The 247,605-nt window shown below is 35.9% G+C and overlaps 10 protein-coding genes and 2 non-coding genes across 22 annotated transcripts; 9 read left to right on the top strand and 3 right to left on the bottom strand.

The window, feature by feature from the left end:
* Window positions 1-6,682: 6,682 nt before the first annotated feature.
* LOC144443849 (uncharacterized) lies at window positions 6,683-10,851 on the top strand. 2 transcript variants are annotated; one of them, XR_013481710.1, is made up of 3 exons: window positions 6,683-6,881; window positions 8,087-8,588; window positions 10,480-10,851. XR_013481710.1 is itself a non-coding variant. In XM_078133420.1 (3 exons), exons 2-3 carry the CDS (start codon window positions 8,180-8,182, stop codon window positions 10,550-10,552), a joined length of 441 nt encoding a protein of 146 aa, XP_077989546.1. In that variant the 5' UTR covers window positions 6,683-6,881; window positions 8,087-8,179; the 3' UTR covers window positions 10,553-10,851. The 2 variants fall into 2 exon arrangements, 1 of the variants encoding a protein (XP_077989546.1); XM_078133420.1 differs by having other exon boundaries at window positions 8,087-8,547.
* A 1,696-nt stretch (window positions 10,852-12,547) lies between these two features.
* On the top strand, window positions 12,548-19,006 carry LOC144443466 (uncharacterized). Its single transcript, XM_078132952.1, has 10 exons — window positions 12,548-12,900; window positions 13,485-13,644; window positions 13,951-14,121; window positions 14,556-14,647; window positions 14,816-15,290; window positions 15,514-15,733; window positions 16,185-16,274; window positions 17,114-17,322; window positions 17,793-17,996; window positions 18,661-19,006. Exons 1-10 carry the CDS (start codon window positions 12,554-12,556, stop codon window positions 18,964-18,966), a joined length of 2,274 nt encoding a protein of 757 aa, XP_077989078.1. The 5' UTR covers window positions 12,548-12,553; the 3' UTR covers window positions 18,967-19,006.
* Window positions 19,007-19,521: 515 nt separating this feature from the next.
* Window positions 19,522-24,999, top strand: LOC144442999 (uncharacterized). The gene is made up of 10 exons (XM_078132373.1): window positions 19,522-19,817; window positions 20,190-20,349; window positions 20,641-20,811; window positions 21,319-21,410; window positions 21,568-22,042; window positions 22,264-22,483; window positions 22,865-22,954; window positions 23,442-23,650; window positions 23,777-23,980; window positions 24,654-24,999. Exons 1-10 carry the CDS (start codon window positions 19,522-19,524, stop codon window positions 24,957-24,959), a joined length of 2,223 nt encoding a protein of 740 aa, XP_077988499.1. The 3' UTR covers window positions 24,960-24,999.
* Window positions 25,000-26,712: 1,713 nt separating this feature from the next.
* On the bottom strand, window positions 26,713-26,785 carry Trnav-cac (transfer RNA valine (anticodon CAC)). The gene has a single exon. It is a non-coding gene; the product is annotated as a tRNA-Val (tRNA).
* Window positions 26,786-27,181: 396 nt separating this feature from the next.
* LOC144443863 (chromodomain-helicase-DNA-binding protein 1-like) lies at window positions 27,182-69,938 on the top strand. 5 transcript variants are annotated; one of them, XM_078133446.1, is made up of 39 exons: window positions 27,182-27,403; window positions 27,628-27,767; window positions 28,025-28,320; window positions 41,035-41,344; window positions 42,380-42,460; window positions 43,176-43,255; window positions 44,157-44,290; window positions 44,832-44,964; window positions 46,450-46,580; window positions 47,334-47,577; window positions 48,844-48,944; window positions 49,732-49,907; window positions 50,845-50,969; window positions 52,020-52,236; window positions 52,998-53,090; window positions 53,263-53,453; window positions 53,926-54,114; window positions 54,495-54,645; window positions 54,874-55,026; window positions 55,924-55,995; window positions 56,352-56,501; window positions 57,003-57,151; window positions 58,083-58,182; window positions 58,600-58,695; window positions 59,124-59,297; window positions 60,013-60,200; window positions 60,791-60,832; window positions 61,379-61,521; window positions 61,983-62,109; window positions 62,456-62,606; window positions 63,153-63,266; window positions 63,791-64,078; window positions 64,854-64,988; window positions 65,348-65,529; window positions 66,276-66,378; window positions 66,958-67,151; window positions 67,458-67,586; window positions 68,197-68,358; window positions 68,775-69,938. In XM_078133446.1, the coding sequence occupies exons 2-39, from the start codon at window positions 27,756-27,758 to the stop codon at window positions 69,085-69,087; spliced, it is 5,829 nt and encodes a 1,942-aa protein (XP_077989572.1). In that variant the 5' UTR covers window positions 27,182-27,403; window positions 27,628-27,755; the 3' UTR covers window positions 69,088-69,938. The 5 variants fall into 5 exon arrangements, with proteins under 5 accessions (XP_077989572.1, XP_077989576.1, XP_077989574.1 ...); XM_078133450.1 differs by having other exon boundaries at window positions 27,182-27,767; window positions 28,226-28,320; XM_078133448.1 differs by having other exon boundaries at window positions 27,182-27,767; window positions 42,380-42,454.
* Window positions 69,939-72,835: 2,897 nt separating this feature from the next.
* On the top strand, window positions 72,836-72,917 carry Trnas-aga (transfer RNA serine (anticodon AGA)). Its single transcript has one exon. It is a non-coding gene; the product is annotated as a tRNA-Ser (tRNA).
* A 7,052-nt stretch (window positions 72,918-79,969) lies between these two features.
* LOC144443324 (repulsive guidance molecule A-like) lies at window positions 79,970-185,887 on the bottom strand. 6 transcript variants are annotated; one of them, XM_078132776.1, is made up of 7 exons: window positions 185,854-185,887; window positions 134,850-134,951; window positions 134,223-134,433; window positions 94,640-94,759; window positions 82,564-82,709; window positions 81,864-82,333; window positions 79,970-81,264 (listed from the first exon to the last, which is right to left on the bottom strand). In XM_078132776.1, exons 4-7 carry the CDS (start codon window positions 94,648-94,650, stop codon window positions 80,560-80,562), a joined length of 1,332 nt encoding a protein of 443 aa, XP_077988902.1. In that variant the 5' UTR covers window positions 94,651-94,759; window positions 134,223-134,433; window positions 134,850-134,951; window positions 185,854-185,887; the 3' UTR covers window positions 79,970-80,559. The 6 variants fall into 6 exon arrangements, with proteins under 6 accessions (XP_077988902.1, XP_077988903.1, XP_077988906.1 ...); XM_078132777.1 differs by lacking the exon at window positions 185,854-185,887 and adding an exon at window positions 135,570-135,600; XM_078132780.1 differs by lacking the exons at window positions 134,223-134,433; window positions 134,850-134,951; window positions 185,854-185,887 and adding an exon at window positions 109,596-109,769.
* A 2,490-nt stretch (window positions 185,888-188,377) lies between these two features.
* On the top strand, window positions 188,378-190,323 carry LOC144443795 (carbohydrate sulfotransferase 1-like). Its single transcript, XM_078133340.1, has 2 exons — window positions 188,378-188,495; window positions 188,645-190,323. Exon 2 carries the CDS (start codon window positions 188,657-188,659, stop codon window positions 189,932-189,934), a length of 1,278 nt encoding a protein of 425 aa, XP_077989466.1. The 5' UTR covers window positions 188,378-188,495; window positions 188,645-188,656; the 3' UTR covers window positions 189,935-190,323.
* Window positions 190,324-195,348: 5,025 nt separating this feature from the next.
* On the top strand, window positions 195,349-197,641 carry LOC144443758 (carbohydrate sulfotransferase 1-like). The gene is made up of 2 exons (XM_078133301.1): window positions 195,349-195,385; window positions 195,530-197,641. Exon 2 carries the CDS (start codon window positions 195,542-195,544, stop codon window positions 196,814-196,816), a length of 1,275 nt encoding a protein of 424 aa, XP_077989427.1. The 5' UTR covers window positions 195,349-195,385; window positions 195,530-195,541; the 3' UTR covers window positions 196,817-197,641.
* Window positions 197,642-202,726: 5,085 nt separating this feature from the next.
* On the top strand, window positions 202,727-204,411 carry LOC144443770 (carbohydrate sulfotransferase 1-like). Its single transcript, XM_078133316.1, has one exon. It carries the CDS (start codon window positions 202,730-202,732, stop codon window positions 203,684-203,686), a length of 957 nt encoding a protein of 318 aa, XP_077989442.1. The 5' UTR covers window positions 202,727-202,729; the 3' UTR covers window positions 203,687-204,411.
* Window positions 204,412-206,304: 1,893 nt separating this feature from the next.
* LOC144443216 (protein disulfide-isomerase A3-like) lies at window positions 206,305-220,231 on the bottom strand. Its single transcript, XM_078132626.1, has 12 exons — window positions 220,015-220,231; window positions 218,324-218,411; window positions 215,351-215,468; window positions 214,520-214,751; window positions 213,482-213,598; window positions 212,180-212,280; window positions 211,598-211,619; window positions 210,025-210,201; window positions 208,913-209,021; window positions 208,431-208,559; window positions 207,955-208,034; window positions 206,305-206,798 (listed from the first exon to the last, which is right to left on the bottom strand). The coding sequence occupies exons 1-12, from the start codon at window positions 220,146-220,148 to the stop codon at window positions 206,636-206,638; spliced, it is 1,470 nt and encodes a 489-aa protein (XP_077988752.1). The 5' UTR covers window positions 220,149-220,231; the 3' UTR covers window positions 206,305-206,635.
* A 2,821-nt stretch (window positions 220,232-223,052) lies between these two features.
* LOC144442998 (small ribosomal subunit protein uS11-like) lies at window positions 223,053-238,430 on the top strand. Its single transcript, XM_078132372.1, has 7 exons — window positions 223,053-223,068; window positions 224,934-225,129; window positions 227,434-227,543; window positions 228,045-228,070; window positions 229,163-229,237; window positions 235,689-235,754; window positions 237,653-238,430. Exons 1-7 carry the CDS (start codon window positions 223,053-223,055, stop codon window positions 237,758-237,760), a joined length of 597 nt encoding a protein of 198 aa, XP_077988498.1. The 3' UTR covers window positions 237,761-238,430.
* The last annotated feature ends 9,175 nt before the right edge of the window (window positions 238,431-247,605 follow it).

Below are 247,605 nucleotides of genomic sequence, written 5' to 3'. Positions count from 1 at the left end.
GCCGTACTAACGACTCTTTCGTGGTAAAACCTAACCAAACATTCGCATCCTCAGAGTTACCCACCCTCGTAGTACATCTTAGCGCATGCTCAATTCCCTCTATGACTTTTGTCAGGACACATGGACACATACAGGTTCCTAAATATACATTTTAGTGACAACTATATGCATTTTATAGACCGACTTTTATTAATTGAAATATGTCTAAGTTAAGGAGTATGTTACTTTAAATGATGAATTGTTGTGCGCGAACATCGACAAACACACTGATTACATACCACGTCAACAGGATACACGATGTGAAGATAAAACGGGGCGCCATTAAATGTTGACATACGTTTGTAGGTTACCTTTATAGATATCATCAGTACAAGGTGATTATTTAAGTTAACATTGATAACCACTTACAAAACGGAGACACTGATATTTTTACATACTTTAGCATCCACTCAAGTTGATTGACACTGTACAGACCTATCAGGAACGAGACATTGATATTGTTGCATACTGCAGTGTGTATACGAATGTTCAAAGGAAAAGTGATGTTATTATTACAGAACCCAAGGTAGTCTAAGTAAAACAAAACGTGTGTGTGTGGTATTCTTGCCGCGTGGAAGGTTCCATAGAGGCATCGATGACGTAATTTACCATACGTATCAAAAAAGTTCAAGAAATCCTTACTATGCAAGCAAATATATTAACAACACCAGAAGGCAATTGAAATGTTATAGAAAGAATGCACCGACATTATAAAATTATTTTAAAATAATCTAATTAAGGTTATTATGTGAGTATTTTCATTTGAATAAAAAGATTATAAACTCAGACATGTAAAAAAAATATGCATACACCATTTGACATTTCTCTTTGAATATTTAGCATGACAACAGCCTGAGATGCACCAGATGGGGTTCATTACGACTAATTGCATTTCATTTTCAAACTATGAATCCATATACATATCTATACACGTTGGTGTTTAAAGAGGCGAATGCCAATAAACATTAATATCATGAATGAATCTTGACTAAAATTGTAACCAATACACACGGCGTACTTTTGATAAACTGGGAGCTTTCGACTGTGAACGTTCAGTCTTGTTCACTCCATGATAGATGGCGCTATTTATCATCACGTGATCACAGAGCATGCAATCTTAGCTATCTTCGGGAGAAAGTACCGTCTCTCATCTCTGTTCAAGTTGTTATGTTAATCTGAAAACTACCCCCGTGTTGGGTCATTACGTTTTATCAACGTTTAGGCTATCGATTCACAAAAAATGGGCAACCGATACAAGTGAGAGTCCGAAACTTATACATGACTATTCGAAGACCTTCTTTACATGGAGAGAAATTTATTTGTCAAATAAAGACAGACTGTATCTCCGGAATTTACTTTATAAATTTAGAATTTCTGCTTATAACGATGCTTGGTTGGTTGGTTGGTTGGTTGGTTGGTTGGTTGGTTGGTTGGTTGGTTGGTTGGTTGGTTGGTTGGTTGGTCGGTCGGTCGGTCGGTCGGTCGGTCGGTCGGTCGGTTGGTTGGTTGGTTGGTTGGTTGGTTCGTTGACGTACGGACTGACTGACTGACTGACTGACTGACTGACTGACTGACTGACTGACCGACCGACTAACTGACTAGTTGGTTGGTTGGTTGGTTGGTTGGTTGGTTGGTTCGTTGACGTACGGACTGACTGACTGACTGACTGACTGACTGACTGACCGACCGACTAACTGACTAGTTGGTTGGTTGGTTGGTTGGTTGGTTGGTTGGCTGGTTGGTTGGTTGGTTGGTTGATTGATTGATTGATTGATAAATTGATTGATTGTATATTTGATCGTTTCAAATACAGTGAGAACAACAAGATGGTGTATAGGATGTATTCACTACTTGAGCACTTATAAACAGTCCACTGTCTATGCTTAAATTACGTACTGGAACGTTTATTCTTTAAAACTATTTCAAAATACATATACCGACTTACTCGTAATATTGAACACCCTGTACAGTATTGAATAATAAATACGCTTATACACACACACACATACACACACACACACACACACACACACACACACACACACACACACACACACACACACACACACACACACACACACACACACACACACACTGTCCACAGGCGATTAAGCACTATTCATGGTTTACCATATTACGCGAAAGACATTAATATTAATAAAACAGTTTCAGTTTGCAGCCTTTCTACAGATGTCATGTTTCTTACACAATGGTGATAATTAAGTTCGTTTGTTGCGATTGTTTGTGTACCGAGACATGCTACCACACTTAGCCACCATTTGCAATTAACTCTAATGATCAATGACGTAATTTATCGTACGTATAAAAAATGTTTTAGAAATCCTTACTGTGCAATAAACTGTTTTGACAACACCAGAAGACAATTGAGATGTTACAGAAAGCATGCATCGACATTAAAATCATTTTAAAAATAGTTTAATTGAGGTTTTTACGTAAGTATTTTTTTTGTGAGTAAAAACCTTATAAACTCAGCTTTTGCCATTTTAAGACAACATTGCGATCCAAGCCTAATCAAGGAAGTTCTGAAATCATAGCCGTTGGAGAGACACTTACCGTCTATGCTGAAATGAAGTTACCTGAAGAAACCCATCAATGAAATAATCCACGAAATAAATCCATGTGCTTTTATCAAATTAATATTCTGAGAAAATTCCTGGCGAGTGACCCATAGTTAACACATTGCCAAATATGACCAATGTTTTTGTGCTTATACATAATTTTTTTTTTAATTCTAAATATCGTTTTAGATATTGTTTATTTTATAGAATTTTACAGAATGTTGCTTGTATAAAAACGCTCGAGAATAACAAACAGAACAAACTTAAACCCAACAGCCACCACCCCCCCCCCACCCCCCGGGAAAAACAACACCTGTGACATTTTTTTAAAATTAGTCCACGCATGTCACTTTAAATAGACAGTTAATTAGTACGTATTGTTAAAATTTACCGTTAGCTAGGGTATATATCAACATTGCACCATTTAATCGTTCCATATCTCGATAAGGCTGTGAACAGTGAAGATTTCAAAATGAAAAGATTGGTGATATTACTAACCTTAGCACTTGTAGTGTGCATCGCTCATTCAGTCGTAGGTAAGTACAACATTAATGAATTTATTGTAGTTTTTTTTAAAAGATAGAATACGTCCCTGGATCAATTTCCCAAAAACTTATTGGAGTCGCTTCAAACTTGCATCTGGTCCTTTTGAAATAATAAAAAGGACATTTAAGTATTCGTTGACTTTTTTCATGAAAAGTGATACTTTCATATTTTCCAAAAGAATAACACAGAATTTGGCGACGATTTTGGATTCTGCATTGGCTTAAGACGGTTTTGATATTATTATTATTATTATTATTATTATTATTTATCTCGATTTCTAAAATGTGTACGATGACCATTTTTTCGATTCCATATTCATACAAAAGAAATGGACATTGACCATAATCGAAATGAAAATGCTGGACGTCTCTTAAAAAACGCGTGTTCGTTAGAGTGACCATAATCTAAAGGGCTGAATACTCAGAAAGTTCTAGCGATGGTTTAGTGTGCTTCAAGAAGTAGAATACTACGGAGTTACTTTTCATGTAGGAAAAACACCCAAAAATACACGTATAAGTAACTGAGCTCACACCCCTTTATTAGTAATGAATTCTCCCTGGATTATCTACTCTTGTGAAAATCTACCATTTAAAGTGAATGCCCTTTCTCGAGCCCGTAGTATTTTAAATAAAACGGATACCATTTTACATTTTATTTACACACTTCGCCAACCCCAACCCCTGAAATGATGATGTTAAAATCGAATTCATTTACCAAATATATGTGTCGCTATTTCGGATCATTATAATTGCAAACAGATAACATTTTGGCATATTTATTCTGACTTTTGAAAAAAAAGACGCTCAAGAAGATGCTGCAGGTGGTTTCCATAATGTTCCCGAAGGTGAGATCCCCGAAGACGTTGCCAGAAGAAGCGTGGAAGATGTTGATATTGATGGAGAAGAATCTCCATGGAATTAGTGTAAGCTGTGTTAACATATCATACGTACACCTTCTTTTCAAATTAGAGCCATTTTTAAAGTGGCCATATGGATGAGAATTGGGTATTTATTTTGGATTTTTAATTTATAAAACAACTTCACTATGTTTTTCTACTTCAAAACAAAGTTACTTTATCTGTAAATTACAGACATCCCGGCGTGCCATGCTATCAGCCAGCATTTGTCCTAATAGGGCTGAACAACACGACGTATCTTACAGTCTAGAAAAATACAAAGCGAAAAAAACATATACCAAGCTCCTGTTTGTAATTAAATAAATTGTAAAAAAAAAAGTGTAAAATGTTTGTTATTGTACGTACAATAACATCATTTTTCCACACTTTTCTAGCTTTTTGCAATTTACTGAATTACAAAAGTGTACTCTGTCGATGCTGTTTCACATTGTTTTTCATGTAAGAAAACGTGGTAAAAAAATTCACAAATTAAAAATCCAAAATAAGTACCCCTTTGTCATCCATATGACCACTTTAAGTGACATGGCCAGTACACTTTAGGGGGGGGGGGGCACCACGGTGACATTTTAATAATAAACCGAGTATTTCGTTCTTACTTACTACTATATACTATGCAATATAATCTCCCAAATTGATAGAAAGATGTTTAATGATTAATTATGTCCTGGTAGAATGCCAATACTACGAATGATACCAAATTTTATAAGCGTATGTAATTTTGGGGCTCTTTTTTTCTTGATTTTAACTCATACTGGATAAGTGGTTGGAGTTTTCTTGAACTAAATACAGTAACAACAAATGCTTAAACAGTTTATTTCCGAGGTGCATTTCACGATAATATGAATTCTAAATATGTCACAGCATATTCGGTCCCTATCTCACAGTAGGACGCCCTCTGGTGGCATGGCAGCGAGTGAACAAGGCTAAAATTTCTCGTCTTCTTTCATCCTTTCATTCTTGTTGGTTTTAAAAATATCATCGCGAATGACGAGTCTACAAAAAAACCACAACTTTGTGTTTGCAATTGTAATATTGTCACAATTCGGCCAGTAGGCTGCTATATACAATATAAATAAATCATAATATTTGATAATTTGGTTTCAGAATAACTGGACCGATAGAAGTCAGTTTGTCTATATGAATGAACTTGAAGACAACTATTACAAGACTATGGTTTGCATGAATTAGATGTCACAAATGTGTTATAAAAGTAGTTCTGATAATTCTGTGCATGCAAATTTTCTTTGTTTTCCACTTTATAAATCTTCTAATTGCTAAATATATATTCCATCTGTTACAACCCCAGGATTATTGACGTGTTGATACAGCACCACCAACGACAATATCTTACAAATGATGGCTTCATTTCAGTAGAATTCCAATGTAGTTTTTAGAGCGGGACACTATGATTAAATTATCTTCAAACAACAAAAAATTGTGTTCGTTTTATTTGAAAAAAAAGAAGAAAGGTGACGATCATTATATACCGATCCTTGCCATGAATTTTGTACTGACTTCATCTATTTTGAGTTCTTTGAGAACTCTACGTCCCAATGTTCTCACCTATGTTGCCAGTATGGAAGTGATATTTTTGATTGGCATACTGTGCGATAAACAACGCCCTCATAGCGCAAAGCTTAAATGCTGCGGTAGACCTTAATAGTAGACTTTTTCTTCCTTCTTGGGGAAAAACACCCTGCGTGTGGTGGCAGGTAAAGGAATGTTTATGTATAGAAAACTTATACATTCAGGAGTCATTTCACGAAACCAAAGTGATTTCATTGTCATGTTGAATTGATGACAATACACTTGTAGACATGGTTTTCGAAAGTCACTCCATATACTTGAAACACACACACACATGCACGCACACGCGCACACACATACGCACACACACACACACACACACACACACGCACACACACACACACACACACACACACACACACACACACATACACACACACACACACACACACACTTTAATAAGCTTAAAGTTTGTTTAAACCCTGCTTCTTAAGCGAACGGTAAGGTAGGTCTCGTAATATAATGAGAAATCGTATTAGTGAAGACTTAACATCACAGCTTCAATTATATAGACAAGAATCAAAAGATTCTATTTTGCCATTCTATTAAATGTAATTAAATTAAATTAAATTAAATTAAATTAAATTAAATTAAATTAAATTAAATTAAATTAAATTAAATTAAATTAAATTAAAATCTTCAAGGAATTTGAAATTTGATTAAATTGAAAAATAATCAAGGCCAAATAAGTATTACACCCATTTGAGCAGTTCAGGAAAACGTATGCGATTGGCGAGCTATAGCTTCATACGATGAACAAAATGTATCGATCCATGCACGCAGTATAGTATATGCTTCCGAGATGAAGTGTTCGAAATCAAGTTTATTAGGCATTGATTATTATTTTGTGTAAGTGTCGAGACAGTGTACATCACAACAGACTTGCAATCACCAGTGTATACGTAGACCCGCAACGCATGTCACGAGTTTTGACCTCGAATATATTCAATATGTATGAATATTCATGAATTGTTCATTCGTGTAGATGTGGCTCGTATGACCACACAGTTTTTAATTCAACCCTGCTCTTTATTTAAATACATCAAGCTGTTGCACCATGTGACGGGCATGAGTTTATTTCCCTTTCCTAGCAGCGTTCATGCAAAAAGATTTCATTTCATTTCAACGTGTCAGTTTTGATGGCGAAAAATCTATCCTGAAGGTACTTTTATCAGTTGAAGCATCTGGAACAGAGAAAACAACGTATTCCACAGGTAGGTGTCTGTGAACGGTTAATGCTTTCCTCCAACGTGGCGTCTCGCTTTGCTATATGAATATTATATAAACACGATTCAAGCAAATACACCGTGACCGGCTACATTTTCGTTTCAACATTAGATTTATTTAGATGCCTTTCCAGATTTTTGTTTTCACTAAACATAATGTACTGCTTCATTTTAATGGAAATTAGAGAGACGGCATTGCTTACAATCGTGAATTTTTTTTACAATTCAAAAAATTCTCTCAAGAACAAATGCTCAGATTATAATTACAAGTCATTTACAACATTAATCTTCATTTTAATTGATTTCCGGAAAAAGACTGTCAATGTCTAATTACTGCGTTTTATTGTCATGATATATGAGTTATATTTGATAGCATGTTATTAATGCAATAACGTGGATAAAAATATCATGAATATATTGGTTTCATATTGCGAATGACCTTTGACCTAACTAGTCGTATGGTAATGCAGACCGTTTACTATAAAATTCACTTTGAAGAATTGTGCAAATTACTGGTAGTACAACGTCCAGCCAATTCCAAGTCCTTTTCTGAAGTTTAATATCGATGTTGTTCCTCTGATAAAAGAACCAAATCGGCTCACAATTCGCATTTTAAAAAGTAAATTTCGTAAGTGGAAAGACCCTACCTTCCTCTTCTCTTCTCTTCTTTCTCCTACAAGAGCATGTAGAGGGCCGTTGAATATCGTGTTGTTATTTTTTTTTAAAATCACAATTGTTTGTATCATACGAGGAATTTTTGCCATGCAACAAACCTATGGAAGATGGCACTAATTCTTATGCGAATATTTCAAAATTCAAGGAAGAAAAAAACCACGATATTTATATTAAATTTTAGACAAAAGTGTATACATATCTGACTAAAATGGCCATACCACCGTATTTGTATATTTGAAGAGGCGGGAATATCATATTCAATTTTCAATAGCTGATTGAGAAACCGTCTGATCTTTTGTGCGGTGACAGCATATTAATAAAAGCAATAAAATATCAATTAACATGATAAAAGAATATATATATATATTAATAGATGACCCGTGCTTACTCAGTAATATTGAACAAAGGGAATCCATCACGACCCAAATATGGCACACCATGATGAGTTTGTAATATGAATTGGCCTCATTTGCATATCAGATCAAACATGTGCTTCTCTTTCTATCTCTTCACAATAGAATACACTACCACATACATAGAATGGAGTCGTTGGAATAACTTATGGTGTTCGTTTTAATAACGTTTCTAATGTGACATTATCGTGTTGATAAATGAGAAATACAAACTCGGATATGGTCGGGTCAGCGGTTTGTGTATTGTCCACGCTATCAACAGCCTTATTTCTGACTGGATTCATATTTGCTTACGTCAGCGATCAACATGCTTTGTACGTTGTGTGTCTGCTGTTGACACTAGCTTCGGGCATTTTTACGGTTGCCACGTATATCCTTTGTATAAGGCAACGAAGAGTGCCAATCCCCGTGGACGAGGAAGAATTGGAGTGCCTAGATGAGAACAGTGTGCAAGATGAATATGAGGATCGAGTAACTATGGAAACGCCGGCGCATTTGCAAAATGAAACTGAAAATGGAGACTTTGATTGTTTTGATGAGGATGTAGATATTACAGACAGTGGAAAGTGAGTAGTGGTGAAAATCTAGAGCCGGGGATTATTCCAAGGTATTTAAGCGTCAGTCTAACACGTAAAAACGTCATAGAATTATTTAACGCAATGCATACATTGACCCACCATCACCAGCTGATGCACACAGTCCTATTCCTACTACCCTTTGTCTTAGCATTGTGTGTACTCTTTTGTTTTGATCATGCGAGTGTGAACGACTGGATATGGATGACTATCAGTAATTAAGGGACCAGTCAGTTTCTAATTAGGGGGGAACTAGGATTAGCGGGGTGGTTGTTTTTTTTTAATTGGAATGGGAGCGCCCCTTGTTTTGAAAATTTTCGATGGGGGGGGGGGGGCGTCATTGTGTTTTCGACAATGATGGAAGAACCAATGTGGTGTTTTTTCCTCTCTAACCATTAATGTAACTTACTATTGAGACACTTATTTGTTGCATATGAGTTAAACGCTTGAGGATACAGTTGAGTGCATATTAAAATCTACCTACGTACTGAAAACTACTTATTCATCACTTGCAATAGGCATACCCAGATCTGGTGTAGGAGAATAATGGTGTGGTGGTGTGAAAAGTATTCCTTGTGTGTAATATATTCATGAAGTCCCTATTATACCACCAATTTCCCTAATATGGCAAGAACGTTTGATATGTAACATGAAACACCACATGTAGGTAGTACATGTGTATGAATGGTTGCAAAACTTCTATTAATTCATTGTTGATGTTGATGTATGCCTTCCAAGGTATCAAACGTAGAGTAATTTTGTAAATACTGGTAAAACTGAAACAAAAATATTACCTAAAACTCTATGGAAAGCCTAGAAATTTCAAAAGACCTTCGGAGCGTCTAGGGGAATGTCTATGACCTCGTTTGAGGGGCACGGTCATCTCGCCAGTATTCCCCCTACCGATGGCATCACCCAACAGATGCATTCATCTTTTAGTACCGTCATGATAGTAATAAACCTTTGAAGAATATATCAACCATTATTACACATAGATATTTGTTGTTAGTAAATGGTGTTGTCATGGGTAAAGTATTTTGTAGGTGAGTCATACTGTGAGGCTGTGTACTGTCTGAATCAGAATGATTTACTCATAAAAGGCATGTGACAGATCTAGATCCATGGGGGGGGGGGTCATGTTTGTTTTTTTAAATTCGCGATCCTGTTTTGGGTTTCACAGGGAGGGGGACGGAGACTGTTTGTCATAGCGATGAAAAGATACACCGACCTCTCTCCCTCATAAAACTGACCCATCCCTAAATATGATATATGATGCTATAACCAGAGGCGTATTTGCAATATATCTATATGCATAATATAGTCATGATATAAACGGAGGTAGTAAACGTTGTTTCCACGCAACATCGGGGAAAACTGGTGACATGACGTGTTAGTAAACTTATACTAAACCCTATATAATATACACTTCAGTAATTTTTTTTCAATGACATCAAGTTATAGTTTATCCATGACTCTATGTTTTCAGGTAAACTCTGTTATAATGTCCTGTGTTGCATATAGTGCATTTAAAACGCCACTGTACATAAGACAAACATAATACTGATATTAAAGCAAAGGGGTGATGTATCATTGATCACAACAGAGGAAATGACAATGCAAAACTGTCCGGTGTACATCGAACCTATACAGATGAAATAGATAGTATATCAATCCTGCATAGAACGAAGCAAGATAACAGCTAGCTATAGGATATCATCAGCCTCACACTTTAGTTCTCGAGTCTGACAATTTTGTCTTTGTCTAGAACGCTGTAGATCTATAGACCATGCATCATATGTAATGAGAGCATTTCCAATAATGTACTTAATGTATCCAAAGTCCTTGTATTCAAGTTAGGAACTATGATGTAGTATATCTAATTGTGTCGCTATTTACTAATTATTCGTTTCGCCTTTATTTCAGCCATCTGGTAGACATAGACCTAAACGACTCTACGAGACAAAGTGCCAAGCAAATCAAGTACACGAGGATATAGAACATATAGCGGCAACTAGAGTGCGATTACTTTCAGGACTGCTGTCATTCTTACAGGTCATGTACATCATTACAAAGGGATCGGATAGATGATTTCAGTATTAGTAACATGTTTCAATTCAGATATATCCTGGTGTGGACGTTTGTGGAGGCATATTCAGCACGAGGAGTACGCTCATAACTCCCATAACTGGGGTTGTAATATTTTTGTTATTACATGCCGAGTGAACGTTACACTTTTATAGAATGGGATTTCTTTTTAAATAATAGGATGATTTTCATCCGATTAGATTGCCAAAGTTGAGAGTAGTTTGTAAAAATCGCAATTTAGACGAGGATATACTTGTATATTATACCCCCCCCCCCCCCCCCCCCGGCATTATAAGCTTCAAGCCTGATAAGTATCCCGGATGTTTCTATCTGGAAAAATGGCAAGATGACGTATGTTTGTTGTGACACACAATGAATGTAATAGAAGTGTCTAGCATTACTGAGAAATTTTGAACAAACAATAAAATATTTCATTTACATCATTTTGGTCCACTTCTTTATCCTCACGAGGAGAATTTTGCATCAAAGAAGTCTAGCATCCATACTGAGAAATTAAATGTCTTGAAATTACAATTGTACATTTGGCATCCTCTACATTCTCGCAAACCAGAGCTGTTATTTCTTCCGCTACACTTACAGCACGTGTCGACGGTGCCGTAAAAGAGGCCGTGGTTTGCGACGATGCATCCTCTAGTATCATTGCCGTATCGAAGAGATTATCTAACACACTGTTGAATGTTGTCATACGGCTATAACTAACTGCCTACATTTAAATTTATAACTGCACCGAAAATTAACATTCACCCCTCACTTCCTTTACCCCTCTTTCATATCCTATAGTTCGGTGATTCATCTTCAGTTCGTGAACTATTTCGGTGTATATTTAGAATTGGTTTTATATTATATAAATACAAGCATTAGGTATAGCAATAACTTTTAAACTTGTCTTCCGAATACTTGGGCTTCCTTGGTCTCATAAAGGATGTGAATAAACACTTCGTGATATGTAATTGCTGTTGCGAATTATTTCTTGAAATTTCCGGGACACGCTCAATGAAGTTCAGACTCGGAAGAGTTGTTGCGTACACTCACTACAAATGTTTAGCCCATGGTTAATGAGAGCGCCACCAACGACGAAACTTTCAGTGTCAGTCCTGCTTTTATGGTAGAACATAATATTGATGAGACAGGGAAATAAAATATATACCTTTTACGCTTTTGATATCTGAACCTTTTTAATGTGCAGTCGTTTCTAAATGGGCTTGGACAGTTTTCGGATCTCTTTGAAAACACAGCGTTTGGAATGGTACTCATTGTCAGTGCGTCTTTCTATAATTGCCTTCCCTACTTTAATACATCAAGGTTGAACAAGGTAAGATTTGTACCGGTTGAACACAACACCGTCATTCTGTCAACAACATTTCTATTAGAATGTTTATGAACCTATGTTGCGATGGGTTGGGAGTTTGAACGATTTTGTGAGATGAAAGATCAAATGATGAACATCAAGTTCATCGAGATAGAATTACTTAACGTGTGCTGTCACGATATGATGTAACATAACAATTTAATTTTAACAGAATTGTTTCAAAAGATCTGTGAAATAAACACATTTAAAAAACACAAAAATGGATTCTCACTGTTCGTAAATATTTCCATTACTTAATTAACCCCCCCCTGTAATTACTGAAGACTCCCTAAGTACAACAATGACGTGAATTCATACGAGTTGTTCTCCAAAATATTCTCCATAGTCTTTGTAAAAAGGAACGCATCTCCGACTTCAAATGTTGTTTTTCCAAATATGTCCTTACATAAACACAGCAGAATAATATTTGTGAACTAAAATTAAAATCAGGTGAAAATTACAGCCCAGATTCTATGTATACAAATGTACTGAAGTCGAGGTTGACCCCATACCCTTTGCCCTCAGATGACCTTGATCGAATGCATGCGCCAAAACACACTGTATTTTCATATTGTTTCTGTGTCTGCATGCACCATGGGGCCGACATTGCAGATCATACTCGTGTTTGCTGGAATTATAGTATTATCCGGTGGCTACGACTACCCCTTCCAGGATCCAACACTTCCTTGGAGTGATCGGGTGCATGATTTAATCACGCGATTGACGGTAGACGAAATCGCACAGCAGATGGCACTAAGCAGCCCCTCCCCCTCCATAGATCGTCTGAGTATACAGCCATACGAATGGTGGACAGAATGTCTTAGTGGGGACGTTGACGCTGGCCCAGCAACGTCATTTCAACAAGCGTTAGGACTTGCAGCTTCGTTTGAGTGAGTACATGAAACATAGCTATCTTGTGTATACGGACACGTCGTGCGAGCTGGACCAAATAAATACTAGGCCTAGCTACGTGTAAAACAATAAGTTTATCAGATTTGGGGATAACAGTACTTTTATCACTACTTGAAAGAATGGGTAAGCAACCCCTTTTTAAAAACTAATTGCTGTCTCTCCTGTCGGAGTATTCGATACCTGGTCTCGAACCTATTATAGGCCAGTAGAAATTACAATTTACCATGACAGTTGATATCATTGTGTTACCACAACACATTCTGAGTAAAAGAAGAAGAAAACCCGTTTATTTTACATCGCACTTATCAAATGAACTGAATGTTTTATGCCATTTTACTCGAAACGTTGTCATTAACACTTGTGAAGTTTAGAAACGGATGCTTTCCGCGAAGACGTTTCAAATTGTGTCGAAAACTAAACAATGTTTTAACCATAAACTGAATGACATCATAGTGTGTACTGCACTGCAGCCCGCATTGTGGTCTTGTCAAAATTCAAATGTAGATACCAGTTACGTATAACTGCAAATACATTAATTCTCTATTCTCTGTATTTTTTGCAGTGTCGACCTCCTATTTGACGTTGCCAGGACAACAGCCATTGAAGTAAGGGCAAAAAACAACGATTTCGAAAAACGCGGTGAATTTGATATCCACAAAGGATTGGGTTGTTTTAGTCCAGTTCTCAACATCGCTAGACATCCACTATGGGGTAGGAATCAGGTAACCATACTACTAAAATTATATTATTTGTGTTGATGTTGTCATGGGCACGAAACTTTCAAGCGATGGAATTCGGACGTGTAAATTTGTGCAACTTTAGCTTTTCACTCGGAATTATGTGAAAATCGGAACATTCTAAAAGGCTTCGTGTTTCTAACCCGTATGAGAATGCTGTTCAGTAAAATACAGAAGTAGACTTGATACAAGTATTTAATGTAAGCTCATTATGGGAGGGTTTCACCAACCCAACACCCACCCCCACCCCCACCCAGCTCCTTTTTTATCACCTTGTTTAACATTGCACAGGAGACATATGGTGAAGATCCATACCTTACTGGTGAATTCGCTAAACACTTTGTGCGTGGTCTCCAAGGTAACCATCCACGTTACATCATCGCCAATGCCGGATGCAAACATTTTGATGTACATGGTGGCCCAGAGAATGTACCTGTTTCACGATCTTCCTTTAATGCTAAGGTAATACAGACATTGGTTGTTTGTTTGTTCGTTTGTTTGTTTGTTTGTTTGTTTGTTTGTTTGTTTGTTTGTTTGTTTGCAGGCTTGCTTGGTTTTTTTTAGTATGACGTGTGGAGGGTCGGCATTTTAGGGACACAGACACACGTGCACATTTTTATGTAGACTTGTTAAAGTCCGATGGTCGCCTATTACGCATGTCGGAAGTAAGTACATTTTGTTGATGTTGATAATATCTGTGTTCACTAGAAAAACAATTGCAACCTTTCGCAAATCATGTTCACTTCTGTCCCTAGTTTTGTTTGAACGTCCCTAGCTAGTTACTGGCTAGGTTTTCGTACGAGATTCGAAGTGTGCCGATTGCTGAGCTTTAATATTGTACATGTGTTACGGTCTAAATGCCAAGTAAATTGTTACTATGACTATTTACTTTCCAGGTCTCTGAACGGGATTGGCGAATGACATTCCTTCCAGCTTTCCACGAATGTGTAAAAGCAGGAACGTACAGTGTTATGTGTAGTTATAACAGGTAAGGATACCATTGTTTTACTCTACAGAGTTCATACCTTAAATGACTTTGTAACGAATTACATTACTTTTTAAAAACACACATGAGTATTGATATTCCAAATATTGAAAACTTCACATCTACTACATGTATACGCATGTTGTCGTCTCGATGTTTTACTATATATAGCATAAATGGTGTTCCTGCCTGTGCCAATGGTGACCTGCTCATCGATATTTTACGAAATGAATGGAATTTCACCGGCTACGTCATCAGCGACGCAGGTGCTATTGAAAACATCTATACAAAACACCACTATACCATAGATGCTTTGGAGGCGGCCATTAAGTCAGTCAACGCTGGTTGCAACATAGAACTCGGTGGAGGATCAAACCCAACTTTCTTGAAAATCAGCCAGGGTGTTAAGGAAGGGAAAATCTCCAACGAGACTCTCATGGAACGTGTGAAACCTCTGTTTTATACAAGAATGAGATTAGGTGAATTCGATCCGCCTGAGATGAATCCATACAAGATGCTGAATCTGTCTGTAGTTTTGTGTGAAGATCACCGAGAACTGGCGATCAAAACAGCTCTGAGAACATTTGTGCTTCTGAAAAACATGGGTCATGTCCTCCCTCTGAAAGAGAACATTAATAATCTTGCGGTTAGTGAACATTTTGAATTTCACATTTTGAAATAATTTTTAAGAGAAATATGTTACACCGTAATTTTTTTTCTTTATCGCACATTCGATAAAAAATATAATATAGGTGTTATTTACCCCATGTTATACTTATATACATATTTCATGTCTACGGTGTTCCTATGTTGCGTCTTTCGCTGTATACGCCAAACATTAAAGTTGCCTATCACAAATGACCTTTCAGGTTGTCGGTCCCTTTGCTGATAACGCAGACGCCCTCTATGGTGACTACTCGCCAACTACGAACAACTTCACGGTGACACCGAGAAATGGTTTATCACAGCTAGCCAACACAACTAAATATGCCTCTGGATGTGTCGATGTTAAATGTAAAGAATACGAAAACGTCAAAATAAAAGATGCTGTGACGGGAGCCGATTTAGTTGTGGTTTGTCTTGGAACAGGTAATACTGTATCTGTTTACTACATCAGTATAAACCTGAAGTTCTTCGGGAAAAGTCTTGCAAATTATACTTGGGTATAAGTGCATCTTTCATTAAACGGTGTCTTGCAACTTCTTTTCTCAGCCCATCCTTTTCCGTGGCCATGCAATATGATTATGTTTTAGAGATGGCTCATAACCACCTCGCAAGTAAACTTCTTCAACATGCATGTTCAAGTTAAACGTGACGTATGAGTCCGGTGTTCCAGACTTCTGCAGTTCGTAGCTATGCAGCGAGAAAAAATGTAGATGTATTAAATACTAAAAATGCATAATGATAAAATGTAGAAATGGTATAGATTTATGTCACTCTGTTTGAATATACCTATGTCAGAGTTTAAATCGTACCATACAATACTGATGACGTCACCAAAGTAATTTGATGATGTTTTCCCTTTTTTTGTCATATTCAGGAAACGCTGTAGAGTCAGAAGGCAATGACCGGCACGATATTGCACTACCAGGTTTACAGTTGTCCTTACTGAAAGATGCTGTTGAATACGGTAAATTGTCTTGTTCCTAATAACAGTGAAATGTTTTAAATTTGGCAGAAAAATTTGCTAATGGTATTTTGAATCATGTGTTGCAATTGTACCGTTTGATTGTCGTGGCCTGTTTCATGTTTTACATCGTCAAACTACTAGTAGAAGCGTTATACATTTCTGCCCACATTGTGGTTAGTAATAATATGACATGTTACAAGAAATCAGATCAAAAGTACACCGTACTAGGTTTTTTGCTGCTATGTGAATTTGAAGTCCAAGAAACACTTATTACTGTATCCTTTCGACACTATGGATAAACTCTTCCATCCTAAACACGTCACGGGTCTGTCCATGCAAAAGGCCCAAAGCACGGTGGCACTCACTGTACAACACATGGTTTCGTTAATTTGCTTATTTCTTTCTCAAAAGTTGATTTCTGAGAACGTGTTACAACCCATTTGAAGTTACCGTTCACCGGCTCCGTTTAATACAACCACGCAGAAATCAATAAGAACCTGCTACCCTTTAAGATAGCAAGATTGACTAAATGCACTTTCTTGTAACATTTTGTCTAAAGAAATGAACTAACGTGCCAACATGGCACAAGTCGAATGCACACATCAAAACATTGGCACTTGCGTGTGTGCGTATAGTTGCAGTACACTCTTGTGTAGATTATGCAGTTTCCTATTGATATTTGCATGGTTGTATATAACAGAGCCCGTGAATGGTAATTTGAAATATGCTGTAGTACTCTATGATACATTTGCTTTATTTCCTAACCTAATAATCGACTGTTGTTAGAAATAATTACCGAAGAATTATCATGTAAAGTAGTACATTTTCTTTATTTACAGCTAAAGGTAAACCTGTGATTTTACTGTTATTCAATGCTGGACCACTGGATGTATCGTGGGCTGTGAATAACGATGCAGTTTCAGCCATTGCAGAATGTTTCTTCCCAGCTCAAGCCACCGGTACAGCTTTATATCGACTTTTTGTAAATATGGAAGGTAGCAATCCTGCAGGACGATTACCAATGACATGGCCAAAATCTATGGACCAGGTGAGTTATCTGTGATGCAAGATTATAGGGTGCGAAATGTTGTTTGGTTTGATAAAGGACTATCGTAGGCAAATTAAAGCCTCTGTAGAGGGCTAAATGGTTGGCCTGGCCAGAGTAGGAGGGAACCATCCAGGGTGCTACGGAAACTAAGCAAATTCTACATCAAAGATGCAAATTCCGAAAACGCATAGTTATAACGAAAATCAGCTGACCACGAAGGTAATTCAGGTTTAACACTCCTTGTGTCCAAACCTAAGTAATCTTTTGTCTTTTGCAAAATTGTATTTATAGCTATTCAACTCTGGCACAATTTTGTGTTCTGATCTTCGCCCGTAATATACAGGTTGACAGTAGAGGCGGTTAAAACATTGTATGCATCACAAGCACAAGACACTTACAAAACATGCAGGCCTAACGCTAACTCTGAACAATGCACATAATATAAATGAGATGTGATTTACCTTCACTAGGTTCCTCCAATTGTGGACTACACCATGGAGGGAAGAACGTATCGCTATTCCAACGCCGACCCTTTGTTTCCGTTCGGCTTTGGTCTGTCTTACACCTTCTTTAAATACTTCAACATGACTGTCACACCACAGAATATCAAACCATGTGACGTAGTAACAGTACCAGTGACGGTGATGAACGTGGGCCAGTTGCCAGGTGACGAGGTAAGGTGGTTTGACATCAGACAGTATTGATGCAGACTTGAGATGTAGAGGTTATGTATACTTAGAATGCTCTTGGCAATAGCACCGTCATAAAAAAAACCCGCTAGCCTCTAGCGCCCCAACTCTGGCTTGCGAGAATGGAGATAGTTTTGAAGGCATTAGCATTGGTTTTTGTCATATTTCTAATTGCAATGTATTACCCGTAAGAACGCATGCGCGTGCCCACCGTACGGCACTAGTTTGATGTAGGTTAGCTAACTTTTAAGTGTGTCGAAGATCTCAATTAAAACAGGAGAGGGTATATATGAGATGCACACTTCTATGACTTAGTCACACTATTTCTAGTGGTGGTAGTGATTTTGTGACAAATCGCACTACACCTGGTTCAAAAGGATGGAACTCTTTAATACCCTAGTGAGATATGTACAGTGGGGCCTTTGCGATTTCTATAAAGTGACATTATGTTCGGTGTTTATTCCCAGTATAAATTTATTTATTTATTTATTTATTTATTTATTTATTTATTTATTTATTTATTTATTTATTTATTTATTTATTTAGATTTATGGCTCGTTTAAAAACAGCTACCCCGTGCATACCTCAATGCCCACAGACCATATTATTGAGTGTAGTATTATTTACTCTTAAATGATTTCTATTACAGGTTATACAAGTATACATAAGTTGGCACAATGCATCTGTCACCGTACCAAGACTACAACTCGTAGGCTTCCGTCGAGTGCGTGAAATCCAACCATCAGCTAGCGTTACAGTGAACGTTGACATTGTTCCCCGTGTGATGGCGGTATACACTGATCAGTGGATGATAGAACCTGGTCTGTTTACCGTTTATGCTGGTGGTCAGCAACCAAATCAAGTCACCCACCAAGTACCTTCTAATGTTGTGACGTCACAATTTGTCATTACAGGGAAACCAACAACTCTGAACTCTTGTAAATTTTCTGGTTAACCGAATTTATTCTTATCTACAATTGAAAATAAAAATAAACTTTTCTGGTGATTTTGTAAGATTTTTAATAAAATGTTCGAAATGTACGTCCTCTTGGTATTTTTACACCCCACCCCCACCCCCACCCCACCCCACCCAAGTCTTTGTAATGTGGAACCTTTGTAATCTTTGTAATGCATTGGAAGTCTCGCACTAGCACTATCGATGAAAAATAAAGTCACCGTGTAAACTAATCCGTCATGGCAAATAGAGGCGTTGTTAAAGTTTACCACTACCGTAACATCACGTAAATAAAGCATGGGCAAGATCACAACTTGAGTACAGATTTTGTTTGGTGTTGGTTTCTTCTACACATCACTTGTACTGCACTTACACAAAGAAATAATTCTAGAAACTAATGCTACATTCAAGTTGGTATTGAAATATGAATTGAAAAAAGCCATCCCTGGCTAAAGTCGAAGTTGACCTCTTAACCCGCTGTCTATGACCTTAATCAGATAAATGCACCAGGTAAAAATACTTCACTGTCATATTGTTACTGGGTCTATAAACACCATGCGGTCGACATTGCAGGTAATACTCGTCCTTGTTGGAATCGTAGTATCGTCCCGTGCCTACGACTATCCCTTCCAGGATCCCACTCTCCCCTGGGGTGATCGGGTGCAAGATTTAATCACGCGTTTAACGGTAGACGAAATCGCACGACAGATGGCACTGAGCAGTCCCGCCCCCTCCATAGATCGTCTCGGTATAAAACCATACGAATGGTCCACGGAATGTCTTAGCGGAGACGTTGACGCTGGCCCGGCGACGTCATTTCAACAAGCATTAGGACTTGCAGCTTCATTTGAGTGAGTACATGAAACGTACCTGTTGTGTATGGGAAATTTATTTTTTCTAGTTTGTACCATGCAACTATCCGTCCATATCAGAATATTTAGTCTCAAAGTACACGTTGTGTGATCTAGACCGAAGTACTGGGCCGACGTGTAAAACAATACCAGCTCTATTGATGGAAGTTGTTTATTGTTCATACCGAAGACTTCATGGCAGTCTCTCACCTACATGTACATCATACAAAAATGTATATAGCGTATTAGCGCAGACAACCAACACAAATTGTTGAACCGTTATAGGAGTGACAACATATAGTCGATGTCAGTATGTTATCACAGCACTGCAAATCGCTCGAGCTAAACTCTCTTCTGTATTTTTATTTGCAGTGTCGACGTCATCTTTGACGTTGCCAGGACAACAGCCATTGAAGTAAGGGCAAAGAACAACGATTACGAAAAACACGGTGAATATGATAACCACAAAGGGTTGGGATGTTTTAGTCCAGTTCTCAACATCGCCAGACATCCACTATGGGGTAGGAATCAGGTGACCATACTACTAAAACATAATTTACCCCCTTTTTTTTTTTTAAAGAGATGACGTTCAAACTTGCTGAAGCGCAAATTTACCAAAGTTTGTGTTCCACATACAGTTATAAGAAAATCGAAAATTCAAACAGGTTTTGTGTTTCTAATCCATATGATGACGCTTTTTAGTCCATAAAATATTTTAACGATGGGTAAATGTAAGTAGCCAAGAAACCAATATGTAACTGCATTGAAGTAATTTAACGCCGCGGGTAACCCTCTTTCTATAATCTTATTTGTCATTGCACAGGAGACATATGGTGAAGATCCATACCTTACTGGTGAATTCGCTAAACACTTTGTGCGTGGTCTCCAAGGTAACCATCCACGTTACATCATTGCCAATGCCGGATGCAAACATTTTGATGTACACGGTGGCCCAGAGAATGTACCTGTTTCACGATCTTCCTTTAATGCTAAGGTAATACAGATATTGTTTGTCTGTTTGTTTGTTTGGTTTTTTTGTTTGTTTGTTTGTTCGTTTGTTTGTTTGTTTGTTTGTTTGTTCGTTTGTTCGTTTGTTTGGAGAGTCACAATTTTATGGACGCGGAGACACGTAGCCCTATATATTTTTGTTGTGTACGTTTATCTATGGTTTAGTACACACATGTCCAGATAAAGTACTCTGTTGACAAACACCATGCGTGTTTGTTCTCAATACCCACCCCCATACCAAGTTCCCACCAATTTGGATTTTTTTTACTTGACCGTGATGCCGGAGTTCATTAGTGAAAAGTCTTTCTCGAAGTTGTGTATATTTTTGCTCTAATTTTCTCTTGTGTTCTCTTTAGAGTCCCGAGTTATTGGCTAGGTTTTCACAGTGTCGAACCTCGAGGCACACGCATGTAACTCTGTAAACAGATATTTACGACGTTACAATGTTGTACAGAGGTGTCTCAGTCGATACATGTAACTATTTACTTTCCAGGTCTCTGAGCGGGATTGGAGGATGACATTCCTTCCAGCTTTCCATGAATGTGTAAAAGCAGGAACATACAGTCTTATGTGTAGTTATAACAGGTAAGGATACCATCATTTCACTCTACAAGGTTATATCTAAATTAATTTGTGATGAATTTCCCGACTTTTTTTTACTCGTGTGTATTGCAAATATTGCAAACTTCACATCTACTACATGTATACGCATGTTGTCGTCTCAATGTTTTACTATACATAGCATAAATGGTGTTCCTGCCTGTGCCAATGGTGATCTTCTCATCGATATTTTACGAAATGAATGGAATTTCACCGGCTACATCATCAGCGATGCAGGCGCTATTGAAAACATCTATACAAAACACCACTATACCATAGATGCTCTGGAAGCGGCCATTAAGTCAGTCAACGCTGGTTGCAACATAGAACTCGGTGGAGGATCAAACCCAACTTTCTTGAAAATCAGCCGGGGTGTTAAGGAAGGGAAAATCTCCAACGAGACTCTCATGGAACGTGTGAAACCTCTGTTTTATACAAGAATGAGATTAGGTGAATTCGATCCGCCTGAAATGAATCCATACAAGATGCTGAATCTGTCTGTAGTTTTGTGTGGAGATCACCGAGAACTGGCGATCAAAACAGCTCTGAAAACATTTGTGCTTCTGAAAAACATGGACCATGTCCTTCCTCTGAAAGACAACATTAATAATCTTGCGGTTAGTGAACATTTTGAATTTCAAATTTTGAAATAATTTTTAAGAGAAATAAAGTAATGTGACGCCATATATATATATATTTTCCTCGTCGCACATTCCATGAAAATATAATACAGGTACCCCATATTATACTTATAAACATATTTCATGTCTTCTCTGTTCCTATGTTGTGTGTTTGCTGCATACGCCATATAAGTTGCCTATCAAAAATGACCTTACAGGTTGTTGGTCCCTTTGCTGATAACGCAGACGCCCTCTACGGTGACTACTCGCCAACTACGAACAACTTCACGGTGACACCGAGAAATGGTTTATCACAGCTAGCCAACACAACTAAATATGCCTCTGGATGTGACGATGTTAAATGTAGAGAATACGAAAACGTCAAAATAAAATATGCTGTGACGGGAGCCGATTTAGTTGTGGTTTGTCTTGGAACAGGTAATACTGTATCTGTTAATTATTCGCTGGTATAAAAAAAATGCGTTCTTTACAAAAATCTGAGGAATTATTGGAAATAATCACAGCATAGCTACGTCTAGTTGTTTGGCTTATAAACCATACACATTAAAATATTGAATGTCAGCAGTCTGTGCGTCATACTGTTTGAATCACTATAAATCGTACCATACAATTGATGACGTCACCAAAGTAATTTGATGATGTTTTCTCCTGTTTTGTCCTATTCAGGAAACGCACATTAAATATTGAATGTCAGCAGTCTGTGCGTCATACTGTTTGAATCATTATAAATCGTACCATACAATTGATGACGTCACCAAAGTAATTTGATGATGTTTTCTCCTGTTTTGTCATATTCAGGAAACCCTGTAGAGTCAGAAGGCAATGACCGGCACGATATTGCACTACCAGGTTTACAGTTGTCGTTACTGAAAGATGTTGTTGAATACGGTAAAAGCCGTTTTCATGATATTAAGAAATATTTAACACTGAAGAACGTTGTCAGTGTTCTGTGAATTACATGTACTTTGCAACTGCACCGTGTTTGATTGTCGTAGCCTGTTTCATTTTGCATCAGCCATGGAAGTATGACCCACATAGAAGTATAACCAAAGTTATTAGTAGAATTGTCGTACGTGCCGCCCAGAATGTGGTTGTAGTCTAACATATTTTACTATGGCATTTAATAAGACTGAACAATAAATCGGACCAAAAGTGCACATCGGGTTTATTGCTGCTAATTTGAGGTTCAAGAAACACTATTGGCCATACATGTCAATACCATAGATAAACTGTTCCATCCTACAAAAAGTCCACGTGTAATGAGTGTCAGTACATGGTGCCACTAGTTTTTTTAATATAATAATAATTATTGAAGAACTACCATGTAAAGCAAGATGTAGTTGTTGGACTGTACATTCCCTTTGTTTATTTACAGCTAATGGTAAACCTGTGATTTTACTGTTATTCAATGCTGGACCATTGGACGTATCGTGGGCTGTGAATAACGATGCAGTTTCAGCCATTGTAGAATGTTTCTTCCCAGCTCAAGCCACTGGTACAGCTTTGTATCGACTGTTTTTAAATATGGAAGGTAGCAATCCTGCAGGACGATTACCTATGACATGGCCAAAATCTATGGACCAGGTGAGTTATCTTGTTATGTTTATTGTGTGCGAAACTTTAACGGTTAAAACATTGTCTTCATCACTTCTTCAAAACAACTTTAAAAAGTGATTTGAAAATAAATGAAAAGTTGTTTGCCTTCACTAGGTTCCTCCAATAGTGGACTACACCATGGAGGGAAGAACGTACCGTTACTCCAGTGCCGATCCCTTGTTTCCGTTCGGCTTTGGTCTGTCTTACACCTTCTTTAAATACTTCATCATGACTGTCACACCACAGAATATCAAACCATGTGACGTAGTAACAGTACCAGTGACGGTGATGAACGTGGGTCAGTTGCCAGGTGACGAGGTAAAGTTGTTTCATACATGTCTCGACATCAGAGTGTTTTTTGAAATGTTAGTTTGTCAGGCATACACTAGGTGATATTTGGAGTATGCTAAAACAGGAGAAAGCATAGGTAGGAGATACAATATACCTAAGTTCTAAGGGAAGTTTTGCCGCTTTCCTTGTTATAAACCGTTTACATGTACTAACGCACTCGACTGAAAGATCAACCGTTGTGTACGCTCTTCTAATCCATTTCCACAAACGTAGAGGGAAATATTAAGGATGCTTCCGACAATGTCCTTACAGTATATAACCGTATTTTGTGAAAAGGAATGGAATTGCGATTTGTAAAAAGTCACGTTCGGTGCTTATTCCAGAATACATATTTTTGATTTGTTGTTGTTGTTGTTGTTGTTGTTGTTGTTGTTGTTGTTGGTGGTGGTGGTGGTGGTGGTGGTGGTGGTGGTGGTGGTGGTGTTGTTGTTGTTGTTGTTGTTGTTTGGGTGGTGGTTGTTGTTTTATCACGTATCATGACTCCTTGTAAAACAGCAATCACGGATTTGAACGTGAACTTGATCAAATGACTGACCTTTGTTTTTTTTTCAATACATTGTACAACCCATGCACAAGTCAATGCCCACAGACCATCATTGAATGCAGTGGTAATAATACAGTTCAATAATTTCTATTACAGGTTATACAAGTATACATAAGTTGGCACAATGCATCTGTCACCGTACCAAGACTACAACTCGTAGGTTTCCGTCGAGTGCATGAAATCCAACCATCAGCTAGCGTTACAGTGAACGTTGACATTGTTCCCCGTGTGATGGCGGTATACACTGATCAGTGGATGATAGAACCTGGTCTGTTTACCGTTTATGCTGGTGGTCAGCAACCAAATCAAGTCACCCACCAAGTACCTTCTAATGTTGTGACGTCACAATTTGTCATTACAGGGAAACCAACAACTCTGAACTCTTGTAAATTTTCTGGTTAACCGAATTTATTCTTATCTACAATTGAAAATAAAAATAAACTTTTCTGGTGATTTTGTAAGATTTTTAATAAAATGTTCGAAATGTACCCCTCTTGGTATTTTCAGTGTGACCATTTTTCTTCAGATCTTACCTAAAGGTAATACAGAACATGTACACATGCATTAATGAGGTAATTATATATTTTTTTAAGTGAATGGCTGCCATACTTGCTGTGGAAATCCACCATTTCTAGTATAGGCACCAAAAGACAGACACTAATAATTCAATATATTTAGATCTTTCAATTAGTATCACCCTATTTTACCTTTACCTTTACCTTCAGATTCATTATCAAAATGTCAAAAACTCAATTTATCAATTTGATTCGTTGGCTTCACAGAGATAAAATAAAAAAGGGTGTGTCTTCTACAAAAAGTCGCGGTTCTTACTTCGCGCATGATGGGCTACATTGGAAAAAGTGTGACGTAACACAAGGTTGATTTATATGTTGATAATGCATTTTTACCATAATGTCGAATCTCGAATCCATCACAAATGTAATACACGACACATTAATACATAAGTTTAGTGTTGTTTAACGTGTGTATAAAGTAAATTTGTTGTAGAAGCCCCTCCCTAGCAGGGGAGATACTTGGCTTGGTACTATGGTAGTCACAGATGTGCATACTCTGGCGAATTCAAATATACAAGCACAAACGCTGCAAAGGTTCAAAACCTAGGGATAAAAAAAATCTAGTTCAGCAAGAAACTATGGATCTAGACGGCAATTTGCAATTTATAGAAACTGCGTGGTCCAAAATTGAATGTTGACAACTTGGAAACTACGTCCATTTCGAATACATGGCATCGTCGTAAACCACAGCTTATTTTAAAGCACCGTCCAAGAGGAGTGCACCGCCAAGAGAGGAGTGTCGTGGAAAAAATGACATCTCTGGTTTGCGTGAATGAGATATGGAGTCACTAGCACTGAAAGTCGTACTTCATTCAAAGAGGGGTCAAACCTCGACATATAATGCTTCTAAAACGGAGGGTAAAAACCGCGGTACATGTACATAACTTTATTATGTGAATAACCCATACCCCCCCCCCTCCCCGCGCGTTAACTATTTAATACATACTTTATATCCAGCAGTACGTCAACAATTTGAGTACAGATTTTGTTTTGGGTTCTCCTACGCGTCACTTCTAAGTTACCCGTTTGCTATGTATTTGCTTATACCACGGTATAGTGTAATTTATTCAAACACATAATCCTAGAGGAATTCCTCAAGGTTACAAAGCACAGACGAAATAAGTAAAATAAAAGAAATTTAAAGTATGCATTAAGAAATAACCACAAAAAAATACAAAAAAGAAATAAACTACTGGTATTATAAAATTGAAACATACTGATGCATTAAATGGGTTAGACGAGTAGGTGTTGTATGAGTGAACAGTGCTCATCAGACATCTTTGAAAGATTTTCAATTGCACTAAACCATTTACTTTTTTTATTTATGTTAACTATCGACAGACTCTTTAAGTGGTGAGTTTGAGGTTGACCGATGTGTGAGGGCGCCCCGTCACGGCGTACCTTACAGACTGAGGAATCAATTGCATGATTATTATTATTATGATGATGATGTGCGCCAAATAACAAACAAATCGAAAATTCCCTTGACTAGTATTTAAAATAATTAAAAATATAATCAACGACACACATGTAAAGTTTTGAATGAATAAGACTAAAGCTTGTCAAAAATATAAGATTGGTGTTTCCGCCCGGGCTCGAACCGGGGACCTCTCGCGTGTGAGGCGAGCGTGATAACCACTACACTACGAAAACATTCCTTTGAACAGGAAAACAAAAAAATTCCGATTGATATATCTTACTGGTCGCCGGAGTTATTCAGTTTGCAATCAACCGTACATTCCAGTTTAGTTTATTTCATAAAATTGTGTATTCTCATGAAAACACGACTTTAAAATAAATAGTTTTATTTTATTTTTATAACACTGCGCACACTACGTATATACATACAAGCTCCCTAAATAAGGGCCCAAGGCACTCCCCTATTTTACATATAATCAACATAATATATGAGGGCGCTCTATTAATGATCGGGGACCATCAAAGCACGTTTCATCCATTGTCCTTTTGAACGCAGTTGAAAATACGTTTATTATGTTAGAAACCACAATTTTCAGGTAACATTTTTGTTTTAGGTCCATATATGTGTTGTTTAACCGTAAACTAGTTAGCAGAGAGTGGACCCGATGAAACGATTACGTCAAACAGGACGTATCCCAGCATGCCATTCGTCCCACCAGTACAAAAAGAAGAAAAAGACCGTGAAATATGGCGACGGTCGCAAAGCCAGCTGCAATCTCAGTGAAGTTTTAGCCATTGGGACTTGACATTTTGGACTGAGTTTTCCTCCACTAATTGTGGAGTTTGTAAAAAGTGTGCAGAAAGTATTTTGGTATTTCTCTGATTCACCTTTCTAGTGCTTGGTGGTGACATACCGCGGCATTTTCCATTGTTTTCAACTTTCGAGTCTGTTTCTGCTCAGTCTCCGTTTGCTTCATGAGTAACTCAAAATTGTGGGCGACCATTTCTTGTTAACCCGTGTATTCTAAACTATATTATCAACACCAGTGCATTCTTGGACGTTTTCCATGTTCCAGACTGTATTAGCGAAGCCTTAAGACCAGGATAAAGGGGCGAATTTTCCAGAAATCGGGACGACCGCGGAGTCGGATGCAGGCTCTCCAAGCTTGCTGTGTACCTCGTGCCTCGGAATTGCGACTGAGCTATGGAGAACAAGGTGAGTAGATTTGTTTCAAGTTCGTCTGCTATTTTGTATCCTGTCGCCGGCAAATTACGTCAGTATACTTACATTTAACCCAGCATGTTGTGTGTGCTAGCAATTTAAAAATGATTTCGGAGATATTTATTAATTTTGCATGCTGTTACACGGTATTTGATTTTGCTGTAGAGTTTTTGTTTGGTTTCCGAACACTAGTAACAGCAGACGAATATAACTAGCACTATGTTTTTGCTTGGTTTCACCCTGTTTTTTAGTTTTCCTTTTTCACCCACGGAGATGTTAACCGAATAGTTCCCCAAGAACACGTACGTGTCCCGCATGAGCATGCTGCTTTCGTGCCTAATCAGGAGCTGACCACAACCGTACCCCTTCCTCAAGAAACTATTGGAGACTATGGTCATTACAAGTTTACTTCTACCCCCTCCACAACTGAACCTGTTATAATATCGGCACAGGTTGACGGACAGGACTACCCCTCTCAAGATATTGAAGAAGACGTTGAAGTCGAAGATAATGGTGATCAGTCATCGAATGAAAGCGGAGCTTCCAGGTATGGAACCACTAAAACATATATCCAACCATGTTCCCTTCGGTAGATTTATTATTGTTTACATGTGTATAACCACGTGGAATTGCTTCATCCGAATCGGGAAACCCGGAAGTACTAGAATTGTGTGTTTCTTCACAGTTTTAGAACACCACAAGATAGGTATATGTGTATCTAAAACACCATCATGTTTGGAGGCAACTATTTCTTTATGGCCCTATTTGTACTTGTTGGCCATTTATTTTTTGACATCTTTGGCAGTTATTTTCAGCTTGAAAACAATACTTTCTGATCATGCAGCTTTTGGAAGAAGCTGAACATGGATTTTCATGTTAAATAGTCCATAAATTGTACACATGGTTGTAGAGTTTATGGGTGCAGACAGTAACATTTCATATAAATGATTTGAAAGAGTCTGTCATGTTCAGCCTTAACTGATGCTTTCTAAAAACAAGTTTAACTTCCAAGGAAATACTTGAAAAGTTTGCACTACACTTTGCAGCGAATCTGTCTCTCTTAGTGAAAGTTTATAGTTGTGATTGTGCCATGCCTATGTCACTATAGGGATGGATGCTTCAGAACTGTTTAAGCTACAAGACATGAGTAAATTTTCATGCAGCAAACAAATTTCCTTCATGATTCGCTAACCAGCACGCCATGCTGGACAGCTTAGAATTCACCTATGATGTAGTACCTTGTGGAAGACTACAACTTCAAACATTCACAGAACTTCACCTTCTCTTCAGAAGGCCCTACATCATTAGACTTAAAAGTCTGGAACTTTATCATAAAAAAACGCCTTCTTTGCTGTCATGTTATTTTGACATTGAACAAGTTTGTGTTCAGGTTTCCTATGTTTCAGCGTCTTCAAGTTTTCATATAGTTTTGACTAGCAAAATTTAAGTTGGCAGGTGATCTCAACTAGTTAATTCTGTGGTCAATCTTGCAAGCAGAGAGGTTAAGAAAAGGTATCGTCAAGAACATTTCAGATAAAAAATTACGATATTACATTTGTAGGGTTTCCTGACGTCAAAACAAATGTAATGACTTCAGCTAGCTTTAACCGTTTGGCATTTGATGAAATTTTGTAATTTTGACGTGAATTTTGTACAGCATCAAATGCTTATTTTTTCAACACTTGTATGTATTTGTCTATGAAGGCATAATTACCTATTGCTGTATGTGTCTGCCGATGGCTTTACTTGTATGATAGCGGTCAGACCACATCTTGCTAGAAAAATTCCTGTTTTTACCAACCATTCACGATACTCCCCAGAAACTTTGGAACCATTAGGAAAATACTACTGTGATCTTGTTCATGAATTCTTGTTGTTGTAAGCTCAGTTTGTTCAGCTTCTTTTCAGGGTAGTCTTTGTATTGTACATTTGCAGACCATGCCCAGACAGACGTGTGTTTTGGAACATATGAAAATTTTAAAATTTTCACTTTTTCTCTGCAAAGTTGTTCCAAGTAGGTCTACTGCATCCCATTGGTCATTTTTACCAAACTTAGACTGTTTTGAGGCAACTGCCTTGGCTTTCTGTTTAGAAAATTGATTTTTTCTGTATTTTCTATGTCGTAGTTGTTCTTTATTGGCCTCCATCTTGGATTTCTAACATAGCTTTTGCAAACATGAACAACATGAAGTATGACAGATTTGAAATATCTTGTCTCTGTCATTCAAACATCAGTTTTGACCAAGATTATCATTATTGGAATGAATACACTTACATTAGACTGTAGATGAAGTTCTCCTGTACTGGTTTGAAGCCTTTTTATGCATTTTTCACTATGTGAAATTCTTGCCTTCATTACAAGAGTGGAATACACAGGAGGACATTTTGGTTGCAGTGTCCTTGTTGAAAAACAAGAAGTTGTTATTGGAGCATTCTATGGTGATACCTTGTAGGCCAACTGAACAACATTACTCTGTTAAGTTTGTACATGGAAAAAATTGGTTTTGAGAGTTTTTCAATGCACCTGGTTCACACAAGTAGTTTTCATTCTTGTTATGCAACTACAGTTGTCTTTTTGACAGGCCTCTACCGGGCAGCCATCTTGGATTTTGGTGTTTTTACACACTTCACAGGTTGAGTATCTGTAGTTATGCTATTGTCATATAATACTTTCCAGTGCCTCAAAACTTGTAATTCTGATCTCATTTCTACAGAAAGAATTTTACCTGAATATTGTAATCAATTGAAGACTTTGTATTTGCAATGATTTCAGCAAGTTGATTTTAGCAGTTGTATTTGTTTTATTTAGTTGACCTTTGGAATCTGGCAACTTGTATTGAGTAACTAGTTTGTGTGTCAGGTTGTATTGCAGTGAGAGATTTTGACCTGAAATCACACAAGCATGCAGTAACCAATGTGTAAACTCAACTTGTCCGCGTCCTGTCTCTTGGCGTTTTATCACACCAGTACATAAAAAATCCCAGCTCAGACTTCAAAATCTATTACAGGTTTATATGAGAGGAGAGAGGTCACTAGGAAAGGTTTCATTGTTCTGATTTGCATTTTAATGTTGTTAGTATAATATGACAAGTGAAGGCCGTTTGTGAAGGGATTATTACAAGTGTCAGAGCTGTGTAGTGCTGACTCTCGAGAAAAGATTACACCACCACCTTTAAGTGAAAAGATTATTTCTCAGTTTACTATTACATCATTTCAACTGTAGAGTATGTGTTTTATTTAATACATCAATTGATTAGCATGACAGCCATTGGTATAAAGTTATCCACAGAACAATACAAAAAAAGTACATCCATTGAGTAACTGCAAAGTTTGTCCCTGAATTATGCTAAATCATAAATGATAATTTTGTTTCTGATTGATCTGTATGGTTGATTGGTAGTCTTGCAGGAGACACTTTTGTTCTTTATACAGAGTAAAGAATCATATTGTTTATCTTTTGATGGGAGTGGACATGCTGCAAAGTTCCACCTGTTGTTTGATGACATTATAGTGTATGCAAAATCTGGTATCTTTTTTAGATGTAGCCTTCGATAAAATTGATATATTAAGCCTTGGCAGTGTATTAGTAACCCTTTATGTGGTTAAAAACACTTTTAAAAAAGTACTCTTATGTTTCCATTCACCAAGACATGTTAAATTTGTAGTTCTTGGACTCAGATATTGTCAATTACAGTAAGGTGTCTGTTACTACATGCATGTAGAATGTAGAATTATACATGAGTATTGTCAACATGTTTTTGTAACAGAGGGACCCAGGACCTCAAGGTCAAAGGTGTGACATAGGTTTTCTAGTGCACATAGGAAGTGGTGCAAGGCCAACATGTGAAGCGCTGAATACCTGTAAATACATATCCTCCAAACTTCTACCCAGTAGGCAAAATTTTACTTTTGCCTTTTGGGGCAGCAGTTGTAATTCCAATTACGGAAATCTAATTTACTATTTGCAAAATATTGCTTTCGCGAAAGTGTAGACAGAAAGGTCCTCACTATCAAAAGCGACATGTGGAGTGATTAGTTTGAATTATTCCAGGGAGGATAACCGTTGGCTAAAACAGAAACTCTATACCACTATTGATGGATATCTAGTAGTTTATTTCATGCATCAATAGTATCTTGTGCTGTGTGCAATATCAGAAACCAGGCTGTATGTCTGGTACACCTGTAAGAACTGACATGAATGGTTTCATTTACCATTACTTACCAGTTATGTTTCAAACACCTGTTACTGCACACACACACACACACACACACACACACACACACACACACACACACACACACACACACACACACACATGAAGTTCTTGTCCATACCACCATGCTTATGATGGCCTTGTCGACTCATAACACATAATGTGAGCTGTTTGCTCAGACAGTTAAATGTACTTGGTAGTGCAATTTGCAATATTGCTGTGCATGAGTGATCAGCATTTGCAGACTTTGGTATTGCATATATTTAACGCTGTTTGCATGATTTTTGGTAGAGTTGGCAGTGGTTTGAAAGAACTGTGAACTACATTTAGCTAGCCTGCAGAATTGTTGCAGTGCCACTGCAAGACTGGCAAGTAGTTACAGCACAATATACATGCAAGATATTGTCAGCAGTTTTCTGCATAAACACTTTTGTTGTCAACTTTGAAAGTACACACTTGTCGATGGTCCTATATTTGTAAATACAAAAACTTTATCCCATTTTTACCTGGTCCTGTTTGCCTGATAGCTGATAGAATTGTGTACAAATTGTAACTTGCAGTATGTCCTATTACAAGGGTACTTAGATACCATTCACCAGAATTAATATTCTCTACTACATACTTTAATACTAGCTTTCCATTGAGACATTTATTTTGTAGTTAATACTTGCCTCGGGGAAAATGTATGATTCTGAATATGAGTTTGAAAAAAAAATTAGCTTGCTGGGTTGACCAGTATAATGTATTACGTACATGGCAGGTGTAAACAATCTTACTGTACACCTAACTTTGCCAATTATAAGTTAGTTGGCAAAGTTAGCTATGTTACATGTATTGTAAATGTTGCTTTAAGGCCTACAGAAGTTTAAGGCAGTTAGTTTACATGTAACAAAGAAATCAAAAGTCATGTATTTGCAGACCGGTAGTGTTTTGTAATCTTAATCCTCTTTCTACCAGGGGGGTATTTGTTTGTTTCCAAAAAAAACCTGCAAGTTGGGGGAAAAAAACATTGCTGTAATTGGAACAATATTTTTCTACAATTTTTGTTCCAAAGTTTGACTTGTCTATCATTTTACTTTGCTGTATTCACTGAAGCATGTAGGATTGTTAAAAATGGTCAAACCCTGTCAATATCCAACACATCAACAATATGTTGACCAACAAGTAATCGAGTCCATACCTGTTTCACATCTATTTACATACAGACATCAAGCCAGTGTACACAGTACCATCGATGATAAGTAAACAGCGAATTCAGCCAATCTAAGGTATCGAGCCATTTCCCCAATAAACTTTTGGGGTAATTTGCAACTGCCAAATATAAAAGAAAAACGTTGAAAGTTACAATTACTGTGTTTATGTCATAGTTTATACCAAAACTTTTCATTTATGTCTTAGAAAATGAACCTACCTGTGTATCTATACCCAGTGTATTTCATTTTATACACTAACAAATACCATGATTTACACATCATTGTCAGCAGGTTGTATAATTTATACACCCCTCCTATTCTGTTTACTTGTATTTTCTTAAAGGAAGAAAGTATTTCACAAAAAATTGATATCATCAAAACTTGGAATCAAAGCTAAAAACTTATAGATGCCTTAGAACAAAACTCATAGGAAAGAAACAGTATCTTTCTATTGTCTTCATATTGCTGAAATTAAACATTCATGTGACTTTATATATTATAAAAATTCCATATTTTATTTGTCTTTTATTGAACGTTGAAGTTTATTTTCTGTGGTTGTATTGACATTCTTAGACTCTATCATTTAGTGGTTGGTCATGGCATCCAGTCTGTAACAAACACTTGAAGTTTTCTTGTCGGCATGAAACACCGAACTACAAGATAACAGCGCAAAGATTCTATGTTTTCTGAATTGCACATTGCTTCATTGCAACTGGGGGCCAACATGGGTTATACACTCTATGAGAGGGGGGGAATTTCAGCGACCTAGTTGCAAACTGAAAGAAATTGTTTGGTCCCATGTTGGTGGTTGGATCCAGGTCTATATGCCACTGCACTACTCACCTGTCTATACATCACTCATCCCATAGCCTGAAATCTGAATTTTCAAGCAATTTATTGAAAATCTGTCATTCTTTTTACTAAATTACACAGCTTGAGCCTGTACAGTAGGCGTATAAATTGTTGAGAAAAAAATCCTGATGAACTTTGGTGATCCGATCTCATACACACCTTTACATGTAAACAGTGGCTCACTATCAACTTGCTGCACATGTAACCACACAGATAATTTCAAAAAGTCTGTTTTTTGTACTAGAAATTTCAGTTATTTAGTTGGGAAAAAAGTAGAAAATGTAACAGAGGCCCCTTGAGGGGATGTATCAGACATAGCCAACTCAGTGCTTACCATACAGGAATGACTGCAGATTTTTTTTTGTTTACTCCTCTATCCTGATGACAGAAATGACCTTTCACCCCAATTATTGAAGCTAAATAATTCTTACTTTTAACCCATTTTCTGATGTAAATCCCATTTTCCCAGTTTATGTGATTTTTTGATGAAAAATATGTTGAAAAATTGGACTGAGCTAGTGATATCTGGTAGGTAGATTGTGTAGTGATAGTAACGTGTAATTACACAGTATAGAGATTGTATTGGGCCAATTTGGGGGTTTAGAGTGAAAAATCCGGGCTTTCCTTCCCAATTTTTTTATAATTTTGAATTGCTACATATAATTAACCTTCTTATTAACCCTTTTGATTTCTTTTGAAGATTTTAAGATGATGTGCAAAGAAAATTTCATTCATGCCACTTTTTGGGGGGACAAATACTACTACGAATACTACAAGTAGTAAAAATTGGTATGTGAAATAATATATATATGCTGAAAATGTTCAATTTTGTTGAAATTCAGGATTTGAAAGTTGAGATCTCAATCAGTCTAGCATTTGTACTGCACTGCAGTAAGGGCCATTCTGGGTTTTTCTGCAAGATGAAAATTTTTTCATTCATCTGAAAAAATACTACCATACAACTACTATGTGTTTTACTATAGATTTACAAGCCAGCCTTGTAGTAAATACTTACTTCCATAATGTTGTTTGGGTGTTTGTATGTATTATATGCAGCAAGTACAGATTTATTGAACCATTTCATACCCTGTATTTTTCCCATTTTTGATCTCATGTTTTTGTCATCATTAACATGCATATTACAGAAAACAGTAGTCTAAGATCAAACATGGTGTACAGACTTGAATTTGACCTCTTTTCCGTGTTCACATTGTAAAGTTAACGTGATCTGTCTTGTGCTGGTGCAGACTTAAGTACCAAGTCAGTGTATCTATGTTCTAATTATTTGTAAACCTTACAAAATACAAGTGCATTCACAAGAGATGGGATAAGAGAAGAAAAAAAACACTTGTTGATTCATCATGTATTATTTTTTAATTCTTTAAAAAAAAATATTGGTATATGATGTTAGCATGAATTAGATAAACTTCATTATATGGATATGGTTAGCTAACTGATCAAACATTAATTTCCGTACAGCAAAAGGAAAAGTGCATAATTTTCTAATATAGCAGTAAATAGTATGTGATTTATTGATATTGATAAAGTCATTCCCAACTGTAACAGCAGTATTCCCTGCCCACTACATATTAAGATATGCATACAACTTTAGCTTGATCTGTTGTTTTGAAGATTACATACAAAGAGGGAGTTCTGTGTTTTGAAGTTGAATTTATGAAGTTTTTTAAATTCCATTTTTGTTCCATACAAGCCCTTCCAGACACCATGGGATTATTGTGTATGTAGCATACCTCCCCATTGGTATTCTGTGTGATTGGTGGCATTCGGCTATACATACCCAACTTGGTAGTTTGTTACATTGGCTTCCATTTTTTAAACGACTGTATATTTGTTGTTTGTGTGAATCTTCTGCAACAAGTCATGCATAAGCGAACCTTTCCTATTAGACATTGAGTTGCAGGATAAGAGCATTTTTTTGGGATGCATGCATGCATGTAGTAGTCAATAAACTCTGAATCAACGTACATCAATGATCAGAATCTTTCTTTGTATCTGTGTATAAAATATTACTTTTCCGAGACACATGACAATAGCCCATTGTAGTACATCCCTGACGATGATGATGAAATTTGTGATTCATTTCAAGTAATGTTTTGACTCTATGAGTAGAAATTTTCATTACCAAGATATTACAAGTTGAAACGGTTGGAGTCTGACTAAACTTAATATTTTGAAGAAAACTTGTCTAACTGCCAAGTTGACCCACTGTCTGTCAGATGGGAATTTGATCTGGCATTACCTATCCCTTGATTGTGTTGTAACCCAGTGTGGTTGGAAAAGGAGATATTACAGTGAACTACACCTGTTGTATGTCTGTTATATGATGAAGCATTAGTAATGGAAGCTTGGTACCTGAAGAGTATTTTTGTCTTTCGTGAGAGGGCCAAAGTAGAACAAGATGGTCAAAGTAAAACAAGATGGTCGATTTATTTTCACAAACGTTTATTTAATAATGTGTAGTGTTTGTAGTGGAGGTCGTGGTCTCACTAAAAAATCAAATGATGTTTTATTTCTATGACACGCCTAGGGAGTAAAATTTTATTTTAGGACGTAACAAGAATTGGAAACCAAAATAGCCAGGAGTACCATGTTTTATGCCTTTATACATTTTGTAAAATTGTTGAAAATGTAAGTGAAGGGTTATTAAAAACAACATGGATATATCATTTTAAATTAACCTGAACGAAATGGAATTGTTGTCTTACTAAGTTGATACAGGATTTTATTTTAGAACAGGGCAAGATTATCTTATTTTGATGAAATTGTAATTTATATTTGTGGACATTATTACGGGTATCACTTATCTTATGAAATAGATCCAAGTATACTGGAATCAACAGGTTGTATCATTTACTGTCCAAAGATTCACCATTGTTTGTACTTCTGTAATTGTAAGCTATAAACACTGTTGTAAGAAATGATTACAGGAATGTACACAAAATTGAGTGTCTCAGTCTTAAGGGCCAAGATTTCAATCCAGGGTTGTCATATATTATCTTATCAGTGGAGCCGTAAGGAGTACATACCACAGTTCTTATGTTCTGGACCAACTTTTCTATAACTCTACCAAACAATTGTTTTCCACACCCAGGTTTTAATCCTAATCCAAAGTGGGCTGTTAAAGGGGCATGTCTCAATCCTCGGTCATCACATTAGTATTATCTTACTTGATTACTTGGGATCATTCTTTTGTTCGGGACTTACCTTTAATGAATCCCTAAACCAGTGTTGATCTTTAGCTTGATATTATATCAGACTATTGTAACTATAGCTGTAGCCTTTCGTTGCTTTTCGTTAATTTTTACTCGTTGATAAAATGTATGTACCAAACTTAATAACATGAATCAGTTGAATCATTGAGATGATTTGAATTACTTGTCTGTTACTTATTGGATGGTATTCTCTCTTGATGTCCATGTGTAAACAGTTATATAGGTATAGGCTATTTACTCACTTGTCAACAAAGTGTAAGTTTGTGGAACGCTAATAGGGTTTGATCGTACATATTTACATGCTTTAATACAGCATGTTCGACAATATAAATATGTTGAATGTAACACATGAAAAATGTGTAGTCGAAACAATTCTCAATTCAACAGGTTTCCAGAAGTTCTGATAAGCTTTCACCCTGTTAACATCTAGTATGATCAGGTCAGTAAATGTGAAAACAAAAGTTGAACGTATATAACAAAAAAATATGAAAAAGAAAGGTTGTTACAGCCAATTGAGTTTTCACAATTTGCTTCTTGAGTCATCACTATGGAGGGGGGGGGGGGGTTTCACTGAACCCATTCAGTTTTAGTCGTTTTCAAAATCAATTCAAGTGGGGGGGGGGGGGGGATTCATGCATATGCCTCGTCACTCTTATTTATAGTCACCGAGTTCAATTGTAGTTGATGGCCATTTTGATCAGATTACAAATGTTGTCTACATTTTTCAAAATATCTGTCACTTACTCAATTATTGTCACTGAGTTCAGTTGTAGGCCATGGCCATTGGCCCAAAATAGAAGTTTACATGATCAAACTGGTTACGTTTCCATTTCCATTAATGTACTTGTTACCTGAGTGTTAATGAGTAATAAATGAAGGCTGCAAGTCTCTGTATTTCACTAGCTTGATCAGATTATGAAAAGCGTGTACATTTTTCAAAATATGGTGGGCTAGAGAAATATTGTGGGGTGTATTTTGATCTGAGGTGTACAAAAATCTAATTCCGAGAAGCTGTCAATTTCATTAACAAGTACACAAGTATGATTAGGTGTATTATTATTCGGCCTTGCCTTCATTCCTGTCTCAATATTCAAAAAGTGATATTTGTTGCATTTCTGATCTCGCACCATTTTCAGGATATTTTTCCTAAACTATGACAGTAGAAAATTTTTAGATCAGCAGTACAAAACAAGGAAGATCTGTTAATTAGAATTATAGCATTTGTTTATTTAGTCTCAGTAATTACACTATTGAAAAAAAATATCTACAGAGGAGTCACAAGCTTTGAGTTATTATGATATTGAAATTAACTAGTGCCTGGACAAAAGAAGAAAATTGTCCATTTATATTATCCATATTTTATACAACAGTATGCAGTGCAATATTCATCAATGTTCTCATGAATATATGGACTGTGTCATCATTCAGTGTCATACTACTAGTGATAATGAAGTATTGTTTAATACAAAGACCAGGTTCTAACATTAATAGATGGTGACAATAAAAGGGTTTTTTGTCATGAGAAGAGCTGATGAAAGAATCTATAACAGCTGTATAATAGCATAGTGATGCCATTAATTAAACTGAGGCAGAGGGAATTTATGGTAACTGGTCAGATATTGGCATTCAGTACTCCTAAAGGGCACAGTGTTGGATTTCCTCTGGTACTTGGAAAAGGTACAAAACATGACAACGTCGATGTTTCAGCGAGTGATGGGAATATCTGATTACTCTTAATATCTGTATGGTTGATAGTTGTGACAATAGTTGTGACAAACATAATGATCACTGACCGTATCCTACCTGTCATATTATTGGCTTGATTAAGACGCATCTGAGCAGGAAGAAGCCATATAAGTGTCTTCCTGTGTTTATCATTCAAACATTTTGAGTCATGGCCATTTGTTAATTGGAGTGTACTTGAGTGTAGATTTATATGACGTTATTATAGAACCTCATTGAAAATCAAATTTGTTTAAAAAATAACCAGCTTGTGGGAAGGTTATCTAGACACATGATGTCTTTTTTTTATTTTTTTTTATTTTTTTACAATACAACAACATTTTAAAATAAAAAGTACTAAATGTAGTACAAAGAAGAGAAAAGTGAATAGATAAACTTCGAAATATGAAAAACTGATAATAAAAATGTATAGCTTCCATACAAAGTGAGGAGGGGTGTGGTTGATCAGTCTGTTATATCGTGGAGAGTTTCAGGTGAAGTGATTGCTTATAATGGGTGAAGGAAAATTGAATATCGTGGTAAAAAATTATGACTTTCATAAAATCATCACTGAGAAGAGGGCATGATTGATCAGTGAGTAACTGGGTTGCATCTTTGGGAGTTTCAGATATATAGATTGTATATATTGTGTGAAGAGAAGGTGGTGTGACTAATCATTGAGTAACCGAGTTGTATCTTTGGGAGTTTCAGATAAAGTGATTGCATATGTTGTGTGAAGGAACATTATCTGGTAAATGGGTCAAATCTTGATTTCAATGGATGTTATCTCAAAGGTCAAACCGTTATCAACTTGATTTATTCCATAAGGTTTTCCCAGTTAATAGTACACTGTGTTAAATATATTCAGATCCCACTCATGGGTTTGATAGATGATCAGTGATGGAGGACGCTGGTAATTGATAGCTTTTAGAGAAGAGGATGAAGGTGTCAGTATGGCAAACAACAATTGTGGTGTCTTGTGTAGTGAATGTTAAGTACTAGTTACATGTGAATTATGGTATTGCGGTCGACCTTACATGACTTCTGGAGGGATGTGACATCACCTACATGGATGGGAGTTTCTTGTCTCACCAGTCACTCCAAAGGAGATTGATTTGAAAGCAAGGTGTTTCCCCAGCATCCATATTTTTAAAATCCTCTTTCTACTGGGGTAGGGGTAAGGGTGGTGTATTTGTTGGTATACAAAAAGCTACAAGTTGTGTAAAAGTATAGTTACACAGACAGACAGATGCACACCCACACCCCCTCCCACACACACATATACATACATACACACACACACACACACACACACACACACACACACACACACACACACACACACACACACACACACACACACACACACACACATTCATTCTGAATTGCCAAAGCCTTAAAGTTTAACGACAAAACAAGTCTGCAATGAATATCTTGTATACTGGTATTATGGTTTATTATCGAATAAACAGTTTATATTAGCAATTGTATCATAACCATATGTCACCTTTTAATAATACTACTGTTAAAACTGCAAAATACAAAGTAATACAAAAATGGATGATGTTAAAAAGTTGTCATGGTTACAGCAGTACTGTATCAAATAGCTTACTATAACATAGCTGTTAATGCTGTTCTCTATCAACTGCAGATGTAACCATACCATTTATGTAATGTATATCATGAATGTAGGTTTCTACTAAGTACACAGAGCACTGATTGCTGGCAGGAGTCGAGTCGTGTGACTGGCTCAAATAAAGAATATCTGTAGACCACATTAATGGCATAACAAACAGGTTCAGTTGAAAACACGAGTTCATAAACAGCAATAAGTAGACACATGCAAAACTTATGATACAACTCCATTCAGCGACTCAATTTCAGATGTATGCAGAAAGGCTTAGTTCTCTACAAAGATACATTATGAAAGAACTTGTACATTATCAATCTGATCAATAAATTTGTGATGTATAATTACGTCGCTGGCAACCTGTAAGACCATGGTACATGTAAGCATATCTCATAAGATATTTGAATTTGTTTGCAGCAATGAGAGCAGTTCAGGATCAAATTCAAGCCAGTCAGGATCGGGTTCAGATTCAGAATCAAGATCCGGATCCGGCTCAGACAGTGGTTCAGAATCTGGCAGTCAAGAAGAAAGTGATTCAAATTCAAATTCCAGTTCGGAATCGAGAAGTGAGGAGTCAGATGCTGATGACAATAATGAGGACTCAATGGCTGACACAAATGATAATGATTTCCTTGAAAACAATGAATCTACTAACGATAGTAGAACTAACTTAACACCTTCTAAAAGTGCCATGAGTAAGAAGGAAAGGCTCAAAGACATGAAACAAGTAAGTTTGATATGTAAAAGTCACAATTTTTGAATCTGCAAAATCACTGGGGTTTAAAAAAAATATATATAATGGTATGTGCACTGCAGTGCAATATCAAAATCATTATTTCATACATGTATGCAAATTATATGCAAATGTGATCATTCATTAATTGTGTGATCACTGTTTTTGATAAACATATACATATAACAAAACTTTGTGGTGCATGAGTGCCAGAGTAGATATTTGCACTTGTGCTTGTGATGTTTTCTGGTACAACACTCTCTATACTCATGAATGTATGGCTGTAGAGAAAACTGCAAGCACTCATGCAAATGCCCCGAACACGCAATATTTGCACTCGTGTGTCATGGGGTTCTGTCATATTATCTCAGATTATTTGGGTATTATCTCAGATTATGTGGTATTACAATAGATTTAATATTTATACTAATATGTGCTAGTCTAGTTGAAAAGTAGTCAGTCGTAACAAACCATATGTTAACTTTTACTCTCTCAATACTCCATACCATGTACTTCTATTGTATTTTTTCAGCTTCTTTCCTTTTGATAGAGAATTATTCATACTTTTTTCTACCATTCAAGAAACATCTTGAAATTGATTTGGAAAAAAGAGATCAAAACCTGTTTTTGTTACCGTTATTGTAATATTTTATCCAGAGAATTGACATTTCAATGACTTGCCCCAATGTACTTTTAGGTTTACTGAAAGCGTTTGTCAAGTTGGCAACATGATTTTTTTTCGCATGAAAATTCTCATTAATATTGATTCGTTATACTCGTATCTACAAAAGTTTTATTGTGTTCTCAGTTGATGGCCGGAATGTTAATCAATCGCAACAAAATTGTGTAGGTATTACGGTACTTGTATTGACTGGGGTATCACCTTGTGTCCCCAAAATGGGGGGGGGGGGGGGGGGGGGAACGGACGGACGACGGACGGACTTCCAAGCTGTGTAGTCATCAAAATCATGTCCTAACTTTGACGAATGTAATAGATAAGGTAATGATAATAATGTTATATTGGTACAGATGTGGGAAGAATATCCAGATATTTATGGTGTTAGAAGATCCAGTCGATCCAGGAAAGAAGTAGACCGATTTCAGGTTAAGGTAGACCTTATGTTGTTCTGCATTTTAAAAGTGCTGTCCATTGTGTCCTCGTTCATCACAGCTTGCTTAGGGACGTTGCTGTCAATTGAAATAGACACCGATAAACGTAAACGCTCTTTTTTTTTGTAACCAGTATATGATGTATTATTTTGTCAATATAACGCATCAAAATTCATAATTATATTTCCAAAATGTTGACGTTCCATTGAGAGTTTCAGTCTTAGGCCTAAAAAAATAATTGTTACCCAACCCCACCGAGTTTTTCACTGCCGACCCTAAACTATTAAATTACATTTTCAAGAAAAAATAATAAAATTGCAAAATTGGGAAGTCTCATGAGAAGTAGTGGATGCGGAAACTGACATCAACTTACTGTTCTTCCAATCTGTAATGGGTGTACATCTGATAGGATGAAATAAATAACACAGAGACCATTTTGAAAACAATGGAAAACCTGAACTAGACACTCGCATATGAAAAAAATATATAATATAATAAAATAAAAAATCTACCTACCCCACCTTTTTTAAAATTGAGGGTAATCGGTATCACACAATTTTTATTATTACAGATATATTTTTGTGCCTTTTAAATATGAAGCAAGAATTACTCCCATAATCATTTAAACTCGGCTTGTGTCCCTTAAAAGTATTGAAGGTAATTTCAAAAGATTGTGATTCAAATTAATGTATTTGACTAACATTGTTTTGTGCAGGCTTCAAGTGGAGAAGAGAGTGATGACAGCACCTCAAGGAGAAAACCGAAATCTGGAGGAAGCTCACGATCGAAGAGAGTGTATGTGATTCTATTTGTTTGTTGTTATTTTTGTACTTTGTCACCTTGCACTGAAATGTGCACGGGTATAGGTATCCTAACTTTGTTTACACCAAGGACTGCATACTTTGCACGATGAGGTTTTATGTCTGCATTTTTAAAATTGTACCTTGCTTTGCCACATGACTGTTCCATCTTAACGCTGTAACAGGAGATTTTTTTGGTTTTTGTTTTGATCAGAAAACCAACAATATATTCACTTGTTAAAAATTCCAAAAATTAATTAGGAATTGTACATCAGTTGTATCCACAAGTAGTACAGTGAAATCATGATTGTGTTTGGGTGCTGATTTTAGGATGTGGACCCAAAATGAATATGATGGATTTCTTGTGCCATATTATGTGTACAGCTGGACAAATATATTTACCCACAGGTGATTCAATACTGTTCATGGTGTGCAATATTATGATTAAGTCATTATATCTAATAAAACTCTTGTAAAAAATGGTCCAGTTGCAGCTAATGCAGCTTTAACCCTTTCATGACTGGAGACGAGTTTTAAATAATTTTGGGAACCAATTTATATGAACATTTTCATAGTTATAATAATATTACTTCATTACAAAATAACATTTCTTTAATTCCAGTCTAAAATGAAGCTGATATATGCCAAAAACTTACATAAAAACAAGAATTTTGTTCAAATAATTTTGGCGGCAAAGTTTTCAGTACTGAATGGGTTAACAAAGTTGGCCTCATAAATTAGATGGAATTCTAATGACTCTACTTTCTGCCATATTTTAGTGGTATGAGCCTCTAATTGAGCAGTTAAGGATTATGTAGGAAATTACCCTATCATCACTCCATCCCCACCACGTTCTCATCAAATATAGTTATGGGTGACATGATTCATCTTTACAGGAGTACAGATTGGCAAACAAGTCAGCTGAGTGATAACAGTAGTGATGAAAGTAGTGGTTCAGATTTCCAGCCAACAAGTCATGCAAGAAGTCGACCTGTTAGACAGGCTGGAAGGGCAACAGTGAAGCTCAAAGGTATGTCACAATAAACTATATGTAGTATGTAGACCTACCCCAGACACTTCTGTCTATGGTTTTGAGAATAGACCAACTCAAATGTACACCTACCCCAGACACTCCTGTCTATGGTTTTGACCATAGACCAACTCAAATGTAGACCTACTCCAGGGGCTCCTGTGTATGGTTATCACAATAGACCAACTCAAATGTAAGCCTACCACAGGTGCTCTTTACCCCCACCTAAGGTTGACTTGGATCATTTTGCCTTTAAACATAGGATAGTACTTGCCATTCTACAAGTTTCTTAAGTTTTTTTTAGAGGCTTTTAGAGGACCTGCTACAGATGCAAGATGTTCCAAATTATGAAGAGTTGGCATAAAGGCATTCTGTAGTAACTCCTATTTCATATCTCTAAGGTTGAAAGTAGTAAAATGTTAATGTTTTACCGACCATAATAATCCACAAAATATTGTATCACTCTGAAGAAGTGGCAAGTTACTCAAGGAAATAGCATGGAGATGTTGAAATGATTTGTATGTATACCATTGTGTTACAGGCAAGCCATCAAGAAAAAGACCAGCACCAGCCAGGAAAAAGAAAGGGAGAGACAGCAGTTCTGATGACGACGATGATGATAGTGAAAATGAAAGGAAAAGGTTCCTTCAGAGAAGAGCTGCAGCTAACGTGAGGTGAGTCATCAACTAGAATTTATCTTATTTTCTCAAGTATATACATATGCTAGACTGTAATGACATCATCAGTCTGGGCTTTTATCAGCCTGCCCTAATTTGGGGAAATGGAGATTAGACAACAACGGCTGATTTGTCAGTCTAGTCTATACGTGTATATGTAAGGAAAAGCAGTTAGCTATGTAGTGTGTGTGGTCTTCTAGTTCTGTTTTCTTCTGTTGACTTACTCAAAACAGTAGGGTGTGTTTAATTTAGATTATGTGCGATGTATGACCTTTTTTCATTTTCTATGTATTTAGTCGTGTTTGTGTGTTTTAATTTGTGAGATAGCGACATGTTTTTGGTGAGAACAAAATTCCATCCTGAGAAATAAAGGGGTTGATTAACAAATATATGTTGAGATAACAACATGTTTTGGGTGAATGTGACGTGAACGTCTATCCTGAGAGATGGCTAATGTTTATATTATGGGGTGGACAAACAAGGAAATAAAAAAATGTACCAGTAATATAAAAGCATGTTTTCAATCAAAGTTTCTTCAGAGTAAAGAAATCTCGCACAGAGTAATCTTTGTGAGAGTACAAGCGCTAGTCTGTTTGAATTCCACTTATCACAGTATTTGGCAGAGCCAGACTGGGCACTCCATATATTTGTTACACTAGCTGCATGTGATGATGTACTTCACACAAGGGACGTAATCCTGACATTCTGTGATGAGTTGTATATCTGATGCTTTTAGTCATAAAATGTAGTATTAGCATGAAATGAATAATAATAATTGTACTTTATTGATCCCGCGAGGGAGAATTGGGCATTGTATCATTACTGGTTTTACAAAAGTGAAATTCCATCCCAAATAATAATGGGGGGGGGGGGGGGGGGGGGGGGGGGTTAACAAACACATGGGATTAAAAAAAAATGTAACAAGGATAAATTGCATAAAGGTTTGAATCAGACATTCTCCACATAAAAACATCTCTGAGTGTCTCTCAGAGTACAAGTGCTAGTCTATTCTACCTCAGCTATTCATATCATGTAGCTAAAGAAGACTGCAGACTCATTATCTTCATTCTTTTGACCTTGCCATAAACAATATATTACTATGGAAAATGAAATATCACAAACTAAGATACACGATGTAGACAAAAACTAAATACTGTTGTTGTTGTTGCATGGAATGTTGAATAAGTGGGTGATAACAGTGGCTTGGTATGTGGATGTAATTAAGATGATGTAAACACTGGAAGACTCGTAAACCTGACCTGTTTTAGTTAGAAATGTGAAGTGTTGTACCACTTGAGAAAAAGTCACTCTCCAAGACGTTGCCATATTGTGAGTGTAGTTACATCAATGTCCATTGATAACTTATCTCAACATGCCGCAGTAATAGTTTGTTTGTGTCTGTGTTCGCTTCTTCATGTTTTGATTTGCCATTGCGTAATTTGATAGATTCTTAAAAATTTATGTTCTTTTGTTTTCATGTAGCAACTACAAAGAAGACAGTGATGATGTCACTGATTCCGATGACATCATTGAAACTAATGCAAAAGAGACAGATGATGACAACAAAGAGACTATAGAAAGGGTTCTCAACCATAGGATTGGGAAGAAAGGACGTAAGTCACTTCTCTTGATGTCAAGATAATAATACTATGGAAATAATACTATCAGCAATCTATGTGTAAGATAGACACAAACTACTTACTGTCTTAAGCGAAAACACTGATTTAACTGTTCTTTTGCCCTTTCTTACGCATAGTTATTATAATAATGATAATAATGATAGTCCATATTTATAAAACACCGTACACAATTGTTCAGTCATGATGAGCGAATGGTTAGAGTGGCTGGCTTGGAATCTGGGAGGATAGAGGTTGTAATGTGAATACTTTAATCCTATAAAGGCAGCAATGGATTGTATGCTCCCCAGGGAGTTGAGGAAGTGTAAAGGGCCGTTGTGCTGCTATAGATCCATGCCAGGGGTAATAATTGTAAAGTGCTTTGAGCACAAAGTGGAAAAGTGCTATAGAAAAGCTAACATTATTATTTATTGATGTCATGACTACAGCACTGAACAATTATTACCCCTGGCATACACAATGGTCATATATAACTTCCTTAACTCCCTGGGGAGCATCAAATTAATTGCAGCCTATGTGAGCACAGAGGATTAAAACATTCACACAACAACCTTTGTCCTACCTGGTCCCTGATTGTACAGCTGGGTTGACTGAAGCACAGTCATGGTTCAAATCTTACTCAAGGACTTTAGCCATTTAGGAACAAACAGCATGGCAAGTCTCTAACCTGCAACCTGCTTTCGACCATCATAACTTCCAATTTTCATTACTTTTGTTTTGTTTGCACAGAAACTGGGTCCAAGACCACAATTTACAATGTGGAAGCTGAACAGCTACACCCTAAAGTGGCCACAACTCAGGGAGTAGTAGATGATGAAAATATAGAAAAGGAAAAACATTACCTCATAAAGTGGAAAAACTGGTCCCACCTGCACAATACGTGGGAGACGGAAGAGAATCTTCGAGCACAGGCCGTCAAGGGACTTAAAAAACTAGATAATTACAAAAAAAGAGAGGACGATTTAGCTGCATGGTATGTGTTCAAGATATCATTGTCTTTAAATTTATCCCTGCAAATCAATATTGTCTGTCACTCGTGTCATAAAATTGAAAGTTAATGAAAGTAACCATGTGACTTCAGGCATACTGGAAGAAGATAAAAAGAGTTACTTTGGGTAGAAATGCCTCCGGGTCAAATGTTACTGAAAATCAAAGATCAGAAAATCTCTCCAAAGTTAGCCATATGGAGGTTCTTCTGGTCCTTTTGAAATAATGAAAGAAATTTATTTATTTACAGTCTTGTGTTATAGGAAAGCAATTTGCTCACAGTTAACATGGTATTTGGCAGCCATATTGGATTTGAAATGGCTTAATTTTGATAAAAGTTTTGACCTCTATTTGAAAAATTTGTATAGTGACCCTTGATTTCTTTTCTATAGTTTAACTGAGAATGGGTTGGTGTTTTATCCAGCAAAAGATTAAACAGTTTCTTTCTGAGGCACATTTCACGTTTAAGCAAATCCATAAATGAACAAAAATATCACAAAGTTTTAGATAAATGTGTAGAGAATTGTCAGAAGGAAAATATTTACTCTTGTTCCTGTGGAAGGCTTGATTTTACCTAGCTAGTATCAATTTTATATATTTGTATCAAAAACTTGCAATTAGTGAAATTTTGTTACGATCCCTGTTCAACTTGTCTTCATAATAAAGAATACTCTATGGAATATATTTTCTTCAAGGAACAGTTCTTTCCAATGCCAAAAAAACACCCCACAAACATCATGTGCTTCTTCATCTGCCTCATGATAGCAGCTCAGAAAATAGAACATATCATATATATAAATTGATTGGGCTTATCAAGATTAGTTGATATCAATAAACATTTTCACACATAGCACACAGCACATGATGATGTACTTCACACAAGGGACGTAATCCTGATATTCTGTGATGAGTTGTATATCTGATGCATATTTATTTCATAATGATACTATCATACCACATCAACTAAAGTACACAATGTAGTTTTCATCTTGTATTGGGCTTTTTGCAAGTTTCCACTGAAAAAATAGTATGCATGTTCAATTTTCAAAAACATTGTAACATAATAGAAGAGTGTGTATCATGAGATGTCATATTTTCAGACACTATTTACTACTACAAATCAAGTTTAATGTTCTTACCAAATCAGAGAAACAATATTTTCATTGCTCGTAAAAAAATAAGGCGACAAACACTTTGTTCTTTTGTTTTTGAAGAGAGAAGTTTCAAACAACTTTTTGCTTTGCTTTTTCAGGAAAAAAGTTACCACACCGGAAGACATAGAATATTATGAATGTCAGCAAGAGATGACCTTTCAACTCTATGAACAATACCAGCAAGTTGAACGAATCATAGGTGAGTTATTGGTATTACTAAGGAAAGCTAGCTACCAACTAATGGAAATAAACACAAACTATTGTTGTTATATGTGGTATATTACTCAAGTGGGCAAATAACCAGGGTTCATTCTCTCATGGTAGGTCTTTGAATTAGAAACCACTGTAGGAACATCCAGGAAGCTCCTGGAAAATGAAAATGATGAAATAATGACCAGTAGAATGTCGTTAGATTATCTTATTCGCAGTTGTTCATTTAGATTAGTTTCACTCAATAGAAAGAAACTTGGCTGCATGTGATGATGTACTTAACACAAGGGACGTAATCCTGATATTCTGTGATGAGTTGTATGTCTGATGCTTCTTCAATCTAAACTGTGATTTGCAAGAATATTAATAAAATTAGTCTTTCAATTCCAGCCTATGTTTTCACCAAATAATCAGGGTTCTCCCAGAGTTGTGGGGTTCCACCCTGTAATTTCACCAAATAATCAGGGTTCTCCTTAGATCTAATAGAGTTGTGGGTGCCACCCTATAACCAAATAATCAGGGTTCTCCCAAGATTTTGAGAGAGAAGTGCAATCCAACATATAATTTCACATAATAATCATTGTTTTCCCTAGGTATTTAACAGAGTAATGGATTCCAGCCAATAATTTCCCCAGGAGTATGTAGAGTAGTGGGTTTCCACCCATGTAGTTTCTAATAACAGCAGTCTATGATTAACATGACAACATACTCGTTTGTAATGCAAATGTTTCACTCCTCTAACCCCAGAGTATGACTTGCAACACTTGCTATTTCAGCTCAAAAACCTGGGGAGTTCAGTGGATACCAGGACTACCTTTGTAAGTGGCAGGGTCTTCCATATTGTGAGAGTACTTGGGAGGATGGGGATCTCATCTCAAAACGTTTTTGTGAATGTCTAGAAGCATTCAACAACAGACACAAAAGTCATAAAGATCCCACTAAGGGTAACAAGGTAAGACTTGATGCTGTATATGCCGGTTATCAGAAAGACAAAAGATTGTATACTTTGGCCTCTAGGGGGTGAAAACTATTCAACAGCATATTTTGGCCAGACATGCAGTGCCAGAACCATTACTTCGAAAATCACAGTTTCCCAAGTTTCATGAGTTTTGATGACATTCATGGTTACCCTGGTAATTGAAAGTTCAGTTTCATCCGTTCTCAATTGTTTAATTTTTATGACCTCATGAATTTTAGTGATAACTATTTTGTTGACTCATTTTTGTACTGCCAGGTATTTGACATACATGAAAAAGTTTAACCCACATTTTTCTAAATCTGTGGTGTCCTTGTATAATGTGTCCTTACATTTTAAAAAAGAAGTGGGTAACCTGACCATAACATATTGAAGATCATTCATAAATATTTTAAATTCAGAAATGAAAATCTTTGTTATGTTAAGTCAACATTTGGTAGATTATGGAAAAATGAAAATTGTGTTAGATAGGAGTCAACACATTTGTAAACCATTGAAACTTTTATCAGTATTTATGAAATATTGTATGTAATTTATCGGTAATTGTGAAAAGTTGTATGGTGGTAAGTGTTTGTTTTGGACCAATGATGTGTATTAAAAATACATTGTATGTCAGAAGAAGGGAAAACTAATATTAGTTCAGTGAATTTACTCGTGAGAATCACTGTGACTTTGACCCTGGTCTTCTGAAATACACATGATGATGTACTTCACACAAGGGACGTAATCCTGATATTCTGTGATGAGTTGTATATCTGATGCTACAAACAATGGAATCTTACAAAAAAGTCGTCTACATTTTGCAAAATCTTGCACTTGAAATAAATTTTGCCAATTGTTACTTGTTCCTTGCGAAACTGTGTTTGGTGTGTTTATACCACCAAGTAATTGTGTGATTGTTCTCCACTGTCAGGTGCTAAGACAAAGACCAAGGTTTGTGGCCCTGAAGAAACAGCCAACATACTTAGGAACAGACACCTTACAACTTAGAGATTACCAGTTAGATGGTTTGAACTGGTTACTTCATTCATGGTGCAAGTAAGTAATATGTATGACATTTAACACACAAACAGACAGATAGATAGACACACTCACACATACATTCACTCACCCGCACATACACACATTCACTCCTACATGCAAACACAAACACGCATGCTCACACACACTTAGACTTACACACCACACCACTGCAATTTCACTCATACATTCACACATTCTCCCCCACATGCCTACATGCACACACACACACACACACACACACACACACACACACACACACAATTTGCAGGAGTTTAGCAACATAAAAATGAAAACGAAGTGAAATTTCTCCACATACCAAAGAGATGTAAAAATAATTCCACACCGTCTCATTTCAACAAATACTTGAAACTCCATATTCTTTTATTTCCAAAAACAAGCATACATATGTTAGCATTTGGTGGTCATTTTTAAATTAAGAAGAAGAGAAATACAATGTATGTTTTGTCACCAATGTCAAAACATAGTTGAATTCAACAGGAATCCCTTTATGGGGTCATTAAACAAGTTCATCTCTCTGTGTCACTCTGTTTTAGTAAACGTACAGTTGTCTCCTCTTCACCATATACAGTGTATAAAGTACCTCAGAAAAATACAACATAGTATATCATGACTAAAATTGTATGCTTAGATTTAAATGATGAGATGTGAACTTAACTGGTGAGAATCACTTTGACTTTGACCCTGGTCTTCTGAAATACACATGATGATGTACTTCACACAAGGGACGTAATCCTGATATTCTGTGATGAGTTGTATATCTGATGCTACAAACAAAGGAATCTTACAAAAAGTCGAGAGTTTATTATGATATATTTCAAGTTATTGTTTTTCTCTAAATATTTTGTCTGATGTATAGGTTATGTAAATAAATTAAAATCTTGTACTGCACCAAAATGCTTGAATTAAACTTCTAGCTTTCGACCCAAGTCCTCGGTTCTTCTTCAGGAATGTGAAATCTTCATAACATAAGTTGTGTAGTTATGTCGACTTTCAGTAAATGATGGTGTTTTGATTTGATGATTCAGTACATCCTTTTTTTTTCAGGGGTAACGGTATCATCTTGGCCGATGAAATGGGTCTAGGGAAGACCATTCAAGTGATAGCCTTCATCTCCTATTTATACAACACTTACAATCTTTATGGCCCATTTATTCTTATTGTACCACTCTCAACTATGACAGCTTGGCAGCGAGAATTTGATGCGTGGGCTCCCGATGTCAATGTCGTTACTTACATTGGAGATATCCATAGTAGAAACCAAGTAAGTGACAGTCTGTATCACCTTGATATGTTTTAGTCTAGAGGCTATCCATGGCTTCAAATCTTAAGATCTCTCTTTATCTCATCTAGCTCAATGAGAAATCGTGCACACAAGTTGTTCATGCAAATGAGTAGACCCCAACTGTTAAAATGAATATAACCAGTTTATAACTATGAGTAGCATCTTGAGGACTAATTTACCATATTTGGACATTATGTAACTGCCCCCAATAAACATTTAACTTTTGATTGGGCAGAAATTTGTGATTGATTTACTAAGACATGGTGGTAATGACACTGTGGGTGCTTTCATTTGAATTTGCAATTTTAACTCAGCTCCACGTTGAGCTAGACATGAGGAGAGATTTAAAGCCACGTGTAGCCTCTAGACTATGATATGTTAGATATTTGGCAGTGTTTTCGCTTAAGGGTAGAAAATGGGACAAATCTACCCAAGTTCCCCAGGAATTATACAGAGGTTCCCACCTACAAATATTGTTAATTATATATGAAAATGTCACTTTTATCTAAGTTTCCCCCTCTCTTTTAATATTATGATTCACCAAGTTAGCAAAAAAACACTTTTATCTTGAGCAATGGTCTGATTGTACACTATACACATATTTATATTCAAGCTAGGGAGTCTGGGTTAAGAGTTCATGAAGGCACCCCTAGTATACAGTTGATTTGTGTCATTCACTACAAGTGACCACTGCTGTGTGGTCGGACCTTTTCATTTACCGTGTATTCTTTTCATTACAGATACGAGAATATGAGTGGTGCTATGCTAACAATCGCAGCAGACTGAAATTTAGTTCACTTATTACAACATATGAAATACTTTTGAAAGATAAGGTATGTTTTTACCCTGACTTCCACTCCACTCACTACACATGCATTACCGTAGGTGCACTTGAAAATAAATGCCCTCTAGGATGCAGTAAAATGCTATTGCTGGTGTTGAGAATTGATGTTTTGCACTATATCATCATGGTATCACTAATATATCGCCTTGTTTGTTATACAGTCTTTTCTTAGCAGTGTTAACTGGGCTTGCTTGATAGTAGATGAAGCTCACAGGTTAAAGAACGATGATTCTCTGTTGTACAAAACTCTGATGGATTTCAAGACCAATCACAGGTTACTTATCACCGGCACACCGCTACAAAACTCTCTCAAAGAACTCTGGTCCTTACTGCATTTTATTATGCAGGAAAAGTAAGTCACATCAGAACGGTCCTTTTCACATTGTATTTACTGTGCAAACAATGAACATGCACATCACAAAACACCACAGATACATGCACTTTACACAAATACCCACATACACTGTCACTCACTCATGCACACACACATCATAGACATCCGTATGTATATCCATCCATCCATCCATACACACCCCCACCCCACCCCACACTCACAAATACTTGTAAATGGGATGCTCTTACATGTAACACATAGCAGAATATTAATCATTCATATTGAACTGTACATGTCAACAAGAAACTCCTAGTGCCCCATCTCAGAACTTGAAACTTTGTCGAACACTTGCAATAGCATTGACAATATGAACTCTTTTCAGTGCCTCAACAGACCTTTGATGTACATCACTTATACCCCTCTCCCCACCCTGCCCCATTGTGTTTAAACGTTGTCTATAGTATAGAAAACTTCTTTTTTCTGGATGTAGATTTGATACATGGGAAAAGTTTGAAATTGTGCACTCCTCAGCAGACAAACTTGGATATACCAGTCTCCACAAAGAACTAGAGCCATTCCTTCTGAGGAGGGTTAAAAAAGACGTGGAGAAGTCGCTACCAGCCAAAGTAGAGCAAATCTTACGGGTAGAAATGAGTGCTACACAGAAGCAATATTACAAGTAAGTGTAAACAAGTTTATTGTGTGTGTGTGTGTGTGTGTGTGTGTGTGTGTGTGTGTGTATTTGTTTGTGTCTCTGTCTGTGTGTATTTGTTTGTGTCTGTCTGTGTGTATGTGTTTGTGCACATATGCGTGCATGTGTGTGTGCATACATGCATGCGTGTGTGTGTTTGGAAACTGAGAACAAAAAACTTGCCGTGGATTTACTTTTAATAAGAGATGATTATATATAACATGTCTTCTGTGGACAGTTTTTGAGTTAATTTTGATGTTTATGACAGTTACATCAATATAAAAAAAAAAAAAAAAAAAGATCCATTCATACACTTTGTACTGGAACTGGAAAGTATATTATACCCAACTGTTGATTGATTGTTTTAGATGGATTCTGACAAAAAATTACAAAGCCTTGAGTAAGGGAATGAAGGGTAACACAAGTGGATTTCTCAACCTGATGATGGAATTGAAAAAACTATGTAATCATCCACATCTTGTACGACCACCAGATGAACACCAGATCTCAGACTTACAGGTAAGAAATGCAACATAACAGTTTTATTGTATAAAGAAAAGTTAGTCGTGTAAATTTTTCACTACTTCAACTATTTCGTAGTCAGTAACATTCCTAAACAGTACATTGTTCACAATACTTTGAATGGATTTATTTTGTCAGACACAATTTTTCAAAACCTATAACATGTTTACACAAGTACAAATTGCTCATTGATCAGTTATTTTCTTCCTCAAAAATTAATTACAGCATCTGATAAGTTGCAGTGGTAAGGTGTATCTACTGGACAAGTTACTGAGAAGATTGTACGACAAAGGACACAGGGTGTTGATATTTTCCCAGATGGTACGAATGCTGGATATTTTAGCCGAATACCTTGCAATGAAGCACTGGCCATTCCAGGTAAAATCAGGATGTCTTTACTTGTCAATGCTTGCAAGTCAACGAAACGATAATACAAAATCATTTCAACTCGTTTTTAGTTTTCTGAAACTGTCACAAGCTAAGTTTGACAGCTATTTTTGTTGGGTGATTATATTACAATGTAATACCTTGGATTCTAAGTTTGTACAGTATAATGTTAATGTTAACATATGCTTTTGATGTTAAAAATCATCTTATGCCATTTTAGCCCTGTTTAATGTATGATAAGGGTTTCCTTGATATTGTAGTAAACATATAGTAAAGTATGTTATTGAATGATTCCTATATTATGTCTGAATACAAGTTTTTACTAATCTGTAGCAAACATTACCCCAAGAAACGTTTTTTAAAAACTCAGCTTATGGCTCTGCAAAACAAAAGGTTATGACAACCCAAAGTGCATAGTATGGGTTGCATCTTTTAGTATGTTGACAACAGAAAATAAAACAGTTTTGTAATGAGTAGTACAAAGTATACCACTATTGCGTGCTACTAAGAAGGGGGGGGGGGGGGGGTGCTGTAGGTGCCAAGTACTACCTCAAGTAGTCTTATAAGACCTAGTTATGTGTTGAGAAGGTTGCGGAACAAAATCTGTGGTTGATAAGTCCCTCTGGTGTGCAGTTTGCGCAAGCCCTCGACCATACCTTTGAAGAATTGCCCGAGAGGTGTCTAGCAGGTGGACTTATATCTCAGGCTCAAGGGGCTGTGAGGTATTGTTACCTGGTTTAATAGTCTGTATATTGTCTTTGGGTTTTAGAACTTCTGACAGAGAAACAGAGACCTACTTAATGATGGACTTGTTAACATTGACAGGAAACCATGGACAAACAATTATTTACTTCAAAACGGAGATAAAATTTAATCATTTTGTTTCAGAGGCTTGATGGATCCATCCGTAGTGAAATCCGGAAGCAAGCACTTGATCACTTCAATGCTGACGGATCACCGGTGAGTTGTTATCTTTCTTTGAGCACCTTGTCAGGTAGCAGTGTTGTGATAATTTTCATGTATTGTACCATCAAGTCTTGAGAGTCACTTGGGGTACCTATACACACTTACAACAGAAAAACCTTGCCATGACTGTCTTGTTTTAGTCTTGCTCAAGAACGACATCATCTTGACAGCACAGGTGTGTTAAATTTAAATAAAATGCCGTCAATGTGTCTTGAGGTATGTGTTTTCTTTGCAGTGAGTGAATCACCCAACTGCACCAAAGAAGAGCGCCACCAGTGTTCAAATTGAGTTGAATGATTTCACTTGTTTTTCTGTGGCTGTAACACATACATTTTGGATATTTATTTCAGGATTTCTGTTTCTTGTTGTCAACAAGGGCTGGTGGTCTTGGCATCAATCTTGCAACAGCAGACACTGTTATCATCTTTGATTCCGATTGGAACCCACAGAACGATCTACAGGCGCAAGCTAGGGCACATCGAATTGGTCAGAAAAACCAGGTGGGTTGTCTTGTTTGGAAAACCAAACTTTTATGAAAAAGTTGATTCAATGAAAAATTGTAACAATCCCCTTAGAATAAGAAATCATTGAATTGTTGAAGGAACTCAGGAGACATAGAAAAAAGTACACTTTGAAACATTTTAAAAAAATTTACAGAAATAAAAATGTGAAATTTGGGTATGGAAACAAAGTTGTCTTGCAGAGCTATAGAAAATGAAAGGTCATGAACAAAATGTGATCCTATCTAACTCCATATGGATTAAGATTTGGGGTATGAAAAATTGTCTGGCAGAGTTAGAAAAGTGCAACTCGCGGTTCAAGTCAAATGAACAGATTTACTTACAGTTATCATTCTGTAACTGGTTTTACCTGTTTTCTATATTACCGTTGATAACTTAATGTCGTCTTTGTGGAAGTCAAATAGTTACAATTTTGTCGTATTGAATATTGTACAAGTTTCGTTAGTAATGTTGGCTGTTTTCGCTGCTGTCTTTGCATAGGTAAACATTTACAGACTTGTTACAAAGGGCAGTGTAGAAGAAGACATTATTGAGAGGGCTAAGAGAAAAATGGTACTTGATCACTTGGTCATACAAAGAATGGACACTACAGGTAGAACTGTCTTATCAAAGTCATCAAATCCATCAAGGTAAAGAAATCTAATCTATCTATCTATCTCTATATGGGCTGTCTAGCCTGACATATCAACTAGTCTATTACTCTGTGTGTCAGTGTGTGTGCGTGCGTGTGTGCATGCGTGCGTGACTATGTTTGGCTGACTTGCTCATCAATGACTGGATTAGTCTATCAGCTAGCCCTCGGATGTTCTTCCGATAAAATACGACACACAGCCGAATAACGCTATCGAGGATGGAACATCCGAGGTCTAGCGAATGTCATCAGGATATAAATAACTGCCAATCAGAGAACCGTATTAGCGACAAGCACAAACAGAGGACAATAGCTAAATTTTCATGCATATTCATCTTAAGGAGGGGCTTGTAAAAATAACCACCAATGCGTTAACTAAAATGTGTGAATGACAACGTCTACAGACTCATCAAACACAATTACCATAAACTGATAAGACATAGTAATGACATAAATGTGTTTGTCAACACCTGCATGCATAGATTGAATATATTAAAGTATATATATATGCATATATGGCCCAACCCACCGCTTAATGTAATCTCAATGGAATGTCTGGTCTGAAAATGACATTCGCTAGACTGTTCAGGCAAGCCCTCACATGCGAACTTCGTTCGCTTATAGTTATAGCATCGAAAGAAAGCCTGAACGTCTAGCAGCAAGACTATGACTGGATGTGTGTGTACACCATCCAGCTAGCAAACCGGTCAATAAGTAAATTAAAACAAGATGAAAGATGGGCAAATACAGAATGTGTCTGTACATTTCAATCTTGACCACATGGCCACCACCAAAGACACAAATGAACTAACCAATGTATTCCAAAGAACACCTGTAGATCATTTCACCAGTGTAAATTGCTCCTGTAGCTAGTGTTTTAGGGTACGTTTTACTAACTGAACAAAACATTTCACATGTTCTATTTGCAGTAATACTACACCTTTCAATAAAAATGAGCTCTCGGCTATTTTGAAATTTGGTGCTGAAGATCTCTTCAAAGAAGCTGATGGAGAGGAGCAAGAATTGCAGGTTAGTTGTTGTGATCAGTCTTTTAATATTCAATCAATTAATATAATCATCAAACTTTTGATCACTCAGTCCCGTAAATGCATACATGTCCCACATTAGTTGAAGTTCAGGGTAGGTGTCCTTCCAAGGCCCCCAATGCCCAATTATCCTAAATATTTGGAAACTGCAAACCAGCAAATATTGGGAAGTCTTTGTGTTGACTTGAAACCTTGGTATTATTTGTAAAATCATAGATTTTGCGTACATTGTATTGTAATTTTTGCAGGAAATCCTGGTGTAAAAGATGAGGGAAAACTCCATTAAATTTTACTGCCTGTAATTTTAAGGGGTGGGGGGTGGGCCAGAGACGGACCAATCGATTATATTTAACATGAATGAAAACATGTACTTCACAAACATGATGATTTTGTTTTGTAGGAAATGGACATAGATGCAATATTAGAGAGAGCTGAAACCAGGGATATTGATTCGGAGCCTACAACAGCTGGAGAAGAACTCTTGTCACAATTCAAGGTATGATATTTGTAGAAAGGAGAATGTAATATTGTGTTATCGTTGACTTAAAGTATTATTGCATAATTAGATAAACCGATTTGAACTGAGAATGGTTTGAGTTTTCTTCAGAGTAACAACAAGTTTAAAGAGTTTATTTCCAAAGCACATTTTATGTTAAAACAGAACATGCTTTATCCACAAAAGTTTCAAATGTTGTACATTTTAGATTTGATAAATTGTTATTATCGATATCCTAGAACACAAGACAGTGAACTCCCAAACTTTTTTTGTTATTTCCAAAATGACCATAAGCACTCTTCGTATGGAGAGATTTTGGTAACTTTTTGATTATCAGTGAAATTCGTCCCTGATGCATGTTCTACCGTAAATCCACTTTTGGTTATCATTTTTGGTCGTACTAAAAGTAGTGTGTGTTTTTTCTTCAGGTTGCAAATTTTTCAACCATGGACGATGAACCACCATCAGTAGAGGAAGACACAGGAAAACACTGGGATGATATTATCCCTGAAGATGCAAGGAATAAAGTAGAAGAGGAAGCCAAGCAAAAAGAGCAGCTAGAGTTGTACTTGCCACCTAGGGTTAGAAAAAGTGTACAAAAGGTACTGAACTTGGACATGTATTTCCCAACTTGTATTTTTTTGTGTACAAACAAACCCCCCGCCCACCCCCTCCTGTGAAAGAGGGTTAATTAAAAGCATGTGTTCCACAGTCCGAACAAGAATATGCTGTGAGACTGTAACTTACTGGACTTTGTTATTTCTAGAAATAGTATTACAATTTTATTCCTGGATGTCAAATTTTAAAGCGAAGTTGTGTGATTCAGACATGCATGCCTAGGGGGTCCCATGCTATGAAAACTTAGATTGTAACTAGGGACACTTAATACATAATTTTATTTCTGAGTGGAAATGACTATGATGTCAGAAGGACAAGTGAATTTTAGCACCACCATGAAAATAACTCAAATTGAATGTGGTGGTTAGAACTTTGAATGGGTTAGAACTGAAAAAGTGATTGTGACGTGGTGCAATGCATCATGTTTGGCAATGAATAAAAAGCACTTTTGTATCAGACGAAAAATTCACGTTAATTTTACTGTCTTTGGGGACTTCTGGTGTTTACTCTATATTGATTACAGGGTGATTAGGTTCAACGAGAAGGCACCGCTACCACCTGTGTGCGTAATCTACCACATTGACAACATTCGTTTGTGTTTAGTAAACCGATACCTTGATTGCCAGAGTAGTATTTACAAGCACTGCAAGTAATGACTTGTACATAATGTAGTAATTGATATCATGTTTGTATTGCTAGATGACATATCAAGGTAGTGATACAGAAGACACAAGAAGTAGTAGCAGGAGGAGGAGAAAACAGAGATCTGATAGCACTGGTAGTTATAGTGACTCTGATGATGAAAAGAAAGTGAAGAGGGCTAGAGGTAGACCAAGAACTGTACCCAGGGATACATTTAAAGGATTTAGAGATCCTGAACTTAGAAGGTATGATGTATGTGTGTGTGTGTGTGTGTGGGGGGGGGGGGGGGGTTATGTGTGTGGACATGATGGCTTGATGCATGTGTGTGGATGGGAATGATTTGGAGAATATGCATGTGAGTAGGGATGGTTGGTGAGTATGCTTGTGTGGGTAGGGCTGGGTTGGTTGGTATGTATGTGTGTTGGGTATGTGTGTGTTTGTGTGGGCGCATGTGTGTGTGTGTGTGTGTGTGCATGTGTGTGTACTTTGTTGTGAAACCACAGTGCTGTTTTACTTTTGTGCATTATCTAAATGACTAACACTCTTTTAAGTCCATTTTGATCGTGTACACCTTGTGGGACAATAAGGAGAAAGCATTATGTCTAAATTTCAAAATGGATGGTCCTGTGAAAATTAACTAAATAGTTGTGACAATCTTATTGGTAAATACTTCATCAAAACAAGTGAATTAAAAAGTTTGTGCTTACATCAACCCTTTTCCTTGATTTGAATAACAATATTGGGATGTGATTGGGTCTTTTATATAATTAGACTGGAATGTCAGAAATGAAATCCTAATGAAACTGTTTATCCATCCCATTTTTGATTTCTCTAGGTTTATCAAGAGTTACAAGAAATTTGGTGCTCCACAAACAAGGTATGTAGCCTAAGATATAGTAGTGGTAAGGGATCTACATATATTTGGACTTATTCGTATCTCTCATCAAATTTTGTTGCTGGGTTAATACTTTTGTGGCAGATAAAGTGTGTTTGTATACATATTGTGTATCTGGGTTATTTATTACTCCTGTCAATATGATATGACAGTGGCAACACAACTATCGACAAGTTAAAAACTTGTTAAGATACAATGTTGACGGTTGAACAAAGTTAAGAATAGATGACTTCGGGAGTAACCCTTGTAAGAGGTATAGAGGTATATCCTCACTACTAGAAGTGTAGGAAATCTGACAAAGGAAAGTTGATGTGTAATCTACCAAAGACAACAACAATAGTTGTAGTTTGTATCTAAGTTTGCTGAGAGCAGGTTTTCCACTGCAATATTTTTTATTATGGGTTAGCGCTCTTGGTGATATGTCATGTTAATCGTAATCATTCATTTGACATGATTTATTTTGACACACTCAGAAAAGTATCGCTAGAGATGTTGAGAACCTAATTTTGTGACATTTCATGATTGCAGGTTAGAAGCTATCGCTGGGGATGCTGAATTACAGGAGAAATCCCAAGCCGATGTAAAGAGACTAGCGGAAGCTTTACACAATGGTTGTGTACAAGCATTAGAAGAATACAAAACACAAATGACTCAGAATCCAAATTTTGATGGTAGGTTGTACAAATAGATATTAAAATATAGCTGGTTGTGTAGCTTTAATATTAGACAACCATACGAATACGAAAGGCATAGGTGATGGGAAAAAGTTATAAAATTGCCTAATGCTGAGTAACCACTTTTTGACCATAGCTGGAAGTGAGATAATTTGAATGATAAAAAACGACTCTTGTGAAAAGAGTGAAATACGTAGAACCTGAGATAACATGTATCATGCATAGTGAGAATCTATATAATGGTAATATATGCAGGGTAAGATTGAAAAGAATTGTGTTCACTGAATATGAATCCAAAACATGCACATGGTGGGTGATTACATGATGGTGAATGACAGCCATACGTTTGTCTAAAATATGACATACGATTTCAGCCAAAATATGATGGATGTCAAGATAAAGATGACAAGTTTTGAGATCGTGTGATTATGATTGTAAATCTGTATTTACTTTGACAGGGAAAAAAAGAGGCCCAACGTTGAAGATCTCCAATGTTACCATCAATGTACAGTCTGTACTAAGACACGAAGAAGAGTTGGAGCCACTACAGATTATCATACCATCAGATCCGGTGGAAAGAAAAGAGTAAGTTCTTGTATTTCCACTATGTAAGGTCAAAGGTCAGAATTAGAATGAACATGTAGTTTAGTTCTTTTGGTCATGATACAGTACAAAAATTTGCCCCAAAATATAGACTACTACTTGTGAGGCACTAGGTGTTTGTATTTGTCTATAAAGTTTAGTTCATATCATATTTCTGCATTGTTAGTCCTTACTTCAACCTCCCCAATGTTTGACCAAAGAGTTGAAATTAAATCCACACGAAACTGCAAACATTTGGGCGGAAATGGTAGTCTTCACAGCCATGGAGAATAGGGTAATCATATCACAGCTAGTCCTGATATTGAAATTATGTTCCAACTTCTGTTAGATACCGGCTTGCATCACGTGCCAAACTTGCCCATTGGGATGTAGAATGGGGTAATGAAGAAGACTCCATGCTTCTCAGAGGTATCTTTGAGTATGGTTTAGGTAGCTGGGAGACGATCAAAATGGACCCAGAATTGAATCTCCATGACAAAGTAAGTGACATCTCTGTAGATTCAGACTGGTTTGTTATCCTTTTGAACATTTATGAATCTTTAATTCTGTGTATCAGAAATACTGAGGTGATGAGCTTTCTTAGTAAACTAACTTTGGTGTAGCTTGTCACCTAAAATAGAATTGTACTCCCTAAGTTTACCATAAAAAGAGCCATCATTTGATTTGTTGTCAACACAATGACCTTCACTCCAGGCACACTACATATGTATTGCTATAGGTGTGTGAGAATAAGTCAACCTGTTTGTTCTATTTTCACCCTCATCTAGTAAAATGCTATTGCAGATGCCAAGAATTCAGATTTCAGTAGTTATTTCAGACCCACTTATTGTTGCATGTTACTTTGTAGTAATGTGTCTAACTGTAAATGGTCATGTGTTTATGTCCTCCATGAAATGAGTGAAATTTTGTCATTGACAAAAAAAAAAAAAAAAAATCAGTTTTACAGCGCTCAGGTTGGACTGCTTTGCTGAAGTCAAAATGTAAGTAATCCAACTCTCTCTCTCTCTCTCTGTGTTGTGTAATAGATCCTACTGCCTGATCCAATGAAAAAACCACAAGCTAAACAGCTTCAAACTAGAGCTGAATATTTACTGAAAGTACTGAGGAAAGAAGCCCAGGCAAAGAAGGAAGGTAGAGAGGTAAGTATCAATTGTCGTAGAGTACTCTGTGGTTTCAATGAAATATAATGGACGTTGAAATCAGTGGACATTATAATTGTGTAGAACACTTCAAAATGCTGTGATTGGATAGCTTTAACAGAACTCAACACAACAGGTGTCAAAATTCTGACTCCTTAGAAAACTGGATTGTATCAACAAAAGTCACACAACAAGTTTCAAAACCTGGCTGCTTTCACCCCATTACCAACAGAGCACCATCAGGTGAACAAAAATAGAAAAAAATGGATGGCCTTAACAAAACTCTTTGACTACTGTTACGTGTTGTAAAAAGATTATCATCATGTTGGCAAAATACAAAAATGAGAACTGGATGGTCTCTATGAAATTGAACTCAAAAGGTTTCCAAAATTTCTGACTTGCGTTCACTTTTAACTGAGTGTGATTAGGTCAGTAAATGAAATAATGATATGCATACAAGTGTATGTGTATTCAGTCTACAAGCTCTAGCACAGTGTTTGATTTTTTGTGATTCCTTTAATTAGATTGTTCCTAAGGGGCGAAGAGGCAGGAAAGCAAGAGAACCTAAAGTTCCTAAAACACCCAAAATCATCAAACCGAGGAAAAGTAAAAAGTCTGAAAAAGAAAACAATACTGACGAGGTCAAGAAAGAGGAGAATGAAATTGAACTTGAGGCTGGGGAAATTGTTGAAAGCACCAAAGAGCCTGCACCAAAGAAGAAGAAAAAGAAAGAGAAGGGAGGAAAAAAGAAAGAGGGGAAGGACAAAGACAAAACCAAAGAGTCTAAGAAAGAAGCTAAGAAAGAAAAGAAGGTAAGAATGCTAATGCCATGTTGCCCCTGACAACCAACCAACCAACGTGACCTTGTTTCATGTTGCCCCTGACAACCAACCAACGTGACCTGGTTTCATGTTGCCCCTGACAACTGACCAACATGACCTGGTTTGAGTGTATAAGAGATGAAGATCATAAACATTGTCAAGTCCATCACAAAAGGGAGTTGTGGTGTTAGTAAGAAATAGAACTCCACTAACACACCTCTGTGTATTCCTTTGCTTATACACCTATAGTAGTGTTAATATAGCCTTGTAGTGAAGTCACCAGAAACCACACTGAGAATTACAAACATTGTTTTAGGTCACCAAAATTTGAAATCCATTATTGATACCTGTGGTTTTAGTGCTGTATCAGTTTTGTCAATAAGTTACAACCAAACTTCTTTTCCAGCAGTACAGCAGTGTTAACTGTTAGATTCTTGTTAGTATACTAGAAAAAGTCACTTTAGTTTGTTTTAACTGAGAGGTTAGATTTGCACTAGAAATGTGTGTTGTTAAATTCATCTGCTCTTGTGTTAAGTATTCTGTGTTCAGCTTCACCTCAATAACAATATATTTAGTGTTGCTGACCATGTCATCATCCAAGCTTACTACAACAGCGCCCTCCGGTGTTAAAACCTCATCACTTATAGCAAAAAAAATAAGTCACACCATTACTGGCTCCAACAGAGTAATCTTAATTTAAATTCAATTTTTGGCCACAGCAAGCAGAAAATGTGAAAGTTTGTTTTATTTGTTTGTTTGTTTGCAGGCAAAGGAGGAGAGTAAGGCAGCGAAGAAAGTTGTAGACCACACAGTACCTCTACATATTACAGCAAATACAACCCCTGTCCCTGTAGATGCAGTTGATGTCATGGGTGACCTAGACAAAAAAGTATTTGCCCAAGTAAGTATTAACTGTACAGGGTCTAGAAATGTTGACCTGTAGCACAGATATGAAAACATATTCTTGTTTATGTTTGTAGCAACTGTAAAGTTATAACAATGCTCTTTAAGATTAGTATTAGAAAATGTTAAAAGTAAAACAAAGTACTGGAAATTGAAATGGATTTTGTTAGTGAGGGATTAGTTTGTTGTAGGATGTTGTATTTATAGAGCAGCTGTCACTTTTGATTGTTGACCTTTGACCCTTTACTTGGGGTGTGTGGCTGGAAAATGAAGAAAGGGTCGATTGAAGTATGATGTATTTAAAAGTAATTGGTAGGGATTGAGATTATGCAAGTTTAAAATTTGTTTGTATTTCAGTGTAAAGAAATGATGAGGCCGGTTAAGAAAGCTCTGAAACAGCTAGACAACCCTCCAGCTGAGGTAACAGAACGAGAACAACTCAACCATACCAGACAATGTCTTCTCAAGATAGGTGATAGAATTATGGAGTGTATCGATACGTTCAAAGATGACCATCCTAAAGTCAGGGAATGGAAAAGGTAATGTTTCAGTTGCAACATTTCAGACATGCTAACTCCTTGCAAAAGAAAAGAAAGTGTAATTGTAACAAATTGTTACAAATTTGAAGTCAAAGAAGTCTGATGTAAAAACATGCAGAAAGTTTAGATTTATATCGGACTTAACATAGTATGCGCCTCAGAAATAAATGATTAAAACTTTTTTTGTTACTTTGCTTGTGAAAATTCAAAGAAACCCACTCTCAGTTCAAATCAAGGGAAAAAAATCATACAAACACCGTACAAACTTTTAAATAGAGTTCAAATGATATCAAAATTTAGTCATTTTAGAATCCAAAATGGCCGCCGAATATTGTGTTAACGCTATGAGAAAATAAAACATTAACATTTTCCTTGAAAACGAGATGTTGAACCCTAAATTTCTTTTATTATTTCAAAAGGACCAGGAACAAGCTTTCATATGGCAAAAGTTTGGAGAGAATTGAACAACTCTTTGATATTCAGGGGAATTTGTCTAGTGAACAAATCACTGATGATATGCTCTAAAAGGGCCTGTATTACTATAATTGTGAACAACTGAATTAAATTTAGTGTAGGGTCATATATGGCGTATTGCCAAAAATGTGTTTTTGGAATGACATATTTGTCACTAGGCCCTTTTGTCACAACTAACTCCTTCAATTATATGTGATCATGTACCAATCTTTCTTGCTGACTTTAGACACGTCACGATTGTAAATTGCTATTGTCTGATTTCACTTTGACAGTAATCTGTGGACGTTTGTTTCTAAGTTTACTGAGTTTGATGCTAAGAAGCTGTACAGGTTATACAAGCAGTCATCAAAGAAAAGAGAGGAAGAGAGAGAAGAGGTAGGTAACAGTTGTCGTTGAATTTGTTCTTTTTTTAGTCCCCTATTATAATGGGTTCTGTCTGTCCATGCATCCCTCCATGCATCTTTAATAGGTCATTTCTCTCACATGCAATATCTGATTTCAGTCAAACCTGGCACAAAGGTGACATTACAACTAGTAACACTGAAATAAAGCACTTTGTCTATGTGCTACACTCATTTATAGCATTCATATCAAATGTAGAAGTATACTCTTTCAGTTGATTCATTTACAAACCTAGCATGTGACCTTTCTAATGTGGTCAATTAGCAAATGAAAGAGTATACTTTTACACTTGATATGGATGCTATAAATGATTGTGGTACACTCAGAAAACACTTTACTTTGGTGTTATGGGTTGTACTTGATATGGATGCTAATATAAACGATTGTGGTACTATAGAAAACACTTCACTTGGTGTTATGGGTTGTATATGGGACACACGTGTACGTCACTTTGTTTCACGACAAATGCAAATTCCAGAGTTATCAGCCACTTTGCCATAAACATTATTTGCTTGACAGATATTTCATTTCTCATCTTTTTTTTTTCGCCAGAAAAAATATCACCAGTATGACCCCCACCATCAGCATCACTTACAAGAACGGCTTGGTTCACATATGCAGTCTAATGTACCAGTCAAGAAACGTTTCAATGACAGCCAAGATTCTAAACATCGGAAAGATAGAGCAGTTGGTGGTCACAAGAGACCCTACAGTAGTACAGATATACACACTGATGAAAGGAGCAGGTATGTTACGAGATTCGCACGTATAGTTAGATTTATGTCATGGGTCTAGCACAAGATTGAATAAATTAATTACCAAAAGTGAAATCTTGCAACTTTGAAATACGTTTACTCTGAGTGAGGTGAGGTTCTGACAATGTTAGAATTGTGATACCTACCCAATGTCAGAATAGATTGTTCCAATGTTGAGACAGTTCAGGTCTGGACCCCGTTAAAAAAAAAAAAATCAATGGTATGGCTACTAGGGTGAGTAGTCATAATTCTAGCCACATGGAATAACGTGAAGTCTTGACGTCTCACTTCCAACAGTCTGTCTAATGGTCCAAGAACAAAGGCCATCAACACAAGTACTTCCAGTTATGGTGTCACCAACCAATCCAGAAACACGTCCTGGTCACATGACACCTACACAACCAATAGGGACTACTTCAGGGAAAGGTAGTACAGTTCCAAAAACAAACAAAACCTAAAACGAAAACTGTGTAAACCACCACACAGACCAAAGCTGTTCCTGAGATTTCACCAACTGCCTCCTTTGCTTCTCTCTATTTCACTCCACTGTCCACTCCCTTATTTATCAAGTCTTTCTATTTTTTTTCTGCAGAGACACACCGCAATGTGCACTATCCACGTTGTTTAAAGAAAAAATCAAAGAGTTGTAATTCTGATCTGAGGACTTGGACTTTGTTTCACTCCACAATGTATGCCTCATTTAAAAACAGCAAACTTCTGATTGCACATTTTAGCAAAAACTTATTCCTGAAGAAACAATTTACAAAGTTTTTTCGTAAAAACAGATTTCTAATATGCACATTTGCAAAGCTTTCTCTCAAAGTGACAAAATTCTGAAATACGTTTTGTGACTTGGTGTGAAACACGTTTTTTGCAAAGCTTGTACTAAACTAACCGCAGTTAACCCAAAACCCTGGAGGTGGTCAAAAGTCAAACAAAGGCATGTCCTCATCTAACCGTAACAAAAATCCTAATGTTGGCCTCGGTGTTTAACGGGCAACGGATTAATTGCAGCACATATATCTTGATTTTACAGATATCATAATGATGGTGGTGGAAGTGGTGGTGGTAGCGGTAGTAGTAGTATGTATGGTAGACATCACCATGACTCAGTGTGGTCAACGCACCATTCCCCAGGTAGCAGTCGGGATAATCTAGATAGCTATCATCATCACCATTCAACCAGCAGTTCTTCCAGGTAACGTTTGTCTGTAATACATCTATTTGTCTAAGCTACATCGTTGTGTGTTTGTTCAAGGCATGGTCAAATTTACCCACGTTCTTTGTGTGACATTTGCAGTGTCACATTTGTAACTTTGTCCCCAAGTAAATGATCCAAAATGGCGATCAGCTTGACAGATCACATGAACTACAAATTGTAGATCATAGCTGTAGCACAAGGAGTTTAACTTTTTAGCATTGAGCTTTCGATTCGTCTTAGTTGATGAACGTCAGGTAGTTGCCCTGAAAGTGAACTTCTGTGTTTGAGTTGTGTCTGCTTGGTGAGAGGAATTGATGAGCAGCACCTTATTTATAAGTCATGTTATCACGTGAAGCGACCCTTGTCTTTACTGCAGTGTATTCACAATGTGTTTTATGTTGTATACTTTAAAGCAGGTACAACAGTGAAGTCAAGAGAGAACATTCTTCATCCAGTCGACACTATCACCATGGTAACCGGGACGAGCATCGTCACCACTACACAGACAAGCAAGAGCATGTTTCGTACAACCAGCATCAGTCAGGTAGCAGAGACGACCGCTTCCACCACTCACACACGGACAGTAAGAGGAGGAAAACGGATGACTACAGCAGTCGTGATTGGGATCGAGAGCATAGGCCTTCCAATGAACATAGAACTGAATCCAGACATAGCGATTACAGTAGCAGTCGGTCCTCCCTAGAACACAAACAACACAGACATTAATATGATGATGAATACTAATTTACCCTTTTGGCTGTTGAGCAGACGGAAACAGCTGTTATTATGCAAAGAGACTGTCGCATATGTTGATTTAAATTAAAACTCTACAAGTCTGTGCAATGAAGTCTATTTTTCAAGAGATGAGAAGATAAGTAATGGGACGAGGCAACGTGTGGTTTAGTATCTTTTATATTTGTGTCACTGCCTCTGTTGATTTTTATTCACTCTCTGTAAAAAGTTTTGTATCTACGCAACATCACCCATTCCTGCCTGGTGTATACTTGATACAGGTCCAGTATGCAAGAAACAAGAGACTAGCATGGCTCTATCTGTACGTACTCTCGGACAGGTCAACAGGATCAAGCTATACAGTTGGACTGTTTCCTGGTGAAAGGCCTGCAACTGTACTGAGAAACGACACTGTTTGCAAAGAGTGGACTTGCATGACAACTCTAAGCTAAACATGGAATTCCTCCCCAATCTTCTTGTGGCCTGAAAGTTTGAAATTTAACAGCATTTAAACATGAATGCCTTACGGTATCCACAGACGACAGAAGTGACTCAAGAACACAGTTGAAAATTTGCTACTGTGTCTTCCTCGGAAAGAAAAACAAAGTTTTCAAATACAAATTTCAGTATACTATTAAAGAGTAACAAAACCCTGACATGAACAATATGTATATTAGAAAGAAACATGGTGTACAGTTTTGCAAGGGAGAGCTTGATAAACACGTATCTCTCTGACTCTAACATTGACAGTAGTCTGTGGACCCAAATGAATGCTTTATTGTGATATGTAAATATTTCTTTAACTTGCAAAATATGAGTGAAATCACAGAAATAAAGGAAACTGTTTGCTATCATAAATTATATTGATGGAAGTTGTGTGGTTGATTTTGGTGAATGGACTGAAGAGAAGTTGGATGAAGTGAGTTTTGGTTACTTTAGTAGTATTTGTATTGATGTGTAAGTGAAGAATTATACATGACATGCTGATCCATAGTTCATCACTGATATGCAAATTAGGTCTTTTCAGGTGATAAATATAATGACTTGGCAACATGGTGAAATGAATAGAGACAATATTTTCAATCAACTTGTGCTTCTTTCAAAAGAGCGATCCTTAACAAAAACACAAAAGCGAAGTCTTCAAAAACTTGTATCAGGAATACCAATTGGCTGAGTATAATGTGTATGCCATTGCCAAGAATGTTTATGTAGATGGTATGAATAGCAGATATGTAATTGTGATTTATATGTTGAATACTTCTGATTCGATCAGCTTTCCAAAATTGAGGTAATGTTCCCTAACTGGATAAAAGACAGTTCCTCAAATGAATGTCCCACATGTCCAAGACTACTCGCCATCCACAGCATTTCCCCGCCCTTTTTATGGCTCTCACGGCCACGGTAGCTCTTGCATTTTTACTTCTATAGCATGTATGACTCAATCTGCTGTTCATTCACACGTGAAATGGTGCGAGATTTATAAACTCCCCCATGGTAGTCAGAGTTAGTTGAAGTATGGATGTATTAGGGGGAGAGTTGAAAGTCTATTCGCCGAGATACGGAGATTTTCACTTGCGTAAACGACAGAGAAAGTAGGAGCCTGAGATTGAGGAGGGAGACAGGGATAGCGAGACAGAGAGGGACATGATAGACTGACAAACATACACAGAGGAGAGAGAGAGAGAGAGAGACTGAGTGTGGCAGCTGGGAGATGGGAGATGAATGTGAGCGTCAAAAAGAGAGACAGAGACACGAGATACGTATGTAGACAGATGTCTGTATATTTCGTTGTCATGCGTCTCCACAGGTACACCATGAATCTCTCTGAAATAATCTGGGTATACTGTATTTGTCCATTTTTGTAAACGTCCTGAGGCCAGCAAAGCTTTAACAAACTCAACATTTTAATAGGCTGATCGTTATTGGTAAGAAAACAGGGCATGGAAACAGTTGATTCAGGATTGTGAGTTATAGAATGTGGTACATTTGGTTTCTATTCAAGTCCACCTAACTTATAGCAGTCTCTTCCAATAGACTATTGAACATAAAGCTGTTTACTCGTTGATTTCAGTTGAATTAATTTCTGACCTAAAATGTTCTTTTCACACAGCTCAGAGAAATGACTGTTTTTTTCTATGCTAGAAATATGATTAATTCAAAAATAATTCACGTTAAGTGATAACTAGTCACTACAAATCCAGACATACGGACACAAACAAAGTTACTTGTTAAATTACTACTCACAGTCAAAAACTTTTTCTAAGACCCAGAGTCCATGGACATTCATTCTCGTTGTAGGTCTAAATTCTTTGTAAATGTTAATGAATGAGAGAAGTTATAGTGCAGATATTGCACCAATCAAGTGCTCGATGCTACGCACTTTAAACCACGTTCACAACATCACATGTTACAAATAAAGTTATTATTAAAGATAAAATTGGGCCAAATGCACCTGAATATAAACAGCATCAACAAGCTAAATTCTCACTACTGAAGTGTTGGAAAGATAGGATTTTTGAATGGACACACCTGTATGTGGTCACACATTGACCAATTGGGTTTGAGGATGTGTACACAAATTAGCAAGTCATTGCGTGCAACAGGCCAGTGATTGGCCAATGCATTCCAAACATCTGGCACTTGTTGAATACGCGTTTCTATCAGTTTTGTCATTCCGGGATTTGATTTTGATATGGTTAGTTTGAGAAAACCCATGTTCAAGTTCAAAGCACCCCCCCCCCCCAGTCGGTTAAAAGTGCCCGGCCCTAAGCTTCGCTCATTTTTTTTGATGACAGCGGAGCTAGACTATTCTCTACTATAATACCACGGGGCACTCAGACTTAGTTAGTTATGTTTACGAAAACAAAAAAACAAAAAAACAACAACAAACAAACAAACAAACAAACAAACAGAACAAACAAACAATAAATGAATGAATGAATGAATGAATGAATGAATGAATGAATGAATGATGAATAAATACATAAATACTGACAAACATCAACAAGAGACTAATTACAAATCATTATCAACTACAAGAATTGCTATATGTTTTCCTATATGCGAAATGGTCACAATTGTGGTAATTACTCTCGTGTTGATGCTTGTCAGTATTTATTTATTTATTTATTTTGTTTGTTTGTTTGTTTTCGTAAACATAACTAACTAAGCCTGAGTGCCCTGTGATAATACTAGAGTATCTGACCAGATTGTACAATCCGAGGTTTGCTCCTGCTTACATCGCTGTTTACACGGTGAATGTTGATTTAAACTTGGTGCCGATAAATATAACTATAATCATAAAATCTCACCTTCAGATTTAGATTTTATTTGCATATCAAGGACTCTGGCCCATGTGCAAAGGGGGTTAAATTTCTAAACTAGAATAAATACTAAATAATGAAATACTATAAAGCATTGTGTATACATTAAACCACAGACAAGTATTAAAGTACTTGTCTGTGATTAAAGCACTCGAAACTTTAACTATTCAAAATTTTCTGACGGCTCTGAAACACCATACGTATACACAAATTTGTTATAAATAGCTTAATCTTTTGCCCGTTACAGACAACATTAAACTTACAATCATTCGGATGCTCGATTCGAACAACTCTTGTGGAATGTTTTTGACCCTAAGTTATGATATTGATAAGAGGGCGCACTATCTATTATCTAAGTGGACATGCGTGTCCCAGATTCAATTTTCATATCCAAAAAGAAAGCGCCCTCTTTCAGCAAGGTAGTCGTGGCCGAGCGGTTAAGGCGATGGACTAGAAATCCATTGGGGTCTCCCCGCGCAGGTTCGAATCCTGCCGACTACGCCATTATTTTTTTTACTCTTTCTTTTGCGTAGTCTCACTTTTTTTCTATTCGATACTACATTAGCACAATTTTATTTAATCTCTGACATTTGCTTCTCAGATAGAAGTAATGTTTTTATTGCGTTCCTTCGCATTTCAAAGTTAGGTATAGGCTATAGGCTCACGCAACATTCCCGGCCAATGACCTCTGGTTCATCAGTTAAAGGAGTGGTTACTTTTGATGACGACCAGGCCTAATGATACAATTTAGAATGTGTGGGGTTGGTAGATTTTTATTTTATTTTATAAGATATTTTAATGTGTGAGTGTCTAGTTCAGGTTTTCCATTGTTTTCCAAATAGTCTCTGTGTTGTTTATTTCTTCTTATAAGATGTAAGCTTACAGCCATTACAGATTGGAAGAACAGTTTTATATTGTCTTTTTAAGTTGATCTCAGTTTCCACATCCACTATTTCTCGTGAGACTTCACAATATTTGCGATTTTATTATTTTTTTTCTCGAATATTTAAAAAAAGTTTAGGGTCGCGGCAGTAAAAAAGGTAAGTGGGGTCAGGTAAGCGGAACCAAATTTGGCCAAACCAAGACTGTATAAAACTTGTGTAATTGAGTTCATTCTAAAAATGGTAGGTAGAAATAACAATGTAAACATTAACTTAAAACCTCACATTTCCGTTGTTTTTCAAATAATTATACATGCACCGTAATTTAACAATACAACAAATGTACCACAATCCTATAAAACTATCTATTTCACGGTGACACTGAAAGCTTTGTAAATTCAATGAACGAAAGCTAGTGCTGTCAATATAATACATGACTACACAGGGATAAAATAAGCTTGCGTACTAGATAGAGTTCAATGATGATTTTAAAAAAAATATTCTTTCTTTTATGTAGGCCTACACAATTATATTCTTTGGTTGTTAGGCTAACACGGTGTTTGAACTGGAGTCAATTTTGCGTTTTATTTTATTAAGAAAAAGAGAACTTGGTAATAAAGATTTGTGAATTGTTAGTCTTGTTTATATTTTGGGAGAGAAATCTCACAAGTTTCGGTTTTAAATTGCGCCCTCTAAATGAACAATTATTGTCGGGTATGTTAGGCCTAATAAATTACAATGTGTGGTTCCGGTTACCCGATCTCACTTCCGATTCTAAACTTTTTTTTCAAGTTACATATTCGAGAGAAAAAAATAATAAAATCGTGGAATTGTGAAGTGTGGCCAGAAATAGTGGATGTGGAAACTGACATCAACTTAAAAAGACAATACAACACTGTTCTGATGGGAAGAAACCAATAACACAAAGATCATATGAAAAACAACGGGAAAATATTAACTACCTGAACTAGACACTTGCACATGAAAAAAAAATTAAAATAAAATAAAAAAATCTACCTACCCCACCTATTCTAAAACTGAGCGTAATCGGAACCACACAATTTTTTTATTAGGCCTTAGTTACTTCATCGTTTTAATACATTTTTATAGCCTATAGGCCTAGATGTGTAATCTAAAATATGTATTGCCTTCTTTAGCATTCTGTCATCAATATAACACCCAGTTTTAATTATTATCTAATTATTTGTGTTTGTTCTTATACGCAGTATATCATAAACATCGACAGAGGCATCTGTGTATAGAAAATGACACAGAGTAATATTCAAGGACTGTACATGTCATAAATAGAATTTTAATGCAATTCCATATTTCTTCATCGTCGTAAAAAACACAGCACCTCTTTACGGTACCGTCCATGACTGGTTTTAAATTACCCGAGTTCAGCACCCTGTCATCGATAATTTGCACCCTGCTTTGGTATTTTGCACCCTGTTACATGTATTACTGGTCGTACAGGCTGCCATATTTTGATAGTCCCTTTTGAATTGTCGACGTCGTTCACAGTTATATTGATGTTGTTTTTACCTCAGTGATCATTCTTTAAACCCCCCCCCCCCCCCACAATAAATAATGCTCATGTTTTCCTTGTTTCATATTATATATATTATGCATCTTGTTCAAACATAGTATGCCTTGGTTTTGACTGTATAAGCTACTTGCCACGCTTGCGTTACATACCTGACAAGAATTGCGGTTTGTAAAATTTGCTGCAGACTGCCTTGCGAAAATGTACTTTCTTAATTCACAACGAAACAAAAACAAGACGAAAGACTATTAACATATTTTATGGGAATGGATATATTTGTCGGTTTATAACGATACCTCGCTAAAATATATACTATAAACATGTAATGTTCAGCCAAGGAAAATATTCGTGACCTAAGGGTCCTTGAAAATAATATTTACCAGTGACGTAATACTTAAGTCACTGTTATTTTCTGGCTGAAAAAAATATTGGGGAATAACATAATTATACCTCTTCAAGCATAATTTATGGAAATTCTGTGAAAATAATCGCAGTTTGCAACGATTTTACACGTATTTTGAGCACCGTGGAGCTAGTGACGTCACAGACACTGGTTGTCGTGACATAGAACGACGAGAATGTATTAATCCATATTTTCTGTTCACAGACAATAACTTGGCTTGTGCATGCATGTAATATTTAGGTGACTATACGTGTATGAAGGAGTACGAAATAACTACTCAAGACTGTCGACAGAGAAAAAAATCGAGAGTTTGATCGCTGGCTGGGGAGAATTGTCGTGATGGAACTAAAATAGCAGAAGTTAAGTTTGTGAGTTGCATTTCTGTTGTCTTACATTGGTGAGTTCACGTGCACGGTGCTATACCATAGGGACACGAATTATTTTTTAGATTGTTGTTTTCATAGGAAAAATATCATACGAATCCTGCTACTACAAATGTACACTGTATCTTTTTTTCCAAAAGATAAATTTCCCAGATACAGGTAGGGGATATATATATTCAAGTTACAACGTTTTTTGCCTGTAGACAAGGAAAATACTATGTGTCCGTATGGACTATACAATAAAACATACACTGGGTAATGTCCGATAGACAAGCGACCTCGCAGTCAAATTAGCTCCGTAGAAGTTGGACAAAGTCAACCTCAAATGTTACAGTAGTTGAGTTGCTTAACTAATAATAAATCATGCTCAACTTGAGCATGATTTCATTGAATATCGATATGTTTCAAAAAGAGAACAGTGATTCGACTTTTGAACAATAATTAACAAGGATGAATTACATGTAAAAGATGGAAATGTGTTATGAAACACAAGCCTTCAATCAAAGACATAGTCCCCCCAACTTGTTTGTTTTATGACAAAGTAGTAGTGCAAATTTGAATAGGGTCCTCTAGATACAAAACTTCATAATTTATTTGACCAATTTGTTGTTTGACCTTGATTATGGAGATCAAAGGCAAAGGTCAAGATATAAAAAGAAAGCTCATCTTTGGGGTATAGACATTCAAATGGATTTTTTTGTTTCTTAAACTTCTTGGGTTAACATATAGAAATGTTTGGTCATTTCACCTTAAAAATGTTTGTCAAGGTCAAAAGTCAATAATGTGAGGGTAGACACTTATAAACGCCATGGAGCTCGAGATCGTCCAGTTTGTATCATCTTCTTCTCCAAAACCGGCAGTCAGAATGCATTGATATTTGGTGTGCATGTTCCTTGGGGGGGGGGGGGGGGGGCTGCTCAGGTTTGTTCATGCCAGGTTGATATAACTGATTTTCTATTTTTAGTGAATTTATTTTGATTTTTAAAAAAATAAAAAAAGATAATTTCGACTTTTACACAGACACACTTCACCAGCACTACTAAGTCAGTTCAGTTGTGCAAAAAACGCAGTGTTTAGCAACTCTGACGATACCTACATACTTACGTATGTGTCCATGAGTCTGTATTGCAATTTACGATTACCACCGCCTTGTATGGCCGCCACCTTGACTTCTTTTGTTTTTATGTAATTTAAATTGTTAGTTTCGAATTGTGTGTGTTAGAGAGAGAGAGAGAGAGAGAGAGAGAGAGAGAGAGAGAGAGAGAGAGAGAGAGAGAGAGAGAGAGAGAGAGAGAGAGAGAGAGAGAGAGAGAGAGAGAGAGAGAGAGAGAGAGAGAGAGAGAGAGAGAGAGAGAGAGCGAGCGTCAACATTTTGTGTTACAGCGCCCTCTCACAAACTAGTTCTACTGGTCGACGTTTGTTTTTATGTTACTCAGATAAATCAGTCATACGGTTATCATACATGGTGTTTTCATACATGCAAATCATAGCATACATACGTCACCTACTCTTACCAGATGGGTCTTTGGGTTAAGGAATAGATAGATATGGGTCAAATGTCAATTGTCAGAAAGACATATGCATTTATAAAGCCAGGCGGACACGCTGAAGTTTTGGCATTGTAAAGTGCCGGGGTCACGTCCGTACACCGACGAAATCCTATCCTTACGTCATCTTACAAATGTAATACTGTCTTCCGTCAGATAACTCTCATACTTGTTAAACACTAGATGTTTGTATTGCCCCATGCCATGTCCAAAAATGATAATCTTTTACACGGAAACAAACTCAGAAATTGTACGTCGAGATATACAAACGACAAATGTATGGCCGGTCAATCATTGTAAACATTCAGACATCGACAAGCACCTACCTGTAGGGACAAACGCTGCAACACAATTTCCGCTATTTTGTTTTTTCGCTCGTCCAACAAGTCAAGCAAAAATTTAAAAAAGAAGAAGCAAAATGTCAGTTAAGATAGCGGAAATAGTGTCGTAGAGTTTAATCCTACACGTCTACAGGTAGCTAACTATGAAATGAGTATGATCTGACATTGGTTGACGATGTGTCTGAATTTCGCACGGTATCGTATCTTCTTTGGGCCATTTGACATTTTTTTTATCTTACAAGTTCATAAATGGAGAATAGACTGCTACATGTGCATTCGGTGTTTAGGGAGTCGTCACAATACTTTAAATGGATTCGATCTCTGTAAATAAAAGTACTTGTAGTCTAAGACTAGATACTGCTATACACGTGGTATCCAGTCATGCGTTCACCCATTCTTGAGATTCGATGCCACCAATAACACAACATGTTAAGCAACTACCACAACCCGGGCAAATTGTTGACGTTTTCACTGACTGGGGTTTGAGAGAGAGAAATGGAAAGTGGGACTTATTTCGGAGCTAACGACTATCACGGTATCGGGGGGGGGGGGGGGGGGGTTATTGACAAAATTACTGTTTAGAGCCTATCCATGGCTTTGAATCTTTCTCCACTGGAGAAACCATACGTTTTTCCATTGGAGAAGCATTCAAAGCCACGGATGGCCATGCTCAGCTTATCGGCATTATTGTTGCAATTGCCGATTGACAATTTCATCACATATAAAAAGTCTTCACTTTTGTTGTTGTAACCGAACACTGACGAGAGAGAAAAAATCTAAGGTCATTTCTCCTGATATAGTGGTCAATAATTATCTCCCACAAAGGCGGCCCGACGGTAACATCCAAAGTACGTAGTCTGATTATTGAGTGTTCCCGGTTACAGTTAACCAAACTTCGCTATCTACTGATCTATTTATCGCTAAATTGTTCAGCCGTTCATTTACTGTATTGTAAAGCAATGGCTATCACCAGTTGCCCATCGGCACTGTGCTTTGAACATGTGAAATTTCCCGACACTTCGGCAGGAAACAGCTAGTGTACCGTAATTTGGTATAGACTAAAATGCAAGATGAAAAGTTAATTGAATTTGTGGGATGTCCTTTTGGGGAGCTTTGGACCACAACGGATGGGTACACAAAACGTACTTTTGAATCCACAAACATGTTTAAATAAATCTTGAAATTTGCCTTTTCACATCTACACAATATAGTGTCAAAACTCCGCCTGTTTTAATTAACTAGTGTTTGGCAAAGTTCACCAGTTGAGCCACCCACTGTGGGGTCCGAGTGGGCGGAGCTAAAAAACCTGATTGACTTCCATCACTAATTACGTTGATACAACAATCGAATTGTTCATGGTTGCTACGATACGTTGGACACTCACTCGTCAGATTGGCAGGAATGTCAATACAACTCGGCAATATGTTTGTGTACACACGTGTGTGTTGAATTCACACCTGCAACGCACCTGGCCTTCTTCTAATACTTCCTCAAATATGCCTACCACACCTCGCACTGCTGCCAGCAGCTCTTATACCAAACAGCAATTTGTCCCAGGCCACAGAGTGTGACATTTTCCTCTAACAACTTCCATGCAGTGTCTTTTGTGCACACACTGAAGTAACCGGGGTGATTTCGCGCCCTTAGAGCGCTTTGTTATTTTTATTTGCCTAATTAATATATGCACACCACAGGCGTTCGGTTGTATATTGTCTCAAAGAGAACTAACATCACTACTCCCTAGGGCGAGTTGCATTTCTATAGAGTGTTTAGTCGAGGCTAACTTCAGGATTTCAACTCGCCCACTGTGTTTGTATGAAAACGACCACAGCCCTTTGAACTTTTGGTGGTGTGGGGCCGGTACGTCATCATCGAACTCTTTAGAAGTCTACCCCCTTTACCCTCGACCGGTGAATCTGTGTAGCGACGAACTGTCGCAACGGAACAAGAAGAACTCCCAAAGTTATCGCGCATTCCTCTCCCCTATGGCCTCTAACAATTTGCATAAGAAAGGGCTTGGAGTAATTTACAAAGAGAGGGAGAGCGTCGTATAATGGCGATGGGAGCACTAGAGTTGTGGCCATGGAGGCACGTTTCAATGTTTGCCAATGCAGCAAATGGAATGGCCCACCGTGAAAGGTCTTGTAGTATGGGGTCTGGTTACAAAGCTGCCAGTCCTGATAACCCTAACACATAGGTTGATTGCCACAGTTCTTGCAGCTGTCAACACCTACATAACTTCAATATGTATATACTTCTTTATATCGCCAGCTGAGAGTTGCCGCTAGTACCTAATAGAACCAACGTTGTTGTCGTTTAAGTCAAGAGCCCGTCAGTGACAGTTAAAAGTCTGAATATAAAAGAGCTGAGCACGTTCGTCTAAGTCATTGGTGTTGGAGTAAGTGGCGCATATAGGCCGATCTACTGCAAAGGTCAATCTAAACACACAAGACCAGGTCATCGAATTACAAGGAAACAAAACAAACCCTTTTCAGGTTTTATTTTACAGAGTGGGGTTGGTTCAATAGATCTGTCATATTTTCGGCAAATACCTTATAGTTCTTTGCTAAAAAATAATTTCAAAATGTACACTTCTCATCGAATTTCTCTTCTTTTCATTGTAAAGTTGGCCTGTTTGTGTTATATTATGTTGTGTTGTGATATCTGAACATATATACCTACTTGTAGTAGGGGAGGGGACAATTTTAAGTAACAAAGTGTCTACTAGCCGGCTACGCTTAATTTAATATGGAGGTCGATATACACTTGGCAGGGAATGGGCTTTACTAGAAATTTTCGTTTTTGTGTAAAAAAAATCCTCTGACGTTGTCCAAAGAATGGAACATATTTATAAATTACTGCAAATAGTATTTCTGTGATCTGTACAAAGTGATAGCTGACAGCACTTGACTATCCCTACATATACTGTAGAATGCTTTCACGAAAAAAAGCACCTTTTAGCTGTGTTGTCCATTATATATACATCAAGAATGTCTGTAAGCAGGTTGTGTGTATATATAGTTATTTCTGTATTATATATTATTATATTAGTAATGCTACAAAATTTGTTCTCCAATTAGCTATTAATGAAATGATACAATGAACTAATAAAATATAGACTAGATAAGTCCATGTCAGCGTAGTCCTTGGAGGTGCCCTACTATAAACAACAGTTACTGTTCTGTTCTTTGTCCACGGACTAGTAGTCCTTGTTTGTTGAATACTGGCATTTGGAAGCAATTCTTTGAAGTCTGTTAGTGCTTTCCTAGCTGCCATGGTAAAGTTTACATCACCCGTAGTAATGAGGTCAAAGACACACGAGTCGAAATAGAACTCAGTAACATTGGCTTCGTTGCATTTGGCAATAGCTGTTTCCTTGGTCATCACAATCCCACTATTATCCCGAATTTCATTTGGCGACGGGATGACATCCATGAAGTCAATTTTTTCTCGAGTAGGACACCCTTTCACACACAACTCGAGTCCGTCCTTTTTACTCGTGTTCACAAGGTCACTTGGCATACGAATTGCAAAGGTTAAATAACGTCCAACTTGGCGCACAACAATCCTCGTTGAAATATATTTTGCCAATATTTCTACATGCTCTCCCGCGACTATCTCCTTTATTAACAGACTCCTCCCGCTCCGGGTAGTTCCGTCAACAAACGCAGCCGGTAAATTCCCCGTCTGTGCTTGGTAAAGTTTTTGTTCTGTACACTCCGAATGGTCTTTAATTATGACGGTCAACTGCAAGAGAAAGGAGATGGCATACAAAAATCAACATTAAAATAACACCTCGAAGTTTTTTAATTACATTACACACTTTTCCCAAGTTTGAACCGTTCTCAATGTGCCATTATCACCGTGACAAGAGTCCGTCTAAACCTTGGGCACTTGTGGTGAAAACGTCCATTGATATGACATGTGTCAACGACTTGAAAGCCCCAAGAATTGTATTAAGTTCAACACCGGTACACAAGAATGGGTACAACATCATATAACAATAACGTACTTATACATTTTTCATGTAGTTAGTCCATTGAAAGGACAAAAACAACGCCGCGGCACAGAAAGGGGCTCGGACCAAGATGGACGAGTTTTTCTTCTAACACCATTCTAATTTCACACCTACACGAATAAACTAAACAAAATATGTCTGAACTACACCCTTAAAACATACACCAGTTAACTTTGACAGCAAGGATTCACACAGGAGTGAGTGCAACTCGGATTTTAAAACTCAGACATGCAAGTTATATACACACACCAGTAATGATGTAATTATATATGCTCGTCTTCTGGTGACACAATTACTGGAAGCAACGCAATGTGGCGTGTCTACGTACCTTGTCCGTGGCTGTGGCACTTGAACCCTCCACTAAAGGCACATTAGTAACTTGCACAGCTAAGTATGTATTGTCAATTAAAGGCCAGGCACCTGCAACTTTACACGTCTCAAAGACGTCGTTGAACGTTCTCAAGTGAGGGTCTCCAAATAGTCCACAATGTTTGTAAGGACCACGGCGGCCATTAATGGCATGAGAGGTACAATGATCATCCCCTGCCTTTGGAGGCCGTGGGTGCGATGTGTGCTCGTCAGGAGGAGAAACGTGTGAGCAATTGTTGTCTTTCATTAAATCCGAAGTTAGAGTCACTATCGAATGGAAGTTGAGATCGCCACGACATCCACGGGCTGCTTTGTCCGCACACTCCTTGTAGGCCCGTAACGCAGCACACTGTTCGGCCGCCGATATATTATTGTCAATGCTTTCGGAATAATCTTCGGAACACTTCCGAACTTTACACTCAGAGTTCACTGTTAACAGAAGAGAAATCGTACAGTTTTAGAAGTCAATATTCATTAATATAGAATGTATAGTGCGTGAAACACACGCCAATGTGTAAATGTCTATGGGTTTCGGCCAGTAAACATGGTGGCCGCCGTGTGTGCTATTTGTAAACTGTTAATCATTACCCTTACGAGGACTCGTCAAGTCTCTCCTGTTTTTCAAAATTACACAAAAGTAGCTTTCAAGGGTACCTTACCTGTGTTAATAAGTGTCGCTAGAATCAGAACATGTACTACGATGTGTGACGGGCGAACAGCCAAGCTGCAAAAACGCCTTCTCCCCATACCCTTCCATACAGTACGGGCTGACAGAAACTCACTCGCTTTGGCTGCACGATATGCTCTGTGGGCACGAAAACAGATTAGCAGAGTCAGTTGTCAATCAAACATTTACTGGTCAATAGTACACAGAATCACTGAACGAGTGACTCTATAGCCACGCCCACCACATCCCAATATGCGAATGAAGGCCAACTGTGCACCCCGGCTTCACACCTTGATATGCCGCCAGCAAAAATACCTTCTTACCCCAGGATCGAGCAAGTCTACCCAGAAAGCCGTGTTGGTAAATGGGCAGGGCTTACTTGGGGGTAAGATGATAGCGTTGGTAAAAGTATCTCCACCCCCCTGTTGTGACACGATCACTTTTGCGCGTATCGAGTATCGAGGCCCAGCTGTCACATCTAATTGCAAATAAACATCACTCGCTTGTTCTCTATTGGCTGACAGCGTAACGGAACAATCCATCTGGTGATAAGCCTTTGTGAGGCACGAACCGAAATACTCAAACCAACCCCGTCAGTTCATCAACCAAGTTTTACAGCATGTCAATCACAACACACAAATATAAAGTGTTATGCTATATTTATTGTCAATCACCAACGGGAGTAGCCACACGAAAGAATGGTATTGCACTGTGCAGGAAATAGCAGTGTGAATAAATTGGCAAATACGTCAAAACAATAGCCCACCGGCGATACATGTATATCGATCCCTACATGAACGTCAAATAAATAGACATTGTAAACATTGCCATACACATTATGCTTCAACCAATCTGGCCATTTACTAGTATACAGACTAATACAATTATGTATTCATGTAAACGAATTGTGGCATAGTTAATGACGGTCACTGGTCCAAAGTGTCACATTCCGTAGCATGTACTGTCAGCGAGCTTGTTAACAAGGCTCTGAGATTACACAGTGCGTCTATTGTTGTCACCCAACGTTTTAATTATAATTCGTCTATTGATGTAACATGCGTGTTCAATTGCGACTGTCAGTTGCAGCCTTTGATAACATCGATTGGTGGCGATTTCGACTAACGTTTACACACGGAAGAAAACAATGAGCGGAGTGAATCACCCTTTTAACAGCTCACAATTGCCACGATTAAAATGCAAATAAGGCATGGCTTCTGTCGCAAAATATTAGCATGCCACATTCTGATTTGACATCCAAATTGCACTATCTGATTGTGTTTATTTATGCCCTGTATTCCTACGTCGTCCTGACTTGTAATGTATACATCTATGAAGTGCGATTTTTTGCCCTGCCCGGCGAACTGTTCGGTAACAGAATGAGTACCATCTGTACGGAACGTGCTTTAGCGGCCGAATTCCACACATCTCCGGACAAATTGATTTCACAGAAATGTGGTCGTAAGTTGTGGAAAACGTGACGAAGGCAAGGATTGATATCTCGGACTGTGCTATAATTGTAAATATCAACATTTGCCAAGTTCCTTCAAGGCGTGGGAAGTCGAAGTATTCAATGTGAATTTGTAGAAATGAGTATGGGGGCCACCTGGGTGTAAAAGTAGTGTCTCGCCACTTCAACACTTTGATATGGGGACATCAAGATGAAGCAATCTTCATCCCAACGGGAGCATTTTTTTTCCCACACGGTACCTTCAAATTAAACGAGGTCTTTTCAAAAACACGAAGAAAAGATAGGAGGCTTTGAACGAATAAGTAGCTGTCAGTGTGACCCACGCTATTTCAAGTGGGTACTTTCGCCACATCTGCAAACCATTTCTCCAAGTTCCTTTAGTTGGTCAAACAATAGCAACGTATTCAAAGACACAACCGTATTTGGGATCCAACAAAATTGAAAGGACAAGGAGGACTTTCCTTTGAGATGGCCTTTCATGCTAGGTTACAATAAATGCGTTTTCCGACAGGGCACCCCTTCAATTACGCGTGGTTATTTGCATGAGTAGTAATACCGCACTACGGTGATTCAAATGACAGCATATCACCGAGGTGATAATTAGTATTTTTACCCCCCCCCCCCTACAAAAGAGCAAGAAGCAAAAACATAATATAAATTCAAAGTACTGGATTTCTGACGTTCTACGTTATCCGATGTAAAATAAAAGTTCAACATAATGAATAAACAGTGGACATTTATATTTCGTTGCTAGTTCATCTCACTAACTGAATTTTTCAAAGAGGGTGAAATCTTCGACCGACAATATTTGTGGCCTTCTCCTTCTTTAGTGTAGTACAATGCAGTTCTTTTACTGTTGTACATTATGACATGCCCCGATGAAATTTGGCACCCTTTACACTCAGAGGAATGTATGATTGTGTCAAATGCCCAATGGCGCGATTGGCAAAATCACCACCACCTTCGACCCGTATACACTTGAGTGGTTCTTCACAGTTGTTGTTATTTGCCAACCCTCAATTGATTCTCTTGATTGCCCCGATTGTAGCTAGTTTAGTACAGTCTTTTTCACACGTTTTATAAAATCATAAAACCTTCTGCTAGCCAGCGCCGTGTTCGTTTGGCTTACACTTTTCTGCAAAGTTCGCCAAACATATAACCACAAACTTTAACTTTAACTGTTAGAAGACAGCATACAAAAGTACAAATGTCTTGTATTTTGGTTGAAGTTTTAAAGAATGAATTCGCACATGCCATTGTACGTGTAATATCGGAACTTCAGTTCCAAGTTTTGCGAAGAGACGCGTACGTACATTGAAGTGGCCAGCTGCCGGACCTCTGCTCACCAAACTCATCCTTGCAATTATAGTGTAGTTCTAATTTGTAGACATTTATTAGGGCGCGGTGTGAATTCTTCTATACCGAGGACGGATTGAGAAAAGAGGCTTTGCTTATTGTCCTATTTGAATTGTAGTACAAGCACTACCCGATAAGTGACTTCCCCCTAGTGAAAGAACTCCAACTATTCATATTATAACACTGCATGTAAAAACTTCGGAAAGTATTTACTTGTTGGTTCCACTGGAAAACCTTCGACAACACCCCGATACGGAAAGTCGTGGTACGACGGATTAACCACGAAATTGTGAAAACTGTACAGACGGTGTTCTTTCTTGTAGTATCAGTACACTCCGTATGAAATTTCGCCTTTTGGGAGTATTTATTAAAGTACACAGGTACTAAGTCGACGTACCTATGCATCAGCATTCATTCGTGACAAAACATACAAATAACACAACACATAACCCGACATCTACATCTTATGAGGAACTGAGCTGAAATCAGACTCCATAGAAAATATTTCAACGCGTTATTTAAACCATTAAAATGTCAGATGGTACTAATCACAGGATGGTAATTATGCATGTATGTATGTATATATATATATATATATATATATATATATATATATATATATATATATATATATATATATATATATATATATATATATATATATATATATATATATATATATGAAGAACAAAAATCTCTCACCACTTACCCTTACCCCCACCCCTCTCGTCAGACAAAACTTGAACCAATTATGATATGAAATCTAAAGGGAAAGCACTGTCTAATAGCAAAAAATAGCAGATTTTCTAGTTGTGGAAAATACATACATACATAGATACATACATACATACATACATACATACATACATACAGACAGACACACACACACATACACACACACACACACATACATACATACATACATACATACATACATACATTCATTTCAATTTTGCACTAGTATCTAAGGACCTTGAAAATAATTATTATTTTGTTCATGTTTGCACAAGTTTTCGTTACATGTATTTGAGAGAAAACTCGGCACAACGTAATACATCGTGGCTTGCACGTCGTATGTGATGAATACTTTCCCCTTCGACAGTCTCCCTTCGCGGCTAATTGATTTTCAGTTGGGAGGAACACAAAGCTTACAAGTTGGCCAGACTTGAGTGCGTTTCAGCAACGTGGCCACACAATCAAACAAGGCACCAAACGCTGTCTTTTGCGAGACTGAATAAAAACCGTATCCTGTCCGATAAAACGTGAAACTCCCGAGCACACGTGACATACTACTATCATTTTCTAGTCTACACCGTCTGTTTTTGGTAAATATCTCGGGGGAAAAATATTGTATGGTTTTATTTCTTTCAGACACCATTTCTCGAGTAGGAGGAAGCGAAGTGACAGTTCTACGACACGTCAAACACTAACCCTTAAGCATTGAAGGTGCAGCTGGGTCAAGTGACGACTGTTTTCTTGTCAACAAAATCCTGGTTTGTGCGCCACAAAGATGACGTTCTTACAAGACAAATGACTATGAAATGAGGGTTCCAAGTGTCCGAACGTTTCAAGACATCCGTTAATATGTATACGCAATTCCCCGGGAATAAACATGTTAGCTATCGTCATATCAAGTTCGCTTTCAATAGAGGCACCTGATATCAAAATAAACAAATACGGTTTTTAAGGCCAAAACTAGGGAATATCGCAACCCACGCGGCGTGTGCGTCTGTCTGTGATGGCTATACAATAGTAGTCTAATTCATGTAATTACTAGCTAGCAGCCAGTGTATACAGGATTCTATGAAAGAAAGTGTGAAAAATTAAAGGGATGCAATTGGTAGTCATTAGACTTGCAAGCCCTATTCACACTACTGCTTTCACCTTGCTTTTGTCCGTGTTTTCCATTGAGTCCCAACCCAGTTTTCACCAAATTAAAAAAAAATGAAGAAACAGGTAGTCCATTGAATGAAATCTAAATATCCGTGTTCATTTTTAAAAAAGAAAAACAAACATCGTCGCCGGCGGGTATAAGGAACAAAATGCACAGTTGTTGGATTATAAACTATGAAGGGATAGATAGGAACGGAAAGACTGTCAGAACCAATTAGTGGGATGTTCAAATTGGCCGCAACCTTCCGTTATGCCCATTATTAAACGACCATTGATCAGTGTAATTTGACCAACGACCTCTCTATTCCAAATACACGACAAGCCAACACAAACCTCGCCATGCTACACATGCTACGACATACACTCTCAACAAAGATTCGACTGTAGCCTATCGCCTTTCATCGACACGATCAACACTATATACGCTACAACTAACGCACACAAACATTGTCAAACAGACATTTTTGTTGTTGTAAAAACCACAACCCTTAGGTACTGTCTCCTTGTGGCAATCTTTTTCATAACGTCACTCGGCACAAATTACGGCCACTTTTTCAAACAATTGTACGTAAACTTTAACCACAAAAAAAGACCGATCACATCACACCAACCATGCTATCGCACATAATCATCATGTGATGGGGTCCCGTTCACCCAGGCTCGTATACTGGTAAATTCATCCGAAGCTTGTAATTATAAACATGTTTTACGTAATAAACAGACAAGTTTTTAAGTTCGGAAAAAACCTACCTTCCCCTCTTCATCAGATCTTACGATGACATGAATTTGGAGAGGCCAGGGCGTTGATACTACAAAGTGCTACAAATCATGCAATGTACCATAATCCTGGCTTATAATCTAGTTTGAAATGTATACCCCATCGGGGCCTAATATAGACATGTGGATCTCCAACACTAGTGCTATACAGCAGACACTTTTGTTACTGCCTATTAAATTCTGACAAATAGTCATTTGAGCCTGGTCACGTTGTACTTGCTGTATACATAGTCTGGTAGCATTGTTATGTCGGCATAGGGGGTTGCACATTGGTCCTGCCCCCCATACACACAGTTTTCTGGATTTGGACAGTTTCGTAGCTAGTATCCTGACTTTATGAGTTCAATAGAAATGCCTGTCCCGACTCTGACTCTGTTTATGGAGTCACAGCACAATGTGTAGTCTACAATGAGGCACACTCCGCGGTATACTCCTGCACCGGCATACAAACCACCCCTCCCCGATTTGCAAAATAGAAAGTGCTGAGATAGTTGCACATGTTTGATTATTATGTATGCCATGGGGCTGGGTATTAGGAAGTTTGATGAACAAAATAGGGGATATCATTGGTATTGTGATGGGTAGGATAGCTAGGGCCCAATATATCACCAATTGGGAATAAACATCAACATCACACTGTGCTGTCGATCCTAGTTGCATTGAACCATAGAAAGGCCAACTTTTGAGATGTTCCAAATATAGCAAAGTCGCTTCAGTTTACTGGACCTTGAGAAACCACACAACATGCAGGGATTTTACACTGAGTCATGTGTTAGTGAAAAGAAAAAAAAGAATAATAATCTAGTATTTCATGAATGACTTTGTATGCTTTCACGTGAGCTATAATCTGATGCGGTATTAGTATCATTTCTGTGTGACACAGACAGGAATTAAGACCGACCGATTATGGAACATTACAGCACAAATGTGTTGCCGAAACAATGGGATTTAAACTGATGTGGGTGCTACAGAAAGGAATCCGAATTGATCTGGTAGGGAAAAGAGTAGCTATGTATTGGCAGCTTCAAATGTCTACACAATAAGCGTAAACTGGTAGACAAATAGAGAGAAGAATAGTATAGATATTGACTGGGTGAATCGTGGTGGATATAGCAATTAGGCAGAACCAGCTAAGCTCCACGTCTAGTCCGGATTAAATCAAGAGGAAACCTGGCACAAAAGATTCTATAGCTCACATATTTCTCTTTTGAAACAAAAAAAAGGTGTACACTATGAATACCCTCCCTAGTTTACCATGCACACAGATAGTAAGTGGATGATGTCATTCAGACTGCTGTGACTGATCAAGTGATGACTGCGGAGACCAACCGCACATTGCCAGTTTCATCAGTAATCTCAACTTGGATGCTCACTCAACTGTGTTCTTATAATTTAATAAAAGCATCTAGATATCTGCGGTGAGATTACAAGGTGCCAATATTCACACCTTTTTCTCTCTGAACGAGTCATAAATTTTTATCACTTCATTTAACTGGGGGAGTCTGAGTGAATTGATCAGTACTGATTGTTTCCCACTTTGCAACACTGGCAACGGCTCCCTGGTGGATTCTAAACCCTAGCCACTGTAAATTATCATAATGGAACTATCTGACAGGGGGGACCACTTACTTCAACTAGTTCTGGTTTCATCATTTACAAACAAGCAAATATTTACTAGCAGCATAATTGACCTGATAGGTGTAGGCCATATGGTGTTAAAACTACCCCACCCCCTCCCCCACATAATTGTCTTACAGATGGGGGGCGGGGATCAATGCCATTCAAGAATCTATATGCTTATCATACAAATTTTCAAAAACGCTAGATAAATAAACAACGCACAAGAGGATGGCACACATTGTTGGTGATTTATTGTAATAAGACATGGGATTTTGCATTTAATGGCTGAATGAAGTCAATGTGACTGCATTCGGCACACATCATCAAATCATACTAATTTTGAATGTGCTCAAACATGCACTAAATGGTGTCCATATGTGTTGGTCAGGGTAAAAATATAAAAACAAGTCGAACTAGATAAGCAAGCCAGTCTTGTTTTCCAATTCCATGAAATCCAAGCACGCTATGTAGTCTGAGCCTAGTCAATACATAATTAAAACAGCCACATGCTCTGCCTACTAATCTAAGCACATGGAATGACTTACTGCATTGAAAGCTTGTTCGAATTGGCTGTTGTAATCATCCCTCGGTGAAAAGAGTGTCACACATACCAAAATATGTATAGACAGGACCTGCTCATGCTAAATCAGTACGGATAATAATAGGGTAGGATTTAAGCAGCTACCTCCAGGGGAACGGACTATTGTCTGATTTAATTACATTTGTCAGAGTCCAACACCTCCAACTGCCTTTGGCGCAAGTCTTGCATGAATGCTCTAACCCAGACATATTGCAATCCCCTGACCAGCCAATCTCTGCCTACATTTATTCGGTAACATTTCTAAATGGGAGAAAGAGAAATGTTCCCTGGCTTGGAAACATGTTACACTGTTGGAATAAATGGAGGAATTATATGTCGAGTGTTTGATGTGTTATCGCGGCTCAACAGTAGCTGTCAAAAAAGCCTTGTATTTATGCTTGAATGGTGTGAAATAAATTTCACGGTGATGTATTGGTGGCAAACAGGTTGACCTCAATTCAGTAAAGCAATCACATAGGTACAGCGACAACACAGCTTGTTCATCATATGTATCCAAATCAGCCACTTAGAGTGAAAGTCGGAAACTCATTAACAGCAGGCAATCTTTCTCGCTTAGATACAGTCACTTGCAATAATTCCGTTTCTATACATGTGAACACCTTAGTCCCCTCCCTGTACAATCATTTTGTGATCCATTTTACCGAACAATTTATGTTCATCCCTGCTTTAATATGCAGCCTCCCGGTAGAGTGGGAGGGGGCTAGCTAATTAATCATACCTGTCTCTAATTGGCAGTTGTGTTGGGACACTTTGAATGGTTGGCTTTACAGACTTGGCCTATAAATCACCACTTTTCATCACTATAAAAACACCTCACTGTTTGGTAACCATTTAATATGTTAACAACAAACATAGTAATATACACATTGTGGCTGTCGGTTCACACCTTTGGTGCCAACAAGCATAGCCTTTAATAGCCTCACTGTATCCGTTACCTGGCACAATTCAAGTCCCTGATTTCCAAGTTACACTTTGAAGTGTCATGAGGGTGGACTTTGACTGCTCTGAATTACTGAACTCATTTTTACTTGCTATAGCTTCATATCATTATTCAAGCGAACTACAGAGTGAATACAGCAGACTAAACTGCAAATGTAAATTCTGACTTGCAGTACCCATCAGAATCAGACTTGTAAACTCTTTTTAAGGTCATGCTATACTCTTTTTTTTCCATCTTTAGGCTAAATTCTGTAAATGGGGAAGAGACTGAATTTCTGGTTGAATTACTGCAATAACGTTTATTTCACTTTGTCTTCAACATACCAAAATTACTATGTGACTTTAGTGACTACATCATCATGTTGAAACGTTGTCAGACATCCTTTCATATATGTTTTGGTTTGAGGGAATATCGGGTGATTAATCCCAGACTTGCCATAAGCAATGCACCAGAATTCAAATATGAATGCAACGATATGCTTTCTCTAGAGCTGTTTGAGACTCTTTAGTTTCTGTTCCATAGCAGTCCCAAGGCAGTAGTAGAAATCTGGTGTATTGAGAGAACAGAGACAGTGCCTAACCTAAACATCCTTACAAAAGATTGCTATGAAAGACTGCAGGTGATGCGGGCACACACGGCTTCTCATGCAAATTGCTCTTCAGACTCTTTGTGGATGAACAGAAAAAAAGGTAATGTAGTTCTTCACATTTAGAGGTGTGTTACTCCATTGTGTAGGGTATCTAAATCTTTTAAATCCTACACCAAGATCAACAAATGAACTTCAGCACATACTTCTTGTCTACAAACTAACTTTTTGAATATTAGTACACGAAAATTATGAAATATAACATTTCAAGACAATAATAAAATGGGGGGGGGGGAGATAATGGAAGAGGAAAATATCATCTTGAAATAAATTCAATGTTCTCACCAAAAAGCTTGTCAACTTAGATTGATAATTTTTACTACTTTGAATTTTTAGTAAGATTTGGTCATTTTTTTTTATTTATTTTTTATTTATTTTTTATTTTTAGGGGGGGGGGAGTGGATTTTACTATTGGGAAATGAAGAATCAAACTTGTTGAAAAAATGAAAATGTTTACAGATTAACAGTGTACAATGGTTACACATGGTAAATAAATAAATAAAACATTTTCAGAAAATTTGTTTGTTTTTGTTTGTTTAATTTTTACTTGTAAGAAATGATAAATCAAACTTTTTGATAATGTTTCAAAGATTGACTGTGCCTTGTACGTTGATCAGACAGCCAGCGTTGGGTCAGTTTATAAGTATGTGAATAGCACCACATGTTAATAGCCACTTCAAACAATAAACAAACGAATAATCCTGATTATCTTTTTAGTCACATTATTTGAAAAGAAAATGTATTTATGGATACCCATCAATCTGGTGTTTGACTTCTTACTCACAGGTCGCCATGACATTTCTGAGTACTTTTGAAACTTTTTTGACATCAAATTTGCAACGTTTATGATTAGGATCAAAACATGTACATAAAATCATCAATCTGTATATAAAATACAAAATAAAATCAAACTGTATATAAAATCTGAAGTCTGGTTCCCACTGTATAAATTTAAGTTTATATCAAGATCATTATAATGCAAGTGACTTTTTGACCATCTATGTACATCTCTGTCTGACGTTTGACTTTCAATTTATTTTTTTTAATCAGCCAGACGTTTGGGAACTAACCCGGCATCAGAGAAACTGTCCACACTTGAAATTTGATGTTTTGAAAGTTTCCAACTAACTGTTGGTCAGGGCAGGTTTCTTTAAATTATTTTACAAATAGACCCATTTTAGAACTTACGAGAAGTCAAAACTTAAGTATGTTGCTGATTACTTCCACAAGCAGGGTCTTGTTTCAAAATTTGACAGGTGGCGTATCTTTTAAAAGATATGTCATCAAGCAGAATCTGATTTCACATTGAACACTTGTTCTATCTCAGCAGAATATCGTGAACAGATGACGATGACTGTTGGTTCAAACTGTACATCGCAGTGATCAATTCTACAGCCTTTCATTTGACATCTAGAGTCTAGAAACTAGGATTCTAGAGTTACACTTAGATGTATCCCCTAGCTTAGTGTATCTAAGATGCTTTTGTGATGTTCTACTTGTGCGGCGATGGTCAATTAGATGTTATTCCCCAGTATTTTTCTTGGTTCAGCAGTAGAAAATATGAGTGACCTAAGGGTGCTTTGTTACTACTCCTCCAGTGACACATAGTGACAACCCTTTACGTCACAAGTATTTTCCAGCTGAATGAAGAAAAATATTGGAGAATAACATAATTATACCAGCACCAGTAATATCAAAAGAACAATCTGGGAAAGTAGTGGCTATTTTGAATGTTTTGAATCATATTTTGAACACCATAGAACAAGTGACATAGACATGCATTGTCGTGACATAGACGCACTCTGTCATGACAGAGAACAACCGGAGTATCTATTCCATATTTTTTGTTCAACTTGGCTTGTGTTTGGTATAATTCACAATGTACAACTTTATACTTTCTGAAAATTGTTTTGAGTTAGGATTATACTGAAAAGTTGAGTTCTACTTCAGGACAGGCTGAAATAAATACAGCGAGAAAAAATATCTGAAATCATCTCTTTGCTGGCATAATTATTCAACCAAAATAGATACACATAAATGAGCCGAAGTTTTTGTTTGTGGTCATACATCAGCAAACATGAACTACTATCTTGCGTTTTTGCTTCTATCAATTACTCCCACCAATACCTTGTGACACCATTCAAGAGTTTGTTTCACTTTGATAGTATTAATCAAATAATTATGGGGTATGACTCAATAAAAGTTTACATCACTATTACCTCTACTTTTGACCAGTCCTCAAGGAGGCTTTTAAAAAAAAAAATGAGAAAAACAGCCAGAAAAGTCTGCCCAACTGTAATCTTTTGAAGAAAGCTTTCATGTGCTTGATTGCAATTTGTCAGTCACCCCTGAGGCACTAGACATTAAGCTTTATTGGTATTTTCTTGAGGCCACTTTAACCAACTTAACAAGATGACGGTTTAGGCTGTGTGAAGATGTTCAACCACTCAATAAGCATTGATTTTTTTTCATTCTTTTCTTTTTTAGATGAGAAGTCTATTTCAGCAGTCTCAAGGCTATTTCCACCACTGTCTTCTGTGTGCGCCATGTGTGCTGATTACTTCACACCCACAGCTCATACCTTCTTCTTTCGAAGAAAAGAAAGTTTTGTTTGCTAGAAATGTCTGAAAAGGCACTTGAAAGCAATTAGGAAGAAGTCTCAATCGAAAGGAGAGAGAGTGGTCAACAAAACAGGATTGAAGGAGAAAAAAGTCTTTAAAAAGAAAAAAAGGAAGAAGAAGGGATTCTTGTATTTTCCCATACCAACCTTGCTAACATGGTTATCCCTGGATGCAGTCGTCCTGGCAATCCATTTAGGTTGCTAGGTAACAACGCAGCACCTGTCTGGTAAAGAGGTACTTCACTGCCTCAAATCTTCACCAAATATCTGTACAGGAGAAGACAAAATGTTAGTGAGGTCAATGAAGTTGATTGATGGGAAGTCTTGCTATGGAAAAAGGTGTTAGGAATTATGAGCAGAACAACACTTTAAACGTGTTGAGGTACTTTCTGGGTACAATCATCGTGTTGACAGAGTAGCGTATAGTATGAAGAAAGCCCTCCAGTCACAAATTTCAAATGACTTCTTGATTCTTTTAAAAGATCATGTCAGATATTTCCTGAAGAGAAAAACACCCTATTTTGAGACTAGTGACTATCCCATTCATGTTCATTGTATGTTAAAATATTGATTTCATGACAAAAAGACCTCAGAGATATACAATCTGGTATTTTTCCACACTGTTACGGAATCGATGCACATAAAAATTCTCCATAAAATCATGGTGGAGAAACCATTGCTAGCACCTCAATACTCTATCTTATAGCAAGTTGTACCATTATTATAATTAACCATATTATCACATCAGAATAACAGAAGATGAGCCAGGTTGTTGTAAAAACTGTAAACCATAGTATTACCTATCAGCAACAGTTCTACAATATCAACCTTGTAAAAAAAGTCGAGTGATGCGCACATTGGACAATGAACACTACCAATTTTAATATGCCGAGCCACAACACTCCAATAAACCCAACACTCAGCTACCATGTAAAGGAGGAAGATTAAATTTTATGAGCACAGGAGTTCTGCAGAATGCTTTGTACAGCTGTGTATATGGCTAGGAACTGAGAAAAAATCACAGCATTGTCATAATCGTAACCATACATGACAGTGAAAATCCACCATATTTCATTACTCTGATAAGCTTGTACATCGTCTAACACTTCTTTGAATGCATCATGCCCACCCATTCATATTTGGAAAACCAGACATGAGATTTAGAATATACTACACAGCAGGAATTAAAGAGTTTAACATGACCATACAAAACAAGATAACTGATCAATCAACTTGCCTGCAATGTGACGTTCAATTCCTTTTTGACATTTCCCGTCACATGTGTGCCCTCGATTAGTCCACACTTACTCAATTATTCAATTTTTTCACATCCGATCTTTTCAGTGACACTTTACAAAGCAGGCTCAAGCATGACAAATTTGATAATTTTTTCAGTTTTACAATTTGCACCTTGTGCATGGCCCTCGTGGGGATATCATCTGACTGAGAAAGCTGGCGGTAATGATCTCTAATTGGATCACATGGTCAGCAGCCAGGCTATCAATTCAACTCTCCCTATCTTGATCAGATAACACCAATTTGCTGTGCACTGGGGTAAAACATTTTGGTCATCATTCTATTACTAGTAGCTCTAGTTTTACACACTTTCTATCACCTTCTCTACCCCCCTCTGGGCATTTCCCTTTGACATATACATTACCAGTGGAGAGAAATCAGATACCTCATCTCAGACCCCATGTTATATTATGTTGAGGACAGGTTTGCCCTCCCTGGGGTGGTTCTACCCTTAATTCCAAACCCATTTATCTTAGCGCAATGTAAGGTGTAGCTAAGACTAAAAACTTTCAAATCTATCAAACTTACGACAAGTAGCCAAAGAATTCCATAGGGTAGAAAATGTTTGAATTTTTAACACTATCAAGATACCTATTGCTCTCAAACAGTAGACTTATACTCATACATTATAAGAGAGATTAGCAGTTGTAATATTTTCACAAAGCCAGTTCTCATCCTGCATGTTTTATCACTTCTTAGAGATTGAGCTGATCTATCATATCATAATCTATCTGTCTACGACCATCTGTCTAATACCATCTCAATGCCAAAAATCACATGAATGGCAACTACATGTTTACCGGTTTTTTTAAAGAATACTTGAGATGTGTCAATTATATACAAACAATGTGTATATATATATATACACACATATAGACAGATATATAGATAGACAGATAGATATATATCTGGTTTGCAGTCCATCACAATATTACACTTTGATACAAATCATGTTGTAGATTTTGATACTTACAATTTCAATATTTTTTTCACTCAAATTTAAATTTCATACATTTCGAGCCAAACGCAAATCATGCAAAAGAGTAGATTTTGATAAGGCTATAAGATCTGTTTAGTTTTTTGGTTGTGTGTGATTTTTACATACATTTACATGTACAACCATTTGAACTGGTGATTATCGACATTAAAAAAAATACCACGTCAATATAACCGTCCTCAATATTAAATTTGATGAAATCGATATCATTCTAATTGTATCCTCACAAAGTTAAACTTTCAGCCAAATGAAAATATTACAAAAAATGTGGATTTTGATAAATCAAAAATCTGTGTAGTTTTTTTTTTTGTGTTCTGTGTAACATTTTCATACATTTACATGTACAACCGTTTGAAAAAATTCCACGGTAATGTAACCGTTCTCGATGTTAAATATGAAGAAGTCAATATGTCAAACCATAGAGACATAAATTATTGCATTAAAACGTGCAACATCTTAACTACTACAGAATTATCAACCTTTGGTACCAAGGATACTAGTCAGTGGCAAAAAATTCTGAGTCTCCTACTTAACATGTCTGCCAAAGATCCCCTTTGTAGTTTGTTAATAGTTACTGTTAAGTCGTTTTTGGGTGTAAAGAACTGGACTCAGAGATGGGAGGGGAGAAAAAAATGAAAGAAGATCACAAAATGATAACATATATGGGGGAAAAAGAGAGTGTATGGTTTACAACTGAAGAGTTTGTGTTCTGATTGAAAGTTGCTCTCAAACCATCAATAATGTTGATTAAAAGTATAACAGTAAATCCAAAAGTACTAACCAAGTGAAAAGAAATGGTGATGAAATGAAGCACTTTTCAGCAAAATAGCCTAGAGTGACGCAGTCTATGGAGGGTTGATACGTGATATTCAATGCACACTGTGATGTACTGGCACAACCTCCCTCTCCCAGACTCTACCTTAGAGTATTAAGTAGCTGGTCTTCTCTGTCGTACTTATGACTCTCGAGAGGTGGGCTCGAACAATTACTCTGTTGCTGATTTCACCATTTCAAATACACAACCGACTATACATTTGCATAAATAATGAAAATATATGCAGTCGATTCAGCCAGCACTCCAAATTTTTTTTACATCATCTGTTGGAATGCCGATAGTGTTGAAAAGACTTAACTGTGTACAGATGCTTGGTAGTAAAGTAAACAGCCAACACCAAATCTCTGATATTACCCTCCTTTGAATTGGTTGTGTTATCTGTATCCATACATAAAGGTATCTAGGAAAAAATACTTTAGTCGTCAATCTTTGTCAGTACCTCACAATAACAGATGAGTTGACTACAGTTGTGTCACGTACAGCAACAATAACCATAAAAGTGTTCCCAAGGCTGACTGATCAATGTGGTTCTACAGCTGTTTTCTGTATTGGAACAACAACTGGCCTACTGGGCAAATATCTCCACATTAGTTTGTTCCTACACTTTTGACTGTGTGTCAAACACTATTAGTACTTTGTAACATTTCTGTATTTTCTCAACACTGGCACAATGGCGAAGCCTATGCAAATGAGGCTGTGCTTTCACAACCTCTCCTGCATGTCGGATCTTTTGTCTTTTTGACAAACACTGGCAGTTCCTTGAACAAAAGCCACCACTTGTGTAGATTTCCATGATTGAGTAATTCGCATTCACCCTTAGATTGCCGGTATTCTGAAGGTGATGTTAATTTACATGATTAACACCTGCAATGAATTTCCCCCTTTCTCCCCATTCTCTGTGACCTATTGAATTGGTACTAGCAATGACACCACACCAAGGCTATATAATACCTTCACAATCCAAAACACCTGTGACATCTTCTCTATCTATCAAACCTATAAAAGTTTGACTTCTAAAACCTTCTACTTGTTTCTCCAACACCCAGCACTACACTACCATTGTCCGGAGGTGTTTACGGCTTTAATGAACGGTTGACTTAGTCAAACTTCTCTAAGCAACCGCACCATTTCGGTTAATACTACTACTCTTTGTACGACATTGATAAATGGCCTGTGATATTACCGGCACCCCATCATAGCTATTAAGACCACCGTCTGTTGTCGAGATCTGCTACAAGCTTTGCTTTAAAATCAACCCAAGTTTGTAAACACTCACCTGAATCTACACCACATTTATCACACATGTTCTTTAAGTCTACAAGCTATTTGCTGGGGTACAGCATTTCATTTGTGTGTCCACTATGTCGAAAATCTGGCAGCCACCTGATGGCCAGGCTGGAATGTATGAGCTCGTATATTTGTCTTAAGATTGAGCAATCCCTCAAGTGTTTGTCACCTTAGAGCTATTGTACACAAAGTGGAGCACACCTGTGCAGACGAATACGGCTTAATCTAAATATGGATCGCCTGGCTGACTTATAGAATCGCCATACATTACCAGTTATCAATACTAGATGTCGGCCCGCTATCAATTCAACAATGCTAGCCTTTGAACTGAGGATTAGAGTTGTTGTTGAAATGATCAAACATACCCAACATACTTGTCAGCCGTCACCACATAAACTTTCAACAACCTTAGAGACACTGATTCAGGTGATCAGCGACCACGAACATCTTAATTTGAAAGTCAAATTTTGATTCCACTCTGACAGATTATATTCAAAGTGATCAGTACTATTTTTTTCCCTCAGTGACATCAAGTACATGAAATTCTGTATCTGACTACTCTTACAACATACGTCATACCTTCTTGAGAAATCAAGATTTCATAACAACTAGTTTTCTCAAGTAAATGAGTACGAAAACCGACTTAAATTTCTGAATATTTTTACACCACAGTGGGTTTTTGCCATGGTGTTTGATTCAAATTTAAGTTTCACCCCATGAAAATTAGGTTATCGTTTTCTCCAGTAAATAGGTATCAAAACCCAACTATTTTCACACTCAAGTTGGTTTTGGGGAGATGAAATTTTTCAGTTTTCCCTCACAACCTTTTATCTACAATGACTGTGTCATCATTAAAAACTTTCTAGAACTCAGAAGTCCAACTTTTTAAAACTTAAAAAAAAAAGTTTACACTTGATTTTTGAGATGTCTATGCCTGGCCTTTGACAATCATTGTATTGAATACCTTGAATAGTGACCATCCAGTTCAATCTTATTTTGCTAAATCTGCCATAAAAACAAACACGAATCCAAGGTAACTCACACTATGTCCAAATATGTGTAACAGATCTAGTTGCCATCCTCCCCTTGGGGGAAATTAAACACCACGGAGGCAGTCAATAAACCTGATAAAGGAATCAAATAGTTTAAAATCTTCTCTCACTCTGCTATACCCACACCATTGCTGATTTGAAGAGTACAACTATGACTACAGCTGCAGGCTATTTTTGTTGTTGTTGTCATTCTTGTGTCCAAGTAGAAGTATTAAGTTACTTTTATTGGCTACTTTGTACCAAAACAACACAGTTTAGAGTCTGTCAAAACACCACTTAATTGGAGTACACATTATCAATTAGGACGCATCATTTACACCACAGATACAAATAGGCTCCATGTACTTTTTTTTTTTTTTTTTTTTTTTTTTTGATATCTGGCACTGAACACAATAGATACAGGGTTGTGATAGTCACTGCTTTGAGACCTGATTTGTGTTTTGAGAGTCATAGCATCTGTCATAATAAGTACTTTTTATTCTTTCTTTTGTTGGCCAAGTCAATAGTTATCTATTATTTGTTACTCAGAGTCTTTCTATTGTTGAGGCAATACTTTACCAAATCTGACAGAAAAATAAATTACACAGATTGTACTTTTTGGAACAAGGGAGTAGACATTTCTAATTATAGGTTTTCGACTATAAACTATACAGAACAAAAGTGAGTATTTCCATTTCTGGTATTGATTTTGCGAATTTAAAAATTCCAATATCACATTTTTTGCTGATACAAAATGAAAAAAAAAGGGATAACTGACATCTGGCTGTCAAAGTTATCGGAAATTGTCATCAGATACAATAGAATATTCTGAGCATGTATAGAAGTAAGCAAGTGACAATCTGTCTAAATGTTGATAGTAATTATTTTAAACTTTGTGAAGGTATTAGAATTGAGACAGGAATATTTTTAGCGTCTAAATAAATCTACACTTAAACCCCCTGGTTAGAATTGTGGAATATTATGAATACATCTCTGAAGTGTTTAATATATTATTCTGCTACATCACACCATAAGTGGCTTGCTTCTAAACACATTAAAAGTCTCAACGGGTCCAAATATGGATGTATTTTGATCAAGCATTCTAATGTCTACTGCAAAATGTTAAACTTTACCCTCCGTAAATACATCATGTGGTCTAGTACAGCCTATTTTAATCTACAGACCATATTATAGGTAGTACACAGTTTGACACCTTCGGACAAAAGCAGCTTGTATTTAATAGCCTAAAATCTGATAAAGCACTTTGCATGCTTTACCCAAATCATCTTTTCCAAGGCTTTACAATAGTCCAGGTGTTAAATAAATAGCTATACTTCATAAATATTTAACCTATGAAAGATAACAAATATAGCAGGAAGGCCATTTGAAATGGAAGGAAATAGCCATTCTGCCGGAGTCAATAGTTTGAAATATTACTCTAATATGAGGATGTAGTTGTACAACATGTTTTTATCTGACTGTGACAGGTCAAATCCGATATCTAAAACTTGAACTGATCGCCTTGGAAGTCCTGTTTATCAGGAGTTATATGTTGACCTTCAATCTTATGTTCAAAGTCTCTTGTTTTTTGTGGGTCTTTTTTTTTTATGCACTGGTAAGGAAATTTCTTTGACGGAGAGACCGTTACAATAATTTCCTTTGTGCAATGACAGACACATCATGTTGTGAAACGTCTAACCTGAAAAAAACATAGACTCTACATGACCTTAACAAGTCCGCTAAAATCAAACAGAGTTCTTTTTCTGTTCCCGAGAGCAGAGCAAAAATAATATACGTTGTGACCTTGCACAGACTGTGCTATGAAATAGCTGTTACTTTTCACAAAATCCAGACATGAAAATCTAAAAAAACAGCAGGGGACAACAAACAGTTACAGTCAGTTCCCTCAACAAAGAGAAAGGGTGAAAAAAAAATCTAGCAAGTTCTTATATTTCTAGGCATGAAATTCAATTAACAAGCTCAAAGAAAATGAAGCTGTAACTAAAGCTGACGTGGAAGTGTACGTGTTAAAAGTGTCTGGAAACCTCGCTCAAAGAGCTGTGCATACCTATTAACGGAGCACACCTGTTTCCCACTGACATAAAAGTAAGCAATTTGTGGGGAAATGAAGAAAACAGAGATGATCAGAAGAGCATGGCAGAAAATCTGGACGAACTCACAAAGTCATGCACAAAGTCAGACTTACCAGATGACGGAACAGAAGTTGCGCTATTTAAAAGTAGAAATCAACGGAGCGACAACAATGCTTGATGTGTGTGATGGGCAGTGGCCGTAAATTGAGTGAGGAGACTGTGTAGAGTACAGGACCCTACTCATAACTATGCACGGTGAGGAAGGCAAACATTAACCTCTGAGTCTTATTCATCACTTTAGAATACCTGTTATGTAGAGTAAAATTCATTGCTGCTGGATTAGATTTGGTGGACACAGAACCTGATTAATGTGTTTTACGTCCTATCAAACTTTGCACACGACTAATCCCCCTAGAAGGTATCCATTGAAACTCAGTCACGGATCACATGAAAGTAACATCAGGGTTTCTAGGAGTCCCAACCAACCACACTACCAGGATGAGAAAAGACAAACTGAGATCCTCAAACTCCATATCAACCTATCACTTCTATCATTACTCCTGTCTTAAGGCACTTAAATGTTAGTAATTTTTGTTACGATTTATGGTGTAAAGTAGTTTGCTTATTAAGTAACTTCAATCACATTCTTTCAGTGTGCACCTGTGCACACTGATGAGACATATCCAATCAAATGAATGATTAATTTGGTTGAATATTGGAACAAAAAAGGAATGTTTAATTTTCTGTATGCAAATCTCATGTTATCTGCCAGAGGTAAAAAGTTTGTATGTAAATCTGAAAATCAGTAGTGCTATGAGTCATCGTCTTAATGTAAAATTACAGCGATGATTTTAAAACATGCAACACCAGCACGTCATCCTTACAAGGGGTATTTCAACAACGCACCACAATTAATAAACGTGTTGACCCACAAATATATCATGGAGGAGAAGCAAAACAGATGTAAGACTTAAGAGAGAGTAAACTTACTGGGTAAACTTTGGTTCCTGGTTGCGCTGAAGGTAGAGAAATCCTAAAGAAGAGTAGAATTAAATGTAATGTGGTCCAATATATGGGTTTAATCCCAGGAATGTACTGAACAGAGCATCCACAGTTGTTGACACACACAAGAGCACACAATAAGGGATTATGTGTTTGCTGTAACAAGAATCCCTTGTGCAAGTCAACCAGCAGTTTGTCAGGTGATCACAGTCAGGATTACTTGCAGTCACTGGTGGATTCAAGCAGTGTATGATTGGCACTGTTACTGTTTTTGGACCGATATTCTGTTCCCCCTTTCTATCTACCCATAATGCTGTCGTGTGTGGAATATGAATATTTAGCATGCCTGGCTACACATGTATGACAGTTCAATATGTCCTTATCAAAGTTCAACCCACTGTCAGGCTGTGCCAACACAGTCATTTCAATTGGGTTATTTTACAGGGCGTTTCACACCTCTGTAGGACCATTGATGTCAGTTATGTTTAGGCTCTACAAACACACACCTGATGCTCACAATAACAAGGCCAGCGCCGAGATTTCAAGTAGATAGAAAATAGAGTAATACATTTATCACTAGTTTTGTACACAAACATTCCTTCAATATCTACCCGTGTGTATCTTTCCAGGGTAAATAAAGCTGCACCAAGTTTTTAAATAAAAAGTATTGTCCGCCATTCACTGTATGTAAAATAACATTATACACAATTGACAGAGTGTGATGTATACATTTCTAAAAGTCACCGAGCGAACATGTGCTAAACTGAAACATAAGAATGAATGAGGCCTTCAAGATGTCAGAATTGATAACAGACAAAATATTTTGTACACATAAAACACATTCGTGTATCTCATATATGTTCCTACTTGAGTTCAGTAAATATGGCAAAACAAGATATATGAACACTTGATAGCTACAGCCCTCCTTTTGGCCGGCCTTTTACATTGTGTCAGAGTGTGCTCTTAAATAGTACCTTGTCACGTGTTTAAGATTCCAAACTTGAAAAATATGATTATTCATATTTAGTTTTAAATTGTCTTGATTTTAATATTTTTAGTTTCATGTCGCTGGTATATCCAGTGTACTGACTATGTGATTCACACTCAGGTTTCATACAAAAGATGGATCATACACCGATCCTAACGACCAGACCACCTATTAAACTGAGCCAGTGTCTAGCAATACGTTATCATAGGGGATCTTTGGACCAATTACCAACAGTTATAAGCTGTCGTTTGTCTACTGCCTAATCAGTTATGTATCTGTGGGTAACACACAGTAGCACCGTAAAGGTTTTTTTTTTTTTGTCCTGCACTGAACCATTTCATTAGTCACCGTTTATATGTACATTCAGAGTTTATGCCTGTAAATGAGACTAATGTATCACAACTCCCTAGCTACTCTATCAACAAGTCACTAGTTTGTTGCAAAAACGTCAATTTTCAAACAAACATCTGCTGTTTTTTGTTGGCATGTAATAATTCACATTTTAGAAGCTGTCAAAACTGATGGGTTTGACAAGTTCTTAAATATTTCATTTTTTTTTGACTTCACTTACTGATAAGAACTTCTAATTGTCAATATTCACGAAGCTCATTTTCGAACCCTTTTCATTTAAATAATGTGATGTAATATGTGTTTTGGAGAATCGGCTTTTGTATACACTTTTGCTGTGAATACTTACAGATAGAAAAAGAGCACACATCATGTTGATCACAGGTTTGATATTAGGCAATCAGATTAAAATCTGATGTAGGAATGTGGCTTGAGGTAGAGGTTATCACTCATAGAACAACAAGATCAATAAACAAATGGTAATACATTACATGAAGGATATAAATGTATCTAAAGGAATCAAGCCCTATTACTACATCAGATCTTAATCAGAGAGAGATTCAGATTTGATATTAAGTATCAAAGAAATACAAAACCCATACATCGTACGTGATGCAAAGTCTGGAAATATTTATCACTGCTAATGCACCATTATTAACTTTGAATATTGCAATACGAAAGAACCACATGATGAGTAAGTTCAAGTGTGACTGACAACAGGGCATTTACATGAGTGCTTGCAGCGTTCCTTGCAGTTATATTGAATGAAAATACAACATTACACACTGCCAACACCAGTACAAATACACCCCTGAGTAGCCACACTGACACTCCAGCATCATGGCAGACTGTTATTCGTCAATAATATTCCAAAACAGCAAATTTCCATAAATACCATACTGTGCGATCAAGTGTTTTCATATATAGGGAACTATTGGGCACTCATTTGCCGATCATTTGCATTCAAGTACATGTATGCAATAATGTTTTTTGGTATTGCATTGCACTGAAAATGCTATCATTTCTAGATTTGAAGTTTTTTTCCAGTCATGAAAATCAGGTTTCATTTGTTCTATATTTTGTCTATTTAGTTTGTCAACTCAACTTCTTTTTCTTTAGTGAGTCAGCTCTTTTTATATTCACTTATACGATTTATGTTTGCATCTTTCACAAATATTTCGTCAAGAGAGATTTGCTTAAAAACTTGGGAAAGTATTTTTCCATCCTTCCACAGTTATTTAATTTCTTACATTTACGTTTTAATTGTGTGCAAAGGATCAAGATACAACTCTGGCAATCAAGGTCTCAGTTTTATACTAAGATACACACAAACTAGAACTATTGTTCAATGTGGTAGATTACACCCTGGGGATAACACAAGTGGGTGATAGCGGTGCCACTGTTGTGCTAATCTACTCACCCTGTTTTGAAAAATGTACAGAGTTAGATAACTGTAGTTATCACATATGCCACCCTATTTATACTACTGTGAGTACAATTACATCAAATGTTGCAACAATGATTTTACTTTGTATTTTAACTTAGTAAATTGAGACCTCGACTGCCACAGTAGTAATATAGACTACGTAATTTCTATGCATGCATCAAAATGAATCCATCAATTTATATCATTTTATTCTTAAAAGTGTGTATGGCATGCAAAATTATATATTATATTAAGTAGAAAAACCTAATGGAAATACTATAAGTCATAGTATTTGAGAATATTTCCCTTAAGTACACAGGAAAGCCTTTTAATATGAAACTACAATAAGTGCATTGATTGTAGCCCTCTCTGTAATATAGTATATGTCTTGATGCATACATCAGTTTAGGTTTAGTTTTGATAAACCTCTATGTTGAAAATGCTTGCTGTTAGTTAATCTGACTGATCTTGTATTTCTTTAATGTACTTATCATATACCGAGTATCGATTCGATGCAATTCAAAGGAGAGCACACGTATCAAATCTGGGCAATAATTTTCCATATCACGCCCTGGCACACTTTGCCCAAATATGGCAAGTGGTGGGTGCTCATTGATATCCATTTGCTGAGTGATTTGGCTTTGTTAATTTCTTCACTATTTTTACTTTTTTGTGAATAACTTAATATTTCAGCGCCAATTTATGTGATTATGTGATTCAAATGATGTTTCCACGCCACTACATGGGGTATATGATAACATTTAAATATAACAGTACAGAAACAAATCCTTCACATAGCAATCTCTGTCCTATCATGTCCCCAGTATATACAGATGAGTTGGTCGCAACACAGTCATGTTTTAAATCTTACCCTAGGACTTTAAGCCATTCAGAAACAAATGGCTGTGGTGGAATTGGCAACTTTCAGATTTGGTGTCGGCCACTATAATCTTTCCTCCATCATGACTTCCACTTAATTCTCAACAAAGATTCCAACATTACATACAGCAAGACTTTCCTTTTGTATATTGTGATTCGATCTGTATCAAGCTGGTTTCATTTTTCATGATTTCTTATATAGTCGGACACATTTAAAGAAAGAAAGAAATGGTTTCCTCAAAATACCTCACATGATGGGATTTCCATATTATCAGGCTTCTCATGTTATGCAATATATAAATAAAGCTGTTGCCCACAGCACAGCACAGCACAGCACAATAAAGAAACGGAATGCCCCTAGTACTTCTAACTTTTCAGAAAGTGAGTACTCCAGCATCAGCATCTCTAGTTACTTGATGCGGGGAGGAATTCATGTTGCATAATTTGTTCTCTGGGTCCAAATTACATGGTTGGATGTGCAGGGGAAACATGACACGTCAGTGCAGGATGACTGTGATGTCAAAACTGGTATTGGTCTAAGCACAGTGAAATATAATCTCTAAATGGTCAAACAAATGTCACAAAAATTTCATTTCCACTGCATCAAATGCTAACAAAGCCTTTGTGTCGGCTCACAGAACAATGGCCGAATTAAAAGCCTTTTATGTACTCATGCCTTTAATTAACACATTACACAGCCTGCAACTGCAACTTTACGAAATAAGTTTGCATTTATATTGTCTGGGTAAGTGGCATTTCATTGATCGGGATGAAATTGAATATTGCTGATATAACATATCACAAGTTGTTATGACAATTAGGTAATTAGTCATGGATGGTAATGTACCTAGATAGAGAGCAGTTTCTGAAACGTGAGCAGCAGGACTGGTTATTTTGGATCACAATCCCACCCAGCTGCACACACACACAGAGTCAGAACTACAGAATTTTTCATTAGATGTTATTTCTATATTTCGCTGCAATATTATAACAGTAAAATTAGCTGTCTCCGTTATAAAAATTCCTTTCTTTAACACTAGTGTCGTTCAGCACTTTCTTCCAACACATCTAAATTCAGAGTTCCATCCCTCACTATATAAGGACTTGCAAGGTATTATCCCATTTTTATCATTTTAAAACAAATTCTGTTTTTCATTAGCTGGTATACTGTTTCACACAGTTAGGCAACAAATAAAACAGAAGTAAAAGACTTTATGTGTAAAAAGAACTCATAAGTTAACATCGTGCTCTACTTGCATCTTGAAGTTTACCAAGTTGAAAACATTTTGGATATCTTCAACAAAGTCATATTCTCCTCTTTCAAGGTCTATACACGGTTCACAAAGAGTTCTCTCTACTAGTGATGAAAATACACATGTAAGAACCTACAGATATTTTTCTATCCTCTCCTCTTCCATTAAAACACATACATTTACTCTTCTTCTTACCAGGGGTATTTGATAGTACACAAAAACATTACAAGTTGAGGAAAACAGGCTTAACTTTTCTATCAACCTCCGCTTCCCCCCCCCCCACACATATTTAACTATCCCCCTCAATTTCCACCTCAACACACATTTAACTATCCCCTCCTCTGCCACCCCAACACACATTTGCCTACCCCAACCCACTTCTAACCTAGAAAACCTATGCAATAACGTCCTTTCGCCAAATGTGCATTTGCCCAAACCCTTCCCCATTCCACCCAACACACATTCCCCCCCCCCCCCCCCCCCCCCCGGCCATCCACCCTAACACACATTTAAAGTCCCTTCTCTTTCATCTCGACACACATTTAACTACCCCCCCCCCCATCCACACATTTATATATCTATCCACCTTCCCTTTCTCCCAGCAAATACATACATAGAATACCCTATAAGTCAACTGTGTAAAGTACTATATATCTAGGAAGCGAGGGTGATGAAAATGAAAAGTGGTAGCATCTAGGAAGCGAGGGTGATGAAAATGAAAAGTGGTAGCTAGCAAGTCATGCTGGTTGAAATCCGGTGATTCACTCTGTCACTGCTGATCTGTGTTGAAATGATAAATACCCCTGTCATGGGAAAACGCTGGATACTGTCTCACTGCGTGCTCAGTAGTTGGTCCAAGTTAACCAACAAGCCTTGGCAGATATTTCAATTACGTGTACTCGATCTTGTTTTCGTTTCGTCTGACTAATGAATCAGAAAAATCATCTCTCAGTAACTACAAAAAGTCAAACAGGGAGTAAATTTTCACAAAACTTTGAAAAATGATGACGCAGTACTCAAAAACACTGTAAGTGTATAGGCTTGTGGAGAGCTTCTGCTTAATGCAATCAACCAGTGGGATTTCAAACAAGTCATTATATTGAATTTGGCTGCGTATTGGTGTGAAATTAATTATTCCCAGATTTTGAGCATCTATCTCAACACCAGCACGACTTCAAACTGAGACAATACCCATGCTGTTGACAGCAAGAAAGAGTTGTGAGAACTTATCAATAAACATATTCCTCTTACTAGAGATGACCTACGAAGCAGACAGTCTCTGGCAAGTCGCCTTCAAGTCTTTAACTTTGATTACTGACCTCATAAATAAGACAGCTTTCAACACAATGGTAGTAAAACCCCAATCACTGCTGTCCTTTCCTACATCTCAGAATATGTGTTTGCTCTTTCTACTCTTGTCACTCTCACCAAAAACAATGCCAAAATAATCAAAAGAACCATCTTACGATACCTTTAAAGTGACTCGCAACAGAATCCTGTAGGAAAGTATGCCAAAAATGACAAAGAGAACCAGACAGTGACACTGATCATCAGAGGCAGTCCATGGAAAACTATCTGTCTCCGTTTATGGGGATAGGATTTCTGCGTGCAAAACGCAATGTTTCGCAGCTCGCTGTAAATCTTCTCGCTGAAAATAACACAACTCACCCGTTGTACCGGAGATTACACTTTCACATCCCCAAACATACCCCTGCTGGCTTAGAGGTCAATACAAGCAAGGGAAAGCATGACAAGCAAAAGGTCTAATGATTCCAGGATGGTGTTAGAAACTCGGCAGTTCATGCCCAACTGCTTTTCTCTGTGGTGATAATTACGAGAAGGGAAATAAACATCTCCAAGATGGAGCCCTAGCCAGCCTGAGTGATGATGTCATCATTTTTATATGGAAATTCTTGAAGGTGTTTACTTTGTCTCATCGGCTTCTCAAGACTTACATCAATTTGGGATGGAATTATCATAAACAGTACATCTCAAATTAAAAGTAAACATCTCAAGTGTACAGCCATCGGAGTAAATTTACAGTTCTTTGGACTGATTGCACTGCAAGACATCATGCATATATACATGTATCAAGTGAAAATGCTGTCATACTGATCTATATTTGGGAGCTGCAGTTAGAAAATATGGATTAAAGAATCCATAAGTCAGGATCCATTAATGAGAACATGTTCACATGGGCAGTGCTTTAAAGTAGGAGTTCATGACAGTTATAAATTCTAGCCTTACTGGGCGCAATCTGGTTTTCATTATAATCTTATCAAATGTAATGCTATCTGTGTACAACACGACACCAGTATTCAATTGGGCTAAGTCCAACTGGTCACCTTATTAGTAACTCACTATAATTTCTATGACTAGAAACTAGCATTTTGCGGCAAACTAGATGCGGACTTGTCAGCGGGAACTGATCGCCTCAAGCTGTGACTGCACTTAGGCATAGCTATGCAGGAATAGATGATGACCGGACTATAAGTATGCCATGTTTATTGCCGACATTTCACCACTGGCATAACTCACACGCTGAAATGTTTGCAAGCAGTGAGGCATCAAATATCAGTCTGATAGCAGGACATAGAAGCTATAATGGCAGACAGCTCAAAACATGGCAGTGTCTTATCTCTCATATTATCCTTCAATGATACTTGCTAACTTGTACATACAGGCTTACAAATTAGATCACATTTGTCATACGATGCAAAACACTCTTAGCATCTGTCAAATTCAATTCTACTTACGACAATTTTCAGACAAACTTTCTTGCAGTTTGGTAAAGTGTGAATGAAAGTTGTCCATTCGCTGGTAACATTGTCGGGTACTACATATGATCTCATACATACAAACATTCAGATTCAAGCACTGGAATTCAAGATGGACACAGCAATTCACATCTGAGAGCACTTTCTTTTCTCCTGACATACAGCTATACTGCAGTGCGTCATTTCAGTGAAACAAAACATTCTGCACTTGGTACAAATTTGCAATTACAACCCTTAATTGCTACCAATATCTTCGGTTCCCTAATTGGACAAAGAATAGACGAAATATCACATACTTACTAAAACGGCAAATTAAGTTCAGTAGAAGCCAACAAGCCTGCTTGCACATTCATACATGAGCTCAGATGTAGCCGTCTATTCAGCCCACATTTTTCTGTCTTTTCTACTTGATTTTAGCACCATTCCAAACAGTATTCTATGTACACTGTGTTCACTGCTAAGATAAACAATTGGTGCCAGCATTGTAAGCCTACAAGATCCGTCAAAGAATACTCAAACTTTTTCTACAGCTAACTCATATTCTACTGAAATCCCATCCTCTTTTCAGCAGCTTTTCTGCAGAAGCTTTTCTGTTATGCAGTCCTGATTCCTGAGTTAAAAGAACCAATCGTGGTCACTTGCTTTTAAAACTAACAACAGCAAACTGTGCTTAGTTTGAACTTTAAGGAACACACAAGTGGGGAAAGGTGAGAGGTTTATACTCAAACCCATATTACATAATCTAAGAGTAGATGAGGAAACAAACATGTTCACAAACACATAACGGACTGCTCCCCTGGTTCTGGACAACTGCCCACGTTATCATTTGTCTCACACAGTGAATGTCAAATTGCCTCTCAAATTTAACACAGTGATGAGAAATTACGAACCCAGATGACAAAAATACTGCATTATGTGTAATATTTACTGAAACTTTAGCAATCAAAAGACAGCATTAGACTGAATTGACACTGGGTAAGTAACACTGGCTGTTAAAATTTCCATTAGGCAAATGTGTAGGAAAACACACCATCTTATATTGACAGAACTAAATAAGCTCTTCAGTGACACATTCTTTAGCGGCCTCTGTCTACTCTTCATTTCAAATATTCAATATTTTCATATGGCGGCAATTTTTTGAAGTAGACTTTTACATATTAGGGTCTTGACCTGTGCATTGAGTGGAACAGTTGATCATATTTTGTACAGTTGTGTTTTATCATGTAAATTAATCGGCTGCAAAATGAATTCCGCGACAAAATATGCCATCAAAACAAACTTTCCTACTTCACCGAACAAGGTTTCAGCAATAAATGATTCTAAAAATGCACGGAAAAATTCAAATACGACAATTTATTGGACACATGGACTTGGTTTCATTCATTAGATATATGGTTTAATTTGATATATCAGAAACAAATTCTAGCAATGAATATTAGTGAGCACTGTCAAAATAAAGTATTTTTCAAATTTATCAACTTCGAATACTTTTGATTAGGCTTAACATTCAGAGACATATGCTGAACTCTGTATCCATGACAACAAATTAATGACAAAAACTTTTCAAACAGAAATACAAATTAATCAAATGACTCACAGGAAAACAATTCATAACTTTAATGTGTTTTCTTGGTTATTTTTAGATACATTTGAATAGCTTTTAAAGTTTAAATGCATATTTGAGGGTGACATGGTGTACATGTACATATAGTTTTCCTATTTCACTTTCCCTTCGAGCAGACAATTTGATAGGTATTTGTCAGAATAGGTCTATAAATGTATGCGACAGGGAACAATGCTATCAGAGAACATTTGTGTTAAAGTTGGTGATTATTAGGTAAAATCTATCTAAGTTCCCCAGGTAATTTAGCAGGGTTTCCAATTAAAATTATGATGCAAGGTATAGCAGTTTTACCAGATTCCTTCCTTTGTTACTGAGTTCACACAAACTGATACAAGGTATAGAAATCAATGCAAATTTTACCAGATTTCCCCCTTTCTTACTGAGTTCACACAAACTGATACAAGGTATAGAAATCAATGCAAATTTTACCAGATTTCCCCCTTTCTTACTGAGTTCACACAAACTGATACAAGGTATAGAAATCAATGCAAGTTTTTATCAGATTCCCCCTTTGTTACTGAGTTCACACAAACTGATACAAGGTATAGAAATCAATGCAAATTTTACCAGATTCCCTCCTTTGTTACTGAGTTCACACGAAATGATACAAGGTATAGAAATCAATGCAAATTTTATCAGATTTCTCCTTTTGTTACTGAGTTCACACAAACTGATACAAGGTATAGAAATCAATGCAAGTTTTTATCAGATTCCCCCTTTGTTACTGAGTTCACACAAACTGATACAAGGTATAGAAATCAATGCAAATTTTACCAGATTCCCTCCTTTGTTACTGAGTTCACACGAAATGATACAAGGTATAGAAATCAATGCAAATTTTATCAGATTTCTCCTTTTGTTACTGAGTTCACACAAACTGATACAAGGTATAGAAATCAATGCAAATTTTACCAGATTCCCTCCTTTGTTACTGAGTTCACACAAACTGATACAAGGTATAGAAATCAATGCAAGTTTTACCAGATTCCCTCCTTTGTTACTGAGTTCACACAAACTGATACAAGGTATAGAAATCAATGCAAGTTTTACCAGATTCCCTCCTTTGTTACTGAGTTCACACAAACTGATACAAGGTATAGAAATCAATGCAAGTTTTATCAGATTTCTCTGTTCTGTTACAAGGGTTCTCCACCAAAACTATGGTACTAGGAATGGAAATCTACAGAAGTTTTACCAGAGTTCCATCCTCTGTTACCAGGGTTCCCCACTATATATAGTGATCACATGTATGGAAACCAATGCAAGTTTTACCAGATTTCTCTGCTGGCATGATTCCTTACCAATATTGGCGGGAAAAGGCATTATGTGATTACATTCTGATGTACATGGGCCAACAATTCATGTTTCCATACACTTGCCTGTAAAAACTCTTATAATGTCATCTAATTGGTAATTATGGATTCATCATGTGACCCGATTACACAATTTTGATATGTATAATTATGTCTTTGACCAATCATGCTCTATGGCAAAATTCCACTCGAGACCAGTGTAATCATAGTAGACTTGGAAGGACAAGCGAAAAATTCCAAAAATCAAAAATGTCAGTTAGGATAGTAGAAATAGTGTTGTGGCTTTACAGTTTTCCTTCAAGTCTAACAGGTAAACTAATGTGAAAGTTACACTGAAAAACAACTACTTTGATTTATACTGTATGCCTGGTTATGATAAAATAACAATTTCAAACTTGCAATATCATCCAAGAATCACATAAAATCGACTTCATTTCTAGAACGGATAAATAGAAGGATTATAAAACGTTCAATGAGTCCTCCTGATAGTGCCAACTGGTTGCTTGAAAACATGCACAATGTTAGAATTCCCCAACCATCATTTGACCTTTGAACCGGACATGACTTATGACCTTGATCATGTATTCTCCTCTGTGCTGTGCGAGGGTAAAATCATCATTACTATCATTAGGGTACATGGTTGGAACAGGAAATGGTGAAAACATACCAGCAAAATCTGAGTGAAACAATTCATATCATTTATTATCATTAGTCCATAGTTGGAATGGGAAATTGTTCAAACCATATCGGCAAAATCTGGGCGCTTTCGTCATGAAACATTCCGCATCATTACCATCACTGGCGTGGTTGCGACTGAAAATGTTTAACACGCCAGTGAGTAGTTCTCAAGAAATGTTGAGCATATCAGTGGAAAACATACCAGTAAGATGTGAATGCACACGTGAACAATTCACATCATGTACTATCATACATAGTCAGCAGATGTTTAAACATTTAGTCAAATACGAATTTGCACCAGTAACATGTCTGAATATTTGGCAGTGTCTTCATTAATGAAGTGGTCACAGTGTTTTCCAAAGTACCTCTACGTACCAACTACATGCGATTTAACAATTGCTATCAGTTATGCTGGAGAATATACACAGACTGCTAATTGTCAGTCTTACAAACTTTCAGCTGAAAAAAAAAAGTGTGTCACGATCATAATTAAAACTGTAGTCTCAGTTTAAGGACTTGTGATAGCACTATACTCAAACTACTTGAAGGATTGTTATCACTACTTTGTATCGTTTTCACATCAAAACTTAAAATAGGAACTCTGTTAGATAACAACTACTATACTTAAGGCAGTCACTTCAAAGTTTTCACTTCAAGTAGATTTCAGAGACACTAGTTTCAAGTAATAAATTAAAAGACAGAGAGTCTGTGATGATGATGAGCAGTCTTATACCATGCATGAGCCAAGTTGAACAAAAAATATGGAATATATACTCTGGTCGTTCTATATCACGACAGCGTGCATCTATGTCATGACAATGAATGTCTACATTACTGGTTCTGCTGTGTTCGAAATATGAGTTCAAAATTGCCATTACTTTCCCAGATTTTTCTCTACCATTGGGTACATATAAAATAAAGAAAATCATTCAATTTATGAACTTTTACCTGTACATCCCCCACAGTTTGAATCTGAGTGATGAACTTGCCCAGTAATGCCATATTTATAACATATTATTTTAAATTTATGATTGATATCCTATAACAATTATAATGTTCAATCTTGTAAAATAATTAAAGTTGTATAGACAGACCAGGTCTAAAAGTATATTTCATTTTTTCATAGATTCTTCACTTTCAAACCATTTCATATTTTTTTTCATAATCAAAAATACATGCACATCGTGTAATAGCAGACTCTCGATCATAGTTTGTTTAATATTCAAGTTTGGCTGAAACCTATTCAGCAATCTCGTAATGTCTGTTCTTTTTTTTTTGGGGAAAAAAATCAACATGAAAGACTAGTAAAAATCCTATATACCGGTAGGTTATATGAAATCTTTATTCTGAATGTGAACGTGTGAGAAAAAAGGGAAAACACATATTACGGCTCCTGTTCTCCTATTCATGAATATTTATGTCTATGTAAATTAAGCACATCAGTACCTATTGTGTCTACTTTCAAAACAGGTATTAAAACCTAGGCCAATTTTTGAAGAAGAAAAAAAGTGACTTGTAACTACATGAAGTGGAAAGAAAATTATTATCAATGTATCCAATTAGACTTTGAATTTTCTTTTTATGAAAACTCAATTTTGAAATCTAGGCACATGCAGTATGGATGTCGTGAGGCAGGTAATGCCTATATCAGAAATATCATGATCAAAATGCTATTTACGAGCCGTTTCACTACATTGCTTTTTATGATCAGAAAGAAAAACCGACGTAGCACTGTATATTTTATATCACAACATTAAAACTGCAATCGATTCCAGCTACAAACCATTTTATACAGTATCCAATAATATATGGCAATAAAAATACTTGATTATTTTTTATGAAATCAAGTCAGTTTCCAATTATGTAATTCGGCAATATGAGAATTATTACATATTAAGTGCCTCGATATCGCCAAAATGAATTTTCATTTGATTTATTGCATAATGTTTCAATATGGTGTTATGTTCCCCCCTTAAAATATCACTGTTCTGATGATTGATGATTTTGTGAATACCTTTGACTCTAAGCCTTGGGGGCAGAAACTATCATTTTTACTTGAGAGTATAGATGCAAGCAAAATGTTGGATTAGATTGGTGTTAGAGTAACTACTGCACTAGACAGGGGTATTCACTGCAGACAAATTAATATTCCAGTTTGAACCCAAGTATCAATAAATGTAGTGTAGGGGTGATACCCGGACATCACTATGGTTTCACACATTTTACAAGGTTTCAACTACAAAACGAGAAGAAAACATACACTCCTTTCACTTCATGTCACATGAACTGACGTAGGTATAAAAATGAAAACAACAGTATATATGCTATGCGGCTCAATCTTTTCACTGTTTGAGTTGCTTTGATGAACATTTTTTAGAATTTTTTTTAATGTTTTGAAAATTTGAAAATATGGACTTCAAATGTATTAAATCACATTATAGGAAAAGTACATCAACAATACAATATAATTCTTTAGACGCTCAGTGTTAAAATAACCACCACTCCCTGCAAAATGTTCAATTAAAAACCTAAATTTCTAGACCAGTCAAATTCGGAATGTCAAAAAAAAAAATTTCCTGAAGAAGCCTGCTGAGGTGTGAGAATAGTAATTTACTGCTAAGAATGTCAAAATTTGATGGATTTCAAAAATCTATCTAAATTCAGATCTAAATTATTTTATCCTTGTAGATAAAATGATATAAGAGCTACATGTGTATGCAATCGGCCTATGTTATTAATAAGGCACTCTTTATCCGTGCAAAATTGGGGGAAATGTAAAATGAAATATGAAATAACCACGTGTGCTAAGACATTCAGGCACTAAAGGCCAAGACTGCTGGGGTATAAACTGAGTTACAGATCAGACATTTCAATCTGCAAATGGAACTGTTAACCCCCTCCAGTAAAATAAAATGAAACTTATTCAGGCATTAACAGACGTGGTAGATTTTTAGCACTTTCGGAAATTGAAAGAAAACTCTCTATTCATATTTGGTTGTGTAAATACATTTTACAGAGACAGACAGTGCTTTCAACTTTTAATTACAGGCAAATGATACAGAACGCTTCTCACCCAAAATATGGCATTTCTATGACAACCAAATTCTGATACAGCCAACAATTATCGGAATCAATCATGTATATAATCCATGAATGGTGCTCAAAATGAAACGAAAACCAAATATTCTGGTCAAAATATATACAACACCGTGTTTCTTTACCTTACCTGAAATGTCAACGTATTATGAAAATCCACGAGGCATTGAAATGGAACACTGAGTGATGTAACCGACATACTGTGGAAAATGAGTGCGTGTTGATACATTGTGAAAAATTACGTGGCATGCACAACCATATGGACTAGAAGTGGGCAATTTATCAGTTTTTTAGACATGTAATTTAACATCATTCATTATTTTGTCATTTCCATGCATAGTTTATCAGTGTTGGCCATCAGAATAAGGTTTAGTCTGCAATAGGGGAATACTTAATTTCTAAGTTCCTGTGTGATAACGTTCACCCCTGTTATCATATTAGGCTTGTACACAGATAAAGTGTTTTTGTGAAGGTTTTAGAACCCTAGTACCAACCACCAAGGGTAAACATAATGGAGAAAGCTATTTTGATGATAATTTTGGATGAGAACTCAAAGAACAATGTATGTGGAACTTGGTACATTTACTGGGCTATGTTTCAATCTCTGGTAATCACATTACTGATTAATAAGGTATTACATGATATCATTCTTTTGTTCTGGACCAAGTTTTTCTACAACTCTCTGTCCAACAACTTCTTTTCAGATTTTAATTCTCATCTGAAGTGCAGCTTTTAATCCTGATCTGAAGTGGGCCTTCCAACTCACTGCAATAGACAATGCATTGAAAGCATTCCCTAGAAAGACATCTCACAATCTTTTTAGATAATTGACAAAAATACACTTTTTTCCTACACAGAAACAGAACTAGCTGATAAGTCTTTCTCTCTCTGCATGTGTCTATTTCGCCCTGTGACTGTATATCTCTGTGTGTGTGTCTATCTCTCCCTGTCTCTGTATATCTCTCTCTGCATGTGTCTATCTCTCCATGTGTGTGTCTGTCTCTCCCTATGTGTGTCTATCTCTCCCTGCATCTGTTTATCACTCCATGTGTATGTGTCTATCTCTCCCTGTGTGTCTATCTCTCAGTGTCTCTGTCTGTGTTTATCTCTCCCCGGGTGTGTCCATGTTTCCCTGTAGCCCAGAGACTTGTCTATGTGACTCAACATACTGGCAAATGACATTTTCAGGGCAGATAGTGAGTCTCTGGGCTATCTCGAGATCTCCCTGTGTATGTGTGTATGTGTCTATGTCTCTCTGTTTGACAGACTGACTACCGGTATCTCAGTATCTGTAAATCTGTATCTAGAAAAGTGTATCAACATGGAAAACATTAATCAGTGTCAAACTTCATATTGTCCTTGTACATTTCATGTTTATGCCAAATATAGGTATTTTTTTTAAAAAACAGACAGTAGTAGACACTTGCATAAACCAATATCTGTACAGTAGATGTTTAACCACATACCTTAGGCTTAAGTTATGGATGGATATGGATGAAAGAACAGTTTGGCATAGTTTATGAAATTCATTAGAAACAAGTGAAAATAGTAATTAATCATGTCATCTTACTTACATGATGAAATGATCTTATCTGGCAAGTAATAAACCTGACATCTTGAATGGTGCATTATGGGAACTATGGTAATAACCCCACCCCCCACCCCCGACACAGAGTACAATGCAGTATACATACCTATGCACATAGATATACATGTTAGAATACACACACATGTACCCACCCACCAACACAAACATCCATTCAGAGAGAGAGAGAGACAGACAGAGAGAGAGAGAGAGAGAGAGAGAGAGAGAGAGAGAGAGAGAGAGAGAGAGAGAGAGAGAGAGAGAGAGAGAGAGAGAGAGAGAGAGAGAGAGAGAGAGAGAGAGAGAGAGAGAGAGAGAGAGAGAGAGAGAGAGAGAGAGAGAGAGAGAGAGAGAGAGCAAGCGCACGTGATAAGGTCATTAGGTATGCTACTTGGGTAGTTCTTAATGTTATATCTTGTCACGCTATACATGTGTGATTAAAAACAGTGAAGTATGTAATAGATAAAACAAATTAATATGATCAATCAATTAATTAACTGAAGAAATTGTGTAATTATTGAGTCAAGTCTGACCTACATGTACATTCAATTTATGCTCCATCATGTTTTCAACTATAGGGAAGAAAATACAACACGTAGCTATTCTTATAGTGTGACATTATCTTCAACATTGAAAATACTCTTCAATTTCCAGCAGGTGATTCTGCTTCCACTTTGCATCCCTATCATCAAAGTAACTGAATTGACTGCTTAACAGCAAAACTAAAACACCAAGTAGTAACTAGTATGTACTTATGCAGCCAGCACTCATTATCCCAACTTATTCAATATCATGTACTAATGACGTATTGTCTGGCTGGGTGAAATCAGGACAACTTGCCAGTATCTATGTATATATCCTGCACTTCATAGGCAGCAGGAAATGTTGATGTACAATGTTAGATAGAACATCTAGTGGAGAGTCTTATTTGCAGACACTCTGGATATCAACAAGCAGTACATATCATATCATATCATATCATATCATATCATATCATATCATATCATATCACAATAACAGCTGGGTAAGGCTAAGAGCCTATAAGCTGGTCCGACAACAAATTAAATTAAAATAGTTCATAGCAAGGGTAGGGACCAGTATGCCTTCTTTTAATGATTGCCAAATTTTGTTGTTGTGAGTCAAAATGATAAACACTGGGATTTCTTGTGAGTCACACCACATAGTAAGAGATAGTAGAACACCACATTTTGGTGAGTCACTATAAATTGTGTGCGTCAGTGGCGCGTCAAATTGGCTTAGATGGCACACTGGCAAGGATGGTACCTTGATGATAAAAGAAGTGATAGATACATTTGGTATCAGGTGTCTTCCTCATTACACTACTATTGCCACTATCAATATTACAACAAACTCATTTGTCGGAAACATCATCACCAATCATCATCAACTTAGGAGTCTATGTAAAGAAGTAATAGTTACATGTTTATCAGCTGTAAATGAGCACTAAAAATGATTTGAATCTTCGACTAGTTTCGCATCTCAGCTTGCCTTTTTCAAGAAGTTACATGTCTAGGAACTGTATGAGTTCAAGACTCCATTCTGTTGTTAATTTGATAGCACTTAAATAGAGAGGGCATAATATTTTATCTTTTTTCAGAAACAGGTAGTGTATATTCATAAATTTACATTTGTCATGACAGCTGTAAACAACACCATGGCATAACAAGTCAATATGCAAGAACCAGTGTGGCACACTCAAGGTATTATGAGTTCTGGCAATGCATTGTCTGTCACAAACCAAACACTTCTTGCAATGTCCAAGACGCCAACCTCGTTCACGAACAGAAAAATATATTCTAACTTGTGAGAATATTAGTGTTGTTTTTGCTGTATTTTCACAATCCGAGCAAACGCAAATGCAAATACCCCCCCCCCCCCACATACACCTGCGTTTTCATTTCAATGCATGTACATGGGATACTCACCCACTCATTACGCCCACAGGTATGCTGTAATGTTTTCGATATTGCGTAGCAGTGCAAACACCAATAATTTATGCATATGCACAAATGCAAATAATCACAATATGTAATACTACACTCTAAAAAGATGAACAGCTTATATTATACCACACACACACACAAGTCAGCTTGAACACGATCCAATAAAAAAAATGGGTTCAATATCCTGATCCTTCTATATCATGACAACTTGTGTTGAAGTCCTTGAAATGTTAGTCAAAACATTGCAAATCACCATTACTTTTTAAATTTTTTATAGAAATCATGCTTGTAGAGATATAACATACATCCTCATAGTTTGCTTCATTGAGATGGAAAATACTCGTGACCTATCAACTCGTAGGGACAAGCCTTCTTAGGTTACTTGCATTTTCCTTGTCTGAACGAAGAAAAATATTGGGCAATAATATCTAAATATATTCCATATTCCACCCCTTCAAAAAAAAAAAACAGCAGTTATGAATCTATTGAGCATGGACCTGATAATTCTAGGTGAATAAAAAATTTCATTTTGCAGGAATTTAAAAAAAAAATACACAAAATATTCCAAAGGCATTCAAGTACTTTGCAGCCATGTATGAACAATTGTCAATATCCCTTGTATCTCTGAAAGACTTACTTTCACACCAAGGAAAAGTTAAGTATGATAAAACGTTATCTATGTTCAGTTTTTGACCTCTTACAGTCAGAATGATATAGTAGAAGTATGATCTTTGACCTCAACCATCTTCATCCACAATTACTGCGGCAACGAAAACTAATATAAGCTCAAACTGCCATGATGAACCACTGACTGATATATAAATTTACACACATTTTTTATTTTCTATCTTTTTTCCACACTATGTCAAATCTTTTAGTTTGCAAGGTAATTTTCCATGTAATTATGAACTGGAATATTGTGTCATTCTCTTCCACATTCCAAATCATAGTATGAAAGGTCCCGTCCCTTGGTCTGCATGCGTAAGCACTCTCTACTGAGTAAGTATAGAGAGAGATATTTAAGTAGAAACAACGTCTGGATCTGTGAGGCTATCCCAATCACACCCTACCATAGAATGCTGTTTATGATAGACAGGCATATAGTAATTCTCAAAATATACCACATATCGTGCTCCTACTTTTCTTGATTAAAATATCCCGATCCATCACCTGATGAAATATGAGTTAAGTTGTAACATTAGCATTAATGACAACATCACATGCATCAAACCATATCACCATTCACTCTGCCTTTGAACACCTAACAAAGACACATTAAAAGTATCCAACTTCATACTTCGACATTTCAACCACGACCTCTTCATTCAAGGTTACTAGGCAACCAAACCATGGAAGGTGATGACGAAGTCACAAACACAAAATGCAAAAGTCATCTCATGGAAGACTTCTTGCATTATACAATGGATCACAAAAACTTGCTGCCCTCACAGGGCTGACTGACCATCCAGAAACTGCAATCTCAGACTGAGATTTTTCTAATCTGAGATTTTTCTAATCTGCACCAGCTGTAACTGGAGTATTATTTTTCGCTCGGACAACCCACGATATATTCACTGGAAATTGTTAAAATATAAATAATTAGACATTGTACATGTTACTTTGATGTTGATTTTGTCCATATGTAGAACAGTAATACCTTGAAATCATGACTGTGTTGAGGATGCTGATTTTAGGGTGTGGACCCAAAAATCAATTTGACTGGATTTATTATAGCATGATGTTACGTGTACAGCTACACAAAGATGTTTACCCACAGGTGATTCAATACTGTTCAGAGTGTATGAGTTAACCATTATATCTAACAAAACAGTTTAAAACATGTTCCAGCTGAAGCTAGCACAGCTATAATGTCAAGTCAGACTGCCAAGTCCCAGGCCCTGGGCTACAACATAGCTAGCATTGGATTTCTCAAAACACTGTTTAACATGTAAATTATGTTTATGCCAAAACTCCATCAATTCCCAATGAATGTGATGTGGGGGCCATGATAACATAATTGCCGTAATTCCTGAAATTTGGCACAGATTTCTGTGGTTACAGGAGTCTCGAGTCTTGACATAGAAATTATAATAACAGCATGATTATGATGTCTATGTCCCTGGTCTCACACAAACCATACAGAAAGTGACTTTCTTATTTTCTTACACAAACTACAGCCAAAAAATCACAAGTACTATTGACCTGGTTTCAATTGGTGTGTGTGTGTGTGTGTGTGTGTGTGTGTGTGTGTGTGTGTGTGTGTGTGTGTGTGTGTGTGTGTGTGTGTGCATGCGTACGTACGTATGAGTCATTCACAACAATGCCACAAAATTGTTGAACAGACAAATTCACATTTAATGAATTAGATTAGCAAAATATAAGTGATGAAAAACGGTGAAGTAAATTTACTAAAGTTTGTTGATAGAGAGATAATTGTAACAATTGTATACTGATATAATGATAACGTTGGTTTTTATGTAGCGCTTTCCCACGTACTTTTCAAAGCGCTTAACTATTATTACACCTGGCATGGATCTATAGTGGCACAATGGCCATTTACTTCCTCAACTCCCTGGGGAGTTACAATACAATCCACTGCAGCCTCTATTAAAGTGCATAGGATTAAAGCATTCACATTGCAACCTCTATCCTACCAGGTCCCCAATTATACAGCTGGATTGCCTGAGGCACAATCGTGGTTCAAATCTTGTCCATGGACTTTACCCATTCAGAAACAAATAGCAGCGACGGGGCTCGAACCTGCAAAGTGCAGATTCAAAGTCAGCCTCTCTAACCATTCGGCCATCATGACTTCACAAGTACTGATATCGAGAACAGTAGTAGTGTTTTAGTATTGGGTATTCCGGTAACAAGATCACACTCAGAGAAACTAAAGTATAAGTCTTAAATTGATAAGTGGTAGCTTCACACCATACAACAACAATAAACAAGCGGTAGATTTCATAACTGTGACACAAAAATATTTTTTGACCAGGTAGCTGTCATTTTTTACTTTTGTTAACTTATTGAAAAAGACTACTCCAAGCCTTTATTAGTTACAGTTCATTATTCTGATTGGCTGATTACCTCATTGATAGCTTTGTGTACACTGTCTTGATGTCTGTATGTAAGCATTCATGAACTGACTAGGCAGTTGAATGCTTGTTTGTCAAGTGTGTGGGTGTGTTTGGAATTAGCCTTGCCTGTCAGCAGCGTACATGATCAGTGTTGGCGGATAGTTCTTGCAAGAGCTATTGTCTCAGATCATGTAGACAGGCTAGTTCTGAATTGAATTTGGATCACAATATGCATGCTGCTTATTCTATGCACTTGGTTTGGTCTGGTGTGCGTGTGTGTGTGTGTGTGTGTGTGTGTGTGTGTGTGTGTGTGTGTGTGTGTGTGTGTGTGTGTGTGCATGTGCGCACGCACGCATACATGTGTGTGTGCGGGGGGGAGGGGGGTGTATGTGTGGGGAGGGGTGTGTTTGGAATTACTCTGTCTATGTAGCTGATCTACACTACAAATTACAATCAATCTTACAAGAGCTATTGTAGACACAGGATCACTGGCATAGGCTAGTTGTGAACTGAATCCTGATCACAATATGCATGCAGTTTATTCTAGTATGCACTTAGTTTGTTGCTAGGGTTTCATTACAATGTGTTCATACACACTTCAGCAAAGCACAACAACGACATAAAAAGTCAAAAATAAAACCAACATTGCAACTCCTGAGATTTCATCACGGTTATATATGATTATCCAAAAACCTTCCATTTCATCCAAGAACTTCACACTTTCCAGTTGATCCTATTTCATAACATTGAACTTTTTTTTTTTTTTTTTTTTTTTTTAAAGCTGTTTAATCAGAGAACAATAAAAAAAGGCACAGCGGATGTGCATTCCAGAAAATTCCCATAGAGCCATGGAAATAGCATCACAAAAAGGACTTTGTTTCCTTTGTTTTGTTGAGATTACAGGGTGTGGAGTGTGCAGTTCTGAGTGTGATCGGTGGAGAACTTGCCGCTCTCTACTACTGCTGTATTGCCACGACGGCTCCACATCTAGGAAAATAGTACACATGCACTTTCAGTGTCTAAAGAGAGTGTCAACTGTTACTGCTGAACAGGTAAATTTCCTCTTGGGGGAAATAAAATCAATAACTCCATTTAAGCCATCAAAATGAATTGAAGTGATCAGAACGGCAAGACAAGTAGAAGAAAAGAAAAAAAAAACCATGTACTCACACTGTATAACGAAGCGAGAGAGACAGACTGTGTACGTGTAAGGTTGCTCCACTGATCAAGGATGAAGTAGAGAAAACAGTTATGTGCAAAACTGATGTACTGCACTGATCAAGAATGGTATCTGTGTGTTGAATCGAATCCTGATCACATATATACAGGCTGCTATTTCTATGCACTTGGTATTATGTTTTCATTTCTAATTTTTTTTTTCATTTGCACTCTTACATCATGGTGTTGCTATGGAAACCTCACGAGCATGAATAGATGCCTGCATTCTTGCCTCGCACCTACACATTGTAATTTGTCGATATGTGAATATCATATTTTGATTACCCTAAAATGATTTTTTTTATAAAAAGCCTGAATGTATGACATAGTCTGTTATTTCCATGAGAGTACGTGATTTGGGTGCTATGACTATGACGTCTGATAACGGCTGTTATCTGTTTGATTACGGTTACACCATACAGAAAAGCTCACAGCACCCACCAACACAGATTTCATTACAATGATGGAGGGGTTGGTGCATCTCATTTTACAATTTTCATTACATTGTTGTCTACACAAAGCCCCTGCCAATCAATATTACTGAAGGTGTCATTATCAGAAGCACATCATTTTCTGTTTGTCGGCATCTAATATAAAAAAAAAAAAACCTCTCACTTCATTACTTGTACAAATACGCCTTGGCATTTACAAAACACTCACCTACTGTAATGTGTAAGGTTTCACTACCAGACAGACGGAAAGCTTAAAAATATTACTGTAATAATATAATACAATGATCTACTTCTTCAGCTTTTGTTAAAACTTTAGCAGAACAGGGTTAAGTAGGTGTTATACAAACACAGTCAAATATCAATAGTTTCAATCATTTTCACACATAAAGAACAATTTTATTTTGACAAAATTATTAACAAAAGCAGCTAATTTTAACAAAAAAGAAGGACAAAATACATCAAAGTTGATAAAAATGCTTGGTCTATTTTCATCGGGCAATGACTTTTTCAACAGGAAATATCATTTTTTGTGTCTGCATGTACTCATTTCATGGTAAAAGATAGAATCCTAGCAGATTTGTGATACGGTGAAGTTCTGAATGGTTGCCCTGGTTTACCAATCAGTTCTTCACTAAACCAATTTGACATGCTACAGCAATTTTTTTGTAACGGCAGTCGTACTTATTTCAATGTTTCTCATGACCTGAACGACCTATATTACTTCAATCTGGTGAAATAATTTTTTTTAAAATTAACACCCTCTATGGCAGAATTAGGAAAAAATCACGAAACCACTGATTGTAATATTGTGATTCCAAAAATACATATCTGAATGAAAATTATTGTTTTTAGATGAAATGAAATTCAAGACCTTTAATAAAGCAAAAAGGTCAGTTTTTATTTTCACTTTAACTGTCATTTTCAAGTTAATCAAAATGTTAAAGTGAGATTATGAGGCACTAATTATTATCACTAACATCTACATACACACTTACTTTTTAATAACTGTAAAAATTTTAGCTGATGGACTCATCATTTTTAGGGTGTTCCGATGAGAAATAGACAAATAGCAAAGACCGCCCTAACACATCATAAAATTTGTATTCCCTTTTAATTCCATACTGAATCAAATGTGTGTCTTCTCACAAGAAACCCAATTTTTTTTTAAATATTACTTCGACGCATGGCAAAATGTGTTGTCTGTTTAAGAGGGCACATAAAACAAATCTTGAAAATGTTGAGGGCATCAATATAAATTGAAATCAGGCTTTCAATTTTTTATTGGAGATCTACATCGTATTTCCTTGAAGTGAAAACACTGATGCGAAAATTTCACATGAAGGTAGCAGCTTTATATGGAGATTGCCTGAACCTGGGGTGGCATTACCATTGAGGACACAGGTAAAATTACGATTCATTGCAGCAGTCTGTAAACTCTATCATCTATAGAGTTTTCACCACTCCACAACTCCTTCTTAAGGTGATTTTTCTCTGTCTCACTTTAGATCTGCCTCATTACAATTTTTGCTCGCTGTAAAATGTGTCGCCAAGTAGCAAAAGAAGTTGTTATGTAAAAATATACTGAACAAGATTGGAATTACCTATGCCGGCAATTGGCAGCTGATCAACCTGAAGTGATCATTTGGAAAATTGTATATTTCAAAGGAAAAATAGTGACATAATGATGTCAAACTTAGTTTCCATGGCAACTGGCAAATAATATCTAGAATGAGTGAAAATCTTGTGTTAAGGTCATTCTGGGATGTAATTCTTTCAAACTTTTAATCTTATCACTCTATTTAGAACTGTGCTATGTAAACCTATCGGTACATGTTTTTGAGGTCATCGCTGAGCACAGCACATTCTCATGTTTGCTACACTGCTATATGTTGAAATCTATCAAATTTGCTGCAAATTTTGTCTTATGTCTCAGCTTAGCAGAGAACGCCAAATGTTTGCTACATTACAATATGTTGAGATTTACCAAATTCACTACAAAAACTTTTCACTCTGAGATGAGTAGTAACAACTACATATTTCCTATCCTGCAATATCTTGAAATCTACTGAGTTGACTGCTAAAAGCTTTTCCATTCAGAAATATGCAGAAAATGGGGAGTTTTTGCTGTCGTAATATGTTGTACTTCACTCCTGAAGCAATACAATGAGAAACTTGTGACTACTTTTGACCAATCATGAGTGAATATGACTATAATTTGACCAATCAAATGAGACCATTATGATGTAATACTATGAATATGTGATTAGATTCTTTTTCTACTGAAAGAAGACTAAGCAAGAAATCTTGCTCACTAAAAGATTAATTAATTAATTAATTGATAACACACAGTAACTGTCATACATTCTGTTTTAATTTGTTTGCATGGTAAGGTACTTCAATAGTGGAATTCTAAAATATACTATCTACAGTCTGAATATCCTAATGAAGGTATGGGGGGGGGGGGATTACTACACAAGTGATTGAGTTTTAATGTGTTCATCCTAATTAATTGAGTGATATATCTTCACTTTAAAGGAATGCCACTCCAGGAAATAGATTTATTTTCATAAACTTTGGGTTCTGGAGAGTCATTTCATGAATTCATGTCACATAAATTTCCTGCAATTTCCAAGAAACACCAAATTAAAACTCTTATTTCATCTCAATTGTTCTTACCCTGGTCCACTGTTGCCTCATGGGACTTAGCAGACATGCATATGTATTAGATGAACACTGAATATTCATGACTATCTATTTAAAGGAAATAAGCACGTAGGTGAAATAAAGTTTCAATTTGACGTTTTTTGGCAATCACACAAAATTTAAGTAAAAGTGAAATCATGAAATGACTCTCCAGAACCAAAAAAGTTCTGAAAATACATTTATTTCCTGGAGTGGCATTCCCCTTTAATCAAATAGTAATTCAGTAGTTTCCATCCTTTTCTCAAAGTATTCTAACTTAGTAAATTTCAAACCAGTCTGTTATATAAAGAAAGTCAAGTAGAGCCTTTCGACGTGATCCTGTTTCTTCTCTTTCTCTGTCAATTCATTGTGTAGTTGATGCAGCTAATGTAATACGGTAATGCTTTTAAAGCTTTCACGGATACAACAATGCTTGTCTCAAGATTAATTTAAGGTGTCAGGCATGAGTCATGTTTTCCAATCATGGTTTCACCAACACAAATTATATTGGTAGTAGAAACATCTATCAGCAGTGGGAAATGAAAGACATGTACAGGTCAAGTAGAAATGGAATGCCTTCTTTAACGTGTTGAAAAACTAATGATGTAAAAGTTTGCATATCATAACCATCACGGTGCTGGATACTTAAAGAGTAAAACTACATTAATATACAGATATAATTATATAGAAATCTGTATCCCCGTAAAATTCCAATTAATTTCATCTGAAAAATGGTTCTCTCCCCATATCCATGTCCTATTCTTTATTCACATTATGTCTCTCCACTTGTCTGTCTTTCTTCCTGCCTGCCTGCCTGCCTGTCTGTGTCTGTCCATCTGTCTGTCTGTCTGTCTGTATGTATGTCTGTCTGTCTGTCTGTCTGTCTGTATGTATGTATGTATGTATGTATGTATGTATGTATGTATGTATGTATGTATGTATGTATGTATGTATGCATGCATGCAAGTGTGTGTATGTGTGTGTGTGTGCATCCATCTGTATATCTGTCTGTCTGTCTGTCTGTCTGTCTTTAGAGTATATTTCTTTGTTTGAGTTTATGATATACAATATTTATCTGAGAGTTACAGTAATTTGATGTGGATATTAGACAGCTCAAGGTCCTTTGGTACCCATCCTGTCAATTTAGCCTCCAGAACTCTTGATAATCCCGACTCAGGTGTTTAATCTAACTGTCTAAAGTCACACATAATATCCAATGAGACGTATCTAACCTTACCATTATCTTATCCCCAAGTCCTTTGTCCTCTGTGATATGTACACACCTTCCTACTAGTAATATGACCATCTCACAGTTACATCCATAGCAGTTGTAATATACAAGTTCAAGTTTGGATCGGAAAGAACACACACTTTCAAGTTTATCATCTAAGCATGTTACATTGGTTGTTACAAATTACCTGCCCTGACCTTAGATGTCAGATAGATCAAATCATAGGTCATTAGAGAGTATGGGGGTCACTATTAAGGTCAACACACCTGGAGGGGTCTGCATCCAATGGCTTGTGAACGTTGTAACAATCTGCATGTCATAGTTCTGTGCCCTGAACTTAGACGGCAGATAGATCAAATCATAGGTCATTAGAGAGTATGGGGGTCACTATTAAGGTCAACACACCTGGAGGGGTCTGCATCCAATGGCTTGTGAACGTTGTAACAATCTACATGTCATACCTCTGTGCCCTGAACTTAGACGGCAGATAGATCAAATCATAGGTCATTAGAGAGTATGGGGGTCACTATTAAGGTCAACACACCTGGAGGGGTCTGCATCCATTGGCTTGAAACATTCTACATGGTATCAATACCTCTCATCATACTGTCCTGACCTATAGACAGCAGAAAGATCAAACCACAGGTCATCAGAGAGTCACCACTTACTTAGTTCAACGCACCTGAAGGGATCTACGTCTTTTGGTCTTTTCAGTGGAATTAAAACCGACAAAACAGTGAAATGCTTGTAGTAGTTGTGGATCTGTAGTTTTGCAATACAGTTACTCAGTTACTCAATTCAGGTGTCAATTCTGAGAAAGCAATGCACCCTAATTAACTTAGGGTTTTCTAACTATTATTTCAGATTTCAACTGTGAATATCAGGATTACCTTTACAGGAATAAGACACCGGCAAATAAAATATTAATGCTGTCAAGAAACAGAGCCTGAATTCTGGTGACAGCAACTAAAGAAAGCTCATGATATGATATCTAATGGCTGTATTTCTATATTAATCCCTATGACGATATATAACACGTAGGACTTACAATAGGAAATATACACCACAAAATGTACATGAAAACAGACGGCGATATAATGCAAAATGAGATCACAGTCACGTGTACACAACATAGCAAAACACCTTTGACATGTCTTACCCTTTGTCTCCTAACATCATATTCACCTCTGTATACAAGCTGCTGTTCCTTTTTATGCCTACCTGCGAACAATCTTTCAGTCTACGTCAGTAGATCCCTTGAAAAAAATCCTGAAATTTTCCTCGTTTCAGTCAAAGTAAGGTATTCTCTCAGACTGTGGACGATAACGCTAAACAAATCCCTGGCTGTCAGTAACCGTACATCACATAGAATACTAATTCAAATGTACTAAGCAGCTATCAAATTTTATGTACACATCAAACCCAGAAAGTACTTTTATAATGGAATTGGTTTCTTTTTAAAACCTTATGGACATCAACATTTATTGAATTCCTGTACCAGAAAGAGTACTTTTTTTATATGCAGGGAAGACGAAAAATAGCACATCTGCATTTACCTTTTCATACCTATTTATATCTGAATACTAGAAGTCTCTATCTGCAAGTACATTGTAAAGTGAATAGAAGGCCTGTTTAAAAACATTTTTATTAACTTTTTTTTTTACTAAAAGCCTACATTATCCTAATAGACAAGAACTGTTTTGTTGAACTGAGTTTATACACTGCTGCCTGATAAGGTTTTATACTTTCAAATGAAAGGAAAATCTATAGGGTATTGATATTAAGACTAGATTTGAAATTATAAGTACATGTATAAGTGATTTGACTGTAAAAAAGACTGTCATGTAGAATCATGCTAGACATTTTAGACAGAAAGTCTGATTAAATGATCAGGGAAATAAAAGTTTGATTTTTTGTGAAATTCAAGAAAATGGGACTGAAGGAAAATAAATGAGCATTGAAACTATATATACCTATATGTGTGTGTGTGTGTGTGTGTGTGTGTGTGTGTGTGTGTGTGTGTGTGTGTGTGTATTAAATTTTATTTTTTTAAATTTCTTTCTTTCTTTTGGGCAGGGAGTTTAACATAGTTTAGTGTCTCCGATCAGTACTCACTATTCCAACGTATGAATCAAATATTTGTAATTGGTGTTGTTATTAGTACATTGATAAATATAAAGAAGCTCTACTGTAAAGGAAACAGTGTAGACCATTTAGTGTTGGCAATACTTGTAAGTTGTTATGTCCAACCCCCTCACACAATACTCATGAAATGAAAATTTTACTTTGCAAAGAATTCACATGTAATGTAGAGACCCTCTCCCTACCTTCTTATACAACCATCCAATTGCTGAAAAATTGATAATGGCAAGAGTTCAGAAATAATGCAGACCCCCTCTCCCCTATTATCCACCCAATTACACTTAACAAATGAAAAATTGGTATGGCAAAAAGAATTCACAAGTAATGCAGAAATGCCCCCCCCCCCCCCCCCACCACACCCCCTTCCATTTTTCAAACATCTACCAAATCTTACCAAATCAGAATTTTTACAAATTCAGAAGTAATAAAGAGCCCTCTTCCCTCACTTCCTCTCCCTAATGTCCACTCATCCGCCCTCCCACTCTTACTTAGGATTGAACTTTAGGATGGTAACAATTCAGAAGCACTAAAGAGCCACCTCTCATTCCCTCCCCTAACACCCACTCACTCATTCACTCACTAAGTAAAAGAAAATTTAATATAGCAAGAATTCCAAAGTACAGCTTTGCTGGAGATTGTATGGTAATCTATTTCATGCTTGTACTGAAAAGTCACCACTTAAAGTACTGTATTGCCTAAGTCTAGGATTTGTGTAATGTCTCAGACTAAAACAAAGTGTTGATGAAATAAGAATATACATATTGATCATAGTTAGTGCAGTAATACTATACTGTTAACCTGCGGTATTCTAAAAAAACAATTCTACGTTAACTTTTAAAGTATTTTTGCCAATCAAATCAAGAAAACATAAATGGACGAGTAAATGCTGGCTTATAATAAACACCATTTACATTGAGAACACCTAGCTTCATGAATAATTCATTAGATGGACACAACCTTAAATTAAAACTATGGAAAATCATTAATCTTACATCTTATTCTGTATAACTTTCTCACACATTAATTGTTTTGTACCAGGACTTGCAGGTCTACATTCGCCTATGTTTCCAGAAACATGTTATTTTCATGATATTCGGGAACCAATGCAAAAACGCTGACTAGTTCCGCTCAACTATTTCCATGGTTTAAAATCAGAATACAATGGTGTATTTATCTATTCATTTTGTATATTTGTACCATATGTGTCTTCTTTGAAAGTGCAGCTTATTTTTGCTATATGTGAAATAAATTTCATTCATTCATTCACATAGTCTTATCATGTCTGACTTGACTACCACAACACAAGAATTTGACATTCATCAATATTTCCTTGTTATGTGCATATTTTTTTTATCATCATCATCATTTTTGTTGGATTAATTGTGCTCCATTTAAGCCTCTATAGGTTAACTAGTAGTGAGTGATCATGCAAAAAACTAACTCTCCACAGTCACCTTTCCTAGTTTGTACTTAACGGTACAATAACTCTGACCACATCCGCAGTTTTGTACGCTTCCTTTAACGAACACCATTGCATTCCCCTGGGTAGGGAACACTATTAGTATCCTTCAACTTTGCTGGTATAGTTGGATGGTAGGCAAACAAACATGATAATAACTGACCTTCCTACCACAGCCAACTAAGACATTGTGTCAGGGACCTGGTTACAAACATGTACAAGGTAGGGATGAAAGACATCTCTACACTTCAGTATACAAGGATTAAAATATGTCTGTACAAAGTCAGTTCATGAAAGACAGAAGGAATTGACTTATACCACAAATTACAGTCTGAGAATGTAATATTTTACTTACCGTAATATTCATATCACATAAACACATATGCAGACAACACACATATCAGATACATTCACAATATCAGCCAGCATGAACACCTTTCTTTTCATCCTTTCTTCAAAATCTATCAACTCAAACACTGACTTAAACCCGCAGTAGCTGTAACTCAATTTATTCTACTTATTTTTGTTGTTGTTGACGCATGTATGTTCACCTGATGTTCCACCTCCATCAGCAGTCCACAAATTTACTTATATATTTATTAACAAACGACTAAAATTATGAAGACTGCTATGTCTTAGTGTTTGCACACACGCACGCACGCACGCACACACACACACACACACACACACACACACACACACACACACACACACACACACACACACACACACACACATATCAAGCCATTGAACACAATACCACTGATGACAAAGAGGATAGGTACTGGTAATTAGAAGAATTGAAGTGTCTAATAGTTTGGTGGACTGTAATTTAAAAACTGGCTTAACTCATGAAAAATAGTGGAAAAATAAACAGCTACTGAGGCTTCAAGCAATCGCATCATCATCATTTCTATGAAATATCTTCACAATTTTATCATTTATGAATATGATAGCTATATTTCTCAAAGCTTCAAGATATTTGATGAGTTCTTACCTTTTATGGATGATGAGGAAACTTCACTGTTAAAGTAAGTACAGACTAAAAATTAAAAAAAAAAACTAAATGGGGAAAAAAAAGTCTTTTCTTCTCAAATACTGATTTGAAGCACCAATATGAAGTAAAGTTTCACTCAATATTACACTTCTTAGTGGTGTTTGTCTTCTCAATGATCAAGGCAACTGTAGACTGGTACGGTATATCTATGCTGCGAGGACGAATCAGGAGAAAAAAAGGAGAGAAGAGGGAAAATGAGAATGAGATAATGAATTTACCTGAAATACACCAGTCAGGGAGAGAGATTCCTAATCGGATATGGAGGTCAATGATGGGTTGTAGTATAATGAGCTGGTTTGTTGTATAAATTTGGCATTTTGTTAGCCTCCCTACAACAATTTAACAAATAACAAATCCAATTAGAAGAACACCGACAGAATATCAAAACAGTTCAGATTTCATACCAGTGCACCGTTTCAAACTCCTTCGCTCACTCATTCCCTGAATGATAGAGCTCGCCTTCCAAATCTCCTTGCCTGAAGGTATACTGTACGAACAGCATTATTCTAGTGTGTTGTTGCAGATTACTTCTGCAGCTTCACTTAATATTACGAGCGAGCAATTTACCTACTAAACTGATGCTCCTTAAGTGTCTTCTAGGGAGTGGACTGATCCAGAATGATGAGCCATTTCCTATATATGTTCATTATAACATACAATTTCCAAAAACTGCAAAATATAATATAAAGATAATGAATACTGATGAACAGATTGCACAATGTGACAGGACTGATGGTCATAAAAAAGAAGATAGAAAGCTATTACAAGCTATGGGATGAGTAACAAATTAAGAGATGGGAAGCTAAGACTAACAGTTATGACTGGTGTCATTGAGGAGACAGTCCCCTCAGGTGATACGCTCTGAAATACTACTTTTCTCACCGACAGTTCAAAGCCCTCTATTAATTCTACCCTCAAGCTGCCAATGGATTATTTCTTCATTTGGCTGATAAATTTATTCAATTTCTTTTTCAATTTCATGTAATGGTACTGACAGTGTAATATTTCACAGTTATTTATGTGTTCATCGAGAGTATCGTGTCAGCTCTGACGGAAGTGTCACCCGACTATCCTACATGTACATGGTGTCTGTTTTAGGTGTCAACTTGCTACAATCGGCGCAAGATGTTACAAAACAATTAGGATAAAGGTATGGCTGTAAATTGCGGAAATCAAACACAGCAAATATCCATCTAGTCTCTATTTTTAAAAGCATGAGTTGCCTGCAGCATGTACTGCTATCCAATTAGGCAGAGCTACGAGAACAAAAACTGCGACGACACGCACGGAATACTAATACACTGAAAAAAGTGTCATCTGCTCATCATTCCACCCATCCACTTCACACTTTCATGTTGTTGAACACAATACCCGAGCTCTGCTACATCAATGAGTGTGTGACCATCAAAACAGGTCTGTTACAGGACATGACATTTTGGTGTCAAGCAGGAGTGTCTAGTTTCCACGATAATAGATCAAGTGTCACATCCCGGCAACTTTAGGGTGTTAAGTACTGCAGAGAAAATATCTGACAACTTTAATGTAATACAAGACACAGCCCCACAACTCTATGACTCAAATATATCTCTATCAGCTTTCAAAAATATCTATGATTGATAACTTACATGGCTGGTTTAAATTTTTGCAGATACTGCATACATTTTTATTACCTAGTTCGATACATTTCAAAAGGTCAAGGGTCAAATGTCACATATCCGAACACAATAAATCCAAATGCGGATGAACGTTTTTATGAGAGGTACATCTCCAAATCATATGTTTCAAGACAGTCATATCGCTGGGACATGATAAAAAATAATGCATAGCCACTAAACAATTATGACATGTTTATTGGGATTATCAAGACAGCAATTAACGAAGAAAAAGGAGCCAATCTGGTAGAGGGAACAGCTGGCATGGCAATATTTGAGTAATAAATACTACAACGACTGGATTGACGATGCACAGCTAGCTCCAGGCTTTACTGGAAATACTGATAAATTGCACCATCTAAAATATATTTTACAATTACGTGTACCATTTACATGGTACATCTCAATGTTCTATCTAAAGCATGGTCAATGACATTAAAACCTTGTTCGGAGATAACTATAGTACACTGCCCATCAATACAAACTCTCGAGAGGGTGACTATATCTAACTGGTACAATTTGTTTTACTTGATACCTTGACAACTGTTAATTGTCTGGCAGTCATGATGTTCATAGGAGACACATGTTGTTGTTGGTGAAAACTCTCTTGTACGTAAAAAATTCTACTTCAGTGCACATGTTACATGCTATATATATAAGTGAGCAGCTTTGTCACATCAAAATGCCATCAATGATTAATCAGTATTCTCTTTTTTATTTTTGTCTCATACCAATTATTTTAGAATGGAGGTGACAGATATGGTGATAGGAATCTTTGGTCAAATTTATGAGATTGTTTCATATCTGCTGACCTGAAGTTGACCTGAAGCTGTAAGCTACTTTATTCATTAACTGAGTACAAAGCTAGTCAGAGTTTCTGGACCATCCTGAGTTTATTTCATTGAGACCATCCAGTTTCCATTCTACCAAAGATTTTTTCGCTAAATTACCCAGAATATGTACATCATGTACACGTACATGTAATAATGTACATGTAAGTAGTCTAGAGGCTATCTGTTGCTTCAAATCTTTTCTCACATCTAGCTCACTGAGGTCCCGGGATGAAATTTCAAATTCAAATGAAGCCATCCACAGTCATGTGTCGTTATCAATGATTCTCAGAATTCTGCCTAATGATAAGTTAGTGTTTATTGGGGGCAGTTACAGAATATCCAAATATGGTACATTTGTCATATCAGGACACTATGTGTACATTGGTTGTATCATTGTAACAGTTGGGGTTTACTCCTTTGCATGAACAACTTCATGATTTCTCATTGAGCTTGAGATTCAAAGCCACGGCAAGCATCTACATTTGTGTATGATGTAAATGAGCCTTCTAATTCATTCTAGATGACCTATCTGGATATGTAATATCTACTCGACTTTCCCGTATATTTATAAAACCACACACAACAACTCATGAAATAACATCGGTGCATTTGCTTGCTCATGGCAATTGCAAACGAGACAAGGTTCATGCATGCAAACAAACATACCACAAATTGTCTTTGCAATGAAGTCTTCCCTTAGCTCATCGTCATGCAAACAAACACATTGGTGTTTTTCAAAACAAGTCTATCTCTGTAACTCATTAATTACAATAAAATCTATAACTAGTACAAGAAATGTGTGAAAGTTTATCATTGTACAGGAAGTGCTTTGTGAACAAACTCCAAGATTATAATCATAATCACAACCTTTAATTCTTATAAAACGCATTGCATTAAAAATAATCTCAATGCGCTGTACAACTGATTTGAAAAACACAAACTAACATACAAGACAACAAAAATACACTATTTTAAAATAAAACTGTTAAAACAATTTAAAAATGTCCGAATATTAGAAACATACTAGTACAAAGGTTCACATGTGAAAAGGTTAAATGTATAAAATGACTGGTTATAAAACGACTTAAAAAGGTAAGTTTTCAAACTGGTTGAATGATGAAGCAGCTCGGATCAGTGATGGCAAGGCATTCCATAGACAAGGGGTAGAGATTGAAAAAGCTTGATTACCATAATACATAGTACTGCCAATCACAAATAACACATGTAATCAACCTACTGTAAACCTAGATATTTTCATGTCACTACTAGAACATTTTGCAATTTTACAGTCTTCAGCTAGTTCTCAAAGACTAATTTTTACTATTACCAGACTTGTACATTATATTCATGTACATGCAGGCATTTTAGTCACTATTTCTTTTTGTGTTTATTTTTTTTTAACGACAATAAGTCTTTAGCGAACCTTACCGTATTCCTGCAGTGATGTTTCAATACAAATTTATGGTGTAAGTGACTGACACATGCACAGACTGGACTGATGTACAAGTTATGTTTACATAGTAAGCATATATTATAGTAAACATACATTATTAAAAAGTTGTTTTATTAAATACACATCCAAAATGTCTAATCCATATTACTACTTTTATCTACCCAATATATTGTTACATCTTTCCATCCATATACACAGTCATCTGAATTAACAACCTTTATACACAGGCATATTATGTTTCATTGTTTAATAAATCTGAGTGGTTTCACTTGATACAAATACTAATTCTCATTTCATTCTTGTACATCATCTAATAAATATCAATGTTGATGCAATTAATAATAACTTGATACTGTTCAAGAATTCAAACTCTGATTTTCCTACAACACATCTACTAAATATCCTTATGCTAGTGTGTACAAATATCTAGGGAATTTAATCACCTCAGATCTGAAAGATAATCTTGATATCGGGGCAAAGACCTGTCAGTTTTGTGCCAGAGGGAATGCGATTATCAGTGATTTTAATTTGCCATCCCTCTCCTGTTAAATGTCACTTGTTTTTTTCTGTTTTCTGTGATGTTCCATACTGTTCGTATCTGTGTGGGGTAACGTTTTGGTTAATACTTTTCACAGAAACCCTACACAGGTTTTCAGAAAGTTATCTGGTTTTAATTATTCAATTGTACACAGTAATATTGTACACAGGAATAGTTTAATGATTTGTTAGTTTGTCAATTCATATATTTGATGAAGTTTTGAGGAAAAAGATTAAGTTTTTTTTGACAGACTTTTTTTATCATGTCACACTATTGTTTTTATTTATTATGTCAAATATGACTCCGTTTACTAGTTAATTACAGAATCTAAGTTTCAATATTGTAAACATTCCCAAAATTTGATAATACAGTGACTGACTCATTGATGTGTTACATTCAGAGAATCTAATACATAAAACTTACAAAGTGATTATATATTTCTATGTGCATGAATCAATAGTGAAAATGCGACAAGCAACCACTGATGCGATATTGAAGTTATCTATAAAGACTGACATGAAAATTAATGCTTCAGTGGTTTTGCAAACAAAAAGTATGACCAGCAACACCAACAAAAGAAACGTCTCTAGACTGTCAGTGACAGTAATACTCTCATAGCGTCAGCTGTGAAATGATTTTAGGAATATGCCAATCCCTACGATTATCTATGAAAAGACAGCTGATAGGCAACAATATGCCACAACACTTCAATGACATCACGTGAGAAGCTTAGCTTCAATGTATAATACCACCAAAAGATTCTTTGACACATTTTTAAAACTGACTAGTGAACTGTCTGCATACAGAGTTCAAACTGGGACATTTGTCTTTTGTTGTAGACACACTGCAAAGTAATTTGTCATGCTCGGCTAGTTATTTCGATTACATCTAATATTCACACACATAATCTTAAGCTCTGTTAATTTGTAATTATGATGCAGTCAGTATTAAAATAATCTACGCATGTACAGGTCTATCAAAGCTGAATTTTCATTTCTGAATCAATAGTTGCTACCAATTGTATAATTATTCAAGTGAGATTACAAATGTAACCACTGCTGAAAAACAAAGACCAACAACAGCTTTTAATCATGCATGTCAACTCTGTTAGTGATTCTTTCATTGTTTCAATACTCAACATGTTTTTCACTTATTTTGACCATCTCTTTCATTGACTCAAAAATGTGTGCACATACAAGTATACATATCCAACGGCTAATATAAACAGACAGAGACAGACAGACAGACAGACAGACAGACAGACAGACAGACAGACAGAGACAGACAAACAGACAGACAGACAAACAGACAGAGACAAACAGACAGACAGACAGACAGACAGACAGACACACACACACACACACACACACTCATAGAGAGATAGAGATACAGACAGACGTATTTTAATACATCCATGGACAAACAGACAGACATACATGTACATACATACATACATACATACATACATACATACATACATACATACATACATACATACATACATACATACAGACACACAGACATACAGACACACACACAGACATACATGCATACATACATACATATATACATACATATACACACACAAACATACATACATACATACATACATACATACATACATACATACATACATACATACAGACAGACAGATAGACAGACAGACAGACATACACACACATTGAATAGTGAAGTAGCTAACAAAATGATAGACAATGGTTGTTTATGCCGCAAACAGTCTCGTACCTACATCCCAGTTTAACATGATTATTTATTACCATTTGAATACATGATCAGACATTGTTCTATTCTGTCTAAATAAATATTCACAATCATCTGACAAACACTTATTATTTAGGGCGCCCTGTAGAGAAGAGGGTTTTTTTTACCCCCAAAACAATTTGATGTTTGTATCTTGAAGAGCTACCCTCACTCAACCATAAACTAGTTTGAGGTGAGATAATACCTTGCAGCACAGCAAGAGAAATTCCATTCAGATGTTGAAAACAAAAGAATAATTCCCTACACTCTCAATGATGTCATCCAATGGTTTCTGACTTGCCACTTTTAACATAGAGATGCAGGAACTGGGTTCTCACCTTAGAATTATCACAAAGTTGTAGTATACTAGTGGGAACACGATGTAACTATGTTAATCAAACTTTATTCAAGAAATCACCATATGGAACCAACTACTCAAAATTAACAGTATATATTGTTATGTTAATGAAATGATATAATTTTGAAGAACCGATCAAGACCAAGTGGAACCATATATACTGTATACTGTCCGGGGAGAATGTTGTAATATGTAGCCCTAGAGGTACAATAAACTTAACACCCCACCCCCACCCCCATTCTGCCTGTAAAACTGAATGGCATGTTATCATATTATTTAACAGAACATACCTAGGTCTATTTCATGACGTAAAGTGAAGTGGTATCGTATGTATCTTTAACAAATTGTTAGTAATCAGTTCTTGTGAGAGGAGCAAATTGAATTCTAGCTTGAGAGCACTCCATATTCATATCATTGAATACAGCAAAGCACTCCTCAATTGAATTGCAAATATAAATTAATAAGTACAGAATCAGCTATCTTCCCTTTACAAACAAAATTCAATATTGTGGAAAATCTCTCTTTTGCCACATCAGTGAACACCGTTCTCTCACGGAGTCTATTCAACGTCACATCACTGGCACGTCTGTAATTGCAGTGGATACACTTTTTAATCTTGTAGAAATCTACTTTGAGAGGTAATCATTTCTCAGACAGACAAAGCCACCGAGGCTGTAAACTGTGACAACTTTTTTCTCTAAATTTTATCAATTTTGTCAAGGGGAAGAATAAAATCATTACTCTCTTGGTTAGACCTAATTTGTATGGAATTTGATGGAGTGTGGAGACTAGAGGAAGCCTGGACTTGGTGCATACAAATGTAGCAGTGCCTGGAATTGTCCCTGAGCTGCAAATTATAGCATTTACATTAAGTGTATTTATTCAAGACTGCTAAAATCTTGTTACAGAATATCCAGTACTTCTAAACTTTATACAATCAAGTACTTAATTAACTTCATATAAACATGTACGCTCATATAGTGATTATCAACTCAAATAAATTTTGGTTTAAAAATAGCAAATGGTAAACAGGTAACTGAAGTTATACCACACGCAAGACAAGTTCAACACATTCAAACAAAAAATGTATGATTTATACCCTTGTTGTTCTATGTTATGGCAACATGCATCTATGTTATTGGTTCTGCAATGATCATATATGGTGTCAAACATTCAAAATCACCAATATTTTTCCAAATTTTTCATTAATTATGTTTGCAACAGTTTTAAAAGTCATATAATTATTCCCCAATTTTTTTTTTCATGCCACTGGAAAGTAACCTCAGGGTTTTGTCACTTCTCATCTTCAACTCATAGTGACAAGTCACATTGGGTCACTCATATTTTCCTCAGATGAGTGAAGAAAAACATCGGGGAATAATATCTACATTGTAATTGTACATGTTTGAACAGAAAACACAAGATTTATTTTCTATTTCTTCTACACCAAAACAAAGCACTGGTTCTCTATTTTCCAAAGTTGTTGTTCTCAGTTTTCAAAATCACATTTTTTCCCCTACTTCTTCTGAAGTCAAGCTTGCATAGGTATAGTCTTAATATTCCCCAATACTTTTTCCTAATTCAGTCGGAAAATATTTGCAACATAAAGGTTTTATCACTGCTTCTCTTTTGATTCAAAGTGACATGACCCCTTGTTTAACTTGTAATTTATTAGAAACTGAAGAACTAAACAAAATGAACAGTCCTTTTTCTCGTGAAATGCTAAAATTTGGTGTCCAGATCCCTAATATGATGTGGTGACTCTCAAGCAGTGTGCTGCTAAAGCAATCTGATGTGCCACTGACACACAGCAATTGTGACACCAAAATTTAATAATCCCTTACACAAAGTATCCTTACATCAGGACATGTCACTCACAAAAATGTCTAGTTTTTATCATTTTAACTCGCGACAAAAATGTTTGTCATTCATTGATAGGGAGAGTAATGGAATCATTTCAAAAGGACATAATCCTCGAAGTAAGGATCAGAGTCCTTATACATTTTTATACAAGCATTTGTGCCCAGATTTTATACATGAATGTTTGGTGCTAGACGCTTGAACCACATCTTTGAAGTACACTAGCACTGGATAAGATGTACGTTTACATAGCTTATGGTATCTAGAAATAGAATGCTGGACAGTTGAAATCTGCAAAATAAACATTCTGTGAGAGAAATGTCACTCTGTCATGGCTCACAGTGAAGACAAACACAAACCGGTCTTCAACAAACTACACCATTTACTATAATCTCATTAACAATGCAGATTTGAATTCCAAAACCAGATTACATCGCTGATCATTGAAAATCAACAATTGTTGAAGAAACTTATTCAATAATAAAATCTATAATTCCCGTTTTCCTTTTTTTAACATTCTCATTCAACTGTTTATTTTCATATAATCATATATATGATGAAAGACACATTTCTGAACGTCGGAAAATTGCTTTTATCGATTATTAAAAGTTCATGATATGGAAATTTTAAGACCTATTTGACAACAACAATGTGCTACAGGCACTGCATTATAGTTTAATAATTGTAATATGAAATTCTTTCTAGCCAACCTGGCTTTTTGCCGATACTGCTGCGGGTCGTTTAAAGATAAGAAATAGCAAGCTACGCTACTAGTAGAAAAGATTAGAATTATTACATGGTGCTTTCTCTTGTTTGGTCATGTCATCAAAATAACACTGCTGAATTTACAGACGTGTGCATGTAACTGCCAATTTACTGAAATGAGCAACTGCAAAGATAAAGCAATGATGGGTTGCCATGGTAACTGTTCTTTAACTTTTTCGGGGTATTGTGTGTTCATTCTTGTGACAAAGTGTCTAATTTCTCCCCTTTCTCCACTAGATCTCCTGCCTTGCAATTTTTATGAGGGCATATGTACATGTACACAGAGTCCTCCTTACCTGCCTTCATCTACACCAGTGACATCCCCCCCCCCATCCCACACACACACACACATACCCTCTATCCCCATTGGATCTTCTGCCTAGCTATTTTCGATAATGATCGTACCTCTTAGGACACATCTAAATGTAACCACTCCCACCCTCTCTCCCTACTTTCACCTACACAGGTCCATTGAGACTGTCACTTCATGACACGGCTATGTTGCATTCGTCTTTTTACATTCCCTATGGTATTCAGTGAGTCATAGATTTCTATGTCAGTTCACACATTAAAGTTACCCAATCTCACTAGAAATGTAACAACCCCAAAATGGACATTTGTGCCTTCAGATCAGTTATCTGCCCTCCTCAAATCAGGCAGATTACCAGCCGACCCTGATGCCAAAAACGACCATATTGGTACAGTAACATATATTTGCATTGAAAATACTTCGCATGAACATTTATATTATATGTTACCTACAAAACTCACTAACATATCACCCCCCCCCCCCCACCCCCCCATTACGGGCATCTGTGCCTATTTATCAAGGTATTAGCTACCCTTCTCAAAGCAGGCAGATTACCGATGGCCTCTCACGCCCGGCCCAAACAGCAATATTTGGACAATAATATATTTGCATTCCAAGTACGTCGCATAGATGTCATGATCTTCGTGTATGTGTTACATACAAACACCAAGACACACTAAAATATTACAGCTCCACTGTGGGAGTTTGCATCAGCACATGTATCTGCCCTACTAACATCGAGCAAACTACAGACGGATATGCATGCCTGAACGGCAATATTGGGGCAATAGTATTTTGTGTTCCAAGTACTTGGCATGTCCATGTATCTGTTACATGGAATTCATTGATTCATATAAACTACACAAGGAGAAAAGAATTGTTATATGCAGCTGCAACACCAGCTGATGTATGAACGGTTCTTAATAAAAGAAGTTTGCAAATATTACTCAATATTTGATATTGTTAGTATCACCATTAACTGGATGATTTTACATCTGAATTATTCACTTAAATGTATCCATATAAGTATACATGTGGTTGTCAAATACTGAATTTCATGCAGCTGAATCTTTTTGTTAAAGGTGGTCTGAATGTTTTCCGTTAAGGGTTATATTACCATAGGTAACATTTCTTGTTTCCCAACTATTATACCAGGACCACCAATCATAATTAAGGTACAAGGCATGTATTAAAGTAGCCTCAATCCTTCACTTGGTTGATTTCCTCTATGGCCGCCCAAAATCTGCTTAGGTATTTGCTCAACAGTTCTGAAATTAGATTATGATTTCACATAACAGCTCCATCATAATATGTATCAAGTCCATCATAAAATCAATCCCTGTGTTTGTCCCATTGTGTTTCTAACTAACTTTACGTTGCATAGCTCCATTATTTTCATTGATTTAGATCACCACTGAGGTAATCTGACACAGCGGCTATATTTAAAATCCAGTAGGAATTTGCAGTCAGTTTGTTGGCTGACGCTTCATAGGAGTAAAACATTGAATTCAAATGTCTGAGTGAGTGTTGAAGGGACATGGTTGCTATCAACCAAGAGAAAAGGGTCTGTTACAACTGATAATGTAATAACTAACCGATAATATATCAACCTGATATGTAGTAAAAATTTACTGATTATAATGTATCTAAATTACCCAATACAGTATCAATTGACCAATACTGTAGTAACTTTTGTAAACCAATACTGTTCTAAAAATTTACAGATAATGTAACATTTTTAAACTGATAATCTATCAGAAGATTACCAATAATGTATCAACCCTAAGTTATGTATTCAAATTTGGAAATATCAGTGTTCAGTACTAGGCTAGCATGTAATGGGCAACATCAAAAGTTCAGTGTGCAACTTTTGCTAGAATTCCCACTCTATTTACTGAAGTTCCCCAACCTTAGCAAAAACACTAAAAGTACAGATCACATAATCTGAAGTATAGAAAAATAAAACTTATAAATAATTGAATATTTCATTTTCGTGCAGCTTGATTACAAAGATAACTGGGGCATCTGAAATCCCTAAATGCCAGACTCTTCTTTTCAAAACATACACTGTGTGTGGAATTTGTAGAGATTGAATAAAAGTTCACAGTTTCTAACACCAAACATGCAAGAGTTCATATTGAGGACAGGCAGCCATATTGAACACATTTCAATGAAACTATTGTAACTGGGACCAGACTTTGAAGTTTCCAAAGGAACTGTACAATGCTTTATACTTCATCAAAATTTGTTTCACAGTAATGTACACCAGGCATGCATGCATGTACATGAACATGTTGTACGTGCAATGTTCTTGTTATTAGTTGGTAAAATCTACCTGAGTTCCCCAATTATCTTACCACGGTTCTCAACCAATATTATTGTATAATGTATGGGGAAACTATGGCAGCTTTACCAGATTTCCCTCTTTTCTGTTAGCAGGTTCCCAAACCTTGGCAAAAACACAGACTTGTATGTGTATGTGTGCATGTGTGTGTGCACATCCCCCACTTGCATGTATATACATGCATGCACACACAAACATGAGTGTGCACACGTGCGTGCATGCATGCATACATACATGTGTACACGCGCGCATGCGTGCGCGCACACACACACATGTATGCATACATGTACACACATAGCCATTCTAAAAGCCTTCCTGAATCTTTAAGTTTCAGCTCCATTGTACTTAAATTAAAATGAAACTGTTCATTTGTAAAAGATGTTTTTCCAGAAAAATCATGAATATCCAATGTATTTGTCAGTGAACAAATCTACAGTTATGATTTTACAACTTAGGCATTTACCTCAATATTTGCTGTTAAACTTACTAGCTCCCCCCCCCCCCCCCCTTAGAAACCTGTGCACCATTACACAAACAACAGGATCACACTAATTGACAACATTCTATCACACAAAGTGAGAACAATCTACAGAAATGAGCTCACCTATGAATGATTGACAGGGGAGCCTAATGATTAATTCACATTCAGTTTCTGTTGATGCTCCATTTAAATTCTCATTTGAAGCAAATATCACAAAAAAAAAATAGGTTTTACGGCTTGTAGATTATTTTCAGGGATCCCAGGTAAATGCAACTCCATACTGAAAGTTCTTTTGTCGATATTGTTGCAAAAGTTTCTGGGAAAACGTTAGGCTGTACTATTCTTATCATGTGGATTAACGGTATTTAGAACATGATCAATTTGCTGCTGCACGTTCCAGCTCTACAAATAAGTGGATGATATGTTTTCTCCCTTTAGTCACTAAGTTAGTGTACGTGATCATATTTGCATCATATAGTGATATAGCAGAGTTTTAAAACCATGAAAATGAATACGCTAACATGTGGAAAGTTAACATATTTGCTTTATAATGTGTCACTCGAATTTGTGCCAAAAATGAGAGATATTACATGTGCTTCTAACTATAGCAATTGTAAATACTAGTTATGCGAGTATGTGTCTGAAATCTATTTGAAAAATCCATTAACGATGATATAAAATTCTTGTACCACATGAAACATGCACTTTCACAGAAATGCTGGCACTTAAAATCACTAAACACACCTCTGGTTCATCAGATCCCCCTTGTTTGATCAAGCAAATTACATACGACAAACAGTACAAATAGCGGGTTGATTGCACCACGATTGCACAAACACTATCCTTTGTCTGCCTTCCTCCCTTCACAAGGTAGACTTGGAATTATGAAAATTCCTAAAGCAATTTATCAAGCTGACCCACAGCTGAGCCTTAGTAGATACTCTACTGATCAGAGAAATAATGTTACCAGCAAACCGACCAATCCATACCCATTGAGCATAAATACAATTAATGAAACATTACTCAATGTTTCCTTTTTGAATATTTTGCCAGTGATTTATATTACTAAATTGACAGATGTGACATTGAATGTCCTATATTATACATGTATTTTGAAGGATCTGACACATTTGTCATTAAGAATTTAAGATATTTTGAAGTGAGAAATTTCACACGTTGGAAATCGTATTACGGGGAATGATGAGTTGAGATTTCGACTGACAGATCTGTCCTGACCCTAGTCAGGATTTCTCACGTCATCTACAAATTGCGCAGCTGCTGGTATTACTTGATGTAATTGAATTTACAATTTGCAGCAAACTTTCAGCTTGCCCCCATTGCTAAATAATAATTCTGGTTCTTTTTCACAGATAATCAGGAAGAAATTACAACATAAATGTCAGGGAGAGCACCAACTATATAAATAATGCACTATTGAACTTTTGAAATACTGATGCTGTAGATGCAAGATATGAAAAACATATTGTAGACATAAAAAATAAATTAATAAAATGAGTGCTTTTAAAAAATATTTCATATCAAATTAAGCTTCATGTATTACCAATACTTGAGTTCATTCCAGTCCAATACCCTATTACTATACTAGAAATGTTTTCGTTTTTGGGGGGTTTTTTGGTTGTTTTTTTAATGCAGAAAAAAACAACCAATAAAACCAAAAAAAAACAAAAAAAAAACAAAAAACACCCGAAAGATGAGAATTCTTTGAAAAACATTTTACATAAAAACACTAAATTTAAAATTAAAATCTGGTGTTTTTGGAAAGGTAGGTACATGTAGGTAACACCTACCTGGGCACCCCTGTCATTTTTACAAGGGTGCCCCAAAAACAAAAGTATGCACATTATATGTATGTCACTTTTACCCGATTTCCCACTTTCTGTTACTAGGGTTACAAAACCTTAGCAAAATCACTGATTTAGCTTATGTTTACTTTTCTTTCATTCTCCAATGACATTTCAGTAGATGTGTTCAGGCATTGAAAAAAAAAGTGAGAATATTCCATTGCTGATGAAAGCCCCTGAGGTTTGTGACAATGGCAATGGGTTTCCTTTGACATTTCTGTTTACTTTGTAAACATGGAACTAATGAGTAAACTACTATGATGATTGTATTGGCTTGACTTTAATTTACTAATTGTTCTTCTTAATGCACTAAAAAGACAACTACATCTGTAAGCCCTAAAGTTATGGCGCCACCACTGTCACAAGTGATGATCTTATCTAAATTCTCATACAAGATGGCTAATGTTTACAAACAAATTTCTTGGGATCCTTTGCTCAAGCGTAAGTGAGACCTAGAAAAAATTCACGCTGCCCGAAACCCACGGCAAGTAAAAATTGCATCCGGACAAATGGAAATATCAATCCATTCACCCGAGTGCCAAGTAACCTTTACAAGAAATAAAGGGCATTGACGTTAAAAACTGTTGACATATTCAAAACAAATGAATACATCTGGGTAAAGAAGACAAAAGGTCCAATGCAGATTGACCACTAGTGCTCTCTTTGATTGTGAGACATGTAGGGTAACAATATTTCAACACAGCAGCCATGATGTCCACTGAATAGTCTGTAAACATTTGTCTCAAAGTTATGACTCACATGAATATTTTAATAATTAGAGTGGTTTCAAGATTTCCTTCATGTGCTCCCTATATTTGAAAAGATGTCCAAGGGTCACAGGAACCAGTTACAATGTTGAGGTCATATTCAAATTTGCAAAAGTCTCACTGCACTATCAAATTTATAATATAAGGCCAAAATCTTGAACTGGAAACGGTACCACTAGTAACAAAGTCCATTCCTATTTCGTCTTATAACGACCTATGCACTTTGCTGGAGAGTTGTCTAAAATGACACACAACCTGCATTTGTCCTCTGCTTATCATGCGTCAATCCGGCTGCAGGCATCAGCAAATAGTGTCCAGTGTCAAATATGGTATACATCAAATATGCACAAATAATGTGTAAACACAATCTCTGAATACACCATGTAAATATATCGGCAGTCTTTCAGAGTTTTTTGTTTGTTTATAACTTAACTTAGTGGTTAAATAACAAATTTTCTGATACAAATAAAAGTGCGCTAGGTCGGACATCCAATTTTCCAGTCAGGACATGTGACAATTGATAATTCACTTTGTCCCTGACAAATGTCTTCTGAAAAAAATTGTCAAGGTGTGAGTGACAATTTGCAAGACGAGTGTCATTTTAGAAAGTAGATGGATTTTGTACTTGGAACACAAATATATTAATGTCATGATACGGGAGTTAGTACATGAGGATTGGGTATTCATTCATCCCCTGTGAGGACAGCATCAAACATCTCGATCTGAAAGTCCAAACATCCATATTGGGACTCTAATATTATCATTACATTTTAAGTGAATGTTTACAAGATGGGAATTGCATACTGATTTTGGTACATACGATTTTCATTCAGATATACATCTCCAAAAGTAAGAGTTTAAGTGTAAAATCATAATTTTGATTTATTGCCCATGAGTAAGTTAATTGATGAGTATGGGTTTCATTTCATTGCCAAACTTATCTGTTGTGCTGTGCATATATACCATGCACAACCAAAGTTATTGTCTTTGAACAAAAAATATGGATTATATACCTGGTTGTTCTATATCACGACAACCTATGTCGATGTCAATTGTTCTGTTTTGTCCACATTATGAGAAATCACCATTATTTTTGCTGATTTTTCATACATTACGCTTAAAAAAGAGGTATCATTATAGTATTCATTCAGCCAGAAAACACTTGTGACAGAAGGGTTTGTCACTAATCACCAGGCAGCTCAAGTGACAAGTCCTCTTGGGTCACTCACATTTACCTTGGCTGAACAAATACAGAATAATACCTAATTTGTATTTGTGATACCTGATTTGATTTGCTAAAATGTTTTTGTTGGAGCATATCAATTTCACCACAGGGTGTTATTATAAATAAAGTATTATCTCTCTTTATCTTATCTTATCTTGTCTTATCTTATCTTATCAAACAAGCAGGGAAATGGGTCTTATAGATTTTAGGCATACAAAGATCTGATTTTTTTTGTTTGTGCACATATAGAAGCCTGAAGGGGTAGACTATTAGGACATGGCATTGTTATAATTACAGAGACTAAAATGAGATACACTGTTTTCCTGTGACTCTGAACTACTAGTACTACTGAGTCGACCACAAGCTGCTTTGAGCAGTATGGAATGTTGTTTCCAAGTGCATGGAAATATTAAAATGTATATCCATTCTCTTTACCAAAACTCAAGGAAAGGATTACAACAACAACAACAACAACAACAACAACAACAACAACAACAACAACAACACTTTTAAGCAGACTCTGAACACAACCTTAAGTCTCATGTCTTTGGTAGAGACCACAATACAAACTATTGCATGATGGGGTACATAATATTGAGATGAAAACTGGGTGGTCAAAGGTCGTCGTGATTGTTAAAACTAACCACATGAGGGCGCAGTCACTCAAAACTTGTAAACTTTACCTTTTGCCCATATCTATTACTATCAATATACATGTAGGCCTTACAAAGAAAAACACAAAGTGTATTCAAAGCAGAGAATCATGTTTTTTTCAATAAAAACACTCTTGAGTTTTGTAATTACTCCACACAACAATTGACAGGCAAATGCAACATGATAGTAGATTGCAAGCTGTCCTTTCTAAATCCTACCACTGGTGGCAGTCTTCTATTTGCTTACAAAAAATCTGTCAAATTTAATGTCGCCAACAGAAACGTTATAGCCAGGGAAAAAACCTATTTCACATTTGATAAGTGGTTCACCTCAACAAATATCTTGTCACGTTTGACATTTGTGAAACAAAATTTATTAGATTTACACACACTATCGACGGTAGTATTCTGCAAATAACCATGGCAACTGATATGTGCAAGGCTTATAGTGTCAATAAATCATTTTCACCTCAATAAAAAAGAGAAGAAAAGAAATTCAATTAATTTGATTGATATCTGAGCATTGATACTAGTAATCTTTCAACAATACACAAGAACATAACTGTCAAAAAATATTTATCATATCAATGGCAACCTTGCCCATATTCAAAATATACAAGTTTTATTTTTCTTCAAATTTGGAAATCCATATTGCTTGGAATGATTTTTTATTTGAAATGAAGCATTTTCACACTTCTCCTTTTTGTTCATTAGTAATTAGTTGACAGTCATAATCCGTTTCTTCAAATTAGACCTCAGCAAATATTTCAGGTGAGACTGGGGTCTTTCCTGTGAGGATACTCTCAGATAAAAAGGAATTAAAATAGATTTATGAATATTTATAAGCCATGGATGAAAGCACACACATCAAGCCCTGATTGCTGCTCCACACTTTCACCTGAGTGGATTTTGGATGGTGCAGTACAAGAAGCTGTAGTTTACAACGGTGGTACTTACAGGAAATTTAGTTGATAGAGTTTGTTGGATAATTACCATCTTGTGAGATTAGACCACTGGAATTATCAATAAACATCTTTAGCATGCATAAGCAGAGGTTTATATTTTAAAAAATACTGAAATTTTCAGTTTCCAGGAATTTTTAGTCAGATTTCAGGAAGTTGTAATAGTTAATACTAACAGTAGCAGGACTTGATTCCCTGAAGCAAGTTCAGTACAGTGTACTGGTAAAGTTTTGGTATATGTATTTGTTCCATGGATGGTGCATACACATCCCTTCAACAACAAACAGCACGATGTAATACTACTAGTAGACAGTCAAACTTGGTGATGGGAAGTGGTGAACAACATCTAAAAGTTTACATGTTTCTATAAAATGTACTAAAAATTAAAAATTAGCAAAACAACGTACCTGTATATAAGCAGTATTGAAATATGATTTTAGAGTACATGTAGCTCTCTAAGGCTCACATCATAGGTTATATTTGAAATATGTTAAGCCTGCCTGTCAGCCAACCCTTGATTGGATCCCTCCACTGAATGTCCCTGATCAATGTGATTGTCAGTATATATGTGAGTAAGTCATGACTTTGGTGTAGTTGGCCAGTGTACTGAATTAGGACCATCCACTATCATTTCCAGACTATTCATCACAGGGAAAGGATACCTACTGAATTCACTATGTTCAATAAAAACTTGAATGTTATGAAAATGTATTGGTTTCATTCACTTTCACTTATCAGTACAGAGCTGGCATTGATCAGAACATAGGCAGAAGTGATGATGTACAGGCCAACTGTTTCTATAGTTATTGTAAAAGTTGGATGACAATCAATCAATCAATCAATCAATCAATCAATCAAAAGAATTTGCATAATGCTAAAATCCAATATGACAATGTTCTATGGCGCTGAACAGGAACAATAGTAGATCATTGTAAAAAAAACAAAAAAAAACAAAAAAAAACAAAAAAAAAAACAACAACAACATAAATATGTTTTACAAATATAAATCTCACCAACCTACTGCTTGTTGTAAATGTAAATTTCACTTGTCAGGTGATAGGAATTTTTATCATTTTATGGCCAATTATTATGATAATAATACATAATAATGTCCCAGTTTTTTTATGTCATGAATTTCATTTTCCAAGAATTCCCTCAAATACGCCCATTTTCTGAGAATTTCTGGGGAAAATGCACGACTTCTGTAGACTTGGCCAGAGGCCTGACAAGTCATCATTCTTACAACATTGGATATCAAAAATCATTGGATATTAAAATATCAATAATTTAACAAACCTCATTAATTTCAATATCTTACTAAAAATTAATCTGGTAAAACAACAATGTACATGACATAAACTACTGGAAGTCATAATCTAGAACAAAAAAATTATCATTTTGCAAGCCTCAATATTATCTGAAATTTCCCATGACTAATGAGAATTAGCCCACTGGAAGTCTCTCATATTTCAAATCATACACAAATATTATCAAAATGTATATAGATATTATATCATCAACATATGCATTATTATTGTCTTTGATCAGGAGTGTCACATCCGATGTTATTTTACTGGGATTAATTTGTGCAATTATTGAAACTGAATTATACTTGTAAAGCAAGTACTTGTATCATAATATCCTGTGTCAGAGTTCAATCAATTAATATAATTAGAATTAATATAGATGTCCTTCAATTCAACTCTTGGAGGACAAACAATTTCTCAACATGTCTTCTGTTACTTATAGCCGTCACTATATAATCGAGACATTTGACATTCAGACTCGATTTATTGATTGATCAATCAATCAAATCAATTAATGCTAGTTTTTATATAGTGCTTTTTCACACTGTGTTCTTACAGTTATTACCCAGGCACGGTGCAACAGACTTTTATACTCCCTCAACTCCCTGGGAGCATTCCATTGCAGCCTTAGTAAGCAGATTAAAAAATTCACATTGCAACCTCTATCCTACCAGGTCCCGAATTATACAGCTGCTTTTCAGACAGGATTATTGATATTCTGAAACAACAGTATGATCAATGAACACTAAGTCACTTGGCTACCCTTACTTAATTTCTGTCAATACACTGGTCTAACTTGTGTCCTGAATATATTACTAAATGTCATAAAGATGACAATTATCTCATCAATTATCATTATTAGACTGTCTTCAATACTTATGAGTGAAGGAGTACACACAGCTTCAATCTTTGACTAGTTTTGCACCTCACAGGATTTTTTACAAAAAGTTTGCTTGTAATTCAACACAGCAGTTAAGAATGAGTGAAGAAGCACAAAGCAACAGCAAATAAACAAATACTGATACAACATAAAATAAACAGAATATTACTTATAAGAGACCTGAATTTATTTGTAATTAGGTGTCTATTATTATTCTTTTCATTGATAAAATGATACAAAATTTGAGTCCTCACTGTAGTTTTCCTTTATCAAATAGCTTATTTCAAAACTGGCACATTACCTCAAACTTCAAGCCTTCACACGGCATTCTAGGTCAGTTTAATACTTGAAAGCGGTTCAAGAGTGGACTTTAGCTTTCCAGGAAGAAGCCTTGTTATCTCAAACTGTATTAAAGTGACTTCACACAATTACCATGTACATGTATGACAACAAAGTACAAATGTTTTCATAATATCTTTAACCTGTAATCTAGCTGCCTTTAGAAACTGTCTTCTTTGTGTATATGTAGTGCCCTGGACTGGAATGATGGATGTGTGTATCAGGGAATACGGGAAATTGACAGTGCATAAATACCACTGATCTACTCAGTTTTAAAGGACTCCTACTAATTATGTAATATATCTTAGCTTTCACACTCTTGACACCCACTAGGACATCACGCAAAGCTTTCAAATGTTGCTTTTTATCCTGCAAGTTACATATGACAACTGACTATGACTGACATGGCTGAAACGGTCTCTATGGGAACTAACACCTTCCTGACAGGTATAAGTGTGTTGGAAATATGAGTTTGTCACTCCTACGGGATCAAGTTATCAAACGTAAAATTAGAAATACTAGAAAACTTGTCATTTCATCATCTAAGTTTGTTAAGTATTAATGGATGTGTCTTCACATCCTCTAGCATCCCTCGGAAACCCAATAAATCTGCATAACTCAATTACAACGACCTGTGCTGCCCTCATGCATCACATCAGCTGCATGGCCATCTCAAATTTTCTTTGTGTTGTATATATCACAAGCTGAAATTACTGTTGATATCTTTATCTTTTATAATTTTGTTGTATCGAATTTCAAAGAGCAAAAGCTAAATGGCTATTGGTATCAAATTCAACCAAACTACTGTCAACAACCAAATCCTGTCTACTAGTACTACAGTTAATAGTAGGGTCTATGGTCAGCATCTTACATCTATGAGTCACATCAATTTTTATATTGTACATTGTACATATACACACCTAATAACTCATTTTATGGATGTAAACAATATATATCCTTTAAAGTGTTGCTTTGCCTTAAGAGAATAGAACCAAATTTCTATTTTGATGAAAACTGAATCACGTTGACCTCATAGTGATCACTAAATATCATGCATTTCAAGTCACAAATTGGTCTCCCAGACAGCGTTGCCTCAAAACTATTGAAGACGTGTAACATCACACAACTCTTGATGTGGTATATTATTACTTGATCCAATAGCCAACTTAGATTCCAAAATGATCTCGGTCAGATGCAGAGGATTGTGGGATTATATGTGTCTTAAGTTGCTTCAACAACTAATCCACTGTGATGGAAAAGATAGCTCTCCCTCTAGGGTCTGGGCAACAAAAACTAGACTATTTCTGGAACATTACAAATGATTATGACAGATTGTTTTAATAGTGAATGATTCATGAAATATATATTAATGGAATAACATTTCCCATGATGCACTATTCAAGATGGCTTCAAAATAAATTGGTTTTCGAATCAGTGCGAAATCAAAAGAGAAGTAATTCAAATCAATTGAAGGGACAGAAACCAGTTTCAAACTGAATTAACTGAATCGATTCACTTTGCATCAATTTCAAACTGATTTATGTGAGGACGAGGTGAATGCTTTAAACGTAAATAATAAATTTCAAGTTCTGCTATAAAGAACAAGCTCATTCTAAAGGTGCATGAGATTTTAGTTGAAAATATCAATACATTTAATTAACTCATATTTAAGTTACAGGAAATATTCCAAACAACCAAGAAATAATTAGTTTAACCTCAGACAACTTGGTGGACTGTGGTTTACATGTAACAAACTATGACTCTGAGTACATTATCAAAAGAAAGGACAAAATTTGGGACCACACACAGCGAAACATAGTATGGAAAAAATACCTATAAATATTACAGCAAATGTGCACAATGTCTGTTTTTTTTTATTCATCCTAGCCTAGATTCTATGCTTGTCATTGATTTGGGCTATTACCTACAACTAACAGCTGTGTATTGTGGGTAATAGCCCAAATCAAGGACACAGGAGCTATGCTACAGATATCTTTGTGACTCAGAAAGGCCTCAAGAAATAAATACAATTGTTTGTGATAGTTGGGAAAGATAGTTTTAATGCACAAGTACTAGTCTGTAAGGTACTCCATGACAGGGCGCCCTCACACATTGGTCATGCCCTTTCAGAGCAGGCCGGTGAAGGCAGAGCTCGTTTCGTATCTTTGTCTAGATGAATACCTGTATGACAGTACTGATTATCATATGTATCATTAGGAATATGATGGACAGCATGAAGAGTTATCCATTAATCCACTTTACACATCAGTTCTATCATTTCATTATTCAAACAATAGTCTACATATTCCATGTATCTTCTTACAGTATGTACTATTTGTATCATGTAGGTTTTGTAAGTAAGATAAATGAGAAGGAAGAAGTCTGGTCATATTTATAAGGACAGCCTAAGTTAACTCTACGCTTCTCATAACCCAACCAACTCGATATTACTTCAATCTGGCAAAATAATTTTAAATCGATGTCCTCTGTGGCAGGATTACAAAAAATTGAACGCCACTGATTGATTGATTGATTTTTTGTTGCAGTAATTCAAATATTGACTTTAATTTATCTCTGAGAAATTTTAAAAAATGCAATTTTGCAAGATTGTTATCTCATGTCCACCTGGCACGATTGAGTTTTATATTTGCCTTGTAATGTGTTTTTATGTGCATTTTGTTTGTTTGATATGTATGTGTGTTTTGTATTCTTGTCATTTTCTTGAGTTTTTCATTTTTAGGAGCCTGTAAACGGTACTTGCTCCTGTTGGTCTTCCATTAATTAATTAATTAATTAATTAAATAAATAAATAAGATTATAACCCCATGAGCATGTATCTTACCAGAAATTATTGTTTGTTGTTGGAAAACAAGAATATAAATAAAAAAGAATAGTTCAAACTTTCCTTCTGATTTTAATTGTAATTTCTAATTTCTAAGTCAGATTGTTTAAGCAGACTACTTTTATTCACTTTTGAAAAATATTTGAACAACTGACCGACCCATCATTTTAAAAATCCTATGATGAGAAACGCAAGATTCACTAAGGCCGCCTTAATATATTTTCCATACATGTACTTCTAATGGGGTAGGAATGGGGGTGTCACTATAGAAAACCTGACAAACTTAGGAGACAGGAATTTTTTTATAACTGTTCTCCCTTTTGACTTGGTTAATCCTCTTCTGCCAATCTATTAATTACTTGTGTACAAACAAATACCCCATTGGGAGAAAGAGGCCCAGGATTAATTTCATGTTGCTGATAATTTGTTGACAATGAATGAATGGTCTTATCTCTTTATAATTGTAAACTGTACTTATTGTTTACACACAGACATCAAGCTTGTATACATGTACAGTGATAAAAATATCAATCAGACTAATGGAACAATTTTAACTAAACATTGGCTGCATTTTACTATCTAGGGGTAAAAAAATAATGAAAATGCAAAACAAAATATAAAGCTAAAAAAATGGAGTTTAACAAATTGTAGTACAAACTATTATGACATATAAATATATTAATATATAAAACAGGTTTTGATCTTGTTATTTGTTTCAGATTTGTTGAAAATTGTTGATAACACTATGGTAACTGATACATACAATATGTAATTGGACTCCCTGTCTGACAGTAGTTGATCATGTGTGGGGCATTGCAGTGATTGAGGAGCCAACTTTGACCTTTGACTGACCCAGTTGACATTTGCATACAAGTTTCAAAGCTATTCCAATCCACAGACATTATCCTGCTATGAGGTTGTCATCTGTACTTTGTAAACAGGGTCAATCCTTCTTTACAGAGTGGAAACTATCGACATTACTTGCACTTCATGAACACAACCTGTGATTCTTTGTTTTTTATAAGGCCTGGGATTTAATCCCCAGGTTCTTCCATTAGTTTTATCTTGTCAGTGCAGTCATAAGGAGTTTTTCTATAGCTCTACTCTGCAAACGACTGTTTTTCACAACTACATGTACATGTGAATTTTAATTCTAATCTCAGGCTTCTTAACCACGACTGTACTAATCTGTCCAATATCCTGCACAAGCCAAACAGATTTGGTTGGTTCCACTTATATATCGTGAGTGCTGGCTGATAGCATGGCACAAATGTCATATCTTAAACACTATGATCTTTCAGAACATGGTGATCTCTCCTAGCTCAAAGACTTATAGTGGTTTCACTATACCATGAGTGCCTATGTGGCATATTCAGGGTATTTGCAGAAGTGCTTGTGGTGTTCTCTATGGCCATACTTTAATAGCAAGTGATGGTGCATCAGAAAACACTGCAAAATAGTAATACCCCCAAGTACCCACACTGTATTAAATACCATAGACTTTGTTTCCATTGGACTACACACACACATACAATGTAGTCGCCATCTGGCATGAACAGTTTGATCCACTCTAGCAATATTTAGACTTTAAACTTCCTTCAAGGCAGAGAGGTACATAGTACACCTCTGAGTGTCTCATATGATGACATGATAATGGTCTTATTTGTAACTGTAGTAGATTGTTCAATGCCACTACATCCCAAGTTACCATACTCTGTCACCAATATGTGTGAAATGTTCTTGACACTCTCAAGGACATGTACAGTTGTAAGTAGATACTGACACCAGATACTCCCTGTCAGTCCTACTCAGAGCCCATTACAGTTTTACAGCCTGGAGAGATATGCTAAGTTGGTACATCAGTAGTCTGTCTACTACATACGTCATCGTCGCCGTCGTCGTCGTCAAATATGTGCATCAGTGGCATTCGGCTGTTTTCGTGCTGGTTATAAAGACACTATCCACATTATCACATATCAAGCCTAACTTTTGTCTGGGAAGAGTACTTCTTTAGTACAACACAAATAATAACAAAATGTAATAAATCTGAAATATCAACTATTTGGTCTTGTTCATTATTGCTACTGAAGTCCTCCTACTACACTACTCCTTCTACTACTAGTTAATGTGGTACTTTATTTACGATATCCACACTTCTGATCAGTTCCAGTGATAGTGTTAGTTGAGACAATCCACACTATCCTACCATACTGATTACATTGATGAAAAACAGATGAAAATTACACTATGTGGCAAAAGCTTTCACAATTGATCATAGCTTTTAAAACTCTTTAATAAACCCAAGCACTTGAAGATGTCAGCGTAAAAGAACATACCATTTTGTCACTTTTCTTGAGTAATTTACAATTATGTCTTTTGTTAAAGGGAAATGATGGTATTTTCATAAGCTTTGTCTAAACTAGCATTTCATCATTATTTCACATCACATATATTTTGCTTGAAACACAAAATTCTCGGTACCTGCAATAGCATTTTACCTCATGCTAGAGGGTCAAAATAGAACAAAAAAAGGTTAAGTAATGTATGTGAAGTGAGTGGAGTGGAAGTTATGGTGTCGACCAAGAAATCAAAAGTTCGTTATTTTTATGATGTGCCTAGGCAGCAATATTCTATTTGAGGTACTGAGAATTGAACCTTTTTTTTCACCTCTATCGTTCTCTCAATGATACACTCTTGCCTCATGGGTCTTAGCAGACAGGAATATGGATTAGATGAACATTGAATATTCATGACTCCTAAGAAATTTACCCAGACATTTGTCACACTTTTATTATCGTGAGTTGTGATACACAAGACCACAACAAGTATTCGGCTATGTCTTTGTTCTTTATTTTCCTTCCTTTTGATGTACTTTGAAAATACTACTTTTACAATTTAATCCATTTTTATCATTTTTTTATTTTTTTCAATGCAATTGTATCCCAATGAAAATATTTTCTGCTCATAATTACCAAGCATACCTTCTTAAAGGCCAGAATTTCAAACCCAGGTTCTTGCATTAGTATTATCCTAGCCATAAGGATTACATAGGATTATTCTTTTGTTATGGACCAACTTTTTCTATAGTTCTGCCAGACAACTGTTTGTCAAACCGAAGTTTTAATCCTTTTTCTAAGTGGGTCTTTAAAAACCATAAAAATTAGGCCCATGTCCCTTTCACTGTCTAATTAAAATTAAATCCCTTGAAAATACAATACTTCAAAGTATCATTTCAAAACTAATTAGTTGTTTGTCATGAAACAAAAAAGTGTTAATCTAACGTTCAAAAATCTGAACTTTGTTGTATTCAAGACAATATCCTGAAAACAAAGGAATTTAAAACCCAAGCCATGGTGTATACAGCCTGTCTCTGTCACTGATCTGAGTCTATGATAGCTCTCACCTACATTACAGCTAAAACAGGGAGTGTTCACCAAAAAACTGTACATTACATATACCATGGAAGGTATAAGGGGAGATTTACATGTATGCAAGAAAATGGCATACCTTCATTCTCTTAAACCTCCTTGCATATACATTTAACGATCAGCATCGATCATTTGACCAGTTGATATTGTTGATCAACTTGCTATATATTTTATTGCTGAACATAGCAGGATTATGACTAAATTGAGAGAGTTTTGTTTACCTTCACTCATCTTTTTAGACTCACTCATAAACAATCATGCTGTCTTCAGCAGTAAAAGTGTTATCTATCAAGCAAAACAACAACATAACCTTGCAAAATGATCAGCTCCAATCACATATGTAACATTTAGTCTTTTAACAAAGCCTGTCTTAGCTGTAATGAGTGTACATGTGTGAGTCACTGAGAGCTATCATACACGTAGACACAGATCAGTCAGGCTACAGTGTATACACATGTGGATACAATGATTTTTTTTAATATTTGAAATAATTTTCAAAAGGGGTGAAATATTTTGAACCTTCATCTTACCTCTGATTTTTATAAGATGTCAAATCCCTCCAAACAGAGTTAGCCCAGAGATTTGGCTATCTGACTCAAAATACTGATGTGAAAGTATCAAATGACCTTTTCAAGCCAGTTAGTTAGCTACATCATGTAAGTCTATAGGTTAACCAAGGCTTATAGTTATATCTCCATGGGTTAACAGTGTCAAAACACTGTGTATCTGAATCTTTGTTTTATTATGTACATCTGCTATGGGTTTCCTATACTTAAGTCTGTCATTACCTCTTAAATTTTATATCTTTCTTCCTGACTGTGCATTTATCTTGTAATTACCTTACTGGACTGTCCTTGAGGATTACATGTATGTACTACTAGTACCAGTACAGGTCAACTAGTTATAATCATGTCACTGATGTGTTTCATTGACTACCACATTATGTACACTGATAAGATAACTATTATTTGCCAAGATCATAAATAATCTTCAAGTTTATCTTTTACTTATATCACTTGATAAGGAGGATGATCGCCAGAACTTAACAAGTTTTTGAGACAAGCCAAGGGTTGAACTATATATACAAGTACATCTAAGTCTGCCATCTTAGCTGTTACATAAGATCTTAGACACACCTCCTCCTCTTCATTCAAGTTGTTATTCAAGAATCTATGAAACTCAAAATCAAGTTGGGGATATCTTGACCCATCTGTGTCTGTGTGTGATGTATAAGTTTGTAGACAAGTTCATGTCTTACCTGTGTGACAGCTTATGTTGTTATGAGTGATGAGAACCTTTAGAAATGGGTGAACAAAACTGACAGAATGAATTCAATATAACACGGTTAGAGAGCAGACAGGCAGGGGCAATTCTCCTAAGTAATTCTGCCATGTCTTTGTTGGCTTGCAGACCACAAGCATTGAACAATTACTAGTGAATAGCATGTAAATGTAACATGTAACTCACAAAAGACTTGACCATGGCCAACTAGCCATGCACATGTCGTTCTTTTGTCCCCAAGAGTAATTTACCCACAAAAGTCATGCATTCACTGGGCTGCTAAGTGATTTACAGCACTATTGAGATTTCCTTCATGATGACTTTCTAGCTGACCATTCAGCCACATCAAAGATAAAGGAAAAAACAGCATTAAAATAAGGCCTGTGTAATTTCTAACATACAACCTGAAAAGGTACCATTTTTTGAATAGCCTGTAACCATGCCCATTTCAAAATACTTCTGGTCTGACGTGAAAAGAACAAGGATGGCAAGAAAAATTTGATAACGGAATAAAGTTTTCACAGAGCATAAATTGCCACCAGAATTTATTGAAAGAATTACAAACTTTATCAGAATTACAAATGTAGGTTCAGCTCAATGCTAATCATGTATGAACCATTGGTACAATAATTTGAACTGAGTTTGTTAGTCGGTATGTAAACATTTTCATGAAATATCATAAATCCACAATGTTTTATAACAGTTCTGTTTTAAATAATAATTGTGAAATGTTTTGCTCTATTTGAATATTAAGAATATTAATCATAACTTTCATACCATTGTCATTTTATCATTTGAATATGTTTAAAATTACAAGTATACACGTACTTGTTGTAACGTAGATCTTACCAAGTGAAGAAACCAAGCATATATCTATATACAGTGTGTCTTCTAATAAAGAGTCATAAAACAATTTGTTATAGGTCAAAAATGATAAAAACTGAATTTTTTGCAAATCACACATTTACTACTGTGGAAACTGAGTTTTCAGCTTACAGAGATAAATACAGACTAAAACTATTGATATTGAATGTGATAGATTACACAAGTAGGTGATAGCTGTGGGCCATGTATACGATAAAGATAGTGTAAACACTTGAAGGCCTCAAAAATGTACACTGTATGATCACGGAAGTCAGCAGAAACACCACCCTACTGTGAGTACAATTAAACCACCATCCTTTCCATAGCTTTTTATATATCAACATGGCACAACAACAGTATTAATTTGTGTCTATCTTTAATTGTTAGCCAAAAGCTCAGTTACCATTCTTATACAGGGATAGGCAAGTCACAACATATACTGAAGGATAAGGGAAAGCCAAATTTTGGTGCATCAATTCAGATGAAATTGCTGTACATCAAATTGGCTTATACTTTGAGGGCACGCACTGTCTGTATATACATATACAAAGTCACACATTACCTATGAAATTACACAGTACAAACATTCCCTATCAACATCAGATGACATTTTTGATGAAAATTATCTGCTATGAGTAATTTTGCCAAATAATTGAATTAGTTGTTTGCTCAGAGTAGGAACTGTGATTTTCTTGCCGAATCTCATCAATAATTGAAAGTGGCATCAGATGTCGCTAAGCTTCTTCAAACTCCACTGATGTCTAAGCAAACAAATCCATCTAAATTACTCTCTGATCACAGCCATCAAGGTAATACCTTGTTAGACTATCACACTGATTGAAACCATCTTTCCCTGTCACTTTCGTGAATCACTCCAAAGCAATTATTATGATATTTTGTGAACACAGCTTTGCAAGGACTCCTTTTAATTATACCTACTAATACATATATACAAGTTAAACCTTCAGCCAATATTGTACTTGAGTACGAAATAAGAATTAATCAAATCACAGGCATGTCAGGTGCCATATAAGTGCCACTTTAAAGTTTAATGCTTTTTCATATTTTTATAATCATTTGTAAACCACAAAAGTGATGCTGTAATTAGATTTTTTTAAGTTTTGATTATCAACCCACTGGCCTGACAGTGACAGTGACACATTAATGTGTATGAATGATGCACATACATGTACAAAGGTTCATTGTTCTTTCCAATGAAGCGAGTGGCTAAATAAGCAGAAACAACACAAATCTTCCAGTTTACCAAGAAACAAATTAGGACATTCACAATTCTATTAACTTTATAGCTGTTTCATACTAAAGTGTATAGCATTTTGTAATCATGAATATTCAGTGTTCAACCATTGAATGATGTATTCTATCTCCCATGATGCAATAGTCCACAGCAAATATACTAGTACCCTATAAATGCACACGATCAACTTGATGTCATGAAATGACTCTCTAGAACCCATGTTTTATGAATATGTCTATTTCTATTTCCTGGCATGGCATTCCCCTTTAGATGTAATAACTTAGTATACAATAACAATTTTTAACAAATGCATCTTTGGTTGCTCAATAAAAAAAATTCAAGCTGTAGCTAGACTTGTGCAGGTCTATAATATACTAGTTTATCATATACATACATCACATGAATGAAGTAAGTGAATGAGAATTAGTGATTTTATGTCTTCCATCATAGTTCTGATAAATGAGGTATTTCATTTGGTGGAAACCAACATAGTCTAGTTCCTGACGGACTGTATTCCGTACTATGTTAACTTCACACTTATACCGTCTAGTCAAGCCTGTGACTCAAGGCGTTAATTGTGATTCAACCCCATGGTGAGTGAAGTGCAAACGGTGCATGTCAGCAGTAATCCATTAAAAATTGACGGGCTATCATCATCTCTCATTAATATTCATTTGATACAGCTGTTTTGATTATGTCTAATGTCCAACCAGGACTCCACCTCCAGCCTGTTTCAACTAAAATCACTTGGGGACATAACGACATCATCATGTTTATAGGAACACTGTAGGGGGGAGCACAGAATCTGTGAGGGACTCAGGGGCTTGACTAGACGGTATAAGTGTGAAGTTAACGTAGTACGGAATACGGTCCGTCAGGAACTAGACTAAAACCAACAGTACTGTCCATGATTTTGCTGCGACCAAGAAGACCTCAGCTTGAAATGTTGTTTTCAGTTAGCTTATCTGCCTTATTTATCATACTGGAAAGCAAAATACAATAGAGTTTACACTAGTGCAAATTTGTCACTGCAGACTGCACAATACTCTTGAGGATATGTGTGACTTTGAATCCTTCTCCATGTCTAGAGGCATCAGAAGTCATGAACAAAAAGTTGCTGATGCAAAGATTAAATTTAAACTGTTAGAATGATGTAAAGAGAGCATCCTGATGTGACAAATGTACATTACTGTAACTACCCACACTAAATACTTACTAACTACTAACTTACATATTTATTATTTTTAGCTATATTATATTATTGGGCAGAATTCTATGATTATAAACACAAACATGATGTTTAATTGCTGTGTGGGTTGCTTTGTTTTAATTTGAAATTTCATTTCAGCTCCTTGTTCCTCTAGAAGTGGAGGACTCAAAGCAATGATGGCCTCTATTTAAACTGCACTTTAATAATAGTGTCCTTGCTTTCATTGTATTTACAACAAACCCACAAAATATAATCTTGATAAAATGGATAACTACACACACATCATCAATCAAATGGGATTTATATTATACAAGAAGTGAACAGGACTTAACATTTTAAAACTGATATAAACATTTATCATTTGCAATTTTGAAGGGTCTGACAGGCGTTAATTTTAATTTCACTGGCTATTATTGATAATTAGGTACATCCATTATGTTTTGATACATATTCTGACAGTTGTAGTCTGAGTTTATTTACTGTATGGGCTCAGTAATCTTTTATTATATATTTGCAGTTATTGCTTTTCCTTCAAAATGTTACATGTAGCAGCAGTGACTGATCATTATTTCAAATATTAGTATTCATACTGTCTCAAATTTGGGCATGTGCACCTGAGAATATGACAGTTTTCTGCCTCACATACACGTAACTTCCTACAGTAAGCAGATAACCTCCGTATCTGAATGCGCAAACACCCATACTTGTGCTGTAATATAATTATTATATCATGCCAAAAGAACACTTACATGATGGGAAATGTATGTTGATTTTTTTGTAATTATGATTTTCACCTGGTTAGATTGGTAAAATCTGAGAGCATCTTGTAAAAATATTAACTCTGATGAGGTGCTTCTTTTTCTTATATACTGCTAATGCTTGCAGGCAGAATAAGTCAGGATTCGATTCTGGTATTGTCCCTCTTCCTTCTCCATCCTGCAAAGAGCTGTGAAACATACCTGAACTACCCTAGCACAGCCTAATCATAGAATAGCCGGCCTAGAAGTAAAACATTATCAATCGGTCAACTATTTACTTATTTGACACCTCTTTGACTACTAAAGTTCCCACTCGGATGACCAAAAGTCTTGAAGTAAAAAATTGTCATAATTTTGAAAGCCGGGTTTGAATGTCCCTCCTTAACCAACTCACATACATGTACAATGTATGATGTACACTCAACGGCATATCCAATATGGTGGCATACACTGGTTCCGACATTCTTTGTCATTGGAGCAGGGACTTTGTCGTCAATGAAATGTGAAATATGTAGATAGTTGATCGATCGCTAATATCTGACTTTTGAGGCCTGATATTTTTTTGTTATTCATGTCAGCATAGTGCTGGAATGCTACAAATAGGCTTGTTACATAGGTTTTCATAGGATGTTGTATCTGGACAATAATAGACAATGTCAGAATAAAGTCCCAACTTACTCTGTCTGCAAACAGGACTATGTATGCTAATATAAGCTTCACTTGTTTGCTAACATAACTTACATGTACTATCCCAGATGTTCTAGAACAAAAGCTATAATCTATAGCTTTGAATCCTTCTCCAGGGATAGCCTGTAGACTACCGATATTTCTATTCAAAACAATCACCAAATAGCCTGTGTACATACATACATATCTAAGTATGTAAAATGTTAGGCTTACAATTTTTACACTGCCAAAACTCGACACGCAACAAAGAACACATTCACTTTTATTATACAGGTACTATCATGTTCAACGATACAACAATCCACAGAAACAGGTAAAGTATGTCAGTCGACATATTAATCACAAAGTTTGGTATCTACAGTCACTATCAACACTGACAACATGATTAGAAGTGATGGCTTTTATCTCTATAGAGTATTCCATTAGCGTTGATACTAGTCTTGACACACTTCTTCTATCATGTACATTTGTATCTCCCCTAAGGGTTAACTTGACAAATATGGAGATGTGATTTATCCTGACTTCTAGATTCCGATAAGCCATCTGTCAATCATAGAATTTCCTGTACTGTATTATTAATGGACACTGTAGTATATACATATCAATCTCATAACTGAAATACTACCATCTCAAATCACTTTCCATGACCATAAGTACTCTGGTGTTATATTCACAATGAAAGTATGTTTACACCTTTGTATGTAGACAATCTACATAACAATACATTGTGACCCTCCCCCTCCTACTTACTGAAATTATACAAATACAGTACAAACTTACACTAAATACAGTACATGTTATTTCATCTCCAGGCTGAATTGTTTCAAATCAAAACGGGAAGACTCATTTGTTCACCAAAACCTATCGTGTGCTTTAGCCATTCAGCGCTACTGAACAGAACACTGCTCTGGAAATCGACACTATAGAAATTTGATTGATTGATTGATTGATCTTACCAAGTTTTTCTTGCTATAGATATACATATGAATCTACTTTGCACAAAACACAGTTAAATTGGATATAAAAAGACCAAAGACCAAAATTAATTAAAAGAAAGTTTGAAGAAAGAAAAGATATTCTTTGATTTTCATATCATATACATGTATTCCTGTACAGTACTTTGAGGGCATCTTTATCCAGATTTCTGACTGGAACAGATGCTCATTCCAATGTTGGAACGTCTATATATGTATTTAACTAAAATGAGTGGTGTACATGTACCTAAGGCTATAAACTATCACACTAGCACCAGTCTTTCTGGTACATAAAAATCTATTTAGAAACATACTGAGTATTAAGGGCACCAAGCTATTAAAAGTGTACAGTGCTACACTAATATTAGAAAACAGGTGGGGGGAAACAAAAATGTGGCTATATTTTCAATTATTGAGGTGGTGGAAATTAAAAATATTTTGGTTCGAGAAATAAGGAAAAATATCAAATGTTTACACAGTAACGCTTCAAATTAGCTGTAGTCCTGGGCATATAGACTGCTAAACATTGTATCTAAAATACCACATTTATATGGTAACAGTCTGTTATATTGTACTATGATGGAAATCAGTAGAAAACTGTAGCTGAAACAGTCAACAGGCTAAATCCGACTACATGTACCAGGCCAGCAAAGTTGACATTCGTGTATGGTGTAGAAACACACATACCCTCTGAAACTTAAGAAGAATACATATACACGTGCACACTGACCTTTAATATGCCTTATGTTTGAAGACATGAACCAATTACAAACAGCAGTGTTTGACCTAAATAATTGGTTTGAAAGATTTCAATAAAAACACTGCTCACAGTTAACATTTATATTTGTCTTAATAGCAATTATGTCTGATTTATTGCCGGTTACAATTTTTTTACAAACACGCAATATGTGCTAGTAGTTAAACATTAGTATCCCATTGTATGTTAGTCATTTTTATTAAACACATTAATCTAATATAAACTCTATTTTATTTTTATATTAATATTTGCTTTTCCTTATATATCACGTCTGGCACATTAAAATCTGTACAAAACAGTGTATTTATGTACTTTGTCGAAATAAAGGTAACAGACGCAAAATAGTGACATATAGAATGTGTCAATCAAAATTAAATCCTTGGTAATAAGTACCACAGTTGGGGTTTTTCTGATCGAATAAACACAGTAATCTGGGTTAAGTATTCCACCTAAACTCACAACATACTTTATATTATTAATGACTCACTGGACACGACTCCATATTTCTAACATGAACCTATTCTAAATGGTAAATTTTATATATATTTTTAATATTTTGTTTCCCCTTAACTAGAATACACTGACTTTATTAGAAATCTTGACAAAAAGAAGGTTGTATGAATTTATAGAATATGTTTGTGTTATTGTTATCTTTAGAATGTAATCTCCTTGAAAAAGCTCGCTTAGGTGCAAGACAAGTAAGAAATTCATCACTCACTTGCTGCAAACATGCCAACATGCAAAGGCAACGTTGAAGTGAAAACAATTTTTTAAAATGAAAATTTATATTTCACTGTTATATATTACAGTACGCAAACCTTGGTGCAAACAGTTTTATTTCACTGACCTGTCAACCCCAATCAATCAATCCATTAAGGATCTTTTCATGAGCATAATAAAATTAATATATTATGTTTCTCTTAAAAATTAAGCCATTTAATTGGAGTCCTCTAAAATATATTAAACACATAAATACAACACATTGAATTATTAGACAATTTATGTGCCCCATGATGATTCACATCTGTGTATATCCTACAAACTTAGACAATATTATTCCTAATGACAGTGTACAGCATTGTGAATCACCATGGACAGAAATGTAGAACAGTGGCTTGACTTTCCACAAAATATGCACATTTGTATTCAAGCTAGGGAGTTAGGGTTAATGTTCTGCTAGCGATAGAAATAGTGAAAGACCCCCCTAAGATACATGTGTGTGGCTGCTTTGTATTACCAACCACATATGAATACCCATTTTTTCTATACTTGCGTCTAACCATGGAGATGCTGAATAGGTTATCTTATTCTTTAACTACTGGTTGAACTTACATGTACATGTACCTACATGTAGTAATGCACTGATAAGCAATGCGGCATCCAGCAAACAAGATGAGGATAAAAGTTTAAAACACAAACACAGAGACATTTCTTAGAAAGTGGCTATTAATTTGCATGCCACGTGATAGCCTTGAACAGATGATTTCTACATACATGTATGTGTAAGTATATCTATACGCACTTACATGATTGTCCTTTTTTTCCATACAGAATGAAAGAAGCTACAGAAATTACATCAAAGAAGACACTGGAACAGCCTTCAGATTATACAGGTATCTGTCCTGATACACTGAGCCCACTGACTATGACAAGCCTGACAAGCTAGAAACCCAACACTTACACACTTGTTGCTGGAGGCTATGATGATTATTCCCAGAAAACCATCCACCATAAAATGAGATATAGTATATCACAAGAACTTTTAATGCGGCGACATTTTAGGAAAGATTGATCAAACAACCACCAAGATAAGTACACAGGAGAACTACAGCAATGCCAAAAGGGGGTGCATTAGAACATACATTGTACCAGTACATTTGAACACAAAGGCCTTCACACTAAATAATGTAGGATATAAAACAATAATGCACCATCCCTAGAAATGTCTAGATCTAACCAAACACGATATTCCCTTGTTTTCTACATTTGAAACTAGTTTTACAACAAAATATTCAGTAAAATCTGAATGTATATAATGTTAATAGATCATGTTTGACATTAATGTTATAAATACACTTAGTAAAAATACACCAAGTGAAGTAGTGGATGGAGAGGGACCTATACTATAAAATATTATCTTCAGGTACTCACATTCTACCTTGGGGGCAGAAAATGTTCTACTTTAAACATCTGACATGTCCTGTGGGAGGAGTGAACACCTGTGCCATCATGTGAAATGTTGAAAGTGAATAAATGGTAGAAATTGTTATACCAAACATGTATATCTATGACAAAAACAATATCTGATTTCAATTCTATAATTGAACAGCATGTAATCTGAGATATATTTCATTCAAATAAATCTGTTGGAAAATACCATCCATTCTTTCATTCATAGTTTTTCTTTCTGAAATCTTTTTATTTTCCAAATTGAATATTTGGAATGACAAGTAAATAAATCTGTTGGAAAACACATCCATTCTTTCATTCACAGTTTTTCTTTCCGAATTAAATTTTTTTTATTTTACAAATTGAATATTTGGAATGACAAGTAAATGAATCAGTTGGAAAATATTGTTCATTCTTTCATTCATAATTTTTCTTTCTGAATATAATATTTTTTATTTTCCAAATTGAATATTTGGAATGACAAGTAAATAAATATGTTAGAAAATATCTTTCATCCTTTCATTTGTAGTTTTCTTTCTGAATTTTTTTTTCATTTCCAAATTAAACATTTTGGAATGATATGTTATACTTGAACATTTTTGTAGTAATTGAGTATGACGATGGCTTATATGTCATTATTCCTTTTTCAAGGAAAAGACAACAACAATTGTAAAACTCTAGAAGCAACTTGCGATGAGTTGAAGAAAATCTGACATGTTGGATTCCTTGCAACGCACCTAGCGATGTCACAAAGCCCTGTGATTATGTTCATATAATATACACGAGGCAATTCGTTGCATGCGAAGAATTGCTTAGTGCGTTGCATATCGAGTCTCGTGTACCTGGGCCTTTATAATCATACAACCAATGGTTGATCAGGCATAGGAAGAAATATACACTCTCGTTGATAATATACTGCACATTTCATGTTAGTGTTAACTGGCTGTTTGATGGCACCCCAGAGAAACCAATGAGAAACTGCATGTGCTAGACATTACATAGCAAGATTGAATGAATAGAGTTTCTTGCGACATTTTGTCTAAATAAAATGAACTAACAACGTGCCACCATGCAGACATCAAATGCCAAGATCAGAGATCAGATATTGGTGCCCACATGTCTGCATCTAGCTGCATTACATGTATGTGTAAATGGTTTATTTCATTTAGACAAAATGTAGCAAGAAATTGCGATCTTGCAATCTTAAAAGTGCAGAATGTGCGGTTTCTTATTGGTTGCTGCATAGTTGCATCAAACAGCATCAGTGAACACTATCATGAAATCAGCGGTAAATAATCTTTTCTTCATTTCTGTGTTTTTTTATTCTGCCAGGATACTCATGTCCAATGTAGTGTAATATAATGGATCACTACTCCAAATTAATGAAAAGGTTATAAACTGAATTATTAGAATACGAATGAAGTTTTACCATGGAAACTGTCGCAACTCAACAAATATGACATACAAAATGTACACTACGTTTTTCTTGTTGAGCCATATGTTGTAAGAAACAGCCATCCAAATGAAATTTATTACTTTTTATAAATTTATCATTTTCATACATTAGTATACAACTACCACTATGAAAAATATTAGCTCTTTATGAATTGTCCATATACCATTTTTTACATAGTGACTCCTTTCATCCTGAAAACACCTGACACAGGGTTATAAGCCTCCTTTGTCATAGTTTTACTAATACTAGTACTAGAAAGCTAAGGAGGTAACAATCCGAGTTTTCCACTTATATTTCCTGGTTCTTCACCAAATTATGGTTGCATCAGTTCTTCACCAAATTATGGTTGCATCATTTTGCATTTACACAAAATCTTTGTAAATTGTTCAGAGAATTCTCCACTGTATCAAAAGACTGGTCAGTTATCGAAGTGGCACAAACCTACATTTGTAAGTTTACATACTTTTTACTCAAGTGAAAATACCTTGATTAGACTATTCTAGCACAATGTTAATTAAATTATGATGTATACCTTCCTATATCATTACAGTTGACTTCTGGCATTGTTAGAACAGTTGATTGCACAGTCGTCATTTCCTCAACATTTTCCTATACCTGTTACCTGTAATACATATGTCATCAGATCATTTATAAGTTATATCTTAGATACCAGTTTGAGTTCAGTCAATTGTAATCCTAAGTATGCTTTGAACAGTAAGTAGCACACTGCTAGTACATTTTGAACAAGTACGAAAAACTGTGCCCAAAACAAACTCAGCTTGAGCTGCTTTACAATAATATCAAACAATGTCAAATGCATGTTAAACAAATCATGATAAAGTGCATAATTTTCATAAACAAGTTGGAGTGATTGGAAGTGTAGCTGATTATTCTGGAATAAGTCGGGACTCAATTCTGACAAAAGCCCTGTCCCCACCAAAATCAATTCATTACTGATTCACACTAAATGGTTTCTGTCCCTATAAGAAAACTGAGCAATGGATTTGAATCAATTCATTTTTGGGTTTTGCATCAGTTCTGAACTGATTTACTTGAAATGGCTTGAAATCAGCCCCAGAGGTAGTTTCAAAACAATTCAACTAAATCAGTTGTCCCTTTCCTTCTCTGAGGACAATGTCAGAATCAAGTCCTTCAAGTCAAACAGGACTAATTGCTGGTATACATACATGTATTCTGAGTGCCAGTGGGTACCGACCACTGCCAACCAGCATGAGGAGCACCTTTTTTTTACAAGATTTGAGGAGATAAAGCCTGTAAGTTTAACAATGGTGTAATCAAAATAACCTTTCCTGACCCACATCACTGTAATCTATAATCTCCAGTACAAACATTTTACAGTATTGTGGACATAACAGATTCGTTATCAGAATATCAATATAGCGATTAGAGATTAATTGTCATTGTATAAATATCATCATTCACATCAAACAGGAAACTCTAGCAATATCTCATTATAATCTCCTGAAACAATTACATCAGAGTGTCTGAAAAAACAACAATACTCATGCCTTATATAAAAATAGGTTGAATTTTAAAATACAAATGTTCATCTTCAGACTAATCATGCTAATAATATTATGTAATTGGACATATATACAACTGTATATAAGCTACATCACTGTATTTAATATTTATCGTTGGGTAATTTGACAAAAGTATCAACTTTTCATTCATATACATCATGTAGTATTTAAATATTTACATAACTTGGTTGAAAAGGACAGAATATTACAAATAAACTCCCCTTCCCAACTTTGAAATACAGTTTATGTAATTTTAGTCTGAAAAATCAAGTCCTAGATCCACTTACGTAACCAGTTGCTACTGCAAGAGCATTATTACATATACTGAAACAAGGATGAACTGAATGAATGCTACTGTAATATGTACTGTAAATCAAATAACTGGTGTGGTTTTATATTGATAAATGTTATTTTCAATTCACTGTAGTCATTATTATTCATTATTTATTCATCAACTCCTACTCTAGTATTATTAATATTTCCAATTTATCAAGATTGTCTGTACATGCACCTGTACTAAAAAAAACTATGTTACACCGATTTGTTTTTATACATTCTTGCTAAGAGAAAATGGTGTCATCATTTCTACAGACTCTAGTGGGAAGCTGTGAAAAGCTAGAATCTACATCACTTAACAAATTTATATCTGTTAACTACATCCTTGGTAATAAAGCTGGTGTCATAAATATTTCCAATTTATGAAGATTATCTATATCTGGTACTACTGTAGTAAAATGTTTTTATACATTATTATATTATTATCATTTCTGAAGACTAATTTCAGTGTTAACAGGACCACAGTGAGATAGTTGCACACACTGCGACACAGATAAGATCCCTTTCACTTCACAAATGACAGAAAAAACATTAACACATGAATAAATGAGTAAAATAAGTGATCATATGTGTACATGTACACATAATGCAGGTTTTACCAGATATTTGTCATAGTTGAACTCTCACCCTCAATCATGCAGCTCGTGAATCGGTAAGGTGACATTTAAGATATGACCTGATGAACAGGTGGCATGGTTATTTATGAGCTAGTAATCATGACAACCAAGCAGTTATATGATGTGGGTACTTGTATATATTTGCAAGCCAGCCAAGGACAGTCTCTACATGTAATAATATATATGTACATGTACATGTCTGAAAGGCCTGAATGACTGGGTTGCGTGACAACATGTAAACAGACTCACAACAGACGGCCCTTTGAACTTCACTACATGCTTACGACTAGAGACTATTGTTTCATAAGAACCTCAGTACACTACTGCCACATTAGTATGCTGATTTATATGCTATGAGGTCTGAAATATTCTCATCTTCTCCACTATAATTCCTCCCATAGACAAAATGGGGACTGCACATTATTTGACACACAGTTTTTGGCACAAAACATTCCCTCTGTAATATTACTAATAAAGATTGAATGAAAAATTCACTAATCAAATCCTACTTCATGTGTATTCTGATCTTTCAACAACACTAATTTGAACATTCTTTGTGTGGCACTGGTTTAATGTTGTCCACATAAGAGCAGAATACACAGGAAGCAAGGTTTGATTTGGGAATTTTCCGTTCAATCTTTAATACAGCCGATCTTTGGAACATGTTTTTGTACGTGTCAAAAACTGTTAGGTCAAATTTCAATTTTTGTCTATAGGAAGGAACAACAGTGGAGGGGTCAAGAACATTGAAACCCCATCATAACATGCTACTAGAACATGGTGTTTCAGTATGCTATTAGTGTCATGAAATATGTGTACACCATAGCATAGCTGTAAAAATCACCATCTTAATGGGACAAGTGTAGAAAAGTGGCCACTTATGGTGGATGATAGATGGCAGATTTCTGTTGTCGGATGTAAGTCTAATCCTATACCATACTCTTATTCCCCAATCAGATTTAAAGTCTGATGAAGGAATACAGCTAGATTCACTTTATTTACATTTGTAATATTGTATATTGTTTTTATTTTGTCATTCTGAAAGGGATCACCTCAGAATGACAAAATCACAAACAAAACAACAATATATGAAGGAATTAAAGGAATTTAAGAAATCAAGCCGTATTCCTCCATCAGATTTGTAATCACCAGAGCGGCTAACTCCCTAGCTTGAATTCAAATGTGTGTGTTTAAGTTCAGTATAATATACAATACATATTGTATATTTAGCAGTGAACAAACATTTTTTTAAACTTTCGTTAAGGGCAGTAAGTAGGTAAAATGTATCTAAGTTCCCCTGGTATTTTACAGAAATGCCCCACTGAAATCACGGTACATGGACATTTATACCAAGCTTACCCTTCTCTGATACCATGGTACCCACCAAAATGATAGTACAAGGTCGAGAAATCTATGCAAGTTCTACCAGGTTTTACCCTTCTCTGTTACCAGGGTTCCCAAACCATAGTAAAAACACTATCAAAGGTGTGTACACCATTTCAGTATATCTGAACACTTCAACACTACAAACATTTACGATGTCTGACAGGTCCTTAATATCAACTTGAATAAGACTATAATCTTTTAGTGGTATACTTCTGGATCAATCAACATGTACATTTCTTTAGTTTTCAGATAATTCTCTTCATCACCTGCTAGTATTAGTATGCGGTATACAGCTTCACAGCCAGTCTTATTATCCATCAACCGCTTTATTTTTTCTCTTACTGCTGGTTTACAGAACAATGGCGCTACATTAGGATGTACCGGAAGACTGGTTGTTTTATAGAAATTACAGGGTGGAACCCACTTTTACACAATGGTATGGGTGAATGCTGGTCAATGACCATGCTCTTATTCAGTGTAGTAATGTCACACTGGACGTCTTACTGTTGTTGTTACACGAAAAAGCAAGCAACATACTATAGCTGACCTGTGTCACAACCTGGAACTCACCATACATTCAGTATGCTCAACAAGATGTCTACATAATGCTGTGGTAGTTTCCTGACTAGCATTGATGAAAAATGTTGTGTCAGGGCTCCAACTTACATTTGTAGCAATACTCCAAGGCACATACACGTACATTTGTAGACTATTGAAAACTGTATCTAGACTTGACTAGACTACCAAATTTTATAAGATGGTACAAAATGTAGTCAGCTAGGCCAATAGAAATCCACAGAAAATTGTGGCTGAAACAGTTCACTTTAGGGCAAAATGTAAATCCGACTACCAACATCGATGGTAAATTCAAGCCCTGTTAAGAATAAATATGTTCAAACAATTTCTGTATACTGAATATACTAATGTATGCAATAGTGTGATAATAAATTTGAAGGAAAACAAATTTCTCTTTTCTATGATACTGATTAGTAATTTGACTGTCTTTTCTTTTGATAATTTCCTTGAAATTCAGACAAGGAAAACACTGGGATTTGATTCACTGGCATTAAATAGAATATCACACAATCTGATTGTAATTATTTCCAAGAGCATACTTACATGTAATGTATGTTTGATTTTGTACACCTTGCAACAGGGTTCATTGGGAGAACAGTGCTACTATGCACTGAAATGTTGTGAGGTATATGAAAGATGAAAGAATAAATAAATAAATACAAGATGTGTCAGGTACTGTATATTGGTACGATATGTCAATATATTACATTAAGCCATCTTTGTCGCAATAAAGAAGTCAAATACCATGTCAGTTGTGGTCCAAATAAATTATCATGAGGTAATATTTTTGAAGGAAATCCTTTCATCCATTTCAGTAATGCAAAAGTTTGGAGTTTAATAAAAGGCAACGCTGTCACAACTTTCTATTAAGAACCAATAAATTACATAATTATAATTTGATTGGACTATGATTACAGACAATCATCCAGAAATTGTCCCGAACATATAGAAAATTAATCATATATACCACAACCATGTATGACCTTGAATGGTTAAAAAGAAGACAAAATTGTCATTAAAAAAAATACATATTTCATATATACAATATATGTATACACAAATTATCTCATAACATCTGTAGATTGTTATTTTGATGTAGTACACAGTCACATGATAGCATTCATTCTGGTTATTTTCATCTTCCCGTAATTGCATATATGTGCATACAATTAGGTAGAGGAGCTACATGTACGTAGATAAAGGAGCTACATACAGCAATGGCATTATTAAGTAATGCGATATAAAATGTAAGTGAGTGCTCAAATCCTTGAAGCCGAAGGCAAAGAAATTAATCTGTGCATGCAGACTTGCATTGTGGTAAATCAGAAGAATGAATATTTTATAGAATATGTTCTGTTTGACATACAGCTGAATCTAGAAAAGGTTACACGGTTGATACTCTAGTAGTTGAGTTGCTAATAGTTTGAAGACAAAAACTCTCAAATTTAATGACTTTACATATATTTGTGACCATGACAACATTTACAGATACAATACAAATTCCTACTCATATTATACCTGGAAATTATTATTCTACGAATCAAAATAATCTGTAATTCAGAATTTGTGGTCAAGAAACAGAATGAGGTTGATTATTATACAGGTATAAGATTCTAACTTTTTTTAATTGTATATTTTAATATAAAGAAGCAAATTTATAATCAAATGAAAATTTCTACTTATTTAGTCAAATCATTTTGTTGGACGGGAATGCCAAATTGTAGTACACCCCTCATGATGCTTACGAACTGTTAACAAAAAATTGGGATTCGCTCCCAAAAAATTACTTGACTCTATGAGAAGATATTTTTATTTGATAATACTATGAACACTGTACTCCAGATACTATCCATGGCTTTGAATCTCAAGCTCTCACTTCATAAGAGATTCGAAGCCAAGGATAGCCACAAGACTATGAACACAGAGCCTATGAACATTCATTGTCACAACTTCATTTTATTTGCGTTTCAAACTGCATATCATATATTGAAAGCCATACTGACTTTTCTGGTATTACCACTGGTTCAGGACAGAAGGCCTTTCAACATACCTATGGAGCACCTGCCGGCTTCACTTTGTAAATCAGCACACTATTTGACATTACAAGCAGACAACAATGCCTGAATAATGCTTTGAACAATGTTGAATGAATATTACAATCCCTTTGAAAACTGACACACCAGTGGCTTACAATAAACCCCTTTCACACCCATGTTGAGTTACACAATCTTCACAAGCTTGGACAATGTCACACCACAATGGAGTGTCCTATTACAAATTGCCTTGTTGCAATAAAATAAAGATTCACACTATATTGATGTTCTAATTGGCTCATCAGTGCTAAACTTGTGAGTGATACATTATTAGCTTGCCAAGAAAAGGAAAATGTCAGTCCAACCTTATACATGTTATATATGAAGTGAATGCATCACTGTTGATTCACTTTGCGGTAAAACGATTAAAATCTTCAGTATTTTATGATTTTATAGGCAATGGATCATTTTTTTAATGGCAATTGTAAGTCCTTGGCAAAATCTCACTTAAAGTCCAGACTAAGTATTAAATCCCTACCTTTCAACGCTAAACTGGTCTGTGTTTGTGATTTGATTCATTATTGATCCTATCAATTTTATTAATTTTGAGAAATTCCATTTGATATTTGCTGGGTATGATAGCAATCACAAACAACACAGTAGATACATATAGCATGCCGACCATACTCCTAACTTCCAGACTGACCTATTGTAGCTCCGCTCTTGAGTGGAGACACTGCACCATTAGATTTATTTATTTTACTTGAGCTGGGTGGACACAGTTCATCAAACGGTCTCCTCTGTGTCAGGGTAAATGGAGCTGGTCAACCAATAAACATAGCATCTAGGATACCACTGAGAGCTAGGACCAAAGCTCTCTGTAATAAATCAACTCTGTGTCAGCCCTGATTGGTTGGTACCACTAAACCTGATCTTTCGCATATGCTTGACCTATAATCTGTTCACAACAGAGGCTGGAGTGTTTAAAAACTAGCAAAAAACTTCATTAAATAGCAAAATCAGTAGCTAGACTATCACAGTCACAGTACAGGTGTAGAAGGGTAGTAATTAATGTAATCCTGGTACAATCAAAGTTCACTTTACCTTAATTCCCCCAAGATATTCTTCTTGACTGGGGAGATTTTAATGTGATTATCAAAATCCAAACATAAACCTATACTTCCTAAATACCTTAGTGATGAACAGTTGGCAGTACGATACATGTTCATTTGTCTGTGGAAAAAAAAGAAGGTTGGACTAAAACTGATAATTTAGTTACCAAGAAATGCCAGTATGCAGCATTGACTGTACTTTGATACCGTAATATCTCCATGTTGTGACTGGAACAATAGATTTAATTCACAGTAGACAATTCATAAATTAAACTGCATGCAATAATTTCTATGAAAATATAATACTTTACACCTTTTCTTGTGCAAAAATTGGACCCAAAAATTAGAACAGATTTTGACAATATACTATATTTTTCTTTCATGGACAGAACTTTATATACAATCTTGTATTATAAAGTTTATCATCTGTGTTCAAGAATACTTCAACCTACACTGACTGCGACTACTAATAGAGTATTATTTTTTTCAATCAGACAACCAACAGTGTATTCATTGAAAATTGTTACAATACCAATAATTAGAATTGTACATGTTGATTAGAGGTTGGTTTTATCCATTAGTACCACAGTAAGAGGTTGAAATCGCAATGGTGATTTCAGGGTGCAGACCCAAAATCAATTTGATTGGATTTATTTGTACCATATCATGTGTATTAGATACACACAAAAGGTTACCTGCAGGTGATTCAATACACCTCATGGTGTACATTTTGTACAGTATTGCCAGGAAGTCATTGTGTGTAACAAAGCAGCATTATTAAAAATATTACCGTTGCATCTAGTACAGTCCACAACTGGGCATGTTATTTTTATAATCCCTAGGACCTAAGTCAGGTTTTGATAAACATTTACAATTACATAAACTTATAAATGTAGTCAAATATGTCAAATATCATTTTAAATGTCAAAATTAATCTTGAAGCGATTACAAACCTACCTACAATTATTTGTTTATGCAATCTTGGGACAAAACGATCAATTGGCTACAATAACAACAGTACATTAACAGTGCTACACTGCTAATTCTGCCAAGCATTTTTTCCCTTCTTTCATACAGCTGGCAAAATGGGTCAAATAAAGTTAGTGTCATTTAAAATGGCAGGAACGCAGTAACACCAATAATTTGTTCTGTTGCTTAGCAAAGTTCAATCTTTAATCACATGTAAAAAATACTCACAAAATGAAATGATAAGAATTGCATGTAATCAATCTATCTACTTTTATGATAATCAGGAATTCATAGTTCACTATATAGCCTTATTTTCATCCTGGATGACTAAATGATCAAGGTTCCCAAAAATTCTGTACTAGAAGTAACCAAACCTATCTGAATTAAAGTTCAATAACATAGTATATATATGGCTATGTTTATTTCTGGTTCTTTAGCTAGTACTGGTAGAAGGAGCCCCTTTCTCTGTGCCACATGAAACTACCACAAGCATGAGTGCAAATACCTGCATGGACGAACACTGGCACTCACTTGTTATGGCAGTTTCGTTACTTATACATACTTTATTTGTCCAAAACAGCAAATTTTCTGTGAAAATCATACTGTGAGATCATGCAATATTTCATGTACCAGTACAAGGAATGACCATGGACTTATTAGCATATCATTTGCATACACAGATGCAATAGTATTTTCTGTTATTGCACTGCTGTGCAAATCCCTCTGGTATGCAGGCACATGATGCCCATGATCTGATCACATCTCTACATATGGAATAATATATAAATAACCATGTTTCTCTATGATTCTTTTATACATGTAGGATCCCTTTTCTGTACACTGACTGAACTGTAAACCCTGGAGATACAACATCTGTTAAACCTGTTCTTATTACACAATGAAATCCTTGACATAATCTATTTCAGTACAATAATCACTGTTCAGAGCGATTGACTGGAGCTGTATCATGGCAAATATCTTGAAGTCATATATTGTAATTGATAGCCCCTGATAAGCTTTTGAGCATTCAGCACTTTAACACCATATAACTTATAAGCCGCTGTTTGTAAACAGTAACATTACATCTGACGACAATCAATAACAATGACAACCAATCACAAGAAACAATAATCCAGACAACACCTCAAGACAGTTGATAACTTGTCACATGATCAGCCCAAAAATGGGGTGTTATAGTTTTGCATAAAGTATCAAATTACAAATGTAAATGTGTGGGTTTTTTTTATTCTATATGGAATTATGACTTTTAAAATGACGATGTTGTTTTACTTCCAGTGAGCCATGAATTCCTCTCATAATAGACTGAGCCAGCCCATGGTCTTGAGAGATTATCAGAGAAGTCTCTACAGGATATTCCTAGATCATAGATGCTAGATTATTGTAATCTGCACAGTGCAATACCCTGTCGTGCCAGCACAGTGCAATACGCTGTCATGCAGTGATATAATAGCACCACACATGCAGCAACCTTGTACAGCATTTTGATTTGGTCTCGGGTTACTTCCTGTTCCAAGTTCAGTGGTAAACTCACACAGTCGTCTGGACTAAGATTCATATTCAAGGATGGTCCTAGTACAAAACATCTGCGTCATTAGGCATCTATGCATATTCAGAAAGTATAGTCACCAGCCACTGCGTTCTAATATGTATATGTTTGTATTACTGCATGACTGGTGATGGTACTTTCTGAATATTCATACTAGGACCATCCTTGAATCCAATCTTAGCTCATAAGTGACTGTGTGAATTTACCTCAATATGAATAGTTCTTGAGTCTTGCACTATGAAACCTTAACAGTGATCAGTTTAATATTATGATCATGAGTAATCCTGCTTGCAGACCGAGTAAGTCAGGGCTTGATTCTGACAATGTTTGGAAGGGATAATACAATGTATCAGAAAATCTGGCTAAATCTCCTGCTTCGGAAAGTTGAACAGCATTGGGTAGCCTACATTCTTATGTTCAAAGTCAATTTGGCTATTATCTACTACTAGTACTACTCTTGTTTTCTCCTGAGAGTTGTAGGTAATAGTCAAATCAACTGCAAACACAGAATCTAGGCTTCCAATTCAGCTACTATATATTGATATCAACATATATACTTATATAAAACTTCAATACTCTTTACTACAAATACCCTATAACAACAACAAGAAAGAATACAGAGTTATGTCATACTACAACAAGTATAAGGAACACATGTCTATCAGCTGTTACTCAAAGAGAATTGCAAAACACATCAATAATTTGCATTACAATCTCAATACGTTGCAGATATGATAGAGGTAAGTCTCATTGGAAGCACACTAAGTTACAGTATAAAATGTGTATAAACAAGCCCCAAGGTTGGCTGAAATCAATACTATCATTACTAACTCCCTAAATCCATCACATGGCAACTACATAATGTATGTCCAGATGATTTTCACAGAAAATTTGCTGTTTTGGACAAATAAAGAATGTATAAGTATCAAAAATGCCATAACAAGTGAGTGCCGGTGTTCAGATTCTACCTCAAAAATGATTCCACTGTTTTTTCTGAAGGTGGTAAAGTAGGTAGAATTTATCTCAGAGTTCCCAAGTCATTTTACCGGGATTCCCAAACAGAATTATGGTAGATTCTAAGGTAAACTTTTGCACTTTTACCCCTTTCTGTTTTCTGTTCATCAACCTTTGTATAATACTGTGATTATACAATGTATCTCAAAGATGAAACATAAGATGAGTCTGTATCAAAGATTAGATGTAGCTGGCTGATATCAATCTGTAATTGTCAACAGAAAACAATGTAACACTAATGTTTATCATTACATAAAGAGCTAGGACTGGCTGTAACTGGGATTATCTTTATCATAATATTTGTCCTTCTATTTTTAACTTACTTATGTTGTTATACATGCTAAAACATGAATCATCATCTTATGATCAAACCCTATCAGCATTCTATAAATTCATGATTTGTTGACAAACAAATCAAATAGTGACAGTCAGATTATTATACAAATATTGGGGCATATGATATGATTATGCTTCAAGTATAATTTATGAAAAATCAGAAAAAAACGTGGCAATTTAGAAAGTCTACACTTAATTTCTCAAGCACCACATAACCAGTGACATCGACATGGGTTGTTGTGATGTGGAATGACCACATGGTATGCAGTCCTGTTCAATGACAAAAGCTTGGCTTGTGCATGATACTAGTATTAGATACAATATATTTGCTTCTGTTTATGTCAACATCAATAAATTAATTTCTATTACAAGTATTACAAGGCTCTTATTATCTTGTATTACTTCTCTCTCTTTATGTGTGTGTACATATATATATTAGTGTACAACTTTACATGGAGGTTCTGTTAATAAATATCATGAACCATATACTAATATATATATATATATTAGTATATGATGTGTCTGATGATCGCAATATGCGTGAAACTCCGAGTTACACCCAAGAAAGAGTTCCAGTACTACCAAAACTATTACGCTCTGCCACTGCGGTATAGAGCACTGTCTTAGCAGTTTGATACTCACCGAGTTATATATATATATATATATATATATATATATATATATATATATATATATATATATATATATATATATATATATATATATATATATATATATATATATATATATATATATATATATATATATATATATATATATATATATATATATAAGATATATAAGATATAAATAAATAAATAGTTAGATGTATAAATGTATGGATGGATAGATAGAATAGTATATGGTATTTGTATACATATATTTGTATGCATGTGTCTGCCCTGGAATGTGTCCCAGTGAAACCTGAGTCAACATTTCCATGCTGTGGCAAGCTGATCAGTTAGTGGTTGAAGCACATTTGTCAGAGAGAATAATAAACAGACATCTACAGTTCACTGTCTGAGTATACACAATATCAGCAGGATCTGAAATCTAGCCCTGCATGAATAATACCAATGAAAACTGAAAACTGTGAGGAATTTGACTCCTGCAAACACTGCTCAGTGTATCATACATGTGTAGAAGCATGGGCGTATTATCTCCCCTAATACATCCATGGTAGAAGTGACTATATGACCACGTTCTCATCTACAGGTCACATACATGTCATTCATACATGTAGGTCATCAACATTATGTAGTAAGAAGATATACACTTTCAAAGTTACTGGGAAGCTATACCACTACACATTTCCATCCCTTCATAGTCGAAATGCCACCTCTACAGGAGTTAATGAAACTCTACAAACTGTTCCTTTGGTCAATTATGAGTACTTCTAGATGTCGTGTAAACAGATTTAAAAAGCCCAGCAGCTGGCTACAATTGGCCTATGTGTCAAGACTCCACTCGCCATGCGTAGATGGGTGAGCTACCACATAATTTCCTGTACGTTCAGAGCGTAGGTTTAACGATTCAACTACACATTTCTGGACATTTTCTTTAGCTGGAGAACCGAAAGATTTGGTCTGGTTTTAGAAAGAGGGTTTGCCGCCCCTCCAAAATGGCGTCTGTGACCTTTGCACATTGGTATCTCCTTGAAGTATCAGGTTACTACACAAATTTTACAAATGAACAACCGAATAGACATGTCCGTATCAAACAAACCAGCAACGTTTCCTTTGCGGTAGAAAAATCTCATATCTATCCCATGGTGTGGACAGCAAATAATTGTTAGACGCCCGGAGTAGGCAGTAAGTAATAAGTGCTTCGCAGTAAAAAGTTCTATAAACAAACAACAAAGGCTGAGCTGGCTGTCAGCTGGGAAACGGACCGTACATCAAAACTTTGATTTTTCGGTACATGTGGAAATGATAAATAAAAGAAAGGGTAAAATTTTGCATGCACACACAACATAAACTACTCTATAAGAAGATTGTTTTTACACTCCATAAAAAGTTTGGGGTGATATTTAAAAAGTGAGAAAACTTACCATGCAGTTACTTTGGACAGCGAGTAAGATCCGCCATTTTGAGAAAAATTGCACATGCGTACAAAAATCAGTCCCACAATGCTGTGATAAAATGGCAACTTGCATGAAAGACGGCGATAACTTGACTCACAAGAAACTCGACCTTATTTGGGTATTTCACGCAGTTTACTTACATAAACTGTCAAAATTTGTTTATACGGGAGAACTGAAGATTAGTGTTGGCACATAGCTATGTAACTATGGCGTCAAAATCGTCACGAAATCCATGCAGAGTGATATGATGGTGCCTACCGCCGACGAACTTGAAATGCTGTTGTTGTTCATTTGTTATGTTGATGACAGCATAGTCGTACAATATGGGGTGGAATTTTCATTAATACTAAAGTTAAAACCCAAACTTTTCATCGCACAGGAATTCGTTCTTCTTCAAGTATATTTTTTAATTATCTGAATTACATATAATATTCATAAGGCTGACCATAGACGTTGGAGAGAGGTGTCTCTAGCTCTCCAACGTCTATGGTCTCATGTCTTTACTCGACTCCACTGTGTGTGTGGAGTGCAACGTACACTGCAGCCATACGAGTAGGGCCGGCTATCTTAGTCGTAGAGAGAACGCTTGCCTGGTTGACCATCCAGCCATCAGAAGAAGATATTAACAATAGCTGGCAAGATGCAATGTAGTTGTAGTTCAAGTTACTAGTACCACAGACAAGTCTGTGCTAATACCCCCCCCCCCAAAAAAAAAAAAAAAAAAAAAACTTTGGAAAGAATACACGAGGAAGGGATGATTTACTGGAATGTAACTTGGATAACATTTTCAGTTACACATTTTCCAAAGATATTCAGGGTAATTTAGGTGTTGTATTTCAGCAATTGTCACTTTTGTCAACACATAGACGTTTCTGAATTATTTTCCCAACACTTGTTTAAGTTCTCAGTCACACTCCACAGCCCTACCCCCACATTATCAATTCTCAACTGGTTTAATCAAACCATACCACCTGTCCCCACTAGAATAGTCAGTGAGTTTTTATATGGATCAATTTTATGTACTTCAGCCTAACATGATTCAATGTTAATGTGGTGTTTCTTTTGTTTTCAAGGGATAGATATAGTGCTTCTTTTGTTTTTATGAGATTGAGGAGTTTCTTTTGTTTTCATAAAATTTACTGTCATTTCTGTACAATTCCCAATTTGTCTCCAACCAGTTCAATACATAGTAAACTCTTATAGATTAATAGGGTACTAACATTAGTTATATATATATAAGGTTACTATATATGCAAATTATTTACTTATCAACCATACTTTTATGGAATAGTACTACAAGGAGTATCTACTGTTTGATGGCATCAACAGTCATTTGTTTGTGAGAGTTTCTTACTTCCATGAACTATAAAGGGACTGGTCAGTATTCTCTGAAACCCTCGAACCACCACCACCACCACCACAATCTCTATAAAACCAAAAGCAGGTTAACTCCCCTATATCATTTAGTTCTAATGCATAGTCACATATTCAGGCCACAGAAACTGACCAACCCCTAACTTACGAGTTTGCTTAGCGCCTTAGAACATTAATTTGTATTGAGTTGCATTTTTACGTTTTGTAAATCTGTTGATTTATAATAGATTGTCAGCCTCATAAACTTGTTTATGAGATTCTCTGACACTTTTAACTAAGTTTCTTATGACACGTCATTATTAAAATCTATCAAAAAAATGATGAAATAGTTTGCGTATGTTGTTCCTTAGTGAAGTCATTTACAAAATAATTGATTTAAGTGGAAATTCCTGTCACGTACTATGTATTCTATTCATGTGGTGCAGTGCTTGCCATGAAATATACACACTTAAACATCGATCTATCAATTGTCAAATGGCTAAAGTTGTATGGAGCATTATTGTAGTTAATACATTTTTTAGCAATTATTCAATTCTCAAACAAGGACCTTGTATTTCATTTCAATGCTTGTTATCAAAGAGGTATTGGAAGATCGAGAGTGCCAAGTGAAGGTACCGAAATATTAGTTAATTTTCTCATTTTGATTGGCAGATCGAGGTTTGTTTTATAATAGGTATGAAATGATACACTTATCAAAACACAATTTTTATCATGAATACTCCATGAATATTTTCAAATCATACGACAGCTGCTACAGTATTAACCGATAACCAACATTATGTATATGATTTGATAGTGTATTGCAATTGAACTCTTTTCTTTCAAGAACAGCTCTGACAAGCTTACAACATACTGCAGACCAACTGATTATTAAAAAGATGCCATGGATTGGAATAAAATAATAATATGTTAAGGGAAAACCTAGTCCTTTCGTTTGATGAAAAAAAATAACACTTCTATTTGCAAGAGCTTCTGTTAAAACTTCCATCTCGAACTATAAATAAGTTGGGCTCAGTGTAAATGAACAGTACACGTAACTTGCATTGCATTTGTATAGTACGGTATATAATCTGTTGATTGATGATAGGATGACACTCACCAATAAAGGTACATACGGCAGCGCTTAGCCCTTGACGTAATCCCAGCATACGTATTCGTTGGAAAGGCACAACACCTCTCACCAATTATATCAGAACACTTACATTACATCGAAGGATTCGGATGCTGCCATAAAGGTAAGGAAAACGAGAGGAAGAGAACTAAGTGTTGACTTTTTTTTCAGAGATATACATTTTAATGAGCAGTTTTTAATATACAAATGTTCAATAATTGTAAAGCTGGTGAAATCATGAAGTAAATCACCTTTTTCTGTGTCTTCCAATAGTTGAATGCAATAATGGTATATTGCAAGCAATTTAAAAAAAGCACACTTGTCATCATCGTGGTTGTCATTGTAATAGTGCAGGTGGTGTTTGTGCTGAGGTATGCTGTTAAAAATGATAGCGACAACACAAGTTCCACACCAAAAGCAATGACTGGATTTGAAGAAACTAATCAAGGTGAAGATCATGTCTTCGATATTGGTTCGTTGCCAAGCCAAGGTGAAGAGTTGACCAATGTAGCAGCACGTCGATCGCCAACAAACTCAACAAAATCAGTCAATGACATACAAGAACACAAGAGAGTTAGGAACTCCGCTGAACAACACACGATGGAAAAGTCGCCAAGCACGAACTCTTACAAACATGTGCTAGTGTTCGGACGAATGACTACTGGATCAAAAGCACTTGCTCAATATTTGAGTAACCGTTCAGATTTCTTATACGTCTACGAACCTGGTCATGTGATATTTAAATGTAGTGCGCTTAAAGGGAATGTCCGAAACGACAGTCGTGCGCATTTGCAAGAACTTCAGACGACATTACTACATTTCTTGAATGATATTTATCATTGCAATTTCACAAAACACCAGTATTTCATAAAAGGGATGAATAAAGATAACTCGTTGTACAGAAATCGGGCACGTTTGAACGACTTGCAAAAGCCGATTACCGAGGGCGCCCTCACAACATTATGTCAATCAAAGCACGTCATCTCCAAAATTGTCCGAGGAAACGATATTGCTACATATTCAGATATGTTACAGAAGAATAACGTTAAGGTTATATTCCTGGCAAGGGATCCACGTGGTATGGCTAATTCTCGATTGAAAAAGTTTGGAGTCAAGAAAAATCTCTCGCTCTCGCAAAAGAGATTGGTCCTGAATGAATACGTCAGGCAACACTGTGATTGGCTGGAAACAAACTACGATTCGATAATGAATGGTTCGAGATGGTTAAGAAAGAATACTATTTTGGTTCGCTATGAAGATATGGCTAGTGACAGGGGAAGTATTGGAAAACTGATATCTGAATTCATAGGTTTGAATTCACAACATGAGGACACCGATGAAGCAGCTTATGGTCGTAATGATTATACCGTATCCCTAACGAAGTGGGTGAATTATTTCACCTATAATGAAGTGACACGCATCCAAAATTTATGCTCGGATCGTATATTTGACATTTTTGGTTGGGTGAAAGTTAGAAACAAGTGGACGTTTGAGAAAGAAAATCAAACATGGTTTCGGCCAATGCCAAGTTTTCTTACCAAAGAGGGGTTCTTCTCAATCTGATTACATTGTGTAAAATATGACGTGGGGAAAACGGTTGTCGTTTGTTTTCGATTTTGTTATTCAGGAAGTGAGCCAATTCTCCCCACGTTCACCCCCTGAACTACAAAAACGACAAACAACGAAATAAATATATTGAAGTAAATAAAGATATCAAGCCGTATTCACCGCATCAGCTTGGGTCCTTCTTAAACCATTTTATAAGGTCCACAGTAAGATACGTTTAATGTCTCGATCATCCAGGTATGAATTCAATATTAGTACTTACAATCTATCCTACAAGACTGCTGTTGTTTTGAGTGGTAACAGACAGTCAGCCTGAAGAAGCGTCAAGGACAAGACGTGAAATACAACCAGGGCCGTAGCCTGGCCACATTGCCAGGGGAAGGGAGCAGACCTTTGGGTGCAATCATGCATTTAAAATTTAGAAAGGTGTTAATTGACCATACATTTGCATGTAATTTACATAATATCTATTTTAGCATACGCAATTAAATATCATCCAGAAAAAATAAAAAATGCTGGTCAACGGGTAACCTAACCCATCACATTTGGATTTCATTTTTTTCACAATGCTTGACAAGGATAAAACAAACCATATATAATGATAGCAAAATACAAAATATTTCAGTTTAAATAGAACTTATTCAGTCATCTTAATACTATCCGTTGTCTGCATAACTACAGTTAGGAAATGTACACAATTACGGTTAAACAAATGATGTAGTTCCTCTCACCCTCTCTTCTAAAAAAAAATGTTAAGCCCCGCCAAATGAAACTCAAGATTACTTTACACAGGATGTGGACTTCACGTGCATAAGGAGATGTCTCTAATTAGCTCTAACCTATACAGGTACTTAGCCAGACACCTTCCACCTTGTTTTGGGAGAAAGACAATTGTCAACTTGATTGTTAATGATTTCCAATCAACTCCAAAGGTGAAAAAATTTAAAATAAGACAGTGTAGAAGGCCATTTAGAGGCATACAATGTCAAACCATAGACATAATTTAAAGTCTTACAATGCTTGAATACGGTAATAAAATACCAGAATTGAAACAATTATGCTATGCATTACATATTATCTGGAAGTGTATTTTGTTGTGGCAAAGCTGAAAGATATTTTGCGGATATGCACTTGGTAAATGACTTCTCCTGAAGTTTAATTTGGTTCCAAAAATCCCGAATAAAGAGCAAAACATTTCAAGACTTTCAGACTTTTGATGGCCCAATGACTGCTCAGCCCACTCCAATGGTCGTAAACTTTTGTTGAATTCTTTTTAGTGCACATTGGATATGCAACAACTTAATTTAATCCCAATTCATGCTTGTATGCATCATCAGATCCAAGTAAACCACTGTATAAGATATTATATAATTTGGAATAGACTCAAATGTATATTGTTACATGTACTATTTAGAAAATATAAAGAAATACATTTAATTTTGAAAAAAAAATGCGAAGCCCACATGAGTATATATTACCCATCACCAGAAAAAAATATATGGGTAGGTTGAACAGCTTTTTCATTTTTTCTGGCCTAATGTCGCATCTTTCAAAGTAGTTGCCGAAAAGATGTCACATTCAAAGTAAAAACAAATGGGTGGTGCTTTCTCAAATAAGTAACACAACAAAATAATTATTTTCTTTACCCAACTCCCAAAACATTTATGGCCTCGTTTATGTCGGAACCCAAGGTGAACTCAGTGAATTCTCCTTGTCTTTATCACTATAATGGCAATTGAAGTTTGGATTTTGATGTCGAAGGTACAGCTCTGTTTACAAATTCAGGGATATTCTTTCCATAGCAAATTGTCGCTTCAAAATGAATTGCGGAATACCGTTAGTGTCAGTGTGCAATGAGATAATTAAATTAAACAACATTTTAACCAAAGACAACGTCGAACACAATTATTGAAAGTGGATCTTCAAAGAGTGGATCTTAAACTGCGTACCTATTTTAATAGTTTTTCAGGGCCACCAAATATTCCAAAACGAGATCTGCCGTTTTATCAGTATGAAATGTTTTAATATAAGGAACAAGATGTAAATGAGATCGAGCGCATCTTCGGAGTCACTGCATGTAGCATAGCAGGCAACCTCACGTTGAACGACTTTTTCCGTCTTTTTTTTCTTGCTATCTTCAAAAGAAGGAGATTACTGTTACTCGCAGAAAATGCACAGTGCATGTGCGCACTTCTTTTGTACTTTCCCGCACAAATAATTTTTAATTTGCTGCATAAAGTTACAATTTTTAAGTGGACACATTTTTATTCAACGTACAATAGAGATATACGATACATATTAGCGAGGAGTCAGTGTACAGTCACTTTAGTGACCATTAATTTAAATCGCGTATGCTAGGAATCGTCACGAAAATAACGATTTTAATAACATCACCAAAAAAACCTTATAATTCGATCACAGAAACGTTCTGGGTTCAAATTACACATGTACTTGACTATTAATGTTTTCGTCGTACAAACTTCTCCAAGTGATTTTTTGTGTGTGATTGGATACAAATAAGAGTCTATAGTATTGCAACATAACTAGTCACATATACTGATTATCATATATTTCTAGCCTACATAGTACTTTGTAGAACTGTACGAGCTTGATAAATGTAATTTTGTTTTCATCCTTTTGTTGACACTATTGGGTTATCTGCCGACACCTTCCTTGCCATCTCATTTACTTGTCACTCCATTCATGGTGTCATCTTGGTCAAATAAAACATCCTTAACATTACACAGCTGTGTACAGATAGAAGATGTCGTGAATGTTATTCTGATGTCACTGCTGCAGAGTGAGAAGTACAGTGTATAGGCTGTCTCCACAGAATTAGTGGACTTGATCCCCTAGTGTCTCTCACCACAACAACACCATACAGGACTGTTCTCAGTAAAGATGCTATTTAAAACAAGTTTTTAAAATTGATTTTTATTTAGTCCTTTTGATAGTTTCCTCCCAGTGTGAATCGCGTACGCATAGCACCCATACTGTGCATAAATGTGAAAATAACCCGTACAAACATATAATATGTAGTTCGAAACAACGGTATGAGATTTTTGTTATTTTCAGACCTAAGAAGTAGGCCTGTCCCGATTAAACTCTTGACAACATTTTTATACAATATATGTAATTATTGTAAACTATGCTATAAGCTAACAATATTGGGTAAGAAACATCTTATTCTTATCGAGTACCAATCTGATTAAAATCTGATGTAGGAAATATTATATTTCTGTACTTACCTCTATTTCATTCCTATATTGTCGTTTGCTTTCGATTTTGTTCCGGGAATGATCGCCATCTTCCTACTTTTGTTTCCACGAGCGCTAGCTTCTTTCTCAAGACTGTTGTGACTGTACTGTGTCCAATTCAGTTGTTTACTCTCCCTGTTTGTAAATGCTTGACTGTCACTAGTTGTAATCTTAAGGGCTCTGCTGATAAGATAATACAATTCCAAGAACCTGGGATTGAATCATGGGGCTTAATTGTTAAAAGTCGTTTTCTGTTGCAATGAAAGACAAGCCTTCCTCAAAGTATGACAAAGTTACTGTGCAATTTGGAATGGTGTTCCTAGATACAATTTAAACTTCATATTTTATTGACCAGTTTGCCACTTGGCCTTGAATATGGGGATCAAAATATTGAGGTCAAAGTCAAAGGTATAAAAAGAAAACTTACTTTGTTTATATCGTTATATATATTTAAATGGAGTCTGTGTGTATTCAACTTCTTGAGTTCAAGCTGAACTAGCCGCAACTAGAACTGTGTATTCAACTTAAGTTAACATAAAAAGAAAAACTTCTCTGACATTTTAACCAAGTTTCTTATGACACGTCATTATCAAAATCTATCAAAAAATAGTGAAATAGTTTGCGTATGTTGTTCCTTAGCGAAGTCGTGTACAAAATAATTGATTTAAGTGGAAATTCCTGTCATGTACTATATATTCTATTCTTGTGGGGGGAAAAACTACTTGTATGAATTGCAGTGCTTGCCGTGAAATAGACACACTTAATTAAACATCGATTGATTTCTTAATTATCAAATGGCTAAAGTTGTATGGAATATTATTGGCATTAATACATTTTTAGCAATTATTCAATTCTCAAACAAGGACCTTGTATTTCATTTCAATGCTTGTTATCAAAGAGGTATTGGAAGATCGAGGTTTATTTTGTGAAATGATACACGTATCAAAACACAATTTTTATCGTGAATACTCCATACATATTTTCAAATCATACGACAGCTGCTACAGTATTAACCAATAACCAACATCATGTATATGATCTGATAGTGTTTTGCAATTGAACTCTTTCCTTAGAAATTAGGGCATGTGAGTATAAAATCAATGATAGAATGAAAAACCAAGATAGCGTCCCCCCAACACTATGAAATTAATATGGTCGTGCGATATTTTTCCATATGCGAAATCTGGTGATGACGTCATCATTTATACATCGAAAATTGCGAGTTTTGTAATTATCGAAATTTCGTGGACAAAGACTCGGACAATCGCCGACTTGAGATGTTATTTGTTATTTCCAGTTATCATGCTAGGGAGGAAGACCATTGCTAAATCAATCTGGTTTTGGTAAACGTAAACGTAAACGTACATGTTTATGTAATATCTGTAAAAATAGACATAATTGTTGATACTCCGAAAAGGATGAAAACAACCTATCCATTCCCCATGATTATTTAAGTACTGAATATTACTAAATACTTGACAGTAAAAAATGGAGGGGAATATTCGATCTTTTGCTTGACAATTGATTTGAAATTCAAAAATCAGCAATTGAGAAAAGTTCATTGATCCCAGTCCTTGCGTAGTTGAGAATAATATCTTTACACATTGAAGTTTACATTTAATTGTAGTTTATTACTATATTTAAGTTCCCTGTTCAAATAAATCGTCTGCAATTGTCACCTGATTATCACATTTTCAGCGGTTTTACCTTTAAGTATTAAGTTATATATATGAATATATTAATGAATTTATTAGTTATTGATGAGTCGACGCCATTTTGAATAAATTAACGTTGCGTCAGCTGTGACAAGATTACAACAAACTGCAGACCAACTGATTATTATAAAAATGCTGGATAGGAATAATATGTTAAGGGAAAACCTAGTCCTTTCGTTTGATGAAAAAAAAACACTTCTATTTGCAAGAGCTTCTGTTAAAACTTCCATCTCGAACTATAAATAAGTTGTGCTCAGTGTACATGAACAGTACACGTAACTTGTATTGCATTTGTATAGTACGGTATATAATCTGTTGATTGATGATAGGATGACACTCACCAATAAGGGAACATACGGCAGCGTTTAGCCCTTGACGTAATCCCAGCATACGTGTTCGTTGGAAAGGCACAACACCTCTCACCAATTATATCAGAACACTTACATTACATCGACGGATTCGGATACATCCATAAGGTAAGGGAAACGAGAGGAAGAGAACTAAGTGTTGACTTTTTTTTCAGAGATATATATTTTAATGAGCAGTTTTTAATATACAAATGTTCATGGTAATACTGGTGAATCATGAAATAAATCACATTTTTCTGTGTCTTCCAATAGTTGAATGAAATAATGGTATATTGCAAGCAATTTAACAGAAGGACACTTGTCATCACCATTGTTGTCATTGTGGTGCAGGTGGTGCTCCTAGTGAGGTATGCTGTTAAAAATGATAGCGACAACACAAGTTCCTCACCAAAAGCAATGACTGGATTTGAAGAAACTAATCAAGGTGAAGATCATGTCTTCGATATTGGTTCGTTGCCAAGCCCAGGTGAAGAGTTGACCAATGTAGCAGCACGTCGATCGCCAACAAACTCAACAAAATCAGTCAATGACATACAAGAACACCAGAGAGTTAGGAACTCCGCTGAACAACACACAATGGAAAAGTCGCCAAGCACAAACTCATACAAACATGTGCTAGTGTTCGGACGAATGACTACAGGATCAAAAGCACTTGCTCAATATTTGAGTAAACGTCCAGATTTTTTCTACGTGTACGAACCTGGTCATATGATATTTACTTGTACTGCGCTTAAAGGGAATGTCCGAAACGACAGTCGTACGCATTTGCAAGAACTTCAGACACCATTACTAAATTTCTTGAATGACATTTATCATTGCAATTTCACAAAACACCAATATTTTATAAAAGAGATGAATAAAGATAACTCATTGTACAGAAATCGCGCACGTTTGAACGACTTGCAAAGGCCGATTACCGAGGGCGCCCTCACAACATTATGTCAATCAAAGCACGTCATCTCCAAAATTGTCCGAGGAAACGATATTGCTACATATTCAGATATGTTACAGAAGAATAACGTTAAGGTTATATTCCTGGCAAGGGATCCACGTGGTATGGCTAATTCTCGATTGAAAAAGTTTGGAATCAAGAAAAATCTCTCGCTCTCGCAAAAGAGATTGGTCCTGAATGAATACGTCAGGCAACACTGTGATTGGCTGGAAACAAACTACGATTCGATAATGAATGGTTCGAGATGGTTAAGAAAGAATACTATTTTGGTTCGCTATGAAGATATGGCTAGTGACAGGGGAAGTATTGGAAAACTGATATCTGAATTCATAGGTTTGAATTCACAACATGAGGACACCGATGAATCAGAATATGATCGTAATGATTATACCGTATCTCTAACGAAGTGGGTGAATTATTTCACCTATGATGAAGTGACACGCATCCAAAATTTATGCACGGATCGTATATTTGACATTTTTGGTTGGGTGAAAGTTAGAAAGAAGTGGACGTTTGAGAAAGAAAATCAAACATGGTTTCGGCCAATGCCAAGTTTTCTTACCAAAGAGGGGTTCTTCTCAATCTGATTACATTGTGTAAAATCTGACATGGGGAAAACGGTTGTCGTTTGTTTTCGATTTTGTTATTCAGGAAGTGAGCCAATTCTCCCCACGTTCTTCCCCTGAACTACAAAAACGACAATAAACTAAATAAATATATTGAAGTAAATAAAGATATCAAGCCGTATTCACCGCATCAGATTGGGTCCTTCTCAAACCATTTTATAAGGTCCACAGTAAGATACGTTTAATGTCTCGATTATCCAGGTATGAATTCAATATTAGTACTTACAATCTATCCTACTAGACTGCTGTTGTTTTGAGTGGTAACAGACAGTCAGCCTGAAGAAGCGTCAAGGACAGGACGTGAAATACAACCAGGGCCGTAGCCTGGTCACATTGCCAGGGGAAGGGAGCAGACCTTTGGGTGCAATCATGCATTTAAAATTTAGAAAGGTGTTAATTGACATACATTTGCATGTAATTTACATAATATCTATTTTAGCATACGCAATTAAATATCATCCAGAAAAAATAAAAAATGCTGGTCAACGGGTAACCTAACCCATCACATTGGGATTTCATTTTTTTCACAATGCTTGACAAGGATAAAACAAACCATATATAATGATAGCAAAATACAAAATATTTCAGTTTAAATAGAACTTATTCAGTCATCTTAATACTATCCGTTGTCTGCATAACTACAGTTAGGAAATGTACACAATTTACGGTTAAACAAATGATGTAGTTCCTCTCACCCTCTCTTCTAAAAAAAAATGTTAAGCCCCGCCAAATGAAACTCAAGATTACTTTACACAGGATGTGGACTTCACGTGCATAAGGAGATGTCTCTAATTAGCTCTAACCTATACAGGTACTTAGCCAGACACCTTCCACCTTGTTTTGGGAGAAAGACAATTGTCAACTTGATTGTTAATGATTTCCAATCAACTCCAAAGGTGAAAAAATTTAAAATAAGACAGTGTAGAAGGCCATTTAGAGGCATACAATGTCAAACCATAGACATAATTTAAAGTCTTACAATGCTTGAATACGGTAATAAAATACCAGAATTGAAACAATTATGCTATGCATTACATATTATCTGGAAGTGTATTTTGTTGTGGCAAAGCTGAAAGATATTTTGCGGATGTGCACTTGGTAAATGACTTCTCCTGAAGTTTAATTTGGTTCCAAAAATCCCGAATAAAGAGCAAAACATTTCAAGACTTTCAGACTTTTGATGGCCCAATGACTGCTCAGCCCACTCCAATGGTCGTAAACTTTTGTTGAATTCTTTTTAGTGCACATTGGATATGCAACAACTTAATTTAATCCCAATTCATGCTTGTATGCATCATCAGATCCAAGTAAACCACTGTATAAGATATTATATAATTTGGAATAGACTCAAATGTATATTGTTACATGTACTATTTAGAAAATATAAAGAAATACATTTAATTTTGAAAAAAAAATGCGAAGCCCACATGAGTATATATTACCCATCACCAGAAAAAAATATATGGGTAGGTTGAACAGCTTTTTCATTTTTTCTGGCCTAATGTCGCATCTTTCAAAGTAGTTGCCGAAAAGATGTCACATTCAAAGTAAAAACAAATGGGTGGTGCTTTCTCAAATAAGTAACACAACAAAATAATTATTTTCTTTACCCAACTCCCAAAACATTTATGGCCTCGTTTATGTCGGAACCCAAGGTGAACTCAGTGAATTCTCCTTGTCTTTATCACTATAATGGCAATTGAAGTTTGGATTTTGATGTCGAAGGTACAGCTCTGTTTACAAATTCAGGGATATTCTTTCCATAGCAAATTGTCGCTTCAAAATGAATTGCGGAATACCGTTAGTGTCAGTGTGCAATGAGATAATTAAATTAAACAACATTTTAACCAAAGACAACGTCGAACACAATTATTGAAAGTGGATCTTCAAAGAGTGGATCTTAAACTGCGTACCTATTTTAATAGTTTTTCAGGGCCACCAAATATTCCAAAACGAGATCTGCCGTTTTATCAGTATGAAATGTTTTAATATAAGGAACAAGATGTAAATGAGATCGAGCGCATCTTCGGAGTCACTGCATGTAGCATAGCAGGCAACCTCACGTTGAACGACTTTTTCCGTCTTTTTTTTCTTGCTATCTTCAAAAGAAGGAGATTACTGTTACTCGCAGAAAATGCACAGTGCATGTGCGCACTTCTTTTGTACTTTCCCGCACAAATAATTTTTAATTTGCTGCATAAAGTTACAATTTTTAAGTGGACACATTTTTATTCAACGTACAATAGAGATATACGATACATATTAGCGAGGAGTCAGTGTACAGTCACTTTAGTGACCATTAATTTAAATCGCATATGCTAGGAATCGTCACGAAAATAACGATTTTAATAACATCACCAAAAAAACCTTATAATTCGATCACAGAAACGTTCTGGGTTCAAATTACACATGTACTTGACTATTAATGTTTTCGTCGTACAAACTTCTCCAAATGATTTTTTGTGTGTGATTGGATACAAATAAGAGTCTATAGTATTGCAACATAACTAGTCACATATACTGATTATCATATATTTCTAGCCTACATAGTACTTTGTAGAACTGTACGAGCTTGATAAATGTAATTTTGTTTTCATCCTTTTGTTGACACTATTGGGTTATCTGCCGACACCTTCCTTGCCATCTCATTTACTTGTCACTCCATTCATGGTGTCATCTTGGTCAAATAAAACATCCTTAACATTACACAGCTGTGTACAGATAGAAGATGTCGTGAATGTTATTCTGATGTCACTGCTGCAGAGTGAGAAGTACAGTGTATAGGCTGTCTCCACAGAATTAGTGGACTTGATCCCCTAGTGTCTCTCACCACAACAACACCATACAGGACTGTTCTCAGTAAAGATGCTATTTAAAACAAGTTTTTAAAATTGATTTTTATTTAGTCCTTTTGATAGTTTCCTCCCAGTGTGAATCGCGTACGCATAGCACCCATACTGTGCATAAATGTGAAAATAACCCGTACAAACATATAATATGTAGTTCGAAACAACGGTATGAGATTTTTTTTATTTTCAGACCTAAGAAGTAGGCCTGTCCCGATTAAACTCTTGACAACATTTTTATACAATATATGTAATTATTGTAAACTATGCTATAAGCTAACAATATTGGGTAAGAAACATCTTATTCTTATCGAGTACCAATCTGATTAAAATCTGATGTAGGAAATATTATATTTCTGTACTTACCTCTATTTCATTCCTATATTGTCGTTTGCTTTCGATTTTGTTCCGGGAATGATCGCCATCTTCCTACTTTTGTTTCCACGAGCGCTAGCTTCTTTCTCAAGACTGTTGTGACTGTACTGTGTCCAATTCAGTTGTTTACTCTCCCTGTTTGTAAATGCTTGACTGTCACTAGTTGTAATCTTAAGGGCTCTGCTGATAAGATAATACAATTCCAAAAACCTGGGATTGAATCATGGGGCTTAATTGTTAAAAGTCGTTTTCTGTTGCAATGAAAGACAAGCCTTCCTCAAAGTATGACAAAGTTACTGTGCAATTTGGAATGGTGTTCCTAGATACAATTTAAACTTCATATTTTATTGACCAGTTTGCCACTTGGCCTTGAATATGGGGATCAAAATATTGAGGTCAAAGTCAAAGGTATAAAAAGAAAACTTACTTTGTTTATATCGTTATATATATTTAAATGGAGTCTGTGTGTATTCAACTTCTTGAGTTCAAGCTGAACTAGCCGCAACTAGAACTGTGTATTCAACTTAAGTTAACATAAAAAGAAAAACTTCTCTGACATTTTAACCAAGTTTCTTATGACACGTCATTATCAAAATCTATCAAAAAATAGTGAAATAGTTTGCGTATGTTGTTCCTTAGCGAAGTCGTGTACAAAATAATTGATTTAAGTGGAAATTCCTGTCATGTACTATATATTCTATTCTTGTGGGGGGAAAAACTACTTGTATGAATTGCAGTGCTTGCCGTGAAATAGACACACTTAATTAAACATCGATTGATTTCTTAATTATCAAATGGCTAAAGTTGTATGGAATATTATTGGCATTAATACATTTTTAGCAATTATTCAATTCTCAAACAAGGACCTTGTATTTCATTTCAATGCTTGTTATCAAAGAGGTATTGGAAGATCGAGGTTTATTTTGTGAAATGATACACGTATCAAAACACAATTTTTATCGTGAATACGCCATACATATTTTCAAATCATACGACAGCTGCTACAGTATTAACCAATAACCAACATCATGTATATGATCTGATAGTGTTTTGCAATTGAACTCTTTCCTTAGAAATTAGGGCATGTGAGTATAAAATCAATGATAGAATGAAAAACCAAGATAGCGTCCCCCCAACACTATGAAATTAATATGGTCGTGCGATATTTTTCCATATGCGAAATCTGGTGATGACGTCATCATTTATACATCGAAAATTGCGAGTTTTGTAATTATCGAAATTTCGTGGACAAAGACTCGGACAATCGCCGACTTGAGATGTTATTTGTTATTTCCAGTTATCATGCTAGGGAGGAAGACCATTGCTAAATCAATCTGGTTTTGGTAAACGTAAACGTAAACGTAAATGTTTATGTAATATCTGTAAAAATAGACATAATTGTTGATACTCCGAAAAGGATGAAAACAACCTATCCATTCCCCATGATTATTTAAGTACTGAATATTACTAAATACTTGACAGTAAAAAATGGAGGGGAATATTCGATCTTTTGCTTGACAATTGATTTGAAATTCAAAAATCAGCAATTGAGAAAAGTTCATTGATCCCAGTCCTTGCGTAGTTGAGAATAATATCTTTACACATTGAAGTTTACATTTAATTGTAGTTTATTACTATATTTAAGTTCCCTGTTCAAATAAATCGTCTGCAATTGTCACCTGATTATCACATTTTCAGCGGTTTTACCTTTAAGTATTAAGTTATATATATGAATATATTAATGAATTTATTAGTTATTGATGAGTCGACGCCATTTTGAATAAATTAACGTTGCGTCAGCTGTGACAAGATTACAACAAACTGCAGACCAACTGATTATTATAAAAATGCTGGATAGGAATAATATGTTAAGGGAAAACCTAGTCCTTTCGTTTGATGAAAAAAAATAACACTTCTATTTGCAAGAGCTTCTGTTAAAACTTCCATCTCGAACAATAAATAAGTTGTGCTCAGTGTACATGAACAGTACACGTAACTTGCATTGCATTTGTATAGTACGGTATATAATCTGTTGATTGATGATAGGATGACACTCACCAATAAGGGAACATACGGCAGCGCTTAGCCCTTGACGTAATCCCAGCATACGTATTCGTTGGAAAGGCACAACACCTCTCACCAATTATATCAGAACACTTACATTACATCGAAGGATTCGGATGCTGCCATAAAGGTAAGGGAAACGAGAGGAAGAGAACTAAGTGTTGACTTTTTTTTCAGAGATATATATTTTAATGAGCAGTTTTTAATATACAAATGTTCATGGTAATACTGGTGAATCATGAAATAAATCACCTTTTTCTGTGTCTTCCAATAGTTGAATGAAATAATGGTATATTGCAAGCAATTTAAAAGAAGGACACTTGTCATCACCATTGTTGTCATTGTGGTGCAGGTGGTGCTCCTAGTGAGGTATGCTGTTAAAAATGATAGCGACAACACAAGTTCCTCACCAAAAGCAATGACTGGATTTGAAGAAACTAATCAAGGTGAAGATCATGTCTTCGATATTGGTTCGTTGCCAAGCCCAGGTGAAGAGTTGACCAATGTAGCAGCACGTCGATCGCCAACAAACTCAGTCAATGACATACAAGAACACCAGAGAGTAAGGAACTCCGCTGAACAACACACGATGGAAAAGTCGCCAAGCACAAACCCTTACAAACATGTGCTAGTGATCGGACGAATGACTACTGGATCAAAAGCACTTGCTCAATATTTGAGTAACCGTCCAGATTTCTTCTACGTCTACGAACCTGGTCATGTGATATTTGCTTGTACTGCGCTTAAAGGGAATGTGCAAAACGACAGTCGTACGCATTTGCAAGAACTTCAGACACCTTTACTACATTTCTTGAATGATATTTATCATTGCAATTTCACAAAACACCAGTATTTCATAAAAGGGATGAATAAAGATAACTCGGTGTACAGAAATCGGGCACGCTTGAACGACTTGCAAAGGCCGATTACCGAGGGCGCCCTCACAACATTATGTCAATCAAAACACGTCATTTCCAAAATTGTCCGAGGAAACGATATTGCTACATATTCAGATATGTTACAGAAGAATAACGTTAAGGTTATATTCCTGGCAAGGGATCCACGTGGTATGGCCAATTCTCGATTTAGACGGTTTGTAGGCGATAAAAATGTCCCGCTCTCACAAAAGAGATTGGTTCTGAATGAATATGTCAAGCAACACTGTGATTGGCTGGAAACAAACTACGACTCAATAACGAATGGTTCGAAATGGTTAAGAGAGAATACTATGTTGGTTCGCTATGAAGATATGGCTAGTGACAGGGGAAGTATTGGAAAACTGATATCTGAATTCATAGGTTTGAATTCACAACATGAGGACACCGATGAAGCAGCTTATGGTCGTAATGATCATGCCGTTTCCGTAACGAAGTGGGTGAATAATTTCACCTACGATGAAGTGACACGCATCCAAAATTTATGCTCGGATCGTATATTTGACATTTTTGGTTGGGTGAAAGTTAAAAACAAGTGGACGTTTGAGAAAGAAAATCAAACATGGTTTCGGCCAATGCCAAGTTTTCTTACGAAAGAAGGGTTCTTCTGAATCTGATTACATGTGTGTAAAATATGACGTGGTGAAAACGGTTGTCGTTCTGTTGTTCAGGAAGTGAGCCAATTCTCCCCACGTTCACCCCTGAACTACAAAATCGAAATCAAACGACAAACAACGAAATAAATATATTGAAGTAAATAAAGATACCAAGCCGTATTCACCGCATCAGATTAGGTCCTTCTCAAACCATTTTATAAGGTCCACAGTAAGATACGTTTAATGTCTCGATCATCCAGGTATGAATTCAATATTAGTACTTACAATCTATCCTACTAGACTTGCTGTTGTTTTGAGCGGCAACAGTCAGCCTGAAGAAGCGTCAAGGACAGGACGTGAAATACAACTATTGTAACTCAAAAAAACACACAGTCCATACAGAGGGATATATTGTTATTACTCAATTAGAGTACGATTTCATCAAATTACACATGTACTTGACTTTTTAATGTTTTCGTCGTACAAACTTCTCCAAATGATTTTTATGTGATTGGATACAAGTAAGAGTCTATATTATTGCAACATAACTAGTCACATATACTGATTATCACATATTTCTAGCCTACATAGTACTTTGTAGAACTGTACGAGCTTGATAAATGTAATTTTGTTTTCATCCTTTTGTTGACATTATTTGGTTATCTGCCGACAGCTTCCTTGCCATCACATTTACTTCTTACTCCATTCATGGTATCATACTGGTGAAATAAAAACATCCTTTACAGCAATGTGTACCGAACATGGCGTGAATGTTATTCAGGATCTGATTGTCGCTGCTACAGACTGAATGGTACAATGTATTGTACAATGCTCGGTCTATATCTTTAGCAAATTTCATCAAATGTGGTGTAATTTTCTTGGAATAGGCCCTAATTGCCAAAGTTTGTTAATTATGCAAATGAGTAATTAGTTGACATGACTAAATTTCATTAAGAACTATCATATCTCAGTATGACAAATATCTGTGGCAAATTTCATCAAATTTCTTTCTTGGTATAGGCCCTAATTGCCAAAAGTTTGTTAATTATACAAATGAGGAATTAATTGTCTCCACTAAATTCAATTAAGAACTATCACATTTCTACATGATCAATATCTGTGGCAAGTTTCAACAAATTTGGCAGTCTTTCTTTTTATAGGCCCTAATTGCCAAAGTTTGTTAATTATGCAAATGAGCAATTAATTTATAGCACTAACTTTCATTAAGAACTATCATATCTCTGTATGATCAATATCTGTGGTAAGTTTCATCAAATTTGATAAAGCCCTTCTGGATGCATAACATGAGTTACAAACATTCATTAATTATGCAAATTAGCCCATAATTAACTTGAGAAGGTTAACGACTTTTAGTGTTTTTATATCTTTGTATGATCCGTAGATGTAGCAAGTTTCAATGAATTTGGTGCAGCCGTTCTGCATATATAGCCCCATGTATAAAACCATAAATTATGCAAATTATCATTAATTATGCAAGCCACTCCCACCAAAAACTAATGATCACTACGTTACAGCCCGACAATGCCACATAGCAAATGGCAGAACATTCGTTCCAGCACTTTTTGAGATATCAGTGAAACAAAATTTCTGCACAGACACAGACAGACAATGCCACGTCATCAGCTCCCATATGAGAGATAATAATCCGTGCACACACATTATAATACGTAGTTCAAAACATTAGTGTGAGATTTTTTTTTGAGACCTAAGTAGTAGGCCTGCCCCGATAAGACTCTTGACAACACTTTTATACAATATATATGATTATTGTACACTATGCTATAAGCTAAACCAGATTTAAACTGAATGCCTCCCGTAAGGGAATCACTAATTATGCAAATAACTCATTAAACTAAAAAAACTATGGTAACAGGCTTTGTTTTTTGGACAAGCGTGCTTTCTTAGGTTAATGTATGTAAGAGTGTGTAATACTGCTTAATTAATGAATATCGTTCATTATTCAAAATACTCATTAAAGGAAAATGTTGTAGCAACAAACGTATCATATTATACGAAATTTGAAGCTTGCATTTTTAAGATACAATCTAGTTACCTAAAATCATTAATTATGCAAATTATTCATTAACACTGTACGGTGCATCAACAAACTTGATAGGACATATGTGTTTTCTTATGGTTAACGCATGTACTAAATTATGTTGAATTTGAAGTATGTATTCTTAAGATATAGCCTAATTACCAAAAATAATTAATTATGCAAATTATTCATTAACGCTGTAAGATAAAAAGAAAAAGAAAAACTTAAAAAAAGATCTTAAAAGAACGCTCAACTACGATTATATAGTTGTCGGCACTTGAATGGAGTTGCTACATATTACCCCGCCAAAGATATGATGCATATTGTGAAATTTTTACAACAAATATGGCTGCCATTAGACCATATCGGATTCAATCACAAAACGAAGTGATGTGCATATGTCTCACATAGTATGTTACCTTTGTACCAGGTTTGGTTGAAATCAATTGGTGCATGCCAGAGATGAGGGTGGACACAAACACACGCATGCATGGATGGAACCCAACAGATAAGCCCCGGCAGACAGTGCCCATTGGGGCTAAAAACACAGAAAATAACAAACTTTTGGTTTAAATATCAATGTTTATTTCAAGTTTGTTTAATTAGACATAACATTGACGTGTCTTTCCTGGGTGGACACTTTGGTAATCAGATAATAAAGTAATCATGCAATGACACCACCGCGAAAGGTACTTTTTGTCGAAATATGTAATGTATGTTTTCGATATTAAAGCATCCCCAATGAATGAATACAATACCATCTTTCCCCTCCATAAAATAGTTTACTCAAGTGTGGAAGTTTTGTTAACCTCAAAATATGAAGACTGAAATAAGAAACCTTTCCTGTACTAAAAAGAAGCAATGACTAAGAGATGTTTGTATTTCAATAAAAAAAACTTGTTTATTTATAGTTCAGATTTCTTCTTCTTTCCTTTTTTCTTTTCATCAGCAACTGTGACTTCGTTTGTTGCTTCTCTTTTGATAAATTTAAGAAAATCGTCCACTTCACGGCCACCTTCATACTTTTTAGGTTCGTTACTCATTGGCACCCAATAAAGAGTTGGGAATCTGAAAGATAATGTTGATATGAGTGAACATCATATGATGAAAATGAAGGAAACATCATAGTAAAAACAACCCTGATTAGAGGTTTGTGCAGAGTACAGTCAATGCAATGTATCAATGATAGTTGTATTTTGATACAGACAGAATGTTACAATGTAACAATCACAGATATGGTATATTTGGTGGAGACAGAATGTTACAATGTGACAATCACAGACATGGTTTATTTGGTGGAGACAGAATGTTACAATGTGACAATCACAGAAATGGTTAATGTGGTGGAGACAGAATGTTACAATGTAACAATCACAGAGATGGTTTATTTGGTGGAGACAGAATGTTACAATGTGACAATCACAGAGATGGTTTATTTGGTGGAGACAGAATATTACAATGTAACAATCACAGAGATGGTTTATTTGGTGGAGACAGAATGTTACAATGTGACAATCACAGACATGGTTTATTTGGTGGAGACAGAATGTTACAATGTGATAATCACAGACATGGTTTATTTGGTGGAGACAGAATGTTACAATGTGATAATCACAGACATGGTTTATTTGGTGGAGACAGAATGTTACAATGTAACAATCACAGAGATGGTTTATTTGGTGGAGACATTGTTTTGAATAGTGCATCAGACATTGTGTCTGGCAACCTTGACTGATTATCACTTTAGTGAAACAGTGTTGCAGTTACACTCACATACAGCTGCGGACAGGCCAGTGAATGGATTGCCTATGTTAACTAGTTTGACTAAATTGATTGTACAAATAGATTTCATTCATAAATATTGACACAATGTTTTCAAAACAAAAGCTAGTTGACACAGAATTGAGTATAATACCATCATGACCCAGTTGGGTGCCGACAGAACAGCCTTAGCAGGGGGGGGGGGGGGGGGGGGTAAATACTAGTAGAATGAAAGATACGTTATTCGTGCACCTTAGCGAAACAGTAATTAAAGGGAATAGCCTACGTGAAAATGTGTAGGACTAACACTACTACACTATCTCCACTATCCTAACTGACATTTTGATTTTTGAAATTATCGCTTGTCAAACTTTTGGCCAAGACCCACCATCATGCCAGGTCAGATAAAATAAGGTTTTAAAAAATACCATTGTCTATATATATAATAATGTTGATAACTTACCCTCTAACTTCAAACTGTGGTGGGCTATCATTACCTGTGGCATCCATTTTTGCAATAACTATATTGTCATCATCTGCTAACTGTTAAAGGAAGAAAATCACAACATTAAAGTACAAAATTTAACATTTTTATCAGGATATATAACAACAACGTTTTATTCTTCTCCTTTTTATCTCAAACAAGACAATAGCATGTCTTTTTGTCTGAGGGGTGTCAAGAAGGGAATCTACCAGACTTCCTCAGGTATCTTACTGGGATTCCACATTAAAATTATAGTACACTGTGTGTGTGGGGGGGGGGAATGCATGCATTTTATACCCAGGGTAAGAGAACTTGTAAGCACATATGTTACACTTGTTCATCATAGTTAGGTCTAATCTTTTGAGACAAACGCTCTTTCTTTGCCTTACCCTTTAAGTTCTTTCATTAAATGGTAAGTGCTAAACTTTTGAGACAACTACTTATTTTGATCTTACCTTTTCAGCTAGCTCATCATACTTAGGAGCTAAACTTTTGCAGTGGCCACACCATGGTGCATAGAATTCAATAAGGACATCCTTGTTGCTATCCATTACAATATCATTGAAGGATGATCCAACCACAACCTGTAAGGACAAAAGTAGACATATGTATTACATAAAGGCTTCCTGGACAAGAGTATACATACATACATACATACATACGTACATACATACATACATACATACATACATACATACATACATACACACACACACACACACACACACATACATACATACATACATACATACATTCACTTTCTGTGTTTGTAGTAAAAAATTCTTTTGTTGGGGGTATTCTGGTAGGGGTATTTGCTTGGTTTTTAAAATTTATTTACCTTCCTTGCTTGTCTGGTTTATGGGGGTGGAGGTATTTGCTTGTTGCCCATTTGTAAGGTTTATTTGGAAGGAGTGGGGGTGACAATCAAGTAACCTACCTTGACTGGCTCATCATTATCTTCTGGAACATCTTCACTCTTGAGATAAGGTTCAAGTTTACCATCGAGGTAATCTTGAACAAATGCTTGCAGGGCTTTCCCATCAGTACTGGAAAAGAAAAAAAAACAAAGGAAAAGTTCTATTAATCAACTTCGGCACAAACACTCAACTGCACACTGCAGAAATATTGAAGTATTTCTCTCTCTACTTTCTGACAGAAATCTTTGAAACTTTTTAGACACATTACAAATGACAGTGTCAAATGAAACAATTCAAGCGATAACACTAATTTTAAACTTGCAAGGGTGCATTTGTTTACAAACTTGATATGCTATTAAATTTTAACACACATCCTAGGTGCACAAGTACAAGTGTAGCATACTGTGGGTACTGGCACAAGTTTGTTATGAACAGCACTCCTAGTGGCCAATCTAAGCAATCTTCTATCTTTGTGAGAACTGGATTATGGTGTTAAACCAAAGAAAGATTGCGTCAATAAATTGACAAAACTCAAACCTAACTTCAGCTAAACAACATGAATTTAATGGGAAGGGATATTTTGTGAATTCACTACGTTTCATAAAACTTGGCTATTAAATGACAAAACGCGTTGGTTCCAATCATTTTTATCTTATCACTATAGGGTTGGCATCAACCTAAATTAGACGGAACTGATGTACGGGCCTTCCTAGACAACTTCTGTTGAACATGTTGTCGACTGTTTTTATTGTTATTGCAACTGTACAACAACACAAGCAGTTGAGGAAACATTTCACGCAAGTTCTCGAGCAAGGCCCACACGTCACTTTTGCCTAAGTTCCGATTGATGTCAATACCATATTAATAAGTGAAATTGAATGAAACCAAAACATTACCTCATTTGACATCCACGTTTTTATGAAACAGTGAATTCATAAGGTATTCCTTTCCCTTTTAATACAAGCCCACTTCCAGTGTTCTGCCAAATTTCAATAAGGTGTGGTACAGTACTGTATTGAGCTGTAACAGTGGGATAAGAACATCCAAAAATATGTTCCCCACACTGGTACAACATGGTGTAGTAAATAGTTCTTGTTACATGACCAAGAGACAATAACATATTTCAACTTACGTAAAATCTTCTTTCATTGGATATTTGGCTCCATCGGCCGATACAATAGCAACAACAGGAAGATCTTGATTTTTGCCGCTTAGTCCTAAACCCTCTATTTCATGGTCAAATGACGCACGATTAGCAATAGCAAAATTAAGATTTTGTCCATCAAAGTTTTTAGCAGCTTTCATTACCCTGTTTTGTGAAAGAAAAAGAAATCAAGCTTACAAGGTGTATTTTACATTATACTGTGCACAAGCAAAGTTATTGCCTTTGAACAGAAAATATGGATTATATATTCTGATAGTTCTATATCACAACATCCCATGTCTACGTCACTGTTTCTGCAGTTCTTGAAATACTAGTCACAACATTCCAAAGTGCTGTCATGTTTCCTAAGTTTCCTAAATTAAGTCTGAAGAGGTATTACTACATTATTCGCCAATATTTTTCTTCATTCGGCTGGAAAATACTCATGACCTAAATGTCTGTCACAACTCATCTAGCAACTTGTAGTCGCAAAGGTCACTTAAAATCACTGATCTTCCTCGACTGAAGAAAAATATTTGAGAATAATATCTAATTATACCACATACAGGCCAAGTTGTAGGCAAGTGTTCAAATATGAAAAAAGTAATTTATCTACTAGTTGTTATGAGTCAATGTGACTCATATGGTGGCACTCAAACGTTCAAATTTGCCACTATTTTCTTTCTTTTTTATCATTGTCTTACAGACAAGAAATATTTTGCTTTGATCAAATAATATTTCAAGAAATATAAAAACTTGCATGTATTGTATACTGCAATGAAGTAATAGCATTGATAACAAGACAATATTTGATCTGAAAAGTGACAAATTTACTCTGGAACACTTTTTGTGCAGATAAGTTCCAAACTTAACTGTTGTCCCATGTCACTAATATTGTAAGTTTGGACAGGACAATATAATTACTTCAGAATGGTAAGGCCTAAAAAAAGATTTGTGTTGTTTTGATTAAGCTCAATAGGTAGGTAGATATTTTATTTCTTTTTTAATTTTTTTTTTTTTCATGTGCGAGTGTCTAGTTCAGGTAGTTATGTTTTCCGTTGTTTTCCATCTGGTCTCAGTGTTATTGGTTTCTTTCTATCAGATATACAGCCATTACAGATTGGAAGAACAGTATCATCTTTTTAAATTGATGTCAGTTTCCACATCCACTATTTCTGACGAGACTTCACAATTTTCGCTATTTTATTATTTTTTCCTTGAATATCTAAAAAAATGTATAGGGTCGGTGGTGAAAAACTAGGTGGGGTCGGGTAACCAGAACCAAATAATTTTTTTAGGCCCAAGTATGAAGCAAATGTGACATTTCAATCCATCTACTACAGACCTTGATTACACATTGATTCAGTTATTCAGCAGTAATATCTCTTTCCATAGTAGATGACATCAAAACGTCACATCGGTTTCTAAGTCTTACTGTTCCAAAGTAACTATATTATATTGTCCTATTAATTTTTGGAACCATGAACAATATATTCTCCATCACAAATTTTCTTTTTCCTTTCAAAAATTTGATCAATGAATAACAAAACATGACACTCACCTGTTACGCCAATAATTTGTACCTATAAAATAAGATTAAAAAAAAACACTTTCAGAACCACAATCTACAAAATTTGTATCTTTATCAGAAAACAGCTGATAGCTGACAAAAAAAATCAACTACCCTTCAATCTGGCGAAATTAAAAAAAAAATTGACACACTCTATGGCAGAGTTAGAAAAAATCTCGTTACTGATTGTCAGATGGCAAACCAATGAGTGCTTCTCCAGGTGAAAATTATTGTTTATTTTAGTGAAATGTGGGAAGTTTAATGAAACAAATGGTTCATAGTTTCCTTCTGACTTATAATTTCAAGTCATTCAGACTTACAGTATGATTATGAATTGAAAGTACCCTCAACATGTGCTCACATACTTATTTATTTAATTTTAAAAAAAATTTAGTCAACGGACTGCCCAATCATTTACAAGTTGTTACAATGGGCAACATACAATTAAGTACTGGCACCCAAATGGAAAACGTGTTCACATTAAAATGACTCAAGAATCCAAAGTTGACGCAGATGGTTTTATTTCTGGAGTGGCTTGCTCTTTACAGCTCTTATATACTAACAATAACCTACCTTTAACATTCCTCACATAATCTACTTGAAAATAGACTGTACATAGAGGCTTTTTGAACTGTACAGCATTCTCTGGTGTCATGTAGCCGCATAAACCAAGGCTGAAAAAAAAAGAAGTGTTCATCACTCAATTAAATCAGAGTCCAACTATTGTAGAGTCCACACAGACGGTGATGATCATTTCACCAAGCGACAACACACAGGTAATATGAAAGCACACCACATGCTAACGTAATCAGGGAGGAGATTGGTAACAAGTACGAAACAGAGCTCAGAAACAAACAGTGCTCAGAAATAAACAGTGCTCAGAAACAAACAGAGCTCAGAAATATACAGTGCTCAGAATGATCACTGGTGATGATATCACCAATATACAGATCAGTAATTTGACAATTTTGCAATTGTTAAGACAAAGCGATTAGGGTATAAACTATTTGTGCTGTCATCACAAGCAGTTTTCCCATAAACCTAAGCTGGAAACCCCCCCCCCCCCCTGGCAGTTTTCCCATAAACCTATGCTGGAAACCCCTAAATGACAGTACATAATGTGCAGTAAAATATACTAAAGGCAGTCCTGACTGAACTTCTTAAATTATTAGATTTTAATAAATATTTTAATAATTGCAGCGAGTAGTAGTTAGCTACATAGTTCTCAAGATGTACTGGTGACCATCAGTCATTGTTTTCAAAAATGTTCCCATCTGCAACGCATCATATCTTTATGCATGCATTATGCTGCAACATTGTTATGAAACTATTTTGTCAGATATGATAACTCAATTGTAATATCACACATCCTGCAGTGTATTGAATCACCTATGAGTAAACATATTTGTGAAGCAGTGTACATAGTCTAACTGCTAGACCGAAGGCTTTCTTCTGAAGATGCAATCAAGATCGAGGGGGATTGCTGTCACCTTCACTAGCGACCCTTCCGTCGCCTTCACAGTGAGCAGAAGAGTCCGAGGGGTCTGGTTGCAAGACTACATTACATACAGCGAGTGCAATATATCCACTGATATTGACTTTTGGGTCCGCACCCAAAAAGGAGTGCCAATAACGAGTCACTATTTTAACTTATTACTGTACTACTTACAGATGAAATAGACCACTAATTGAAAAGTAGACAGTCTAATTATTGGTATTTTAACAATTTTCAATGCATAATTTGTTGATTGTCTGCTCCAAAATATAATAATAGCCCAGTTACAGCTAGTACAGGTTTAATATCAATCACATATCATTTACTTCATAGCAATAATATACTGTATAAACAGGAGATTAAAATTAATTGCTACTTACCTCTTTTCATTTAAAAATTTCTTCAGTTTGTTTTGTGTAACCTTGTCATCATATTTGACTCGGCTATCCTCAAACTTGTTGTTAAGATGTTTTGGTCTAAAGAGTACAACATCATCCCTAAACAAGAAATAAAAGAAATATGCAGTTAGTAAATATGGTCTGTTTGCATCATGCAATTCACAGGGGAGGCTTTGTAGGTGATGGGGTGCTGTGTCAAATCACACAAAAACGTTCATCATGCTAAAACATTTTGGATTTTAATAGAGTGGTGTTTCTCATCAGTTTAGTAATTTTTCTACATCAAATACATACATCTTTCATACTAAAATTTATCACTTGCCTTACATGTATAGTCAGTGTCAATCTGATTAAAATCCGACGTAGTGTACACATTGCGATTTCTTTTTGGATGTTATGTTTACTGTCATTTGTTCTTTTATGAGCACTTGTTACATACATCTGACACAATACCATAGGTTTCCCCAAGCCACAAGAGTGTGGAGTGAATTCACTCGACCAATGAAAATGTGTAATGCACCAAAATATACGGGTACAGTACTTCAGAGTGCTCTGTTCGAAAAGAGCAAGAGCACAGAGTGCAGACAGTAATATTATCGTTATTGTTTGGTGTTCTCTTTCTTTCAATTTTGAACGTTGAGTGTTTTATTGTAATACAGATTCTGGTTGGCTACTCATAAGTTTGGGATTGGGTTCGGGAAAACCTATGGTATTATGTCAGATGTATGTAACGGGCGCTCACAAAAGAACAAACGACAGTAAACGTAACAGCCAAAAAGAAATCATGAAGTGTACACTACATCAGATAGCAATCAGATTGAGTCAGCGTATGCAGGGAAATATTCAAACAAATTAAGAATTGTGCTTTTCATACCTATAACATAACATGTATCAAAGGCACAAATTCTCTTGATCTTTGACATCACCAGCTTTATGCCCTTAATCAGTATATTTATTTAGTTGACCTCTGACCTCTTTGCCTTAAACCATCAAATTAGACAGTACAAATAATGCACTTACTCTGCATATTCAAATTTATCCAGGACTGCTTTTCCAGTGACGTGTGCAAATTTGACATTGTCACTGTCACCAGCAGCTAATTTCAGGAATTCCTTCTTGGCACTGCTGTCGGTGGTGAAGAAACCAGCCAGAACATATTCCATTGCACCAATATATTTTTCCATTTCTTCCACTGTTGTGATTTCCTTTGAAGTGGGACCGGCTTGTTTTCTCATGTAGCTAACAATACCCTCTGAAATACGAAAAATAGGTGAACAAATGAATTGAGATCAGTTATATGATGCACAAGCATCCTTAGGTCACTCATATTTTCCTTAGTAGAACAAATTAAAATATTAGTTATCCGGAGGAAAGATGGATGGAAATCAACACATTGCAAGAAAAGAAAGGTAAACAATCATACTCTGCTCTGTAGAAAAATAACACTATGAGACACATATCTCCCTCCCCTCCAAACAGTTTCCTTTTCCTACAATTATACTCTGCTCTGTAGAAACACAAACACCATGAGACACACCCTTCCCCCCTCCTCTCCCAAAAAGTTCCCTTTTTTTTGCTTGAGAACTTGCACAATATCACCATACGGTCACTTACGTTTTAGCAACCATGTTATAAAAACAAATTGAAAGTGTTATGTCCTCTTTCACAGACACCGCACTACTGGAAATAGTTGTAGTTAGATTGAACTGACTGTATTCAGTGAAAGGTTAATATACTTTTTAAAACATAAAGAAATTAACAAAGAATACTGAAAAGTGACTGTGACTGGCACTTAATTACAAACATTTTTAATAATGACCTAATAGTTCTTAATCAATTTAAAGTTCATACGTTGTTCTCTTGGTCCATCATAATCCTTGGCAAGTTCACCATCACGGAAGATCTTTAATGTTGGATATCCACTGACTCCATATTTACTACATGTGTCTTTTTCTACAGTACAGTCCACCTGAATATAGAAGAAATTGTAGTCTTTAGGTAAAGCAGTTTGACCAATGTATACAAAAATATGAAATTGTGAAAAATGTGTCTTACTGTGGAAAAATCCACCTGAATATTAAAGCAGACATTAATTCTTTAGTAAAGCAGTTTGACCAAAACATATAAAAATGTGAAAATGTGTCTTTCTGTGGTAAAATCCACCTGGATATAGAAGATATTGTTCTTCAGAAATTAGGTAATGAAAACTGGTAATTTGCACTTTCAGGAATGACCAAAGTACATATGTGGATTATTACTATAGATAGCGAAATAGTCACTTTGAAACTAAAAGTTTGAAACACTTGTCAAGTATCAAATCCATCTGTCCAGTGCACTGAAGGTTACTGTTCACATTCTGTTTGATACAGTCATACTGAAACCAAAAAGACACTACATACGCTACACTTTAAAATAGCAATTTCTTGCTACATTTAGTCTGAATGAAATAAACCATTTTGACAACTGTTATCTCTTTGATTTTTGGAAAAATATTGTCCATTCTCTTTGCCATTAGTGTTCTATAGAATAGCCACCTCCCCAAAATATTTGTTTCTGATAACATGACTTCATAAAATAGCGTAGATTGGGCAGAATTTAAAAAAAAAAAAAAATGTTATTTTTTAATTTTTTAGAGAAATTGCTTCGACCTAAAGACTCATTGGGTACAATGCTTCTGTGATAGTTTGATGAGATGTAATCTCAGGAAGCCAATGTAGACAATTTATATGAAGTAGACGAGCACATTATGCAAACAATACTACATAAATTCAACTTGCAGTCTGAAAAGATCTTGTTTCTATGGAATGGGATTTTTTGAACAAATTTCACCAGAGATACTTTTGAAAGAAAAATTACACAGGATAAATTCACACCATTTTACCGTTTTGAATGGCAAAAAAATGTTTGTAGTGTTGGCAGTTTAAACTAGGGTCGGTCAGATTACTGGAAAGAAACCACGTGACCAACTTATAAACGGTTTCTCTTTGTGCAATGTAGTTACAAAGACATTGTGTTTTTTTAGACTTTAGTAATTATGGTTGATAACTATAAATGCTTAAGTTAATAATACTAATCAATTCCAAAGAAAACCCTACATAAATCATGTTTTAGTGGCAAAAAAGAATGAAGGTGCATTATGTATAGATGATCGATGTTTGACACCACAATTTACTTTAGAATTAAACATAAGAGAACCAGCTGTTAGAAATCATAATATTTGGACTCATTGTAACACACTGCTATTGAAAAACCTGCCATACTTTGATATCATATGTGTTTTGAAACAGCAGCCAATCAGAGGCTGCAAGGTGGTAAAATACACGTTGTGCAAAAAGCTGTTCATTTCACACGCAAACAATTCATTGATATTTCATCTCCACCACAGTGGTGTATTATGAAGGGGCTGAATTCTTTCAATATATCACAATGTAAAGCGGTTTATACTTGTAAGCATATTGCACATGTATGGCGGGTACAACCAACTGAACAATAGTGATACAGACTTGCAATAGGATTACTTGATGTTCTTTTATATGAAAATCTATCAGTAGTTTGACCTGCTATAATCTACCGAGATGAGCTGTTTAAATAAATGTATTAAATGCCTGCAAACTCTACCATTACAGTAATACAGGAATTCAAGGTAAAATATAATTTACTAAACAAATACGACTTTTACTATAACTTGCTATATTTTACTGTCCTATTGATTGATGAAACCATGAACAATATATTGTAAAATTTGAGTAACACGTAAGTTTGTGATACTTTCAGGAGACTTTTGGTTTGAAAATCAAAGGTAGTGTATTTTCAAGAATCTGATTGATAAGTTTGGGATAATCTGGCGGAAATCTTCACAATAAAGCCATTTAGTATTACTTTTGGATAACTGGATTCATCTCTTGTGAGATATCCCAAAATTGTAGTTGCAACTTGAGTTGTTATGAATAATTCTCGCAAGCCAGAGGACATATTTCTGTTGAAGCAACGAAATGAGCGAGTATGCTTTGGATGGTGCAGTAAAGAGGTCTTTGGAGAAGTTTTATTGAGAAACTGAATGGTATACATGTTGTATTAAAATTTATTGTTGAAGAACAGTGTGCCCTATAATAGTAATGATAGCTAAATTTTGTTATTCTGAGTCAAAATTGTCATTTCTTGTGTGTAAGAGATAGGGAAACACCAAATTTTGGTGCGTCACTAGAAACTGTGTGCATCAGTGGCACGTTAAATTGGCTTAGAGGGCACAGTGTTGAGGAACAAATATTCAACCCAAAAGTTGTATATTTATAATGTACTTAATATGTAGAGCTTCACTTTTAAGTTTTATGAAACGCACAAGATCAAGTTGGATTAAGATTAAAATTCTGGTGTGAAAAACAGGTATGAATCACAGCTATAGCAAAAAAGCGATCCTATGTAATCCTTTAACCCTTTCATTCCTAGAGACGACATTGGAATAAATAGAAACTTGATTGTAAGAACATTTTCTAAAATTTAAGAATATTACTTCATTGGGAAGTAATATTTCTTGAATTCTGGTCTAAAATAAAGTAGATTTTTTTCCAAAAATTACAGAGAAACAAGAATTTTTGTTCAAAAATTTTGGCGGGAAAGTTTCTAGTCCTGAAAGGGTTTTAATATGGCACCATCAATAAGATAATGCAATGGGAAAACCTAGCAATAAATTCTTGGTCTTTAACACAAAGTAAAGTTGAACTATATGGAAACTGTCACCAAAGACTGAGACAGGTTTCATAATCCACACAAACTTGGTTTCAAGGATTGTAGGCTAATCACATGTCATCATTTGAGAAGTCTTACCTTGGCAAGTGCAACAGGAGGATCCGAATACTTCAATGATGTGGCTGCTATTTCATATTCTGGTGCTAGCCTTTTACAATGCCCACACCTTCAGGGAAGAAGAAAAGTTGAAAACTGTGAACATTTTTAAAACCATAGATGAGGAAACACACACCTGTTGTCCACTTTGCCTTTAGTCTTGTCTAGAGGCTATCTGTGGCTTGCTTCGAATCTCAAGATCTCCCACAAGAAGAGACTTGAAGCCACAAATAACTTCTAGACTACATCTTTACTTGTGAAACCAAATGCAGAGTGTTGGAGTGACAGAATGATGGAGATACACAAATCTTTTTAGTGAACAAGTATAGTCTACTGCTGATTGTATGACCAGTCATCTAAGAAGCCATCTTTCTTTCATTCATCATGCCAACTACATAAACGTAACAAACAAGTTATTCTTGTATAAACAAGAGAGTTGGTTGAAGTAAACAATGGTAGGTAAATAAATGAGGCAGAAATATTTCTCTTCCTGATTGTAATCACATTGAATACCCCCCTCCCCCCCCCAACCACATTGTTAACATGGGTTGTCAAGTGCCATGTCATAGGTGCATATCATAACGTGTGAAACTTGTACTTTTTAGTAGCTACAGCTCTTTCTCATACAATATAAATACAGATTTCAATCTTGAAAATTCCCGTAACTGCCAAATATTTTGTATCTTGCCCATGCTTGCAGACAACTTGCACATCTGTCAATTGCTTATATAGTAATGTCATTTTTATTGAAAATCGTATTTAGACAAAACTTCTTTTAATACAGGTAGAACATGTGGCAAAATTTAATATTTATATGAACTGCGTAAGTTTTTGAACAAGTTGCTGGTAGCCACACACAACACATAATAAGTATAAATTATCAGTCCATAACTATTGAGTATGCAGTCATGCATCATACTTTTCAATATCATATGTTCAAGTATTTTTCTGTTGCACGCCATACAAAGCTGGAAATAAAATGCAAGAAATGGAAAGTGTAACCATATGTGTAATTTTAAAACAATCTACCTAAGTGATGTTGTTACATTGATTTGTGCATCTTCTCATTTCTTTCAAATATTTGGACACCTTGCTGATAATTATTTGAAATAAATGATGTCCATGGTTTTATAATAATTGTGTTTACAGAATATGAGTGAAATGACTTTCATTTTTTTCCCTTTTGCATGACTTGATTCGGGGTAACTGTTCATGTTATTCTGCTGCTCTTCCTTATCCCTGCTAGTGTTTGTCTTCCAGATCCCACATTGATTAAAAAAAAATAGATTATTTCAATAACTGTTTCATCAATATAGCAATAGAAATACTCGTACATTTAAACTGACGTATTATTATGTAATGGAGCCCTATCTCTTTTGGTCACATCTTCTGGGATAACTTAACAACCAAGTTTGCAGTCGTGTCTTCACTTCAGTTTATATACTAGTAACCAATCTAGTCAAGATAATGTGTACCAGTTGCGTACACAGGTGCTATTTTCTCCAAGAGTGAGACAACATGCTTCTCAAAAGTGTCGCATTAACAATTTCAGAGCAGCAGTAATGCCAACTACGTAACAGTATATTTTCTCTCAAAACTTCCCTGTACTGTAACGTCATCTGTATAATAATATGTCTTGTGTTCAATCTTTTAGGTTTACAAACGGAACTCACCAAGGAGCGAAAAATTCCACCAACATGACATCGTGCTCTGCAACTCTGTCTTCGAAGTCATCATCTGTCAATTCAAGAACATCACTGGCCAGAGTTAGGCCGAAAAGCAATACGAGTGGAAGAAATTTCTGCATCTTTACTCACGACTGCCAGGTGTACTCAGACTAACATGGGTTGTGTCCGGTTATAACAACTCAGTGTAAAGCATGGACCAATCCAAAATGGCGGCGTGTTGCGGCGTTGTCGCACTCTGATTGGTCAGTTTTTCTGATACGTCTACCACTTTTATCGAACGTACGACGGAGGTCCGGTTACCCAGCCTCCTTTGTCTTTAATGTCGAAATAGAATTTACCCGCAAAGGAGGATGGTAACAGATCCGAAGTCTGACGGCGACCTACATCAACTTCCAGCAGTGCAATATTCGCATGTCTCTATATTAATAAAGTGCGCCCAGAGCAACAGTGAATGATAATAATAGCAATAATAATAGCCTCTAGGAGATTGTTATTATATATTCATGTTTTTCCTGGGTATCAGAGACAACCATCCAGAGTCGATATTTTCTGACTTCAGTTGCCCCAATGCATACTAGTAGTAAACTACTAGGTTAGTTAAACCATCACTAATACACCCATGGTTAAACCTGCACTAGAGTTGCAACTCGGTGGAGTGTAAATTATCAGGACAACCAACAATATATTCACCGAAAAGTGTTAAAATACCATTAATGAGACATTGTACATGTTAAGTAGAGACCAGTAGAGACCAATTTTACCTATAGGTAGGCTAGGCTAATAGGCTGAAATCATGATTATAGCTGATGTTTTAAGGTACGGACGATTTATTGCGTCATATTTGTGTACATGCAGCTACACAAATACACTACCCATTGGTGATCCAATACTGTTCAGGGTGTATGATGTTGTTACAGCTAATAAAACAGTTTTAAAAAATTCCAATTGCAGCTAGTGCAGCTTTAAACTTGTATACATTATTACAAGGGATTACAATATGTATTACAATTATTAAATATCATAATTATTTATTCATCATAAAATGATTCATGATTACTAGTAATATTTGACATAACGGTGGTCAAGAAAAACATCCTATTACAAAGACCCCTTCTGGTTCATATTTTGGTAATAACTGAAATGTTGACAGAAAAATATTATGTCTTGATTAGGTGATAACAGTACATTTATATATTGGTGTTTAAATCTGTGTTATGGGCATGGGGTCATAGAGAAATAACACCTTAGGGAACGAGCAGAATTTACTGTGGTGATGGTGGGGGAGGGGGGAGAAAATAGGCGTGCACAAATTAGGGAGTGCTATTAAAACAGTTTGAAGATAGGCCAGTGCCTACGAAAGAAATGTATTTTCTTGAGAAGCCACTTGTGGTGTAAAACTAGTCGAAGATTTACAAAATCTGAGCTGTTTTTGTACTCAATTACTAATTCATAGAGAAAATATAACGTACACCAAAGGAGCTACATAATTATGTCATTGAGTTATTTTTGGGAAGGGTGCACTGAAGATATATATCGCACTTTTAAAGGCGAACCTTCGGGGTGCTGAGTGACACTAGAATATATAGTTTCTGACGAATTCGCCACGTCCTAACCGGCAATTGTTCGTCATGATCTGAAAATAAACTCATCACGTGATAATACTTTACGTTCAATGAAAGGAAATGTCTCTACTCTGAATAGATTCTGTTCTTGAATTTAATATTCTCTCGTACAACTGAGCCTGGTTAGACTGTATTCCATATCACGATGCAAAAAAACATATCGCAGATGGTTTTTCGAAAAATATACCATATGGAATGTTAGCTTCCGTATATGTAAAATGAAACAGTCGTGATCATTTTAGGTAGCCGGTTTTTTTACTATGCAAACTGTGAAAAGCCACGGTCGAGGGTAAGAATTAATAAGTGGCAAGGTTGTGTTTATAACTACATGACGTCACGATGATGACATTGTGATAGATCCTCATAGAAAATTGAAAAAGAAAATTGACAATTATACATTATGAACATTGCTATATACTGTGTTTTTTTGTGGATTAGAAAAGGCTGACTACATACATAATTTTTCCACCTGTGCACCTAGCAACTCTCTTATATAAATAGTACACTTCATAAATAAATAGTACTCTTTGAAACTCTCTGTCTGTCTGTCTGTCTAGTGTCTTTCCTCTCTCCCTCTCTCTCTCTCTCTCTCTCTCTCTCTCTCTCTCTCTCTCTCTCTCTCTCTCTCTCTCTCATATCATAAGATAATTTTGGCATAAGAAATGAATGTGTTTTCATTAGGAGTACAATATTATAGGTTATGTCCCAAAGAGCCGCAAAAAAACGAAGCGAACGTTGCTTGTCTATTATGTATTAAAATGCCAATATGACTAAAAACCCGATGTATTAATGAATTCGGCTTGATGACTATATTTACCTCGTTTGTTTTCGATTTTGTTGTTCAACAGTGAGTGTCTCCTTCCTAGGGTCGGTGAACAAGAACAAACAAGAAGATACAATATATATGGACAATATTCAAGCAAAAGATAGAGCTATTGAATAGTCAATAAACAGCTGCCCCGTCAGTGCTCTGAGATTTTCATCAAATTAGTCCAATGTCAGACTACTAGGATCACGTTGATTAGGAGTATAAGCAGTGCGTGGACTTATGCGATCATAGGAACCCATGTTATTTTATCCCCTACACATATTATCGGCCAAATACATCAATATCATCAATATCAATTTTTTAACACATTCAGAAACATATCGGGACACAAGTCAAGTGTCTATGGGGAGGGAGACTACTAATATTGGGGAAAGTTATTAAAACAGTTAAGGACATTTTTCTTAAAAGTGGATAACAAACTCAAAACATTTGAAGAATATGAGACTTAAAAAAAAATTCCACGCGAATGGTGCCAGTCATGCTAACCTCGAGAATGAACTCAGTGGGTCAGCGCCATGCGTTTAGGAATCAGGTGACCGTATAAAGGTCAATTATCATGTGATCAAATCAATATGGCGACCTCCACAGGTAAGAAGCACTCGTACATGTGTTCGTCTGTCATTTCTCTATTTAGGGATGTCTAAGTTATAAGGGATATATTGTATCATCCACCATAGGGTCAAAAGAATTTGTAATTTTTGAAATGCAAAGGTACATCCGATCTCAACTCATGACACTCGCATTTAACGACATCATCACCATAGTACGCGCGGTATACCATGATTGATGCATTTATGCACATGTAAATACTCCCCGGGGTGCGCGACAACACAGGTGGAATATTCGTGTTGTAGATTATTGAGTAAGGTTTAGATTTAAGCATTAGATTGGCCACAATTAGTGTTTTTGTTACAATACATAGCTAGCATCATTTTCTCGCAATAATTTTAACATCTTTTCCCTTTTAGTGTATTTTTGATGATTACATTTTCCTTTATTTTATCTGACAAGTTTTACAACAAAATAAATAAAAGAAGGCTGTCAAAATAATGTAAAATGAAGAATACATCGCTAAGTAAAAGTTACTGCAGTGAAAGGTTTAAGTACTTGTAGTAAGTGCATAGATACATCCATGATTTATGTGTCAGTTTAACTCTACAGCAAGTTCCACTCCGTGTTGATCTCTGCTAGAACTTTTTTTTTTTAAAAACCGCCACAGAAAAAAACAATGTTGAGAAACAAAATAAAATGAAAAAAAATGTTTTGTATACAATAGTAACAAAAACAAGGCTACAATTATTACAGCTAGTGTCAGATTAGTTGCAATTTGCATTGGTTTTGATTTTGAGTTTTGATTTCTTTGTTTTTGAGCTTTTTGATCGTTCCGGGGTTTGCACTCTATACTTAGAAATGCTATGATTCCAACTGTACAAACTCAAATAGCTGACATGATGCTGATCTGTATTGCACAAGTTGGGTAGATTTTTCTGCTAAATTATGCCTTTCCTACCAAAAAATCAGACATATCTTAACGCTAACATTAATTAAATGACCTTAGAAATGTTTAAAAGTACCATAATCCTGTCAAAAATGGCAAAAGTAGCGATGCACCACAAAGATTTTGAAATGTGTAGTATGGTGAGATCATGTTGAAAATGTGAGTTAGATCTCATAGTCTTACCCCATACTATACTCATTTCAAAATTTAGCTGTGTGTCAATCCTTTTGCCATTTTTGTGTGGGACAAAAAAAAGTACAAGAGAGTGTATAAAACCATCGTGTATAGTAGGATTACACATGATGTGTGAAAAACCATGACAAACAATTGAATTTTAGTGTGCACCCCAAAACATATACATAATGGAATAAATTCATGACTGCAAAGTGCCTATATAAAATGTCTCTCATGAATATTCAGTGTGCAGCCATGAATAAATTATTTCTACAGGCTCCAATGATGCAATAGCAAAGATACCCTATAAAGGCACATGCTCAACTTGACGTTTCTCTGAAATTACAAATAATTGTAGGTGATGTGAAATCATGAAATGACTCTCCAGAACCTATACTTTATGAAATTGTCTCTATTTAATTCCCTGGAGTGGCATTCCCCTTTAATTATGATAGTAAGTTTGAATGAATACAGTTCATTGATGAATACATCGCAACATTTGAAATAAACTAATGTGCCACCATGCAGACATTAAATGTAGACACCAAAACAGTGGTGTCCATGTGTCTGCATCTAGTTGGAGTATTTTTAAATGATGTGTTACATTTTCATAAAATGTAGCAAGTAATTGAGATCTTGTTATCGTAAAATGTAGAATGTGCTGTTTGTTATTGGTTTCAGTATGGTTTTCATCAAACAGAGCCAGTGAACACTGACATGAAATAGACAGCATTGTGTATATTTTGTATTCTTATTCTTGGATTTGTTTATATCTTCACAGTTTGTTTCTTTCAAAGACATTGTCGACATCTAGGTAGGACTTCACTATGGCAGAATTTCAGAATTCCAACGGCAGTGCTACCGCAAACATCATGCAGCCTACATAGACATTTTAAAACCACCAGTACATCAAGTACAAATGTTAATCAAAGTACACCAAAGTCTAGCATAGAAGAAAGTCAAGTATCAGATTCAGTGTAAGTCCATTTTATTTGTGTACTCATACTTGAAATTATAAGATCTAAGATAAATGAGATGTAGGGAACAACATTGAGATTTTACTAACTTTGTAAGTCTCAGCTACCCAGACTTTTTGACTTCTGCCCAGTGTGTCCTCTAAGCCAATTTGACGCACCACCAGTGCACACAATTTCTAGTGACGCACCAAAATTTGGTGTTCCCCTATCTCTTTCTATGTGGTGACTAACAAGAAATGCCAGTTTTTATCATTTTGACTCACAACAACAAAGTTTGGCTATTGTTAAGAGGGCACACTGCAAGTTCCGCCACTCCCAGCACAGAGAGCCTTGGGTATTACCAGCAGTTTACAAGGTGGCAGACACTTTCCTTGCAAGTCACAAGTTTGAGGACACTTTGATTGTTACAGTATCAGTGATTGGTACAAGTTGGCTGCATGGATCAGCTGACCCACAATATTAGAGGCCATAGATGCTTTAAGTCAGACTGAATCTATGAATCAAAGAATGTATTACCATTGTCTAGGGCAGTAGCAAATTGAGTGTACCATAATTCATACGTAAACACTAAATACGAAACCTGTAAAATTACTTTGCTAGTAAAAAATTTATTTGATAAAAAGTAAAACTGTGTTTGTTAAATGCTAGACTTTTATCAGAATATTTATATATTAATATGAATGAAGTGATCAAAGTTTGATTTCAAAAATTCAGAATTTACCCCCCCTCCAAAAAAAACCAAACTGTTTGTTAAATTCTAGACTTTTTATCAGAATATTAACATATTCATATGAATCAAGTGATCAAATTTTTTATTTCAAAAATTCAGAATTCCCCCCCCCAAAAAAAACCCAAAAAAAACCCCCCCAAAAAACCAACAACAACAACAACAAAAAACCCAAGCAGAATAAACAACAACAACATCTGATTAAGAATATTTACAGCACATCTTCTTGCCATGCATACCAGATCGCATAAGTTATATTTTTGTGCTTTAAAATGGCCATATGGATGAAAAACAAATTTTTATTTTTAGGTTTCTGATTTGACAAAACAACTTACAGTGTTTATCTACTTGAAAAGACATGAAACAGCATATAGCAATTCTGTGTCTGTACCTCATTTAATTGCAAAAAAAAACCCCCAACTTTTAAAATTTATAAAAAAAAATTGTTATGGTACTATGTAGGAGATGATTTGTTAATGTGAACAAAATGGGTAAACACAAGCAATTAGTTTTGAATCATGAGTAAACATACAACTGCCAACAAGGCAACATCAAAGCATTGATGAACTGAAACTGTTACAAACATGGACAGTAAACAACTGAATTGGATTAATAACACTTATCACATCATGTTGGAAGTACAGAAACTTGTATTACTTGTATTGGTAAGAACAGTTTTATGGCCACTTTATATTATAGTTCACATTCAAAAAACAAATTTCCAGTTCCCCGGGCATTTCATGTAGACATAAAGAGGCCATAAAACTGTTCTTATCAAGATATGAAATGTAATACAAGTCTCTGCTGTTCCAACATGCTGAACCAAGTCAAGTGTTATTAGTCCAATTCATTTGTTTACTTCTCCTGTTTGTAACAGGTTCAATTCATCAATGCTTCGATGTCAGCAGTTGTAAGTAATCAAACTATTTATGCATAGTAATGTTTCACTATATGGGGAGGTGACAGATGCAAACAGACTAGGCTTGAAACACAAATATATACCAATTTCTCATCCATTTTATCACTTCAACTTAAAGTCAAACATGTCACTTTCTCAATCTCAGGCAATTTCTTTGTTTTCTAAGTATCCAAATCACTCAAGAAAAAAGAGATTTGTCATCTTGACATTAATTGATCACTGTTGGTAGAATTGTACACTTGGATGACTCCCAAATGAGCTCTATTACCCCAAAAACCTGAGGGTGTACTTCCCCCAAAGCTGATTTATCATACACTGTATATTTTTGTTGCAATCTCATTTTATCATTGCCTTCGATTTCTGATTAATTACCAGTACATCGTTATTTCCTTTCATACAGCGTATTAAACCTGAAATGCAGCTAGTTTTAGAAGTAGCAGGTAAATCTGGTAGAGTAGGTGGTTATACCTGCAAGAGAGGTCCATGAATCTGCCTAACAATGGATATACAGTTGTTGAAACAAAGAATGTTTTTAAAATAAATTCCTGCAAAAAATAGTCAGCAAGAAATTGCAGAGTAGCGCAATTAGTTTTTCCTGCTATCAGCCTTCATCTAAATGCCTGGTTAATTGCATTTGATGTTTTTTTTTCCCTGCCAGGGATGTGTCAGATGAATTGGGATTTGGTGATGTTGCACTTCTAAAGACTCCCATTGTATATATCAAATCAACGTACAACAACACACACATTAATATCACTGATAACGAATGTAAGTATAAACTAGAATGTGACTAAAAGAGGGGTATTGTTTTTTCGATCAGAAATCTCACAAAACAGTTTAAAAAAAAAAAAAAAACATTCCAGTTACAGCTAGTGCAGTTTTAATGTACACGTAATAAATATTATATTCACAATATTATGTGGTGCCAGCTTCCTAAGTGAAAAGGTAGTGTCGTCTGCTGTTAATTTTAATATTTGATTTAACACAGGAAGGATTTTATAGTTTGTCAATAAAATAGACAACATTAATAATCACACAAAATGATAAAAGTAGGTACGGTGAAACTCAATACACTAAGCAATAGTTGACTTTTCTTCAAAAAATATTTATAAATGATAGTTCCTTGTCAGTTGACTGGATTTAACCAGACACTTGTAGGCAAACATGTGTTGTTTTGTCTGAGGCTAATATTGTTCTGAAATTGACCTATGTTAGTGGCTATGCCCATATTTCAGTGCCTTGTTTATTTCTTTTGTGTTTCCTTTTCAGCGAGGAGTATGGTGAGAACATCATGTGTAAGTATTGATATTCAGTGAAATGTTGATAGTAAAGAGACTGTTGGTTGATGTCTGCCTACCTATCTACCTACCTACCTGCCTACCTACCTACCTACCCACCAACCCACCCACCTGCCCACCCAACATTGTACGGGTTTAGAGTCCTAGAACCTACCTACTTACAATATTACATGCTATGACAAAAAACACCATCATGCATAAGTCCCAGTGTTGTCATACACAAGGCATTTGCTTGTAGCGTTCTCTCCAATCTTACTTTCACAAACAAAGTCATTCGACATGCAGCAGAAAGCATTGCAAATACCCTGAGAACACACTCTGGTATTTATAGATTGTTGGGTTGTTATTTAATTTGCTTATGATCATGGAACAGCAAGAAACAAAAACAGCATTTGAGCCAATCAAATTAAAGTACATATCATCCAATCAAATTAAAGTATGTGTCATTCCAATCAAATTAAAGTATGTGTCATCCAATCAAATTAAAGTATGTCATCCAATCAAATTAAAGTATATGTCATCCAATCAAATTAAAGTATATGCCATCCAATCAAATTAAAGTATGTCATCCAATCAAATTAAAGTATGTGTCATCCAATCAAATTAAAGTATGTCATCCAATCAAATTAAAGTATATTTCACCCAATCAAATTAAAGTATATGTCATCCAATTAAATTAAAGTACATATCATCCAATCAAATTAAAGTATGTGTCATCCAATCAAATTAAAGTATATGTCATCCAATCAAATTAAAGTATATTTCACCCAATCAAATTAAAGTATATGTCATCCAATCACATTAAAGTATATGCCATCCAATCAAATTAAAATGTGTCATCCAATCAAATTAAAGTATATGTCATCCAATCAAATTAAAGTATGTGTTATCCAATCAAATTAAAGTATATGCCATCCAATCAAATCAAAATACATTTCTTCTGATCAAAGTAGAATAAAATCCACCAATAAAATTAAAAAGTACATCATAGTTATTGAATTAAAATTAAGAAGTGTCCCTGTATGGCGTCAAGTTTTGTTTATTTATGTTGACAATATCTAACTGATTCTTTTTTGTTTGATTTTGTAGGGAACAGTAGGATTTAAAAATTCCAAAAAATCTTCTGGAGTTGCAGCTCAAACTGCAGCTATGGCAGCAGCAACGGTGAGTATTTGTTGATGTATACATAGTTTTGACATAAGTAGTGCAGAGTGCCAGACACATTTGCCCCAATATAACATTCGGTCTTTAATATTTCATTAACTAACTGAAATGAAATAGAATTAGAAACCTTGATAATGGCATCACAAAAGGTGAATTTGAAGTTTCAACTGTGAGGGCGCTCTCCAGGCCAGGTTTTTTGATGATGTACTCATTGAAATGAAGAAGGATGTTTGGGTGGAAAGTGTCTGAAAGAAGTTGAATGAAAATTTTCCAACCAACTATTTCATACATACAGTTACAAATCAAACCAAATATGATGTAGTTTCAAAAAAATAGTGATATTTTGTCAAAGAAATATTATTATATTGTAGTCGACTATCTTTCATTTTGTTTTGTGTTTTTGATAGCAGGCCTTATCTGCCAAATTTTTCAAGAATTAAAGTAGAGTTTGAAAAATAACTTGATATTATAGCACTAGTGACAGGTGAACAGAAATAGTTCATTTGAAATAGTTTGCACAGAGTCTAAACTTCACTGAAATGTCTAAACACAGATGAAACAGCTTTATTTAATTACGCACTCAGAGGTGTCATGTCTAACGATGATTTATTTTGAGCAAAGTAACAGCCACTTATGAGAGTAGCTAAGTGTTAAATGTATGGACTATTATGTCATATGCTCAGTTAGTTTGAGTGCTATCTGTGTCAATGAAATCTTGAATGTCAAGTCAGTTGCACATTAATTTGAAAGTCCTCTGTTGGGTAGCTAGTAGTGAGTGTATACATAAGTGTAAGCAACTCTACACTGCAAACTGAACCTTTCCTGTTAGCATTCAACAATATGGTACCCCAGTGAAGTACCCCAGTGTGTGTGTGTATGTGTGTGTGTGTGTGTGTGTGTGTGTGTGTGTGTGTGTGTGTGTGTGTGTGTGTGTGTGTGTGTGTGTGTGTTGTTTTTTAGGGGAAGGTAAGTGCATGCATGAGTACAATGATAGACACATGTGTCTGTGTCTGTGTCTATATGTGTGTCTATATGTGTGTCTGTCTGTGTGTCTGTGTCTGTCTGTGTGTGTCTGTTTGTCTGTCTGTCTATCTGTCAGTCTGTGTCTGTCTGTGTCAGTCTGTGTGTCTGTCTGTGTCTGTCTGTCTGTCTGTCTGTCTGTGTCTGTCTGCCTGTCTGTCTGTCTGTCTGTCTGTCTGTCTGTCTGTCTGTCTGTCTGTCTGTCTGTCTGTCTGTCTGTCTGTCTGTCTGTCTGTCTGTGTGACACAAGCAGAATTCTCAAAGTTTATTCCTTAGTGGTTACCAAAAGATACTGGCATACAATTAATTAAACAGATCAACTTTTCAAAGTATAATGTTAATGTCTCAGCATTACTTCAATCACATTAAAAAACATCTTCTGGTGTTTATATATATATATATATATATTATTTTTATTTTTATTTTTATTTTTATACAATTCTATATAATAAATTATGTCATCAAATGATTTTTATAGTATGCCTGACTACTAGGTTAGAGTTCTGCCGATAGCAAATGATGGTTTAGTAAGCTTTGGTAAAGTGCAAATGTAGGACAAGTACAGTTTAATATGTAACACAAATTACCCCAAATAATGTATGACTTGGCACATAACCCTTTAATCATCGTACAGAAAATTTGACAAAGTTGACCAGATGTCCATCTCTCTGTAACTAGGGTTGTAAAAAGCTTTTAAAAAAGCCTTCATTACTGACTTCATGGTGATTTAAGTAAACAGAGAGAAACGTAGACACATTTAATGAGAGGTGTTTTCAACTTGTGTTATATCCAGGAAGAAACGAACTGTAATGTTGACACCAATTACGAGATTAAGATGCCATTAACCACTCCTACATTTTTGTTTCACTACCCAGGTGGGTTTTGATGCAATGTGTTAGAACCTGGTAACAGAGAGGGTAAAAGTGGTGAAATAGTTGTTGATATAGGTGGGTTTTGACACAAATGTGTTAGAACCTGGTAACATGGAAGGTGAAACTGGTGAAATAGTTGTTGACATTTCAAAATCCTATGTGTTTAACAGTACAAGAACCCTTGCATGAAGAAAGAGAACTTCATGATAGATAGATTCATGATAGTAGAGTCAAGATAGTCAAATGGTTAAAGGGGTTTGTCTTGGATCTGCAGGTCACTGGTTGTGGATTCTAGCCTCGCTGCTGCCATTAATTGCTGAATGGCTAAAGTCCTTGGGCAAGATTTGAACCAGTCAAACCCAGCTGTATTGTTGGGTACCTGGTAGGATAGAGGTTGCAATGTGAATGCTTTCATCCTGTGCTAATAGAGGGTTGTCGGTGGCCGAGTGGTTAAACTACTTGCCTCTTACTACTGTGGTTGGGGTTCGAACCCATTCAGGGTTTATTTAATTAACTACGCTGTAAGTAAGAAGAGTGTCATTCAGTTTGACTCTACCAAACAACGGTTTCCTCCTACATTAACACTGAACCCATGAGGGATAGCCCTCACTGGACTTCTTGAGAGAGAAGTGTTTATATATTTAAATAACTATCCAGTGTAAAGAAAGATTATTATTATTATTATTAATACAATGCATTGTATGCTCCCAAGGGAATTAGGGAAGTATAATTTATGAAGGACTATTGTACTATATAGGTCAGTACCAGGTTATTAATTGTAAAGTGTTTTGAACACACAGTGGGAAAGTGCTTAAAAATAATACCATTATTATACCTATGTTTAGCATCCTTAAAGAAAGTTTGGACCTCAGAAATAAAAAAATCTTATACTTTTGTGGTTACTTTGTTCCAGAAATTCAAACCATTTTCAGTTAAATCAAGTGAAAAAAAAATATGGGTCGTTCTAAATTTTCAAATATAGGTCAAAATGATATCGAAAATAAAGCCAATATGGTCGTCAAATATTGTGTTAATTCTATGAGGAGTTCAAAGATTGTCAGAATCTTTGAACTTAGACGATGAACTTCAAATTTTTAAAAATAATTTCGAAAAGGAACACTAACAAGCTGCCATGTGAGAACATTAGGCAAAATTTTCAGAAATTCCCTGAAAATTTGATTTTCAGGTGAAATTGGTCTCTTCCATGAAGAGCGAGGAATATAATGGTGGCTTTTAATGTTTTGCAATTTGAATTGTCTGAAGTGGCAAATTTAAAATCTCAAAATATTGATGATAGTGGTAAGTTTTTAAAAAAATCTAAATGAAGAAATTATAAAAGTTATTTTTAATCCTGATCAGAAAATTCACATTATCTCATTAGCAGAAAATAGCATTTATTATCAAATTTTTCCGCATTCTACTAAAATTGTGACAAAATAGCTTCATGATGAAATGTTAGCTTCCAAATTGCTACCATATTGTGGGTAAGAAGTATGTTACCACGAACCCTGTCAATAACGCTGTTGACAAGTTCTATTATTTAAAAAGTTAAATGTTACTGTCTGCTTCGCTCATACTTATTGTCAGTTAATCTAGTATATTTTCTCATTACAAGAAACAAAATCGCAATTTGTCTTTTTCTCGATCAGAAAAAAAAAGTAGGCAAATCTGTTTTGCTGCATTTTGTTGCCATTGAGAGGTACCTACACGCTGCTGCTGGCTATTTTTCTATGGTGATTAAATATTGATGTTAATTAGCATAGATTTACATTGTCTAACCGGGCTGACTCACCCAATAAAAAGGAAGATTTATGATAGTAGGGAAAATAGGTCAGTTTAAAGTAAATTTATCAGTAAAGCAAATGGTAGGTGTGAAAAGAGATTAAAAATAAACTGTAATTAGTATAAAAGGAGGTACAATGTATACGTTGAAAATTATGCATTTTGAAATGTCAAGGTTACAGGGGCAAGTCATGCATCATGGGCGGAACCTTTTTTTTGGGAGGTGGGCGGGGAATAACATGAGAATAATAAGGCAGTATTATTATTGTTTCAAATATGTTACTTGATTAGCATAACTAACCAACCAACCAAATATTTTTCTCACCTAAAAATTATTGTCTAACCTGACCCTTCTAAGAGTAGTGTAGTCAGAAACTAGCAGACACATATGCAATTTGATGTTCATACCAAATTATTTATTATTTTGGCAAATTTTTAAAAACATTTTTGTTTTGAAAAATTCATTTTTGAAAACTATGTAGCCTTTATGTCAGAAATCTAGAAAAATATTTTTTTAAGGGAAATTTTAAAAATGATATATTGAATGGATAAATGGGTATTTTTTCCTGTAGGATGAAAAAGTTGAAGTATTGGCTATGGGCATATAATTGGTTAAGCTGAGGGTGGAGGGGAGAGGGGGGGGGGAGTGGAAACCACAGAATATGTTGGTCTACTAATATTCATCATTCTAGATCTAAGACTATTGCAAATGATTCCTTAATTAACGTAAAGACCCAAGATACACAAAACTTGTTGAAAGGTCAAAGTACTCTGAAGTCTGCTGTCGAGTTTAATTTCTATGCTTTATTTCTGAACAAACTGGTACATTTTGCAACCTACAGTGACCAACTGCATATCAGAGAGGAGTAACATTTTGTGTGATATTAAAAGCTTTAGAGGAACATGTTGCTGTGAAGTCACAGACAGTATAGCAAATCCAACATATAAAAAACGATCGTCCGAAAAGATAATTGGTATGATGAAGTAGTAGTTATCACCATTATTACAAAGTTTTATGAATCAGTTTCAAGCTGACGTCGATCATTTTTTGGGAGATCAATTGTTCCAGTCAGAAATGTAATAAATTAAGTGGGGCCTTTTTGTGTACATAGAGTGATAGATTGCTGACAGTGCAGAGACACATCTCAGGTCAGGTTGTCAGGAACTATTAGCAGTATAAGCTGTCATTGAAAGTACTGTTGCATATTCATCACCATTGTTTATGTGCTATGGATGTGCCATTACGGCGCCAGGCTGTCTCCCCCACCTGCATGTAAATTTCACCCGGCCCATTGTTAAGACTGTCATGAAGTATGCGTATATTTCACACGCTTTAAGGTCACAGAGCCATTCATAATAGCATACCATTCTCACTGTGTCATGATTTATAGGGTAGTAGATCAGCTTGTATTTTCATACCGTGTCATATTTTGCTCTGTGTGTGTGTCTGATGAAAATAGATGACGTGATCCTGTATGGAATGTTGGCAATTTTCACTATTTCAAGTGATGCCTGGATGACAGAGTGCTCAGAGCTTGCTGTAATTTTTCTCCCTCAGTGTGTTTTTAATATATTAATAATTAGATTGTAAATCATCATTTTATTGGTTTTGATGTTCGTCAGCAATTAACACATCCTGTCAAACCCTTTTTGGGGGGACAGAGTTATAACATTGCAATGGGGGGGGGGGGGGAGACACGCAACTCTTTCTGTAACCAAACAATCCTCTCAAGGTCAACTTTCTTTGGGAAAAAAACATGATGAATTAACGCTGTCGGTAACTACGGAAACTATACAAAGACTTTAGTGCAACTCCTGTTGATGACAATTTTGTAAGCTGTAATTTATAGGTTTTCTGCAACATAAAAAGTGTCTGTATTGTGAAAATCGGTGGCTTTACCCCACACCTGCACATCCCAAACTAATGTCAACTTAAAGTTGAATTTGGAACCCAACATGTACCATACTGTTAGTTGACCTGCTAAAGCTGATTATACAAAGGGCATTGTGGCAAAGAATGTATTTATACTTTAATCTGCAATAAATTTACCTGTCAAAAACTGACGCTCAAATGTCCAAATATTGAAAACAGATTCTCATCACGACACATTGTGTGGTAGGGTTCTAAGAATGGTCTGTGTTTTTATGCAAACGTTACAGACCACATCCCTAATTTCAAAACAAACATTTACATCATAAGCTTAGTATACTATATGTTTAAATTGAAATTCTTATAGGCCATATGTGCATTTTGTGTATATCACTTGCTTTGCCTGGTTTGAGACTAATAGTGCAAAATCCATATTTTGGCAGTAGGAATATTCGATCAGAATTCACATGTAAAATGAATTCACAGAAAGTGTGAAGGAAACTTTGAAATGTTTGAATTTCACAGACAGTCAAGGTGATGTTTGTTATGGTGAAATCCAGTCAGAAGTATATGTTATCATATCGATAAGGGGTTACCGATGGCTGAGTGGTTAAACCACTTGCCTCTAACCACTGTGGCTGGGGTTGAAACCCATTCAGGGTTTGATTAAATTTACTAAGCTGTAAGTCAAAAGAGTGTTGTTCAGTTTGACTCTACCAAACAACGCAGGTTTTTTACCGGGTACTCCGATTTCCTCCTGCATTAACACTGAACCCAGGAGGGATGGCCCTCTCTGGACTTCTTGGGAGACAAGTGTTTATATACTTAAAGAACTATCCAGTATAAATAAAGATTATTTTATTGTGATGTTGTGTCTAATAATATTTTTTTTTGCTGTTATCACCAGAAAGCCGTTGATAAAGGTGTGAATACTGTAAGGGTTATGGTGAAAGGTATTGGTCCAGGGAGACAGGTAGGTTTCCTTTAACACTTAGATTATAACTACCTTGTCATCACTATTGCCACTACTGTCACCCCATTACTCACAGCTACCATGCCATCACCATTGTCACCACTGTCACTCCTGTACTCACATCTACTATGTCATCAGATTATTATTGTCACAGTGTAAACCACCCTAAATATCTTCCTACCAATCTGTCACTGCCCCACTGCCTTTATTCAATACAATTGTAATCACCATGTACCTACTTCCCAACAACTGACATTGTCACCCATGTCACTATTGTTATCCACAGATCAACACCCTGCTGCCACCACTGTTGTCACTCCTTCTGTTGCAACTATTGTCATCACCCACATATCTAGCACCCCAACCAATACCACTGTCACTCTTTCTGTCACAAATATACAATTACAGCCACTGAGCCCCGACTGCCACTCCAAATACAGTGACAAACCACCCCGTCACTACCAGACCGCCACGCCAACTACAGTGACAACCCACCCTGTCACTACCAGACCGCCACTCCAACTACAGTGACAACCCACCCTGTCACTACCAGACCGCCACTCCAACTACAGTGACAAACAACCCTGTCACTACCAGACCGCCACTCCAACTACAGTGACAAACCACCCTGTCACTACCCATACTGCCACTCCAACTACAGTGACAAACCACTCTGTCACTACCATACTGCCACTCCAACTACAGTGACAAACTACCCCATCACTACCAGACCGCCACTCCAACTACAGTGACAACCCACCCTGTCACTACCAGACCGCCACTCCAACTACAGTGACAAACCACCCCGTCACTACCATTCCGCCACTCCAACTACAGTGACAAACAACCTTGTCATTACCAGACCGCCACTCCAACTACAGTGACAAACCACCCCGTCACTACCATTCCGCCACTCCAACTACAGTGACAACCCACCCTGTCACTACCAGACCGCCACTCCAACTACAGTGACAAACCACCCTGTCACTACCAAATACTCAAATAACGTGAACAAATTTGTGTTGCATTCTTCAATCCTGTTAACATAAAACCCAATCTTAATCTCTAAAATATAACAAATAAACACGTGGAGTCAAATTTTAAACCCAAGGTGATGACATCCTATGATACACGTTCTTCTCACTTACTACCTTAGTTTATCTTCATGTTCAATTTATTTCCACTTGGAGTGATAAATTTCTTGTGACAATATTATCACAAAAAATGTTATCAATATGGCTTGCAAGTGTTATCAATCCATTCAGCACTATTAAACCTGTTTGATATTGTGATAACTTTTGCTACTCTTGTTTCATTTAATTTGCTGATTATCAACAGATGTAGGTGTATCAGCTTCTCTCAGGACAATTTTCCACAATAATGATTTTTTTTTGCTAAATTGTAATCTACTCTATGTTCTCATTCTTACCATTGTGAAGTTGAACTCGTTGGAGTTCGCATGCAGACTGGAAGAAAGTTTTGGTTTGCGGTTTTTCTCATAGTCGTAACATTTGCAGGATAAATCATTTCCCATGAATATTTCATGCCTTGTAATAGTCACACATAAAAGTGGGTGATAATTTGCATATTTGTAATATCGTATACAAATTTGCATATTAATATTGTATGCTATTTTGCATAGTTGTAATATAGTGTGGTAATTTGCATATTTGTAATATCTTATACTAATTTGCATATTCATGTCTTATTGTAATTTGCATATTTGTAAAATCTTATGTAAATTTGCATATCTGTAATGTTTTATGATTTGTATATTATTTATACCAAAAAATTTCCATAATTTCGTAATTTCCATATTCATTTTCCAAGTGAAATTCTTCTATTCCAGTATGACATTTCCATGAATTTTTTATTTGTTTATTCTCTTCATTTGACAGTCATCTATAAAAGGACTTCAGATGGGTGGACTTGACATTGTATCTATAACAGACAACACACCGGTTCCAGACAACGGCTGTCGGCCTCGGAAAGCAAGACGATTATGATCCTACCATTTAGCCAATCAGATGACTGATTTACATATATTTGCATAACAGTCTCCAATTTGCACATTTGAAAAGAATACCTCCCCTTTATGTTTGTCTTACTAGGAAATAACTGCTGATTTTGATGACTTCTCATTCGTGTTTTGTCAAAGAGATTTCAAAACCTGTGAATGACACCGGGCTTCAGCCATAAAACAGTCGGTAATTTATGAGCTTATGCTGGAAGCGGAATGATAAGTTGATTTATCCATGGAAGTAATCTAAATGTTTACACTTCAGTTTGTTATAGGAGTACAGATGGCCACTCTCTTAATACTCAATTTTATCTGATCATAAAAAAAACAAAATTTTCTCAACATTTTCCTATTCAAGCCTACGGAATGAAAATAAAGACATTATTCAGTGGGTTGACAAGTAACTCTATCTCTCCTTTAGGCTGAAATAGTGTTAAGTGTTCTCTTTAAAGGTAAATATGTATTCAGGCTGGACATAAATTCACCAGTTTTTTTGACAACAAATGTGTTATGCTTATCCAAAGCTATGCATTTCTTGAAGGCCTATATCTTAAGACTTCATGATGTGCTTGTGATCAGAATTGGATGTGAATTTTCGCCACGCTTGATGAATGCTCATAATGATCTTATGCATGCCAGGGGAATACTATAGACTGGTAACTTGGACCAGAAATGGATGTGAATTTTTTTGTGTGAAAATATGTACAGGTGTGCCCTAGTGGATTCAAATTACGGACACAAATTCTACAAAGGTTTCAAAACCTAGGATGAAAAGTCTACAGCTAGAAATTAGGTGAGATGTCTACATTTAGCAAGAAAACAGAAGTCAAAATCTCTTGAAAAATTACAAATTTGAAAATCATCAACTTTGAAACTACACTACGATTTCCAAAGTATGGGGTCAAAAGTCGTACAAGTATGAAGGGGGGGGGGGGGGGGTCAAACCTTTACATAATCCTTAACTTAACAATAGTCCAAAGTCTACATAATTCAATAAGGGGGGGTGGGGGGGTGTTTGAAACTATGGTACATGTACATATATTACATACGTACATATACATACTACTGCGTACAACCCCACCATATCAAAAACCGTTCACATAATACACATTCATAAATTCTCTCTACAATACATTATCTTTGCTCATAGTGCTGTACAACTCCTGGTACAGACCTATATTGGCACAGTGGCACTATATAACATCCTCAATTCCCATCTGTATTCCTATAACAAATACAATCAATTGCAGCCTTTGTGAGAGCATAGGATCAAAGCATCCACATTGTTATCATCTACTTTTATACTGAATTCAAAATCAAACATTTAGCAGTCACTGTAATAATCTATACTTTATAAGTTCAACATTGTCAAAACGAAGTCTTAGAAATAACCAAATGTGTATTATTGTTATTGTTATTATTTATTGTTTGAATCAGGCTTGAGGCCCATGTAAACAAGACGTAAAAAATAATGACAAAAAAAAATCGATAGTATTGCATATAAAGATCTTAGTTTGGAATGGATGTGATATTGGTAGTAATTCCACTGCCCTTTTCTCTTTTTGTGTAGTGGATTGTACTTCATTTGTAAAGATATTGTAGCATTTTTACAGAAATAAAGACTCCTGTGTCAACATCTACGTTCAGACTTGTGTGTCAGCTGAATAGTCAAGTAATGGCATATCTGTCGTGTCAGGTTTAGATCAAGTCAGACTACGCCATGAAGGAGTGGTGGTGTTTGCCAAGGGTACAGACAATGTACTGAGAGGAATCTGTAACAGGAGTGGTGTTTGCCAAGGGTACAGAAAATGTACTGAAATGAGTCTGCAACACCTGATAAAAGTTTTATCTAGCTTCACCGGTTTTATTGAATATTAATTTTCATGTGTATTGATGAATGATTCAGATTACATGGGCTGAAGTTTTACCAATGACTACTCCACTTTACGGTTTTAGTATAACCTTCTATATAAGGTGGTTCAGTGGAATTTTAGAATGGTCTGTTGAGGTTTAGTCATTGAAATAGTTGGAGATCTTCAAAGATATCCAGAGAAGGAAAATTAAGTATTTATTAAGTCATCACTTGAATCTCGCCATCAGCTTAAAAAAACCTTCAGCGGAATAGAGAGAGAAGTCATGGTAAATGACAGTATTAAAAGTCAGTTGATTGTTTGTAATGATTATGAAAGCAAAGTGCCACGTGTGTGTTGTTTAGGCTTGACAAACTAAACTGTTTTATCCCAATAGTTTTAGCATACACAAACCCTTTCGTCATGTGTCAAAAATAAACTCAACCGTGTTTTCCCATTCACTTGTTGTTGTTGTCCATTCATTAACTGTAGCATGTGTCCATATTTGTATAATGATGTCTACGTCAAGGAAGAGGGTGAAGTGGCTTTGTTGATGTCAACTGTCGAAATTTTAAAAAAAGTCCACGTTTTTTCAAGAACAAGTTGTAGTAAACCAGTATCACGTACAGTGAACTAACTTTCACTTCGCTTGTTCCACTTTTACGATGATTATAAAAATGCAATACAAGTCTCCAACATTATATAACCAGTGGCGATAACATTTGCGAGGATGTGCGCAGCTATGTACTCGAGGTGGGAGAAGGTCAAGGTAGTCAAGTAAACTAGTTTCTCTTTGTATGCGTAAAGTGTACTACTCTCTATATAGTGGGTAAGTAGCCTACTTTCCAGCTTCCCCGACAGTGTGAAGAGCGCCCTCTGTCGAGAATAACTGCCACGACAGGAATGTGGTCTCTGGTATGTCCACACTTCATTTTTTGGTCACCACTAGTCAGCAAATTTCTAAAATCAAATCCCTCCCTTGATTTTCTGGTTTTATAACTGTGTAAATGTGCATCATACATAATTCGTACCCCAATATTGACTGCTAAAAGTAAAAAAAAAAGCGTTAACATTGTAGGTGTATTTATTGTTATCGTTTTATTTGTCAGACAAACATCCGTTCATTTCAAGTAACACACTAAGTATACATACTTATGTTATTGGTTTAACCATATCGGAGTATTTGTTTTGGGTTAGTTTTTATTTCTAGCTGATCATACTCGTTCAACGAGCTGCTATTTTATATCACCGATATAGTAATTTAAACCATTGAAACTGGACTTATAAAATGACCGGCTACTGAGGTGTGTAGTCGACATATCACGGCAAGACATAGGCACCTGCCATTTTACGCCCGCTACGTACGGCAAAGCTTGTCATATCTCATAGTTTATCCCACAGTCGGTTGTTCATACAGTGTGCGAATTACGCATGTGACTTTTACGGTTTAGATAAAACAAAATTTAGCCAGTATTTATGTTACGCTTGGGTGTATTTACAAGAGATTTTTTAACAACTTTTTGTCATAAGCAAGAAATCTCACTTATTGAAGAAGTACAAAACTCGAGTCGACAATGTTCGAAATGTATTATATTTTTTATTAAAATTGAGTTTAAAAAAATTCTTGTATAAACTTCGTTGGCTTTGGGAATAGAGAAGCCTGTGAAATACATGGGGCTGCAGTTGGTGTACGCATCCAAACCAAAAATTTGTTGTAGAGCGGGTGGTTTTATTTCGTAGAGTGCTCTGGGTCTGACCTAACGGCCAAACCGACAGCCAGGCCATCGCACTTACTGGAGGCAAAATCCAGTTTCTGGCTCGATATTTTGGTTATAATACGATAAATAAACATGTGTATTCAAGGTTATGATAAAAAAAATCACGGACCAAGATCTAGGTCGTTCTTACAAAATTCTCGCCAGAAACGTTTTCCTATTAAGATCCTATTAAGAAATGCCTTAGGGTTGGAAACAATATCGTTAGCTACATTGTTTTTGACCTATCTCGCCTTTGTTAAAATCGATCCAGTGTCTAATTTTTACGGCAGTTTGGGAAGTTAGTCCGTAAAGTGGATTTTAATTACCAACGGTAAAAGGCGCGAGCTTCTAAATTAGACGAGTGCTATTGACACCTGTTGATCTGTTCTCCCAAATGAATTCGGAACACACACCATGGTCTCGGCTCCATTTTTGTTTTGTAACATCCCAATGAGTTGCGTATGAATGCCTGTTAACCTGACGCGTAATTCAATCTTCAATCTAATTTTGTGCGGTGGAAAAAGTAGGAGAAATACACGCATAACAACGAGCTAAGTCGGATACAACAATCTATAGGACGGGATGCATATAAATACAAATGTGTCGATTTACAGTGCTTAAGTTTCAATTCGTTTGTATAAAGATAAATAAGCCAAGCGTTGTTGAATCAAAGTTTCTTTTTTCATACAGTAAATCGCCAGCAGCGTTAAATGTGGAACGGTCCGATTTCATTGGAATTAAAACGTCCAAAATAAACCCCGAAATTCAATCTCGTCATCACGGTACCCCCCTTTAGAAAGGGACAGACGTTTTAGGCATATTTATAACGGTAGTCTGTTCTCATTACCTACCGGCTGTTACCTACGCCGTACTGAATGAATAGACGGAGTTTCTATACACTCTACCAATTTGCCGGTCTCATGCAATTCGATACCGATATCAAGGTACCTTGACAGACGGTTAAAATATGCAAGTACTTTGTAACGATTGAAAGAGACATCGCATAGATAACGACAAGGTACCCGTTAAATTAACGAAACATTACACAGTGTACATTTCTGTAGGTTTTTTTTGGTTATCCTGTAGCGACATATGTGACATGGCCTCAATGAGAATTATGAAATATTTTGATACATCACACGTTATTAATAAAGAAATCAAATCATAATTCTTCTAAGCTCCAAGATTGTTGTCACGTTCTTGTGAACAATTTGTAATGCTATTATAAATTGGACAAGTCTGGATTTATAGGAAAAACATCAATATTCTCGAGTAGGATTGTCTTCAACTTCACTTTAGGTTAGAGCTTTGGTATGCTATTCCAGACCGAAAACAACGTGTGCTTTTGTGAGTGACCAGAACTGTGTTTGGCAAGTGTAACATACAATATATCGTTTACTGTAAAATGGTCCTTTGATATTGTGTGTGTGTGTGTATGTGTGTGTGTGTGTGTGTATGTATGTGTGTGTGTGTGTGTGTGTGTCTGTCTGTCTGTCTGTCTGTTGGTTGTGTGTGTATGTATGTATGTATGTATGTATGTATGTATGTATGTATGTATGTATGTATGTATGTATGTATGTATGTATGTATGTATGTATGTATGTATGTATGTATGACTGTATGTATGTATGTATGTATGTATGTATGTATGTATGTATGTATGTATGTATGTATGTATGTATGTATGTATGTATGTGTGTATGTATGTATGTACATTCATATGCATAATTTGTTTCTATTCCTAACTTAATAAAACATATTATTGAATGTACATGTCCCTCAACAGATAGTATAACAACAGTATTAATAGTGATTTGTTGCAATACAAAAACAATTTATATATTCAATAACTGACGTGAAGTATAGGATGGCATCGTACATCATAAGGTGAAAATTGCATGCTAATTTTCAAGTATCATTTTATGGGCGATGGGGCAAAGATATGTTCTTTGTTCTTAAAAAAGAATGAGTTACTTTGTAGTGACAGTTCTCTTTAAATTAATGACGCGTAAAAATACAGGGCAAAAGTATGAAATATTGAGTGAATAAATAAATGAACGAATGAAATTACAAGTTTTTCTTACTAATATTATAAAATGACAGCAAATCATCATTTTGTGCACTCTGTCCCTCGTTTCTTTCAAGTGTGAAATTATGTCAAAGTGTTCAAAGTATTTTAATTGGTGCAATTCTCTTTAGAGGGCCGTATACTTACGAGGGGGGAAATTATTGCCTTCCAGCGTTTCCATTTAACGGCATGCGTATTTCATTAATTAGGCGGGATAGTTCGACAATTATGACCAGTGTCAGTGTACTGTTGCCATATTCAGGGTCATATATATATATCGGTAGCAACCCGACAGTCGGGGTATACGGGAAGCGTTTACATAATGCCGTCAGTGCAGTGCTCGTTAATGGCTCCTTAAATAAACCAATCGAATATAACACATGGTATCTCAGATTGTTAGGATGGAATAGCAGAATTCAATATAAGAATCGCCACAAAGAACAACGAATCATGATTTTGTACCATCACTTATTATAAGTTCAATTTTTTTCCCAGTAAAAATTTGCTTAGATGCATACGATTGAAAAAAAAATAACGGCACGTTTATTATCACTTTAGCAATGAGACACAAGAAGACTATAAAATGAACCTTTTATGTGATTTTCAACACCGTATAACGAGACTACACTTCTATGGTTTGAATTGGGAAGAACAACCCGCAATAATTGCAACGAGTGTCATGTGACTTAAGTGACGTCATCAGCAGAGTGTGCGTCTAAAAGTTGAATAACCATAATCAAAATATGAAATAATTTACAAAGATACATACTCATGGTAGGCACTCTGCAACTGTTTAGAAAGGTAATAAAATCAACAACAAATATATGTACGGTTAAAAAAAAATGAGTGAAAGACCCCCATAGTTTGAGTTGATTACCCTATTATGGACAAATTGATGAAGCGACTTATCCACACACAAAAATATATATGCACAACGACCTTCTTTGCACAATGTCAACAACAACAACAACAACAACAACAACAACAACAACAGTAAAACAAGTATGGAAAGGAAACCCCCCTCCTTCGCCATAAATCATAAAACATATTTGAAATGGACTATAAATTGCTGATTGAACTAACCACACCTGTTGAGAAGAGTATTAAACCAAACTGTCATCTGAGTTTTGAAATAAACTGGGTGGAACACGTGACTTTTAGGGTAAATGCAAACACCTACTAGATTTACAGAACTGTTAGTGGTAGCATTCAAAGTCAAATCCAAAAAAGAGCATATTGATGGATGGATGAATGCATCCAAATGGACCACAGACATATTTCAAAGCCAACACCTGTGTTAGTATTGATGTCACATCAGATTAAAACTGAAGTGAACAGCTGACAACCATATGACACACAGAGTATTATCCTTGTAATGGTTTGTCCCTGTCTATAAATGTCCAAGGGTTATGGAATAGCATAGAGAATTTATGAAATCGTGTAGAGGGTATATGGAATAGTGTAGATGTTGAAACCATCTACATTGGCAAATAAACAAACGTATTCAAGATTCACTTTCAGAGTTTTCTGCATACATAATAAAAGACAGTCCTATTAAATACTATCAACTGATTGGATCAATACGTCAAATCGTTCATACAATAATTAACTTTAAAGTACATACTCCTTTTATTCCCATGGAGACCATTCTTGGAAATCACGTGACACCCATTCGTAAATTAGTATTAATACAACATTCCTTCCGATTATTTTAGGTGTTCATCATACTGCATTGTGCCATGGTTACAAATAGGAAATTCTCCAGTCGTGTATGTGAATTCGGGGGGGGGGGGGGTATTAATAAAACCCTGTATATTGTAAGTATATCATAAAAGAAAGAAATCGTGAATTACCAACCGAACGATCAGACAGGTGAAGTTTAACACGTGTACCACAGTCAGTGTTCACTGAATAAACACCGGGTAGAACTAAAACCTTTAAAAAATAACATATGTACGGTATTTAATTTCGAACAAATCTGGTCTTATTAATCGTATGGTATAAATGTATTTCGGTTCTTTTTGAAATCCAGATGTTTTAAAACCACAGAGACATCAACGTATACCTGTTTGTTAAGCAATATATCTTTTACGAGGATTGGATAAGAAAATATGTGCTGGCGCTGGCTGTCATAGTCAACGACAAGCAAACAGTTATTGATATGCTTTGCTTTGATTGCAGGGTGGGGTCGTTTACCGATATAGCAACTTCATCGGTAGGAATATTTTATGGTTTCATTTTTAAAGATGAAACTATTTGGAACTACAACCCGTTCTTTTTTTTGTATTCAGCGAAACCTAGCATCTGGAGTTGAATTTTATGGCCATTGTATATTTTATAGCCATTCTACTGTTTTGTTAAATGAAGCATGTATTGGTTTGTGCCGTATAAGCATCAAAATGGCCATTGATGGGGAGTAAAATAAAGTCCGAGTGTGAAGTCTACCGGATTGACAACCATCTAAGTCTGTCTGTCTGTCTGTCTGTCTGTCTGTCTGTCTGTCTGTCTGTCTGTCTGTCTGTCTGTCTGTCTGTCTGTCTGCCTGTCTGTCTGTCTGTCTGTCTGTCTGTCCGTCCGTCCGTCCGTCCGTCCGTCCGACCGACTGACTGACTGACTGACTGACTGACTGACTGACTGATTGTGCGACTGTCTCTCTCTCTAACTATATCGCTATTCGTATGTGTATCTTTTAGTCTTTGTCATCTATTGTTGTAACAGCCATCTTATGTAGATACATCTACACATCTGTCAATCTTACCCGTGGGGAGCAACACTATTCTTGCCTTCCTTCGCCCCCCCCCCCAAAAAAAAAGCTGTTACCATCGTTACCAAGTGTCACCACCAAAACTATTACGCTCTGCCACTGCGGTATAGAGCACTGTCTTATAGCAGATTGATACTCACCGAGTTATATATATATATATATCTATATATACTCTATATATACTCTATATATACTGGTTACAAAGAAAGAAAAATATCCGTAGGAGTTTTATCGTGTTTCAAGTCATAATTAGAATGGTCCGCCCCACAGTTGCTTTGTTTCAGGCGAATACACTGTTGAAGTGGACTACTTAATAAAATAGTATATATGAGCTGCAGCTATTACAAGATCATTATTTCCAAATTGGGCGATTTATGGAGGTTTCACTTTCCACACCCATCAACAACTTTAAAAAGAAATTAATGTCAAAACCGAAGAAGAATTTGACGAAAGGAAAAAGTGTCAGGTTTTGTTGAAAATTAAATGAAATCTGAGGTTCAAAGTATCGATTATGATGAACACTGACGGTGTTGTTTCAACGAGTCTAAACGCCAAAGATATCGTCAATATGACAGATTTGCTACATGTAGACAGTTTCATCGATGTGAGGGATTCTTAGCTGCATACCGTACTGGTTCCTGAACGGAACAAACGAACGGCTGTACACGTAGTTCCCTATCTTTGTATACACACATATGATACAGTGTATTTAATGAAAATTTATTATTTACACTTTGTAGCAGCAGAAGAGAATATGTTGAATTTAGAGCTTCAAGTGTATTTAGTAACATAGGAAGCTCTCTAAATATGTAACATGTATATGGTACGAAATGGGTTGTGAACCCCGAGAGAGAGGGGAGAGGGAGAGGGAGAGACAGATAGATAGAGACAGAAAGAGAGGGAGAGAGATAGTCAGAAAGACAGGTAGAGACAGAGGCAATGATGGAGAGTCACATACATACATACATACATACATACATACATACATACATACATACATACATACACACACACACACACACACATACATACATACATACATACATACATACATACACACACACATACATACATACATACATACATACATACATACATACATACATACATACATACATACATACATACATACATGCGGTAAGAAACAGACGAAGAGACGAAGACAGAGAGAAGGCCTGGGAGAAACAGAAACAGGAAGGAAGACGCATAGACAGATGGGGATAGTATGTAGACAGACAAGGAAGAGAGAGAGGGAAGAGCATGGGAGGGAGGGAGGGAGGGGGAATGAAAAAAATTAGGTGATTATATTTGGATAGATTCTCGAATCATATACATGCATATAATGGTTCTTTATTCGGCAACTATATCAGAAACATACAAGACGACGTTTTA

Source organism: Glandiceps talaboti, chromosome 12 (genome assembly GCF_964340395.1).
Source record: "Glandiceps talaboti chromosome 12, keGlaTala1.1, whole genome shotgun sequence".
In the NCBI taxonomy this organism is placed as follows: domain Eukaryota; kingdom Metazoa; phylum Hemichordata; class Enteropneusta; family Spengelidae; genus Glandiceps; species Glandiceps talaboti.
Note: the sequence above shows the minus strand (reverse complement) of the source record. Positions and strands in the feature narration are given on the sequence as shown.

Excerpts from the sequence above, each read along its gene's own strand:
- LOC144443849 (XM_078133420.1), top strand. The coding sequence starts at position 8,180 with ATGAGAAATACAAACTCGGATATGGTCGGGTCAGCGGTTTGTGTATTG. Across the intron at positions 8,548-10,479 it reads GATATTACAGACAGTGGAAA|CCATCTGGTAGACATAGACC; the intron begins GTGAGTAGTGGT and ends CCTTTATTTCAG.
- LOC144443466 (XM_078132952.1), top strand. The coding sequence starts at position 12,554 with ATGCGCCAAAACACACTGTATTTTCATATTGTTTCTGTGTCTGCATGC. Across the intron at positions 15,291-15,513 it reads AGAACATTAATAATCTTGCG|GTTGTCGGTCCCTTTGCTGA; the intron begins GTTAGTGAACAT and ends ATGACCTTTCAG. Across the intron at positions 17,997-18,660 it reads GCCAGTTGCCAGGTGACGAG|GTTATACAAGTATACATAAG; the intron begins GTAAGGTGGTTT and ends TTTCTATTACAG.
- LOC144442999 (XM_078132373.1), top strand. The coding sequence starts at position 19,522 with ATGCGGTCGACATTGCAGGTAATACTCGTCCTTGTTGGAATCGTAGTA. Across the intron at positions 22,484-22,864 it reads TGTGGTTTGTCTTGGAACAG|GAAACCCTGTAGAGTCAGAA; the intron begins GTAATACTGTAT and ends TGTCATATTCAG. Across the intron at positions 23,981-24,653 it reads GTCAGTTGCCAGGTGACGAG|GTTATACAAGTATACATAAG; the intron begins GTAAAGTTGTTT and ends TTTCTATTACAG.
- LOC144443863 (XM_078133446.1), top strand. Across the intron at positions 41,345-42,379 it reads GGCTCAAAGACATGAAACAA|ATGTGGGAAGAATATCCAGA; the intron begins GTAAGTTTGATA and ends ATATTGGTACAG. Across the intron at positions 58,183-58,599 it reads GAGAGGAGCAAGAATTGCAG|GAAATGGACATAGATGCAAT; the intron begins GTTAGTTGTTGT and ends TTTGTTTTGTAG.
- LOC144443324 (XM_078132776.1), bottom strand. Across the intron at positions 82,334-82,563 it reads AGCGACACTTATTAACACAG|TGAACTCTGAGTGTAAAGTT; the intron begins GTAAGGTACCCT and ends TTCTGTTAACAG. Across the intron at positions 81,265-81,863 it reads GTGCCACAGCCACGGACAAG|TTGACCGTCATAATTAAAGA; the intron begins GTACGTAGACAC and ends TTTCTCTTGCAG.
- LOC144443795 (XM_078133340.1), top strand. The coding sequence starts at position 188,657 with ATGGTATATTGCAAGCAATTTAAAAAAAGCACACTTGTCATCATCGTG.
- LOC144443758 (XM_078133301.1), top strand. The coding sequence starts at position 195,542 with ATGGTATATTGCAAGCAATTTAACAGAAGGACACTTGTCATCACCATT.
- LOC144443770 (XM_078133316.1), top strand. The coding sequence starts at position 202,730 with ATGGAAAAGTCGCCAAGCACAAACCCTTACAAACATGTGCTAGTGATC.
- LOC144443216 (XM_078132626.1), bottom strand. The coding sequence starts at position 220,148 with ATGCAGAAATTTCTTCCACTCGTATTGCTTTTCGGCCTAACTCTGGCC. Across the intron at positions 213,599-214,519 it reads GATAAATTTGAATATGCAGA|GGATGATGTTGTACTCTTTA; the intron begins GTAAGTGCATTA and ends TTTCTTGTTTAG. Across the intron at positions 210,202-211,597 it reads ACAAATTATTGGCGTAACAG|GGTAATGAAAGCTGCTAAAA; the intron begins GTGAGTGTCATG and ends TTCACAAAACAG.
- LOC144442998 (XM_078132372.1), top strand. Across the intron at positions 225,130-227,433 it reads AGTCAAGTATCAGATTCAGT|GGATGTGTCAGATGAATTGG; the intron begins GTAAGTCCATTT and ends TTTCCCTGCCAG. Across the intron at positions 229,238-235,688 it reads CAGCTATGGCAGCAGCAACG|AAAGCCGTTGATAAAGGTGT; the intron begins GTGAGTATTTGT and ends TGTTATCACCAG.